Here is a 288,358-nt window from a genome sequence, read left to right on the forward strand (position 1 = left end):
TGTCTGCAGGTAGTGTCCCATGAGACGATTGTTCAGAGACATAGAAATTTGGCCCCACTGCACTTCAATATTCTTGATTGCTGCATCATTTCCTCAAGTCTAGTAAACCCATCTTCTTGCCTTCCACCATGCTGCTGCCGAGGAGGGTGATACCCCTGCTGCTGATTCTGATTATTATATCCCTGTGGCCTTGGGTAAGGTGCCATATTGTTAGGGGGTCTCATACCTCCCATGTTTCCATTGTTGAAATATGGATGGACTGGCCTGTATTGCTGATTTTGCTGGCCCCAATTCTGACCACCATGTCTCTGGCCTCCATAATTAGACACATAATTCATGTCTTCAGGGTAGTGGTGATGATCATGTTCTGTATTCCATTGGTTACCGATTGGCTGACTAATGTAAGATGCGCACAATCCCCCATTGGTAGTATTTACGATGTGTATCTGCTGCTTCTGCCCTGACTCTTCCACCTTTTTGGTGAGTATACTCATCTGTGTCAATAAGGTGGCCATATTTTCAGCCATAGAGTTGGATGGATCTAAGGGCACTGAGTGAACCACTGGAGTGATAGGTGTATTCCTGGTTGTCCATCCCGAATTTTGTGCCATCTTGTCAAGCAAACTCTGGCCTTCTCTCCATGTTTTGCTCAAAAATGCTCCACCAGCTGAAGCATCAACAATGTTCTTCACGCTATTTGACAATCCCATGTAAAATCGCTGCCCCAACATCAGATCTGGAATACCATGGTGCGGGCATATAACCAGCATCCCTTTAAAGCGCTCCCATGTTTCATGCAGTGTCTCCATTGGTCTCTGTTTAAAACTCAAAATTTCATCAATTTGTTGAGCAGTCTTATTGGGTGGGTGGAACTTGTTATGGAATTGCCTGACTAACTCATCCATGTTGTTATAGAATTTATGGGAAGTGAGTTTAGCCAAGTCTGGGCAGCTCCTGTCACTGAGAATGGAAACAATAACAGCTTGATTGGTTCAGGAGTTACGTTGGGTTGCCTTTGGGTTTTGCAGATAGAGAGGAAGTTCTTCAAGTGCTGCTGAGGATCTTCGACTTACGACCCCGAAAATAGTCCCTTGTTCTCCAACAAGTGCATCATGTTATTCGTAATTTGGAATGACTCAGCCTGTATCTGCGGAACTACAATGGTTGTGGACATATTTTCAGCTGTGGGTTGTGCCCAGTCATAGGGAGCAGCCTCTGGCACTATTGGTACCACTGGGTTTTCCTCGTGATCCCCCATAACTGTTTCGAATTGTGCAGTTGTTGGTTGTTGTTTGTTTTTCCGATTAGCCCGATTCAAGGCCTTGAAAACTTTCTCGGGATCTGATAATGCTTCAAATACTTCACCAGATCTCGATGAGTTTCTAGGCATGCACCTGTACAACCAAGTCAACAAACGTTAAAAATTTCAATGTAAAAATTGGGTATAGAGAAAAAATGACTACAATAAGAATTTTTGTACTTCTTTCAATTGTAACTGATAACACCGTTAACTCCCCGGCAACGGCGCCAAAATTTGATCACGCCCAACTATGCGTTATAAAAGGACAATGCGGACGTTGCAAATATAACCTGAGTATTTATGCCCAGAGTCAAATCCACAGAGAATTAACCTATCAATTACTTTCGTTGGACTTACTAAATTCTTTGGAATCAACTTCCCCAAACGTTGTGAATAACAGTTGATGGTATATTTAATAACTAAGATTGAAAGTCAATAAACAGTTGTAAACTAAATAAGCTTAAGTTGTGAACAATAATGAGAAGGTTCTAAGGTAGTGATTTCCCCTATTGATGGAATCCCTTCTGTTTATGTTTCATATAGATTTACCAACAAATCTCTATCAACCATGAACACTCTTTTTACCGTGAATCTCTCCCGAGTAATCACGATAATTTACTAGACGCACTCTCCCGAGATACGCTAGCTGGCTTTGTTTATTACAGTTCACTTTAGATTGCACCCAAGACTTCGTTATCCCTAATCCCACCTTTAAACCCGCAATTATAGATCCCTCTTATACTTTGGGAGTGATGTTGTTCAACAATTACCTAAATATGCACTCTCTCTTGAGTTATGCATACTGAATAGGCACAACTAATTGAGGATCCTGTCAATTAACTACAACAAACACGTAGTTGAACAAATAGAGATTAAACTGGCAAACTATATTAACATACTCAAGAAGTTCATCCTTCAATAGGTTCCATCAAAACCCTAGACAAAAGATTTAGCTACTCATGACAATGGGTAAATAAACTATGAAAATATTCATGATCAAAATTGCAAGAAAAATAAAGAAAAGAAGAAAATATGATATTTTGGGTGATCTCTCACACTTGTTTCTCTTACCAAAGTACTTTATAAAACATTACATGCCTCCCTTGGACGAGTTCTATTGTTTAATATAGGGTTTTGGGCTAAAAATCCCGTATTTTGCACTTCAGTCCCTCAATGTTTCGCTTCCTATCGCGGTCCTACCGCGGTTACGCCAGGATCGCGGCCAACTAGGCTCTCAGAATCCGCAACAGCCTTCTGCCGCGGTCCGATCGCGGTTACGCCGGGACCGCGACAATCCATCTCCAGTTCTGGTTTTTGCTGCCTTCGCGTGGTGCACTTAGCGGATATTGTACGATTGACCTCTTTTTCTCTATAATTGATCCCTAAAGTACTCCATAGACTTCTTTTATTGTATATAGCCTGCAAAGCATGAAAAGCACTAATTAGAGCATTTTGTTATCACTTTTTACCACAAAAACTATACAAGAAGGTGGTTCTTTAGGGCCTAATTATAGTCCAATTCACTTATTATCAATATATCACTTAAAGCAATGTAAGATCTTCACAATTCAAAGAAACGTGAGATTTTGCAATTATAAGGGAGTACGATGCAATCTTTCTCAAGAATACTATACAGAGTTTTCCCTACTCCGACCTTGCGTCACGTGTTTTGTCGGAATTAACATGTGTTTGAGGGATTGTCAAGAAAATTGATTCACGTATGTTAATTTTATCCCTTCTTTCTTTTTGGCATGATCTATACGATATAAACGAAACGAGAAAATGCACAACTTCTATAAATGACTCTATTCATAGAAATGCTAGAGATGCTTATGTTCTTGATTTTCCATATGTCTTATTATTCTATCGTTTGTTCATGGGTCTCAGAAAAATATGTAAGTTGAAAAAAGTTTACTTCATGATACTACTCAAAGGCATAATGGTCTTATGACATTCCGAAAGATTTTATTGACATACTTCTCATGCATTGCATTCATTTACATTGACTCATGACCAGATTATATATATATATATATATATATATATATATATATATATATATATATATATATATGGGATATGGGAAAAGGTTACGGCGTTATATATGCATTACCACCTGATCAGCTGGTATACATTGATAATTTTCCCACAGTGGCCGAGATGATATGATAGGATGCCCTAAAATGCTTGATGATGTTATGAACGCATATACCCATGCATGGTATGATATTTATACGCATATGCATGACATTATAATATTAAATGATTCACAGAGCCATTCAGATATACATATTGAGTCTTTTACTCCATGTTTCTCTCATGTATATTGTTTACTGATTTTCGTTCCTTACATACTCGGTACATTATTTGTACTGACGTTCCTTTTTCCTGGGGATGCTTTATTTCATGCCCGCAGGTCTCGATAGATAGGTTGAAAGTCCTCCAAGTAGGCTATCAGCTCAGCGGAAGATGGTGCACTCCATTTGCTCTGGAGTTTCTTACTTGGTTAGTATGATTTAGACATGTATTGATTGGTATGTCGGGGCCTTGTCCTCTCTTTATGACGTTTATTTACTATTAGAGGCTTGTAGACATATGTCATATATATGAAAGATTGTATGGCCTTGTCGGCCTATGTTCAGTGTACGAGTGATTATTTTGGCCTTATAGGCCCGTACGTCATATGTATAAGTCAGTATATCAGGTTGGGTCATTTAATGTCGAGTGTTCTCTCATGTTTTATTCTTGTTACCTCATACGGCCCTTCTAGCACATTTACCCATGCTGATGTAATGATAAAGATAAGTTATGTTGGTATTCGATTGAGTAAGGCCACCGGATGCCCGTCGCAGCCCATCGGTTTGGGTCGTGACACTCTCGAACATAATCTCTCCCATCAGCGATAGTACCAGAACCTCCATACCTGATTTCAATTTCTTCCACTTAAATGGCTGACACATAGCACTTACATGATCATTCCGTGGGGGATACTTTCACAACCTTCCGCACTAGATAGAAAAATCGGCATATCCATGGCTACAAACCTTACTATTTTTGTAATGCAAAACAAGAATTCGCAATTCAATACACGATGCCTCTTACATTGAACATTATTCTCAGGCAACGGCAAAATAGCTCCAGCGTACTCTAATTATCTGAAATATTTCGTTGCTCCTCAAAGGTCGTGACATCTCGGTCAAACTGGACCGCAACCTTGATCCTTCAATTCCAATTCCACATAACTTACTACATCTATCATCCTATTATGCGAGGGTACAAGAATTTCATCATAACTCCTGAACCACCAGTAGCATAAATACTTTACGGCTAGAAACCCTTTACTTAACTCATTTTGGGAGGAAAATCATAACATGCCACCAACTTCACATAACCGCAGAGAACACAACCTCAAGTATGGCATAGACCACCATAACTCTTTCGGAGACAATTTACACATAACAAAACCATCAGAATCAAATAGCTCTAAATTAATCAAATTACGGAGACTGCAAAACCCGCAAGTATAACTACGAAACACATGTATAGCCTTACCACACCGAAGGAACCGTTCATTTCCTTAACCATGCTGATCCAAACCACTACTAACTGACTCAACTTCTTTTAATTTACTCTTGACTTGCCTTCGAAGTAATACCTATTTTCAAATACATAACGGACCTCAATCAACACATCCCGAGTGACCCCAAATCACGAGATCATGTCCCCAAGATTATGACTTGATAATATTTTGATTTATGACTTGATAATATTATTGTTGTGTACTTGTGAGAATTATGAATTGAACAAGTTATTAGCGAGTATCATTGATCATTCTTACCTCTACTACCTCGCTGAGGTTACTTATGATACTTGATGAGTACACGAGATTGGTTATACTCATACTACACTCTCCACTTAATTGTGTGAATCCAGGTGTTGGACCGAGCCGTGAGTCGCTGTGATTCATTTTTTAGGGTTGCAAAGAGATGAGGTAGAGCTGTATTTCGACTGCAGTCTTTGGCGTCTCTTTTCATTTCAGTGTTGTTGCTTATCATTGACAGTATTTTCATTTTATATTCCAGACTTATATTTCTATTTTAAAGTTCATGACTCTGTAGTACCAGTTCGGTGGGGATTGTTATATATTGATGCCGTTATTTATGTTAGTTGGATTTGAATTTATATTATTTTCGTTAGTTCTGTTATTATGATCCATTTTCTTGCCTAGCAAGTGCATTAGGCGCCATCATGATCGATTGGTGGTTTTGGGTCGTGACAATTAGGAAAAACCCGCTTGAAAAAGCAGACTTTTTACTCCATGTAGAAAAATATGTTATGAAAATTAAATTATATAATTGTATAAATTGATGATATCAAATTAACTTAACATTGTGCATCTATGACTCTGTAAGGATCCCATCACCTCATGAAGATTTAACAATCTAATTCAAATTCAGGACCCGCTTTAGTTCTTCTTTTTCTTAATTCTATTGCGCTTCTTGATTTTTAACCTTTTAACTATAACCTTTAGCACTGTTATTTCCAAGCTGGAAAATCATCTGAAGTTGTGCACAAGACAATTTGATAAAAGAGCGTGCTGTTATGAGAAGACCACGCGTAGTATGTGTAAAGTAGCAAGCTTCCATGAGTTCTCCTCATGCTTATGCATAAGGCCTTCTGATCGATGAATGTATGGCTGATTAGATCTTCTGTCTAGCACTACGTTTTTCTCTTTTCACTTTCATCCTGTCCTACAGATCAAGATAATCCTTATATTTTGTATTACAATCAGTGGTGTACATCGGATTTCGCACAAAAACATTGTCGGTCTATTATAAGAATTTTGCTTGCATTATAATTGAAATTGAGTTAGATATGGTGATAATTTGAGTCTTTAGTTCCTGTTACAAATTACTTTGTAATATTCTCATGCGACATCAACCTATTGTATACATACATCCATCCATATTTATTTTTTGAGAAAATATTGTTTATTCACATATAAAAGAAAAATCTTAGCAAAGTGGTGTCGCATGACACCCTTGATCTCCTCCACTTGTTGAGACCCAATTCCAAAAAACTACGAATCTCTTACGATCCGAAAACCAAGTCAGAGACTACTACACGTATACACAAAATAGCTCAACAAGTGGTGGACATGTGGAAGAGAATTTTTTGCAAATGCCATTCGTTTTCCAAGCTATAAATAGGAGAATTCGACCATATCTTGCAACAACTTGAGTTGACTTTGACGTGTATAGGCTCATATCTCAAAGTTAGGGTAAGTTCAAAATACTCCTTCACTACCAATATGGTTGTTCTAATGAGTGCCACCAAGAAGAAGGTATCAATTGGTTGCCCCAAAGTTTTGGCTACAGAAGTTAAGTTGGATCGACTATATGTGTTCACAGAGGATGTGAAGGCGATGACGATGACGATGATGATGATGATGATGCGTCAAAGGTGGCACCAGCTGCATGATGTTGTAATGTTAGTTCCTACAGTAACACATAGTAATACATATAGCTAGGTTCCCATGTTTCTTTGCTGCAGATGTTGCTCTAAAGCGAATTAACAATGTTGACATCTAAGAGAGAGCTGGAAACAGCCTCTCTGCCTCTCGGGTAGAGGTAAGGTCTGCGTACATATTACCCTCCCCAGATCCCACTTGTGGGATTACACTGGGTTGTTGTTGTTGACATCTAAGAGAGAGACATGTTGAGTGACGCTGTAGAGAAGGAAGAGAGCAATGCATGAGAGAGCCATTAATAAATGATGATGGAGTACTAATTGAGTGGTAAACCTCGTATGTTGTAATGATTTCTTTTTTTTTTTTCCTGTTGGTACGAGTGACAAATTGTTTTTTATATTCTATGTTTATAACTATGCAATCATGAAGGAAGCATTCCAACTTCATTGGAGGCATCAGGCATGCTTCACTTCGGTAGCTAATTTTTTTTTGAACTCATATTTATATTTCTTTTTTCTTCTTCGAATTACATTAATATATAATTGGACTTCAGGCCACTGGCCTAAAGATTGATATGTTAATCAGTTCAAACTTCCAGCCTGAAGTTTCGCTATGGCAGTTCACACTAAGGGCCATTAGTGTGAAGTTCAAATTACATTTTTAGAGCGATTCAGAAGTTTCGCTATGGCAGTCTTTTCTATCTTTAGGACACATCTGCATGCAGCGATGCATCCAATCATTACAATAGAATGCATCTCTTTATTTAAAGGTAAGTTATATTTCACTCCCTGTAAAATATAAATATAAATATAAATATAAATATACATATTCCATCTGCAGAAAAATAATCACTTGAGATCTACTCCTTCTAGTTCTCCATCTTTTCACTATCTTTAAGACTCCCTTTCTATCAACTTTAAATTCCTACATAAGCATTTGATAGATTAAAGAGTTATTCAGAACTTCTATTTAAAATTAATTACTCCCGAGACAGCATCTTTCCATAGCGTCCCTCGAATCAATTTTCCCTACACAGAGTTTTATCTCTTCTTTTATTTTTAACTATCATCTCCGGTTTGTTGATAAACTGTTCTTCCCAGTGTTTACATTTCTTATGTAATTATTTGTTGAGATATATGAAGGAATTGTCATTATTCGCTCACATATCATCTCTTACAAATGACTTCGCTATTGACAACTTCAGACATGGGACATTAATCGAATGGAACATTTAAAAAATTAACTCCCTTGTCATTAGAGTCAATGAAGGCATTTCCGTTAGTCTTCAAGCTAATGGTGGTTAGTAAGAGGTCAAAGTTCTTGATAAAGAAGTCTCAACAACTTGAGATATTTGAAAGAAGCTGAAAGCACTACTGCCCTCTATATGTTTAGGATAGAAGAAAGGCATATTACCAATGACTTGATCAAGTAAAGAGAGCTTAAAATTTCTAAGTGGAGAAGAACACAAGTAAGTCTTGAGGCAACCATCTTCTCAGAATTGAAATGTGGATAGATTTCTGTGTGAATTTGCTCATGCCAATTTGAGAATTTACATAGTGTGTGTAAATATACACACACACATACATATATACATACTCCCTTCACATCTCAATTCATGTGAACATATTTGACTGAGCAGGAAAGTTAAGAGAAAAAAGAAGATTTTTAAATTTGTAGTGTAAAATGAAATAGATATAATTTGTGTGACTATAAATCAGTGTATAAAGGCAAAAAAAATTCAAATATGAAAATGTGTTATTCTGTTTTGCACGGACAAAAGAAACAACAACAACAACAACAACGACCCCGTATAATCCCACAAGTGGGGTCTGGGGAGGGTAATATGTACGCAGACCTTACCCCTGCCCCGAAGGGTAGAGAGGCTGTTTCCAGGAGACCCTCGGCTCAAAAAAGCAATAGGAGATGATATATTAGTACCATAAAAATGCGTGATAAAAATAACAACAATATACAAGAGACATGAAATATGAAATACAACATACGAAATACGAAATACGAAATAGATGGCTGGTATAGTACAACTAGAAGGTAAATCCCTGCATCAATAGACGACCAATGACATTCCTAGTCTAACTCCTAACTGGATAGTCTCACTCTATTGTGCTGTAGAAATATTCACACTCTCCCCTAACCTACAACCTTAATACTCGACCTCCATAATTTATATAGAGAGAGTACCGTGTAGAGGGCTTGGATTGGATGTGTAAAGAAATTGAATTAATACTCGTTTCAAAATTGACGGTAGTCTTGATTTTTGGGTTGTTCCGCCAACTCCTTTTTCGATATTTTAAAGAATTTCGGTTTCTTATTCTTTTTTCTGAATAATCGTAATTTAAACAGAAACATTTTCAGTTGCAACCACATTGGTTTAGAAAAGTTTTTAGAATTTCTTTTAAAGGGCAAACGACAGTTGTTTTTTAAAGCAAATAATGAAAATGTTTCCCGAGAATAAAAAACAACCTAACTGTTTTTTACAATTGAAATTCTATAACTTCTGCATCACCTCATGTCTTTCTCGCTTACGCTAATGTATCTTCACATTCACATTTTGGGAGTAATTGTTTAAGGGAGTCAATTTGAGACGAATTTCACGAGTATAGAAATAATGAAAAAGGACACTCCACGCATGCAAATTAAAGCTGAAGCTGAACTTAATTAATTTATTAATGCTGTTTTCGCACAGGGACTAATTAAAGAACTGTTCAAGTTTTTAGACATGCGATATATATGCATGTCAAAATATAATTAGTTGACTTCAATTCCCACAAGCTTGTAAGATCCTGCTGACCAAAGTGGATTTGATTTAAAATTGGAAGAAAATAATATAAAGCTAGTCGTGATTAAGTATCCCCTTCTTGTTTCTAACAGTCCTACAAAATGGAATGCAAATGTCGAGAGTAATTATGTAGTGAAGACTGATTTATATTCAGTTAATTTGTATAGAAAAAAGCATAGTTTCTAGCATATTATTGAAGTAATTTTTGCCAATCTTTCACTTTTTTTAACAAAAAATAATTTTTGTGGTCAAAACAAATAATAAAATAATTCAGATTTCTAATAACCAATTTTACTTTATTTTTCCTAATATAGTCAACATAGAAATAAAGTAAATAAAGTATTGAGAGAATAAGGAAAAAAGAATCTTATTGATGATCGCAGATTCTTTCAAGAACAAGATCTTCAAATATAGCAGAAAGTAAAAATATAAGCAATTGACATTATTATTTCGAAAATTCTGTGATGGTCTTACAAAAGGGATTGCTCTGATGGTAAGCAACCCCCACTTTCAACCGAGAGGTTGTGAGTTCGAGTCTCCCCAAGAGCAAGATGGGATGTTCTTGGAGGGAAGGATGCCGGGGGTCTATTTGGAAACAGTCTCTCTACCCTAGGGTAGGGGTAAGGTCTGCGTACACACTACCCTCCCCAGACCCCACTAAGTGAGATTATACTGGGTTGTTGTTGTTGTTGTTTGGTCTTACAAAACATGTGGTAGGGGGGGGAGGTTATATAAGGATACAATATGTAACTGATTTGCCCTATTTAAATACGGTTGTAGTCTTCAATTGTGCATCCCACGCCTATCTCTTCTTTCCCATTATCAAATACGGTTTCTTTGTAATCAATCTTGTGGATGTTTTACCCATGCCTTTCTTATAACCTTCATTCTTTTTTATTGTTCTAACTCTTGTGCCACGTGTTAGCACATCATTAATCCACATGTAGAGCCTATTTTTCCACCAATACTGTTTCAGCACACAATCCATATCAAAGAATTCATAGGAGTACTAACCTGCTTAGTGATACTACCTTGACCAAAATGATTCGCGTGAAAAGTTTTATAGAACAACACTAAGTCACATGTTAACTAAGTTCCAGGTTCAAGCAGTATCCATCAAAAATATTACAATCGATATAACACAAGTGTTTGTGTTAAATACATTATTATCTGCAAACGTGATAAAATATGGAAATTAAATCACACCAGTAATCCTAATACTCCACTCCAATTCTTCATTCAAAAGTTAGACCAGGACTCTTATAATCTTATTCTAGACGTAATTCACTTCACTTTATCTCTCTCTCTAAAATGTTAACCTAGCTCCCTCTAGAGCAATATCAGCTAAGAAACATGGGAACATAGCTATTGTATATTTCTAGCTATTATGTTGTTATAGAAACTAACATTAAAACATCACGCTGCAAGTGCCACCTTTGATGCATCATCATCATCATCGTCATCATCGTCATCGTCACTGTCGTCACATCCTCTGTAGATACATATAGCGGATCCCAATTTAGCTTCCGTAGCCTAAAACATGGGGCAACCAAGTGATACCTTCGTAATAATGCTGGCACTCATGATAACAACCATATTGGCAGTGAAGGAGTCTTTTGAACTTACCCTAGCTTTAAGAGATGGCCCTATACACCTTCAAGCCAACTCAAGTTGTTGCAAGATATGGGGAATTCTATTATTTATAGCTTGGAACCCGAATGGCTTTTGCAAAAAATTCTCTTCCATGTCCGCCACTTGTTGAGCTATTTCTTGTATATTTGCTTTTATCGAAGCGTGTAGTAGTCTCTAACTTGATTTTCGAATCGTAAGAGATTCATAGTTTTTTGGAATTTAGTTTTCTGTAAGGGGTATCATCCGAGACCACTTAAAAAAAGTTCTTATATACTTTAAATTCACCATAGTATCAAACCCAAACTCACGTGCAACGCAAATAATAGATCCACACTGGTTTTACAAAATTCTGCGTAAGCCACTGGTTATAATACAATACATAAAAATTATCTTCATTTGTAGGACAAAATGAAAGTGAAAAGAGAAAAAGATAGTTGGAGACTGAAGCTAATCAGCCAGAAGTCCTAGTGCATAATTAATGTTACGTGACGCCTTTCTGATGTTCTTTGGAAGGGTAACGTAAGGCTAAGCTACCAATGTCAGTGTGGTTGCTGTCCGCCAATGAGGTCCCCTCCGCACGCTAGACTAGATTGTCAGTGCCGTGCGGGAAAACCAATGTCATGAGCAATTGCGGAAGCTAAGAGAGAATTGGGTTTTGAATGATGATGATTTTATTGATGAATGAAATGCTGTTTACAAAAGATGCGGTGTCGAGGGGGAGAGACACCAGTACAGAAAATTAATTGCTGAAAATGTTTGATTGCTTGATCCCCCCTAATAATGCTTAAAAAGAATAAACCAACATTACATGACTAGTCCTAATAAAGCTGTGGAAGCACATTGAATGAAAATGATGTAAACTAGCCTATAATTACAATGAAAAGGACTTAGTTTATTACAATGTAGAACTAAGTCCGATGGCAGCAACTTTGTCTTGCGGATCAAGGTCTGCGCGCGCGTTGCTGTGGGCGCGCGCGCCACTTGCTGTGTTGGCCTGAGGCTGGGCGCTGGTGCTTGGCATCAGGGTCTGTGCGCGAGGCACTGCTGGAATGGGCCTGCAGCTGGGCGCTGGCGAGGCATCAGGATCTGCGCGCGCGACATTGTCAGGGCACGCGGTGCTATTGCCATTGGCCAGCCACTGGGCGCTGGCAAGAGGCATAGGTGGGGCGACAGAGGCGCATGCGCGCTTGTCACTTGGCGCAGCCAAGACCACGGGGCCGACCATGGCGCTAGGCATTGTGAGGCTTGCTAGGCCGCCATGGGACGCAACCAAGGGGTCATGAGGCATGTCTGGAAAGTAGCCCATGACATTCTCCCCCACCTGAGTTGGCGCTGTCCTCGGAGCCTTATGATGATGATGATGATGATGATGCTTCTGGTGGTTGTTGGATGGGAGGTTTGCGCCCCTCTGTTCTGTGAGCTTGCTGTTGTAGCAACGCAATGATTTCATGTGGCTGACATGGAAGACTGGATGGATCTTCCATCAGGATGGAGTCTTCACCTGGTATGTGGACTTCCCAATGCGTTTTTCGATGGGCAGGGGCCCGATGTATTTTTGTTGCAGGCGAGGGTCATGGGTCCTCTCTATAAACAAGTATCGTTTTGGGAGGCATAGCATTACTTTGTCCCCTGTTTGATGTTGGGCAAAGCAAAGATTTTGTTCGATGAATCTTTTTGCCCGCTCTTGGGCTTTGACGAGATAGCTACGCACTATCCCCATGTTCCGCTCCCATTCGCTCGAGAAGTTGGCAGCTCGAGGAGATTTCGGCATGGTTGATGCATTCACCGTTTGCGGGAGAAGCGGTTGTTGTCCGGTAACAATTTCAAAAGGGTTTTTGTTTGTATGATGGCTCTTTTGAGAATTGAAATATAGTTGAGAAGCATCCAAGAGCTTCACCCAATGGTTCTGTGATCCGGTTGCAAAGTTGCAGAGATATTCCTCCAGCATGTCATCGAACCGGTCTGTCTGGCCATCCGATGGTGGATGGATGTCTGAGTTGTGACTCAATGTTGACCCAAAGCACCTGAAGAGATGGGTCCAAAAGTTGCTAGTGAAGCGTGAGTCGCGCCTACTAACAATGTCTTTGGGTAGGCCCCAATGTTTGACAATGTGCGAGAAGAAGAGTCGAGCTGTTTCTTCTGCTGATGCATTTTGCGGGGCTGCTATGAAGGTTGCATAGTTTGAAAACTGATCTATGACAACCATGATGGATGCAAAATTACCGACTTGGGGCAATCCCGTGATGAATCTAAGGGAAACACTTTCCCATGGTCTCTGAGGGACATGTATTGGCTGCAAGGGTCCCTTCTGTGATGAGTGATCTGACTTGTCCTTATGGAATAGATGACAAGTCTTCACACGCTGAGAAGCGTCACCAGTATTTTGAGGCCGATGCCATGATGGATGATTGTTGCTGTGAAGGGTAACCGGAACCAAGGGTTCATGTCTGTTGACTACCTTCTCCAACTGCATGGCTGAGATGTTTCCAGCGGCCATCTTTATGGGAAAGCATGGTATGGTGCAGGGCTTGGCCCAGTTTTCGCCCAATATCAGGAGCATGATGGCATATGGCACTGGTATGGTGTTGGTCTGCCTCATGAACTCCAACCCCACTATCATGTCGAAGTCATCTATGATTGCGATGCGCAGATCGATGCTTTCTTTGTATGGGCCAAGTTTTGCTGGGACATTTTTAGCTATTCCACCCAATGTTTGGGGTTGCGAGTTGATGGCCTTGACGCGGCCTTTGCTCTTTTGCACAACAAGACCCAGACGCTCTACTTGAGTTGAAGACAAGTAGTTGTGGGTAGCACCCGTATCTATCAATGCGTGAAGGGGCTTGCCGTTCACTTTCAATTCAACGAACATTAGGGTCCTCGCTTGTTTAGGAGGCCTCTCATCCATCTTTTCCTTCCCTTTCTTGGTTATTGGGACTACGATTTTCTTAGGAGGACATGCACTGGTCCCCGCGAAGGCATGTGGGATAGAGCCAACAATTGCATTGAAGGTGCCTACCTGGTCTGATTCTGATGTGTCTGATGCGTCTGACTCATCCTCGACAGTCTGATGAGCATTGACCTTTATGTTTGGGCATTCATTGTTCCAATGTGCCCCGCCGCAATGACGGCATTCTGAGGGAGGCTTTCTCCCCTGATTGTTGTTGATGGATGCAACACTGTTGCTGTTGGAGGGAGGAGTCTTAGTTTTGGATGCACTCCGATCTCCCCCACTTTTGCTTGGGCCACCATTGCTGGGATGGTTCCCATTGAATCCCCCTCGGACAGATGACTGGGGCCTGTCGTTCTGAGTTTCCAAATGATAATCGCCAAGGCATTCTGCAGCTTGAATGGCCTTGGGCAGGGTGTCTACCCGTTGTCTTTGTAGTTCCATACGGGCATGAGGTTTCAAACCTTCTATGAATGCGAAGAGTTAGTCTGTGTCCCCCATGTCACGTATGTTTAGCATGAGTGCGGAGAATTCGCGCACATACTCCCGCACTGATCTGGTGTGGCGGAGCTCCCATAGCTTTCTCCTTGCATTGTATTCCACATTTTTTGGGAAGAACTGCAGGCGTAGGGCTGCCTTCAGCTCATCCCATGTCTGGAGGGTATCTTCACCGGCCTTGATGGCTTCGTATTTGACCCTCCACCAAAGTTTGGCATCGCCCTGAAGATACATGGCAGCAGTTGCTACCTTTTTGGATTCTTCCAAATGGCCCATGGCATCGAAGTATTGTTCGATGTTGAAGATGAAACTTTCCACTTCTTTAGCATCCCGGGATCCGTCGTATGACTTTGGCTCCGGTATCTTAAGCTTTTGTGGAATAGGGGTGAGGTTTGCTGCACCCCTGATGTGGTTGTCTCTTCCTCGAAGTAGGCTCTGTAGGGCAGCATTGACAACATTGAGCTTGCCTGTCAAGTCGTCTATGGTTTGCTGCATGGCAGTTAGTTTGTCTGCCTCTTGTTGATGATGGGCTAAATCGTCGGCACGCTCCTGTTAGAGGTCCTCAAATTTGCCATGAATGTTGGCAGTTTCAATGGTTGCCGTTTGTCGGTCATCCTCAGAGTCACGACTGATGTTTGCAATGTCATTTTCCGCCTGCCACATTCGGCGGTCCAGGTCGTCCAACCTTTGCACTAGGTTATTGTTTTGATCAGGCACCATATCCACGATGAGTCGTAATCGGTCAACCGTCTCTTCTAGGGATGCTAGGCGCTCCCCATGATTCACTATGGTCAGAAATGGTGATGATGGCAAATGTGTTCCCTCGTCCGATGTCGAGCCTATGCTCTGATACCAACTGTTACACGACGCCTTCCTGATGTTCTTTGGAAGGGCAACGTAAGGCTAAGAAACCGATGTCAGTGTGGTTGCTGTCCGCCAATAAGGTCCCCTCCGCACACTAGACTAGATTGTCAGTGCCGTGCGGGAAAACCAATGTCACGAGCAATTGCGGAAGCTGAGAGAGAATTGGGTTTTGAATGATGATGATTTTATTGATGAATGAAATCCTGATTACAAAAGATGTGGTGTCGAGGGGGAGAGACACCAGTACAGAAAATTGATTGCTGAAAATGTTTGATTGCTTGATCCCCCCTAATAATGCTTAAAAATAATAAACCAACATTACATGACTAGTCCTAATAAAGCTGTGGAAGCACACTGAATGAAAATGATATAAACTAGCCTATAATTACAATGAAAAGGACTTAGTTTATTACAATGTAGAACTAAGTCTGATGGCAGCAACATTATCTTGCGGGTCAGGGTCTGCGCACGCGTTGCTGTGGGCGCGCGCGCCACTTGCTGTGTTGGCCTGAGGCTGGGCGCTGGTGCTTGGCATCAGGGTCTGTGCGCGAGGCGCTGCTGGAATGGGCCTGCTGCTGGGCGCTGGCGAGGCATCAGGATCTGCGCGCGCGGCATTGTCAGGGCGCGCAGCGCTGTTGTCATTGGCCAGCCACTGGGCGCTGGCGAGAGGCATCGATGGGGCGACAGAGGCGCATGCGCGCTTGTTTCTTGGCGCAGCCAAGACCACGGGGCCGACCATGGCGCTAGGCATTGTGAGACTTACTAGGCCGCCATGGGGCGAGGCCAAGGGGTCATGGGGCGTGTCTGGAAAGCAGCCCATGACATTAAGCATGAGGAGAACTCATGGAAACTTCAGGCCATAGTCTTTAAGTTCGAAGTGTCACATTCAGGCCGGAAGTTCAATCTTGTAATTCGAAGAAGATAAAAGATGTATAAATATAAAAAGCAATTAGTCGCTCGTACCACAAGGACAAAAAGAAATCATTACAACATATATACGAGGTTTACCACTCAATTAATACTCCATCATCATTTATTAATGGCATGGATAATAGTGTGATACACAGATATATTACTGTAAGTAGAAAACATGAAGATATCTCTCATGCATTGCTCTCTTAATTCCTTCTCTACAGACGTAACTCACTTCACTACATGTCTCTCTTTTAGATGTCAACATTGTTAATTCGCTATAAAGCAACATCTGCAGCAAAGAAACATGGGAACCTAGCTATATGTATTACTATATATATATGTTGCTGTAGGAACTAGCATTACAACATCATGCAGCTGGTGCCACCTTTGACGCATCATCATCATCGGCATCGTCATCGTCATCGCCTTCACATCCTCTGTAGATACATATAATTGATCCCAACTTAGCTTCTGTAGCCAAAAACTTGGGGCAACCAATTGATAACTTTTTCTTGCTGGCACTAATTAGAATAACCATATTGGTAGTGAAGGAGTTTTTTGAACTTACCCTAGCTTTGAGATATGAGCCTATACACGTCCAAGCCAACTCAACTTGTTGCAAGATATGGTCAAATTCTCCTATTTATATCTTGGAAAACGAATGGCATTTGCAAAAAAAATCTCTTCCATGTCCACCACTTGTTGAGGTATTTTCTGTATGCGTGTAGTAGTCTCTGACTTGGTTTTCGAATCGTAAGAGATTCGTAATTTTTTGGAATTCGATCTCAACAAGTGGAGGAGATTAGGGGTATCATGCGACATCACTTTGCTAAGATTTTTCTTTTATATGTACATAAACAACATTTTCTCACAAAATAAATATATATGGATGTATGTAAACAATAGGTTGACGTGGCTTGAGAATATTACAAAGTAAATATCAATTTGTAACATGAACTAAAGACTCAAATTATCACAATCTCTAATTCAATTTCAATTATAACGCAAGCCGATAATAGACCATATCGACAATGCTCTTATGCAAAATTTTACGTATGCCACTGATTGTAATACAAAATATATAGATTATCTTGATCTGTAGGTCAGGATGAAAGTGAAAAGAGAAAAAGGTATCAGCCATACATTCATCAGAAGGCCTTATGCATAAGCACGAGGAGAACTCATGGAAACTTGCTATCTTTGTCACGAACAGGAGATCCTTCATCTTGTTTCTCCATAAGTGATAATTTGTGCCATTCAGGTTGACCATCTTGCTTGTCCTCGCCTCCATTTAGATCAGAATTTGACAGACTTCTGCAATCTAAAAAAAATTCCGACGGTGAATAGTAACCGTGGATATGAATAGTGCCCGTATGGATGAATAGTACTCGTACGTATGAATAGTACCGTACGTATGAATAGTACTCTAACCAAAGCTCTGATGCCACTTGTTAGGACCCGGTGGCACTAAACACTACTGCACAGCGGAATAAAATAAATGATCAACGAAACCAAAAATAAATGACACAATATTTAACGTGGTTCACCTAAAACGTTTAGGCTACGTCCACAAATCCGACACCAACTTCCACTAAAACATTTAGCAGGCATACAAAGAGAGACTTCCCCAATAATTTGGAGGTACAACAATTCCTGAGCTCTACCCAAAATAGTGGCGCACACAAAAGTGTTTCCCGAAAAATACCCGACTAGTATTCTACTCACTATTTTGTCACTCCCCTGTTAGGAAACATTCCTAAAGGAACTATATCTCTCTCCCTCTCAAACTCTTTCTTCTTGAGTTTTGATATATTTTTTTTTGGTGTGTTATACAATGAAATGGAAGGGGGTATTTATAGTTTTGAGATAGGGACCAAAAGTGCAAATCTCACCTACCAAGAAGGATCAATTTGCAATATTCCTATCTCACCTACCACTCATTGCATCATTGCTTATCTCACTAAGGAGAGTTGCATCATTGCTTACCTCTCCCATACATCACCATAATTGTTGGAAAAACTAACAATTCTCCCCCTTCCAACTATATGGTGGATCCACTATCCCTGCAGCTTCTCTACAGAACTCAAACTTCCCTTTCGATAAAGTCTTGGTCAACATGTCCGATCCATTTTCGTCTGTATGGATCTTCAACATCCTCTTCTCCAACACATCCCTGATCCAATTATATCTCACATCAATATGTTTGGATCTGGAATGGAATGAGGCATTCTTCGCAAGGTGGATAGCACTTTGACTATCACAAAATAACTGATAACCGTCTTGCGAAAATCCAAGTTCAGTTAAGAACTTCTTCATCCATATCAATTCTTTGCAAGCCTCCGTTGCTGCGATGAATTCAGCTTCAGTAGTTGATAATGCAACACATTTTTTCAACTTTGATTGCCATGACACAGCTCCCCCTGAAAAGTTAATCAAGTATCCTGAAGTTGATTTTCTAGAATCAACATCTCCGGCCATATCTGCATCAGTATAGCCAACCAACACAGGGTTGTCTTCTCCAAAACATAAGCATAGTTTGGAGGTTCCTCCAAGATACCTGAGAATCCACTTAACAGCATCCCAATGTTCCTTTCCTGGATTAGAAAGAAATCTACTTACCACTCCTACAGCGTGAGCGATATCTGGCCGTGTACAAACCATGGCATACATCAAACTTCCTACTGCTGAAGCATATGGAATCCGCTCCATCTTTCTTCTCTCATCATCTGTTGACGGGCTTTGCTTGGTGCTCAATCTAAAGTGGTTAGCAAGAGGACAGCTAACTGCTTTAGTTTTCTCCATGTTGAACCGTTGAAGTACCTTCTCGATATACTTCTCCTGAGACAACCATAACTTCTTGGCTTCTCGGTCTCACATAATCCTCATCCCAAGGATCTGTTTTGCTGGCCCCAAGTCTTTCATGGCGAAGAACTTGCTTAGCTGTTCTTTTAAGCTATTAATTCTGGAAACATTCCGGCCAACAATCAACATATCATCCACATAGAGCAATAGGATGATGAAATCATCGTCAGAAAACTTCTGAGCGAACACACAATGGTCTGAAGTTGTCTTCTTGTAGCCGTGTTGCCCCATCACCGACTCGAACTTCTTGTACCACTGCCTTGGTGCCTGTTTTAAGCCATAGAGGCTTTTCCTCAATCTACAAATGCAGTCCTCTTTCCCCTTTTGCTGGAAACCGTCTGGTTGCTCCATGTATATCTCCTCTTCCAAATCACCATGTAGGAAGGCGGTTTTTACATCCATCTGCTCAACCTCCAGGTTGAGGCTTGCTGCTAATCCCAGCACCGTGCGTATTGAGGTCATTTTCACAACTGGTGAGAATATTTCATCAAAGTCAATGCCTTTCCTTTGATTGAAACCTTTGACGACCAATCTTGCTTTGAATCTCGGAAGGGAATTGTGTTCATCATGCTTCATCTTGAACACCCACTTATTCTTCAAAGCTCTCTTGCCTTTCGGCAACTTCACCAGCTCAAACGTCTTGTTCTCATGCAAGGATTTCATCTCGTCTTGCATGGCTTCTATCCACTTCTCCTTATGTTCATCATCAATAGCTTCTTCAAAGCTGTCGGGTTCTCCCCTGTCAGTGAGTAACACATACTCATGTGGAGAATATCTGGTAGACTGTTGCACAACTCTTCCAGATCTTGTGTGATAAGGAGGGTTATTGAGGATTGGTGGTTGAGGTTGATCCTCCTCGTCTGCATCATCATCACCATTGTCCTCGTTACCTTCAGTATCTGCTGGTTCATCTTCATTAGGAAGATCAGGGGCTTCAGGTTGATTATCCTGAACATCATCTCCAACTTGTCTCGGCACCACTGTTGGAGGCAACTCAAACTCAGCAGAATCATCAGTGGACTTCTCTACTTTGTCAATGTCTTCAATTGTTTGGTCCTCAACGAACACGACATCTCGACTCCTGACGAGCTTCTTCTGCACCGGATCATAGAACTTATAGCCAAACATGTCTTGACCATAGCCGATGAATACACACTCCCTTGTCTTGACATCAAGTTTGCTCCTTTCATATTTCGGAACATGGACATAGGCTTTGCAGCCAAATACCCGTAATTGATCATAAGAGATATCTCTTCCTGACCAAATCTTTTCTGGAGCCTCGTACTGAAGAGGGACACAGGGTGAATGGTTCAGCACATAGGCTGCTGTAACTAGAGCTTCACCCCAGAAAGCCTTTGGTAACTTTGAATGAGAGAGTAAACATCTGGTTCTCTCGATCAAAGTTCTGTTCATCCTCTCAGCCAAGCCATTCAACTGGGGAGTTTTAGGAGGTGTGAACTGATGTCGAATACCATGCTCTTTACAGTAAGCATCAAATTGACCCTGGTATTCACCGCCATTGTCTATCCGGATGCACTTCAACTTCTTACCAGTCTCTCTTTCCACCAAGGTCAGAAACTGTTTGAAAACTTGAAACACTTGATCCTTGGTCTTCAGCGTGTATACCCATGTCTTTCGTGAATGATCATCAATAAAGGTCACGAAATATCGGGCACCACCGAGGGACTTCTTGAAAGGTCCACATACATCTGAGTGTACCAGATCCAACACATTTTGCCTTCTGGAAGGAGGGAATCTTTTGAACGAAACTCTGTTTTGTTTCCCAGCTAAACAGTCAACACACTTCTTCAACTAGATCTGGTTTAGACCTGGTAAGGCGTTCTTCTTTACCAAACGCGCCATTGACTTCTCACTCATGTGGCCAAGACGTCTATGCCACAACTTGATATTGCTATCATTCTCCGCAACATTTATAACTTGTTGGGAGATGCTCGCCTGGGTCACGTACAACTTTGACTGCTTCGTGCCCCGCGCCACCACCAATGAGCCCTTCGTGAGCTTCCATTGGCCATTATGGAAGGTATTGCAGTAACCTTCCTCATCGAGCTTGTCTACGGAGATCAGATTCAGGTGCATATCTGGAACATGCCTGACATCTCTTAAAAGTAGCTTCATCCCATTCATGGTCTCTAGGCAAACATCACCTTTGCCTACAACTGTTGAGAAATTGGCATTTCCCATCTTTACACGACCAAAGTCTCCAGGTGTGTAAGATGAGAAGAGTTCTCTCCGTGGCGTCGCATGAATGGTAGCCCCACTATCAATCACCCAGGTCATCTCTTGGGTTGTCAGATTGATAATGTCGTCATCGTAGACAACGTTGAACTCACCAAAGGAGTTCGTTTCATCATCACTGCTTTCTTCGGGCTTCACCTTTTTGCCTTTGTTCTTCTTCTGGTCATTCTGGAACTGTCGGCAAAATCTTTTGATATGCCCCTTCTTTTTGCAGTAATGGCACTCAACATTTGCAAATTTGTTGGATTTACCTCTGCTCTTATCTCTGTTACTCTGGCTCTTATTTTGACTTCTCCCCCTGGTCGTAACAGCCAACACCTCTGACTGTGAAGAAGATGTTCCTTGTGATCGGCGTCTCATTTCTTCATTCAGAATGCCACTCTTGACTGTCTCCATGTTTACCACACCGTTGGGTGCAGAATTGGTGATTGAAACCTTCAAGGTTTCCCATGACTCTGGGAGTGTTGCCAGCACCATAAGAGCAAGTACCTCGTCATCGAACTTTATGCCCATTCCCGACAACTGGTCGACAATCCCTTGTATTTCATTAAGGTGATCTGCCACAGTTGTCCCTTCTACGTATTTTACTTGCATTAATTTTGTCAAGTAAAATAATTTGTTGTTACCTGTTTTAGAGGCATACAACTCTTCGAGCTTGTCCCATAACGACCTTGCATGTGTCACACCAGAAATGTGGTTGTACACATTGTCTTCAACAAATTGCCGTATGTAGCCGCACACTTGGTTGTGCTCAAATTCCCAGTCCTTGTCTGACTTATCTTCAGGTTTCTGAGAACTGAACACCGACATGTGCATCTTTGTCACGAACAGGAGATCCTTCATCTTGTTTCTCCATAAGTGATAATTTGTGCCATTCAGGTTGACCATCTTGCTTGTCCTCGCCTCCATTTAGATCAGAATTTGACAGACTTCTGCAATCTAAAAAAAATTTCGACGGTGAATAGTAACCGTGGATATGAATAGTGCCCGTATGGATGAATAGTACTCATACGTATGAATAGTACCGTACGTATGAATAGTACTCTAACCAAAGCTCTGATGCCACTTGTTAGGACCCGGTGGCACTAAACACTACTGCACAGCGGAATAAAATAAATGATCAACGAAACCAAAAATAAATGACACAATATTTAACGTGGTTCACCTAAAACATTTAGGCTACGTCCACAAATCCGACACCAACTTCCACTAAAACATTTAGCAGGCATACAAAAAGAGACTTCCCCAATAATTTGGAGGTACAACAATTCCTGAGCTCTACCCAAAATAGTGGCGCACACAAAAGTGTTTCCCGAAAAATACCCGACTAGTATTCTACTCACTATTTTGTCACTCCCCTGTTAGGAAACATTCCTAAAGGAACTATATCTCTCTCCCTCTCAAACTCTTTCTTCTTGAGTTTTGATATATTTTTTTTGGTGTGTTATACAATGAAATGGAAGGGGGTATTTATAGTTTTGAGATAGGGACCAAAAGTGCAAATCTCACCTACCAAGAAGGATCAATTTGCAATATTCTCATCTCACCTACCACTCATTGCATCATTGCTTATCTCACTAAGGAGAGTTGCATCATTGCTTACCTCTCTCATACATCACCATAATTGTTGGAAAAACTAACAATTCTCCCCCTTCCAACTATATGGTGGATCCACTATCCCTGCAGAGTAAAAGTAGTCTGTTATTGCAAACGGTTCCTTCCTCTCACAATAAGACCCCTTAACATTGTATATTTGTCAGTTCGATAGTATTACGACTCGTAATGGATCCACATGGTATTAAGGGGATTCAGTTGAATCCCCTTTGTTAAAAAATTATACTATGTACAGTAATAAATTATACTTTAAAAGAGAAAAATCTCTTCTACAAAAAATAATTCGAATCCGCTTTAACACAAACATGCTCCATGTGGAGGTGGTCAAGCAGGTTCAAAATGCCTGGGGTGCTGGGATTGACTACATTTGGGGGTTTTCCAATTAATATTTTAATCCAAACATGAAATGGAGTGAGTGTGTGGAGCCGAAGGCCAAGACAATTTGCATTTCAAATTAAATATCATCTTGTCCTTCAAATTTATTACTCTCTCTTCCTTTGTCATAACAAATAACAACTTCTTATCAATAACAGGAAAAATTATAAAACAAATTTAAATATCTTAGACTTAATAAATATTTGTTAAATGAAATCTTTTGAAGTAAAATTTGTTTAATTAAATAGATAAAATTCTTAAAATAGAGATTGACAGTGTTTCTTAACCTTAAAATATTTTCAAGTTTGTTAAAATTGTAGCGTGCCAACTTCAAAATGACTTCATTTTGAAACTGTATTAAGAACAAAAAAGGATAATAAAATGATCAAACTTTACTTGTCATACCCGACACCACTTATACTATTAAACACGTTCGTCTTTGACTGAACTTACTTGTCAAAATTTTGGATCCGTCATTGATTACGAGTTTATGTCCATTCCTCGTCAATACAATTTTCTTTGTTTTCTCCTAAAAAGAGGGTAATAATAAAGCAACATACTTAAAAACAAATGTCTCACGAAAATTGGTTAATTTAACACATGATATAGTCATGTAATTCCACGACAAAATAATCCTTAGATTTGCATAATTTGTTTTGTGGAGAGACCAAAAGCACATTTAAGGATTCGAGAAATATGTATTTAGCCAAATAGTTTAACCAAATTAAAATTTGTCAATGGTTAGAGGAATAATAGCAGTTTTCCCATGGAAAGTTTGCGATGAAAATGACAAAGATAAACAGTAGAAGAGAAAAAGAAGCCATTGAATACCATAACGGGCTAACCGATCGTTTAGAATCCTCGTTCCCTAATTTGAGAATTTTCGTAGGTTCATTTAGTAATTTGTGTCTTACTAATATAGGCGATTCGAGTCCCGAAGGGTTCGAGAGAATTTAGGTTCATTCAGTAATTTTTGGAATACTTGATTCCTAATTAGAAGCTTTGAAGTTCATACAGTTGACCAAAGTCAATAACTTAGGTTAACGTGCTTAGAATCATGGTTTGAAGCTTTTAATAAGTTTGTATGATGATTTGGAGACTTCAAGGGTTCAGGTGAATTTTGGCACTATTGCATGAAAATTGAAAATTTCCAAAGTTGATTTAAATTGTCGATTTTTATAACAATTTGCTTTGTATTTTGTTGGATATTTGGTTTGGGTCATATGAACTGACCCGAACCATTTAAAAGAGATAAATCTGGTGGAAGTTAATTATCTCGGGAAGTATTAACTCCTAAAAGAAAAGAAAAATTATTGCACGTTGGGAGAGTGCAAACAGTTTTGCCTATCGGTAATTTTTCTGAGATTCTTCCTCACAGATAGATAGAAACATATAGGAAAGTTAAGGCATTTAGTTCGTAAAAACAAAATTTTAGTTCCAAGAGACGAAATAGACTTCAGACAACTAATCTTGGGAGCAATTATAACAATTTCTGCTACGCATAATGTCACACCTCAACTTTGGAAGGTACTACCAGCACAGGACACCCGTAGGTCCATGAGAACTAACGTCCATACTTAAATCTCTCGGCAGGAACTTGGGCTGATCAAGGCCTCTCAGCGTGACACCAGGATTAGTAAATGTTCATCCTATACTATGGAAGAAACCTTAACATTGAATATGTGCGAAAATGTTCATCCATTGATAACAAGGTTCTAATAGTATTTACATACATCTGAACACGAGTTTACAAGCCTAAGAGTATCATGACACATAACTTGGTCGGGACAAGGCTCCACCGTATCCAAAATAATTAGGAGACACCCTCTAGTACCTATCGACTTCTAAACATCTGCTCCGGAGAAGTGGAGTACGACAACCAATCCACTGGACCGTACACCCTATAGGGGAGGGATGTTACCGGGTCTATCTGTACATATGAGCATGAACACAACACCTAAAGAGAAAAATCTCAGTATGAAAGATGTACTGAGTATGTAAAGCTAGATAATATATGTAACCCAAGACATAATATAAGAGATATGAATACACAAGTTTAGCCTGAATACCGAAGACAAGCCACCAGGGGCGTACATTGCAGTAACCATATATCATGAATATATGCATGTTGTATAAAAGTTAAGCCACTCATTAGAGCTATGCATTAAATATAACATAGTATTATTCAGCCGCTCTTTGGGGCATATCATCTCATATCGTATCTGGCCTCGTGGAGGACTCGATAAAGTCTCATGCTTCCATTACATCGTACTCGGCCTTAAGAGGTCTCGGTTGTACTCGGTCTCAACAAAATTTAGCGTAAACGGCCTCAAGAGGACTTGGTCATACCCGATCACATAAGGGCTCGGTAATATCTCATATCACATTAAATCCATATTCGGCCTCAACAGAGGAATCGGTCGTACCCATCCTTAAGAGATCTCGACTGTACCCGGCCTCAACAGGACTCGGCGTAGTCGATCTCGAGAGGACTAGCCTTATATCACACAAGATGTTTCTTCATACCCAACTGATAAGTGGTTATACAATATATTTAACCCAACCGTCTATAGCGCGGCTTAGTTAAGTAAAATATAATTATCAAGAGATACTAAGATTGAACTCAGAATGAATAATATTTTTTGACCTTAAGATACTAACTGGAATATTTCAGACTTGAAAGGAATTTTACCGGCAAGAACGTACAAGAATGAACAACATTATTGAGAGGGGCTTAGAGCAAACCAATCTTGCTACACAGGAATCCTTTAAGGAGAGCAACGCTTATATCAAATCGTGCCAAGAAGAAAAAAAGGTTACCTTACAAACCTTGTCGAAGAACTAGCTATGCTTCCTGGGTTCTTACACCTTTTATGGTGACTAACACAAACTCCGCCTGATAACTAGGGATTTTGATACATTTTATACTCCTTCTTGCTTATGTTGTGATTAGAAATTCATACAAAATAGTCTTGAGAGGCTCACAAGTTGTGCTTGATAGCAGGTTTGATCAACAAAGTGACAAAATGTCAAAGATCAGCTCAAAAAGGAGTGAAACTTGCACAAGTCCCAAGACAAGATAAAGCTCAGGCAAAACAGGTCCAGTGCGGCCGCACACCACTTTGTGCGGTCCACACTAGGAGATTCAGAGAGGTGGAATTCCAGGCAAAGAAGCAATGCGGCCGCACTAGGATTTGTGTGGTCCGCACTGAAGGCAATGCGGCCGTACTCGATTTAGTGTGGTCCGCAGAGCCAAGAATAAGAGAAGTTGCAGTTTGGAGCTTTCAAGCCAATACGGTCCGCTGTCCATTCTATGTGGACCGCACTAGAAGCCTCTGCGGCCGCAGTCCATTATGTGCGGTCCGCACTGCCCGAGTTCAGAGAGTCGGATTTTCAGGATCATAGCCCTAGTGCGGCCGCACACTATTTTGTGTGGTCTGCACTAACCCCGCAGGGGCATTTTTGTTCAGATTTTTCAACTTAGTATAAATAGCTTATTTTCCCATTTTTAGGGTATTAGATAGTTTTGTAACATAGTTGCACTCGTGGGTTCGACTTTCTTAGCTATTTTGGGCAAATTTATCTACTTTTCATCATTGAATCTTGTTATTTACATTAGTGATTAATTAATATGAGTTGTTCTTCATCTATTTCTTATTTTTCTTCTTTAATTATGAGTAGCTAGACCCATAAGCTAGGGTTGTGGCTCAACCCTAGTGTGGGTAATTGATGGGTCTTGTATTTTAGGGCTAGATTGACTATGGGTGTTTGATATTTGGGCCAATTTCATGGTTAATTGCTGAATTAGTGGTTGCAAACACTAGTTTGTATTTAGTTGACTTGGGCTCTTCTTGAGAAAGAGAGCATAAGTCTCCGAAATTGGTCCAACAAGGAATTGAGGCGTACTAAAGAGATTGATAGTCCCAATTAAAGGGTTAAACCTCGAGAGAGTAATACCCGACTTGAATCTAAGTTGCTAGTGCAAATTTACATACCCAATTGGTCTTGAGAAAGTCAATTTAGGCAAAATTACTCGAAACAGCGAGAGGTGTAGAGTGGGTAAAGTCGCGCAACGATTATATCATACTCCCCAACTATGTCAATTGTGCCATAGATTCAAGTACCCGTCAATTGACCACCTAAGTGAAAGTCACTACCCTAGTGCCTTTTAAACCATTTGAACAACCCTTTCTAGTTTAACTCTTAGCGTAATCTAGTTGTATTTCCATTTGTATTTTGATCATAGTAGAAGTAAAAAGAAAATCCCAAAAATTAGTAGAAGTGTAATTTGGAACATGTAAGCACGTGATTTTTGCCCTATATGAGAAATACTCCCAGAAAATGCAAAATAAAATGATTTTCCTTGGTGTGCAATTTTGAGTATTTTTGTGATATTTTTGGATAATTATTTGTATTTGTCTGTGTTTGTTTATTTGTTAAATTAATAAAAAATATAAAAATATGTCGCATTTTGCATGTAGGATTTCATTCTACAATTGTTAGTAATTAAATTAGTTTTACAAAAATTAAAAATTACAAAAATAGGCATCTTTTGCATTTTTAGCATTTAATGTCCAAATGAACAATTTTATGCTTAATTATTACTTAATTGTGCGTTAATTGTTATTGGGAGTTAATTTGCGCTTTTATAACTTAATTTAGTTCTTAATAATAATTTAAGTATTTTTATAATTTAGTTTTAGAAAATAAAAGAAGAAAAGAGAACAAAAATACAAAGAAAAATCGGATTGGGCCACTTCTTCAAAATTCAACCCCAGGCCCAAATATTTGTCCAACCTTCTCCATGACCCAGTCCATCTCCACATGGGTCGACCCGGTCCACCCCATTAACCCAATCCATAACCCAATACCCCTATCTTGCATTTCAAAGACACAAAACAAAAGAAAAAAAAAAAAGAACAAAAAACCCTAAAAAAGAGACCTAAACCATCTGCCCCCATTTTTGGGTTTCTTCTTCTCCAAAACACCAAACACCCCAAGCCATCCATGGCTACCTCCCCTTCCGCACGAGCATCTCCCATGGCTGCCTCCCTATCAACAACACATCCCTCGCATCCAAGTAAACCCCGCGACTGCTGCGTCGACGTCAGGCTTGGGTTTGAAGCTCGACGTCCATGGCAGTCTTTGCCCCCGACCTCGTTCCAGCTTCATCATTCATGGCTGAGTTGCATGTGTTTACTTGGACGCGAGTTGCATCTGTTCCAGCTCGTCGTCCATGGTTTCTTCACGAGCGAACGTACCCAGCTGCTCCTGTTTCGCGTCATCCATGGCTGCCGTAGCTGCTCCTTCTGCTTTTAGCTTTCGTCGTCCAAACGAACCTCTGGGGTTGCGTCGTCTGCCTCGCCGAACTTCGTCATCTACAAGCAAGCCGAACGCACCCCAGCTGCTCCTGTTTCATCCCTTCCGTTGCGCCGAACTGCTGCTACTGCTTCGGCGCTGCTTGGTTCGCTTCTTAAATTCGTTCATCGTCGTGTGGTCGAACTTTGGCCGAGGTTCGTCGAGTCAGTCCATACACTCTTCGTTTCAGTCCGGTTAGTAGTTTTTGAGTTTTATGTTTGTCCGTATTTCGTTTTGATATTTCTCGAATCTAAAATCGTTAGAAATGATTTTTTTTGTTTTGTTCATGTTCATGTGTTCTTGTTAAATTAATTTTTTCAGATTTCAAATGAAAGATTAATTAATTGTTTTCATGTTTGTATTGTTGTTTAATTGATTATTTGTTAGTTTAAAGTTTGTTAGATTCAAATTGAAATTTAATTGGTTATTTCTTCAATTTGTTTCATGTTGTTATGTATTTTCCGGGAATCATTAATGTTGTTTGAGTCATGTGAATCCGTCATGTTTGTTGCTAAAAATAGATTTAATTCATGTTCATCTTTGTTTGAAGTTCATGATTAAATTCAGTGATAGAATGTGAGTTCATGTTTGTTTGTGATTTGCTTGATTTAATTTAAATCATGCATATTGTTGTTTGTATTATTGTCTCTTTGTTCATCCATTAATGGTCTAAATTAACCAGGATTGGTTCCCGATATGGTTGATTTATTTCCATTAATTTGGAGTTTGTGTTGTTCATCATGTTCATGTAAATTGTTGTTAAAGATTGTTGAGAAATTGGTCATCTTGACTATATTTTGGTTGAGTTATGATTAATTGATTGTTTAGAGCAGAGGGGTAATTTGGTAAATTGCATTGCATTCGGGGGTAGATTTGTAATTGCAATAAGGTTGGAGGGGTAGTTTGGTAATTGAACATTATTTTGATTCTTTATGTTAAGCATGGGGGACAAATATAATGGGGTGGGGTTTTTGATGTACTTGTTTAATATAATGGGGGACAAGACAAAACATAATGGGGAGGAATCTTGTACTTGTTTAATGTAGGCATGGGGGACATATTGTAATGGGTTGGTAATGTGACATTTATTTAATGTAGGCATGGGGGACAAAGTTTTAAAATAAAGAAGACATTTGATAGTGGGACAAAGCATGTCATTGGGGGAATAATTTGGGGGTTGGGAATTGAAGACTTGTCTTGCTATATATAGAGTCATTCTTGACATTAAAAAGATAGATTTTTTGGGGGGAGAGAAAAAGAGTTGAATATTATTGAGAGGATTTTTAGAGAGAGTTGACAGATTCTTTTTACACTTGAGAGTTGACATACTTTTATACTTGGAGAGAGTTTGTGATAGTAAAAGAGAAAGACATTTTGAACTTTCACTCGAACAATTCTGTTTGCTTTTCTTCGAGTGTTATTCAAAAGTCAGAAACTACTGCATCTCGTATCTTTTCTCTCTTCTGCTTTGACTGCGATTGTACTTTTGCACTGCTGAGTTTTCAATCTGTTATTGGGTTATTCTACTGGTTTTTACTGGTTTTGCGGTGTTGCTGAACCTGCTGTTGCCGCGTTATTACTGTCGCTGACTCCTACTTCTTTTGTTCTTGTACTGCTGTTTTCAGGTACACATTTGTACACTCTTGGCTTGAAGCGAAAAATGAAATATTAATCAGGCTCCTGTTCCTGTTGAATTCCTTTGTTTGGATTTGTGTTTGAATATTAATTTTCCTCTCTTTGTATAAAAATGTAGTCGATTAATTAATGAGTAATGAGGCTGCATATGTATGATTTCTTCATCTAATAATGCTAGTTTAAATTACTTGAAGAATAGTTAATCGGCTTTGATATTATTGTGTATCCCTCTCATGTTCCAGCATTAGTAAATAATAGAATATAAAAATGAAAGCAGTTTTTCTTTGTACAAACTCGATCGCAATTTTCCAATCGCATTAGCCGTAAACTAATAACTAATAAGTTACGTTTTCAGCATGTAAATAATTAAGAGATTTTCTTTTATTTTAGAGACGAACTTAATAGAAAATATAGTCACTATAGGTTTATCCTTTAAAATAAAAATGAGACGAGCCTCGCCAAATAAATCACAAACCGCCGGGGCCCTCAATAAAATACATAACCATTGACTAGACTTTGGATTTGGCCGTTTAATGAACCTTTACGGCCTCTTCCTAAAATAACAATACGCTAGTTGCTTTAGGCGTACCTTTAATAATTTAACCTTCTTAACACGGGTGCACATTGATGTGACCCAAATCCAAATCTCAACGGAGTCAAAATGTGTCGACGACCACGGGTGCATTGATTGTGACGTGGTTCGAGATGCATTTCCATGACGTTGCAATTCTATAAAAATAAATGATAATAATAAAAGCGGTTTAAACTTAATAAAATCACGTAAGTCATAACATGTATTTAAATCAGATATTTAGCCATTATAACAATTTAAGCGACCGTGCTAGAACCACGGGATTCGAGGGTGCCTAACACCTTCCCACGGGTCAACAGAATTCCTTACTTAGAATTTCTGGTTCGCAGACTTCATTTGGAAAAGTCGAAAATTTCCTCGATTTGGGATTCAAGATAAACCGGTGACTTGGGACACCAAAAGCCAAACCTTTCCCAAGTGGCGACTCTGAATTAAATAAATAATCCCATTTTGAATATTGTCACTTAAATTGGAAAAACTCCCTCGCGCATTTATCCTTCGGGGCGGGCGCACAAAAAGGAGGTGTGACAGCTCTGGCGACTCTGCTGGGGAACTAATACCCAGAACCTCCGGTTCAGGGTTCAAGAATTCGAGCTTAGAATAATTGTTATATTTGGCTTTATTATCTGATATTTATTACATGTTTTGACATAACGTGCTGCAATGTTTGTTTTTTACTGCTTTGATATTATCTGAACTGTATATAAACTGTGCCGAACCCTTCTCTCTTCACCTCCGGGGAGAAGATCGCTGGTCGAGGCTCCCTATTCTGTTAGTGTCGATACCTGAAATAAGAAAGAGGACGGATAAGTTACGAAGCCGGACGACCTTTTGGTTCCCGGTAAGTTGCCCCTCCTCGACTCGAGTTGTCCGCTCGGGTACACAGTCTAGAACATCTACCCAGGTTATAAACCTAGTATAATGAAACCTCATGCCGGATCCCTAGTAGGAACGCTTATCTGCATCATGTTGCATTTGACATAGGGGACTCAACACAGGGGTTGGGTCCGTCTAGGACAGGAAACCTGGAATGAAAAGACCATCCTGCTGCATCCCGTTTGTTGTGCGCATCTATTTATTTCAGATCTGCATGTTGACCAGTTTCCGAAAAAATTTCAAAAAAAAAGAATAGCAGGATAGGGAGATAATTACTTATTCTTTTGAAAAAAAACCATGTCCGAGTGATGTCAAACCTAACCGGAATTTTCTAAGATATAAAAAAAAAAAAAAGCATGCCTTTCAGTTTGACTATTCCTTTTAATCACTTTCAAAATCCAAAAAAATATATAAATAAAAAATCAAAAAATTTTTATTGTTTCATTTGTAGCACCGCTTTAAAAGATTTTCAAAATTTCAAAAAAGGAGGAAATTTAAAATGTGTAAATATTTCCTTGGTCTCTTTTCAAAAATAAATAATAAAATGAAAAACAAAACATATAACAAAATTTCAAAAAAAGGGGTTATTCTTCTTTTCTTTAAAGGATTTTATTTTTGTTTCCCCTATTTTGATCTGATCGAACTACGCGGGTCTGATTCTCACCGGATGTGAGATACGTAGGCAAACCTCATCGGTTCCGGCCCCAATTTTCAAAAATAAAAAAAAATATATTTTCCTTTAGTTCTTTCTTTATAAATCTTTCTTTAGAAAATACAAAAAAAAAAAAAAAAATAATATAGAAGTTTTTTTTTAAAACTCAAATAAAAAAAAAGTTTCCTTCTTTCTGAAGTCTTCATACGAAAAAAAATGAAATAAGAATTAAAAATCAGCAACAAAAATCCAAAAATACTCTTTGCTTTTTAGTCTCTCTTTTGTAAATGTCCATAAAAAAAATATTTGAAAATTTGAATTCCAAAATATTAGAGCTTTTCTTTAGAAGTGTTTTTGTATATAAATAAAACTCAGAAATTCCACATCATTTTCTTAAAAGTCCCTCTTTCAAAAATTTAAGAGGCAACATCATAAATCAAAAAAAATATACATTCTTTCTTCCGTAGAAAAGGTGAAACAAATGAAAAAAAAAAAATCAACCAAACATATTTTCTTTTTTGTTAAAAAAAAATAATAAAAATAAAAAATTTCCCAAATTTCAAGTCAAAAGCAAATAAATTTTTTAGAAGTTTTTCTTTAAAAAATAAAACAAAAATCAAAATAAAAAAAAATCCCTTTCTTCTTTTAAAGCTTTTCTTTCAAAAAATTCCAAAAAAAGGGTTAGTTTAGTTACTCCATTTTCGATGCGAGAACTACGCCGGTTTGATTCTCACCGGATGTGAGATACGTAGGCAACCCTCATCGGGTCCAACCCCACCTTTTGCTAAAATAGCCAAAATAAATAAATAAATAAAAACGTGTCAAATTTTAAAATTTGCCATAAATAAGTTGGGTGGTGTCCAACCTGCCCTTTTGCTAAAAATAGCCAAAAATATATGTCAAATTTTAAATCTGTCATAAATAAGTCAGCTGATGTTGTTTTGTCATAAATAGCCGAATGTTCCCGAAAGGGACGCCGGAAGGCTGACTTTGCATAAACAGCCACCTTTGGGTCATTTTTTAAGGTTTGGTCCAGTTGACTCACACAGCCTTAAAATCTTCGTCACCGAGGCGTTGAAAGGCCGTCTTGGCAATATTGAGTTTTCTAATTTGAAAAACGATAAAAAGAGTCATAAATAAGTCAGGTGATGCTGTTTTGTCAAAAATAGCCGAATGTTCCCGAAAGGGACGCCGGAAGGCTGACTTTGCATAAACAGCCACCTTTGGGTCATTTTTTAAGGTTTGGTCCAGTTGACCCATACAACCTTAAAATCTTCGTCACCGAGGCGTTGAAAGGTCGTGTTGGCAATATTGAGTTTTCTAATTTGAAAAAAAAAATGATAAAAAGAGTCATAAATAAGTCAGGTGATGCTGTTTTGTCATAAATAGCTGAATGTTCCCGAAAGGGACGCCGGAAGGCTGACTTTGCATAAACAGCCACCTTTGGGTCTTGTTTAGTATTTTTTATCCAATTGACCCACACAGCCTTAAAAACCTTTGCCCCGAGGCGCTGAAGGGCCGTGTTTGCAACACCAGGTTTTTATTGTAATTTGAAAAAAAAAACCAAAAAAAAAACCAAAAACAAAAAGTCAACGGTCGGGTGAATACCGTTTGAATTTTGTCATAATAAGCCGAGCCAACTTCGGTCGCGTCTTAAACCGTTCTTGCCGAAGTAGCCTTAGAGTATCTTTCAGTTGTCGAAAGGTTATGTTCGTAAAAGAACGGACAAGTTTGTAAAATAATCCTCCCCGACCTCAAAATTCATGTGAAATTTGGAAGGGGCCACGTTTGCAAAAATAACCGTTCGGTTGCATTTTGTGAGTGTTGAAACCCAATTTTTATTATGAAGAAAAAAAAATGTTTCATTGATTTTACCTTTCATTTGGCCCGAACTACGCAAGATCTGATTCATGCGGGGTCATGATACGTAGGCAATCTCCATCGGATTCGATCATAGCTATAAAATAAATTGAGAAAAAAAAACAAACTGAAAGAAAAGGAAAAAGAAAATCGAGTGAAAAAGAAAATAGAATAAAAAGGGAAAAAAGAAAAAAAAGAGTGCAAAAAATAAAAGAGCGGCAAAAACAAGATCAAGAGTGACTAAAGAGAGGCAAGAATAAAAGAAAAGAGGTACATAGTGAAGAGGGCTAGTTTAGGGTCGGGATGAAACATGCAACCCGTTCAAACAAATGGTAAAAGCGTTTAACTGTTTAAGTGCATTGCATTCCATCGTGCGATTTCCAATATGTTAAATGCTTCAAAACTAACAAGGTTGTGTGTGTGAGTAAATTAGCCAGGTTCTGTTCAGGTGATTGGTTTTGTTGGCTTCCAGTGATGAGCAGCCTTGCACGCGGCCACAACATTATACACAAAACTAAGCTCCACCTCCCAGAAACGCCTATCCTTACCAAGCTCCATATAGTCCCCCAATCAAATATTCATCAGTACAATCCTCACCCAAGAGAGTCTTTCAAAAGGAATCAGTTCACCTCTATTGGTGAATCATACTCAGGCTTGGTCCAAAAGCTAGTCAAGCGAAGTCTGCTGCAGCCAGTGGCCCCAAATCGGCCAAACACCGAGTCCCCCCTCCCCGCATCGAGTTGATACTAGATGTGAATGCCACTCTGGAGCAGTGGGGCACGATACAAAGGACTGTTGGTCATTAGACCCTCAAAATAGCAGTTGAGGACTTGATTGAAGCTGAAAGAATCGTTCACCGGGACGAAAAGGTTCCTAATATGATGAACATTCCCCTGCCTACTCTCACAAATGGGCCAATAGATGGAATGATCTGTGAAGCTGAGGAATTTGATCCGGCACTGAAGGCTATTGCAGCCATTGCCGAGACAGAAGAAAAGCCAAAAAAAAAAAACGATTGCCATGCCTGAAAGTTCCCCATCAAACGGGAGTCTCGGTAGCCAGTCTTGCTATCCTTTCTGCATCTGGATTGTCTCAGGGTGTAATCCAGATGTTTTACTTTATTGTCTTACTTTCCAATGTAAACCCTTCTATCTTCAAAAAATAAAAAAAATCATCAAAAAAAAATCAAAAAAAAATCAAAAAGAAAATCGAATGAAATTGATATTTTCCCGGAATGTCTTTTCTTAAATCTTGTCAATTTTCTCATTCTCTTTTAGTTCTGTTAAATGCAGATTTCAATAATATGACATGCTTGCGGACTTCATGCCCGGATCTTAAAACTCTGTCAGACCTCGAAATAATGAGTCAAGAATTGGGTCGCAATGAAGAATAGCTTAAGGAAACAAGACAAAGAGTTGGAACAACTGAAGGAAAATTGATTCCCGAAATTGGAAAGGTCCATACATTACAACAAGAGTTCTGCCAGAAAGAGTGCGTTGTACTTGGGACACATCGAAGGAAATGTCCTTGAAATAACCGTCAATGCAAATGCAGTCAAAAGGTACTATGTTGGATCCTTTATATAATAAAATCTTTTCCGTTTGAGATGACGAAGGCTTTCATTCTCGCTACCCAAACACTATCAACCCTTTGCAAAACCCATTTGAGCTGGTTACTCTTCTTTGATTACCCTCTTTGGAACCTGAAAATATTATTGAAAATAAAATGAAAAAGAAAAATGAAAAAAAGAAGAAGAAAGAATTGGAAAAATAAGAAAATATATATACAAAAAAAAATCCAAAAACAAAAGTGGCCTGAACTACGTTTGACTTGATTCCGAAAGGATACGTAGGCAACCTCTCTTTGGGGTTCAGTCACACCAAAACAAAAATCCAAAAATCCCCCAAAAGTGAAACTAGGGCAGAAGTTATAACGATTCACCAATAATCCCGCCCAAAAGGTTCCAAAGTTGTAGTTCAATCCAAATTCTTTTCACCCCAAACCTTGTTCAAGTCCTTCTAATCAATCGGCAAAGCGGTTCAAAATGGGAGGATGGATTTATTTGGGTCTGATACAACAAAATGAGAAGAATAAAATGAGAGAGTCTTATTGGTGAAAACCCACACGGGCACCGTAAGGCGACGCTAAGCAGAGAAAATCAAAATGAGAAGTCTTGTTTAGTGAACACCCACCCGGGCACTATAAGGAGATGGTAAGAAACGAAATGAAAATGTCAGCTCGTGAAAACCCACAAAGGGCGCCCATGACCGAAAATGAGATCCTCACAACCACCGTCATCAACAGAGTCCTAGCAAGGTTCCTCGGTATTCAAGGCAAAGTTGTGATAAATTTTTGGGAGTCAGACGGTTTACACAAATCAGGCATCCAGTCCAAAAGGCATGTCATGTTCATTGAAGTCCGCATGTACTCCGGATAAGTCCTTCTCTCCTTTCCCCGAAAGGGACACTTCTAATTTTAAACTCATTCTCCATTCAATTATTTGTTTCTCTTTGAATCCCTTTTGGTCTAACACTGTTCCAAAACCAAGACAAAGAAAGGATGGCAAGACTGATTTACATGGCTTTCGTTAGATACACGCTAATGTGCAAAGGGCACCCAGCCTCAGCAGGGGGCATCAAGACGACCTCGACTGGTCATGGCAGCCTATAAAGGCAATTGAAGTTGAAAGGTTTGGGTTTCACATGGTTAATCGCCTCCACGAAGTTAAAAAAAAAAAAAGAAATCCCCACAAAGCCTCCCCTTGTAAAAATTCTCCAGCAAGCTTGCCCCAACAAATCCCCAGCAAGTCCGTTTTGTACAAATCCCCACAGAGTCTCCCCTTGTACAATCCCCCACAGAGTCTCCCCAATATATAAAAAAAAAAATCCCCGTTGGAATTTTCCCAGCACATCCCCAGCAAGTCCCTTTGTAAAAATTCCCCAACAAGCTTACCCCAACAAATCCTAGAAAGCCCGCTTTGAAACAAATCCCCAGCATGCCCCGTTGTACAAAAATCCACACAAAGAATCTACATTGTAAATATTCCCCCCACAGAGCTTCCTTTTGTACAAATCCCCACAGAGTATCCCCAATAAAATCCCCGTTGAGAATCTCCAAGCAAGATGGGACACAAAAAAAAAAGAGAAAAGAAAAAAAAAAAGAGCCTTACGAGGCAAATCATCACAGAATCTGGAAATACAAAGCCTGAGCAGTCAAAAGAGTTTCGCCATGTGAATCCAATCAACGGCGGGACTTCGCGACAGAAATAAGGACGCAACAAAGCAACAGGAACGATCAAGGTCACCAAACCGGCCGTCATTTCCGAACTAACAATTGTTCTTTGTCTGAAGAGTTGAAACAGGTATAATCCAAGACAACCGTGCAAGAAGCAGGTGTCGACCAAAGAAGAAGGTACATGGGTAAAAGAAATATTTTGACAATAAGGAATTCACTCGAAAGGTAAGTTTCTACGAGACTCCCTTTTATCTGCTACTAAAACAAGAAAATCCAAAAAAAAAGAGGCTAGCTAGAATTCTCGAACTTTACCCCCCAACCAGTCAGCATTAGGGTTTTAAACCCTAAACTGAACTTTTCCTTTTCAGTCAGCATTAGGGTTTTAAACCCTAAACTGAACTTTTCCATTTAGTCAGCATCAGGGATTTAAACCCTAAACTGAACTCTTTCATTCAGTCAACATTAGGGTTTTAAACCAAAAACTGAACTTTTTCCTTTAGTCAGCATTAGGGTTTTAAACCCTAGACTGAATCTTTTCCATGCAGTCAGCATTAGGGTTTTAAACCTTAAACTGAATTTTTCATTTTAGTCAGCATTAGGGTTTTAAACCCTAAACTGAACTTTTCCTTTAGTCAGCATTAGGGTTTTAAACCCTAAACTGAACTTTTTCCATTCAGCCAGCATTAGGGTTTTAAACCCTAAACTGAGCTTTTTCATGCAGTCAGCATTAGGGTTTTAAACCCTAAACTGAACTTTTCCATTTAGTCAGTATTAGGGTTTTAAACCCTAAACTGAACTTTTTCCATTCAGCCAGCATTAGGGTTTTAAACCCTAAACTGAGCTTTTCCATGCAGTCAGCATTAGGGTTTTAAACCCTAAACTGAATTTTTCCTTTTAGTCAGCATTAGGGTTTTAAACCCTAAACTGAACTTTTCCATTAGTCAGCATTAGGGTTTTAAACCCTAAACTGAACTTTTTCCATTCAGCCAACATTAGGGTTTTAAACCCTAAACTGAACTCTTTCATTCAGCCAGCATTAGGGTTTTAAACCCTAAACTGAGCTTTTCCATGCAGTCAGCATAAGGGTTTTAAACCCTAAACTGAATTTTCCCTTAGTCAACATTAGGGTTTTAAACCCTAAACTAAACTTTTCCTTTAGTCAGCATTAGGGTTTTAAACCCTAAACTGAACTTTTTCCTTTCAGTCAGCATTAGGTTTTTAAACCTTAAACTGAATTTTCCCTTTAGTCAGCATTAGGGTTTTAAACCCTAAACTGAACTCTTTCATTCAGCCAGCATTAGGGTTTTAAACCCTAAACTGAGCTTTTCCATGCAGTCAGCATTAGGGTTTTAAACCCTAAACTGAATTTTCCCTTTAGTCAGCATTAGGGTTTTAAACCCTAAACTGAACTTTTCCATTAGTCAGCATTAGTGTTTTAAACCCTAAACTGTACTTTTTCCTTTCAGTCAGCATTAGGGTTTTAAACCCTAAACTGAATTTTCCCTTTAGTCAGCATTAGGGTTTTAAACCCTAAACTGAACTTTTTCCATTCAGCCAGCATTAGGGTTTTAAACCCTAAACCGAGCTTTTCCATGCAGTCAGTATTAGGGTTTTAAACCCTAAACTGAATTTTTACTTTTAATCAGCATTAGGGTTTTAACCCTAAACTGAACTTTTCCTTTAGTCAGCATTAGGTTTTTAAACCCTAAACTGAACTCTTTCATTCAGCCAACATTAGGGTTTTAAACCCTAAACTGAGCTTTTCCATGCAGTCAGCATTAGGGTTTTAAACCCTAAACTGAATTTTTCCTTTAGTCAGCATTAGAGTTTTAAACCCTAAACTGAACTTTTCCTTTAGTCAGAATTAGGGTTTTAAACCCTAAACTGAACTCTTTCATTCAGTCAGCATTAGGGTTTTTAACCCTAAACAGAGCTTTTCCATGCAGTCAGCATTAGGGTTTTAAACCCTAAACTGAATTTTCCCTTTAGTCAGCATTAGGGTTTTAAACCCTAAACTGAACTTTTCCTTTAGTCAGCATTAGGGTTTTAAACCCTAAATTGAACTTTTTCCTTTCAGTCAGCATTAGGGTTTTAAACCCTAAACTGAATTTTCCCTTTAGTCAGCATTAAGGTTTTAAACCCTAAACTGAATTTTTCCATTCAGTCAGCATTAGGGTTTTAAACCCTAAACTGAATTTTCCTTTAATCAGTATTAGGGTTTTAAACCCTAAACTGAATTTTTCCATTCAGTCAGCATTAGGGTTTTAAACCCTAAACTGAATTTTTCCTTTAGTCAGCATTAGGGTTTTAAACCCTAAACTGAATTTTTCCATTCAGTCAGCATTAGGGTTTTAAACCCTAAACTGAATTTTTCCTTTAGTCAGCATTAGGGTTTTAAACCCTAAACTGAATTTTTCCTTTAGTCAGCATTAGGGTTTTAAACCCTAAACTGAACTCTTTCATTCAGCCAACATTAGGGTTTTAAACCCTAAACTGAACTTTTCCATGCAATCAGCGTTAGGGTTTTAAACCCTAAACTGAACTTTTTCTTTTAGTCAGCATTAGGGTTTCAAACCCTAAATTGAACTTTTCCTTTTATTCAGCATTAGGGTTTTAAACCCTAAACTGCACTTTTTCCATTTAGTCAGCATTAGGGTTTTAAAGCCAAAAAAGAACTTTTCCCTTTAGTCAGCATTAGGGTTTTAAACCCTAAACTGAACTTTTTCCTTTCAATCAGCATTAGAGTTTTAAACCCTAAAATGAACTCGTTCCCTTTAGTCAGCATTAGGGTTTTAAACCTTAAATTGAACTTTTTCCTTTCAGTCAGTATTAGGGTTTTAAACCCTAAGCTGAACTTTTCCCTTTAGTCAGCATTAGGGTTTTAAACCTTAAACTGAACTTTTTCCATTCAGCCAGCATTAGGGTTTTAAACCCTAAGCTGAACTTTTTCCATTTAGTCAGCATTAGGGTTTTAAACCCTAAACTGAACTTTTCCATTCAGTCAGCATTAGGGTTGTAAACCCTAAACTGAACTTTTTCATTCAGTCAGCATTAGGGTTTTAAACCCTAAACTGAATTTTTCCTTTCAGTCAGCATTAGGGTTTTAAACCCTAAACTGAACTTTCCAACCGTCAGCATTAGGGTTTTAAACCCTAAACTGAACTCTTTTCCATTCAGTCAGCATAAGGGTTTTAAACCCTAAACTGAACTTTTCCTTTAATCAGCATTAGGGTTTTAAACCCTAAACTGAATTTTTCCTTTCAGTCAGCATTAGGGTTTTAAACCCTAAACTGAACTTTCCAGCCAGTTAGCATTAGGGTTTTAAACCTTAAACTGAACTTTTTCCTTTCAGCCAGCATTAGGGTTTTAAAACCCTAAACTGAACTCTTTTTCATTCAGTCAGTATTAGGGTTTTAAACCCTAAACTGAACTTTTCCTCTAGGTAGCATTAGGGTTTTAAACCCTAAACTGAATTTTTCCTTTCAGTCAGCATTAGGGTTTTAAACCCTAAACTGAACTTTCTAGCCAGTCAGCATTAGGGTTTTAAACCGTAAACTGAATTTTTTCCTTTCTGCCAGCATTAGGGTTTTAAACCCTAAACTGAACTCTTTTCCATTCAGTCAGTATTAGGGTTTTAAACCCTAAACTGAACCTTTTCCTTTCAGCCAGCATTAGGGTTTTAAACCCTAAACTGAACTCTTTTCCATTCAGTTAGTATTAGGGTTTTAAACCCTAAACTGAACTTTTCCTCTAGGTAGCATTAGGGTTTTAAACCCTAAACTGAACTTTTCCTTCAGTCAGCATTAGGGTTTTAAACCCTAAACTGAACTCTTTTCCATTCAGTCAGTATTAGGGTTTTAAACCCTAAACTGAACTTTTCCTCTAGTCAGCATTCGGGTTTTAAACCCTAAACTGAACTTTTCCTTTAGTCAGCATTAGGGTTTTAAACCCTAAACTGAACTTTTCCTCTAGGTAGCATTAGGGTTTTAAACCCTAAACTGAGCTTTTCCATGCAGTCAGCATTAGGGTTTTAAACCCTAAATTGAATTTTCCCTTTAGTCAGTATTAGGGTTTTAAACCCTAAACTGAACTTTTCCTTTAGTCAGAATTAGGGTTTTAAACCCTAAACTGAACTCTTTCATTCAACCAGCATTAGGGTTTTTAACCCTAAACAGAGCTTTTCCATGCAGTCAGCATTAGGGTTTTAAACCCTAAACTGAATTTTCCCTTTAGTCAGCATTAGGGTTTTAAACCCTAAACTGAACTTTTCCTTTAGTCAGCATTAGGGTTTTAAACCCTAAACTGAACTTTTTCCTTTCAGTCAGCATTAGGGTTTTAAACCCTAAACTGAATTTTCCCTTTAGTCAGCATTAGGGTTTTAAACCCTAAACTGAACTCTTTCATTCAGCCAGCATTAGGGTTTTAAACCCTAAACTAAGCTTTTCCATGCAGTCAGCATTAGGGGTTGAAACCCTAAACTGAATTTTCCCTTTAGTCAGCATTAGGATTTTAAACCCTAAACTGAACTTTTTCTTTAGTCAGCATTAGGGTTTTAAACCTTAAACTGAACTCTTTCATTCAGCCAGCATTAGGGTTTAAACCCTAAACTGAGCTTTTCCATGCAGTCAGCATTAGGGTTTTAAACCTTAAACTGAATTTTTCCTTTAGTCAGCATTAGGGTTTTAAACCCTAAACTGAATTTTTCCTTTGGTCAGCATTAGGGTTTTAAACCCTAAACTGAACTCTTTCATTCAGCCAGCATTAGGGTTTTAAACCCTAAACTGAACTTTTCCATGCAATCAGCGTTAGGGTTTTAAACCCTAAACTGAACTTTTTCTTTTAGTTAGCATTAGGGTTTTAAACCCTAAATTGAACTTTTCCTTTCAGTCAGCATTAGGGTTTTAAACCCTAAACTGCACTTTTTCCATTTAGTCAGCATTAGGGTTTTAAACCCTAAACTAAAACTTTTCCCTTTAGTCAGCATTAGGGTTTTAAACCCTAAACTGAACTTTTTCCTTTCAATCAGCATTAGGGTTTTAAACCCTAAACTGAACTCGTTCCCTTTAGTCAGCATTAGGGTTTTAAACCCTAAATTGAACTTTTTCTTTCAGTCAGCATTAGGGTTTTAAACCCTAAACTGAACTTTTCCCTTTAGTCAGCATTAGGGTTTTAAACCCTAAACTGAACTTTTTCCATTCAGTCAGCATTAGGGTTTTAAACCCTAAGCTGAACTTTTTCCATTTAGTCAGCATTAGGGTTTTAAACCCTAAACTAAACTTTTCCATTCAGTCAGCATTAGGGTTTTAAACCCTAAACGGAACTTTTTCATTCAGTCAGCATTAGGGTGTTAAACCCTAAACTGAATTTTTCCTTTCAGTCAGCATTAGGGTTTTAAACCCTAAACTGAACTTTCCAGCCAGTCAGCATTAGGGTTTTAAACCCTAAGCTGAACTTTTCCCTTTAGTCAGCATTAGGGTTTTAAACCCTAAACTGAACTTTTTCTTTAATCAGCATTAGGGTTTTAAACCATAAACTGAATTTTTCCTTTCAGTCAGCATTAGGGTTTTAAACCCTAAACTGAACTTTCCAGCCAGTTAGCATTAGGGTTTTAAACCTTAAACTGAACTTTTTCCTTTCAGCCAACATTAAGGTTTTAAAACCCTAAACTGAACTCTTTTTCATTCAGTCAGTATTAGGGTTTTAAACCCTAAACTGAACTTTTCCTCTAGGTAGCATTAGGGATTTAAACCCTAAACTGAATTTTTCCTTTCAGTCAGCATTAGGGTTTTAAACCCTAAACTGAACTTTCCAGCCAGTTAGCATTAGGGTTTTAAACCCTAAACTGAATTTTTTCCTTTCAGCCAGCATTAGGGTTTTAAACCCTAAACTGAACTCTTTTCCATTCAGTCAGTATTAGGGTTTTAAACCCTAAACTGAACCTTTTCCTTTCAGCCAGCATTAGGGTTTTAAACCCTAAACTGAACTCTTTTCCATTCAGTTAGTATTAGGGTTTTAAACCCTAAACTGAACTTTTCCTCTAGGTAGCATTAGGGTTTTAAACCCTAAACTGAACTTTTCCTTCAGTCAGCATTAGGGTTTTAAATCCTAAACTGAACTCTTTTCCATTCAGTCAGTATTAGGGTTTTAAACCCTAAACTGAACTTTTCCTCTAGTCAGCATTCGGGTTTTAAACCCTAAACTGAACTTTTCCTTTAGTCAGCATTAGGGTTTTAAACCCTAAACTGAACTTTTCCTCTAGGTAGCATTAGGGTTTTAAACCCTAAACTGAGCTTTTCCATGCAGTCAGCATTAGGGTTTTAAACCCTAAATTGAATTTTCCCTTTAGTCAGTATTAGGGTTTTAAACCCTAAACTGAACTTTTCCTTTAGTCAGAATTAGGGTTTTAAACCCTAAACTGAACTCTTTCATTCAACCAGCATTAGGGTTTTTAACCCTAAACAGAGCTTTTCCATGCAGTCAGCATTAGGGTTTTAAACCCTAAACTGAATTTTCCCTTTAGTCAGCATTAAGGTTTTAAACCCTAAACTGAACTTTTCCTTTAGTCAGCATTAGGGTTTTAAACCCTAAACTGAACTTTTTCCTTTCAGTCAGCATTAGGGTTTTAAACCCTAAACTGAATTTTCCCTTTAGTCAGCATTAGGGTTTTAAACCCTAAACTGAACTCTTTCATTCAGCCAGCATTAGGGTTTTAAACCCTAAACTAAGCTTTTCCATGCAGTCAGCATTAGGGTTTTAAACCCTAAACTGAATTTTCCCTTTAGTCAGCATTAGGATTTTAAACCCTAAACTGAACTTTTTCTTTAGTCAGCATTAGGGTTTTAAACCTTAAACTGAACTCTTTCATTCAGCCAGCATTAGGGTTTAAACCCTAAACTGAGCTTTTCCATGCAGTCAGCATTAGGGTTTTAAACCCTAAACTGAATTTTCCCTCTAGTCAGCATTAGGATTTTAAACCCTAAACTGAACTTTTTCTTTAGTCAGCATTAGGGTTTTAAACCTTAAACTGAACTCTTTCATTCAACCAGCATTAGGGTTTAAACCCTAAACTGAGCTTTTCCATGCAGTCTGCATTAGGGTTTTAAACCCTAAACTGAATTTTTCCTTTAGTCAGCATTAGGGTTTTAAACCTTAAACTGAATTTTTCCTTTGGTCAGCATTAGGGTTTTAAACCCTAAACTGAACTCTTTCATTCAGCCAGCATTAGGGTTTTAAACCCTAAACTGAACTTTTCCATGCAATCAGCGTTAGGGTTTTAAACCCTAAACTGAACTTTTTCTTTTAGTTAGCATTAGGGTTTTAAACCCTAAATTGAACTTTTCCTTTCAGTCAGCATTAGGGTTTTAAACCCTAAACTGCACTTTTTCCATTTAGTCAGCATTAGGGTTTTAAACCCTAAACTAAACTTTTCCCTTTAGTCAGCATTAGGGTTTTAAACCCTAAACTGAACTTTTTCCTTTCAATCAGCATTAGGGTTTTAAACCCTAAACTGAACTCGTTCCCTTTAGTCAGCATTAGGGTTTTAAATCCTAAATTGAACTTTTTCCTTTCAGTCAGCATTAGGGTTTTAAACCCTAAACTGACTTTTTCCATTTAGTCAGCATTAGGGTTTTAAACCCTAAACTGAACTTTTTCCTTTCAGCCAGCATTAGGGTTTTAAAACCCTAAACTGAACTCTTTTCCATTCAGTCAGTATTAAGGTTTTAAACCCTAAACTGAACTTTTCCTTTAATCAGCATTAGGGTTTTAAACCCTAAACTGAATTTTTCCTTTCAGTCAGCATTACGGTTTTAAACCCTAAACTGACTTTTTCCATTTAGTCAGCATTAGGGTTTTAAACCCTAAACTGAACTTTTTCCTTTCAGCCAGCATTAGGGTTTTAAAACCCTAAACTGAACTCTTTTCCATTCAGTCAGTATTAAGGTTTTAAACCCTAAACTGAACTTTTCCTTTAAATCAGCATTAGGGTTTTAAACCCTAAACTGAATTTTTCCTTTCAGTCAGCATTAGGGTTTTAAACCCTAAACTGAACTTTCCAGCCAGTCAGCATTAGGGTTTTAAACCCTAAACTGAACTTTTTCCTTTCAGCCAGCATTAGGGTTTTAAACCCTAAACTGAACTCTTTTCCATTCAGTCAGTATTAGGGTTTTAAACCCTAAACTGAACTTTTCCTCTAGGTAGCATTAGGGTTTTAAACCCTAAACTGAACTTTTTCCTTTCAGCCAGCATTAGGGTTTTAAACCCTAAACTGAACTCTTTTCCATTCAGTTAGTATTAGGGTTTTAACCCTAAACTAAACTTTTCCTCTAGGTAGCATTAGGGTTTTAAACCCTAAACTGAACTTTTCCTTCAGTCAGCATTAGGGTTTTAAATCCTAAACTGAACTCTTTTCCATTCAGTCAGTATTAGGGTTTTAAACCCTAAACTAAACTTTTCCTCTAGTCAGCATTCGGGTTTTAAACCCTAAACTGAACTTTTCCTTTAGTCAGCATTTGGGTTTTAAACCCTAAACTGAACTTTTTCCCTTTAGTCAGTATTAGGGTTTTAAACCCTAAACTGAACTTTTTCCCTTTAGTCAGCATTAGGGTTTTAAACCCTAAACTGAACTTTTTCCATTTAGTCAGCATTAGGGTTTTAAACCCTAAACTGAACTCTTTCCTTTTGTCAGCATTAGGGTTTTAAACCCTAAACTGAACTTTTTAAACTGAACTTTTTTTCTTTAGTCAGCATTAGGGTTTTAAACCCTAAACTGAACTTTTTCTTTAATCAGCATTAGGGTTTTAAACCATAAACTGAATTTTTCCTTTCAGTCAGCATTAGGGTTTTAAACCCTAAACTGAACTTTCCAGCCAGTTAGCATTAGGGTTTTAAACCTTAAACTGAACTTTTTCCTTTCAGCCAGCATTAGGGTTTTAAAACCCTAAACTGAACTCTTTTTCATTCAGTCAGTATTAGGGTTTTAAACCCTAAACTGAACTTTTCCTCTAGGTAGCATTAGGGATTTAAACCCTAAACTGAATTTTTCCTTTCAGTCAGCATTAGGGTTTTAAACCCTAAACTGAACTTTCCAGCCAGTTAGCATTAGGGTTTTAAACCCTAAACTGAATTTTTTCCTTTCAGCCAGCATTAGGGTTTTAAACCCTAAACTGAACTCTTTTCCATTCAGTCAGTATTAGGGTTTTAAACCCTAAACTGAACCTTTTCCTTTCAGCCAGCATTAGGGTTTTAAACCCTAAACTGAACTCTTTTCCATTCAGTTAGTATTAGGGTTTTAAACCCTAAACTGAACTTTTCCTCTAGGTAGCATTAGGGTTTTAAACCCTAAACTGAACTTTTCCTTCAGTCAGCATTAGGGTTTTAAATCCTAAACTGAACTCTTTTCCATTTAGTCAGTATTAGGGTTTTAAACCCTAAATTGAACTTTTCCTCTAGTCAGCATTCGGGTTTTAAACCCTAAACTGAACTTTTCCTTTAGTCAGCATTAGGGTTTTAAACCCTAAACTGAACTTTTCCTCTAGGTAGCATTAGGGTTTTAAACCCTAAACTGAGCTTTTCCATGCAGTCAGCATTAGGGTTTTAAACCCTAAATTGAATTTTCCCTTTAGTCAGTATTAGGGTTTTAAACCCTAAACTGAACTTTTCCTTTAGTCAGAATTAGGGTTTTAAACCCTAAACTGAACTCTTTCATTCAACCAGCATTAGGGTTTTTAACCCTAAACAGAGCTTTTCCATGCAGTCAGCATTAGGGTTTTAAACCCTAAACTGAATTTTCCCTTTAGTCAGCATTAAGGTTTTAAACCCTAAACTGAACTTTTCCTTTAGTCAGCATTAGGGTTTTAAACCCTAAACTGAACTTTTTCCTTTCAGTCAGCATTAGGGTTTTAAACCCTAAACTGAATTTTCCCTTTAGTCAGCATTAGGGTTTTAAACCCTAAACTGAACTCTTTCATTCAGCCAGCATTAGGGTTTTAAACCCTAAACTAAGCTTTTCCATGCAGTCAGCATTAGGGTTTTAAACCCTAAACTGAATTTTCTCCCTTTAGTCAGCATTAGGATTTTAAACCCTAAACTGAACTTTTTCTTTAGTCAGCATTAGGGTTTTAAACCTTAAACTGAACTCTTTCATTCAGCCAGCATTAGGGTTTAAACCCTAAACTGAGCTTTTCCATGCAGTCAGCATTAGGGTTTTAAACCCTAAACTGAATTTTCCCTTTAGTCAGCATTAGGATTTTAAACCCTAAACTGAACTTTTTCTTTAGTCAGCATTAGGGTTTTAAACCTTAAACTGAACTCTTTCATTCAACCAGCATTAGGGTTTAAACCCTAAACTGAGCTTTTCCATGCAGTCTGCATTAGGGTTTTAAACCCTAAACTGAATTTTTCCTTTAGTCAGCATTAGGGTTTTAAACCTTAAACTGAATTTTTCCTTTGGTCAGCATTAGGGTTTTAAACCCTAAACTGAACTCTTTCATTCAGCCAGCATTAGGGTTTTAAACCCTAAACTGAACTTTTCCATGCAATCAGCGTTAGGGTTTTAAACCCTAAACTGAACTTTTTCTTTTAGTTAGCATTAGGGTTTTAAACCCTAAATTGAACTTTTCCTTTCAGTCAGCATTAGGGTTTTAAACCCTAAACTGCACTTTTTCCATTTAGTCAGCATTAGGGTTTTAAACCCTAAACTAAACTTTTCCCTTTACTCAGCATTAGGGTTTTAAACCCTAAACTGAACTTTTTCCTTTCAATCAGCATTAGGGTTTTAAACCCTAAACTGAACTCGTTCCCTTTAGTCAGCATTAGGGTTTTAAATCCTAAATTGAACTTTTTCCTTTCAGTCAGCATTAGGGTTTTAAACCCTAAACTGACTTTTTCCATTTAGTCAGCATTAGGGTTTTAAACCCTAAACTGAACTTTTTCCTTTCAGCCAGCATTAGGGTTTTAAAACCCTAAACTGAACTCTTTTCCATTCAGTCAGTATTAAGGTTTTAAACCCTAAACTGAACTTTTCCTTTAATCAGCATTAGGGTTTTAAACCCTAAACTGAATTTTTCCTTTCAGTCAGCATTAGGGTTTTAAACCCTAAACTGAACTTTCCAGCCAGTCAGCATTAGGGTTTTAAACCCTAAACTGAACTTTTTCCTTTCAGCCAGCATTAGGGTTTTAAACCCTAAACTGAACTCTTTTCCATTCAGTCAGTATTAGGGTTTTAAACCCTAAACTGAACTTTTCCTCTAGGTAGCATTAGGGTTTTAAACCCTAAACTGAACTTTTTCCTTTCAGCCAGCATTAGGGTTTTAAACCCTAAACTGAACTCTTTTCCATTCAGTTAGTATTAGGGTTTTAACCCTAAACTAAACTTTTCCTCTAGGTAGCATTAGGGTTTTAAACCCTAAACTGAACTTTTCCTTCAGTCAGCATTAGGGTTTTAAACCTTAAACTGAACTCTTTTCCATTCAGTCAGTATTAGGGTTTTAAACCCTAAACTAAACTTTTCCTCTAGTCAGCATTCGGGTTTTAAACCCTAAACTGAACTTTTCCTTTAGTCAGCATTTGGGTTTTAAACCCTAAACTGAACTTTTTCCCTTTAGTCAGTATTAGGGTTTTAAACCCTAAACTGAACTTTTTCCCTTTAGTCAGCATTAGGGTTTTAAACCCTAAACTGAACTTTTTCCATTTAGTCAGCATTAGGGTTTTAAACCCTAAACTGAACTCTTTCCTTTTGTCAGCATTAGGGTTTTAAACCCTAAACTGAACTTTTTAAACTGAACTTTTTTTCTTTAGTCAGCATTAGGGTTTTAAACCCTAAACTGAGCTTTTTCCTTTAGTCAGCATTAGGGTTTTAAACCCTAAACTGAACTTTTTTCCTTTAGTCAGCATTAGGGTTTTAAACCCTAAACTGAACTTTTCCTTTAGTCAGCATTAGGGCCCCAACCCTAAACTGAACTTTTCCCCAGTTGGTCAGTATTAGAGTTTCAACTCTAAAACTGAACTTCTCCCCAACTAGTCGGTATTAGGGCTCCAACCCTGAATTAAGCATTCATATCTTCTTCCATCAATTTTATGAACTTCTTGGCGAATAATTCACGAAATTTTCCTAGTGAAACTGGGGCAAAAAATTTTGTTCGTTTGTTTTTCCCGCAGGTCTAACCTCGAGCCACACGGATCGAAATGACCCACGAGATGAGTCTCAACTCAAAATCTAAGAAGAAAAAGACAAAAAGAAGATGTCCCGAGATATTCAGAAAGGCGAGAGGCGGATCGTTCAAAGGTTTGATCAAGGTCCCGAGTTCTACCAACCCCGTCCTATTCAGTATCGCAGAAATAAATAGGCGCCTACAACTTGCAAGCATCAAGATTCAGATCGGAGTCTACAAGCAGAATCAGCTAAGACCCAAGATCAAGTCGCAAAAGAATCATAGATAAGAATCTTGTAACTAGCAGTTGACATGCATATAAGTGTTTAGTTCAGTTTCAATTTTTCTTTGGTTGTAATAAGGCGGTCAGTAAAGCAGCGGTGACAACAGCAACAATAGTAACAACAAGCATTGCAATCCCATGGTAGTCCCAGCTACCCAAAGTTTCCCGAACTACATTAACCTGATTCCCCTCTAGCCAGGGATATATAGGAAACCTTTGAATCAGAGGTTCGGTTAAATCTTTTTCAAAAAAAAAAAATGCTTCACACGGAGTACTCGGATAGGCAAAAATCGCTCACTTTATCTTTGCGCGAAAACCCTTCGTGTCTTCGGGCAAAGAGGGGCAGCTGTAAGCACGTGATTTTTGCCCTATATGAGAAATACTCCCAGAAAATACAAAATAAAATGATTTTCCTTGGTGTGCAATTTTGAGTATTTTTGTGATATTTTTGGATAATTATTTGTATTTGTCTGTGTTTGCTTATTTGTTAAATTAATAAAAAATATAAACATATGTCGCATTTTGCATGTAGGATTTCATTCTACAATTGTTAGTAATTAAATTAGTTTTACAAAAATTAAAAATTACAAAAATAGACACCTTTTGCATTTTTAGCATTTAATGTCCAAATGAACAATTTTATGCTTAATTATTACTTAATTGTGCGTTAATTGTTATTGGGAGTTAATTTGCGCTTTTATAACTTAATTTAGTTCTTAATAATAATTTAAGTATTTTTATAATTTAGTTTTAGAAAATAAAAGAAGAAAAGAGAACAAAAATACAAAGAAAAATCGGATTGGGCCACTTCTTCAAAATTCAACCCCAGGCCCAAATATTTGTCCAACCTTCTCCATGACCCAGTCCATCTCCACATGGGTCGACCCGGTCCGCCCCATTAACCCAATCCATAACCCAATACCCCTATCTTGCATTTCAAAGACACAAAACAAAAGAAAAAAAGAAAAAGAACAAAAAACCCTAAAAAAGAGACCTAAACCATCCGCCCCCATTTTTGGGTTTCTTCTTCTCCAAAACACCAAACACCCCAAGCCATCCATGGCTACCTCCCCTTCCGCACGAGCAGCTCCCATGGCTGCCTCCCTATCAACAACACATCCCTCGCATCCAAGTAAACCCCGCGACTGCTGCGTCGACGTCAAGCTTGGGTTTGAAGCTCGACGTCCATGGCAGTCTTTGCCCCCGACCTCGTTCCAGCTTCATCATTCATGGCTGAGTTGCATGTGTTTACTTGGATGCGAGTTGCATCTATTCCAGCTCGTCGTCCATGGTTTCTTCACGAGCGAACGCACCCAGCTGCTCCTGTTTCGCGTCATCCATGGCTGCCGTAGCTGCTCCTTCTGCTTTTAGCTTTCGTCATCCAAACGAACCTCCGGGGTTGCGTCGTCTGCCTCACCGAACTTCGTCGTCTACAAGCAAGCCGAACACACCCCAGCTGCTCCTGTTTCATCCCTTCCGTTGCGCCGAACTGCTGCTACTGCTTCGACGCTGCTTGGTTCGCTTCTTAAATTCGTTCATCGTCGTGTGGTCAAACTTTGGCCGAGGTTCGTCGAGTCAGTCCATACACTCTTCGTTTCAGTCCGGTTAGTAGTTTTTGAGTTTTATGTTTGTCCGTATTTCGTTTTGATATTTCTCGAATCTAAAATCGTTAGAAATGATTTTTTTTTGTTTTGTTCATGTTCATGTGTTCTTGTTAAATTAATTTTTTCAGATTTCAAATGAAAGATTAATTAATTATTTTCATGTTTGTATTGTTGTTTAATTGATTATTTTGTTAGTTTAAAGTTTGTTAGATTCAAATTGAAATTTAATTGGTTATTTCTTCAATTTGTTTCATGTTGTTATGTATTTTCCGGGAATCATTAATGTTGTTTGAGTCATGTGAATCCGTCATGTTTGTTGCTAAAAATAGATTTAATTCATGTTCATCTTTGTTTGAAGTTCATGATTAAATTCAGTGATAGAATGTGAGTTCATGTTTGTTTGTGATTTGCTTGATTTAATTTAAATCATGCATAATGTTGTTTATATTATTGTCTCTTTGTTCATCCATTAATGGTCTAAATTAACCAGGATTGGTTCCCGATATGGTTGATTTATTTCCATTAATTTGGAGTTTGTGTTGTTCATCATGTTCATGTAAATTGTTGTTGAAGATTGTTGAGAAATTGGTCATCTTGACTATATTTTGGTTGAGTTATGATTAATTGATTGTTTAGAGCAGAGGGGTAATTTGGTAAATTGCATTGCATTCGGGGGTAGATTTGTAATTGCAATAAGGTCGGAGGGGTAGTTTGGTAATTGAACATTATTTTGATTCTTTATGTTAAGCATGGGGGACAAATATAATGGGGTGGGGTTTTTGATGTACTTGTTTAATATAATGGGGGACAAGACAAAACATAATGGGGAGGAATCTTGTACTTGTTTAATGTAGGCATGGGGGACATATTGTAATGGGTTGGTAATGTGGCATTTATTTAATGTAGGCATGGGGGACAAAGTTTTAAAATAAAGAAGACATTTGATAGTGGGACAAAGCATGCCATTGGGGGAATAATTTGGGGGTTGGGAATTGAAGACTTGTCTTGCTATATATAGAGTCATTCTTGACATTAAAAAGAGAGATTTTTTGGGGGGAGAGAAAAATAGTTGAATATTATTGAGAGGATTTTTAGAGAGAGTTGACAGATTCTTTTTACAGTTGAGAGTTGACATACTTTTATACTTGGAGAGATTTTGTGATAGTAAAAGAGAAAGACAATTTGAACTTTCACTCGAACAATTCTGTTTGCTTTTCTTCGAGTGTTATTCAAAAGTCAGAAACTACTGCATCTCGTATCTTTTCTCTCTTCTACTTTGACTGCGATTGTACTTTTGCACTGCTGAGTTTTCAATCTGTTACTGGGTTATTCTACTGGTTTTTACTGGTTTTGCGTTGTTGCTGAACCTGCTGTTGCCGCGTTATTACTGTCGCTGACTCCTACTTCTTTTGTTCTTGTACTGCTGTTTCCAGGTACACATTTGTACACTCTTGGCTTGAAGCGAAAAATGAAATATTAATCAGGCTCCTGTTCCTGTTGAATTCCTTTGTTTGGATTTGTGTTTGAATATTAATTTTCCTCTCTTTGTATAAAAATGTAGTCGATTAATTAATGAGTAATGAGGCTACATATGTATGATTTCTTCATCTAATAATGCTAGTTTAAATTACTTGAAGAATAGTTAATCGGCTTTGATATTATTGTGTATCCCTCTCATGTTCCAACATTAGTAAATAATAGAATATAAAAATGAAAGCAGTTTTTCTTTGTACAAACTCGATCGCAATTTTCCAATCGCATTAGCCGTAAACTAATAACTAATAAGTTACGTTTTCAGCATGTAAATAATTAAGATATTTTCTTTTATTTTAGAGACGAACTTAATAGAAAATATAGTCACTATAGTTTTATCCTTTAAAATAAAAATGAGACGAGCCTCGCCAAATAAATCACAAACCGCCGGGGACCTCAATAAAATACATAACCATTGACTAGACTTTGGATTTGGCCGTTTAATGAACCTTCACGGCCTCTTCCTAAAATAACAATACGCTAGTTGATTTAGGCGTACCTTTAATAATTTAACCTTCTTAACACGGGTGCACATTGATGTGACCCAAATCCAAATCTCAACGGAGTCAAAATGTGTCGACGACCACGGGTGCATTGACTGTGACGTGGTTCGAGATGCATTTCCACGACGTTGCAATTCTATAAAAATAAATGATAATAATAAAAGCGGTTTAAACTTAATAAAAGCACGTAAGTCATAACATGTATTTAAATCAGATATTTAGCCATTATAACAATTTAAGCGACCGTGCTAGAACCACGGGATTCGAGGGTGCCTAACACCTTCCCTCGGGTCAACAGAATTCCTTACTTAGAATTTCTGGTTCGCAGACTTCATTTGGAAAAGTCGAAAATTTCCTCGATTTGGGATTCAAGATAAACCGGTGACTTGGGACACCAAAAGCCAAACCTTTCCCAAGCGGCGACTCTGAATTAAATAAATAATCCCATTTCGAATATTGTCACTTAAATTGGAAAAACTCCCTCGCGCATTTATCCTTCGGGGCGGGCGCGCAAAAAGGAGGTGTGACAGAACACATACGCAATTCTAAACTAGATAGATACTCAATTCCAAATTCTAGCTCTCTGTGGAAATCGATCCCGACCCTAAATCGGGTAAAAGCTGCTCCGACCCTCTCTCGCTACTCAATAGTAGTGCGGAGTAGGCCGCAATCACTTTTTGGCGCCATTGCCGGGGAGCTAACGGTTTTGGCTATCTATTTAGTTAGTTTTGTGTATTGTTCTTCTTTCCTTCTTTGTTACTTACTTATTTATGTCACAACTCAGATAACAAATGGCAGTGAACAACGCTAATGAACCTCTTGTAAACATGATTGCAGGGGAGGAGGTAGATGATGTCGTGGAAGATGAGGTGCCTCTTGTACCTCAAGGACAACGTAGAGGCCACAATGCCAATGCTAATCCGAATGGTGATATTCCAGACCCTCCTCCGCCACCTCCAAGAGTGGCTCCCAGAGTACTTCCGAACCAAGGCTACGCAAGTGCTATTGTTCCACCCCGAATCCGGGCGAGCAATTTTCAGATAACCAATGTGATGTTGACCTTACTAGAGCAGCGTGGATATTTCACAGGTGCTGCAAATCAAAATGCCTACAAACATCTCAAGGGGTTCATGGATACATGTTGGGGGAGCAAGCAGACGAATGTGTCCGAGGATGCTCTTAGGTTGAGACTCTTCCCATTCTCACTTAGAGGGAAGGCATTGGATTGGCTCGAGCGACTTCCCAACCATTCCATCACAACTTGGGATGAGTTGGCAGATAAGTTCATTGCTAAAGTTTTATCACCGGGGCATATGGAGGCACTGCGTGATGAGATATTGGCTTTCAAGCAAGGGCCCAAGGAACCTTTGCATGAGATTTGGGAGTGGTATAGAACGATGGTGAAGGAATGCCCCAACAATGATATGACCGAGGCTATGATCCAACAAACCTTTTACCGAGGCATTAACACCACAAACCAATGCATAGTGAACCAACTTGTTGGGGGCAATTTTATGAAGTTGTCATATGATAAGGCATGTGATGTACTTGACGAGATGGCTGACACTTCTTTAGCATGGCAAAGTAGAGCCAATGTGCCTCAAGGTGACCCCACGGTTATTCATTTGCACAAGGAATTACATGATCATGGGCAGGCTATAGCGGAGTTGACAACTACTATGAACCAATTGGCAAAGGCACAGTTGCAACAAGTTCAAAATCCTCGCCAAGTGAAACCCATGGAGGGTGTCAATATGTTTGTCAACAAAAGAAGGCAAAGAAGGCAACAAAACCAAGGGAATTATGAGCAATTTGATGATGACTGTGATGGATTTCAAAATGATGGTTATGATGACCAATGTGAAGAGGTTCAATATGTAAACAACTATCAAGGCCAATGGGGCAACTCTTCCAACCAACAAAGAGGAGACCTCAAGGAAATTGGGGCAACCAACAACAAAACAGTGGTAATTGGGGGAACAACAACCAAAACAACAACTGGGGAAATCAGAACAACAATCGAAACAACCAAGGAAATTGGAATGGGAATAACAACAATTGGGGTGGTAATAACAATCAAGGTGGATGGAACCATGAAAACCAAGGAAACCGGGGGCAAGGCTTTTAAAGTCCCCCAATGTACCAACAACCAAAAAATCCGCCCCCATTTCCATCTCAAGGTCCTAGTTCTTCTGGCAATGATATGGGTAGAATTGAAATGATGTTCGAACAGATGATGAAGAAAAATGCGGATTCGGATGCACAGTTGGCTTCCCACAATACCTCTATCAGAAATTTGGAGGTACAATTAGGCTAAATCTCTAAGTCTTTAAATACTTGCCCTAAGGGTGCCCTACCAAGTGATACGGTAGTAAACCCGAAGCGTGGAAACAATCATGTCATGGCGGTAACAACGAGAAGTGGGAGAGGCGATGATGTGAATGCCTCCAAACAAAAACAAATCTTGGATGATGATGTTGAGTTGCAAGAATATGAAGTCCCTTTGGTAGTTGAAGATGTGGTTGAAGAAAATGTGAACAACGAAGTGAGGATTGATATTTAAGATGTCGAGGTGGAAACTCAAAATGATGTGAACCCGTCTAGGGAACACATAATAGACATGTTGTAGCCGGTTGTGCCTAAAGTCAAGGCTCCTTTGCCAAGGCCACCTCCACCTTATCCTTAAAGGCTCGCGAAGCAAAAGAATGATAATCAGTTTATTTTATTGACATGATGAAGAGCTTGTCCATTAATGTCCCTCTGGTGGAGGCTCTTGAACAAATGTTGGGCTATGAAAAATTCATGAAAGACTTGGTCACAAAGAAGCTTTCTATGGATTGTGAAACTATAAAGATGACTCACCAAGTTAGTGCTACAGTTCATTCAATGGCCCCGAAGCTTGAAGATCCCGGTGCTTTCACCATTTCTTGCACCATTGGGAGTGCGGATTTTGCCAAGGCTCTATGTGATTTGGGAGCTAGTATCAATTTGATACCCTACTCAGTTTTTAAAACTTTGGGTATTGGGCAACCTAGGCCGACTTCCATAAGGTTACAAATGGCAGATAGATAGATGAAGAGACCTTTGGGTATTATTAATGATGTGCTTGTCCGTGTGGACAAATTTATCTTGCCAGCTAACTTTGTGATCTTGGACTGTGAAGTGGACTACGAAGTTCCAATCATATTGGGAAGACCTTTTCTAGCTACGGGGAAGGCATTGGTAGATGTGGAAGCAGGGGAACTCACCTTTCGAGTGGGTGATGAAAAGGTGGTTTTTCATGTGTGCAAGTCTATGAATCATCCCAATAGTACCGAGATGTGCTCTTTTGTTGACCTCGTCATAGCAGTGATAATTGATAATACCAGTGCAATGATCAATATGGAGGACCCATTGGAGGCCGTATTGTTGAATTTTGATGTCAATGAGGATGCAAGCGAAGTGAAGTGTGTGAATGCTTTACATGGAATGGGTTCTTATTCTTATGAGCCTAGGAAATTGACTTTGGATCTCGAGAATAGAAAGACTCCACCAACCAAATCGTCAATTGGGGAGCCTCCGGTGTTGGAGTTGAAACCACTTCTTCTACACCTCAGGTATGAGTTTTTAGGCTCAAATTCTACTTTGCCAGTTATTCTTTCGTATTGCCTTACTAACATGCAGGTTGATGCCACATTTGCGGTGCTTCAAAAGCGGAAAAAGGTAATTGGATGGACTCTAGCTGATATTCGCGGAATAAGCACCACATTCTGTATGCATAAGATTATTTTGGAAGATGATGCAAAGCCCTCCTTGGAGCACTAAAGGAGGTTGAACGAGGCAATGCAAGAAGTTGTGAAAAAGAAGGTGATCAAGTGGTTGGATGCCAGGGTTGTGTACCCCATCTCTGATAGCTCTTGGACTTCACCAGTGCAATGTGTACCGAAGAAGAGTGGCATGACCGTGGTGACAAATTCCAAAAATGAGTTGATTCCTACAAGAACCGTCACTAGTTAGAGGGTATGCATGGACTACCGCAAGTTGAATAAAGTGACCTGCAAGGATCACTTTCCTTTGCCTTTCCTTGATCACATGTTAGACCGACTTGTCGGGCATGCCTTCTATTGATTTTTGGATGGGTATTCTAGGTACAACCAAATTTTGATTGCTCCGGAAGATCATTAGAAGACCACATTCACTTGATATGGCACATTTGCTTTCTTTAGGATGCCTTTTGGGTTGTGTAATGCACTGGCTACATTTCAGCGGTGTATGATAGCCATTTTCACCGATATAGTGGAAGAAATTTTGGAGGTGTTCATGGACGATTTTAATGTTTTGGGGGACTCATTTGATGAATGCTTGAAGAATCTTGATAGGATGTTGGCCCGTTATGAAGAAACCAATCTTGTTCTCAATTGGGAGAAATGCCACTTTATGGTGGAAAAAGGAATCATACTTGGGCATAAAATTTTTAATCATGGCATTGAGGTAGATAAAGCAAATATTGATGTGATTTCAAGGCCCTTTACATCCGTCAAGGGAGTCTGAAGTTTTCTTGGGCATGCGGGGTTCTACCGGAGATTTATCAAAGATTTTTCGAAGGTAGTGAATCCTTTGTGCAAGTTGTTGGAAAAAGATGCTAAGTCCGTGTTTGATGACAAGTGTATACAAGCCTTTGAACTTCTCAAGTATAGGTTGACCACCACTCCTATCATTACCGCACCTAATTGGAGCTTGCCCTTTGAGCTCATGTGTGATGCTAGCAATGTTGCGGTTGGGGTGATTTTGAGTCAACGAGTGAACAATATGTTTCATCCGGTGTACTATGCGAGCAAGACTATGAATGATGCTCAAGTGAACTACACGATGACCGAGAAGGAACTTTTGGCTATTGTGTTCGCAATGGAAAAATTCTGGTCGTATCTTATGGGTGCTAAGGTTATTATTCATACCGACCATGCCGCACTCCGGTACTTGATGACGAAGAAGGATTCCAAAGCTAGACTGATGTTATGGGTATTGTTACTTCAAGAGTTTGATTTGGAGATTGTGGACCGAAAGGGTAGTGAAAACCAAGTGGCGGACCACTTGTCCCACTTGGAGGAGGAGGGGAGGCCTCGTGATGGCTTAGAGATCAATGATTCATTTTCTGATGAACAGCTCCTTTCGGTGTCGATGAATGATATGCCATGGTTTGCCGATGTTGCTAATTTCCTTGTGATTGGTATAATCCTGTGTGAGCTATCTTCTAACAAAATGAAGAAGCTCAAGCGGGATAGTTTGGATTTCTATTTGGATGAGCCATACTTGTTCAAGATTTGCACGGATGGTGTGATCCGAAGGTGTGTCCCGAAGGAGGAGCAATTGAGTATCATGGAGGCTTGTCATTCCTCTCCGTATGGTGGCCATTATGGCGGGGTGAGGAGGGCTTCTAAAGTTCTTAGTTGTGGGTTTTATTGGCCAACTTTGTTCAAAGATGCGGGTGATTTTGTGAAGAGATGCGACGAATGCCAAAGAGCGGGTGGAATTTCGAAGAAAGATGAGATGCCTCTCAATACCATCCTTGAGTTTTGATGTGTGGGGCACTAATTTCATGGGCCCATTTGTTATCTCTTGTGGGAACACTTACATTCTTGTGGCGGTAGACTATGTTTCAAAGTGGGTTGAATCCATGGCTTTGCCCAACAATGAGGCTCGGAGTGTTGTTGTATTTCTCAAGAAAAGCATTTTTACAAGGTTTGGTACTCCTTGTGCAATCATAAGTGATGGGGAGGTCTCATTTTTGCAATAGAGCTTTCAACACGTTGCTTTCTAAGTACGGTGTCAATCACAAAGTTTCTACCCCCTATCATCCTCAAGCAAGTGGTCAAGTGGAAGTCTCCAACAGGGAAATCAAAAGCATATTGTCAAAGACGGTCAATGCAAATAGGACTGATTGGTCGAAGAAGTTGTATGACGCTCTATGGGTTTATCGGATTGCTTACAAGACTCTAATTGGTATGTCTCCGTATCGATTGGTGTTTGGGAAAGCTTTCCATCTACTAGTTTAGTTAGAGCGTAAGGCCATGTGGGCTTTGAGGAAGCTTAATCTTGAGTGGGATGTTGCAGCCAATCTTCGTGTGGAGCAGCTTAATGAACTTGATGAATTCAGATTCCATGCCTACTCCAGTTCGTCCTTATATAAGGACAAGATGAAGTACCTTCATGATAAATATGCTCATGGAAAAGAGTTCAAAGTAGGTGATTTGGTTCTCTTATTCAACTCCCGGTTACATCTGTTTCCGAGAAAGCTCAAATCAAAATGGAGTTAACCTTTTGAAGTGGTGTGTGTGACCCCGTTTGGTGCTCTTGATTTAAAGAACAAAAATAGTGAAGTTTTCAGAGTTAATGGGCACCAGGTCAAGCATTGTCTTGGAAAAATTGATGACAGCCACGTGGTGGCACTTCTCCATTTCAAATGATGTGATGGTAACTTGCGTCGTGCCACGATGTTAAATCAGGCGCTTCTTGGGAGGCAACCCATGTGTTTTTCTTCTTGTTTTTCCTTGATTTTCATTGTAGGATACGATTTATTTTTGGGCAAACTGGTTGTGAGATGTTACAGGATTATGTTGGTGCGCTGCAGGATATAGTGGAAAAAAGTGCCAGGTCTCTGAAGTTGTTAGTGCGGACCGCACTAGTAAAGGGTAAAATATCGACCTCTCTGAAGTTTGACATTGCGGCCGTACTACATTTTGTACGGTCCGCAGTGGACCACTGCGGCCGCAGTCCATTTTGTGCGGACCGCAGTAGGTTACTTGGTCGAACTTAGCAAAACCAGTATAGTACGGACCGCGGTCCATTTTGTGCGGTCTGCACTGGTAGGTAAGACTGGGCCCCAGGTCCTTTTCTATAAATAGGGCTTGAGGCCCTCCTGTTCGAACTTTTCGAAACCTTGACTCCTTGACATATTAAAAACACTGTTCATCCTCTATATTGCTCGTAACTCATTGCTTGGACTTGTTAAGATTCATTTCATCTCACACATCTCACATCTGGTAACTTAATTTCATTGTAATTTTTTTTAATTTTGTTATTTTCCTTTATCTTTTTTGCTTTTCTTGTCTTTCATTCTGTTCTTACCGTAGTTTCTTCATTGGGGTTGTTAATTTATCGATTAGTGTAGAACTGAGTAGTTGAAAACACTGGTAAATCACTTAGGGACATTAATTAGATGTAAAATTGAGATTAAAATCAAAATTCCATGAACCCTAACTTAGTGCCACAAATGGGCACTCAGTGCGGACCGCAGTCGATTCTGTGCGGTCCGCGGTGCCTCTGTGCGGTCCGCATTACCATTTTGTGTGGACCGCATTGATGAAATACATGGAAGCTGAACTTTGGGCAGTGCGGCCGCAATACATTTTGTGCGGACCACATTGGCCCTAGAGCGACCGCACTACATTTTGTGCTGTCCGCACTGCCTAGATACAGAGGGTGGGTAGTCTGAACCCCACCCCTGTGCGGACCGCATGGCCATTTTTTGCGGTCCGCATTGGCCCTTGTGCGACCGCACACCATTTTGTACGATCCGCACTGGGTGCCTTCTGCAACATGTCTACAACATTTTTCTTCTGTCTGCAATTTTGTTTCTTGCCTGCTGCAACTGATACTAACAAAGTCATTTGAATTGTGTTTGCAGACAATGGTAAAACAACGTGGCAAAGGATCTAAACAACCTGGCAGAGGTGGATCTTCCCGGGGAGGAAAGTAGAAAATGATAAAACTCACTCCCCAAGCTAGGCAAAACATCAAAAACATGCGGAAGGCGGTAAAAGCTGCTGACAGAGCCATTGACATGTCGGGGAGTGAGTACGAGCCCTCCCGGGAGATCTCTTCAGACTCAATCCCAAAATACATCCCTGATTGGACGGAGAGGCATAGACTGAGAGATACACATCCAGCATCCCCCACTGCCCAAGCATTAGTGAACATCTCTTCTGGGTCGTCTGAGGGCTCAGGTGATGGTAGTGGGGAATACTCCACCTCTCCCACAACTTCATTATCTGGAGAGGGTGCAGTAGGTGATGAGGAGGAAGTAGGGGGAGACGAATAAGTAGGAGAAGGAGGTGAACCGCAAGTAGGGGGTATTGCTAGAACTAGGAAGTCGGAGGTATGGCAAGACCGGTTCGTTAGTGAAGTAGCATACCACAAATTCCGGGAATGGTGGCCGGTGAGGAAGTTGATCTCAGAAAGGAGTTTTATTGATAGAGACTTGCTACCTCACAACCCCAACGTGAGGAGGCAGTTTATGATAAGAGTAAGCTGGGAACATTTTCTAGATGATTGTGTGGATGTTAATGAACACTTGGTCAAGGAATTCTACAGCAACGTTGCCCACATCAAAAAGGGCTCCAATGTGACCAAGGTTCGAAACCTGAAAGTGTTGTTTGACGGGAAGTCAATAAACGATTACCTTTGCTTCAATGAGGAGGATGAGACCCTATACATGGCAAAGATGGAAATGGGTGAGGAGGTCCGTCCCTGGCTAGCACAATACCTGGCAATCCCGGGTTCCACCCCTGACTAGTTGACTGTGGGCGTCAAGATTCTAAGACATAGTCTGAATTTCGAGGCACGGGGGTGGGAGACATTTGTATGTAGCAGGTTGGACCCCACGACACATGACAACTCCCTACCTCTTCACCGGGCTGTGTTAGTGGATTCGATCATGGCGGGATACCCAATCAATGTGGGGAATGTGATGTCGCAGATTATTACTATTGTGGGTGCCGAGCATGACAGAAACTACCCGTTCCCCAGTTTCCTCACTATGTACTTCTGGGACCTGAAAGTGGAGAAGAGGCCCTTCGATATAAAATTCAAAGAGAAGGCCCCTTTCTCCTGGTACAGCATGCAGGGGGATGACAACCCCAAGAGTAAGAACTTCAAGAGTACAGTTACTGCTCCAACTGGCCAGTCTGAAGAGCCAGTTGTGGTAGTGACTCTAGCTGAGCCTGCCTCTATTTCTACTGCTTCCCCTCCTGGTCCATCCACGTCAGTGGACCCCGAGATTCCATCTTCCTGGGCCCATACTATTACTGCCCACCGACTGAGCCAGCCACTTCTGAGTATCAACAACTGGATGCAGACTACCTCATCCAAGTTGTCCCTCCTAATTACCATGGTAGAGGCTCAGTAGGCACCTCCAGCCCCACAGGTTTCCCAGTCGATAGAGGATGCTTTGAAAGAGATTTTAGACAACTAGAAGAAAATCCTCGACACTCAGAAGGTGCTCATAGATGCAGTTGTTTTACACAGCCAGTCTCTTAAGGAGCTTTCTAGGGAGCACAAGAAATTGAGGAAGACACGGGCTTCCAAGGAGTTCGTGAAGGCGCTGAGGGTTGATGTTGACCAGTTGAAGGCAGACCAGCTGCCTTTAGACTTATTGCTCGATGATCCTATGCCAGCAGCTCATCCCTAGCCAGAACAGTCATAGAGACCTCCAAAGAGAAAGAGGATGATTCCTAGAGCGGATGATGCAGTCATCCAGTTGGCCGACCCACCGGAGGCCTCCTCCAGTCCGCCACATGATGCACCATAGGAGCGTGTCCAAGTCCAGACCCAGGTCCCAACACCATAGAAGCCGTCCACCGGGAACCAGTCTAAGGTTCCCGAGCACAGTGAGGACCCTGGGACCACTCAGGAGCCTATGCAGACATACGGGTCATAGGGAGTCCCTATATCCTTTTTCCTTTCTCTTTTGATGCTTTATTTGGTTTAGTTGGCATTGGGGACAATGCCAGCTTTCATTTGAGGGGGTAGGCCCTACATTCGGATGATTGTATATATTTGACAGTTACATTTTTTTCATGCTTTCTTTATTTTTCATCTTTGGTTTGTATATAATTTTAACATTTCGTTACATTTCTCGCACTTTTATTTTACTTTGGGTTTGTATATAAAGTTATGTTACATTGTACATATTCATCTCGTCTATTATATATTCGACAAATCCCCTCTTGTATATATTCATTTTACTTTCCGCAACTTTTCGTTCTTAACTTCTTATTTATGCTCGTAGCTTCTTGTTTTGAAAGTTTGCAATAAGCCTTTGGTTTTTTTAATGCCACGGTTCTTTCCAAAGGTGGAGTGTTGTCTGAACCGGGTGGCTCTTCCCAATGATGGATGGCGTGATAACCTTCTTAAGGGTTTAAGTCTGTTTCTCTTTTTGTTTTTAGTAATTAGTAGTTAAGGGTGCCTCAAGCAAAGTTTCACTTGGGCATAGCACATTTGCCTTTGATCTTATGGTCAAAAACAAATTGTTGTGTTTAGGATGGTGAAAGTAGTGACATTGAGACTCTTGTGTTGACTGATAATCATCAAGTGGTTTTTCGGGACCATTGTGTGCTCAAATCTTATCTAAGGTCGTTGTGGGCCCCCGACTCTGTGTCTTTAGCAATCCCATAGCTTGTGTGGTGAATAATCGTATTGCAAGTCCATGTCCCGAGCCATTGGTCTAGAACTTGCCCTAAATGTTTGTTGAGGTGAAATCCTAAGTGAATTTTGACTTGAGACATGATTATAGGCTCTCCTTGGTCCAAATGATATCTTGAACACTTCCATAACCTAGCAATGATAAGATCCTTAGTCAACCCTTTTGAGCCTTAGACCTTCTTCCTTCAAGAACCATGATACAAGCCTATACCCATTCTAAAAGATACCCTCTCTATGGCACCCGATCTTTCTTTTAGAACTTGGCAAAAGTATAAGTTTGGGGGGAGAGACGAGGATTGCAACAAAGTGGTGAAAAGGCACAAAAATGAAGAAAAGGAAAGGCAATAAAAAAGAAAGAAAAGCAAAATGGCAAATAGAATGTTTAAATATGAAAAAGAACAAAAAGGAATTCAAGAAAAACAAAGAATGAAAGGTGTGGAAAGTTGAAAAAGGAGAAAAGGTTTGAAATTTATAAGAAAGAGTGACAATGTGTCTCTATAGCCCCTCAGAAAGAAGAGAAATGACTCAAAGAGTCAAGTGAATGTGTGCCAAATGAATCAAAAGAAGTGATTAAGGGGAGATGAAACCTAGTTAGACCAAAACATTTCCTACCCTAAACCAGAAGCCTTCACAATGTCTTCACAAAAGCCCTATATAATCTTGAGTTGAATGAAGCTTACATTAGTGGATACTCACATAAGGGGTAAGCATATGGTACCTAAAGTCAGACTTGTGGCTTTTTCTTGAGAGAGATGAGCGAACTTCCATTAACCTCGTTTTGAGTGCCACTATTCTAAAGGTGAGGTTTGCTTAGAGAGAGTTGAGGATGTGTGAGTTTGGGTTCCACAATGACCAAAGTAATAGAAAGAGTCATTTGATGTGTTGAGCCAACTCTTGATGCTCTTGTGTCGCACTTAATCCATGGTGTTTCAAGGAGTAAAAGTTGTTAATGATTCATTTGTATTGAGGGCAATTGTTAGTCCCAATTGATGTTAGATGAGGTTATTTTAGGACAGCTAAAATTTTCATGGATATTCTCTTAAGGGGTGAGTCTTATTTTGTTTGCTTGAGGACAAGCAAAAGCTTAAGTTTGGAGGAGTTGATAACTAGGGATTTTGATACATTTTATACTCCTTCTTGCTTATGTTTTGATTAGAAATTCATACAAAATAATCTCGAGAGGCTCACAAGTTGTACTTGATTGCAGGTTTGATCAACAAAGTGACAAAATGTCAAAGATCAGCTCAAAAAGGAGTGAAACTTTCACAAATCCCAAGACAAGACAAAGCTCAGGCAAAATAGGCCCAGTGCGGCCGCACACCACTTTGTGCGGTCCGCACTAGGAGATTCAGAGAGGTAAAATTCTAGGCAAAGAAGCAATTCAACCACACTAGGATTTGTGCGGTCCGCAATAAAGGCAATGCGGCCGCACTCGATTTAGTGCGGTCCGCAGAGCCAAGAATCAGAGAAGTTGCAGTTTGGAGCTTTCAAGCTAATGCGGTCCACAGTCCATTCTGTGCGGACCGCACTAGAAGCCTCCGTGGCTGCAGTCTATTCTGTGCGATCCGCACTGTCCGAGTTCAGAAAGTCAGATTTTCAGGATCAGAGCCCTAGTGCAGCTGCACACCATTTTGTGCGGTCCGCACTAACCTCGGAGGGGCATTTTTGTTCAGATTTTTCAACTTAGTATAAATAGCTTCTTTTCCCATTTTAAAGGAATCAGATAGTTTTGTAACGTAGCTGCACTTGTGGGTTCGACTTTCTTAGCCATTTTGGGAAATTTAATCTACTTTTCATCTTTGAATCTTGTTATTTACCTTAGTGATTAATTAATATGAGTTATTCTTCATCTATTTCTTGTTTTTCTTCTTTAATTATGAGTAGCTAGACCCATAAGCTAGGGTTGTGGCTCAACCCTAGTGTGGGTAATTGATGGGTCATGTATTTTAGGGCTAGAATGACTATGGGTATTTTATATTTGGGCCAATTTCATGGTTAATTACTGAATTAGTGGTTGCAAACACTAGTTTGTGTTTAGTTGACTTGGGCTCTTCTTGAGAAAGAGAGCCTAAGTCTCCGAAATTGGTCCAACAAGGAATTGGGGCGTACTCAAGAGATTGATAGTCCCAATTGAAGGGTTAAACCTCGAGAGAGTAATACCCAACTTGAACCTTAGTTGCTAGTGCAAATTTGCATACCCAATTGGTCTTGAGAAAGTCAGTTCGGGCAAAATCACTTGAACCACCGAGAGGTGTAGAGTAGGTAATATCGTGCAACGGTTATATCATACTCCCCAACTATGTCAATTGTGCCTTAGATTCAAGTACCCGTCAATTGACCACCTAGGCGAAAGTCACTATCCTAGTGCCTTCTAAACCATTTGAACAACCCGTAGCATTAACTCTTAGCTTAATCTAGTTGCATTTACCATTTGTATTTTGATCTTAGTAGAAGTAAAAAGAAAATCCCAAAAATGAGTAGAAATGTAATTTGGAACACATACGCAATCCTAAACTAGATAGATACTCGATTTCAAATTCTAGCTCTCTGTGGAAATTGATCCCGACCCTAAATCGGGTAAAAGTTGCTCCAACCCTCTCTTGCTACTCAATAGTAGTTTGGAGTAGGCCGCGATTACTGCCTCCAATTAATCTCTAAGAGTCAGTATTATAAGATAACAGATACTATAGTGACGATCTCAGGCTTCTTCACACTAAATCCTACTAGGTTTGCCTTTGATTTAGCCTTAGACTGTTTAGGAATTCTCAAAGGGATTAGAGAGCTATTTGGGTGATCTAATGTTTGTGATATCTCCTAGAATGAGAGAGAGAAGAGTCATGCTTCTCTTTTATACCAGGCTTAGGAAATTCTACCTCCCCGAATGCCAAACGACTTGCCCCCTTATAACTTGCCGTCGGCTGGTTGGTTGTGTCAAAACCCGATTAATCTCTATCTTCATAGGTGGTGAAAAAGTGTGAGGTGTAACATCATCCCCCTTCAAAATATTCGTCCTCGAATATTGAGGTGTTCTTTAGTCATTTTGGTTATTCCCATTATAGTAATATCATTGTTACCTCTTGTAGTATGGAACAAATGGGGGTACCTAGATTTCATATCTTCTTCAACTTCCTATGTCATTTTTTCTATATTATTGTTCCTCCAATGTACTTCAGCCATAGCGGCCTCTTGAGTCTGCAGTTTATGAACTTGACGATCTAAAATAGCCACCGAAATTTCTTCATAGGATAGGTCCTCTATGACTTGAATGTCTTCAATAGGAGTAACACGGGAGGGATCATCCAAGCACTTGCGAATCATTGACACATGAAATACTGGTCGTTTTGAACATTTGCAATTAGTTTGGCTGTTTCAGGTCATGAGTAGCTTCGTATGATGTATTATGATTTGTGTGTATCGTTAGTTTTGATTTTTGGGTGATTCGGGAATGATTTGGAAGAATGATTCTCATCTTAGAAGCTTTAAGTTAGATGAGTTGACCATGTTTGACTTTATGTATTTGACCCGAGATCGAAGTTTTGATGTTTCCGTTAGGTCCCAATGGTGATTTTTGATTTAGGCGTATACTCGGATTTGCATTTGGACGTTTTTAGAAGGTTTTAGTGCTAACTGGCGAAAGTTGGCAATTTGAAGGTTTGAAAAGTTTATAGGTTTGATCAGGAGTTGACTTTGATGATATCGAATTCATATTGTTGTTCCGGGAGTTGAAATATGATCATTATGTTATTTGGAACTTTTGTACAAAATTTGAGATAATTCCAAGTTGATTTGATATGGTTTAGCACGAGTTTTGAAAGTTGAAAGTTTAAAAGTTTATTAAGTTTGATTTGAGGTGCGACTCGTGGTTTTGATATTATTATGTGTGATTTGAGGCTTCATGTAGGTCCGTGTTATATTTTGGGACTTGTTGGTATGTTTGGACGGGGTCCCGAGGGGCTCGAGTGAGTTTTGAGGTGGTTTCAAACTATTTCTAAGCCCTTTTTAGGCCATTTTCAGTTGCTGGTTTTTGGCTACAGGGGTGTGCATCGCAATCGCGAATATTTGGTCGCTTTCGCGAAGAGCAAACTGCAGTTTGGGGCCTTGTGAATTGCGATCGCGTAGGAGGAATTTCTGCTGAACAGGACTGACTTTGGAAGCTTATATCTTGCAATCTATAAGGAATTTGAAGGTGATCCAAAAACGAAAGCTGTAGCTCTGTGTTTCTAGTTTCAGAAAATCAAATTGTTTGTCATTTGAAGTTCTGTAAAAAAATATTATGGTTGATACACTATAGGCTATATGGGAAGAATTTGGTAAATATTAATGGAATTTGTTTATCGCGATCGCGGGGAAAAGGTCGTGATCGCGAAGGGTAAAAATTGTGCCGAACATTTTTGGAATCGTGACCGCAAGGTTGGTGACCGTGTCCGCGAAGAAGGACTACTGGTAGTGCATTAAAACATCCAATTTCGAGATTTTGAATTTATTTTCTTCACTTTTTGAGTTCTCGGAGCACAAGTAAGGCGATTTTGGAGGAGATAAATACCCAAATCTTGAGGGTAAGTATATTTATCTTTGTTTGATTGTATATTTTATTTTTTCATGGATTATTACAGCTAAATCAAGGATTTGAAGAGAAGAAAGTTGGGGAGGGGGTGTCTAAATTTTTCTAAAGTGAATATTTGAGATTTGAACATCGATTCAGAGTCGGGTTTGAGTGAAATTAGTATCGTTGGACTCGTAATTGAATGGGTTATCGAAATTTTTAATTTTTGTCGGGTTCCAAGGTGCGGGTCCGAGGTTGACTTTTTGGTGTACTTTAAGTAATTGATTAAAGATTCTACCTTCATCGTTTGAGTTTATTTCGTTTGGCATTATTTGATAATTTTGAGTTGTCTTTGGCTAGTTTCAAGCGGTTCGGAGGTTGATTAGGGTTGAATGGTGTTCCTAGAGTGTTATTTGGCTTGCTCTGTATTTAATTTAGGTTTCTTGAGGTAAGTATCTTATCTAAACTTGGTTGAGGCACTAGTTTCCTGAGTTATTTGTGATAGCTACGTGTTATAGGTGCGTATATGGGTGGGGGACTGAGTCCATGTGCGAGCACCGAGGTATTTATCCATACTTGGGGTGGTACTAAGCTATGACCTTCCTTGAATTGATTGATAAGCCTTATATTGTGATGTATCTCCTATATTTTACCCTTATTGTGAGCTATTTGGGCCATGTTGAGGTTGTATAGAGGTTAATATCCTAATTTAGCCTATACCTGCTATTTTGTGATAAATTCACCTATTTTGAGTTGTTATGATATCACACTTGCACATGAATATACCTTAGCATATCACTTATACCAGTCTATGAATATGAAATTTGATGTTTTTTGATCATGTACATTTATTCTTGCATATTTGCTTTATGTGTGATATGGTTTGGACTGGTAGCCTGTGACCACACCGAGCGAAGTTTGATCACTAGTACGTGAGTTGTCTATGCAACACGTGAGTTGTCCGTACGAATTCAGATATTGATATTATTGGCATGTGTTGATCGTGCAATACGTGAATTGTCCATGTGGTTGATATTATTAGTACGTGAGTTGTTCATGCAGCACATGAGTTGTCCGTGCAGCGTGTGGATACAGATCCATCCCCCTAGGGTCACCCTCTCATGTTTCTCTCTTGATGGTGTACACACGAATTATGTGAAACCGACGGGTTTTTGGTTGATGTGAACTCTGGGTGAGCTTGTTATTGGTTTTGGTTCAGTTATTGAGATTTTGATGGGGGCTTGAGAGCTGTGATGTGATTTCTATTTGGATCAGGTTGCACGCTGCAATTGTCACGATCTTGGTTCGCCCTCCGTGAACCATCGTGATGGCACCTAGTCTCTACGACTAGGTAAGCCTAAATTGCGGAAGAAAAACCAAAACTTGCGGAAGTAAAACAATTTAAAACAGGAATAAAGTAATAATAGTGTTTAAATATGCCACTCGGCATACACCATGTTTAACTTTCAATACCAATACGTAAATCCAAGACCTAGAAACCCACGAATCACAAGCTAAGAAAAAAAAATACTACATAGCTCTAACTCCAGAATGTCTAATAAGAACAGAAAAATACAAAAGTGCTAAATACTAAAAGCAAGAATAGAAAGGGACTCCTCGGTCTGCGGATGCGGCAGATGTACCTCGAAGTCTCTAAAACAGTCACCTCCATCAATGATGGCAGGCCTGAGTAGCGGTACCTAGATCTGCACATGAAAAACATACGCAGAAGGGGCATGAGTACACCACAGCAGTACCACGCTCTTGCCACAAGTACTCGACTCCAAATGACCCAAATCTATTCAATTCAATTGCATAATATAAATAATACTTCAAGTAACTGATTCTACAATTAAATTCTAAGCTAATACACGAAATTATGTAAAATGACAAAAATGCCCCTCGAGCCCACATCTCAAAATTGGGTAAAATTTATATTTCCAGAGTCCTCGCACTCTCACGAGTTCAGTCATACCAAAAGCATCAAAATTGGACCTCAAATGGTCCCTCAAATCATCACTCAAAGGCCTTTAATTAGTCAAGCCCTAACCCCCAATTACCACTGATTTTCCTTAGTTTTTCATGCTTAAATTGATAAAAATCATTCCAATAACGAGTTTAGCGACCAAAGACCTTACCCCAATGAACTCCTCTGAAAATCTCTCTTAAAAAGTGCTCTATGTGAGCACGTGATTTTTGCCCTACGAAAACTACTCCCAGAAAATTCAAAATAAAATAGTTTTGTGTTTTTTGTGATTTATTTGTATTTTTTTTGTGCATGTTTATTTATTTTAATCAAAGGAAAATACAAAAAATAATGTAGGTGCATGTGCATTTAGGAATTAATCTTGCATTTTTTAGAATTAATTAATCATTGGTTTATATAAAATGAAAAATACAAAAAATACGTCTAGGATTCAATTTTATAATTTTTAGGGTTAAATCATAAATTATTCGACAATAATTGGAAAATCATAAAAAATATGCATTTTTGTATTTTTATGTTTAACTGTGTGATTTTGTACTTAATCTAATGTTATTTAAGTTAATTTGGTCTTTAGAATTTAATTTAGGATTTTTTAGGATTTGGAAAAAATTGGTCTAAAAGGGAAAGAAACAAAATGAAAAAATGATGAGAAGAAACTCGGACCAAGCCAAGTTCCACAGGCCCAAATCGATGCCCTTTTACCCGGTCCAATTAGGCTGGCAATACGATCGTCCAAATGACGTTGTTTTTGTCACACTCAATCTGGGTCGTTGATCTCACATGATCAACGGTCCAGGTCACCCCTCCCATAACCCATGTTGACCCATTCCCCATACCCGTTCCTATACCCGCCCGACCCCGTCACTACTAAACGACCCCGTTTGGCTTAAGTAAATTAATCTGGACCGTTGGTTCCCATCATCCAACGGCCCAGATTAATCAACTTATTTTCAATATATCAAAACACCCCCAAACCCCTTCACCCGCCTCATTTTCATCCTTCGTCTCTTTCAGAGACAAACCAAACAACCCCTCGAAACCCTAGAGCCGCCACCCCACACCTTCGCCTGAAATCCGGTGGCAACGACGCCACCGACCACCAAAATAACACCGCTGAACCTCCATGCCTTCCTCTTTCCGAATCCATACCCCTTTAACCTCGAATCATGACAGAGCTCTTTGAATCTTAGATCGAAAAATCCGAGCAAAAAATCTAGTTCACCCAATCGCCCCCAAACTTACACCCGTTGACCACTAGACCTCCCCAGTCCCAAATCACACCCCAGTTTCGTTCGAATCTCATCGGAACTATTCAAATCCCAAATCGAACAAACAAACCCTAACACCAAACCTAGAGGCAGTCCGAGGAAAAATTGGTGGTTCTAATCGACTTTAGTCAAGTGTTCTCAGTTGAGAACACTCGATTAAAGTCCGTTTTTACCCCAAAAGGCTCAAGTCGGAGTTACGAGCAGAGCGAGTGAGAGATAGGTCTGAGTTCGGAGGTATGTCTTCTATTTCTCTGTTTGTTTTTCATGTTTTGTTGTTTGTTTGTTTAAGATGAGTTCAAATTCATCTTTTATCAATTACTCTTTTCTTTCTCCATCAGACCTTTTATTTGGTCCAATTTTATCATTGCTTCTGTTTGTTGTCGATTGTTATATGTTATAAGTTGTGTAATCGATTGAATAAGTGTCGTCGATTAGTCTGTTATGCTTGAATGTTAGATTAGCATGATAATAGTTTAATTTTTGGTTCATTCCAGTAGGTTTACCCTCCTGTTTCTTTTATGTTCTAATTTTGTGTTGAAATAAGCCTGTTGGTATTATTTGTTTCAAATTGTTCCAATTTTCCTTTCTCATTGTTATTCACCATGTTTTTTTCATATGAGTTCAGTTTGTTTCGTTCAGTGTTCATTTGTTCTTGTTTAGGTTAGAATTGGTTAGCTTATTCACTGTATCTGTGTGAATCAATCTGCACTTAATAGTTCAATATATGTTGCCCTGAATCATTGGTTTCATTCTGATGATATTTGATCTAAACTAAGTTTCTAGCTTGATTCGTTAACTGATTCTGATAAGTTTGAATTGGTTATAGCTGATGTGTTTATTGGTTTAGAGTCAGTTCATTTGTTTTCAGTCATTAATTAAGGATTAGTTTAGGTTAATCAGTGATTAGGTTTCTTATTTAAGAATTGGTTATAGCTGATGTGGTCGCAGGGGTTTGAGGTAAAATAGTTGTTCAGGGCATCACAGGGGTAATTTGGGGTGTCAAAACTTGAAAAATGCTTTAGTTTGAATGGCTGTCAGTAAGGTACTAAAGTACCAATAAACTAATGAATTGTTTAGTAATAGTGGGGAACAAGGCTTAATGGCATGGGAAGTTGATTAAATAAGTTAAGTCACCCATAACCTTGGATTAAAAAAGAGAAAAACATGTAGTAGTGGCTGTCAGGGAATATCATGGGTAGAAACACTCTCTTAATTAGCTGAATGCTCAAAAAGAGCTAAGGTCTTAAAAAAAAGTTTGGCTATAAAGGAGAGGAGCTGGACACAGTAAAAGGGAAGAATTTTTCTAGAAATCTTAAGGGTGTTGAACATTCTGAAAAACTGGAAGAGAGTTTTAAGAGTTAGTCTAGTTCAACTAGTGCTATCCCATTGAAATTGAAAAGAGCTTCAGCTTTAACTGTGGAGTTGTATTTTCGAGTTTTTTCTTGATTACTGAATTCTAGGGGTGTTTCTGCTTGTGTTTTGATTGATATTTGGTTGCTATCAAGCTGTTTTGGGGTCAGTTACTGGGTGTTTGTGTTGCTGTTGGTATTGTTGGGAATTTTAACTGGTTTTCTGAGTCGTTGCTGGTTATCTTTTGTTGCATTGCTATTGCAACTGATGTTAGCTACTGCTGCTGACCTTCCTCTCTTCTTCTTACCCATTGTATTCCTTCCAGGTACACATTTGTACACTCTTGGCTTGAAGCGAAATGAAGTGTTGACCAGGCTTTGTTCCTGTTGAATTCCTCCTATTTAGATTTGTGCTCAAATATAGTTTTCCTTTCTTTGTCTAAATATGTAGTTGACTGATTAATGAGTCATAGGGTTGCATATGAATAATATTTAGTTTTCTGTAATAAGACTGGTTCGTGTAAATGTACCTAAATGGACTGTATCTAGACCATGTGAGCTACAGTTTTTCCAAGTTTTTTTTATTCAAATGAATTGAAGGTATCATCATATAGGTTCAAAGCTAACGAAATGGTTACTTGAATAATGTTAGCCTAACGTCAATTTTCAAATACTGAGGTATTTTCGACAGTTGTAAAAAGAGTTCAAAAATGGCTTGGTATTACATTTGGTTCTTCTAATAACCCATTCATCTAATAATATTAGTTTAAATTAATCAAAGAATAGTTAGTTTGTTTTGATATTACTGTGTGTCAATCTCGTGTTCAATTCATAATCTCAACTTTAGTATTATTAACTAATAGAACAAGGAACGATACAATCTCCCTTTGAGCAAGCTCGGTTGCAATTTTCCGTTTGCGTTTGTCTTAATATAATAACTAATAAGAGGCACGAGCTTATAAACATGTAACTAATTAGGACTTCTTCTCTTTTATTTTAGAGACGAACTTAATAGAAAAATGTTGTCACTTTAGGATTGTCCTTTTAAAATAAACGAGATGAGCCTCGCCTAGCAAAACGCATAGATTGTGGGGCCCTCACAAATGTATGTATTAATTACTTAGAACTCGGAATCGGCCGCTTAGCGAACTTCACGGCCTTTTTCCCAAAATAACCACGCGTTAATCTCTTTAGGCGCGTACATTAAATAACATTACCTTCTCAAATTTGGGTGCACATTTATGTGACCCAAATCCAAATCCCAACGGAGTCGAAATGTGTCGACAACCACGGGTACATTGATGTGACGTGGTTCGAGATACGTCTTCACAACATTGCAATTCTCTATTAAAATAATAATGATAATAATAAAAGATGTAAAGAGTTAAAACTTGCATATAAGCTCATAATTGTTAAAATCAGATAAATAAGCCGAATGTGACAGTTGAGCGACCGTGCTAGAACCACGGAACTCGGGAATGCCTAACACCTTCCCCCGGGTTAACAGAATTCCTTGTCCGGATTTCTGGTTTGCGCACTGTAATACAGAGTTAATCTTTTCCTCGATTTGGGATTCAACCGGTGACTTGGGACACCATAAATCTCCCAAGTGGAGACTCTGAATTAAATAATAAATCCCGTTTCGATTGTCCTTTAATTGGAAAAACTCCCTTTACGGCCCTTTGCGGGGTGTAGGTAAAAAGGAGGTGTGACAGCTCTGACGACTCTGCTGGGGACAATAACCCAGAATCTCTGGTTCAAGGTTCAAGAATTCGAGCCTGGAATAATTGTTATTATTTGGCTTCATTTATTATTTGATATTATTACATGTTTTGGCCTAAATGTGCAAAATGTTGCTTTTATCGCTTTGATATTATCTGAACTGTATATAAACTGCTACGAAACCCTTCTCTTCTCACCTACGGGGATGTGCTTACTGGTTGAGACTCCCTATTCTGTTAGTGTCATACCCTGAAATAAGAAAGAGGCCGGACAAGTTACAAAGCCGGACGATCTCACGGGTCCCCGGTACGTAGCCCCCTCCTCGACTCGAGTTGTCCGCTCGGGTACACAGTCTAGAACAAATACCCAGGTTACGAACCTAGAATAACTCAGCTTCATGTCGGATCCCTAGTAGGAATATTTGTTTGCATCATGTGCATTTGACTTTGGAGGCTCAACACAGAGGTTGGGTCTGTCTAGGACAGGTGTACCAAAACGACAAAAGACCATCCTGATGCATCCAACTTGCTACCTGTGCATTTGTTTGCTTCGGACTTGCATGCTGACCGGCTTAAAAGAGGCTTGTTTTCAAAAGAAGTTTGTTTTATCTACCCGAACTACGCCGATTTGATTCTCACAGGGTGCGGGATACGTAGGCAACCCTCATCGGGTCCACCCCTTTACAAAAATGTCAAAATTTTAATTTTCGTCATAAATAAGTCGGGTGATGCCGTTTTTGTCAAAATAGCCGAATGTTCCCAAAGGGACGCCGGAAGGCTGACTTTGCATAAACGGCCACTTGTAGTCATTTTTTGGATTTTTGACCGATTGACTCACCCAACCTCAAAATCTTCGTTCCAGAAGTGCTGAAAGGCCGTGTTCGGAATCGGATCTTTCTTTTAATCTGTGGAAAAAAATAGCCAACTGGTTGAGTCAAATAAATTTTATTTTTGCTTAATTACCTTAATAAATGTGCAAGATGAGCACGATGCAAAATGAACCTTTTTCAATAATGACTAAAATCCCTTTCAAGTTGCGGCTATGGTGGGATGATTTAGGTGGTGAAGGGCAAGATGAGGTCAAGAAATATCTAAAAGGTCTTACGAGTTTATGGGAAATCCAGCCTCGGGGGGATATCATAAGAGCTTTGGTCACCTGCTGGGACCCAGTAAACAATGTCTTCCACTTCTCCGATTTTGAACTCACCCCGACTTTGGAGGAAATAGCCGGGTACATCGGAAATGCCTGAGTTTTTCGAGGGAAGAATCGACGACATCGGGCACTACATCACCATAAAGTGCCTAGCTTGTGAGGATATGTACCGTACCACTTTCTTTGCTTCAATAATGATTTATGCCCACCAGATCATGGAAGATTTGAAAGATCTGCAAAGGGGCCTTGCACCAAAGCCCGCGGCGAGGCCGAACGATGCCCCGCGGGCGCCAAAAATTCAAAACTCTGAAACATTCATAGTTTGAGTCTGTATTTTCCTTGTCTTCAGAATCTGTTATCCGTCGGAGTTTGTATTTCACTTTTTGGCATAAAGTCTGTAGTCTATATCAAGTCTGTCAATTTCCTTTCAAAAATGTTTTGCCTTGTAATAAAATATTTTGCTATTAAAGGTTGAAAAAACCAAAAATGGTGTCTTTATTTTCCGCACTTGTGGCAGAACTACGCGCAGTCTGATTCATGCGGGGACATGATACGTAGGCAATCCACATAAGACTCGACCACCACTAAAAAGAAAAAGAGAAAGGCAAAGTGAATAAAAGAAAGAAATAAAAAGAGAGATAAAGAAAGTTTCAGAAACACTTAAACGAGGCACAAACAAAGTAAGCCGGAATGACGCATGCGGTCGAAGCAAATACATGTTAGAAATGGTTAAACTGCCTAGGAACATTGCATCCCCCAACGTGAAATTGCAATATGTGTTAAACTCTAACGCTAACAAGTTTGTTGTCCTTCCAGAGATTTCGAACCAGTTAGTTTGTTAGAACGTTCTGGCAGATTACCATTACCAAACAAGATCCAAAGGGTCCATACTAAAAAGCATGACTAGTTCAGACCAAAGTGTCGAGGATGAAAGGACGGAGAATCAAATGCTGAAGGAGGAGATGGATAAGATGGGACAGGAGATGAAATAAATGCAGCTGGCCTTAGCTAGGGTACAAAAAGTGCCTAACCCTCCCGTTACTCCCACTCTCCCACCAGGACACACGCCGGAATACCCTCCCCCGGCCCTTCGACAAGCTTCCCCAGTCACCAATGCTATCACGGAAGAAATGCCTATGATCCCTAAGCTTCACAACCCAATCAGAACCCTCCTCCACCAAATGTTCCTGTTTTCGTGGCACCCCCACCAGCCACGCTGCAAAGATCATCTAGCGAGCCGTTGTTTCAAGCTCACGATAACCAATATTACCCCCCCTGAACCAACCTTCAAAGCACCCGAGCCTCATACTTATAATACTCACTTGGAGATCCCGGTAGAGACTGAAAAGCCGGCTAATAGCCCAGAGCAAGACGAAGTGATTTGAAAGTTTAAAAGCCTGGAGCAGTACCTCAGGAATATCCATGGGTTAGGCAACCAAGTCAGTGTGCCCTACAAAGATCTGTGCCCATTCCCCGACATTCAATTGCCGACAGGGTTCAAAATGCCAAAGTTTGATCTATACGAGGGGCACGGTGATCCAATGGCACATCTGCAAGGTTTTTGCAGTAAGATGAGAGGGGCCAGGGGAAAAGACGAGCTGTTGATAGCTCATTTTGGTCAAAGTCTAAGCGGGTCTACACTGGAATGGTAGAAAAGACAGGATCCTAGCAGGTGGTACACCTGGGACGATCTGGCACAAGCCTTTGCAGGCCACTTCCAATACAACCTTGAGATCGTCCCTGACCGTCTCACATTGCTGAAACTTGAGAAGAAGCCCGGGGAAAGCTTCCGAGAATTTGGGTTCCGCTGGAGAGAGCAGGCGGCAAGAGTTGATCCTCCGATGAGAGAGGGGGAAATGGTGGACTACTTTCTGCAGACTCTGGAGCCAACTTACTTCGGTCACCTGGTGATGTCAGTTGGCAAATCTTTCAACGAAGTAGTAAAAATGGGCGGTATGATTGAAGATGGACTTAAGTCCAACAAAATCCTGAGCTATTCGGCGATTAAAGCAACCACTCAGGCCATCTAGAGCGGCACGGGAGGGGCGCTCGGAAAGAAGAAAAGGGAAGATGCCGCAACAATCGAGGCAGGTACTTGGGCCAGATCCAGAGGTTCCCCCCCTCACTACCAACCTAGACCCCATCACTCAAATTACCCACACATTCCATACGGCCTTCCACAGCCCTACTACCCACCACAAGAGCCACATTTCTCTGTCCATCACGCCCAAACTTAAACCTAGCCTCTGGCTCGCCCGCAATGGCGTGCGCTGGCTCCCCAGAATACATATCCACCTCCACAAAATATATATCCACCTCCACAAAACACATATCCACCTCCACAAAATACATATCCACCACCAAGGGCCTACAGGAATCCTTCGGGACCAGGTTTCCGTGGGAATCAGACTTTCAGGAATGAAAGGGAGCAGAGGCAGAGAACATTCACTCCGCTGGGAGAAACCTATACTACTCTGTTCCACAAATTGAGGCAGTTAGGCCTATTGAGTCTTGTGGAGCCCAAATTGCCAAATCCCCTTCCCAAAAATCTGGACCACTCGGTAAGCTGTGAATATTGTTCGGGGGCTCCCGGGCATGATACTGAAAAGTGTTGGAAGTTGAAGACTACCGTACAGGATCTTATTGACACAAATAGGATCGAGGTCCAGGAGCCAGAGGCACCTAACATCAATCAGATCCAGTTGCCGGCACACCATGAAACCCACATGATAAAACTAGTGCACGAAGGAGGGAAGCTCAAGAAGCCCTCACAAACGGTAATGATGATCCGTGCCAATCCAAAAGAAAAGGCGATCAGTGGAAAAGCGATAGTGCAGTCGGAAAGGGTAGAAGGCAAGCCAGTGGTGGTGATGGGGAAGAGTTCGTCTGATGTTGCCAAGAATCCAGAGCCGGTCAAAGTAGCGGTGTAAGGGATATCAAGCAAGCCAGTAGCCATGAATGGGGCATGCATAGGACCAGTTGTTATCAGGCCAGTAATGCAGTTGCCGATAATCAGCGAGAAAGCTGTGCCATGGAGCTACAGTCAAGTAATAGTAATGCATAATGGGAAGGAACTTGTGGAGGAAATATGTAAGGCATAGGGGTTAACTCGTTCGGGAAGGTGTTTTGCTCCCGCAGAGTTAAGAAGGGCCAATCTAGTAGCGACAAAGAATCCAGTTACCGAGGAAGAAGCGGAAGAATTTTTAAAGAAAATGAAGGCGTAAGATTACTCCATTGTGGAGCAGTTGAGGAAGACCCTGGCACAGATCTCTTTGTTATCGTTGTTTATCCATTCAGACGAGCACCGCCGGATATTGATGAAAATTCTGAACGAAGCCCATGTTCTGGATAAGATGTCTGTGAACAATCTGGAGAAAATAGCAAACAAGATTTTCGAGGTCAAGAGGATCACTTTTTCAGACGACGAGTTGCCCGTGGAGGGTATAGAACATAATAAAGCCCTTTATTTGACTATGAAGTGCAAAGACTCGGTAGTCACGTGAGTACTGATTGATAATGGGTCCAGTGCCAATATGTATCCTTTGACCACCTTGAACAAACTGAAGGTTGATGGTGACAGGATTCACAAGAACAACATGTATGTTCGAGGGTTTGATGGTGGTGGTAAAGACACAGTGGGTGACATCATACTTGAATTAACAATTGGTCCAGTCGAGTTCACCATGGAGTTTCAAGTGTTAGATGTGGCAGTGTCATATAATCTTCTGTTGGGGCGACCCTGGATCCACGCCGTCAAAGCAGTGCCTTCTACATTACATCAGATGGTCAACTTCGAGTGGGATAGGCAAGAGATCGTAGTACATGGGGAAGACAATGCAAGCGCCGTAAGTGATGACATCGTACCCTTCATAGACACTTATGATGATAAGGGACCGTGGTTTTACCATGTTTTCAATACGGTTTTAGTGGACAAAGTTCCCGAAGGTGAAAGCATCCCACTTCCCAAAATAGCAGCTGCAACTTTCATGGTAGCCTTGGAGATGTTGAAGAACGGGTTTGTGCCAGGCAAAGGTTTAGGGGTTGATCTTCAGGGTATTGTTCAGCCGGTTTCTTTGCCCAAAAATCTGGATACCTTTGGGTTGGGGTTCAAGCCTACATCGGCGGATGTGAGACGGGCCCGCAAGTTGAAGAAAAGTGTCTAGGTCCTTCCCAAGCCAATCTCGCGCCTATCTAGATCATTTGTCAGAGCAGGTATCAGAAAGTTGTCGGTCCCGAAAGTTCTCGGACCACTGATTGGGCCAGATGGACATTTGAATGAGGGATTTGAAAGGCTGTTCGCCGATGTCAACATGATAGAAGTTGGAGAAGGGTCCAGTAGGTTAGATGTACAATTTGTAGGGCCTAGGGCAAATATCAACAATTGGATGGCTACTCCCCTTCCTACTCGGATGGAGTCTTGGTAGTGGGCTCTGATTTTTCTTTCTTGTTTTTTTTGGATTATTCCAGGGTTGTAATCCAGTTTTGTTTTGAATTCGGCAAAGTGTGAAACTCTGTTATCCCGTATTTTAAAAAAAGTGAAAACTTTTCTCTTCTTATTTTGTTTTAAATTTGTTTTCTTCTTTTCTCTTTCTGAACAGTTCTCTTTATATTGGTTCTAATGACATGGCATGCACAACAGATCTTCAACCTAATCTAAAAAATCAATCTGATTCCGAACTAATTGTGCAAGAGGTCGATTATGATGATGAATTGGAATACGATGAGGATGAAGCCTTCGAAGAGATAAACAGAGAGTTGAGCCAGTTTGAAGAGAAATCCAAGCCCAACTTAAATGACATAGAAGCCATCAATTTAGGGGATGCAGATGATATCAGGGAAACTAAAATAAGCATCCACATTGCACCGAATATCAGGGAAGAACTAATCAAATCACTTATTGAGTTCAAAGACGTTTTGCATGGTCGTATGATGACATGCCGGGGTTAAGCAAGGATTTAGTGGTTCACAAATTGCCCATTAACCCGGCATGCCCTCCCGTCAAGCAGAAATTGAGGAAGTTCAAAACAGACATGAGTGTGAAGATTAAAGAGGAAGTAACCAAGCAGCTACAAGCAAAGGTTATTCGGGTCACTCGATATCCTGATTGGTTGGCTAATATGGTGCCAGTGCCGAAGAAAGATGGGAAGATCAGGGTGTGTGTTGATTACCGCAATCTGAACAGGGCAAGCCCAAAGGATAACTTTCCATTACCCAACATCCATATCTTGATCGATAATTATGCCGGACGTGAGATCGGGTCTTTTGTGGATTGCTATGCTGGGTATCATCAAATTCTGATGGATGAAGAAGATGCGGAAAAGACGGCTTTCATTACACCGTGGGGGACTTATTGCTACCGGGTAATGCCATTTGGTTTGAAGAATACTGTGGCAACGTACATGAGAGCAATGACTACTGTATTTCATGACATGATACACAAAGAGATTGAGGTATACGTGGACGATGTGATCATAAAACCCAAGCATCAGGAAGACCACGTAGCAGACCTAAGGAAGTTTTTCCAAAGACTTCGAAGGTACGATATTAAGCTCAACCCGGCCAAATGTGCATTTGGTATTCCATCTAGAAAGCTATTGGGATTCATAGTCAGTCGGCGAGGCATTAAGTTGGACCCGTCAAAGATCAAATCCATCCAAGATTTGCCACCTCCAAAGAACAAGACAGAAGTAATGAGTCTATTGGGAAGGTTGAATTATATCAGCAGGTTTATTGCTCAACTCACAGCAACTTGTGAACCCATTTTTCGGATACTGAAGAAAGATGCTACGGTAGAATGGACGGCAGAATGTCTGGAAGCATTTGACCAAATCAAAGGATATTTATCAAATCCACCTGTGTTGGTTCCACCTGAGCCGGGAAGACCGTTAATTCTTTATCTAACGGTCCTGGAGAATTCGTTTGGCTGCGTACTGGGGCAACACGACATTACAGGAAGGAAGGAGCAATCCATCTATTATCTCAGCAAGAAATTTACAGGCTATGAGGTTAAGTACACTCAACTCGAGAAGACATGTTGCGCCATAACTTGGGTGGCCCAAAAATTGAAGCATTATCTGTCATCATATACTACTTATCTAATTTCACGCTTGGATCCACTGAAGTATATGTTTCAGAAGACTATGCCCACAGGAAGATTGGCGAAATGGCAGATATTACTCATAGAATTCGACATCGTCTATGTGACGAGGACGGCCATGAAGGCCCACACATTGGCTGATCACTTGGCTGAGAATCCTGTTGATGAAGAATATGAGCCCTTGAGGACGTATTTTACTGATAAAGAAGTGATGCATATAGATGAGTTGGAAATGACCAAGGAACCAGGATGGAAGCTTTTTTTCGATGGAGCCGGAAATGCGAAGGGAGTTGGAATAGGAGCGTTACTTATTTCTGAAACAGGACATCATTATCCTGTTACGGCTCAGCTGCGTTTCTATTGTACGAATAACATGGCTGAGTATGAGGCATGCATTTTGGGTCTACGGCTAGCTGCAGACATGGATGTCCAGGACGTCTTGGTCTTGGGAGACTCGGACCTCCTGGTGCATCAGATTCAGGGTGAATGGGAAACAAGGGATTTGAAGCTCATACCATATCGACAATGTTTGCACGATCTGAGCAAGCGATTTCGATCAGTGGAGTTCAGACACATCCCAAGAGTTCATAATGAGATTGCCGATGCTTTGGCCACCTTAGCATCAATGTTGCACCACCCAGACAAAATTCATGTTGACCCGTTGCATATTCAGGTTCGTGATCAGCATGCTTATTGCAACATGTTAGAGGAAGAACTGGATGGCGAACCATGGTTCTATGATGTCAAGGAATACCTCAAGATGGGGATATACCCGAAGCAGGCCACCGGAGATCAAAAGAGAGCCATTCGGCGACTGGCAAATGGATTTTTCCTCAGTGGAGGAGTGTTGTACAAAAGAATACCAGATTTGGGATTGCTGAGATGTATAGATTCTAGTCAAGCCACGACAGTTATAACAGAGGTACATGCTGGAGTTTGTGGGCCACATATGAGCGGATATGTATTGGCGAAGAAGATTCTTCGAGCAGGGTACTATTGGCTCACTATGGAGCGTGATTGTATCAGTTTCGTGCGGAAATGCCATCAGTGTCAGATACACGGAGATCTGATTCATTCTCCGCCGACAGAATTGCATACAATGTCAGCACCATGGCCATTTGTTGCCTGGGGCATGGATATCATTGGACCAATTGAGCCAGCAGCATCCAACGGGCATTGGTTCATCCTGGTGGCCATTGATTGTTTCACCAAATGGGTTGAGGCCAAAACTTTCAAGTCTATGACCAAGAAAGCGGTGGTAGATTTTGTTCACTCAAATGTCATCTGTCGATTTGGAATCCCAAAGGTGATCATCACGAATAATGGTGCTAATCTTAACAGCAATTTAATGAAAGAGGTATGTCAATAGTTTAAGATTACACACCGCAATTCCACCCCATATCGTCCCAAGGTGAATGGAGCAGTTGAGGCAGCCAACAAAAACATAAAGAAGATACTTCAGAAGATGGTAGAAGGTTCGAGGCAATGATATGAAAAATTACCATTTGCATTGTTGGGTTATCGCACTATTGTCCGTACTACAGTAGGGCAACTCCTTATTTGTTGGTATATGGAACTGAAGTAGTAATACCGGCGGAAGTTGAAATCTCGTCCCTTCGGATTGTCGCTGAAGCTGAGATTGATGATGATGAGTGGGTCAAAACTCGTCTGGAGCAGTTGAACTTGATTGATGAAAAAAGATTGGCAGCTGTGTGTCATGGCCAGTTATATCAAAGGAGAATGGCAAGAGCATACAACAAAAAGGTGCGTCCCCGGAAGTTTGAAGTGGGACAACAAGTGCTGAAATGCATCCTCCCACATCAGGCTGAGGCGAAGGGCAAGTTCGCCCCGAATTGACGAGGGCCATTCATTGTAACCACATCGTTTGTTTGCATTTGGCATGGTATCGGAGAATGAAATGACGGAGGCAATTTGTTCTTCCATCCAAACACTTCAACCTTTGCTTCCCCTTTTGAGCCTTATTTATTCTTTCATACCCCTCTTTTGGAATCAGTAATGAAAATAAAAGAAAAAGAGAAGAGAAAAATAATGATAATAAAGACAAAAGAAAAGTCACAAGAAAAACAAAGGAATTGGGAATTACGTTTGACCTGATTCCTCAAAAAAGGATACGTAGGCGCCTCACGGCTCGGTCATAGTGTAACAAAAATAAAAAATCCCCAAGCAAGAAACTGGGGCAGAAGGTGTGTTTGTAATTTTGGGAAGGAAGTTTGATTCCAAGAGTTGTAATCTTTTACCCATCAAAATTATTTTGAACCTTTTGATACCCCTTTTCTTTTAGCCATACACAAAAACCCATATTGATGTCCAAAAAAGACCTCTCGATCAGTATCCGAGAAGTGCCAAGTCATGCAAATGGAAGTCGGGAATAACACTCTGATCCCCAGCAGAGAAGAGGATCATAAGCTGGAAATGAATTGATAGCCGAAAGAATCCCCCAGCAGAGAGAGTCATATCGGTAACACTCCAATCCCCAGCTGGAAAAAATAAAATAAAATGAGAGAGTCTTATCGGTGAAAACCTCCACAGGCACCATAAGGCGACGTAAGTTGAGAGAAATAAAACGAGAGAGTCTTATCGGTGAAAACCTTCACAGGCACCATAAGGCGACGGGAGTTGAGGGAAATGAGGGAGTCTTATTAGTGAAAACCCCCCGAAGGGCACTATGAGGCGACAAGGGGTCAAAAGAGGCAAACAAGATAAGATTGACGGAAAGGACCCATCGAGGCATCAAGCAGTGCAAAGATGTTGAGTCGACAAAGGAATTGGGCGCTTACATATCCCCAACAAAGTAAGGCCATCAGAAAGATTGATTGATATAAATAGACTGGGTTGGTTAATCCAAAATGCACGACGTGATCATGGGGATCAGTTGTACCATTCAGAAAACTATTCTTCTCTTATTTTCTTGAATTCGTCATTTTTTATTTTTAAAGACTTTATCTCCCCACCAGTTTGTTTTTGAAAAGGATTTTCAGAGCTTATTACCAGTTGCCAAGATGGTGAAAAAACACAATATGGATAGGACGGGCCAAAGATAATGCAATGGAACGAGAAAGATGTTCGTTGCAGGACCAAATGATGGATTGGTCTAGGATTTCGGGGAGAGTATGGAGAAAAATGGGAAGCAACAATTGGTGAATAAATAATCGTCAAGAAACAAGAGCATCCCTGGCAGATTATCGACCAAGTTCCAAGAGGGCCGGACAACACAGAGCAGGGAAAGAAGAGGGGGAAAACCATCGCCAGTGGGAATATAATCGCCAACAGGAATATCATCCCCAACAAATAATCTCATCCCCAACAAGCTTTGGTAAAGTAATGGAACACAAAGCTGGGAAAGGAGAAAGAGGAAACCATCCCCAGCAGGAGTGGCACGACCATTCACCACGTTTTAAACTAACAAAATTTTTTCTTTGATTTGAAGCAGGGACAGAAAATGTTATAGATGACAAAAAGACATCATGATACAAGAATGATTATCAAACTGGGGCAGAAAGTTTTCTTTCATTTTTTGAAAATTTTCTGGAAGCCCGGTACCCACTTGGGGAAAAAGCAAGATAACACAAGTTTGGGGAAAGATGGTATCCCCAGCAGTTTTTGGAAGAAGGCCAAACAAGTTTTAAAGGAAGCAATTTCGGAAGGAAGATAACACAAGTCTTAAGGTAAGTAGTTCCAGTGGAAGTAAAGCACCAGCTTTAAGGGAAATAGTCTTTGAAGGAGGAAAATAACATATTTTTGAATAAAACACCGGTGTTATCCCCAACAGTTTTCAGAGGAATGAAACACCAGTTTTGAGGGAAGCAGTTCTGAAATAAGATAATTTCAAGTTAGAAGGAAAATGGTTCAGGAGGCAGGAAGGAGCAACAGCAATAAAACGCATTTCTTAGAAGTCATTGAAGGCAGGAGCCCGCCTGGAGAATGGAGGTGCTATATTTTTAAGAATTAGTTGAAGTCAGGAGCCCGCCTGGAGAATGGAGGTATTATGTTTTGGGAAGTAGTGAAGTCAGGAGCCCGCCTGGAGAATGGAGGTGTTATGTTTTTAAGAAATTGTTGAGGTCAGGAACCCGCCTGAAGAATGGAGGTGTTATATTTTTGAGTTGTAGTCGAAGTCAGGAGCCCGCCTGAAAAATGGAGGTGTTATATTTTTTTAAGTTGTAGTCGAAGTCAGGAGCTCGCTTGGAGAATAGAGGTGTTATATTTTTAGGAAGTTGTTGAAGTCAGGAGCCCGCCTGGAGAATGGAGGTGTTATATTTTTAGGAAGTTGTTGAAGTCAGGAGCCCGCTTGGAGAATGGAAGTGTTATATTTTTAAGAAGTTGTTGAAGTCAGGAGCCCGCCTGGAGAATGGAGGTGTTATGTTTTTAAGAAATTGTTGAGGTCAGGAGCCCGCCCGGAGAATGAAAATGTTATATTCTGGAGAAATAGTTGTTGTTGAAGTCAGGAGCCCGCCTGGAGAATGGAGGCTGCATTATCTTTAAATTGCTGTTGAAGTTAGGAGCCCGCCTGGAGAATGGAGGCCGTATTATCTTTTAAAGTCAAGTTGGAGTCAGGAGCCCGCCTGTGGAACAGAGGAGTACATTTCAAAACGAAGTTAGGAGCCCGCCTGTAGAACAGAGGAATAAATTTCAAGTTTGAAGTCAGGAGTCCGCCTTTAAAACAGAGGACTACACTCAATTTCAAGTCAAGAGTCAGTAAAGCGGAGGGTTACAACAAAATATCCCCAGCATAAATTCCGCTGCAGAAATTAGAAGGAAGGCCCAAGAGCAAGTTTGAAGATAGATAAGATGTTGTAATCCCTAGTTTAGTCTAGCTTCTTGTCTTCTTTTAGCACGGTGTAATAAGGAGGTCGGAAAGCAGTAGTAACAGCATGCAGCAGTAGTAACAGCAAAATTACAGCTCCACGGTAATCCCAGCTACCGAAACTTCCCGAACTACATTGACCTGATTCTCCTTTAGCCAAGGATATGTAGGAAACCTTTGAAGCAGAGGTTCGGTCAAATCTTTCAAAAAATGCTTCACACGGAGTAGCCGAACGGGCAAAAATCGCTCGTATCCGCTCACTTTATCTTTGCATGGAAACTCTTCGTGTTTTCGGACAAAAAGGGGCAGCTATGAGCACGTGATTTTTGCCCTACGAAAACTACTCCTAGAAAATTCAAAATAAAATAGTTTTGTGTTGTTTGTGATTTATTTGTATTTGTCTGTGCATGTTTATTTTATTTTAATCAAAGGAAAATACAAAAAATAATGTAGGTGCATGTGCATTTAGGAATTAATCTTGCATTTTTTAGAATTAATTAATCATTGGTTTATATAAAATGAAAAATACAAAAAATACGTCTAGGATTCAATTTTATAATTTTTAGGGTTAAATCAAAAATTATTTGGCAATAATTGGAAAATCATAAAAAATTTACATTTTTGTATTTTTATGTTTAACTGTTGATTTTGTACTTAATCTAATGTTATTTATGTTAATTTAGTCTTTAGAATTTAATTTAGGATTTTTTAGGTTTTGGAAAAAATTGGTCTAAAAGGGAAAGAAACAAAATGAAAAAATGATGAGAAGAAACTCGGACCAGGCCAAGTTCCACAGGCCTAAATCGATGCCCTTTTACCCGGTCCAATTAGGTTGGCAATACGACCGTCCAAACGACGTTGTTTTTGTCACGCTCAATCTAGGTCGTTGATCTCACATGATCAACGGTCCAGGTCACCTCTCCCATAACCCATGTTGACCCATTCCCCATACCCGTTCCTATACCCGCCCCGACCCCGTCACTACTAAACGACCCCGTTTGGCTTAAGTAAATTAATCTGGATCGTTGGTTCCCATCATCCAACGGCCTAGATTAATCAACTTATTTTCAATATATCAAAACACCCCCAAACCCCTTCACCCGCCTCATTTTCATCCTTCGTCTCTTTCAGAGACAAACCAAACGACCCCTCGAAACCCTAGAGCCGCCACCCCACACCTTCGCTTGAAACCCGGCGGCAACGACGCCGCTGACCACCCAAATAACACCGCTGAACCTCCATGCCTTCCTCTTTTCGAATCCATACCCCTTTAACCTCGAATCATGACAGAGCTCTTTGAATCTTAGATCGAAAAATCCGAGCAAAAAATCTAGTTCACCCAATCGCCCCCAAACTTACACCCGTTGACCACTAGACCTCCCCAGTCCCAAATCACACCCCAGTTTCGTTCGAATCTCATCGGAACTATTCAAATCCCAAATCGAACAAACAAACCCTAACACCAAACCTAGAGGCAGTCCGAGGAAAAATTGGTGGTTCTAATCGACTTTAGTCGAGTGTTCTCAGTTGAGAACACTCGATTAAAGTCTGTTTTTACCCCAAAAGGCTCAAGTCGGAGTTACGAGCAGAGCGAGTGAGAGATAGGTCTGAGTTCGAAGGTATTTCTTTTGTTTCTCTGTTTGTTTTTCATGTTTTGTTGTTTGTTTGTTTAAGATGAGTTCAAATTCGTCTTTTATCAATTACTCTTTTCTTTCTCCATCAGACCTTTTATTTGGTCCAATTTTATCATTGCTTCTGTTTGTTGTCGATTGTTATATGTTATAATTTGTGTAATCGATTGAATAAGTGTCGTCGATTAGTCTGTTATGCTTGAATGTTAGATTAGCATGATAATAGTTTAATTTTTGGTTCATTCTAGTAGGTTTACCCTCCTGTTTCTTTTCTGTTCTAATTTTGTGTTGAAATAAGCCTGTTGGTATCATTTGTTTCAAATTGTTCCAATTTCCCTTTCTCATTGTTATTCACCATGTTTTTTTCATATGAGTTCAGTTTGTTTCGTTCAGTGTTCATTTGTTCTTGTTTAGGTTAGAATTGGTTAGCTTATTCACTGTATCTGTGTGAATCAATCTGAACTTAATAGTTCAATATATGTTGCCCGGAATCATTGGTTTCATTCTGATGATATTTGATCTAAACTAAGTTTCTAGCTTGATTCGTTAACTGATTCTGATAAGTTTGAATTGGTTATAGCTGATGTGTTTATTGGTTTAGAGTCAGTTCATTTGTTTTCAGTCATTAATTAAGGATTAGTTTAGGTTAATCAATGATTAGGTTTCTTATTTAAGAATTGGTTATAGCTGATATGGTCGCAGGGGTTTGAGGTAGAATAGTTGTTCAGGGCATCACAGGGGTAATTTGGGGTGTCAAAACTTGAAAAATGCTTTAGTTTGAATGGCTGTTAGTAAGGTACTAAAGTACCAATAAACTAATGAATTGTTTAGTAATAGTGGGGAACAAGGCTTAATGGCATGGGAAGTTGATTAAATAAGTTAAGTCACCCATAACCTTGGATTAAAAAAGAGAAAAACATGTAGTAGTGGCTGTCAGGGAATATCATGGGCAGAAACACTCTCTTAATTAGTTGAATGCTCCTAAGAGCTAAGGTCTTAAAAAAAAAGTTTGGCTATAAAGGAGAGGAGCTGGACACAGTAAAAGGGAAGAATTTTTCTGAAAATCTTAAGGGTGTTGAACATTCTGAAAAACTGGAAGAGAGTTTTAAGAGTTAGTCAAGTTCAACTAGTGCTATCCCATTGAAACTGAAAAGACCTTCAGCTTTAACTGTGGAGTTGTATTTTCGAGTTTTTCTTGATTACTGAATTCTAGGGGTGTTTCTGCTTGTGTTTTGATTGATATTTGGTTGCTATCAAGCTGTTTTGGGGTCAGTTACTGGGTGTTTGTGTTGCTGTTGGTATTGCTGGGAATTTTAACTGGTTTCCTGAGTCGTTGTTGGTTATCTTTTGTTGCATTGCTGTTGCAACTGATGTTAGCTACTGCTGCTGCTGACCTTCCTCTCTTCTTCTTCCCCATTGTATTCCTTCCAGGTACACATTTGTACACTCTTCGCTTGAAGCGAAATGAAGTGTTGACCATGCTTTGTTCCTGTTGAATTCCTCCTATTTAGATTTGTGCTCGAATAGTTTTCCTTTCTTTGTCTAAATATGTAGTTGACTGATTAATGAGTCATAGGGTTGCATATGTATAATATTTAGTTTTCTGTAATAAGACTGGTTCGTGTAAATGTACCTAAATGGACTGTATCTAGACCATGTGAGCTACCATTTTTCCAAGTTTTTTTTTATTCAAATGAATTGAAGGTATCATCATATAGGTTCAAAGCTAACGAAATGGTTACTTGAATAATGTTAGCCTAACGTCAGTTTTCAAATACTGAGGTATTTTCGACAGTTGTAAAAAGAGTTCAAAAATGGCTTGGTATTACATTTGGTTCTTCTAATAACCCATTCATCTAATAATGTTAGTTTAAATTAATCAAAGAATAGTTAGTTTGTTTTGATATTACTGTGTGTCAATCTCGTGTTCAATTCATAATCTCAACTATAGTATTATTAACTAATAGAACAAGGAACGATACAATCTCCCTTTGAGCAAGCTCGGTTGCAATTTTCCGTTTGCGTTTGTCTTAATCTAATAACTAATAAGAGGCACGAGCTTATAAACATGTAACTAATTAGGACTTCTTCTCTTTTATTTTAGAGACGAACTTAATAGAAAAATGTAGTCACTTTAGGATTGTCCTTTTAAAATAAACGAGATGAGCCTCGCCTAGTAAAACGCATAGATTGCGGGGCCCTCACAAATGTATGTATTAATTACTTAGAACTCGGGATCGGCCGCTTAGCGAACTTCACGGCCTTTTCCCAAAATAACCACGTGTTAATCTCTTTAGGCGCGTACTTTAAATAACATTACCTTCTCAAATTCGGGTGCACATTTATGTGACCCAAATCCAAATCCCAACGGAGTCGAAATGTGTCGACAACCACGGGTACATTGATGTGACGTGGTTCGAGATACGTCTTCACAACGTTGCATTTCTCTGTTAAAATAATAATGACAATAATAAAAGCGGTAAAGAGTTAAAACTTGCATATAAGCTCATAATTGTTAAAATCAGATAAATAAGCCGAATGTGACAGTTGAGCGACCGTGCTAGAACCACGGAACTCCAAAATGCCTAACACCTTCTCCCGAGTTAACAGAATTCCTTGTCCAGATTTCTGGTTCGCGGACTGTAATACAGAGTTAATCTTTTCCTCGATTCGGGATTCAACCGGTGACTTGGGATACCATAAATCTCCCAAGTGGCGACTCTGAATTAAATAATAAATACCGTTTCGATTGTCCTTTAATTGGAAAAACTCCCTTTACGCCCCTTTGCGGGGTGTAGGTAAAAAGGAGGTGTGACACTCCCCAAGCTTTTTCCCGTTTTGAAAAAGATGAAAAATGACTAATTTTTGTGAAGGCAAGAATTTATATGTTTTGCCTAGTGAATTTCGCATTTGTGGCCCTGGGACCATATTTGCGGTCTCGCTTCTGCGTAGCCTAGGTCGCATCTGCGAATTTCACTTAAAAGCCCATTTTCCGCATATGCGGTTGCCCTTCCGCAGGTGCGGTACCGCTTCTGCGGTGAACTACCCGCATTTGCGGTTCCTGAAGAGATGGCCAAATTTCGCTTCTGCGGTCACTTAGCCGCTTTTGCGACGCCACCCCTGCGGAACCCAAACCGCAGGTGCGGTTATGACAGAACCAGCAGCTGAAGCTGCAACTTAAATTCCAAAATCTTTCCGTCAACCATCCGAAATCATCCCGAGGCCTCCGAAACCTCAACCAAAAGTACCAACAAGTCACAAACCACTATCTAAACTTGTACCAATCCTTAATGACCTAAAACAACATTGAAACCTCGAATTAACCATGGATTCAAGCCTAAGAACTCCAAAATTATCAAAATACGCTTTCGATCAAAAAGTCTATCAAACCTTGCCCGAATGACTTGAAATTTTGCACACACGTCACATTCAACACTACAGAGATACTTCAACTTCCGAAATTCCATTCCGACCCTCGGATCAAAATCTCACTATCGAACCGGAAACTTCAAAAATTCAACTTTCGGCATTTCATGCCTAAATTAGTTACGGACCTCCAAAACAAAATCCGAATATGCCCCTAAGCCCGAAATCACCCAACAAAGCTAATGGAACTATCGGATTCCATTCCGAGGTCGTCTTCACACTGTTCCGACTACGGTCAACTTTCCTTCACTTAATCTCTCATTTAGGGACTAAGTGTCTAAGAACTCTCCGAAACTCAAAACCGAACATCCCGGCACATCAAAATAGCAGAAATAAACTCGAAAAAAGTAGTTAATAGGGGATCGGCGTTAATTCTTAAGACGACCGGTCAGGTCGTCACAACTGTGGATTGATATTTGATTATTGTATTTCATCTTCCTTTGTAAATTTTCTTGATTGGTTACTTGATTTACTTGCATACCTTCCTTATATGCTGGATTGTTGACTGAGCAAAACACTTTAAAAGAATTGTGATCACCAAGGTGGTTTTACTTGTGTTTTCCTGATTTGATCATATATATGTTCTATACTTGTTGGATGTTTATGAACTTGTATAGGTGACTAGTGAGTATCATTTATAATTCTTACTTCTATTACCTTGCCGAAGTTAGTTATGATACTTATTAAGTACATGGGGTCGGTTGTACTCATACTACACTTCTACGCCTTGCATGCAGATCTTGGTGCTGATGTTGTTGGGTATGGCAGGATCTGGTATTAAATATGTACATGCATTCCAGTTATAGCCGCCACTTGTCCTTGGTAGATTTAGATTTGCAATTCTGTTTGTGTATTCGAACAAATGATGTATTTATTTCATACCAGCTTTATAAATTCTAAATCTTAGAAGCTCATCACTTTTACTACCAATCCTTGGGATTTTGTATGGAAGTTCAATTAATCTTTGGCTCTTCTCATTCTCCTTTGTGTTGCATTGAATGTTATTTGGTTTACCTAGTAGGTTGGATTAGACACTATCACGACTAGATGGATTTTGGGTCATGACAGAAATAGTAATAAGTTTCTTACACATTAAAAAAGTAAATTATTTAGCAAAGGAGTAAGTAAATTATTTGTACTTTTGCTAAATTACAATATTTTATAATGTAAAAGTTCTTCATTTATATTTTAGTCTGCTTATTTATTAGGAAATTTTACATGCTATAACTAAATAATTCACCTTATTTAATATAAACCAAAATACTTTAAAAATATTATTATTTATATTCACTTTTTATATTTGATAGCAAAGTACAATTATATACAACTGATCCATCAACTTTTCCCTTAATCCTCTCTCTTCTCCCTAACTCTCTCTCCTTTTTCCCTCAACTCTCTCTCTCTCTCTCTTTTCTTTGTATTTTTTTGGCCGTCGTCCAGCTCTACCCGCAATGGGTCCATTACCGACGGCGAAAATAATGGAGGAGGAAGATTGGAGGCATCACTAGATCTAGATCTAACGGAGATGCCAGAATTCATGGCTCTCTTTCTCTCTCCTCTCTCTTTCTAAAACCCGAGATTTGGTTCGCCGGCAGAAGCCCACTAACGTCGTTGACCCAGATTCTGATTTACTCAAAACAAAGTCTTTCTTCATCTGGGTTTGCCGCTCAAAATCCATTTTTGGTATTTGGGTTCTCCTTCTTTGGAAACCATGACTTCTTCTCTTGAATCCATGACTTCTTCTCCTTCTTCGTTTGTCTCCATTTTTAGTTTTAATATAATATGTACAGTGTTTTACTTGGCCGGAAGATACCATCTTCAGTGAACTTTATTCTCTTATTTGCTATTGAGTCACATACAATGATACAAATACATTATATTCTGTACAAATACACTCAAATTTGAGTGTATTCTATGTTTTTCAATTCAAATACAATTTATTTTATTTTTTTGTATTTTTGCCTGTATTTATTTATTCCGAAGGTTATTTTTTGTGGCAGATCCATGTATATTTTGAATTTTTGTTGTTTGAATTAAATACAATGAATTGAATACATTATAAAAGCAGCTATGAATGAATACAATGTAAAAACAGCTACAAATAAATACAGTAAATTGAATACAACCGAATATCACTGTATTTGTGATTTTTTATTATTTAAATACAGTCGAATTGAATACACTAAAATTGAATACAATGTAAAATAGTTAAGAATGAATATAGTCGAATTGAATACATTGTATAGTCTCTGGTCAATCCATGCTGATGCTAGAAGAACTATTCCCGCCGAATACAGTGGTATAAATCCTATGTCTTGAGTTTTTGTTGTTTGAATACAACTGAATTAAATACAGTAAAATTAAATACAATATAAAATATATAAGAACGAATATATCCAAACTGAATACGCTATATACAACTGAATTGAATACAGTGACATACATCTCATGACAACTAATTAGTAGCTACGGAATGTAATTAACTAAAGTATAGCTACGTCCGGCAATAAGCCTCCAAACAATAAGCATTTTTGAAAGTTCCCCTTATTTCTCCGCTTCAAATTTTCTTTAATCTACGTCGTTAGGAGAAAGGGTTAAATGTTCTAGAAAAATAGGGATAATATCATCATATTTTGTACATAATTTTTATAGACAGAGGTGTAAGCGTTCAATATTAAAATACAGGAGTTATATGAGTTTTTGGTCAATATTGTCCCTTATCTTTGAGGGTAGATCTGTTTTGGTCCCTCAAATATAATCCTGATCATATTTGGTCCCTTAAGTATGCTAAAGTGGAGCACCTTTAGTCTCACTAACAAAATTTGTCCAAGATCAATTACGGGGTTGGTTTCGGCACTCACCGTCTTTTTAATTTACTTATCGAAAATATTTTATAAACCAACACCCACTAATAGTACAGAGCTAATAAATTTAAGATTTTAACATTGAAACTTTTACTTTTAAAAATTCCGGTTGATTTTCTAAAAAGAAAAGTCAAAATTTGAAAAACAAATAGAGCTGCCAAGATCACTTCTAGTCATATTATTGAAGCTAACGAATAACCAGATTGTATTATTACTTTTAACCCGCGGCAGAAACTATTTACATCTGGTAGCCGAAAAAGTATATAAAATTTATATAATTTTTGTATTATCACTTTTAACCCGCGGCAGAAACTATACAATGTCATTTTCTTATTGAAAACTGGCACAAAAGGGGATATTTTTAAGGTCAAAATTTTAGAAGACATTATCTAAAAATGAGGAATTAATGTGATAATTTGCGTTATTAAAAAAAAGGAGAGGAAACGTTTTGCTTCAGAGCAGAAGATTTTGCTTCATGAATCAGAGTTGGTTACCACCGTTAGTTTTTGAACACATTTTGTTAGTGAGACTAAAGGTGCTCCACTTTAACATATGCTTAAGATTATATTTGAGAGACCAAAATAGACCTATCCTCAAAGATAAGGGACAATATTGACCAAAAACTCGAAGTTGTATCAAAATTGAGTCATCCAAAGGTGTCTTATAATTTACCCCTTTTTTCGGTTTTCCTGCATTAGCTCCAAAAGTAGCCTTCCACTTATTCGGCCTGTACAGACACGTATAAGTCATTATCCATGTTTTTGCACTAACAACCCTACAGATCTCATCTGACACTATTGTTCAGTTTACCAACTTTATAGTTTTGCCTCTCTGTTTTATTGAAGAAAATCAAGAATTTCTGAAATGGGTAGCTCTGAAGATGCATTTAAATTGAAGGAGCATCCTATGCTTCCAAAGGGAAAAACAGTTGCAGTGATAATTTTGGACGGTTGGGGTTGCAGAGAAATGACACCGAAAAGTAACGATAATAATAATACTGTAATAATATTATTTGTGAGCGAAAATATATCAACTGGCTTGAGCCGTGCTGGGCACTGTTCTAAAAAACTATTTCAGCAGTGTGAAATATTTCTTCAGTATTAAACAAGCTTACCTCTATTTTATTTAGAAAATACAAGAATCAGCAAAATTAAATATTATACAAATCCAGCTAGTAAGGAAAAAAGGAAGAACAACTAATGTGTAATGTTAATTAAATATTATAGGAAAGGAATTAGAAGGAAGAAGAGAGAGACGTATAAGAATGATATATGATGATGCGAATAAATGGCTAATGAAGGCTATTTATAGCCATAAGTGTATGTTTCTATCCTTGTGAATGATTGCTACGTGGCTATCTTCATTTGTCACTTCTCCAAAGGAATGTGCCATTTATCAAAAGGCTTAAAGGATGGCTCCCACATTTTGGTAGTAAAATCACTTGTCTTTTACCTTTTCATGCAAAGACATTTGTCAAATGCTAATTATATAAATTCTTTTAAAATACTAATACAATTTGGTACAATCCCCCACAGTATTTTAAAAGAATTTTTGGGAATAAAAGTAAAATTTGTTGGATTTGTATGATCTAAATGTAATAGGTTTGGTGTCTTTTGGACTATGAACCAAACTTAAATCAATAAAACTTAACTCACAGAATTACTGGTGAAATATAATATTTCTATGAACCAAATAATTCTTATTGTGAGCCAGAGATTTTATCAATCACATTTTGACCCCCGATAATTTCGTTGTTCAACGCGGTTTTGCGCCCAATAGGCCATGCGCGTGCCTAGTTATTCATGAGAGCTCTAGAGACTAGGCCAAAATCTCATAGGAGCGGCCCACTCCACTCTTATATAGGTGAATTCATCAAGAGTATACTGCTTTTAAATACACCATCCATAAGGACTATGAATTTCATTAAGAGTTATAACTTAGTCTCTCAATTAGTAGCAGTCAAGTACTCTCTTTTAGTGCATCAGTGCCAATATTGACTTGTTATTACCCATATGAACCTACTTCATGGGATCTCCAATCACATAGGTTGGGTTACCATCTCTATTGACAACATGTCGGCCTTAACCCTATCTCTTTTGAGGTTTGAAGAATTAATTTTCTTCCCACGAGTTTAGTTAGAGGATCGGCCAAACTTATCTCTGACTTCACATAGTCAATGGAAATTATTCCATCTCTCAACAACTGTTTTATGACATCATGTCTCAATTTCATGTGTCTACTTTTACAATTATAAGATTATTCTTTGCTATAGCTATTGCCGCTTGGCAATCACAGTGTATAGACACATGAGACAATACGTCCTTTATTAAAAGGATATTAGCTAAGAAGTTTCTTAACCAGTCAGTCTCAGAACCAGCTAACTCTAGAGCTACAAACTCTGATTCCATAGTCGATCTAGCAATGATCATCTGTTTAGCTAATTTCCACGATATTGCACCACCACCAAGGGTGAATACATAACCACTGGTGGATTTTGTCTCATCTGAATCAGAGATCCAGTTTGCATCACTGTACCCTTCTAAAGTAGAAGGAAATTCACTATATAGGATACCATAATTCATGGTTCCTCTAAAATATTTCATTAGTCTATATAATACAGACCAGTGCTCTTTGTTGAGATTATGAGTATATCTACTCAGTCTACACACAACATATGCTATATCAGGCCTTGTAAAATTCATTAAATGCATCAGACTCCCAATAATCTGAGCATATTTCGACTGAGCAACTGGGTCACCATTATTCTTTTTCAACTGAGAGTTAGCATCAAAAGGAATGCTCACTAATGTGACATTAAAACATTCAAACTTCTTAAGAAGTCTCTCAATATAATGTTCTTGTGACAACATTATTTCATTTTCACTCCTTATAACTTTAACTCCCAATATTGTATTTACTTCACCCAGATCTTTCATATCAAAATTAGCGGACCGAAATAACTTTGTACGTTGCACAATATTTAAATTTGTACCAAATATAAGCATGTCATTAACATACAGACATATTATCATACAATCATTGTCTACCACTTTAGTATAAACACATTTATCCACCTCAACTGAAGAAAAACTGTCTCTCAGTAAGACTTGTTCAAATTTCTCATATCACTTCTTAAGAGCTTGTTTAAGTCCATAAAGAGATTTAATTAATTTACAAACTTTATTTTCTTGTCCAGGAATGACACAGCCTTCAGGTTGAACCATATAAATCTCTTCTTCTAAATCACCATTTAGAAAAGCAGTTTTCACATCCATTTGGTGGATAAAAAGCTTACGGATTGAAGCTAAGGCAATTAGAATTCGAATAGAAGAAATTCTAGTAACTGGTGCAAATGTATCAAAATAATCTATATTTTATTTTTGAGAAAAACCTTTTGCTACTAACCGAGCTTTATATTTATCTAAAGATCCATCAGGATTAAATTTCTTTTTGAAAATCTATTTACAACCAATAGGCTTAGCACCAGGAGGTAAATCAGTTAAAATACATGGATTATTTTTCTTAATAGAATCAATTTCAACTTTTATTGCCTCTTTCCAATATTTGATGGTTCATTATCGACAAGAAAAGTTTGAAAATTATTTCCATATGAAAAATATCCTTTCCTAGGCCTTTTACTCCTTCTCAATTTCTCATTAGAGGTAATTTCACTATTTGTTTCAACAGGTGTATAAGAAATTTTATCAGATAGTGAAAAAATATGTTCAAAGAATTCTTCATTCTTTGTCTCAATTATAGTATTGCAATCAAGCACATCACTTTTTAAAACAAAAAATCTATATGCAGCACTATGTTCAGCATATCCAATAAGCATGCAATCAACAGTTTTAGAACCTATTTTTCTCTTTTTAGGTTCAGGCAAAAGAATTTTAGCAAGACACCCCCACACTTTTAAATATTTCAAGTTAGGTTTATAACCCTTCCATAATTCATAAGGAGTTTTGTCGGTTCTTCTATGCGGTATTATATTTTATAAGTGACATGCAGATAAAATAGCTTCACCCCACAAATTATCAGGAACATTAGAACTAACTAACATAGAGTTCATCATCTCTTTCAATGTTCTATTTTTTCTTTCAGCTACTCCATTTGACTCCGGTGAATAAGGCAGAGTTACTTCATGAATAATTCCATTATTCTCACAAAATTTATTTAAAGATAAATATTCCCCACCTCTATCTGATCTAATTCTCTTGATTTTTCTACTAAGTTGATTTTCAACCTCAGTTTAATAAGAAATGAAAGCATTAAATGTATCATCTTTATTTCTAAGCAAATACAACTTAGTATATCTAGAAAAATCATCAATAAAAGTCACATAATATCTTTTACCACCTCTAGTCATAGTCTACTTTAAATTGCCTAAATCAGTGTGAATCAAGGATAACAATTCAGTTTCTCTATTTACAGAAAATAGGTCTTTCTAGTACTTTTAGCTTCAGCACATATTTCACACTTGTTAATATTATTTGAGTCTAAACCAGGTATTAATCTGAGTGACTGCATTTTCTTTATATATGCGATATTAATGTGTCCTAATCTAGTATGCCATAAAGAGATAGACTTAACCATATAAGCAGAAGCAGATACATTTCCATTGACAACATTAGAAACATTAAGTACAAAGAGTCCTTGATTACAATAGCCTTTTCCCACAAACACATTATTTTTGGTCATTATGATCTTATCAAATTCAAATGACACTTTGACTCCGGCTCTTCCCAATAAGGATACAGAGATCAAGTTTGCCCTCATAGTAGGAACATGCAGTGCATCAACAAGGGCTAAAGTTTTACCCGAAGTGAGTTTCAGGAGAACTTTACCGTTACCCAAGACTTTGGTAGTACTTGAGTCTCCAAGGTAGAATTCTTCTCTATCATCCTCTACAAGAGTATAAGAGAAAATTGCTTCTCGATTTGCACAAATGTGCCGAGTAGCCCCAGAGTTTATCACCCATTCTTTTGCATGTGCTACAATGTTTACTTGAGAAATGACAGCTGCAATAATATCACTGTTGATACCCATTTTTTTCTGTATATTTTTAATATGCAAAAGACTTTTAAAATAGTATGTATATGCATATATAAGTATGTCCCTAGGTATCATTATTTTTCCCAATTTGTTAAAGATTTTTACATCAATTTATTGCCCTATTTTATAAAAAAAACCAATAATTATTCCCAAAATTGTTATTTTGGCAATTCACTTATTATATTCTCATATGTATACTAAAATATAGCTAACATAATTTTTGCATAATTTTACAAATTTATTTAGTATTTTTAAAAGCTAAATTGCATATAATTGCAATATTAGCCTATTTTAAGATTTAATTGTGTTTATAATTATAAAATTGACTCCAGTATTTTTATTTTTATAATTATATATTATTAATCATTTTATTACCTTTAAATTATTTCTTGAAATTATTTTACTATTTTTTATAAAATAAATAAGGAAAAATGGCTATTTAAATTATAGCCCATTTGTATTTCAATTCTGGCAAGATTGGGAACCCCTAATTGAACCCAATTTCAGATCCCATTACCCGGCTCAAATATTAAATTTACCCAACCCACGACCCTCTTAATAACCCGCCCGGATCCCCCTTTCAATCCCAACTGTTGATCATTTAGATCAACGGCTCATACTCACCCTTTCCTTTTTAATTTCCCAATACCTCCCAAACCCTAATCATTTCTCACCGTTAGCCGCCCCCGGATTCACCCTCTCCCAAATTCTCACTCAGAAACTCTAGCTGCCTCCCTCCACTTCCACCCTAAAACCACCGGAATCCATGGCTTCCAAGGCCATAGAAGTGCTATACCAGCCTCCTATAACTCCTACACATTTGGTTACTAAAGTTTCAAGGCCTGACCACGAAGAATCTTGGACCAGAGCTTGTTTGATTCGAGTTCTAAGACCACATCCGGCCTTGCTCCGGCAAGCCATGGCTATTCGAGCCTGATCTCGACTTCTCCTGCTCAAATCAACGACTCTCCAAGCCTTTCTTACCATCTGGTTTCTTTTGAAACCCTAACTTTTGAGGTTCTTCTGATTTCTTTAGATCTGTTCTAGATCCGTGTTTTCCCTAAACTTTTAAATGGTTTCTCGAGATTTCTTTCAACAAACTATGCTTTCAAAACCTTTATCTTTCCGATTTAGGGTTTTTGTTAAGTTATTTAGATGCTTCTCTGATTTTTTTTCTCTTGTGTGTTTCTTCTACTATGTTTCTTATTAGTTTCTTCTACTGTGATTTTTATGTGTCTCTCCTAGTGTGTTCTTACAAGTTCTTCTACTGTGTCTTCCTATGTGTTTCTTCTACTATGTTCTTATGAGTTCTTCTACTGTGTTTCGCATATTGTTCTTTTACTATGTTTCTCATGAGTTTCTTCTACTGAAAGATGCATGTTAAAAGTCTCAGTTCCTTTCTGAAATCTCTGAACTTGTTTGATTTCAAAAGAAAAAAAAGCCCTAACTTCTTTGAACCTATTTCGAGTTTCTGAAGTTATCTCATCTACTACTCGATTAGGCTTCCAAAGCTTTGTTTCGACCTTTGTTTCTTTATATGGTTCTGATTCCTTGTTAAACTCTTCTAAGGTCTTTCTACTGGACCCTTTGTATGCTATTTGATACTCTCTCTCTTTTATATTGCTGAGTTACTGAAACTAACCTATGTGACTACCATGTTCCTATAGTCTACTACTTACTGATTTTGCAATTGCATGACGTTTTTCTTTGTCCTAGATTCAGCCTTACATACTTGTGTGCTCTTTATATGTGATGAACTTCCCTCTAAAATGGCTTTCAATTTTTGATTAATTTCAGACTTCTTTTGTGTAAGCCTGATTGATTTCTTTCCTTGTTTCCTGATTTCCCTGTTACTTAGTCGAAAACTTTCCTTAGCATTTCTGACTTGGTTTATTCATGGACCAGTAATTACAAATCTCTGACTCCTTGATTTACTATGTACTAATTATTTTTTACCTTATTTATTTAATCGTGTATTTCAAAATTCTTCCCTTAAGTAAACTCATATGTATCTACCCCTAATTGCCTACTTTGCACAAGATGCTTACTTGATCCCTTTCCTTAAATAATTTTGTTCATTACCGTTTAAGTTTAAACTCCTTAATTAAAGAAAGTCTCGTACTAATTGATTTTAATTGATACCCAATTCCTTAATTAATTTCTTACCTTCTTTCCGCCTGTTTTCACACTATAAATACATGCTCTTCATTGACACAAACAAACCAACACTCATAGTCTTTCTGAACTTATACCCATACTCAAAAGTATTTTCTCTTGTTACTTGTACCGTGGCCTATTTGCAAGTCTTGCTGCCTGCTTTTCTCTATTTGCTTCTTTAAAAACTGGTATGTCCTGATTTAAGGTTTTCAGCACCATAACAATGTGTTTATTTACAACCTTTGTATGCATGTCTGCCTACTGCTTCTGTATAGTTCAACACTTACTATAATATGTTGAAATTTCTTTCTGCCTGTTATATTATGAATCCCAAACCCCTACCCCTACCCTTATGTGTTCATGCTATGGTTTGAGGCACGACAATACTGTAAATTATTGTCCATGAATCAAACTTGATCCCCTGAGATCCTAGCCTCTAATAATGTGTGTTATAGCAGGCTTATAAGTATGCTAGAATTCTCCATTGCTGGGCATGCTTAAAGCCTGCCCTTGCCTAAGAAATAGGCTCTTCACAATTTCCCTATTCCCATGGACCCCATATAGGCACTTATTTGTAGTTGTTTCCCTCTCATTTCTCCCCTTTAGCATTCTGTTCTTCACTTGCACACTTTCTTAGTCTTTATGTTCTACCCCCTCTTGTGAGCCTTGCTTTGGGACACTTTGAGCTCCCTTTGAACTTGGACACTTGAGGGATGGCCCTTCTACACTGCACTTATCCCTGTTCTAATAATACATTTGGATGTGAGCATTGCCCGGAGTCCCATTGAGGCTCTTAGGGAACTTTGACACACTCAAATGGGAGAAAGGCTTTGGATCATGATCTCTTGGAGTTGGTTTACCTCATAACTCAGTGAGGAAGTCAGAATAAGGCTTCCTCTAGTTGTACTTTTATTTATAATTTTCTGATATATTCTTTTTTTATTTCGGAGTGTAATAATTTGTAATAAACTCTTGGGGATGATTAGTGAAAAGGGTGGGTAACTATGTATGCAAAGGGTAGATACCATAGGTATTTTGAATTCTGCATATTCAAATGCATATAGAAATCATACCTATAGGTCATTTTAAATTCTGCATATCCCAATTCTCACATAGATACCATGTCTATATGTATTTTGAATTCTGCATACTCAAATGCATATAGATATCATGCCTATAGGTCGTTCTGAATATCCAATTCTCATATAGAAATCATATCTATAGGTATTTTGAATTCTGCATATTCAAATACATGTAGAAGTCATGCCTATAGGATTGGTCAATTTTGCATATTCCATTACATCTAGATACCATGCTCATAGGTTTAAAACAAATTCTGCATCTAGATACTATATCTATAAGGTTTGAAAAAAAATCAGCAATATATAGAAAGCATGCCTATAGGAGTTTCTAATAAAAAATCTGATTCACCCAGTAATAATGGCTACTATCAGCTGCAGGACTTTTTAATCCATTTGTTAAATCCCGCCTCTCTTTTAACAATCTGATTCTATCACTTAGCAAGTTTAACGAGTATGCATTCAAAACAGTTTACTTCGAGCCTTGTTGTTTTCTTGTTTTCTGAATCCAGTAGATACCATGCCTATAGGATCCTTGTCCAACACTTAGGCAAGACTTAAGGTAATAATTATAAACTGAATCTGCTTATGTTAATAATTACAACCAGCAGGCATGCCTGATTCGGACTTCTTATCTGAGTTATGTGATAAGCTGAAGTTGTCTGAACAATTTCCTCTCACTCGTCTTTAATACCTTTTAAAATCAGACCTAAAACAATATGTGTAAGTCATGCTAATTACGTGCTTCTTTGTTTAAGGAGGTATATCTGAGCCTCTGTTTGTTATATGCTTTCCCCCAATTTGCAATATGTGTTTTTGTATGTCGCCTTAGAGTTTTACCTTTGAAACTACAAATAAGCCTAATATCCCTCCCCTTTAGGATTAGTAGTCCTAAATACCTCCGGGACTGATAGGACTGTGACGGGTAATAACATGCAATAGTAATCGAGACCAATCCGCACTTTAAATACCTTGACGGGGTGGGAAGGGTAGATATGAATATGATGACCACGCGATAATGTCACGTGTAGCCCCTCATTGAGGAGTGATTACCAGATATTGTGTGGGGTGATCCATATTGTTAATAAACCTAGGACCCCCTTTCCCTTATTTCTTCATTTCTTTTATCATTTCAACTCCTTCTTTTAACAAATCAGCTTTCTTTTCTAATTGCTCTTCCGAACTTTGTCTATTTTTTTATCCTTTATATGTGAAATCCCCTCTTATTTGAGCCTTATTTGTTTACATGTTACTTGCAGCAAATTCACAATGATTGTCTGGCCGGGAACCACACTAGTGGATTCTGAGGGGTGCCTAACACCTTTCCCCTTGGAATAATTTCAAGCCCTTACCCAATCTCTGGTTACTCAAATCAAACCCTCTTGGTGTCCTAATGCACCCTAATCATTAGGTTGTTGATTAGACCCAATTCCTAAAAGGGATGAGTTGTCCCTCCAAATGTCATAAACCTGACTCCGCGAGGAAAAAGGGGGCGCGACAATCACCTCCTTAATCTAAGTTAGCCTTAAGAGTATTAGTTTTTTCTTTGTCATTTCTTACTCTGTACTTGCACTGTGAGGCATGATGGCCTGATTTTCCACAAACAAAACAAGAGCCCTTTTTTCCTTTTAAGTTTATGATTTTTAGGCTTGCAACCCTGAGACTTATTCTCGTACCTTTTGCGGTTGTTATTGCTGCTTTGCACCAAGTTTGTTTTAAGAGCTGTCATCCTAGCTATGGCAGATTCTTTTCTATTGGAATATTCAATTAGGATGTGGATCACAATTTCCTCAATGGTTCAATGTTTTTATTTGTGCTTTAAGTTATTTTTATAGTCACTCCATGAGTCAGACAACTTCTCAATTAGCACTCCAGCAACAAACTGCTCTGGTAAAGACATCCTCTCGGCTTTTAAGTCTTCTAACAATTTTTGAAATTCGTTGATTTGTATGTTCATCTCTTTATCATCTTCATCTGCCACTGATAAAATTTTCCTACTACAAATTTTTGTTTTGTAGCATCTTCAGTAATGAATTTTTTAATTAAAGCTTCCCATATAGCTTTTGCTTCTTTATAACTGCAATACACGTTAAACAGTTCGTTAGAAATAGTTTGCAATATTGTATGACGACATACCTTGTTGGCATATTGCCATGATTCCACTATTTTATTATCAGCGTCTGCACTAGGTTGTAGATGCAGCAGTGTATGTGCAACACCATGGACATCAAGCAGTGAGAAAATACGTTCTTGCCAACGTTTGAAATTTTCATTGGCGAAAATTTCAATATTTGGCACATCTGGAAATGGCCTGGTATATGGCAGTGCAACTGGGGCTGGAGCAGCGGATGTAACGCCAATATTGGTGGTATCACTAGTATTTTTAGCATCAGTATTATTTGCCATAGTTTCTTAGATTGTAGAGAAATGACACCGAAAAGTAACGATAATAATAATAATACTGCAATAATATTATTTGTGAGCGGAAATACACCAACCGGCTTGAGTTGCACTGGGCATTGTCCTAAGAAACTATTTCAGAAGTGTGAAATATTTCTCCAGGATTAAACAAGCTTACCTCTATTTTATTTAGAGGATACAAGAATCAACAAAACTAAATATTATATAAATCTAGCTACTGGTGAGAAAAAGGAAGAACAACTAATGTGTAATGTTAATTAAATATTATAGAAAAGGAATTAGAAGAGAGAGACGTATAAGAACAATTTCTGACGATGAGAATGAATGGCTAATGAATGCTATTTATAGCCATAAGTGCATGTTTCTATCCTTGTGAATGATTGCGACGTGGCTATCGTCATTTTCCATTTCTCCAAAGGAATGTGCCATTTATCAAAAGGCTTAAAGGATGGCTGCCACATTTTGGTAGTAAGACCACTTGTCTTTTATCTTTCCATGCAAAGATATTTGTCAAATGCTAATTATATAAACTCTTTTAAAATACTAATATAATTTGGTTGACAGGGGTGAGTCTAATCCTAATGAATTCAACGCTATCCACGTTGCTCTAACTCCCACCATTATCTCCCTCAAATAGGTAATTACATCTTCTTTGGATTTTTATTTTTACTAGTATACATATCCGTGCGATGCGCGAATCAATTCAAAGGAAAAAGGAGCGGAGGGAGATAATAGAAACATATGTATTTAACGATCGAATTCAAAAGAATTAAAACAAAAAAATAAATAGATGAATTTTATTGGAGCCAATATTGGGACCAAGTATAATTCAAGACCATATGACAGTACTATTCTAAGAAATTTTCCCTGTAGCTGTGCAGCTAGCTTAAATCTACCATACAAACCTTTGCAATTGTTGTGAAAATGTAAGAGGTAAAAAGCCGATGCTCGATTTCTGTTAGGATAGATATCATAGGCTGGTTTTTATCCTTAAAAGTTAAAAAAAATAAGTTTTTTATCATGGTAAGATTCTCATTGTACTGGATTCCAAGAGAGAAATTTGGCATATATTTAAGAAAGGGTTATTCCTTATCAATTTAAAAAGGAAAATATTTCATCTTTGATTTGCAATAAAGTTGAGGTAAGTTTTCTTACAATCTCTGCAGCCCACTGCCAATTTAGTTCATCTTAATGAGCGTAGAGTTGTTGTAAAATTTTGCTCTTTCAAGATAGTTGGTCTGGTAAGTGAAACCTTAATTTTGTCTTGAAAATTTAACTAGTATGCATTTTATTGTATTCATTACGACACATGATTGCGATATCAACATATTTCCATTTCTACTTACCTGTTACTGTGTGCTTCATGCCAAATTGAGTAGAAATACTAATTTGAATGTATGAATCTTTACTTGTTAACTTTTCACATAAAAATCAACTAGTTGTAAGTGAAGAATAAAGAACTAAACTATGGTTTAATTTGTCACAACTTATAACCACCAAATTGAATATCAGAAAAAGCGTATTCTACTGCTAAGAAACTCATAATGGTGAATAAAGTTCCTGAAATGTATTCCTCTAAGTGTTTATCCCAGATAATCAATTATGTTTAATAGAGAATAAATTATGACAGAGAAACAATGATGGAAAAAAGTTACTCGAGGTTTGGCGTAATTTTTGTATTTTTGACTTCCTCTCAATTAGCATTAAAGTAAATGGAGAAGTATTCACAATTTATATTGAGAAACATCACTCATCTTAGAGGTGAGACGTCTTTTCCCTACTAACAAATGACTGATATTACAAAATAAAATACATTTAGCTCAATCATTTTCTGCATCAAATTATAAAATAGATTGAGAATATAAGGATTTCCTACTCTATTGAATCAATGCTCTCATGTTCATATATAGGAATGAGTTTTATATACGTGAAGCATGCCAATCAAATGCAAAAATAATAAGTCAATAAAAATTGTTTGTGATATGAACAACTATTATTGGCAGTGCTACCATAACTTCTATAAAGAGTTCTTAAAATTAAGGCCAATTGGTGAAGTAGGAGAATTGGTATGTGATAACCAAATTTAAGCATCAATTAAGTTGACATCTTCCCTGAAGGATCGACTTTTCAAGTGCATAACACACTATATGTTGAACCCAGTAAGAGAAAAAAATATTAAATTCTTTCACTTTTTATGCATCGCTATAGTCACAAAATAAATTCTTTCCCATTTTATGCATAACTATATATAATCACAACTCACAACACTTCTATGTCTCTATCATATGTCAGAGTGCGATAAATATATGCATTCTGCTGTTTCACATCAATTATTTCCTAGATTGACGTTTTCATTTTGAGTAGTTGTTGAATTTTTGTAGACAATATATTGAATGGGTGAAGAAAAATCAATAATCACGTGGATTACGTGTATAATAGAGAACTATTGAAAACGCAATGAACTGTACTTTGAAGATATTTATTGAGAAAAAATGAACATTATCATTGGCAAACTTAAACAAAGTCTAATTCCAGTGATAATCAGTATAAAGAGAACCGTCAACTATTCTTGATTTGCATAAAACTAAAAGTGCTACGATGTCTTCTGAAAAATAACATAAGAAATCCACTCATTTTTTTGTGTGGTTTGCCTAATTGAAAGAAAAACTCCCATGGTCTCTTCGAGATATTTGATTTAAAGAAGAAGAAGGAAAAACTCCTAAGAACATTGAAGATTGATTTTCATCAATAGCCATGAACAAAATTTTTTTAATTTATATCAAGTAAGCAAGCTAGCTCAACTGCGGGGCCTCGAGGGTCTTCTCTAGTGGCTTTAATTCTACATCTTAGAACACCTCATAGGGATTGATTCTCATGCTCAACTGATCTGCTATGACCCTTCTTTTGCATTGGAAACTTTAGTGCAAAATGGTGAATAAACCACCAAATTGAATATCAGAAAAATTATATTGTACATCTAAGAAACACATAATGATGAATAAAGTTCCTGAAACGTATTCCTCAAATTGTTTATCTCAAACTGACAAATATGCTTCATAGAGGATAAATTATAACTAAGAAGCAGTGATAGAAAAAGGTTCATCGAGGCTTGGTGAAATTTTTATATTTTTTTACGTCCTCTGAATTAGAATCAAAGTAAATGGAGATGTATTCACCAATCATATAAATTTCACCATTCGAAAGAGTTTTCTATCATAGCCTATAAAAAAGGATACAAAGGAACAACAATAAAATCTTCATAACACATTTTCTGTTAAACAGTCCAACCATAGAGAATCCAACTTTCAACGGCAGTAATATTGCAGCAATATAGAAGGTACACTAACTTCCTCAATTAATTCAATCATAGATATAGCGATAATACCAAGTGAAGAGGAATAAAGCTTGAATGAAAATTAATTAAAAGAAGATATTAATTAAATAACAGAAAATATAATAATTAGAAGTTTACGATGAAAGTTATTTTTACCAAATAATTCAGTCTCGTTCACATCAACCTTATTTATCAATTGATCATATGGTCGCAGATCAAAGACATTCATTGTGAAAAGTGAATCAGTTTTTTCAGCCATTGTTGTCCGTGGAGAAAAGGTTAGCCTCAAGTTATATTTTGTGGTGTTGAACCTCTCCTTATTTTGGCAAAGGACAAAGTTCGCCATAAGATATAATCCAAGCTAATTAATTTGTGTTCTGAAAAGATGCAGCACTAACTTGCCAATAGAAGCATGTATCTGATCCACAACAAAGAATTCACATTACATACATACATATAGAAATTAAAAAATTATGCGAACAACAGAGCAAAAAATTCAGATTTGTAAATTAAAAAACAGAAAAGCAAAACACGATACATATTGTAGTATATCACTGAGAAACATATTTGAGGATAAATATGTTTGGTGCACAAATGCTTCAATCAGGTTTTTGCTACTGATTATCCCATGAATACACACATATGCAAATTTAAAAACAAAGTTAGCAAAAAGAATTATAAGATAATAATAGATTTTTAATACCTTTTCATCTTGTAGAACCAATTCAATCGAGAAAGTAGTGTCGGAATTGTAACGATCTTGTATTTCCCACAAACGAACAATCCGAATTTTGAACTTGCTTGATTAAATCACCGTGAATAGCCATATTTTGCAAAAATCGTATGTTGATAGCAGTAGGAAGATTAGAATTAGGAACCACATATGAGTCCGAGAAATACAAGTCAGGCATCGCCAGTTTGGAAAAGTTCCTTTTCAATCGTGCGCATGTTTATAAGTTTCAATAGTGTTTTGAGGTTTTGCAGAGGAAAGTGGGTTCTACATTTAGGGAAAAGTGGTTTATAAATCAGGTTTTTTTTTTAAAGTTAAAGAGTAAAAAATGTATATATTTTAAAATCAGTTAACTTTTTAAAATAAAGAAATCTAAAATTTTGAATTAAATAAAGATTTTTCTTGGAAGAAAAATTTGCGGTCTTCATGGTTCAAAAGTAGATGAATTTTGAAGGAGCTTTTATTTCCAAATAATTTTGAATTAGTAAATTTTCTTAAAAATAAATAAATCTAAAATTTTGAATTAAAGAAAACTATTTATTGGTCTTCATGGTTCATAATTAAAGAGTCAAAAACATATGTTTTAAAATGTGTAATTTTTAATTAATAATCTCAAATAAGATTTTCTTTTTAAATTTAAAGATTAATAAACATATGCTTTAAAATCAGTTAAGTTTTTAAAAATAAAGAAATATTTAATATTTTAAACTAAAAGATTAGGAAAAGTGGGTTCTAAATGTGCAATTTAATTTTTAAATAAAAATGTTAATCAGTTTTCTTTTTTAAAATTAAAGAGTAAACAATGTATGTTAAAATTAGTTAAATTTTTAAGATGTATGTTTTAAAGTTAGTTAATTTTATTAAAAATAAATAAATCTAAAATTTTGAATTAAATAAAGCTCTTTAAAATAAAAAGTTTGGTCTTTGTGGTTCAAAGTTAAGGAGTCAAAAACGTATGTTTCAAAATGTGCAATCAATGTTTAATTTTTAAATAATAATCTAAATCAGATTTTCTTTTTAATTTTAAAGATTAATAAATGTATGCTTTAGAATCAGTTAAATTGTTAAAAAGAAAAAATCTTTAATATTTTAAAAATGTGATAAAACAATAAAAGTAGAAGAACAATATTGCAGAGAAAGAAAGAGAGGAAATTCTTATTGAATTTTGGGATGATTTATAATGGGGTAAGACCCCTCTATTTATAGGGAAAAAATGACTTAGCCACAAAGTAAAACTCTCTACAAGATAGACATTCACTCTAAATAGAATTATATTCATAACACTCCCCCTTGAATGTCTACTCGATAAGTAATGTGCCTCGTTAAAACCTTAACTAAAATAAAACCCAATGGGAAAAAAATCTAGTAAAGGAGAAAGAGTATACATGTCTAACAATACGCCTTTTGGTTGCCTCGTTAAAAACCTTGCAAGGAAAACCCAGTGGGACAAAACCTTGTAAGGAAAAAAGAGTGCAACGCGCATTAACTCCCCCTGATGAGAGCATCAATTCACATCATTGAGCCTTCGCATCCCAATCTTGTGTACTAGTTTCTTGAAGGTTGACGTCGGTAGAGATTTTGTGAACAAATCAGCCATATTATCACTTGAACGAATCTGTTGCACATTGATATCACCATTCTTTTGAAGATCATGTGTGAAAAATAACTTTGGTGAAATGTGCTTTGTCCTATCTCCTTTTATGAATCCTCCCTTCAATTGAGCTACGCATACTGCATTGTCTTCATACAAAATCGTGGGTAACTTGTCACATTTCAAACCACATTTGTCTCGAATAAGATGTATTATAGACCTCAACCACACACATTCTCGACTTGCTTCATGAATAGCAATTATCTCAGCATGATTAAATGAAGTACCCACAATTGATTGCTTAGTCGATCGCCAAGATATGTCAGTGCCTCCACAGGTAAACACATAACCTGTTTGAGATCGAGCCTTGTGTGGGTCAGATAAATACCCAGCATCAACATAACCAACAAGATCGGGACTGCAATTATTGTCATAAAATAAGCCCATATCGGTAGTCCCTTTTAGATACCGCAATATGTATTTGATTCCATTCCAATGTCTCCTTGTAGGAGCAGAGCTATATCTTGTTAAGACATTAACTGAAAAAGTTATGTCAGACCTTGTAGTATTAGCAAGATACATTAGTGCACCAATTGTACTAAGATAGGGTACTTCAGGACCAAGTAGCTCTTCATTCTTTTCTTGAGGTCGGAATGGATCCTTATTCACATCAAGTGATCGAACAACCATCAGAGTACTTAATGGAGCTGCTCCATGCATGCAAAACCGTTTCAATACCTTTTCTATGTAGGTAGATTGATGAACAAAAATTTCGTTTGCCAAATGTTCAATTTGCAAACCAAGGCATAATTTTGTCTTTCTGAGATCTTTCATCTCGAATTCCTTCTTTAAATAATCAGTTGCCTTTTGGAGTTCTATAGGAGTTCCAATAAGGTTTATGTCATCAACATATACGGCAAGTACAACAAATTCCGATGTTGTTTTCTTTATAAAAACACATGGGCAAATGGCATCATTTATATAGCCTTCCTTTAATAAATACTCACTAAGACGATTATACCACATTCGTCCTGATTGCTTTAGACCATACAACGATCTTTGCAATTTGATTGAAAACATTTCCCGGGACTTTGAATTATTTGCGTTTGGCATTTTAAATCCATCGGGAATTTTCATATATATCTCATTATCAAGTGAGCCATAAAGGTAGGCGGTAAACACATCCATTAAATGCATGTCAAGCTTTTCATGTACAGCAAAACTAATGAGATAGCGGAAAGTTATAGCATTCATAACGGGTGAATATGTCTCTTCATAATCGACACCAGGCCTTTATGAAAATCCTTGTGCAACAAGGAGTGTCTTATATATTTGTACCTCGTTTTTCTCATTTCTCTTGCGTACAAAAACCCATTTATAGCCAACAGGCTTAACACCATTAGGTTTTTGGACTACAAGCCCAAAAACTTCACGTTTTGCAAGTGAGTTCAACTCTGATTGGATTGCTTCTTGACATTTTGGCCAATCAAGTCTTTGTCGACATTATCCAATAGATTGAGGTTCAAGATCCTCACTTTCTTGCATAATGCTAGATGCACCATTATATGCAAAGACATAATCCACCACTATATCTACTCGATTCAACTTTGTCTCAATATCGATTGAATTTATTGATAGTTCCTTATTTTCTTGAGTCTCGGCCTCAATGGATTCCTCATGAATCTCAGAATTTATTAAATTGTGGATTTCATCATGAGATTCTTTCGTAGTGCCATTTTGATTATTTATTTTTCTTTTTCTAGGATTTCGATCTTTGGAACCTAATGGCCTGCCACGTTTTAGGTGTGCTTTTGACTTATTAGCTATGACACTAGAAGATAGTCCTATAGGGACATCAATACGGATTGGAACATTCTCTGCAGGGATATGCGATTTTTTTATCCTTTTCAAATCCGTAAATGCGTCTGGCATTTGATTTGCGATTCTTTGAAAATGGATAATATTTTGCACCTCTTTTTCACAAATAGAGGCACGTGGATCAAGATGAGATAATGATGGATTTTTCCACAAAATTTCCCGTTTGGTTTCACCAACTTCTCCCCCTAATTTTGAGAAAAGTGTCTCATCGAATCGTCAGTCTGCAAATCGTGCAGTAAACAAATCCCCCGTCAATGTTTCTAGATAGCGAATGATGGAGGGCGATTCAAACCCAATATATATTCCTAACCTTTTTTGCGGACCCATTTTGGTGCGATATGGCAGTGCTACAGGCACATATACTGCGCATCCAAAAATTCTTAAATGGGATATATTAGGTTCATGACCCAAAACTAGTTGCAACGGGGAATATTTATGATAATTTGTCGATCTGAGACGAACTAGCATTGCTGCATTCAAAATGGCATGACCCCAAACAGAACTGGGCAGTCTCGTTTTCATGAGTAACGGTCTTGCTATCAATTGCAGACGTTTAATTAAACACTCTGCAAGACCATTTTGAGTGTGAACATGAGCTACATCATGTTCCACTTTTATCCCAATTAATAAGCAATAATCATTAAATGCTTGGGATGAAAACTCAGCAGTATTATCAAGTCTAATAGACTTAATTGGATTATCGGGAAATTGTGCTCGTAATCAAATTATTTGTGCCATTAATTTTGCAAACGCGATGTTGCGAGATGACAATAAGAACACATGGGACCATCTAGAAGATTCATCTATTAAGACCATAAAATATCTAAACGACCCACTAGGTGGGTGAATAGGTCCACAAATGTCCCCTTGTATACGTTCCAAAAACACAGGGGACTCAATTCCAACATTTGTTAGTGATAGTCTAATAATTAACTTGCCTTGATAACAAGAAGTACAAGAAAATTCATCATTTAAAAGAATCTTAAAATTTTTTAATGGATGCCCATTTGAGTTTTCTATAATTCGTCTCGTCATAATTGATCCAGGGTGTCCCAATCGATCATGCCAAAGTACAAAAGTATTGGAATCAGTAACCTTTTGGTTTACGGTAGAATGTGCCTCAATTGCACTAATTTTTGTCCCATACAGGCAACAAGATAAAGATGGGAACTTCTCAATAACCCTCTTTTGGACAGAGACATTCCTGGTAATGATTAGATATTCAAGATTATTCTCATCTATTGTCTCAATATGATATCCATTTCGATGGATATCTTTAAAACTCAACAAGTTCCTCTTGGACTTGGAGGAGAACATTGCATTCTCTATGATAAGTATTGTTCCCTTAGGCAGAGTTATAGTAGCTCTTCTAGAGCCTTCAATTAATTTATTACTGCTAGAAATTGTAGTAACATCTGCCTTACACATATTTAAATGAGAGAAATATTTCTTCTTTTTGAATATTGTATGTGTCGTACATGAATCAATTAAACAAATATTTTTACAGTTGAACTTTGATCCAAGTTTGTTTTGTGAGATATCCATATTTGCTTCCCATTGTTTGACATACAAAAAAAATATACGATAAACATTAGCACGAATAACAACACGTTTTTTTCTTTATTTGTTGGTACAAAACTAGTAACTTGAAGTATCATTTTGTTGTTATAATAAATGTATAAAATATAAACATTCGCAAACCATAATTGTATGTTCTCGGAAGAACAAACACGTAAGGATAAAGTAACAAGAGATCATAACAGATTATGTAATGAAGTATGCATAATGTAAGTTTTACATATAACGTGATTTAACACACATTGTTTTAAAACGAATATTAAGCAAACTGATCAATTTGGATACTTTGTTTTGAGAAGACTAAGCAAGCCGAAACATTATTTTAAAGCGAACTGATACTATCCCATAAAATTATATTTAATCAAAATGAACTAACACTATTTTATAAAATAAATAATACTAATGACTACCTACTCATGTAAAAAAAATTATGATTACATGATATTTATTCACTAGCTACTACGAATAGGAAAAATAAAAATTAAACTACTCAATCATCTTTAACCACGGATCCATCACCGATCAAGTGGTCTATTTTCCCATCAGGGCACTCAAAGAAGTTTGCCACATCCAAGTGGGTGATGTCAAAATCATTGTCAGAGACAAAATTAGCTTCAGGGCCTTTGTTCTTTAGAGATGCTTGATAAAGCTCAACCAAACATCTTGGTACACGACAAGTATTTGTCCAATGGCCTTTTTCACCGCAACGATAACATTCGGTTTCTGAACCATTTGCCTTTGGTTTCTCATCTTTCCCTTTCCACTTTTGGTGGTTATTTTTCTTTGGGGGGTGATCAACACTATGAAAATTTCTTCCTTGTCCACGGCCACGATCACGACCACGAATAGGGCCACAGCCTTTTCCACGCTTAGCATAATGGGAATACACCTCATCCACTTCAGGCAATGGTGTAGACCCAGTGAGTCGATTTTCGTGATTTCTCATGAGCAAGTCATTGTTTCGCTCAACCATTCCACAAAACAAGTGGATCTTTGACTGTGAGATATTCTATTTTCAACCTTTCATCAAGGTGATGGCGCAAGAAAATCAAGGCCTTAGCACCGTCGTGGGTGGATGCTTTAGTTTTGTCTTTAATGGCATCTCCAAAACCCATTGCATCTAAATGGATTTCAGCATCCAACACCCATGTCATATAGTTCTTGCCCGAAATTTCAAGGGCAACGAACTTTCTTTTCATAATATCAGTCATAATTAAAAGAGGAGAAAAGTTGTACCTTAATCTTCTTGAGACGGTAGAGTCTCGTGCTGATAACGTGTGATAAAACAATAAAAGTAGAAGGACAATATTGCAGAGAAAGAAATAGAGGAAATTCTTATTGAATTTTGGGATGATTTACAATGGGGTAAGACCCCTCTATTTATAGGAGAAAAATGACTTAGCCACAAAGTAAAACTCTCTACAAGATAGACATTCACTCTAAATAGAATTCTATTCATAACAAAAAATAAAAAAATCTGAAATTTTGAAGAAATTTTCAAAATAACCTTCCAGCTCCTGTTTTTTTGGAGGATTGTCCTAAAGTGCCAAGTGACTTATTAGGATGATGCCACTTGGCTTAATGAGGATGCTTCTTCCTCTCTTTTTAGTTATAGATAGATGATGCCACTTGGCTTAATGAGGATGCTTCTTCCTCTCTTTTTAATTATAGATAGATTTTTTTTAATCTAGTCCCAATCCCATATGAATATTCCTTCGGAGAAATTGAACAGAGAAGACTAACATGACACCTGCGCAAGGATGATATATATATATATATATATGCGTGCGTGTATATATATATGATCCAAACTATTTGGGACTGAGGCGCAGTTGAGTTGAGTTTTTCTTGCATCAGGTCTGTATTTACCAGTCCTTTTTGTATGGTTAGAAACTTGTTTCACAATTTTGAGATAAATGCAACAATTAGTGAACCTCTAGTTTTAGAGGATTCTAGTTTGCACTAAACTTTAAATTATTTGGCACTGTTATGAAAAATGGGACCGTATAGAGCAGAATTGATGTAGAGGGTTCATATAGCCTACCATAAAGCTACTCTGCTGGGACGAACCCATAACTAATGCACTGGGTCCACTCCTGATTGATTAATTGATTTCCCTTTGTTTCTTTGCTCATCAAATGTTGGTCCATTGATTTATATAGGGTGCTCCGGAGAAATGGAGATTGATAGAGGCCCATGGAAATGCTGTGGGACTGCCCACAGAAGATGATATGGGCAACAGTGAAGTCGGTCATAATGCTCTTGGTGCTGGAAGGATCTTCGCTCAAGGGTGAGATTTCTTTTCTCTCTTTGCACTGCAATCACCACCATAAGAGGAGAAACACAATGCATTTCCAGTTATTCTCTTGTTTGTCATTTTAAAAATTAAGACAATGTATTTCCAGATATTCTTTTGTTTATTTGTCATTTTACAAATGGCATTTCTCCTTCTTGACTCTGTTAGGACCTTCATTTTAATTACACATGTTTTGCCCCTACCTGTATATATAAATCTAGTATGGCTAAGCTTCTTCTAACGGGGACGTGGTGGTTTTCTTGTTGGGTTCGAGGGATGTTGCTTTTATAGGGTATTTAGTTCTTTTTTTGGTAGTCATCTTTTGAAATGTTTTCAGCTTTATATTGAGGTTAGAATTTCTCCTGACATAATTGTTTCATCCCCACTTAGGTTTTTGTCACGACCCAATCCACGAACCCGGTTGTGATGACACCTCTCGTGAAGACAAGGCCAGCCAGACCAAAACGCAACACCTCTTTTAGACAATTAATCATCATAACAGTAATAACATGTAATATGATACTCATAAATTGCGGAAATTTTAACGTTAACAACAGCAGGAACCATCCCGACACAGCCCAAACCGGGGTGTCACAAGTCACGAGCATCTATAAGAATGAAATTTCCACTTTACAGTCTAGAAATACACTGAACAAGAATAATGAATAACATAGAAAAACAGTGGTGCTGCGAACGCTGGCAGTCACCTCGCTAAAACCTCTACAACTCTGCCTCCACACAGCCAATACCCGCTACCGGGTGAATAAATACCTGCAATTGCACGCGAGGTGCAGGGAGTAATGTGAGTACTCCGACCCAGTGAGTAATAAGAATAAATAATGACTGGCAGTGTGAAATCACGTAAAGACACTAAGCAGTTCTATATCAAAACGGTAAAATCATTTAAGCAACAGTGAATGAGGAAATCATGTGAAATTCTTTAAACCAGGTAAAACAGATATAATCAGTATGAATCAGCTCCTCAAGCCCTTCAGTTCATTTATTCGTTCTTATCCTCAGTTCTCAATTTTCATATACTTCTCACGATAACCGAATCAAAATATATATATATACCGCTGCGGCGTGCAGCCCGATCCGTATTTCGCTGTGGCTTACAGTCCGATCCATAATAATAATAGTCGACTGCGCTCACTAAGGGTGTGCAGACTCCGGAAGGGCTCCTTCAGCCCAAGCGCTATATAATTGCTACGACGTGCAGCCCGATCCATATAAGTAGTTGCTGCGGCGTGCAACCCGATCCATAATATGTATAATATATATATATCTGCTGCGGTGCGCAGCCCGATCCATATCATATAAAGTATCCTCACTATTGGGTCCTCGACCCCTATCAATCATTTAAAAATCACAGCCTCTCGGGCATAATGTACGGTCGGGATCTCAACCCTCATATCTCTCTCTATTTATGATTAACATTTCAAAAATTTGGTTTATATCATTCTTAAACAATTAGAAACATGACTGGGGATATAAGTTCTTTAACAAAATAAGTGAGGATAACCAGTCAAAAATCCCCTAAAGGTTCTACAGGTCGGCACAAGGCCCAAAGCATGGCAACAAGCCCAATTCACAATAATAAAGTATATGTCTCAATCAAAAATGTAGTAAAATATCATTCGGGATGGACCAAGTCACAATCCCCATAGCATTGAACCTCATGCTCGTCACACAGCGTGTATCTCAACTTAGTATAGCACTACGTTGTGCAATTTCGGGGTTTCAAACCCTCAGGACATCATTTAAAATCATTACTCATCTCAAACTGGCCAAAACCCTAGCTCGCTATGCCCTTGCCTCTCATATTGGCCTCCACGCGCGTCGAATCTATCCAAAATCAGAACGAATATGTCACAATATGCTAAGAGAACAAAGCCCAAGCGAAAACATTCGAGAAATATCAAAAATCTCGAAATTAGCAAAACCCGAGCCCCGGGCCCACGTCTCGAAATCGGGTAATATTTACATTTTCAGAATCCTCATACCCTCACGAGTCTAACCATACCAAAATTATCCAATTCCGATACCATTTGGTCCTTCAAATCATCATTTTATATTTTTAAAAGGTTTCACAATTTTCTTCCCAAATTCCATCTCAAATCACAAATTAAATGATGAATTCAGTGATAGATTCATGTATTCTAGCCAAATCTGAGTTAAAATCACTTACCTCGATGAATTTCTTGAAAAACCTTCGAAAAATCGCCAAAATCCGAGCTCTCTAGGTCAAAATATTAAATAAAACCCAAAACCTCGTATTTATATGTACCCCTCAGGTATCAGCTACCGCGGGCCGCACCAAAACTCACGCGGTCCGCGCAAGCCAGTGCTGTCCGTGCAAAGGCAACGTGCGGCCGCACAGGACTCCCTCTGCAGTGATAGACTTTAGTATTTTGGTCATAACTTTTTATATAGATGTACAAATTGCTATATCTTTATCTTTCTGGAAACTAGACACGAAGTGCTACAACTTTCGATTTTGAATCACCTCAAAATTCCTTATAGATCAAAAGATATGAGCTTCTGAAGTAGGACCAGCTGAATGTTCTTCACCGCGGCCGCGCCCCATTTTGTGCGGTCCGCGCGACGTCTACCGCGGCCGCGCCCGTGTTTGTGCGGGCCGCACAGCACTCACCGCGGGCGCACTCACCTTTGTGCGGACCGCGTGGGTGAGTTCTGGGGCCTGCAACCCCTGTAGACCTGCTAAGCTATGATTTTTGCACTAAAAACATCCCGGAACCTACCCGGAACTCCCGGAACTTCAAACCAATTGTACCAACACATCTCATGACATCGTTCAAACTTGATCAAAACTTCTGAACGCTCATAACAACATCAAATCACCAATTTAACATAGGATTCAGGCCTAAGAACTCCAAGAAATTATGCTTTCGATCAAAATGTCTATCAAATCTCGTCCGAATGACCTGAAATTTTGTACACACATCCCAAATGACACAATGAAGCTGCTGCAACTCTCGGAATTCCATTCCGACCCCTATATCAAAATCTCGCCTATCAACCGGAATTTGCCGAAATATCAATTTCGCTAATTCAAGCCTAAATCTTCTCCACAACTCCAAAACCCATTCCGATCGCGCTCTTAAGTCACAAATCACCTCCCGAAGCTAACCGAACCATTGGAACTCACTTCCGAGCCTTCTAACACATAAGTCAACACCCGGTTGACTTTCCAACTTAAGCCTTCTTAAAAGATACTAAGTGTCTCATTTCTTACCAAATCCTCTCCGAACTCGAACTAATCAACTCAATCACATAAAACACGGATAACAAAGCGTAAAGAAGCTGAAATGGGGGAAATGTAATGGCAACTCATGAGACGACGGGTCGTGTCGTCACATCCTCCCCAACTTAAACAAACGCTCGTCCTCGAGCGTACCCAGAGTTTGTCCTGGAAGCCAACCAATAGTTGGATAACCTTACCAAGCATATACCCGGGGTGATCCCACGTCACCCTATCTCTCATAGGTCCGATAACACCACATAGCTGAAATTTCACAATCCATCTAGTCCGTAAACCATAGAACCACATTGCACCTTCCGAAACCATACACACGATCAGAACCTCACATCTATACTCAGAATAAGCCCGAACCAGCTGTAATAACCCATACCTGCAACCTCGGTGCCATTACATGATAAACCATCTAGCTCTAATGCTCGCAACCATAACCCCTATCCGCAGCAGCTGCACACAACACCTAAATACCGATAGAGAAGCTCTTATCGACTGAAATCTCATTCTAACACTTTCATATACTGCTAACGATATCGAAACACGCAATAACCGAAACCGTTTCTCAGGTTAACCAGTCATGAGGCCATTTCCCCTTTGGCAGTTACCATAGCAAATTTGAACCGAACCTCGATATTAACCCCTTAAACATGCTGAATTCGAGTCTGTTTGTATTCATTGATGATCCCAACGATCCCTCCTGACCAAACACACCATCCAGGTGACATGACACATCAATGCGAGTCTAAGCCACAACTTGCATAATACGCGCACCAATAAGAAACGGTCTGAACATACTCAAATCATGAAAAATGACTCAAACGAAAGAGCTGTACTTCAAGCTCATCTTTACCGTCACAACACAAGGTTGAGACCCCATCTCACATCATAGAAATAGAACACCTGAATCTACCCCGAACGATCATATCTCCTCGTGGCCTCGCCACAATGCACGATCCTATCCAAACACTGTTACACATGAAACCCACTCATGTCACTATGCTCAAAACCGACAGCCACGCACAATTTGATGTCTGGAACCAAAGCAATTCATTACACCCACGGTGAAATAAATAACATACGCCACGCTACCCGATAGGTCATAACCAATCCTCCATCTACCGCACAACACCCAATTACTCTTCTCGCTCGACTTTCACTATGAATTCCCCAATAGAACCGCACTACATGTGCCCATAACCAACAAATCATGACGTCTCACTACACCGAAAAGCAACACATAGCTCTCCTCATATCACTAACAAGCTCAATAACGATCGAATCAACCTATCCCTCAACAATACAATTCGGGGCCAACTAAGCCAACTCAAGCTAAACGCGTATCCAGATTGGCCTACCAGCAAACTCATTACCAAGAAAGCCTAAAACTTCTCCTTCCACTACTATAAATCCTGCCGGAGCCGTACGATACGGTGGCCGACACCAAATAAATATCGAAATCCACAACCTCGCCCGACGACATGCCCAGCCACAAAAAACGCATCCGAAAAGTCCCTTAACACCGGTATGGAACCAATGGTAAACACCTCTGCACTGACAATCATCACGAAGGACCAATTAAGAAAAACAATCCTTCCCTGTCGCCCACTGGGTCTTTGAAATATAAGCCACTCTGCTAGAACATAATCCAATGCACCTCGCCACTCAACCCGTGGCATTTCCGGCATAGCCCAAAGCACAATAGTTCAGAATCACCTAATACTCAGACAACCAGTCTGAATTTCAACATCACATCCAAAATCTAACATACCAGCAAATAAAGATCCACCCGAGCCTCCAAATCCCGATTGCCGCTCAACGATGCCGAATACATACGGTCCACAACCACGACATAGCCTGTAAATGAGAACTCTCAGTCTCCAGCTCCATATAGCACACGAATCAGCGCACTTGATCCCAATTTCGCCGTCCGAAAGCATACCACACCTTAATACCCAACAATTCCATGATAGATACTCTAAAATTTCCCTCTGTCACCAAGCCAACCCGAATATCACCAGTCGATCTAACAAGAAAGTGCCGCAATACCACCAAAGTGCCATCCATTTAATCACATTGCCCTTTTCTGAAACATATACTCTCGTCAAATACCTTTCAAATAGCAGTACCATTTTCCTTGATTATCTGAGGCTACCCACTGCCTAAGCGTTTTATGAGCTTCCTTTCTGAACTGAACTGTAACCTAATACACGCAAGTCTCGGTCCTCCACAACATACCGCATATAACATACCATCCGAGGATACATGAAAACCTTACCTCCCTTTCCGGGCCACAGACATCTATGCACTCCACCAGTCAAGAACTTCCATTGATCCCATCTAGAAGAAAAATCATTACACATCCCATGTCTCTCATATTCGTAGAAAATGTACCTCTTCAACCACGGTAGAAATCAACAAGTACTCTTTCAATTCCGTTTGCATAAATTAAACTGCCAGGACGGAATCCTTCTAACTCGACCAAGCTAAGCAAGCCAACAAATCCCAAGAGCATTGCTGCAAAATACTTGTATGAACTCATTACCTCGAACACATACAAAGAATTAATCATATCCTTACCATGTCGATCCGGTCTACTATCAAGCTACTCCATCTATCTAAATTTCCTTCTGCTTCATATTCAACTTGATATTTTCCTTGTTGTAGCACCACAGTTCCTCAACCCAGGCTCACTACACGAGACCCACACGCAAAACCACATTGTCTAAGACTCATAAGCCATTGAATCCTCTCTCAATTATTTCCAGATACACCACATTCCAACATACTCCACTCCGGAGAACTTCCTGCGAATCTAAATATGTTACCTTTACTTTCCAGATACTAATATATAGAATCCCATAATTAACATAAAAATACCACAAGTCTTGACCTCTTCCAATGGAGACTCGGTTCCTAATCACATATGCTACTTTAAGATACCCCATTATTACATGTAGAATCTTGAACACATTAGAACCACTTTCAAGAGCCATTTACTCTATTCAGCTTGCATTTAGCCCGCTCAACTAACAAAACCACCTGTGCCTCATTAACACTCTGACACTACAGGATACGACCTTATCCCAATACAAACAAGCATCTTCCTTCTCTATACGCTAGGCATTCTTTACCAACAACAGCTCAAGACATCCTATTACTTTCACACATCTACGAAGCACCATATAACCTTTATTAAAATTTTCCTTCACTCGTGCCATCCTCGGCTCAATTCCACAATCAGAACTGATTCGCCAGCATGCCTCAAATCGGAACCAACATAGCAACACCACCGTACAATCAGCTAACCAATAGCAAGCTCCCCAACTTGGCTCAAAGCCATAGATCAGAACACACAATACTCATAACACTTTTACTCTATTGATGCCACAATACCATAGTGAGATTAAACTCGAATCATTTATAAGTTTGCGAAACTCATATTGTCTAGTAATGTAAACCTTCTGCAACTCTTGCATTCGTTCCCGCAATAGTTAAACCCACTCTCTTAAGCGACCCGAAATTCCAAATTCAGTACGTTTTCTTCAATTACACATGAGATATTCTGACATACACATGAGGATCACGCCACTTCAGAACACTCCACAGGAGATAACCCACCTGCTTTGCCTCAATACAACATTTCTGCACACCTTCCACCAACATAAGTATTACGCAATCACTTGACCTTCTTGAGTCTGTACTCATACCGCGACATGAAATTTACTTCACTCTCAACTAGGAGTCTTGAAAAGATTCTCCACACGCCTATAATCTCGGAACTACACTTCCACTCACACAATGGAAATCATACACTTAGTAGTCCATCTATCATCCAGCAAATCTTCCTCAACACTTCCAGGTCATATAGAAACAACACGCAGAATTAGCATATTCATCACATAGCTATCCAGCCGTCATTCCCACTATTAGAGACAATACCGAACATATAAGTTCAAAACACTTGCTCACACAATCAGCGCCTCGGTGCTCAAGCCATAGGCAAAAATCTGGCCTCAAGTCCTCTAGACTGGCCCAACATAAACTCATAGAGATTGCACCTCGCCCCTCGATCGGGGGATCACAAGCCATCAAGGAACATCTGATACTGAGCGCTCATGCGCGCGTACGAACACGTGGAAGCAATTTCAAGAGTTACTTTTCAAGCTGACTCAAGGACGGACGATAAGAATTCAAGAATGAGAAGTTTTTTCCTAAAGGTTCTGCAGCCTCTCGAGGATAAATACAAATGTCTCCGTACCGATCCGCGAGACTCTACTAAACCTGCTCATGACTCGTGAGACCTATGTAACCTAGGCTCTAATACCAACTTGTCACGACCCAATCCCCGAACCCGGTCGTGATGGCGTCTCTCGTGAAGACAAGGCCAGCCAGACCAAAATGCAACACCTCTTTTAGACAGTTAATCATCATAACAGTAATAACATGTAATATGATACTCATAAATTGCGGAAATTTTAACGTTAACAACAGTAGGACCATCCCGACACAGCCCAAACCGGGTGTCACAAGTCACGAGCATCTATAAGAATGAAATTTCCACTTTACAGTCTAGAATAACACTGAACAAGAATAATGAATAACATAGAAAGACAGTGGTGCTGCGAACGCTGGCAGTCACCTCGCTAAAACCTCTACAACTCTGCCTCCACACAGCCAATACCCGCTACCGGGTGAATAAATACCTGCAACTGCACGCGAGGTGCAAGGAGTAATGTGAGTACTCCGACCCAGTGAGTAATAACAATAAATAATGGGTGACAGTGTGAAATCACGTAAAGGCACTAAGCAGTTCTATATCAAAATGGTAAAATCATTTAAGCAACAGTGAATGAGGAAATCATGTGAAATTCTTTAAACCAGGTAAAACAGATATAATCAGTATGAATCAGCTCCTCAAGCCCTTCAGTTCATTTATTCATTCTTATCCTCAGTTCTCAATTTTCATATACTTCTCACGATAACCGAATCAAAATATATATATACCGCTGCGGCGTGCAGCCCGATCCTATATTGTTGTGGCGTACAGCCCGATCCATAATAATAATAGTCGGCTGCGTTCATTGGGGGTGTGCAGACTCCGGAGGGGCTCCTTCAACCCAAGCGCTATATAATTGCTACGGCGTGTAGTCCGATCCATCTAAGAAGCCTCATCGCCGGTGTGTCGTGATGAAGAGGCGGACTCCTTTTGTGGGACAGTCTTAGAAGTTTTCACCATTTTCGAGCAGAGATGAAGAAGAGGAAATAAGAAGGTACGTTTGTGGTTTGCAAAAGGTTCAAGAAATCTGGGTACAAAAGTTGGAGAGTGAAGAGATTTTTGAAGAACAAGAGCAGAAGAAGCTTTGAACATAAAGTTTGAATGAATGAAAGTTGGGATATTTATAATTTTCTAATGACGGTTCAAAACCTGTAGTGGTCGACCAACAACTGACATACATTTAATGCCTTGGAAACTAGACCGACGGGACGTTTCATTAACCATTTGTCGCTTACATTATGATCTATCAAAGCGGGGTTCAGAAGTTCATATCGTTTCTCGTCATCTTCTCTCCGAAAAATGAGGGGACTATCTATATACGGTCAAAACCGGGTTCGCCTATTGTGTGACCAATCGAGACTAAAATGTGACAGGATAAAGCTCGACCTCGGATTATATTTAACCAATGTGTGAAGACAAATCATTGAGCTCGTGACCCCAGGACCGAACAAGATCGAGACCAAACAAGATCGAGGGAAATTTGCCGAAGCCAAATAACAGAAGGCCGAAATATCCACGATTGGATGAAGACCATGGCGAAAATTTCGGCACGTATCAAGGAGAGGCTGACTAGTTAGCAAATCATGTGATTTTTTACCTTGTATAGAGTTGTATCAAGAGTAGGACACCCCTGCTATATAAAGGGGGTTTGATCATTTGTAACACACATTGTAATACGCAGTAAGCAGTACATTATTATTTCCAGCTCTTATTATCTTGTTATTCTGTTCTAACATCAATTGAGGCATTTTCTTGGCTCGAGGGTAATCAAACGCAAAGGCCAAAGCTGTTCAATTCATGTGATTTGCATTTATTTTCTTATCATTAATTTAAATATTAATCTGTTTTCTTAATTTGTATCAAGTTTTATATTATATTATATTATATTATATTATATTATATTATATTATATTATATTATATTATATTATATTATATTATATTATATTATATTATATTATATTATATTATATTATATTATATTATATTATATTATATTATATTATATTATATTATATTATATTATATTATATTATATTATATTATATTATATTATATTATATTATATTATATAATATGAAGAATAAACTTACAATATTATTAAAAAAAGTAAGGTACGAGGTAGAATTATTATATAAATAGGTAGGGTAAAGTATAAAGTAAGATTATTTAATAATAAGAAAGGGCAAGATGAGAAAGAAAAAAGGTAACAATGCGACCACACCAAATCGATCGTTTCATAAAGTGAAACTTTTCAGTGTTACATAACGACTGATTTAACGATACGATACAATAAAATTTAAGTAACAATCAAAATAAATATTATATTTAAATCGATAATAGGATACAATACAACTGGTAACAACCATACAAACTACATTTTATATTAGCTTCTCAATATCTTTCGTTAACAGCGTGAGACTTTATTTGCATACCCAATAATCTCCCCTCGAACTAAGTTTCACATGACCCATCAACAAGCCCCACAATAATTGGCCAATCAATAAGACCCTCGAACTAAGTTCCACATGTTTGATTATTATGATTTACGAAGTAATTTTGAAGATCCACTATATGCTACCCACTTAATCGAGCATTCATGACCACTGAAGCCTAGAGCTAGCTTTTTTCTTGAGCATGTGTATCCCCAAGCTACTTTTGGCATGGTAAAGGTAGTAATCAAGTCTGGTGCCATCACTCTACCATCTTCATTCTCTTCTTGCTAAACCATGAGCTTTGATACTAGTTGTTAAGCTAAGTTAGTCCATACTCTTAACATAGTGTGCATTATTCGCTTTTGGATCAAGCCCGCACAATGTAATGCCCCGACCTATTGTTTTGAGCTTTAGCATTCCATTTGGTGGTTTGAGGCTTTGAGTAGCTTTACTTGATGCATTACGATTTACGTATATGGTTGGATTTGATTTTTGGAAGATTCGGAGTTGATTTGGAAGCATAATTCTCTATTTGCAAGCATTAAATTGGAAGAGTTGACCAAGGTTTGGATTTTAAGTAAACGGCCTCGGAATAGGGTTTGATAATTTAAATAGGTTCATATGGTAATTTTGGACTTGGACGTGTGTCCGACGATTTGGATTTGGAGGTTCCTAGAAGATTTTATCTCTATTTGTCGAAAGTTGGCAAGTTGAAGAATTGGAGATTTCATAAGTTTGATCTTCAGTTGACTTTGGTGTTATCGAGCTTTGTTTGGTGTTCCAGGACTTCGAGGTTTATTATATTGATTGGGACTTGTGTGCAAATTTTGGCTGTGATCAGGTATGTTTAAGTGTGATTCGAACGAGTTTTGAAAAGTTTGAATGTTTGAAAGTTTAAGAGAATGATTTGGCCTTCGATTCTTAGTTTGGATCTTATTTATGGTGTTTCGAGCTGCTGGATAGGTTTGGATTATGTATACAAACTTGTTGGCATGTTTGGACGGGGTCCCGAGGGGCTCGGGTGAGTTTCAGATCATTTTGAACCACTTTGAGGTTGTTGATTTTCTGGTGTTCAGGCATGCATCGTAATCACAATGGGTTTCATGAGATCGCAGAGTAGGATTTTAAGGTAGCTGGTTTTTGGTCTTCGCGTTCGCGGGCTCGGTGTCGCGACTGCTTATGGTGGAGGAGTTAGTATGCACGTTCAAATATAGTTCTCCGCGTTCGCGTAGAGGATAAGGTCGATTGTGGATTGTTGTTCGTGTTTAAGAGGTGTATAGCGCATTCACGATGGAGGCAGAGCTGGAGAGCTTTGTGTTCGCGCAGAGGAGGTCACGATCGCGGAGGCTTATTTTTGGGCAGCGACATTTTTTGCTTCACCATTGCAAAGCTTTGGACCGCGATCGCGAAGGGTTTATCTGGAGCAGACCTTTAAGTGTTATATTTCGGAACTTTTGCCCATTATTTCATATTTTGAGCTCTAGACTTTGAGAGGAGCAGACGTTTAAGAGAAATTTCACTACTACATTGTAGGTAAGTAATTTTCACTTGGATATGGCTTTATATCTTTATTCTCCGTGGATTTCTACACCTAAAACTTGGAATTTTAAAGTGAAATTTGGAATTTTTATCTACAATTCAAGAGGATGTATTTTGGGAATTTGAGGATAAATTTGAAATGAATTTTGGAATATAATCACATATTTGGACTCGTGAAGTTATAAGTATCCGAGATCTATCCCTGGACTCGGGTTTTGACGGTGTGGGCCTGGGTTGACATTCATTGACTTTTGATAATTTGATTAAAGATTGAAGTTTTATTGTTTGAAGTTCTTTCATATGGATTTATTTGACGTTATTGAGTTGTATTAGACTAAATTCGAGTCATTTGGTGTTGGATTTGTACAAAAAGTTGACTTTTTTTATTAAAGTTTGCCAGGTGGAGGTAAGTCTCTTGTTTATCCTTGTAATAGCAAATTCTCCCCATAGGTGATCTATTTGCTACTTTATTCATGATTTAGGAGTCACGTATATGCGTGGTGACAAGAGTATATGCGTAGCTAGGTCTTGACCATATATAGTATTGTCAACTTTGAATTGTGCTTTGTTAGATTATGGAAGTTGTTATCCATGTTTAATAGATTCTATGACTACGTGATAATTCATATTCATGACTTAGAGCATGACTAGGGTTATGACTGTTAATTTGACATGCAGGAATGTGTTTCCATGTCGAGCTTTATTATAAGTCTGTAGTTATACACTTATCTTATTTTCTCTATAATTTTGGTGGTTCTATGGCCTAACTGACTCGTGATAAATAATATGATTAAGCTAAAACATACTAAATAGCTTTTAGTCCGCATTCTTATTATCATGTCTAGTGAGTTGGAGAGTCGGATGTTGTGGAAATGTTGAGGAATTTGGCACCAAGGAGAATGTGAGCGGACATTATGAGTGGAAAAGGTTGCGTCCCGCAACAATTGATTGATGATATTATGATTTGAATGGGTTGTGCTCTGCAACGATTGATTGATGATCATTAAATATAAAATGATCAATGCTTGGATATGGATCCGTCCCTCCGGAGTCAGGTAATTATATATTACCTTGGGCCCTTTGAGCATGTATACATGTGATTCTTTTGGTGCTTATTGGACATGTGGCCTATGTCAGGAACATGGATTTGTGTGTGAGTGTTGATATAGATCAGGGGCATGCATTGGAAGCTTAGACTCATATATTGGCTCTTATATATATTGATATTGGATTAGGGTCAAACATTGGTATATTAAACTCATACATTGGCTGTTATATATTGATATTGGATCAGGGGCATGTAGAGGTGGATCTAGAATTTTTATAAGATGGGTGCGCCACTAAAGAAAGGAGAAAAAAGTATTAAGTGGGAATTGATCCTTTCTCCTTTAGGTAAATAACTTTGCATTCAACTAAATGCACTATTTGGCCTCTTTGGAGCATGGGTGCCAGCAGAAAATATTAGATAAATTCTAATAAATATGTACATAAAATACCTAGTTTGGCAGAAAGATCACGGGTTCACGCGACCCATATATAAGCCTATAAGTCCACCCTTGGAGGCATGCGTTGGTAACTTTGACTTATGCAGTGATTTGATATAAATGTTATTGACATGAATCATGTCTTGGTATGAGGATCAAGGTGCCGATTTCTTAGTAACTCTCCTTAACTGTTAACCATGCCTAAATTTTGTATGACATGTGTTTCTTTGAGCTGTTGTATTCCTTTGATGATAGCATGTTTATTTCCGTATTTTACTTATGCTTTACATGATTATTGGACATATAGTGAGTGTCGATGTCGACTCCTCGCCACTGCTTCTTCGAGACTAGATTTGATAGTTACTGAGTGTCGTAGTTTTGTACTCATACTATATTTTGCACATTTTATGCAGGTTCTGGGACTGATATTATTGAGTTGAGTAGGGGCACTATATTGGAGACTTCGTGGTGAGCCATTATACTTGTTCCAGTTTGCAGCAGATGGAGTCCCCTTCCCTACTTATCTATTTTCTGTTTATGTATTCTTTTTCGAATAGAGGTATTTATTCAGTTGACTCTAGTTACTCTTATTAGATGCTCGTGATGTAGTGACACCGGGTTTTAGGTAGTTGTTATACAGTTGTGGTCGTGTTTAAACCCTATCATGGATTATGTACACATGTTATTGATTTGAATTTATTTCACCCTGTTATTTATATTGTGAAAACACTAAATGGCTTAATAATTGGATTTAATGGTTGTTGTTGAATGTGGTCTTGCATAGCGAGCGGGTTAGGCATCATCACGGCCTTTGGTGGAATTTTGGATCGTGACAAGTTGGTATTAGAGAAGATTCACATAGGTCTCATAAGTCACGAGCAGGCCTAATAGAGTCTTGCGGATCGATATGGAGACGTTTGTATTTATCTTTAACAGGCTATAGGGTTTAGGCATCATTCCTTTCTTGGTTCCTTATCGTGCAACTTTATTCCGCATGAAGCCTATATCTTCTATTCCTTCCTATTCACTTGTATGCGAGGTGGAGTACTCGATATTTGTTTCATGCCAACGAAAGATGGTGATGTTGTGGATATAGTGTGAGATGATTTTTCCCGTGTTTCGAGGGAATATTACTATCGTTGTCTTGTGAAGAATTTTTCCATTTATAGCAGCCTCGGTGTTAGCGCTGCCCATATTTTCAGGGCCTTATTTAGTGCATCATTATGATTCATGCGTGGGTCTCGATGCGGTGTTGGTAGAGAATGGTAGAGTGGTTGCCTACATGTTACTGAAGTTGAAGCCCCGTGAGAAGAATTATCCGATTCACGATTTGGAGTTTGGCATTTGTTCTAGCGGAAGAAAGACATTTTGGGCTATGAAGCTTCCAGCCTTGGTTTATAGATTTATGAGATTGGGCATCTCTAAGCATAGTAGAGTTCTTGCTCATATGGTTACACAATTTTCTTTGGTTGAACGCATTAAGGATCGTCGGTATGATGGTTCCATTTGATTGTCCTCAGGGACACTGTGTTGCAAGGTAGTGCTAAGGAGGTGGCCCTTAGTGTGGGTGGTATGCTGCAACTTTAGGGTATGATTTGTGTTTTAGTGTTGATGGTTTGACAGAAAAGGTTATGGAGAAATACTACAATAAATTGTCATAAACTTGTACATTAAATATTTGGGGGTTATAGATATGAAAGGCATGAGAATTATTATGATTATTAAAAGTATAAGTTATGAAAATAAAGAGGTGTGAGTTATAAAGATAGGATTTTTAATATAAGATAAATGAAAAAAAAATGATGAAAAACTCAAAAAAAAGGAGAAAAAATATAAATAGGATTCTTAGCCAAAGAGAGGTGCGAACTCACCTTAATAAATGAAATATATAAGTAGAAAAGGGAGGGAAAACCCAAAAATCTTAGAAAATAGATAAGTATCATTCTTGGCTTTATAGAAGTGCCAAATCATCTTTTCCAAGCCCTCCTTTATATATATTGATTGATGATTGATTTTGAAAGTTGAAACTAGTTCTCCATCAGCCAATGTTATATTATTAAGGTAATAGGATACCATAAAAGAAAAATAACCAACTTGACATAGGTCATACAACTATTCAGTCTATTAAGCAATTTCAGAAGCTCCAACGTTCCAGTTCTCACCCAAATCTGCTTTAAAGGAACTTAGTTTTTCTTTAGTCACAAATTTGAACAAAACTCAGCAATTAAGTGGTTCAAACACTCATGCCCTGTCCTGTTCTAACCCATTAATTTTTTTTAACATTTTGCCCTGTCTTGCCTTGCCCCACCCTGCCCGCCGCCCTACCATGCCCCAATTGTCATCCCTAATATGATGTTAAAATTCATAGAAAAATAATTGAAATTGATTGAAAACTAGTTAAAGTTGCTTACCAATGAATTTTGGAGAAAAATCGTCTTCAAAAATTGTCTCTAGAGTATTTAGGGTTGAAAATTGGAGTAAAATTAACTAAGTCCCGATTTTTTCCTCTTTCCCCCAGCTGCAGAGGTTGCAATTGAAAACTCTTGTTCGCTATTATGATGTCCGCAAATGCGAAACACTGATCGCAAATGCGATCAGTGCATTAGAACCACTGTGGTCACAAATGCGACATATTTTTTGCAAATGCGGATAAATGCTTCACATATGCAAAGCTTTCCCAAACGCTCAAGGGTCGCAAATGCGACCAAAATGTTCGCAAATGCGAATGTCCAGCATCTGCAAAAGCAAACGTGCCCTCGCAAATGCGAAGATACCTAGCACAACCCCATTTCGCAGATGCGATGCATTGACCGCAAATGCAAGATCTGCAGATCCACACTAGCAGCAGTTGCTACCAACCATTCCAAAACTTCCCAAAACACATTCGCAACTCCCCGAGCCTTTCGAGCTCCAAGTCGAACATGCACACAAGTGTAATAACATCCTAGAAACTTGTTTGCTGCCTCAAATCATCAAATAACAAGAATCGATTACCAAAACTCTAAATTTCAATTAAAACTCAACTTTTTACCAACTTTCACATAATGTGCCGAAATACGCTCGGGTCACCCTGACTCCCAACCAAACGTGTGTACAAGTTAAAAAAATCATACGAACCTACCAGAATTATCAAAACATTGATCCAGGTCATTTACCAAAAATGTTGACCGTGGTCAATTCTTGCCTCATGAGTTAATAAACTAAAGTCTAAGTAAAAGATAGTATAATGTACGGAATACAGCCCAAACACAGCCCGATACCGGGGTGTCACAAGTCACGAGCATCTAATAACACAGAATACTCCAAAGTAACTACACAGTTTAGTACAGAACTAAGGATATAAAGGAAAGAGATAGGTAGGAGCTCCAGGCTGCAAACGCCAACAACTACCTAAAGACTCCTCGGATCCACCTGAAGCTGAAAATGGTCAGCACTCGAGAGCGGGACCAGCTACGCCTGAATCTGTACACAGGGTGCAGGGAGCAAAGTGAGTACTCCAACTCAGTGAGTAACAAATGTAAATAAAGACTGAAAGCAAGAAAACACGTAAGGCACAAGGAATTCTATAATGAAGCAGTAAAATCATTTAAAAACAGTAACCCAGTTAAAAGATAAGTAAAATCCTTTTTCAACAAGTAAGCAGATAGTTGACAGGCAATTAAGGAAAAAAATAAACATGTAAAGGTTCGCCCCTAAGCCACCTCGTGACATAGATATCTCAGGCTCTCGACCTCATAATTAGTATCAAATGTTCCCTCACAACATAGTCCCTCGGCCTTACTCAGTTAAAAATCCTCACAAGCCACTCGGGTAGTAGTAAAACATGTTTCTCAGCCCAAAATATCATTTAAAAGATCATATAAGTGTTAAAACAGAGTAAACCTGGCTGAGTACGAAAAACAGTGAAATATAACATGACTGAGTTCAAGTATAAAGTTAAAACAATGAGGAAATACCAGTAAAAATTCCCGAAGAAACAAGGCCCAAATATGACATTCATCCCAAATAATGATGATAACAAATAGATTTCAGTCAAATACGCGGTAAAATCATGAATCGGGATGGACAAAGTCACAATCCCTAATAGTGCATGACCCCACGCACGTCATCAAGCGTGTGCATCACCTTAATATAGCACTACGATGTGCAATCCGAGGTTTCAAACCCTCAAAACATTATTTACAATCATTACTCACCTCGAATCGGTCAAATGTCTAGCTCGCGATGCCTTTGCCCCTCGAATCGACCTCTGCTCACGTTAAATCTATACAAAATCAGAATCACGGTGTCAAAATATGCTAAGGGAACGAAGCCCAATCGAAAATAATCAAATTACGACACAAATCCCGAAATTACCAAAACTCAACCCCCGAGCCCATGTCTTGAAATTCGAAATTTTTTACTTCAATAGATTCCTTATCTCCCCACGAGTTCATACATATCAAAAGTTCTGAAACCGGCCTCAAATGGTCCTTCGAATCCTCAATCAAAGGTCTAAATTCCCAAGCCCTAGTTCTTCAATTTTTGGCTTAATTTCCACGATTATTTAGGTGGAATTCACATTAGAATCGAGTTTTAAGTCCAAGAATCTTACCTCCAAGTGATTCCCCTTGAATCCCTCTTCAATCCCCTTCAAAAAAGCTCCAAAACGACCAACAATGGAAGAAATAAACCCCACCTTCGCGGACAAGACAACCTTTTAAAGCTTCTGCCCAGGCCTAATTTCCTTCTTCGTGAACGCGGTTAACGCCTCGCGTTCGCGAAGCACAAAAATCCTGTTGACCAAAACTCTTCTTCGCGAACGCGATGCCTCAGCCTTACCAACCTACGCGAACGCGACCAAGCCTCTCGCGAACGCGATGCTTATAATTCGGACCCTTCGCGAACATGGGAATCCCCTTCGCGAATGCGAAGGCCAAACCTGATGCCTCCCTTCCTGACTCTTCGCGAACGCAAAGACCAAAATGCCTGCAACTGCTGGAACCCAAAATCTGCAACTTTCTTAACTTAAAAATGATCCGTTCAACCCCTCAAAACTCACCCGAGCCCCCAGGACCTCAACCAAAGGTACCAACATATCCCAAAACCTTATTCAAACTTGTACCAATCTTCAAAACACCTCAAACAACATCAAATCAACCAAAACACATCGGATTCAAGCCTAAGTTTCCAAAATCCTCCAAATTCCACTTTTGATCAAAAACCCAACCAAACCACGTCCGAATGATCTAAAATTTTGGACACACATCCCAAATGACACAACAGAGATACTATAACTCTCGGAATTCCATTCCGACCTCTATATCAAAATTTCACCTACCAATCGGAAATTGCCAAAATATCAACTTCGCCAATTCAAGCCTAAATCTACTCCGAACCTCCAAAACTCATTCCGATCACACTCCTAAGCCCCAAATCACCTCCCGAAGCTAACTAAACCATCAAAACTCACATCCGAGCCCTCTAACACATAAGTCAACATCCGATTGACTTTTCCAACTTAAACTTCCTTAAAACAGACTAAGTGTCTCAAACCTTACCAAAATCATTCCGGATTCGATCCGGCCACCCCGATACCATAAAACACAGATAACAAGGCATAAAGAAGTAGAAATGGGGGAAAACGGAGTGGTAACTCATGAGACGACTGGCCGGGTCGTCATATCCTCCCCAACTTAAACAAACGTTCGTCCGCAAATGAATCAAGAAACATACCTGAAGCCTCAAACAGGTGAGGATATCTGCCCCGCATCTCCCGCTCGATCTCCCAGATAGCCTCCTCCACGGGCCGACCTCTCCACTGCACTTTCACTGAAGCTACATCCTTCAACCTCAACTTTTGAACCTGACGACCCAAAATAGTTACTGGCTCCACATCATAAGTCAAATCATCATCCAACTGAACCGTGCTGAAATCCAAAATATGAGATGGATCCCCAATATACTTCCGGAGCATAGAAACATTAAATACCGGATACACACTCGACAAGCTGGGTGGCAAAGCAAGCTCATAAGCCACCTCCCCAATCCTCTGAAGCACCTCAAAAGGCCTAATGAACCGCGAACTCAATTTCCCTTTCTTTCCAAATCTCATAACACCCTTCATGGGCGAAACCTTCAACAAAACCTTATCACCAACCATGTAGGACACATCTCGAACCTTCCTGTCAACATAACTCGTTTGCCTCGACTGCGCTGTATGAGGCCTCTCCTGAATCACCTTCACCTTCTCTAAAGCATCCTGCACCAAATCAGTCCCCAATAGCCTAGCTTCACCAAGCTCGAACCAACCAACTAGAGACCTACACCACCTCCCATACAAAGCCTCATACGGAGCCATCTGAATACTCGATTGGTAGCTATTATTATAAGCAAACTCTGCAAGCGGTAAAAACTGATCCCATGACCCTTCGAAATCAATGAGACAAGCACACAACATGTCCTCTAATATCTGAATAGTGCGCTCGGACTGCCCGTCCGTCTGAGGGTGAAAAATTGTGCTCAACTCAACCTGAGTGCCCAACTCCCGCCGCACAGACCACCAGAACTATGAAGTAAACTAAGTGCCCCTATCTGAAATGATGGAAACTGGGACACCATGCAACCAAACAATCTCCCGGATATAGATCTCTACCAACCGCTCTGAAGAATAGGTAGTACATACAATAATTTAGTGCGTGGACTTGGTCAGCCGATCCACAATCATCCAAATAGCATCAAACTTTCTCAATGTCCGTGGAAGTCTAACTACAAAGTCCATAGTGATCCTCTCCCACTTCCACTTAGGAATATCCATCTACTAAAGCAAGCCACCCGGTCTCTGATGCTCATATTTCACCTGCTGACAATAGAGACACTGAGCTACAAATCTCACAATGTCTTTCTTCATTCTCCTCCACCAATAGTGCTGCCTCAAATCTTGATACATCTTCGCGGCACTCGGATGAATGGAATACCGCGAGCTATGGGCCTCCTCCAGAATCAACTCCCGAAGCCCATGCACATTGGGCATACATATCCGGCCCTACATCCTCAACACCCCATGATCACCAATGGTCACATCTCTAGCATCATCATGCTGAACTCTGTCCTTAAGGACAAGCAAATGCAGATCATCATACTGGCGCTCTCTGATGCGATCATATAAAAAAGACCGAGAAACCACACAAGCCAATACCCGACTGGGCTCCGAAATATCTAGCCTCACGAACTGATTGGCCAAGGCCTTAACATGAACTGCAAGAGGTCTCTCTCCAACTAGAATATATGTCAAACTCCCCATACTCACCGCCTTTCGGCTCAGGGCATCGGCCACCACATTAGCCTTTCCTGGATGGTACAATATAGTGACATCATAATCCTTAAGCAACTCCAACCATCTCCGCTGCCTCAAACTAAGATCCTTCTGTTTGAACAATTGCTGGAGGCTAATTTTCAATGCGTGAACTATGGCAGCCAATTCTGAATCATGAACAGGGTAGTTCTTCTCCTGGGGCTTCAACTGACGAGAAGCATAAGCAATAACTCTACCCTCCTACATCAATACACAACCAATACCAACTCTCGAAGCATCACAATACACGGTATATGAACCTAAAGCTGATGGCAAAACTAACACTAGAGCTGTGGTCAAAGCTGTCTTGAGCTTCTGAAAGCTCTCCTCACACTCGTCTGACCATACAAACGGAGCACCCTTCTGAGTTAACTTGGTCAAGGACGATGCGATAGATGAGAATCTTTGAACAAAACGGCGATAATAACCCGCCAAACTAAGAAAGCTGCGAATCTCTGTGGCTGGTCTGGGCCAACTCTGAACCTCCTCCATCTTCTTCGGATCAACCTGAATACCCTCGCTGGACACCACGTGTGCCAAGAAAGCCATTGAACTGAGCAAAAACTCACACTTGGAGAATTTTGCATAAATCTTCTCCTCAATCTCTGCAACACAACTCTCAAATGCTCCACGTGCTCCTCCTAACTACGCGGATATACCAGAATATCATCAATGAATACTATGAAAAACGATTCAAGATAAGGCCGGAACACACTATTCATCAAATGCATGAACGCTGCTGGGGCATTAGTCAGCCCATAAGACATCACCAAGAACTCATAATGACCATATCTGGTCCTGAAAGCTATCTTGAGAATATCCAAGTCCCTGATCTTCAACTGGTGATAGCCTGAACGGAGATCAATCTTGGAGAACACCCTCGCTCCCTGAAGCTGGTCGAATAAATCATCAATGCTAGGCAAAAGATACTTGTTCTTAATTGTTACTTTGTTCAATTGCCTAAAATCAATGCACATTCTCATAGTGCCATCCTTATTCTTCACAAATAGAACCGGTGCACCCCAAGGTGACATACTAGGCCAAATGAACCCTTTATCAAGGAGTTCTTGAAGCTGCTCCTTCAATTCCTTCAACTCCGCTGGTGCCATACGATACGACGGAATAGAAATGAGTTGAGTGCCTGATAAGTTAGGATTTTAACATGTTTTATGCCCGTACTTGCCTATGCTTTGATCATATATTGTTACAAAATAGTCCTAAAAGGCTCACAAGTTGTGCTTGATTGCAGGTTTGATCGAGAAAGTGATGAAATGTCAAAGATTGACTCAAAAAATGAGTGAAACCTGCTCAAGTATCAAAAACCAAGAAATCTAAGGAAAGAAGGCCTAGTGCGGACCGCGCAAAGTTGAATGCGGCCGCACTAGGTGGTTTAGAGAGTTGGTAAATCAGGCTAGAAGAAGCGCGGCCGCGATACACATCTTGCGGTTCGCGGTAAAGGCTCCGCTGCCGCACTACTCATTTGTGCGGTCTGCGGTCATGAGATTCAGAGAGATGAAAGTTTTTAAAGCCAATGCCATGCACTCCGCGGTCGTGATTTTGCAGGTCACGCCATCTCCCTCCGCGGCCGCGGTCCATTCTACGCGGTCCACAGAGTCCAAGTTCACAGAAGCAAAAGTCAAAGTCAAAGAGCCCAGTGCGGACGCGGTTCATTTAGTGCAGCCCGCACTGACCCTGCAGAGGCATTTTTGTCCAGTTTTTCCAGCCTAGTATAAATAGAACAATTTACCATTTTTTAGGTTATCAGATATATCGGAGTTGAGTTGCGCTCATGGGAACATCATTTGTAGCCATTTTTGGCATCTTAGCTTCAAATTAACAATAAATTCTCTGTATTTACATTAGCATTTAATTAATATGCCTTGTTCTTCATCTATTTCTTTATTTTCTTCTTCAAGCATGAGTAACTAAACCCATTAGCTAGGGTTGTGGCTCAACCCTAGTGTGGGTAAATGATGGATGTTGCCATCTAATGTTAGATTGACTATGGGTGTTTGCTATTTGGGTTGATTTTATGTTTTAATCTAGAATTGGTGGTTGCAAACACTGATTCAAGCTTTGTGGGTTTAACTCTTCTTAAGAAAGCGAGTCTATGACCCCAAAATTGACCCAACAAGGAATTGGGATAGACTCATGAGAAATGATAGTCCCAATTAACGGGTTAAACCTCGAAAGAGTAATTACCCTACTTGAACCCTTGTTGCTTGGTCTAATCTGCCTACCCATATGGTCTCGAGAGAGTCAATTGGGCAAAATCACTCTCTCTACCGAAAGGTGTGAGAGTGGGTAAAATTGTGCAACGATTATAGCATAAGCCCCAATTATGTTAGTCAAACCTAAGTAATATCTACCCGACAATTAACCACCTAGGTAGTGTCACGACCCTAGTGCCTTTCTTCTCATTAGATACAACTTAGCAATATTCTCGTAGCATAATTTAGTGTTAATCAATAGTTTTATAAAAATAAATAGTTATAATTCGAAAACCCAAAAATGTTTGAAGTGGCATTAGGAGTACAAACACATCTCTAGGCTAGACAGACAATCCAACTCCACTACTAGCTCCTTGAGGAAATCGATACCGACCCTCATATCGGGTAAAAGCTATTGCGACCCGCTCTTCCTACCTTAGTGTAGCGTCGAGTTGGCAGTGATCACTTTTTGGTGCCGTTGCTAGGGAGCTTATGGTGTTGACTATCTGTTTATTTAGTTTTGTGTTTTGCTTCTCTTTCCTTCTTGTTTACTAATTCTGTTTGTGTCGATCAATCAGGTACAAATGACTCTTAATGCAAATGACCCTCTCGGCAATGTGATAGCTGGGGAGGAGGTAGAGGATCTAGAACAAGATGAGGTCTTACCTCAAGTTCCATGGAGAGGCCGAAAAGCCAATATAAATGCAAATGAGAACAACAATATTCCAGACGCTCCTCCGCAACCGCCGAGAGTAGCTCCCAGAGTTTTACCAAATCAAGGATACGCCAGTGCTATTGTTCCTCCCCAAATTCGGTCGGGGAACTTTCAAATCACAAATGTTATGTTGACCTTGCTCGAGCAAAGAAGGTATTTCACGGGCGCCTCCGATCAAAATTCCTACAAGCACTTGAAGGGGTTCGTGGATACATGTTGGGGTAGCAAGCAATCAAACGTGTCCGAGGATGCGTTGAGATTGAGGCTTTTCCCGTTCTCTCTTCAGGGTAAAGCATTGGATTGGTTAGAAAGTCTCCCCAATCATTCTATTACAACATGGGATGAATTGGCGGACAAATTTATTGCCAAGTTCTTTTCTCCAAGTCATATGGCGGCTCTTCGGGATGAAATTCTAGCCTTCAAGCAAGAGCTAACGGAACCTTTGCACGAGATATGGGAAAGATATAGAACAATGGTGAAAGAGTTCCCTAATAACGACATGACTGAGGCTATGATTCAACAAACCTTTTATCGGGGCATCAACACCACGAATCAATGCATTGTGAACCAATTGGCCGGAGGGAACTTTATGAAATTTTCTTACCAAGAGGCATGTGATGTACTTGATGAAATGGCCGACACCTCTTAGGCATGGCAAAGCCGAGCAAATGTGCCCCAAGGTGACCCCACGGTCATCCATTTGCACAAGGAATTGCATGATCATGGCCAAGCTATTGCCGAGCTTACAACAACTATGAATCAATTGGCAAGGGCGCAATTGCAACAAGTCCAAAACCCGCACCAAGTCACTGCAATGGAAGGTGTTTCTATGTTGAAAAAAGAGGCAAAGAGGGCAACAACCCCAAGGTAATTGTGAACAATATGACAACAACAATGATGGTGGTGGTTATTCAAATGAGTGTTATGATGATCAAAATGAAGAGGTCCAATATGTCAATAACTACCAAGGGAATAGAGGCAACTCTTCGAATCAACAATGGCGTCCTCAAGGAAATTGGGGCAATCAACAGCAAGACGGAGGTAATTGGAATAGCAACAATCAACAACAAGGTGGTGACAATTGGAATACTAACAACCAAAACAACAATTGGGGTAATCAAAGCAACCAAGGGAATTGGAATGGTAATAACAATAATTGGGGCAACAACAATAATCAAGGCGGATGGAACAACTATGGAAACCAACAACAGGGGGATGGGCTTTCAAAGGCCCCCAATGTATCAACAACCGAGCAATTCACCCCCTTTCCCCTCTCAAGGTCCTAGTTCTTCCGGAGGTGATATGGGAAGAATTGAAAGCATGTTCGAGAAAATGATGAAAAAGAACCAAGATTACGATGCCCAATTGGCTTCTAATAATACATCTATTCGGAACTTGGAGGTGCAATTAGGCCAAATCTCTCAAGCGTTGAATACTCGTCCCAAAGGTGCTCTACCTAGTGATACGGTAGTGAACCCGAAGGGTGGGAATAATAATCATGTAATGGCAATTACAACAAGAAGTGGGAGAGGCGGTGATGTGAATGCTTCAAAGCAAAAGCAAGTTGTGGATGAAGATGTTGAGTTGCGGGATGATGATGTACCTTTGATTGTTGATGATGTGGTTAATCAAAATGTGAACAATGATGTGCAGATTGATATTGATGATGAAACCGAGGTAGAGACTCAAGATGTCGTGAACCCGCCTAGGGAACACGTGATTGACATGCCCGAGCCGGTTGTACCAAAGGCCAAGGCACCTTTGCCTAGGCCACCTCCACCTTATACTCAACGGTTAGCAAAGCAAAAGAGTGGCAATAAATTCAAAAAGTTCATTGACATGATGAAGAGCCTCACAATAAATGTGCCTTTGGTGGAGGCACTTGAGCAAATACCGGGGTATGCTAAGTTCATAAAAGATTTGGTAACAAAGAAGAGGTCGATAGAGTGTGAAACAATTAAAATGACTCATCAAGTGAGTGCCATAGTGAATTTAATGGCACCCAAGCTTGAGGATCCCAGAGCTTTTACTATCCCTTGTACTATCGGAAGTGCGGATTTTGCCAAGGCCCTTTGTGACTTGGGGGCTAGCATAAATTTGATGCCGTACCCGGTCTTCAAGACTTTTGTAATTGGACAACCTCGACCTACCTCAATGAGACTTCAAATGGTGGGTCGATCGATGAAGCGACCTTTGGGCATAATTGATGATGTACTTGTCCAGGTGGATAAGTTTATATTGCCAGCCGACTTTGTCATATTGGATTGTGAGGTGGACTTTGAAGTGCCGATTATTCTTGGTAGACCTTTCCTAGATACGGGGAAGGAATTGGTTGATGTTGAAGCAGGTGAGCTGACTTTCCGAGTGGGGGATGAGAAGGTGGTATTCCATGTTTGCAAATCAATGAGACAACCCAATAGCACGGAGGTATGTTCATTTTTGGACATTGTCATAGCTGTGATAGTGGATGACACAAGTTCCATGATCCATGTTGAAGATCCCCTTGACGTTGTGCTTCTTAATATGGATGTCAATAATGATGCTAGTAGAGTGTAGTGCATGAATGCATTGCATGGTATGAGTTCATATTCATATGAGCCTAGGAGGCTATCCTTGGATCTTGAAAACCGCAAAACTCCACCAACAAAGCCATCGATTGAGGAGCCACCAGTGTTAGAGTTGAAGCCACTTCCTCCACACCTCAGGTATGAATTCTTGGGTTCAAATTCTACTTTACCTGTTATTCTTTCTTCTTGCCTTACTAATATGCAAGTTGAGGCCACGTTGGCGGTTCTTCAAAAGCGAAAAGGGCAATCGGATGGACTATAGCTGATATTCGGGGAATAAGCCCCGCATTTTACATGCACAAAATCATCTTGGAGGAGGATGCAAAGCCTTCCTTAGAGCATCAAAGAAGACTAAATGAGGCGATGCAAGAGGTGGTAAAGAAAGAGGTTATCAAGTGGCTAGATGCTAGGGTGGTTTATCCTATTTCTGACTATTCGTGGACTTATCCGGTGGAATGTATGCCGAAGAAGGGTGGTATGACCGTGGTGACCAATGAAAACAATGAGCTCATTCCTACTAGAACGGTAACCAGGTGGAGAGTTTGTATGGATTACCGAAAGCTGAACAAGGTGACTAGAAAAGATCATTTCCCATTGCCATTCCTTGACCAAATGCTTGATCGTCCTGCGAGCTGGGCTTTCTATTGCTTTCTGGATGGTTACTCGGGGTACAATCAAATTCTAATTTCCCCAGAAGACCAAGAGAAGACCACCTTTACATGTCCTTATGGCACATTCGCCTTCTCTAGAATGCCATTTGGATTGTGTAATGCTCCAGCGACCTTCCAACGTTGCATGATGGCTATTTTCACCGACATGGTGGAGGATATCTCTGAGGTCTTCATGGATGACTTCAGCATAGTTGGGGATTCTTTTGAGGAGTGTTTGGTAAACTTGGATAGAGTGTTGAGCCGATGTGAAGATACCAACCTTGTTCTCAATTAGGAAAAGTGCCATTTTATGGTACAAGAAGGTATAGTGTTGGGTCACAAGATATCAAAGCGAGGAATTGAAGTTGATAAGGCCAAGATTGAGGTTATTTCGAGGATCCCTCCCCCTACTTCTGTCAAAGGGGTGAGGAGTTTCCTTGGGCATGCGGGTTTTTACTGGAGGTTCATAAAGGATTTTTCTAAAGTGGTATACCCTTTGTTGAAGTTGCTCGAGAAAGATGCAAAGTTCTTGTTCGATGAGAGTTGTATGCAAGCATTTGAGCTACTCAAGCTCAAGTTGACTTCTACCCCCACCATCATCGCACCAAATTGGAGCTTACCTTTCGAGCTCATGTGTGATGCTAGTGACGTTGCGGTTGGGGCTGTTTTGGGCCAAAGAATCAACAAGATATTTCATCCGGTGTACTATGCAAGCAAGACCATGAATGAGGCTCAAAGAAACTATACATTCATCGAGAAAGAATTATCGGCTATTGTGTTTGCTATGGAAAAGTTTTGACCTTACCTTATGGGGGCCAAAGTTATAGTGCACACCAATCATGCCGCCCATAGGTATTTGATGACCAAGAAAGACTCCAAGGCGAGATTGATGAGATGGGTGTTACTTCTTCAAGAGTTTGATCTAGAAATTATTGACCGGAAAGGTAGTGAGAATCAAGTGGCCGACCACTTGTCCCGTTTGGAGGAGGAGGGGAGGCCTTATGACGGCCTTAAGATCAATGATTCATTTCCCGATGAACAACTCCTTGCGGTGTCAATGAAGGATATGCCATGGTTTGCCGATGTTGCCAATTACCTTGTGACCGGAATAATCCCGTGTGAGCTCTCTTCTAACCAAAGGAAGAAGCTCAAGCGGGATAGTTTGGATTTCTATTGGGATGAGCCATACTTGTTCAAGATTTGCACGGATGGTGTGATTCGTAGATGTGTCCCAGAGGAAGAACAATTAAGTATCCTATAGGCTTGACATTCTTCACCCTATGGTGGCCACCATGGTGGGTTGAGGACTACCTCGAAGGTTCTTACTTTTGGATTCTATTGGCCCACCTTGTTCAAAGATGCGGGCGATTTGGTGAAGAGATGTGATGAGTGCCAAAGAGCGGGCGGAATTTCAAAAAGGGATGATATGCCCCTCAATACAATTCTTGAAATGGATATCTTTGATGTTTGGGGCATCGATTTTATGGGTCCATTTGTTAGCTATTGTGGGAATACTTACATTCTCGTGGCAGCTGATTATGTCTCAAAGTGGGTTGAAGTCGTGGCTTTGCCTAATAATGAAGCCCAGAGTGTTGTTGCGTTTCTTAAAAAGAACATCTTCACAAGGTTTGGCACTCCTTGTGCTATCATTAGTCATGGGGGGTCTCACTTTTGCAATAAGGCTTTCGACACATTGCTTTCTAAGTACGGTGTCAATCATAAGGTTTCGACCCCCTATCATCCTCAAGCTAGTGGCCAAGTGGAAGTCTCCAACAGAGAAATTAAGAGTATCTTGTCTAAAACTATCAATGCTAATAGGACCGATTGGTCGAAAAGGTTGGATGATGCTCTTTGGGCTTATTGGATGGCTTACAAAACTCCGATTGGTATGTCTCTGTATCGGTTGGTGTTTGGGAAATCTTGCCATCTTCCGGTGGAATTAGAGCACAAGGCCATGTGGGCCTTGAGGAAGTTGAACTTAGAATGGGATGTTGCGGCAAATCTTCCGGTTGAACAACTTAATGAGCTCGATGAGTTTAGATTCCATGCCTACTCCAGCTCGTCCTTGTACAAGGACAAAATGAAGTACCTTCATGACAAATATGCTCGGGGTAAGGAGTTCAAGGTTGGAGATATGGTTCTCTTGTTCAATTCCCGGTTACGTCTGTTTTTGGGTAAGCTCAAGTCAAAGTGGAGTGGGCCTTTTGAAGTTGTGTTCGTGACCCCATTTGGTGCTCTTGATCTAAGGAAAAAGAATGGTGAAGTATTCAGAGTCAATGGACATCGGGTCAAGCATTATCTTGGGAAATTTGATGATAGCCATGTGGTGGCAATTCTCCATCTAAAGTAATATGCTGGTAACATGCGTCGTGCCGCGACGTTAAATTAGGCACCGCTTGGGAGGCAACCCAAGTCTTTTTCTTTTTGTTGTTTTCTATGTTTTCTTGGTAGTGTAGGTTTGATTTTTGAGCTAACTGATTGTGAGATGTTGCAGGGATTGAGTTGATGTAGTGCAAAGTAGTTTGAAAAAAGTTAAACAGTCTCTGAAGATTGCCAGTGCGGCCGCATTGCACTTTGTGCGGTCCGCACTGGTGATGGTCAAAAGTGGTGCTCTCTGAAGTTTGCCATCGCGACCGCATTCCATTTAGTGCGGTCGGTGGTGGACCTCCGCGGCCGCAGTCTAGTTTGTGCGGACCGCGGAGGTTGCCTACTCAAGCTTCATTTGAACAAACCCAGCGTGGTCCGCGGTCAGTTTTGTGTGGCCCGCGCTGGTAGGTAAGACTGGGTCCCACATCATGTTCTATAAATAGAGCTCAGGGGTCACCATTTACACTTTTCAAAATATTAACACTTAGAGACCTAAAAGCTACTGTTCATACCCTCTTGTGACCGTAATTCTTTCTTAGACTGACTAATTGCATTTCATCTTCACATCTGGTAATATTTCACTCATTCCTTGTTCATTTAATTGATTAATTTTGTTTTTATTTTATTACAATTAGCCTGTAACTTTTTTTTCGTCCTGTTTTCTCTATTTTTGTTAGCTTAGGTTGGTTTAAGTATTAGTTCTGGGGTGCTTAATTTGCATAATGACTGGGTAATTTGAGTAGGGACAAAGTAGGTGAAAACTTGAACAAAATTGCAAAAATTTGAAACGCTAACTTAGTGCCTGTGCAATATACTCTCCGCGGCCCGCGGTCGCCTTTGTGCGATCCGCGGTGCCCTGACGCGGTCTGCATTGCCATTTTTTGCGGACCGCGGTTCCCAGGTGACTGAAATTGAACCTATACCCAGCGCGACCGCATTGCACTTTATGCAGGCCGCAGTGGTTGGATTCAGAGAGGTGGTGTTACAGACCTCACCTCAGTGCGGACTGCGGTTGCTTTTATACGGTCTGCGGTGCCTCCAATGCGACCGCACTATTTTTTGTGCGGGCTACGGTGGGGAGAATCAGAGAGATGTTATCTAGGGCCTTGTCCCAATGTGGACCGCGGTCACCTTTGCGTGGTCCGCGGTGCCCCCAGTGCTGCCGCACTCCTATTTGTGCAGGCCGCGGTGCCATGTTCTGCAACTGTCTCTGCAACATTTAATTTGCTGTCTGCAATTCAATTTCAACACTTGTTTCACTACTTGTACTGATACTAACCATGTTAGATGTGTATGCTTGCAGATAATGGTCAAACAACGAGGTAGAGGTGCCAAACAACCCGACCGAGGTAATTCCTCCCGGGAGGGAAGCAACGGATGGTAAAACTCACTCCTCAGTCTAGATAAAACATAAAGGACATGAGGAAAGCAATCAAAGCAGCTGATAGAGCCCTTGACAACTCGGGGAGAGAGTACGAGCCCTCCCGGGAGATCTCTTCAGATTCAATCCCTCTATACATCCCGTATCCGGAGAACGCCATACATAAAGACATTCCCCTATCTTCTCCCGATGCTCGAGCCTCAATCAACATTTCTTCTGGGTCGTCTGAGGGCTCAGCGACAGTTAGTGGGGATGAATACTCTACCTCTCCAACAGCGTCTATATCTGGAGAGGGTACTAGAGGTGATGAGGGAGATGGGGAGTTACCCGGGGGTGGTGTGCCTCAGGTTGGGGGTGTTGACCGAACTAGAAATCCCACTATTTGGGAAGATAGATTCGTCAGCCAGATGGCGTTCCACAAGTTTAGGGAATGGTGGCCGACACGAAAGTTGATTCTCGAAAGGAGTTTCATTGACAAAGACCTTCTACCCCTACACCCCAATGTACATAGACAGTTTCGATCTCGAGTGGGTTGGGAGTTCTTTAAGGGCACTAATGTGATCAAAGTGCGAAACAAAAATGCGGTATTTACCGGGAAGGTACTAAATGAATACATGGGGTTCAATGATGAAGATGAGTCCCTTTACAATGAAAAGTTGGCAATGGGAGAGGAGGTTCGTCCGTGGTTAGCTTCACACCTGGCAATCCCGGGTACGGTTCAAGAGTGGTTGCAAGCAGGGGCCAAAATACTTCGGAGAACCTTTAACTTCGAGGCTAGAGGGTGGTTGACTTTTGTGTGCAGTCGGCTCGACCCCACTACCCATGATCAGACTATTCCACTTGCCCGAGCTGTTCTTGTTGCTTCTATTATGGCGGGATATCCTATCAACGTGGGCAATGTGATGTCCCGCATCATTTCTGCAGTGGGGGTTGAGCATGACCGGAATTACCCTTTTCCCAGCACCCTCACTATGTATTTCTAGGACCTGGAGGTTGAGAAAAGACCTTTTGACATCAAGGTCAAACCTGTGGCTCCGTTTTCATGGTACAGTTTGAAGGGGTCAAACAACCCAAGGACAAAAATTACAAGCCACCTGTTTCTGCCCCAACCGGCCAGTCTGATGAGCCGGTTGCGGTAGAGCCCTCCACTGAGCCTACCTCCACAGTTACTGACATGCCTCCCAGACCTTCCACTACTGCTAGTCCCTCTACTTCAGCTGGACCGGGGATTCCATCTACTCGGGACCATCCTATCACCGCCCACCAGTTGAGCCAGACACTTCATAGCTTGAACAACTGGATGGCGACTGCGTCATCCAAGTTGTCCACCTTGTCTTCTACCATTGCGGCTCAGTCGGCACCACAGTCATTGCAGGTGCCCCAGTCTATCGAGGATTCACTTAAGGAGATTCTTGCCAATCAGGAAAAGATCCTTGATTCTTAGGCTGCGTTGGCTAAGGCAGTGGATTCTCATGGCAAGGACCTAAAGGAGCTTGCCAGGGAGCACAAGAAGCTGCGCAAAACACGGGCTTCCAAGGAGTCTGTGAAGGTGCTGAGGGAGGATGTTGACAAACTGAAGGCAGACCAGCCACCTTTAGACTTGCTATTCGAGGATCCAGCCCCAACAACAACACCAGTAGCAGAGCCACAACAGGAGCAGACACAGAAGCTTCCAAAGAAGAAGAGAAAGCTCCCTAGTGCAGATAAAGGTGATCATCCAGTTGGCAGACCCATCGGAGGCTTCCTCTAGTCAGCCACAGGATTTTCCTGATATTCAGCCCGTATAGGTCCAGGCCCTAGTCCTAGCAGCTGAGTAGCAGGAGACTGGGAACCAGTCTGAGGTTCCCGTACATACAGAGGACCCGGGGACCACTCATGTTCCCATGCATACAGACGAGGCTTAAGGAGCTCCTATATCCTTTCATCTTGATTTTTGATGCTTATTTGTTTAGCTGGCATTGGGGACAATGCCACCTTTCATTTGTGGGGGTGCGCCCTACCTTTTATCCGGATGATTGTATATATTAATTGACTTACTTTATGTTTATGTTGATTTTCTATTTGGTCTGTACATAACTTTACATTTAGTTACTTTTATCGCACTTTTTATCTTTTCTTTGGTCTGTATATAAAGTTACATTTTTTGTATATATTCATGCCCCGTTGTATATTATAATCCCCTATTGTAAATATTTATTCTATTTTCTATTTTCGTACAAATTTTTCATTTTTAGCTTAGTAGATAGGCTCGCAGCCTTGTTGTTCGTTTTTGGCACTTTCGATAAGCCTTTGGTTTTCTTAATGCCACGGTTCTTTCCAAGGGTGGAGTATTGTGCGAACCGGGTGACTCTTCCCGATGATTGATGACGTGACAACCTTCTTAAGGGTTTGAGTCCGTTTTTTGATTTTTCTTTTGTTTTTAGTAGTTTATAGTTAAGGGTACCTCAAGCAAAGCTTCATTTGGGCCTAACACATTTGCCTTTGATCCCATAGTCAAAGATAAGTGGTTGTGTTTAGGATGGTGAAAGTAGTGACCTTGAGAATCTTGTTTTCACCAAACAAACATCATGTGGTCTTTCGGGACTATTGTGTGCTCAATCGTGTCTAAGGTTGTTGTGCCCCCCGACTCTATGTCTTTAGCAATCCTTGAGTGTGTGTGGTGAGAAATCGAATTATAAGTCCAAGTCCCGAGCCAATGGTCTAGAACTTGCCCTGAATGTTTGTTGAGGCAAAATTTTGAGTGAAAATTTAACTTGAGAAGTGATTATAGTCTCTCCTTGATACAAATAATAGTCGAACAATTTCATAGCCTACCAATGATATAATCCCTAGCTAACCCTTTTGAGCCTTAAACCTTTTTCTTTCAAGAACCAATGCTACAAGCCTATACCCGTTCTAAATTATACCCTCTTTTGGCACCCAAATAGTCCTTTGAGTAATGGCAAAAGTCTAAGTTTGGGGGGGGGGAGACAAGAAAGAAAGCAAAGTGGTAAAAGGTACAAAATCAAAAGGAATGGAAGGCAATGAAAAAGAAAGAAAAGAAAAAAAAAAGACAAAAAGAAAGCCCAATGTACAAAGAATAAAACGGGATTCAAGAAAAACAAAAGTGAAAAAGGTGTGGAAAAAGTAAAAAAAGGAGAAATGCTTTGAATTGCATAAGAAAGAGTGACAATGTATCTCTCTAACCCCTTGAAAAGAAGTGAAATACTCAAAGAGTCAAAGAGAATTATGCCAAAATGAATCAAAAGAAGTGCTTAAGGGAAGATGGAACCCATATAGACCAACAACTTTTCCTACCCTGAACCAAAAGCCTTCACATTGACTCCACAAAAGCCCTATATGATCTTGAGTTGGATGACGCTCGCATTAGTGGATACTTACATAAGGGTCAAACATATGGTACTTAGAGCCGGATTTGTGACCTTTCCTTGAGAGAGACGAGTGAATTCCCATTAACCTTGGTTTGTGTGATTATACTCTAAAAGGTGAGGTTTTTCTTAGGGAGAGTTGAGGATGTGTGAGTTTGGGTTCCACAGCGACCAAAGTAATTGAGAGAGTTCTTTGATGTAATGAGTCAATTCTTGATGCTCTTGTGTCACACTTGATCCATAGTTTTTCAAAGTTTAAATTTTGTTAATGATCCATTCGTATTGAGGGCAATTGTTAGTCCCAATTGATGCTTGTTGAGGTTACTTTAGGACAGCTGGAATTACTTGGATTTTCCTTTAAGGGGTGGGTCTTATTTTTTTTGCTTGAGGACAAGCAAAGGTTTATGTTTGGGGGAGTTGATAAGTTAGGATTTTAACATGTTTTATGCCCTTACTTGCCTATTCTTTGATCATATATTGTTACAAAATAGTCCTAATAGGCTCACAAGTTGTGCTTAATTGCAGGTTTGATCGACAAAGTGACGAAATGTCAAAGATCGGCTCAAAAAAAGGAGTGAAACCTGCTCAAGTATCAAAAACCAAGAAATCTAAGGAAAGAAGGCCCAGTGCGGACCGCGCAAAGTTGAATGCGACCGCACTAGGTGGCTCAGAGAGTTGGTAAATCAGTCCAGAAGAAGCGCGGTCGCGGTACACATGTCGCGGTCCGCGGTGAAGGCTCCGCGGTCGTACTACTCGTTTGTGCGGTCCGTGGTCATGAGATTCAGAGAGATGAAAGTTTTTAAAGCCAATGCCATGCGCTCCGCGGTCATGATTTCGCGGACCGCGCCATCTCCCTCCGCAGTCGCAATCCATTCTACGCATGATGCACCATCTCCCTCCGCGGCCGCGATCCATTCTACGCAGGCCGCGGAGTCTAAGTTCAGAGAAGCAAAAGTCAAAGAGCCCAGTGCGGCCGCGGTTCATTTAGTGCAGCCCGCACTAACCCCGTAGGGGCATTTTGTCCAGTTTTTCCAGCCTAGTATAAATAGAACATTTTACCATTTTTTAGGTTATCAGATATATTAGAGTTGAGATGCGCTCATGGGAACCTCATTTGTAGCCATTTTTGGCATCTTAGCTTCAAATTAACGATAGATTCTCTATATTACATTAGCATTTAATTAATATGCCTTGTTCTTCATCTATTTCTTTATTTTCTTCTTCAAGCATGAGTAGCTAAACCCATTAGCTAGGGTTGTGGCTCAACCCTAGTGTGGGTAATAGATGGGTGTTGCCATCTAATGTTAGATTGACTATGGGTGTTTGCTATTTGGGTTGATTTTATGTTTTAATCTAGAATTGGTGGTTGCAAACACTGATTCAAGCTTTGTGGGTTTAACTCTTCTCAAGAAAGAGAGTCTATGACCCCAAATTTGACCCAACAAGGAATTTGGATGGACTCATGAGAAATGATAATCCCAATTAACGGGTTAAACCTCGAAAGAGTAATTACCCTACTTGAAACCTAGTTGCTTGGTCTAATCTGCCTACCCATTTGGTCTCGAGAGAGTCAATTGGGCAAAATCACTCTCTCTACCGAGAGGTGTGAGAGTGGGTAAAATTGTGCAACGGTTATAGCATAAGCTCCAATTATGTCAATCAAACATTAGTAACATCTACCCGTCAATTTACCACCTAGGTAGTGTCACGACCCTAGTGCCTTTCTTCTCATTAGATACAACTTAGCAATATTCTAGTAGCATAATTTAGTGTTAATCAATAGTTTTATTAAAAAAATAGTTATAATTCGAAAACCCAAAAATGTTTGAAGTGACATTAGGAGTACAAACACATCTCTAGGCTAGACAGACAATCTAACTCCACTACTAGCTCCCTGAGGAAATTGATCCCGACCCTCATATCAGGTAAAAGCTATTGCGACCCACTGTTCCTACCTTAGTGTAGCGTCGAGTTGGCAGTGATCAGTGCCCAGCACCAAGTCAATACCAAAATCAATATCCTTGTCTGGGGGCATGCCCGGTAGGTCTGCAGGAAACACGTCGGGAAAATCCCTCACAACTGGAACAGAATCAATACTAGGAGTCTCAACACCGACATCCCTCACAAATGCTAGATACGAAAGACAACCCTTCCCAACCATACGTTGGTCTTTAAAGAATGATATCACTCTACTGGGAACATAATTAGTCACACCTCGCCACTCGATCCGTGGCATACCCAATATAGCCAATGTGACTGTCTTAGCATGACAGTCCAGAATAGCACGACACAGAGATAGCCAATCCATGCCCAAAATGACATCGAAATCCACCATACACAATAATAAAAGATCCACACGGGTCTCTAGACCCCAAATAGTCACCACACACGACCAATACACATGGTCTACAACAACAGTATCGCCCACCGGGGTAGATACATGAATAGGTGAAGGAAGAAACTCTCGGGGCATACCCAAATAACGAGCAAAGTATGATGACACATAAGAAAAGGTGGAACCAGGATCAAATAATACAGAGGCATCTCTGTGGCAGACTGAAACAATACCTGTAATAATAGCATCTGAAGCAATAGCATCGGGTCTGCCTAGAAGTGAATAGAAACGGGCCTGACCGCCACCTGATCGACCTCTCCCTCTGGGGCAAACCCTAGTTGACTGACCTCCACCCCTAGCTGGTTGGGCGGGTGGTGGTGAAGTAATTGACACTGAAGCCGATGACTGACCCCTCTGCTGAGATGAGCTCGCAAGACGATGAGGGCACTGCCTCCACATATGACCCATCTCACCACACTCATAACAACTCCCAAGTGCTGGAGAAGGGGACTGAAAGGAATCCCTCGCACCGGAGTGACTAGCAGATGCACTCGGCATAGAAGAGCCCTAGACTGATGGAGCATAGAATAAACTCTGAGCTGGATGGGCACTAAGTGATGACTGGCCCTGATGAGAACTGTGAGAATCATGACCCGATGACGCCCCACAATAACCTGGGCGAGCTGGCTGAACATGTCTGAATGGACGGCCTCTGTTGTACTGAAACTGACCTCTCAAAGGAATACCACTGTAACTACCAGATCCTCAAGGCCTTTTAGCCTCCCTCTCTTCTTACTTCTGGCGACGAACATACTCAATCTCACGGGCAATATCCACAACCTCCTCGAAAGTAGCACCAATCACCCTCTCCCTGGTCATAAGAATACGAAGCTGATAAGTGAGGCCATCAACAAACCTCCTAATCCTCTCTCTATCTGTTGGAACCATCCAAATAGAATGATTAGCTAACTCAGAGAACCTCATCTCATACTGCATCTCTCCCTGAGTCAACCACTCAAACTCCCTAAGCAGCTCCTCCCTGCGAGACTACGACACATACTTCTCCAGAAAGAGAAGGTAAGTAGTAAAAACGACCCCACTGGTCTCCATAATACCCGCTGTACGAAGCATCCTCTAGCACTTATCTAAGAAACCCTAGGCATCCTCGCCTCTGCACCACTGAAGGTCAGAGGCTGCAGTCTACCAAACCTCTCCAACCTACGCAGCTCATCCTCAAGCATAGCAGAAAGTACATAGTCCTGAGCAGCTGCAACCAGCTGGGCTGGATGTGCCCCCGGTGTCTGAAGTCCCTACACGATCTGCTCAAGTGTGCGAGCGGCAGAAGTCTGATTTCCTCCCCCATCCTGAGAAGTAGCTGCGGTTGTCGTGGCTTAAACCGCCTGAACTAGGCCAGTGCAAACTGATAAGATCTGAGCCAAGGCCTTCTGAAGAACCAAAATCATAATGGGCACAACTGGTGCCTAAACTGGTGCTGCAGGAGCATCCATAAGTGGGACTTGATCCTGAACAAGGGCAGTTGGTGGATCTGCAGGTGCTGCCCTAGCTGCTCTGCCCCTACCACGACCACGACCGCGTCCTCGGCCTCCGGTGGCAACAACTGGTGGAACTGGTGGTCGTCCACCCTGCCCGGTAGCACGTGTCCTCACTATCTGTGAGAGAGTGAAATAACAGAAGTTTAGTATTCGGATCAACAAGTTAGCACGACAAGAATTTCAAGAATATGAAGGTTTTCCTAAAGGTTCTGCAGCATCTCGAGGATAAATATAGACATCTCCGTACCGATCCGCGAGACTCTACTAAACCTGCTCATGACTCGTGAGACCTATGTAACCTAGGCTCTAATACCAACTTGTCACGACCCTAAACCCTAACCCGATCGTGATGGCGCCTCTCGTGAAGACAAGGCTAGCCAATTAAACCCAATTCACTTTTTAAGTAGTTAAACAGTAATAAACAGTCTAAGCATGAGTTAATAAACCAAAGTTTAAGCAAAAGATAGTATAATGTGCGGAATAAAACCCAAACATAGCCCGATACTGGGGTGTCACAAGTCACGAGCATCTAACAACACAGAATACTCCAAAGTAACTACAGAGTTTAGTACAAAACTAAGGATATAAAGGAAAAGAGATAGGGATGAGCTCCAGGCTGCGAATGCCAATACCTACCTAAAGACTCCTTAGATTCGCCTAAACCTGGAAATGATCAACACTTGGGAGCGGGACCAGCTACGCCTGAATCTGCACACAGGGTGCAGAGAGTAAAGTGAGTACTCCAACTCAGTGAGTAACAAATGTAAATAAAAACTAAAATCAAGAAAACATGTAAGGCACAAGGCATTCTATAATGAAGCAGTAAAATCATTTAAAAATAGTAACCCTGTTAAAAGATAAGAAAAATCCTTTTTCAACAAGTAAGCAGATAGTTGACAGGCAATTAAGGAAAAAAACACGTAATGGTTTGCCCCTCGGGCACTGTATCAACAAAACCGCCCCTCGGGAAACATCTCAAAACAATAACAACCCCTCAGTCTCAATCTCATATCACAATGGGTACCCGCACTCACTAGGGGTGTGCAGACTCCTGGAGGGGCCCCTTACGGCCCAAGCGCAATATCAAGCCACCTCGTGGCATCATCACTAGGCCCTCGGCCTCTTATCAGTCAAGCCACCTCGTGGCATACATATCTCAGGCCTTCGGCCTCATAATTAGTATCAAATGTTCCCTTACAACATAGGCCCTCGGCCTTACTCAGTCAAAAATCCTCACAAGCCACTCGGGCAGTAGTAAAACATGTTTCTCAGCACAAAATATCATTTAAAAGATCATATAAGTGTTAAAATAGAGTAAACCTGGCTGAGTATGAAAAACAATGAAATATAACATGACTGAGTTCAAGTATAAAGTCAAAACAGTGAGGAAATACCAGTAAAAATCCCCGAAGGGTTCAAATAGTTGGCACAAGACCCAAATATGACATTCATCCCAAATAATGATGATAAAAAATAGATTTCAGTCAAATACGCGGTAAAATCATGAATCGGGATGGACCAAGTCACAATCCCTAATAGTGCATGACCCCGCGCTCGTCATCAAGTGTGTTCCTCACCTCAATATAGCACTACGATGTGCAATCCGAGGTTTCAAACCCTCAAAACATTATTTACAATCATTACTCACCTCGAATCGATCAAATCTCTAGCTCGCGATGCCTTTGCCCCTCGAATCGACCTCCGCTCACGTTAAATCTATCCAAAATCAGAATCATGGTGTCAAAATATGCTAAGGGAACGAAGCCCAATCGAAAATAATCAAATTACGACACAAATCCCGAAATTACCAAAACCCGACACCCGGTCCCATGTCTCGAAATTCTAAATTTTTTACGTTTATAGTTTCCTTATCTCCCCACGAGTTCATACATATCAAAAGTTCTGAAATCCGACCTAAAATGGTCCTTCAAATCTTCAATCAAAGGTCTAAATTCCCAAGCCATAGTTCTTCAATATTTGGCTTAATTTCCATGATTATTTAGGTGGAATTCACATTAGAATCGAGTTTTAAGTCCAAGAATCTTACCTTCAAGTGATTTCCCTTGAATCCCTCTTCAATCCCCTTAAGAAAAGCTCCAAATACAACCAACAATGAAAGAAATAAACCCCACCTTCGCGGACAAGACGACATTTTAAACCTTCTGTCCAGGCCTAATTTCCTTCTTCGCGAACGCGATCAACGCCTCATGTTCGCGAAGCACAAAAATCCCATTTACCAAAACTCTTCTTCGTGAACGTGACCCCACCATCGTGAATGCAATGCCTCAGCCTCACCAACCTACGCGAATGCGACCAAGCCTCTTGCGAACGCGATGCTTACAATTCCGGTCCTTCGCGAATGCGGGACTCCCCTTCGTGAATGCAAAGGCCAAACCTAATGCCTCCCTTCATGACCCTTCACGAACGTGAGGGTCCACTCGCGAACGCGAAGACCAAAATGCCTGCAACTGTTGGAACCCAAAATCTACAACTTTCTTAACTTAAAAATGATCCTTTCAACCCTTCGAAACTCACCTGAGGCCCCCGGGACATCAACCAAAGGTACCAACATATCCCAAAACCTTATTCAAACTTGTACCAATTTTCAAAACACCTCAATCAACATCAAATCAACCAAAACACATCGGATTCAAGCAAAAGTTTCCAAAATCCTCAAAATTCTGCTTTTGATAAAAACCCTACCAAACCACGTCCGAATGACCTGAAAATTTGCACACACATTCTAAATGACACAAAGGAGCTACTGAAACTCTCGAAATTCCATTCCAACCCCTATATCAAAATCTCACCTACCAACCGGAAATTGCCAAAATATCAACTTCGTCAATTCAAGCCTAAATCTACTTCGGACCTCCAAAACTCATTTCGATCACATTCCTGAGCCCCAAATCACATCCCGAAGCTAACTGAACCATTTAACGCACATCCGAGACCTCTAACACATAAGTCAACATTCGGTTGACTTTTCCAACTTAAACTTCCTTAAAAGAGACTAAGTGTCTCAAACCTTACCAAAATCATTCCGGATTCGATCCGGCCACCCCGATACCACAAAACACAGATAACAAGGCATAAAGAAGTAGAAATGGGGGGGAAAAGGAGCAGTCACTCATAAGTGAGAAGCTTCATGCTAAGTTAGAACCGGCTCGGAGGGAGCATGCTGAGTGGGCCAAGAAGGTAAATTGAGTACTTCAAGATAGTGACGACGAACTGGACTCAGTGTCTAACGATACGATCCTACAGGTCCGACAGAGGCTTAAATAGATTGGGATGCTCCAGACGCAGGTAGGCACGATACAAGTTGAGGCCGAGGAGTTCAAGAAAAATATGTACCTCTTAGCCTTGAAAAAGAAGCTGTCCAAGCACAACTAGAGTCGGCCGAGGCCCAGCGCCGGGCTACAAAAGAGAAAACCTTGGTGTAGGTCAAGAAGATCGAGGAGCTCCAATCTCATCTAAAATCAGCAATTTTTGGTCAAGAGAATCTGGCCAAGGAACTCGAGGCGGCCAAATCAGAGGTGGTTGTGGCCAAGACCGAGGCTGATGCTACATTGGCCTAATTCAAGGTTCAAGTTGAGGCAATTCAGACGCAGACTAAAAGTATGGTGGAACATGCAAGGTGGAAAGCACGAAGGGAATTCCTCGAGGGAGTCCATGCTTAGAACTTTGACATACTAGCTGAAATCGAGAATGCCAAAGTATGTGAAGCCAGGGCCCGGTAGTTGGCTTTTCCTAAGGAAGATTCCGAGAGATTAAGCGAGTATGAAGGTTGGGAACATCCCGAGGATGAAGATGCTGCCTCCGATGAGGACCAGGCCACTTAGGCCTTTACATGTTTTTATTTTTTGCATCTTTTTAGGCCATTTTGGCCATTATAGATTTCTTTATTGGGCTATTCTGGCCTTTGTAAAAAGATTATTGGATGAATATACATATAAGGCTTTCTTTCCCTTTCGGCTTTCAAATTTTTCCTTTGCTTTATTACTTGTATTCACAAATGCCGGAATGCCTTAGCATAAAATAACTTAGGTTATGTTCGAAAGTTCAAATAAACCTCACCTTTACATTACTTTGTTTTGAGGTGTCTTAGGGGTTCGGTGTTACCTGAAACTTTCTCCCAAAGTAAGTAATTCATATTATAGTTTTCGAGAGTATCCTTTAGAACCAGTTATGAAAATTTTCTTTTTTGAAGGCCTATATTTTGTTACGATTATCAGATGTTTCTGAGCCATGTTAATATGGTCGTAGCCGTTTAATTCTTGCTTACGCCCAGTGGGCTTACTTTCTCGAGTTATCTAGGCTTGCCTAAGATAACAGTTCCCAAGTGGGTATGGTCGTGGCCTCTAAAATTCGGGTTTGCCTAATAGGTCTTATTCCCTCGATGTTTAATAGATCAATCTATTTGTGTTGTTTTCGGACGGCAGTCCCCGAGTGGGAGATGGTCGTGGCCTTTAAAATTTGGGGGTTTCCTGATAGGCCTTATGCCCCCGAGATCTAGTTGTTTGGGCTGCCCGAGTTTGTTTTTCGGACGACAGTCCTTGAGTGAGGGAGTGATCATTCGAACTCTGATTATAAGTGGCCCTTGAGCTCGTTACCTTTAGGAGATCGGAAGTATGAAATTCTTTAAGGGATGTAAAGAGGAAATTTTTAAAACATAAGATGATTGCAAGGAAAGTACCTCTCTTTATTCTTGTGCAAAACAGTTATACATGCATACAAGTTTTATGCCAGGGCTCGAGCAGTCTATGTGGCCACAGTTCGTTTGACCATTTGTCCCTTACAACAAATCCTACCTATCGAGACCCTTCCATTATGAAGTAATTTCCTCGCTAAAGTCGATATTCGAGGCAATGCTCCCCAGTATTCGAGGTTGATTATAGAGGAACCTCGGATACTGTTAATGCAATCTTCGACACTGATTCGTGATCAGCCTTTAATTCTAAGTTAGCACGATCCATTGTTTTCTCATTAAAAACCTTGCCAGAAAACCCATTTGGGACAAAACCGGTCTAAGAAAAAAAGAGTGCAACGCGTGCTTTCAGACGTAAAACTTTGTGCTGCTTCTTGTTGATTGTTACATCTCGCGTTTTCATACGTTAAAGTTTCGTCGTAAGTTAATCGATGTAATTTCGAGAATGAGGTTATTTTGGGACTATAAGCATTATGCTAATTCAAACAAGCGATGAGTAAATTAGTGAAGGATAGAGGGTAAGAAAATAGAAGAAAATGAGTTTCGTCGAAGTTTGGCAATTTGGGATAAAATACGGGCAGAGCTATAATACCGGTATTTATGGACTAGTTCCATACAAGGTGTTGCGCCCCTTTTTCTCGCGAAATCGGGTTTATGATATTTTGGTTGGGACAACTCTCTCCTTTTGGAAAAGGGGTTTGCATTTTTGAAGAGTAGTCACCCAATCAATTTAAGGTGCATTAGGGTACCTATAGGGTTCATTTATAACTACGTTTGGTAACTAGAGACAGGGTAAGGGCTTGAAATTATCCTAAGGGGAAGGTGCTAGGCACCCCTCAAGATCCACTAGTGTGGTTCCCGACCAAACAGTTTTTGTGAATTTGTACAATTAGCAAATAAACAAGTATGGCTCAAATAGTAGGGGATTTAATTTTAAATACACAGGTGTAAAAAACAACTAATGAAACGCAAGATTTTGAAAAGTATTACAATCTAAGCATATTGGTGAATGTAAAGGGGTATCCTAGGTTTGTTTATAATATGGATCACATCAATGCAATACCCGGTATGACACTCCTTAAAGAGGCGCTACACGTGGTATTAACGCACTGGTCATCATATCCATATCTACCCTTTCTCGCCCCGTGAAGGCAATTAAAGCGAGGGTTGGTCTCGACCCCTATTGCATACTGTTATATGTCCATTCCTATCAGTCCCGGAGGAATTTAGGACTCCTATCCTATAAAAAGGGGGTCCTAGGTAGACCCTCATGTTTAAAGGTAAAATACTAAGGCAACATATAATAAACAAGTAGGACTTCAATTAAGGGGAGCATGGACGACAAATGAGAGGCTCAGATATACCTCCACACATAATACGCATAAATAACATGACTCATACACAATTAAGGTCTAAATTCAGATCCTAAGCATGGTATCTAAGTGATACAGCAGAGTCAGATTATTACATAACTCAGAGAGGAAGTCCTAATCATACTTGCCTACTGATTTAAACATGCTGATAGTTAAATATTAATCACAAAGACGGTTCTAGTTTTATTTTAAAGTTTATTACCTAAGGCTTGCCTAGGCGTAAAATAATATGAAGCAGTTACTAGAATTATTAAAATAGTTTAGAAGTTACTTTACCTAAAGCATGTTGTTCTAAATGTTGCAAAGACATGCAGGGATTGTGACCAGTTTCAGTTAAACAGGATAATCAAACATGAGACTGTTTTATGTCATTTTCATGCATCAGTAGTTTAGCAAGGTGTGACTGAGCGAGTGTGAATGAGATCCTAAAATAGGGTATCTAACATGCACATATAAAAATGCAGAATGATTTTAGGATATGCAGAATTCCTAAATCATGATTTCTAAATGTGCAAAGAGTTATGGCATGATTTCAAGATATGCAAGAGAAACAATTTTATGTTGATGTTGTTATTTAGCCTAAAGCGGGATTTCTAAGTGGTAAAATGATGTTAAATAAGATGTTGAAACAGTAAACCTAAGAATATGGTATCTAATGCATGACATGCTTTGAATGTGTTGGTCTTACACATGGATTCTAATGCGCATATAGGAAATGTAGACCCAAGGCATGGTTTCTACCCATTGATGTTGATAACATATATAACTACCCTCCCCTTTTCACTAGTCAACCCCAATATTCATTTACAACAGATTATTACAGACCAACATTGAAATGAATTACATAAGAAAAAAAAATAAAAAGTTACACTTTAGAGAACCTGAAAACAGGCCCAGATTTCCAGAACCTCAAATGCCAAGATTGTTTCATAGCCTTTCTCATTACCGGGTGTGTCAGAGTTCCCTAAGGACCTCAAGAGATCCCAGGCAGTGCTCACACCCATATTTCATAGCCAATACATAGTAAGTGCAGTGTGGAGAGGCTGGCTTTCATGTGTCCAAGTTCAGAGGGAGCTCAAGGGTCCCAAAGCAAGGCTCACACAAAAGGGGCAGAACTTAGTGATCTAAGAGTAGAGTGAGAGTGCTTGACATAGTTTTGAAAAGATTTAAGCATGACAACAATTTGAAAAGGAGACTTGTTTGAGATAGTTTTGTAAAACAACAGGGGGAGTTGTTCAATAGGACAGTTTTGAAAAGAGATTAGAGTCACAAACAACAATCCAAACACAACACCCAAAACAGGTTCACACATAACCAAGGAACATAGGACCAAGATAGGTTCAGCAACCACAAGCAGGGGTAGTAGGATTTGGGGACATATAAGTAAACACACAGTTGCAGGAGCACTTAAGTATAGAATCAGCAATATGCTAAGGGGTTGGAGAACTTCAGATTTAACAAGAGAGGTTCATGCTAGAAATAAGAGAAACATAAGTAAGGAAAGGCCACATTGGGGTATATTAGGAAGGGGGATAATATTTTATAACATGATGAGTCTAAGGGAGGGGACACATTCATAAGCATGCTGATGAAGTGATGAAGCAAACAAATTAACTGCAACTTGAACAACAGAACCAAGCATGCTAGAACAAGGTTAAAAGAAACATGTTGTTTTGAAACTTGAATTGAAATCAGAACATACCAGTAAAGAAGATAGTAAACACAAAGTGAGGAGCAAGAGAGTAGAGTAATCAGCCTTGGCTTGCAGCCGGCTGACTTAGAACAATAGCAAGTAACCAAACAAAATAGAGCAGAAGAATGTTTTTCTTTTGTGTGAGAGAGGTTTTGAACTTAATGTGTTCGTGTGTGTAATGAAAAGAGAATAGGGTATATATAATAGTTTGAAAGTTAGGTCAATAAGGCAAGAATCAATTGTACATCATTATAGAACTACAAAATCAATTAAGAATCAAAAATCAACCAAGTTTCCTTTAATTAAGGGAGTAATTTACCAACGGTAAGACAAATAAGGTAGAGATAACATAAGACTGGAACATAGCACATAAGGAAATATTTTGAGGAATAGTAAGTATAGAACAAATAATTAGGCAAGGTTCAGAAAATCTAATTAAGGAAAGTACTTAAGAACCAATTGACAGCATTGTCGACCGAAAATAAGGCAAGAAAATATCTTAGAGGTTGAAAAATCAGTAAGAAAATCATCACAAGAGATTAGTGAAGAGCATCAATTACAGAAAATTAGGGATTCAAATAGGAGTAGTAATGATTCAGGGGAATTAACATAAATTGTTGTAAATAAACGAAATATTCATAGTATAGGCAAGAAGGAACAAAATCATAAACCCTAATAAGCATAGTCGAGTAAAAATCACATAAAGTCAGGAATTCAGCTAGAAAAATAGTACTGACTAGAGGAATTAGCACAAATCTCTTTTAATAAATAGAATAAACATAATATAGGCGAAAAAAGCAAAATCAGAAACTCTAGTGAGCATAATAGGATAAAAATCATAGAAACATAGAACATATTCATGAATAACGGACATGCGGGCAAATTAAACGAATAAATAAGCAAGGACAGTTCTCAGAACCCAGGATTAAGACCAAAATAGTTAGGTTTTCAACATGATAAATCAGATAAAAGGGAAAACTTAAAAAACCGTTTAAACATAGTAGAATTATAGAATAATACCATAAAAAATCAGAGGGAAAGTCATTTTGAAAAGGGGTTAAGAAACCCTAGTTTGGAGATGAAAAGACGATTTTTGAAAAAATAGGAGAGATTCTTAAGAAAACAGTAAAGATAACTCGGAAAACTCTTAGATCTGTTACAGATCTAAGAAGTAAAGAGATAAAATTAGGGTTTGGAGAGAGAGATAACCCAGATATGGAGAGATTCTAGCTTAGAAGCCATGGATCTAGCGAGAAAAAGAATATATCTTACTCGGACAACCATAGACGGCCTGAGAATGGCGTAGAAACCATGAGAGGTGAGTGAACCGTCTTCTGGTTCCCTTGCGGACCTCAAGGTAGCAAGGATCCATCATGTGAGGGGCCATGGAGGCTAGGGGTGGTAGTGGAACCACCATTGATACCGGCGAGCCAACGGCCGGCGAATAGGAGCCATGGTTGTGCAGAGAGCTTGAGAGAGAATGAGAGAGTGTAACGGCAGAGTGAAGAGAGGAAATGAGAGGATGGGAATAAGGGTTTGGGGGTAGTCTTTAGGTTAATTATGGTATGAGGGGATCCGGACCGTTAATTAGAATTGATCAACGGTCCAGATTGGACTAGGGATTGGGTTGGGTAGGATTTAGGTTTGGGCTTGGGGTATTGGGCTGTTTTAATTGGGTTTGGGGCTGGTTTGATTTAGGCTAGAATTGAAATGCAATAGGCTATTAGTTAAATACCCAATTAAATTAAATAAAACAATTTATAAAAATAGTTGATAATCATACCAAATGAATTTCATGCATAGAAAATAGTTAAAAAATGATTACTTAGTATTTAAAAATACAAATGCTTAATTTCCGGTAAAAAAATAGTATAAAATCATATGATTGGACTATAATTGCAAAGTAATTACAATTATAGCCAAAATATGCCAATTTGGCTAATTATGAAATAATTTGGTTTAAATAGGACCATGAATAATAAATTAAATCAAGAGATGATTTTGAATCATTTGTAATGCCATTTTGTAATTATTTATTGGGAATAAAATGTTAGATAAATTAATAAAATATAGGAAATTATAGAAAAATACCAATTCCTATTCATGCATGATTTTGCAGGTATATATGCAATTTTAAAATATTTTAGGGAAAAATTGGGTGTCAACAGCTGCTCCTCTTTACCCGGGAATGATGAAAAAGTTTTCGTGTAAAGAAATGATGGTCAATTTTGACCGAGCGAAATAGTTTGAGAGATTAGGCCGCACCCTGGCTTTTGAGCTGCTTACATATCCTTGGTTTTACAGGAATCAGGCTATATGTAGTTCCGGGTCCATCGGCGGAGTATACCGATGAAGCCATTTCAAGAACGGACGCAACATCTAGGGATGGGTGAGTGAACGGTTTACGGGAATGGTTAGGTTTGATATGGCTGAGGGAAATGGAGCGGGATCGCTCCTGCTGGGATAGCCATTGCTCGCCAGCTTACCTGCAAATAGAAGCAATACAAGTGTATACTGTGCATAAATCTAAACATGATGCAAATTCCCGTTGGACCATGAATGTTGTCTTTGGATGGTTAGGAATGGCGTCCTCATACCATGATGTCATAGGCCATGGGTTGTTTGATGCAGGGTTCGCAAGCCATGAAATGATGTTCTCGGGCTATGAGGATGGTGCCTCCGAACCATGACGCCTTTGAATAATGATATGCAAAAGATTGAAAGAGATCATCTGGCCATGACCTGGTATTCTCGGGCTATAAAAATGGTGCCTTCGAACGATGACGCCTTTGGATGAGTTGGTGATATTTCAGCCCATGAAGGATGCAGTAGTATGACGCAGACAAGACATAGCTCAGTCTTGCGAATTGAAGGGCAGAGCTTTGCCCGTAAGAGAAGCGAGATAAATAGTGCTTGGGATAGCGCTTAGTTTCGAAGAAAATTGGAGGCAGAGCTAAGCCTCGAAAGGCGGGAGAGTAGCCTTATGCAAAGATACGAATACAAGTGGAGGTAGAGCTTAACCTTGGAAGGGCAGAATGGTAGCCTTATGCAAATTGGAAGGCAGGATAGTAGCCTTATGCAATGCAAATGCAGATGGAGGTAGAGCTTAACCTCGAAAGGAAGAATAGTAGCCTTATGGAAATTGGAAGGCATGATAGTAACCTTATGCAATACAAATGCAGATGGAGATGGCGTTTAGTATCGGAAGGTAGAATGGTAGCCTTATGCAATGCAAATGCAGATGGAGACAACGTTTAGTCTCGGAAGGTAGAATGGTAGACTTAGGTAAGAAATAAGATAACAAATGACAGTAGAGTTTTCTTAGCTGATAGCAGATTGCGGTGTTGTAATTACTGGGAGCATTGTTATATACAGAACATCACTGGTGTGTGCTAATAGCAAATGTTGGCAAGTGCAATGGTTCTGAGAATCGTATTCTTGAACAATGTTTGTCTCATGGGCGTACAATATGTTTAATGATTTCGCAATCCTAGTGCCCGCATTCAAAGAAAAATCATGAGTTTTGTAAGGGGAGAGTTTAGTTCGTATCCCCGCTGGTTTTGCTTGACTTGTTCGACTTTGATCTGGTGATACCGTATGTATCATTGGGGTAGCGTTGCTAAACAAAGCAGTCTCAATAAACATGCGTGATTTTGTAAAAGTATGACATAAATGTATAACTAAAAATAGCTTTTAGATAAATCGACAACTGTTATGTAGTTCAAGACATTGCAACCTCTCCTGCTATAGAATTTTGAGGGTCCTCCTCAAAATTCTGCCCCAGTTTGATGGGTTGATGTTCTGACTGTTACTTGTGCGGCGATCGGCTGAAATTACTTCGGAATTTTGAGGGTCCTCCTCAAAATTATACCCCAGTTTCCAGGGGGAAATGAAATTTTTATTGAATTGTGACTGAACCCATAGGGCTGCCTATGTATCCCCTCTTAAACGGGAATCAGGTCAGGCGTAGTTCAATTTATATCATATAAGGAAAGCATAAAGATTACACGTAGTAACGCTTGACTGCATCTGAATTGATCGACTTTGGCCAGACTTCTCCATCCATTTCTGCAAGTATGATGGCTCCTCTTGTAAGAACCAAGTGACCCATGTATGGACCCTGCAAGTTGGGAGAGAACTTCCCTTTAGCTTCATCTTAATGCGGAAAAACTTTCTTTAACACCAGTTGCCCCGGTGTGAACTATCTTGGCTTGACTCTTTTGTTGAAGGCTCTGGACATTCTATTCTGGTAGATTTGACCATGGCAGACTGCATTCATTCTCTTTCCATCTATAAGGGCTAGTTGCTCATAACAACTTTTTACCCACTCTGTGTCGTCGAGCTCAGCTTCTTGTATGATCCTTAGGGAAGGAATTTCTACCTCAGTGGGAATGACTACCTCTGTACAGTAAACCAGAATATAGGGGGTTGCCCCGGTTGATGTGCGGACTGTGGTGCGATACCCCAGCAGAGCAAATGATAACTTCTCGTGCCACTATATGTGATATTTTATCATTTTCCTCAATATCTTCTTGATATCCTTATTGGCGGCTTCTACTGCTACATTCATCTAAGGTCTGTAGGTTGTGGAATTCTTGTGTTTGACATTTAAAGTTTCACACATAGCTTTCATCAAGTCACTGTTGAGGTTGGAGCCATTATCAGTAATGATTGACTCTAGAATTCCGAATCGACAAACAATGCGATCGCGGACAAAGTGTGCCACGACTTTCTTAGTCACTGCATTGTAAGATGCCGCTTCGACCCATTTGGTGAAATAGTCGATGGCTACTAGGATAAAAGTGTATCTTTTGGAAGGAGCAGGCTCGATTGGCCCAATAACGTCCATTCCCCAGGCGGCGAACGGCCACTGTGAGCTTGTTGCGTTAAGCTCACTTGGAGGTACCTTTACCATGTTTGCATGTATCTGACAGCGGTGGAATTTCTGGACATACTGGATGCAGTCCGTTTCCATAGTCATCCAAAAGTAACCAGCCCAGAGTATCTTCTTTGCTAAGACAAAATCGTTCATATGTGGACCGTGGGTCCTAGCATGAATTTCCTCTAGTCGCCTGGATGCTTCCTTTGCGTCGACACATCTTAATAATCCTAAATTAGGAGTCCTCCTATATAGGATTCCTCTGTTGTGAAAGAAGTTGTTGGACAATCTCCGAAGTGTGCGTTTCTGAGTAGGATTCGCAAGCTCCGGGTACTCTCCTTTTGCCAAATATTCCTTGATATAATGAAACCAAGGCTTTCCGTCTGCTTTCTCATCAATATGGGCACAATAAGCAGGCTGATTATGGATTTTCACCAGAATAGGATCAATGAAATTCTTGTCGGGATGCTATATCATAGATGATAGGGTCACCAATGCATCGACGAACTCATTCTGGATTCTGGGAACATGCTGGAATTCTGTCTTGTGAACCTCTTTCTCAATTCCTGTACTTGATGCAGATGCGGGAGTATCTTGGAGTTCTTGGTTGCCCATTCTCCTCGTACCTGATGTATAAGTAAGTCTGAATCTGCAATCACTAGCAGCTCTTCAACGTTCATGTCAATGGCCATTTTGAGTCCTAAGATGCAGGCTTCATACTCGGCCATATTGTTGGTAGAGGAGAACCTGAGTTTGGCAGACACCGGATAATGCTGACCGGTTTCTGATATTAGGACTGCTCCTATGCCAACTCCTTTGAAGCTTGCTGCTCCATCGAAGAACATTCTCTACCCATCATAGGATTCCGCAATGTCTTCTCCTATGAATGATACCTCTTCATCAGGAAAATACATTTTCAGGGGTTTGTATCCTCCCTCCACGGGGTTTTCAGCAAGGTGGTCTGCCAGTCCCTGTCCCTTGACCACTTTTTGAGTTATGTAAATAATGTCGAACTCACTCAACAGGATTTTCCACTTGGCTAGCTTGCTGGTGGGCATGGGCTTCTGAAAGATGTACTTCAAGGGATCCATTATTGATATGAGATATGTAGTATAGGCGCAAAAATAATGTCTCAACTTCTGATCTACCCAAGTCAAAGCACAATAGGTGCGTTCCAATAGAGAATATCGGGCCTCGTACGGGGTAAACTTCTTACTGAGATAATAAATAGCTTGCTCCTTCCTCACTGTTTCATCGTGCTTCCCCAGAACGCAGTCAAAGGCTCCATCTAACACTACAAGGTTGGCTCGGGCGAGACTAAGACTGGTGGTGTTGACAGGTACTCCTTGATTTTGTTGAAGGCCCTTTGGCAGTCATCGGTCCATTTGGTGGAGGCGTCCTATTTTAGCATCTTAAAGATTGGCTCACAGATAACTGTAGACTGTGCTATGAATCGGCTAATGTAGTTACGCCTTCCCAAAAAACTCATCACATCCTTCTTGTTCCTTGGTGGTGGTAGTTCTTGAATGGCTTTGACTTTCGATGGGTCTTGTTCTATTCCTCGGCAGCTCACAAAAAACCCAAGCAATTTCCCAGCAGGAACCCCAAATGCGCACTTTGCAGGGTTTGTATCTCCGCAGTCTATTGGAGAACTTCCTTAGATATTCTATGTGGTCAGTGGCCTTCTTGGATTTGATAATAACATCATCCCCATATACCTCTATCTCCTTGTGTATCATATCATGGAAGATGGTAGTCATGGCCCTCATGTAGGTGGCCCCTGCATTCTTCATACCAAATGGCATCATCTTGTAACAGTACACTCCCCACAGCGTAGTGAAAGCCATTTTCTCAGCATCTTCTTCATCCATCCAGATTTGATGATAACCAGCGAAGCAATCTACGAATGACTATAGCTCATGCTTGGCGCAATTGTCAATCAGGATGTGTATATTTGGCAAAGGGAAGTCGTCTTTCGGACTGGCCCAGTTGAGATCCCAGTAGTCGACACAGATTCTGACTTTCCCATCCTTCTTTGGCACTGGCACAATGTTGGCTAACCATGTCGGGTATTATACTACCCTAAGAACCTTAGCATTGATCTGCTTGGTAACTTCTTTCTTGATTTTCAAACTCATATCAGGCTTGAACTTTCTGAGCTTTTGCTTTATCGATGGACATATTGGATAGGTTGGCAGTTTGTGAGCCACAATAGATGTACTCAGACTAGTCATGTTATCATACGACCAGGCGAATATGTTCTCATACTCCTTTAGAAATTCCGTGTATTCTTTCTTCTCCGATGGTGATAGGTGAATGTTGATTCGCGTTTCCTTGACGTTTTCTGCATCTCCCAGGTTGACAATTTCGGTGTCGTCTAGGTTGGACTTAGGTCTGTTCTCAAAGTTCTCAACTTCTTTGACAATCTCGTCAGGTATGTCATCTTCCTCTGAATCCATGTCCGTTTGTTGCATTGTCTTATTGCATATCACAGTCATTGGTTCATCATGACAAGTAATAGTAATGTTGTATTGGTAAAGCAAGGAGAGAAAACGATAGCAATAAATATTAATTCATAAGAAAAATAAAAAATGCTTTTGATAAATTGAATAATTGTTTTACACATCAAAGATCTTATTTCGGGAATTGAAAAATGCGAAAAGAAAATCATTTAGTAAATAAAACAGTGAATAATGCTTGTTTTAGCCTTGCTACCACGAGGCTCGTTGGGCTTTGGTTGTCCTGATAGTACAATTCTTGAGATGTGCCCCTCTTCTCACAGCCTGTATGGAAGGGCCTTCCTCCCCCTACTTCTCGAGAATAATGCAACAGTCCATATCACTGTCCTCTAGAAACAAGTTCTTCACTGCTGTAAGTACTTCTTCTTCATCTGACCTATAAATAATGTCGTCCTGTTGGAAGGTCTGCTCCAGATGCGGTATTGGCTGCTCTAGTGGGTAGTAAGGACTGCGCCATGATGGCGACCAACTATTGAATTCTTCCCAAGTGTATTCATATCCCAAACCTAAGGTAGTGTCATGTTTCTTGAGTTTTATGGGTTTAGAGATTCCTTGGAGGTTCTTGTCGAGCCCTTTGCCAGGTTCATACCCATTCCAACTCTGTATACTCTCAATTTTGCTATCCCGCCATTTGTCTTTGTCGATAGCATTGACTCGCTCAATGTGGTGGTAAGTTTCTCCACCCACCTTCCTTCTTCCCTCGATCGTCGGAATGGTCTGGCGAATGTATATAGGGTTGCTACCGTCGCCGTGAATGATCACTTCTTGGGGATTCCATTCGAACTTTACTGCCTGATGCAACGTTGAAGCTATGGCCCCAGCAGCATGAATCAATGGTCGTCCCAGCAGTAAGTTGTAAGACGCTGGTACATCTATTACCTGGAAATCGACCTCAAACCAGGTTGGTCCCATCTGCAGGCATAGACTAATCTCACCAATGGTGGACCTCTGAGAACCATCAAAGGCTTTCACATTGATTGCTCCATCCTTTATCTCATGCAGCCCTTTACCCAATTTCTTGAGTGTTACCAGCAGACAAATGTTAAGACTGGAACCTCCATCGATCAGGATTCTGGTGATGAAATAATCTTCGCAATGCACGGTGATGTGCAGTGCTTTGTTGTGCCCTAACCCTTCAGGTGGCAGCTCGTCCTCATAAAAGGTGATCTGATGGCTTTCCAGCACTTGTCCTACCATATTAGCCACTTCCCTACTGGTGATGTTACTTGGTACGTATGCTTCATTTAGCACCTTTAACAAAGTATTCTTGTGCGTCTCAGAATTTTGCAGCAAAGAGAGAAAGGAAATTTGTGCTGGCGTCTTGTTTAACTGGTCAATGACCGAATATTCCTTGGACTGTATTTTTCTCCAAAGGTTGTTCGGACCTGTCTCAATGAGGGGCGGCCGATTGGAGGCCTGCTTGCTTGATTCATCCAGATGTTCGGGGGTATAGACTCTACCAATTCTTGTCATACCCTGTGTTGCGATAGTTTCTTCAATCCCGACCTTTCCCTTCCTTCTCGCCTCGGCTGTATAGTCCCAAGGTACAATATTTGTATAGAATGGTGGCATGGTTGACATCGCCACTGGGATCAGAGCGATTATCCTCACTTCGATTGGAACATATGCCTTGGGTGGCAAGACTGCAACCTCAAATGGTGCGGGTGCATTCGCCAGAGATGTGAATTCAACCTCAATTGGCGACGGTGTTTTTGTAGATGGCGCTGCTTCAAACTCAAGAGGTATAGACATATTCACCTTAGCATCCTCAGATGGTTGGACCTAGACTATGATTGGATTGAGAGTAATTGTCGGTTTCTTTGGGTCATCGCCTTCTGCGATCAACCTGATTGATCCCTCGGGATCCCAGTCATTTTCTACTTCAATCATGTGGATACCTCCACCCTTATGGTCTAGTAGATGGTTGTTGCGTACGTTTGGAACGGGTTCCTTTGCCACAATGATCTTGTTATCAATCAAAGACTATATCTTGTCTTTTAAGGACCGACATTCATTGATGGTGTGCCCTTTCATGCCGGAGTGGTATGCACAGGACTTGTTTGGGTTAACCCATTGAGAAGGGTTCTCAGGGGTTGCAGCAGGGATGGGGGTGACATAACTAGTAGGTTTGAGCCTTTCATACAGCTGGTCAATGGGTTCAGTGATGGCTGTATATTGCTTTGGAGGTCTGCGATCAAAGTTATGTCGGGGTCTAAGGAAATTTTGGCGTGCAGGGGGTGATTGATAATGGGATTGTTGAGCATTATAAGTTTGGTATACATGAGCGGGTTGGGAGTATCTGGGTGAAGTAGGTTGATATGTAGGAGGTGGAGATGATTGATAAGTTGATGGCGGATCTTGCTATGAGGGTGCTTGGTAATTTGGGGTTGGCTGGTATGTGAGTGGAGGTGTTGGGTAAGCTTGGTATCTAAGGGGAGACTTGGTCCTTTGTGCAACCATCACAGCCACTACGTTCCTTTTCTTAGACACACCATCGGACTGTAAAGCCTTATTCGTAGCTTGCAAGGCTTCGAAATTTATAAACATACCACTTTTAATACCTTCTTCAATTCTTTCACCTAATTTGATAATGTCGGAGAACTTGTGGTTCTCAATCATCATCAGCCGTTCATAGTACTGCGGGTCTTGAGCCTAGACAAGTTCATTTGCTCCTCTTCTAAGGCAGGTCTAACCTTAGAGTCTTTAGACCTCCAGCGAGTACCATATTTGCGAAACATCTCTGTGGGCTTCTTCTTCAAATTCTGGATATAGAACACGTCTAGTGCGTTCTCTGTATTAAACCTGAATCTATCCATAAAATCAGATGCCATGACAACCCAACTCCTTTCAAACCAAGATAATGCATCTCCCTTCAAACTCCTCATGAACAGCTTCATGCGGATCCTTTTATCCTTCCCTACTCTAACCAGCTTGTCGCAATATGTCCTCAAATGGACCCTTGGATCACCCGTACCATCAAACATTTTGAACTTAGGAGGTTTGTACCCCTTAGGCAGCTCGACATCAGGTTGTATGCAAGGTCCTCATAGTTCAGCCCCTCGATTCCTTTTCTTCCCTCAACACCCTGAATTCGGCTGGTCAGTTTCTTAAGTTCCTCGGCTAAGTTCCTAATAAGTAGATCTTTTTCATCAGACTCAGGTGTGCATGAGATAGGTTGGGTGGAGTGTGGCATGGTCTCCACGTAGATAAGATTGTTATGGTGGTCTGGTGTATGGGTGTGGAAATGGTCGTTTGTGGAGTTCTGAGGTTCTAGGATGAGCAGTGGAGTGTTGTTTGGGGTATGGCAGGTATTACATTGGTTCTTTGGTGGAGAAGCGTGATGGTGAGGTGCGGATAATTCTGATATTTTAGGATATTTTAAGGAGGTGTAGGGTTTTGAGCGTTGGGGAAGTTGATATCTGGGGTGTTGAGGGAAAATGACAGGTTTTCCAGATTCCGAACCTGATCGAGCTCTTCCTGGAATTTCAACAGTTTCTATTCAAGTTGTGACACGTTCTCATTAGGAACTCGAATACCCTGGCCATCAGTGGCCTCTACCCGTTCAGTTGTGTTCTCCTTCCTGATGTTGTTTAAATCTTCCATTTTATTCTTGCCTTTAGAGGGACTAAGAGGAGGAGTGGGTGGAGGGCCTCTGGATCTTATGAAATAAGATGATGATGCCAGAGTGCACGAACTAACCTTTGGGGAGGGGAATAATAAAAACAAAAGATAATCAAGTTAGTGAGGATTATAAAAAGTATTGCAATATTTAAACACATAGTGTAGGAATGTAAAGCGTGTCCTAATTTGTGAACCTGTTTGTGCCCGAGGTAGGCCTAGCGACAAATAGACTTGGAGAAGTTTTAATGCTAAATGCCTTATTTTATTGATAAAAATAGGTGAATCCCAAAACGACACTAAATAAGCAAGAAATAAAAGTCACTAATGGCCATTGGACTTATTACATTCATAAAGCGAAAAGTAAATTCCTATCTATTTGGTCCCAGAAGGACCTTCCCCATATTCGACATCCTTGGCTCTGTCGAACAGCTGCCCCAATTCGCGAAGTCCCAGCAACAGGTATGCTCTGGCTAGATGTCCACCTTCGGTCCCTTCAGCCTTTTGATAGTCTTCAACCCTTTTGAGAAATTTTCCCTCTAATTCTACTATGCCTCGCTCCAAGTATCCTAGCCTTTTGTTGGCACTGTCCATTCCTCAATCAGCTTCTTGTTGGACTCTTGTATCTCGCGGTATTCGCTCTCGCATTCACGGATCCTTTTGCGCAGCTGGTTGTACTTGACTTGCGCCTCATCCTTTTCATCTATAATTTGGTGACCTAGAACGAACCCTGGATGGCCCAGACCATCCCAATTGTCTTCCAACCAACTAGAATAGAAAGGGGTACAACTGGCATGATATCTATCTAGCTCGATGTCTTTCCCCTTTACGATCTTGTAGTGCCACATGTGCTGGGCTTAGCACTTGTGGGGACTATCATCATTTGGAAGTCAGCTCAAAGATGGCTCGTCTTGTTGACCCTGGGTATGACTTGCTTCCTACCTGCTTGCCTCATAACTCAAAGAGGGACGTAAGGGTATGTTCCTCTTAGACCAATCAGTATCAGGAAAGGTGCATCTCTGGATCGGGCGATGAACTCCTCTATCGGAAACCACTCGAACATTCATTAAACCTGCTCTTCAGTCAGATTATCAAAGAGCTCAACCCATCCTTTGGTATTCTCAGGCTGAGCGAACATGTCGGGGATGTAATTCATTCGCTTTGGATGGTGGAAAGCGATGTAGTCATCCCAGGACCTTCGCTTAATTTCTTGTCGGTATTCTCCCTTTTGGAGATGTTCCATGAGCCAAAATTGAAGTAATAGATTGCAGCCTTCGAAGTGTCTCGCTCCTCGTTGACATTTCTCCAAGGCTCGGTATATGTCTGCAATTATCATGGGTACAATGCTGAATGTCTACCCACTAATCCCCTCCATTAGGGTCTTGGTTACCATAGCCAGCCTAGTATGGATTCTCCCTTTCTTCATTGGAAACACGGTCAGACCCAGGAAGCAAAACATGAAGACGAATACCCTAAGATGGATATGTCCCAAGGACGTGATGACAAACTCGTCATGGTAGGTATGGTATGATTTTCTGTGACCGTACCTTTCATACAAGTAGTCAAAAGGGATGTACAATTCCTTTAGGCATACCAATTCTGCATTCTTCTTCAAACACATCATTTTTAGGAAACCATTGCCTGTGCGATTCTCAAGCATTAGCAAATCTGGGGTTTCCCACACTAGACCGGCCAGTCCTCCTATCTCGTCTAGTAAAGGTGTGATTTCAATGTCCCCAAAGCGGAACACGACCCTTTCACAATCCCAAAATAAGGTAGCAGCTTCTATTATCATGTTGTTAGGCTAAATCTCCATGAGGGATGGTAGATTACCTAGATATTTTCTGACGAGGGTTTTGTCACTAGAATGTAAATTTTCCCACCAACCTAGCAATCTTGGGTGGATATTAGTGACCATACCGAATCTGGGGACTTCGTGCCTCATATTTCTGCAAGGCAAACAAGGTTAGGCCCTTACCCCCACCAGACTCGACTATTTAACATCAACAATTAGCATGAAGCATTTAGTTCTCCAAATAAATGCACAGAACGTGATGATGTCCGTTTGGTTTAAGGGAAACCCAATGGACTTTTGGACAAGGCTATCTTAAAGGATCATTACATGGACAACATAACCGACCTAGCTAGGTTTAACCATAATACATATGCAATTTAAACAGAGTAAGGTTTCTATGGGGTTTTAGACCGGTACCCTTGAGCGTACAACTCAAGGGGGAAGGCATGAAACTGTCGACTGCATCGCTGATCAACTAGTTTTACCGCAAATAAGCCTTTCCGAATTTAGGGGGTAAAGATATAGGAAGGGCGCAACCACTCATCAAGCGTTGCTATAGTATTTGTTTGGTACGAGTGGAGTATGATGTTGAGCATGATTATGAAATAATTAAAAGCATGTTGACATGTATTTGTACGTTAAGAAAGTGATAAATGCAGCAGTTTTACAATGTAAAGCAGTTATAAAGGAAGGAAACAAGAAAGATATGTCAGTTTCTCTTTTGAAGAAGAAATTAAACGCTTAAAGGAATTAAACAAATAATTGCACATAGGGGGTGTACAAATTTACAAAATGGTATGAAATGGTAAAAGCCTGAATATCCCCAGCAGAGTCGCCATGCTGTCGCGGCCCCTTTTTCTCACGAAATCGAGTATATGACATTTTGGTTGGGACAACTCTCTCCTTTTGGAAAAGGGGTTTGCATTTTTGAAGAGTCGCCACCTAACGATTTAAGGTGCGTTAGGGCACCTATAGGGTTCATTTATAACTATATTTGGTAACTAGAGACAGGGTAAGGGCTTAAAATTATCCTAAGGGGAAGGTGCTAGGCACCCCTCAAGATCCACTAGTGTGGTTCCCGGCCAAATAGATTTTGTGAATTTGTACAATTAGCAAATAAACAAGTATGGCTCAAATAGTAGGGGATTTAAGTTTAAATACACAGGTGTAAAGAAACAACCAATGAAACGCAAGATTTTGAAAAGAATTAAAATCTAAGAATATTTGTGAATGTAAAGGGGTATCCTAGGTTTGTTTATAATATGGATCACATCAATACAATACCCGGTATGACACTCCTCAAAGAGGGGCTACACGTGGTATTAATGCACCGATCATCATATCCATATCTACCCTTTCCCGCCCCGTGAAGGTAATTAAAGCGAGGGTTGGTCTCGATCCCTATTGCATGTTGGTCTCGACTCATACACAATTAAGGTCTAAATTCAGATCCTAAGAACGGTATCTAAGTGATACAACAGAATCAGATTTATTACATAACTCAGAGAGGAAGTCCTAATCAGACTTGCCTACTGATTTAAACATGCCGACAGTTAAACATTAATCACAAAGACGGTTCTGGTTTTATTTAAAGTTTATTACCTAAAGCTTGCCTAGGCGTAAAATAATATGCAGCAGTTACCAGAATTATTAAACCAGTTTAGAAGTTACTTTACCTAAAGCATGTTGTTATAAATGTTGCAAAGACATGCATGGATTGTGACCAGTTTCACTTAAACAGGATAATCAAACATGAGAATGTTTTATGTCATTTTCATGCATCAGTAGTTTAGCAAGGTGTGACTGAGCGAGTGTGAACGAGATCCTAAAACAGGGTATCTAACATGCACATATAAAAATGCAGAATGATTTCAGGATATGCAGAATTCCTAAAGCATGATTTCTAAATGTGCAAAGAGTTACAACATGATTTCAAGATGTGCAGGAGCAACATTTTTATGTTGATGCTGTTATTTAGCCTAAAGCAGGATTTCTAAGTTGTAAAATGATGTTAAATAAGATGTTGAAACAGTAACCTAAGAACATGGTATCTAATGCATGACATGCTTTGAATGTGTTGGTCTTACACATGGATTCTAATGCGCATATAGGAAATGTAAACCTAAGGCATGGTTTCTACCCCTTGATGTTGATAACATATATAACTACCCTCCCCTTTTCACTAGCCAACCTCAATATTCATTTACAATAGATTATTACAGACCAACATTGAAATGAATTAGATAAGAAAATAAAATAAGAAGTTACGCTATAGAGAGCCTAAAAACAGGCCCAGATTTCCAAAACCTCAAATGCCAAGATTGTTTCATAGCCTTTCTCATATCCGGGTGTGTTAGAGTTCCCTAAGGACCTCAAGGTATCCCGAGTAGTGCTCACACCCAGATTTCATAGCCAAGACAGAGTAAGTGCAGTGTGGAGAGGCCAGCTTTCATGTGTCCAAGTTCATAGGTAGCTCAAGGGTCCCAAGGCAAGGCTAACACAAAAGGGGCAGAACTTAGTGGTCTAAGAGTAGAGTGAGAGTGCTTGACATAGTTTTGAAAAGATTTAAGCAGGACAACAGTTTGAAAAGGACACTTGTTTGAGATAGTTTTGTAAAACAACAGGGGGAGTTGTTCAATAGGACAATTTTGAAACGAGAGTAGATTAACAAACAATAGTCCAAACACAACACCTAAAACAGGTTTACACATAACCAAGGAACATATGACCAAGGTAGGTTCAGCAACCACAAGCATGGGTAGTAGGATTTGGGGGACATATAAGTAAACACACAGTTGCAGGAGCACTTAAGTATAGAATCAACAATATGCTAAGGGGTTGGAGAACTTCAGATTTAACACAGAATCATGTAACTTAAGGATAGCCAACTATTTTGCATAGAGAGGTTCATGCCAGAACTCAGAGAAACATAAGTAAGGAAAGGCCACATTGGTGTATATTAGGAAGGGGGATAATATTTTATAAACATGATGAGTCTAAGGGAGGGGAGACATTCAGAAGCATGCTGATGAAATGATGAAGCAAACATATTAACTGCAACTTGAACAACGAAACCAAGCATGCTAGAATAAGATGAAAAGAAACATGTTGTTTTGAAACTTGAATTGAAATCAGAACATACCAGTAAAAAAGATAGTAAACACAAAGTGAGGGACAAGAGAGTAGAGTAATCAGCCTTGGCTTGCAGACGGCTGACTTAGAACAATAGCAAGTAACAAGAGAAAAAAGAGCAGAAGAATATTTTTCTTTTGTGTGACAGAGAGTTTTTGAACTTAATGTGTTCGTGGGTGTAATGAAAAGAGAAGAGGGTATATATAATAGTTTGAAAGTCATGTCAATAAGGCAAGAATCAATTGTCCAGCAATTATAGAACTACAGAATCAATTAAGAATCAAAAATCAGCCAAGTCTCCTTTAATTAAGGGAGTAATTTACCAACGGTAAAGACAAATAAGGAAGAGATCACATAAGACTCGAACATAGCACATTAGGAAATATTTTGAGGCATAACAAGTATATAACAAGTAATTAGGCTAGGTTCTAAAAGTCTAATAAAGGAAAGTACTTACGAACTAATTGACATCATAGTCGACCAAAAATAAGGCAAGGAAATATCTTAGAGGTTAAAAAATCAGTAAGAAAACCATCACAAGAGATTAGTGAAGAGCATCAATTACAGAAAATCAGGGATTCAAATAGGATTAGTAATGATTAAGGGGAATTAACACAAATTGCTGTAAATAAACGAAATATTCACAGTATAGGCGAATGAGCAAAATCATAAACCCTATTAAGCAAAGTTGAGTAAAAATTACATAAAGTCAGGAATTCAGCTAGAAAAATAGTACTGACTAGAGGAATTAGCACAAATCTCTTTTAATAAACAGAATAAACATAGTATAGGCGGAAGAAGCAAAATCAGAAACCCTAGTGGGCATAATAGGGTAAAAATCATAGAAACATAGAACATATTCATGAATAACGGACATGTGGGCAAATTAAACGAACAAATAAGCAAGGACAATTCTCAGAACCCAGGATTAAGACCAAAATAGTTAGGTTTTCAACATGGTAAATCAGATAAAATGGAAAAACTTAAAGAACCGTTTAAACATAGTAAGAATCATAGAATAATACCAAAAAAAAAATTAGAGGGAAAGTCGTTTTGAAAAGGGGTTAAGAAACCGTAGTTTGAAAATGAAAAGACATTTTTTGAAAAAATCAGAGAGATTCTTAAGAAAACAGTAAAGATAACTCAGAAAACTCTTAGATCTGTTACAGATCTAAGAAGTCAAGAGATAAAATTAGGGTTTGGAGAGAGAGGATAACCCAGATATGGAGAGATTCCGGCTTAGAAGCCATGGATCTAGCCGAAAAAAAAAGATCTTACTCGGACAACCATGGACGGCCTGAGAATGGCGTAGAAACCATGGGAGGTGAGTGAACCGTCTTCTGGTTTCCTTGAGGGAATCGAGGTAGCAAGGATCCTTCATGTGAGGGGACATGGAGGCTAGGAGTGGTGGTGGAACTACCATTGATACCGGCGAGCCAACGGCCGGCGAATAGGTGCCATGGTTGTGCATAGAGCTTGAGAGATAATGAGAGAGTGTAATGGTAGAGTCAAGAGAAGAAATGAGAGGATGGGAATGAGGGTTTGGGGGTAGTCTTTAGGTTAATTATGGTATGGGGGGATCCGGAACGTTGATTAGAATTGATTAACAGTCCAGATTGGACCAGGGATTGGGTCAGGTAGGATTTAGGTTTGGGCCTGGTGTATTGGGTTGTTTTAATTGGGTTTGGAGCTGGTTTGATTTAGGCTAGAATTGCAATTCAATAGGCTATTAGTTAAATATCCAATTAAATTAAATAAAATAATTTATAAAAATAGTTTATAATCGTACCAAATGAATTTCATGCATAGAAATACTTAGTATTTAAAAATACAAATGCTTAATTTCTGGTCAAAAAATAGTATAAAATCATATGATTGGGCTATAATTGCAAAGTTTTTACAATTATAGCCAAAAGATGCCAATTTGGATAATTATGAAATAATTTGGTTTAAATAGGACCATAAATAATAAATTAAATCAAGAGATGTTTTTGACATTATTTGTAATGCCATTTTGTAATTATTTATTTGGAATAAAATATTATATAAATTAATAAAAATATAGGAAAATTATAGAAAAATACCAATTCCTATTAATGCATGATTTGCAGGTATATATGCAATTTTAAAATATTTTGGGGAAAAATTGGGTATCAACACAAGGTACTACATGACCATCATAGTAAGGTTTATAAGGTATGTTAAAAGTGAGTAGTATTTTATGTAAGTTGAGGTCATTCTTAATTATGTAGGTAATTGATTAATTATTGGGTAATGGAACATTAAGGAATTATTGGGTAATTAATTAAAAATTTAAATAACATTTAACCCTCCCCCATGTGGCAGTAAGCCGCCCCATGAATTGTGACTCTTAAGTCATTATAGTATGTGGCAAGATTAGAGATGTGGGATTTGGCATTCTTAAAAACGTGAGTCACATATCCATTCTTAACATATCCATTCTTAAGAAAGAGTCACATATCCATTTTTAAGAAAGAGTCACATATCCATTCTTAAGAATGTGAAAGTCATATATCAGAACGTAAGATTTGGCAATTATAAGGAAGTACGGTGCAATCTTTCTCAAGAATATCATACAAATTGTTCCCCATTTCGATCTCGTCATTACGTGTTGTGTCGCAATTAACATGTGTTAGAGGGATTGTCAAGAGAATCGACTCAGGTATGTTAAGGCTATCCTTTTTTTCTTTTTGGCATGATCCATGCGATATAAACGAAACGAGCAAATGCACAACTTCCATAAATGACTCTATTCATAGGAGTATTATAGGTACCTATGTTCTTGAATTCCCATGTATCTTATTATTACATATTATATTCATGGGTCTCAGAATATATAGTTGATAAAGTTTATCCGAAAGGTATATTAATCTTATTAACATATTTTTATGCATTTCATTCATTTATACATATATATTGACCCATGACCAGATGGCACTATATACGCATATATATATGTACTGACATGTATATGGGATATGGGAAAAGGTTACGGCGTTATATGCGTACCACCACCTGATTAGCTGGTACATGTTGATGATTTTGCCCACAGTGGCCGAGATGATATGATAGGATGCCCTCAGAGGCTTGATGATGTTATGTACGCCTATACCTATGCATGACACGATATTTATACACACATGCATGACATTATAAATGCTTCAGGATTTACAAAGTGATTTACACTTATAGGTGGAATTCCTTATTCTATATTTCATCTATGTCTTTTATGTACTGATTTTCATACCTTACATACTTAGTACATTATTCGTGCTGACACCCTATTTCCCGGGGCCTGCGTTTCATGCCCACAGGTGCAGGTAGACAAGCTGACGGTCCCCCTTCTTAGGATCTTTGATCAGCGAGAGTTGGCGTGCTTCACTTGATCCGGAGCTGCTTTTGATTTTGGTACGATATGTTTGTACACATATATGGGTATGACTGGTCCCAGTCTCATCCTTGTACAATTGTATATTCTGTTAGTGGTCTGTAGACAGACATGTATAGTTGGGTAGTATGTGGTCTTGTCGGCTTCCAGTTTTGGGGTATATAGTTATCTATAGCAGCCTTGTCGGCTCGCCCTACATATTTCGCATGTATATGTATATATGTATTTTGGACAAGTTTTCCTCATGCATGTTATTCTCGTAGTTCAGCAGATGCTATTCATGTTTATATCTTAAACTCATGCTTAAGGGTGTTCGACAGGTAGGACTGGGGCACCTGTCGCAGCCCATCGGTCTGGGTCGTGACATCGATTACCTGCAAATGTTAGTCCGAAATAAAATAAAATGAATGCGGTCGTAACTTAGTAGTAATATTGTTTTAGGTGAGTTACATTCCAATTACTCGGTAGTTGTTCTCTGTTCATCATTCCGAACTTATAGGATCCTTTCCTGATGACCTCGAGAATCTAGTACGGTCCTTCCCCGTTTGGACCCAACTTCCCTTCGTTCGGATTCAGAGTGTTTAGTGTGACCTTCCTTAGTACTAAGTCCCCGACGTTGAAGTATCGAAGTTTAGCTTTTCGATTATAATACCTATCGATCTGTTACTTTTGGGCGGCCAATCGAACAAGGGCGACTTCACGCCTTTCATCCAATAGCTCCAGGCTCGTATTCATGGCCTCATCATTTGATTCCTTTGTTGCATATTAGAATCTGATACTTGGCTCCCTGACTTTGACTGGTATTAGAGCTTCAGCGCCATAAACTAATGAGAATGGGGTAGTCTCGGTACTCGACTTCGAGGTCGTGCGATATGCCCAAAGAACTTCCTGCAGGATCTCCTTCTATTTTCCTTGGTGTCGGTCAACCTTTTCTTAAGGTTTTGGATTATGATTTTGTTGGTTGATTCGGCTTGTCCGTTCCCACTAGGGTGATAAGGTGTCGATAATATTCTTTTGATCTTATGATCTTCGAGAAACTTCATCACTTTGCTACTGATAAATTATTTCCCGTTGTCACATACAATTTCGGATGGCATCCCAAACTGAAATATGATGTGGTCCCAAATGAAGTCGATGATTTCCTTTTCCCTAACTTCTCGTACGCCTGGGCTACAACCCATTTAGAAAAATATTCAGTCATAAATAAGATAAATTAAGCCTTACCTTGTGCCCATGGAAGAGGGCCAACAATGTCCATTTCCCACTTCATGAATGGCCATGGTGACAAGGCCAAATGCAACAGTTCCCTGGGTTAGTATATCATCGGAGCATGTCTTTTGCATTTGTCACATTTTCGTACGAACTCCTTTGCATCTTTTTCTATAACGATCTAGTAATACCCGGCTCTGATTACCTTTCGAACTAATGATTCGGCGCCTGAATGGTTTCCGCAGGTGTTCTCGTGGACATCCCTCAGAACGTACTCGATATCTCTCGGTCCCAGATATATTGCTAGTGGGCCATCGAATATTCTTCTGAACAAGGTTCCGTCCTCGAACAAGCTGAATCGGGCTGCATGTATGCGTTCGGCCCTCAATTATTTTGGATCTAAGGATAATTTCTTGGTCTTCAAATACTCTACATATTTATTTCTCCAATCCCAAGGTAGGCTTGTGGAGTTTATTTCGGCATGGCCTTCTTCTACTACCAATCTCATGAGTTGTACGACTGCCCCCGAGTTGAGCTCTTCGTCCTCAGCCAAAGAGCCTAAGTTTGCGAGTGCATCGGCCTCACTAATTTGATGTTACACCCCATGTTATCGTATGTGAAAGTGCGCCATAAGTTAATTGATGTAAGCTCGGAAATGAGATTCTCCTTGAAAGTATATAAAGTGATCTAATGATATTACATCCCGTATATCCGTTTAACATACAAACGACTAGGTTGAGGACGAAGGACTCAAACATGAGAAAGTAGATTTTGGACAAATAAAAACGAGTTGTTTGCTTACCCGACGTGCCTGCTTCACCAACTTACATTCTGTCTTACTTGCTTGAGTTACTCGACACATGTCCAAATTATTTAATGATGATGAAACACATGATTCAAATGGGAAAAAAGGACCAACATGAATTACCTAGTTGATTAAGTAGGTGACAAGTAGGTGCATCACTTATTTACGAGTTTGTGGACCAAATTAAAAGGGAAAGGAAAAGGATAGAGATTGGCAGACCAATCCATCTGCCCCGACCCATTAGTAGGGTCATATATATATAGATATTTCACTAAAGAGATAGTTCATAATCCCTCTCTCTCTATTGAAACGTGGAGAAGCTCCAAAGTATCATCCCAAAACTTCTCTCAACATTATCCTAGGCTTCAAGACCAAATCCACAAGTTGGTAAGGTGATTTCTCTCTTGGAAGATCAAGATCACCTAGTTATCTCTCTACTTTGTTGATTGGGGTAAAGAGCGTATTTGAGCTTGAAGTAAAGCTTAATTGGACAAGTATTCTTGCTAACAAGGTAAGGATTAACTTCTCTTATATGTATTTAAGATCATCTATGTATATCTAGTTGATTTGATAAAAGGAAACTTGTGGAGTAGGTTGAACTTCGTGTTGAAGTGTTGTAGTTGTTAGACTATTTTGGAGTTGAATTATTGATGTTTTATGGCTGAAAATTAGTAGAAATAACTTAAGAATACCATTGCTAGTGTGGTTGATGTGTTTGAAAGAAGAGAAGGCATGGAAAAGTGCAAGTTAGAACTTGGTTGTTGGGTAAGATGGTGTGGACTGTTTTGGTGATGTATATATATCGTTTGTTGACATTGTGGACATGTTGGTCTTGTTGTTTGATTTGAGGAAAGTGAAAAGAATAAGGGGAGGTGCTGTCCAAAATTTCGTGGATGAGCTAGTCGCTCATTTGTGTTGAGTTCTAGCTTCCGTAAGCTTAACAATGCTCCCTTATTGTTTGTTGTAGATTGAAGTACTGACGGGATGAACCGACATCGTGTGGTTAAGTAAATGACAAAGGTATGTTAAGGCTATCCCTTCTTTCTTTTTGGCATGATCCATATAATATACACGAAATGAGCAAACAAACAACTTTCACAAATGACTCTATTCTTAAAAGTACTAGGGGTTCCTATGTTCTTGATTCCCCATGTGTCCTATTATTCTATCGTCTGTTCATGGATCTCAGAAAATACGTAAGTTGATAAAGTTTATTTCATGATATTAATCAAAGGCATAATGATCTTATGACATTCCGAGAGATCTTATTGATGTACTTCATTATGCACTGCATTCATTTATACACGTACATTGACCCATGACCAGAAGATATTATATACGCGTATATTATATGTATTTGGGGTATGGGGAAAGGTTATGGCGTTATATACGCACCACCACCTGATCAACTGGTATATGTTGATTATTCGCCCATAGAGGCCGAAATGATATGTTGGGATGCCCTCAGAGGCTTGGTGATGTTATGTACTCATATACCTATGCATGGTATGATATTTATATGCATATGAATGACATTATAAATGTTCCATGACTCACAGGGATATTCAGTCTTACATGTTGAGTTCTTTACACCATGTTTCTTTCATACCTTACATATTCGATACTTTATTTGTACTGACATCCCTTTTACCTGGGGACGCTGTGTTTCATGCCTGTAGGCCCCGATAGACAGGTTGAGAGTCCTCCAAGTAGGTTATTAGCTCAGCAGAAGGTGTTGGTGCACTCCATTTGCTCCGAAGTTGCCTATTTGGTCAGTATGGTTTGGACATATATAGAGTGGTATGGCGAGGCCTGTCCCGACCTTTATGATATTTATATACACTTAGGGGCTTGTATACAGATGTCATGTATATGGATACTTGTATGGCCTTGTCGTCCTATGTTTCGAGTACACAAAGGATCATGTTGACCTTATAGGACCGTACGTCATATGTATAAGTCGGTATATCATGTTGGCTCATCCTATATCGAGTATTCCCTCATGTTTTATTCTAGTTATCTAATGACAGCCTTTCCGAATCATTTAACTATGATAGGAACTATTGCTTGTCCTCATCCAATGAAAGAGACAAAATCTCCTTCCAAGTATTTAACTCAATAGTGCATCAATATCATGCCAAGACAAAAAGGTCTACTGTAAGCACAAACACATGACTTCGATTAGTACCAGCAATTAACCTAAAGCATATGAATTACCAAACACTTTTCATGAATTTCATTACAATTCAAGTGCTCAAACACTAGGCAAATCAAATTAGCAATCAAGTCATGACACTAAAGCTTCAAAATTTGCCTCTTTATCACAATTAACTTCCTTTGTTCATTCCTTCCAATTGAAAATGAGATTAATTTCACAACTCAAATCTCATGTGCCCTCACACTTTAGAGATAATCCCACACTCATAAATTTCAATTCAAAACATAAATGGGATATCAAATGGAAAGAATTAACTCTCTCTCACAAAGATGTTCAAATGGACACAAGTAGTACCATAGGCTTGCCCTTCATGTATTTCTCTACTAATGTAGACAAATTTTGTTCAAAATCATGAGGACTTAAAGGGTTGTAGTTTAGGCTTTTGGCTATGGTAGGACACAATTTTGGTTAGAGTGACTCAAAACCTCCATAAGCACTATAATTTTTCACAATCAAAGTACACTTCCTTCAAGAACTTTTCCACCCTTTCTTCATTTTTTTATCACCTAGTCTTCCATTTATTCACAATTCCTTATTTTTCCTTCTTTTTTTTATTTCAAATACTACTCTTTTTCTCTTCTTTTTTTTTATTACCTTTCACCTTTTAAACAACTTCCACACCATAACTTTCCCACCTTCACCCCCAAACTTAGGTCTTTAGCCTAAGTTTATACTTTCAAAGTACTTAGGGGGGTAGGGTGCCAAAGGATAAATTAATAAAGAACGAAGGATTAAAACTTGTAACATGGTTGCCAAAGAAATGGTTAAAGTCTCAAAATGGGATGACTAGGGAAAATATGCAGGGGTAGGAAATTTAAGGCACAATAGCGGTCCAAGGAAGGCTTAATATCATTTTTCAAACCAAGATAGCCTAGTATTTCGCCTTGAAGCACATTCCGGGCAAGTTCTAGATTACAAATGATGCAAAAGAACTCACAATAAATCTCACCACACATGACACATGAACATTCAAGTGGAATAAAAATCCAAAATCCAATTGAAACCAATGACTCCAAGAAGTTACATATAGCATAAAAAGCTATTTAATGAATCTAAGAGCCAAAAATTGAGTCTAAAAGTCATGACAATGATCTTTACTTCAATCATTTTTCTTTTTCAAAGATCAAAAATTCATATGCCGAAGTTTAAATCATGTTGGTACCAAGCAAGCCACAAATTGGCCAACAGGTACAAACCCCAACTCAAACCACTTATTTTTCCTAAATAACAAAAACTATATCTAAACTACAAGACTAATTCCCTTAAGAAATTCGCCTAGCTATCCATCATCGGAAAAAGTCGACAAAAATTTACTAACAAAGACCTGGTTCAAAAAAAAAATTGGCATCCTCGGAAAAAGAACCGTGGTACAAAGAAAACCAAGGATATCGCCACCAAAATAAAACATACTATTTAAAAAATAAAAATTCAAGAAGCTAGTAAACATACTAATATAACACATCACATGAAAACACAATAACATCACATGAAAACAAAAAAAAAGTACCAATCTACCACATCCACAGTTATACAAGATTAACAGTCATACAAGAAGCCACCCCCAAAAGAAATGTTGCAATGTCCCCAATGCAACTAAACGGAATAGAGTAAAATAGTGGAATGTGCTCCCTGAATACTGCATCAATTGTTCTCCTCAATGTCGGACTCAGTCGCATCCTCCTCTCCTTCTTCCTCGGACAAATGAACTAGAGCATCATCATCATCTTCCGGCTTGGCCGATGGCATTGGGTCTTGAGGCTTTAGAACTTTCCACAGACCCTTCACACCTTCCACACGTGGGTGAAGAATTTATCTCTCTTCTTCTCCCTTTTCTTCATCCTGGTGTATGCATTTGCTAGTTTTTCTTGAGAACTGCTCAAATTACCGTGCATCATGGCCAAATCAGTGTATGCCTTCTCCAGCTCCTTAAGGTGATCCCCCTGCTTCTTCTGATCATCAAGATACTTTTGAAACTCTTTCTTTGAAATGTATGCAGCGGGTCCCTCAGATATTTCCCAAGGTCCCTGTGGAAGGCCAGCTACTAGGCCGCGAATCAGCCGTATTTCCTCAAAAAGCATAACAAATGGTCCTCCTGTAGAAGATGATGGCTGGCTATCCTGATCGGTCTGAGAAGAAGATCCCAAATCTTTTTTCTCTTGACGGCGCCGCCCTCTCCTATTTTCTTCAATGGTTGAATAGGCTTTTCCGGATCTATCCAATTATCTCTTGGAGCCTCCTCAACTCTAGCAAGTTGGCACAGCTCGGTGATGAAAGATGGGAACATCAATGATTGACCCCCAAGAGTCAGATACTCCCTCAGTCCACTTATGAAAATTTTACCCACATTGAGTTGAATACCATTAAGAATGGAGGCTATCATTTGAGCTCTCATCACTGGTACATTCCATACATTCCCTGCAGGGAGATGCAACTGCTTATGATGGCTAGCCATTTTTTTGCTTCAGTAGTGAATTCTTTGGATATGATCCCTCTCTTCTCAACTGCCCATGGAACATCTACACTCGGGCACAATTTTGAGACCAACCACTTGCCTGAGGCACAATCTTTTGCACCTAATGGGGCCATGTCATGGTCTTGTAGGTGATAGACTTGGCTCACAACTTCAGCTCTGAAATGCACTATTTTTCCGTGAATCCTGTTCTTTGGCTTCTTTAACCTGATGGCTGGAAGATTCGCATAAAACTCCCTCACACAATTGCTCATTGGCGCTACAAGGTTGAGGGGAAAAACAGTTCCATTCCATGTCTACAAGCCTCTGATGGAACTCGGGTTCCTGGACTTTATCCAGCACTATACCCCTTTCCAGTAGCACTTTCTTCGGAATCAGCTCAGCATAATACCGTTCCTGGTATTCCAATGACAAGAACCAGTGTTGGTCATAGTTCTCCTACTCTTCCAAAGGGTTGTCATTCGAGGATTCGTTGGAGTTAGAGCCCATTTTCATCTTACGGTACCTGTAAACAAAGGATTGGAGTGAAAACATGGTATGGCTATGAAAAATATTGCAAAATGATTAAAATATGGTAAAGAAATGATTGGACAGTCGAAACCCAGCCTCAGATTTCAGGATTTTAAGTCTGTAACTCATAGCTCTCTGATGTCGCAATTGCAACATTTTCTTCGCAATCGCGAAGCCAACAGAGAAGCCAAGAGATCGCAAATGCGACTAATTTTTTCGCAATTGCGAAGATGGCCAGAGCTGACAGATTTCGCAATTGTGACCACCATGGAACAGTCCCAAGATCCAAAATATTTCAAACAAAATCACATTTTAGATAACGCAATCAGTTTTTAGGCACACAAACATGCAATAAATTTCACACACAATCACGAGTTGAAGAAATTTCAATGATTCGGCCAAGAATTTCATTCTGGCCTTTCATCGATCACATAGTAAGCACACACAATCACTTCTATTTTCACAAAGCCATGGGTACTAAGACTTCCCCATTTTTCAAGCAAAAAAATAGGCTCACACTCTCAACCAACCTCACCCAGAAATCAACATATGATTTGAACATTTTTTATACAGTTTCTGATAGAAGAACAATACCCATTTGAAACATAGGTTTTGAGAGATAAATAAGATAAGAAGAAGAAGATGATGATGATGCAACGATTAAGCTTTCATACCTGGATGCTTGCACTTAGGAGTGAAAATGAAGAAGTTTTGAAGTTGGGAGAGTGAGAGATACCAGTCGTTCAATTCTTTTTGGCCTCAAAAGATTTTTGGAATTTTTGTTAAGTGCAAAGTGAGACCCAATTAAGTGCCTCCGAGGTCACATTTGCGACCCCTTCTTCGCAATTGCAAACTTTAAAATTTCAGCAGAGGCCGCAAATGCGACCATTTCTTCGATTTTGCAACTGGGTCAAGTTCACAAATGCAAATAGAAGTTCGCAAATGCAAATACTGATGCTTCTGCAATTTTTAGCCACTGGTTTTTGGCTCTCCGTCACCCCGACCTGCTCAAATCAACTCCAAAAATTCTAAAATTTGGCAGACTAGTTAAAAATAGTATACTGAGCTATTCTTAAAAAAATCAAAGACGACTAAAAATTTTGAAAACGATGGGTTGCCTCCCACCAAGCGCCGCATTTAACGTCGTGGCACAACGCGGATCAACTTTACCATTTTTCTCGCCACTTGGACGATATGAATTGGGCACCTAACTTGGAATCAAGCTTTTAACCACAAGCGATGGGGTTGATAAGTACATGATCAAACCAAGGATTAATTTCTTCATTTTGCACTTCTTGGCTTTCATGTGAGGAACGTCATTTTGCCTCCTTGTACCCTCAAATTGTAAAATGTATGGCCTTTATCTTTCCTCCTCGCAGTCCCTCATTGACTCGTGTAGTTCAATTCCCATATCACTATACAATTCCAGTGTTCAAAAATGCTTGGAATGTGACATCAAACTTCCAAATTTCAAAATTCTTTCCGGATTTTGACATCCTCTTTTTCCCTCAGACTAGAGTCAATCTCAACCATATTTTCAATCACACCGGTTGACTCTAATTCCATATTTTTTTTGGCATCACTAACAAGCATGGAGTTGGTTGGCGGATGTTCAATTCTTGATTTCTCAAAATAAAGCTCAACTTCTTCCTCGAAGTCGGACTCTTCTTGACCTCTTTCCACGCTCTCAAGTTGGTGGGCATACTGAGCCTCAACCAATATTTTCATTTAATCTTCCAAAGTGCGGATATTCTCATCATTTTGAGTCAAGACTTACTTCAAGTCCTCGAGTGCAAAGTTGTGCTTCTCCTCATTTTTAAGAATGGCCTCCAACATGAGCATCATCTTCTCATTTTGAAGATTTGAGAGTTCTTCTTGGTTTGGTCAAGTGCCAAAGAAGGATTTTCGGCTTCAACCTCTAAGGAAGATTCTTGGCTATCATTCACTTCTTAGATTTTTTAGACCTCTAAAGCTTCAAGCATTTGTCCCATTTGTGAGTGCAACCTTGCAAGCGCTAAATCATTTTGGAGGTTATTTTCCAAAAATTCCTCCAAGGCATTTTGCTCTTTGTTTCCCCCTTCATGTAGGCATTCTAACATGAGCTTAAACTTTTCATTTTGACCATGCTCAATTTCTTCCACTTCCAAATCCCTATACTTGTTATCACAAAAAGTAGAATCATCATAGCGGGGATGGGGAAAGGGAAGGACAAATAAGCACAATAATCCCAATGACCATTGTGACGACCACACTTATCACAAATAATCTACTCATGGGTTTGAGATTGTGCGTACAATCCCACCCCAGGAGAATTTAAATAATTTTGCCACGAGTGTGGTCCTTCACATCAAAGTGTGAACAACTACCATCTGACCAATTTTCATTATATGATGCCATTTTTCAAAACAAAAAAATTAACCAAGGTAAGAAAAATCAATTACACAAATATTCACAAGTTTGGACCAAAGCACATACTCTTATTTCTCAAACAACCTAAATACGCTAAATTGTTCCCCGGAAATGGCGCCAATTTTGATGACGTCCAAATCCACTACTAAAAAATAAATGGGCATGGTTTCATGCAATATAATTTACCCAACTATGAGTTGGAATCGAATCCCATAGAGAACAATATGTAGGTGATTAGGGGTGTAAGAAAATTATCAGTTGTTATGAAATGCCAAACACTTAGAATAATTTTTGAGAAAATACTTATAACTAATGCAGAAATATAAATTAACCTAGAAATCAAGTAAAATGATCAATGACTACAAGCATGGATATACTAGGAACTATATTCAAGTAACGATCCAATGTATTTCACGATTTTACAAATATAAGCGAGTTTATGTTAATTAGCCTCGGGTAATAATTCTATATTAGCTTCTTCCAAAGACTAACAAGACTTTCTAATTGAATTATCCCTGAAACAATTAAGAGATTAAGTACAGCCGAATATGGCTACAAGTAGTGCAATCCTATTCCTAGGTAGCATCTATAAAATGAGGGTTAAAGCCTCAAGTTCTTGTTAATTAATCTTTCCCAACCGCAAATAATCTTTTCCAAAATTAATTCGAAAGTAATGGGTGAGTCCTAGGGTTAGCTAATCCCTTTGGAAACATTAAAGAATAAGAATAATTAAAGAAATAATAACTCACTTCATAATAAATAAAAATCTTTCAATACATACGCACAACAAGATATTTAATCCACACTTTAAATATTAATATTCTCATAAACAAGATTCAAGTGTTGCAAAAAATACTGCACACTTAGATATATAATACAAAGAAAGGAAATAAAGAAATGAACATAAATGGGTAAGAAATTCTCAACCAAAATCTTCAAATCTTCAAGATCCAAGTGTGTGTGCAAGAACCCTAGCTTCCAAAACTTGTTTCTCTCTAGTCTAAGGATTGAAATTAAGCCAAATATATACCAAAGATATTTTACAAATGAGCTAAGTCGGGTATTAAATGGTTTGGGGCCAAAAAAATATGAAATTACAGAAGTACCCAGAGCTGAAGCACGATCTTCGCATTTGCGAAGAAAAGTTCACACTTTGCGATCATTGACTTTCCTGTTGATCTCCGCAGTTGCGATGAAGACTTCGCATTTGCGAAAGTTGACTGCCTGGTTTGACTTCGCATTTGCGAAGTCTTTTTCGCATTTCCGAACATTGCTTGACTGGCTTGACTTCGCATTTGTGAAGTCTTTCTTCGCATTTGTGAACTCTGTCTTCTTCGCATTTCCCACAATTGTGTCGCAATTGCGACATCTGAGGCCATTTTCTAGATTTTCTTCTTTTCAACTTCTTTTTGACTTGTTTTCACTTGGTTTCTTCAAGATCACTTCTAAATCACATAGAACCTATGACATAGAAGTAAACGATATTAAACACATGATTTTATCACTCAAACATAGCAAAAATCTAAGCGTAAAGACAAGATAAGTTGGTAAAATACTAACTTATCAGTATAATACGAAATATATGTTGTGTTGGTACTCAGTTGAGTAAGGTACCGAGTGCCCATCATGGCCCATCGGTTTGGGTCGTGACAAAAGTGGTATCAGAGCATTTTTGTCCTAGGAAATCGACAAGTTGTGTCTAGCAGAGTCTTGTTTATGGGTATGTTGTGCACCACACTTTTAAGCAGGAGGCTACAGGGTATTTAGGACTGTCACTCTTTCTTCTTACTCTAGATCGTGTGGTAGAGCTCAGGTGTAAGAATTCAAACTCCTAACGTTTATTTCATTCGTAATATAATGATACCTATATCCAGAAAGATAGTTGGTAAGAAATGTAGCTGTGGAAGAGTTGGGTTAGAGGAACTCAATTTTGCATCATGCTTATGATGAGCAAATATGAGATTTTCAGCAAAACACGTGTGTACTACTACGTGTAAGCTTCTTGATAAAGAGCCATAAGGCGTGAATATTTATCCACCCATATGGTAAGCAGAAACAAGAGAATCAAAAGGTATATACAAGTTTTAACAAGTAAAAAAAGCAAGGTAAATAAGGGTATGAGGTACCCAGTTAATAAATATTATCAGTATTACAATTCAGGTATAGAAATATAAGCATTTTGTGTTACCTTCAATTGTAACAAAGGTATGTACAATTAGCCATACCTATCTCAGTTATGCTCCATGGGAGCCAATAGATATAGTTTAAGAGAAGGACGTGATATCATCATCCGGCTAGGGTTAGAGCAACCCAAAATTGTGGATGGATTGTTAGCGTTAGCAGACATTTTCGAAAGATATTGCAAATGTGGTAACAATTCTCCTTGTGAGACACCCAGATGGTGCATTCCAGAATAGTATATCTAGATATGAGTACTAGAATGTTAAAAAAATTACAAAGATAGGCACTTGAATCCTAGAAGGGATAAATATCTACCTTAGTATGGCTCTCATCCCTAGTAAAGAGAGAAAGTTAGGCAACCCGAAGAGCTAGTGGATGGAGCAAGGGGAGCTAAAAGCAAAAGAATGTTTTGTTAACGCTTTCAGAATAAAGTGATAGACAGAAATATTAGCAGGAGAATAAGAAGAGAGTAAATGAAGCATTATGAGCATGATGTGATAAGTGAGTGATAACGGTAAAAAATATAATAGGATGACAGAGTCTATAGTCAAGTGAAGGAAAAGACAAAAGGTGACATGCCCTGAGGAAATAAAAGAGTATAAGCCATAAAGTAATATCCTCATTTTGAGAAATAAATTAGTGACTCGAACGTGATTACCAGAAGGAAAAGTTAGACCCCAAAATAATAGAAATCAGTATGGGCTTGTGAACAAGATAAACTAAACATGAATTAGGGACTAAGTGATTTGATAATAGTCGGCATCATGAGAATTTCAGAGATTTTGTTCCGGGGATAATAGAATGGACGACAGAAGAATAACCTTTAAAGGTCATTCAGGAAGACGCTTCCGTAAAGCAAGCAATGTGATCAAAGTTAAGCTTAAGAGACTAAGTGTGCCACTTACACTAGGTGTCACCCTCGTGAGTAAGAAATTTCATTATCCTTGATATAAAAGGATTATCGCAAGGCGAGTAAGAATCAGTGAATATGTGAAAAGACGCCAAAGATGAAGAGAGGGGGGAAATATGGTGTGATATGGTATTAAGTAGGAGTTATATGGTTCAGGGAACTATGGAATAGTAAAGGAAGAATGCGATAAAAATGAGAAAGGGATGAGATTGCACTTATTCAAATCCCACAGATAGGTTACGACTCCAGAACATTACGCAAGCACGGCGGAAGGGAGGGACAGTAAGGGTTCCTGACCATGATGTTATTGATAAATAAGTGCGAATGAATACTTGATATATAAGGATCCAGTGTGAGAGGTAAGTTAAGACAAAGGACATATCCCAAGAGAGATTACGTGGAATATAGATATGAGAATGGACCAACGAGTAGTTAGTAGTTGATTCAGGAAGAGCCTAGTTATGGCTAGACAAGAGGATACAAACAAGTCAGCAAATCGTGCAAGATAAACATAAAGAAACCCAATATGGTGAAAATACTCTCGCAGTTATGACATTGTAATTCTTGAGAAATATTCAGATAGGAGTTGGGGTAGTTAAAGGTACCGTATAGGTGTTATTGAAATAAAAAAGAGTGCCACTAGAAAGACAATAAAAATATCAATTCAAAAGCAACCCTATAAGCACAAGGGCATGGAGGTAAGTAACTAAGGATAATTATAGGCAAGGAAGAACATCTTCCATCGAGTATACGATGTAATAAGCTCGCAGCTCTACAAGAGTCAGAGGGTCCTCCCTAAGTACTACAATGAAAGCCTAGCCAAGGAAATAAGGAAGAAGGCTATAGTGACTTGAAGAAATGAAAGACTAGCTGAGGAAATAAAGAAGAAGGCTTCAACCTAAGCATAGTAACTTGAAGAAATGGTCATGTAAAAACAGTCTCATTACAACATTGTATGCACTCCATAAGAAAGTGGCACCTATTATAGCTTATGAATTGGAAGTGAAAAAAATCCAAAAATGACATTTGAGATCATATGAGTTACAGTAAATTCTAGTATTTGTGGGCACTAAGATAAGTCAATTAGTCACGCAGTAGGTAGCAGAATGATCAAGAAAAGTAATTGCTTACGTTTAAAGAAAGAAGAGAAGAATTATTTGATCAATGACCCAGAGTTAGTTACGTTATAAATGCATTTAAGATTTCGTAGTATTATCCATGCAGCATATATGTTGGCATCTCTACATCCGTAGAAGACTCCGATATAAGTTAAAAGAAAGAATTGAGCCTGGGTCATAGACAAAGGATTGAATTGTTAGAAGAGTATATCATGGATATTTCATAGCGTCTATGAAATGATAAAGTAATAATAATACCAAGAGCCAGAGATCGAAAGATAGATTAAGCCTACATAAAGGTTGAGAGAGAAGAGGAAACTAAAGAGTTACATCAGCTAAGTAAATCAGGAGTCTAATTATTGGACCTAGATATTTATAGAAATCGTGATTGAAACCATTGCAGAATCACTCTTAATATTAGAGGTGCAAGAGAGATAGTACAACAGTCATATTATATAACGGTTCTACGATAAAGCCAGTTAATAGAGTACCAGGCTCATAAGAAGTCAGTATGAGGCTCCTATCGGATTACGTATGCACTATAGGTACAAATATTATAGGAAAGATTCAAGTTGCGAATGTGAATTATACCTATATGGAAGAGGGGTTATGAAAGAGATAGAAGATACGATGCGAGATTTTAAGGTAAGTAAGGTAAAGATGAACAACGTACGAGATACTCAGGTGCAGAAGGCTGTGAATAATCTATACTTCAGATAGAGGGCTAGAAGCAATGGGATTCAGTATCCAGGAATGATAGCGATGTCATTAGTGACATATCTTACAACCTATGGTTTCCAGGTATCGAGAGGTCTAGTTAAGATAGTAAAGAAGAGTTAGAGATGATGTGATGTCTCGTTTGATGTTCCAGAATGACAGAAGGAAATATATGGTTCAAGCTAGTTGAAGGAAGGTTACGAGTAGTATAAATAGATATGTGTAGGTTGCAAGCTAAAGTATGGTAGAGCGACAAGGTTTTAGGAGGACATTAGTAAGGATAAGGAAAGGCGAGTGAGAAGGTGACGAGAATGGATAAGTCCTCAGGATTAAGCCCATGAAAACAAGAGAGCTAATGATTTCTCTAAGTTATAGAAAGCTCAGTATAGCCTAAATGAACTCAGAGGAGTCTAAGACTAGGAACATTTAGAAGAGATGGAATGCTGCCTTGTTAGTAGAATAAGGGTGTAATTGTGAAAGAAAAGAGGATGACATTTAGACATTTGATTGGGTAATGATCTAAAGAAAAGGAATTTCATGAATTGCACGGGATTAAAATACCCCCATAAGATGAATCACGTTGGGATGCTATGAAATACGGTATTGAAGCATAGTATCGCCCCTAGGTGAATTAGGCAAGCCACTTTAGATATTCCCCGATGAGACGTAATCTTTAGTGACAATGCATTACATGAGAGGTTCCAAGTTATCAGTGGTAGATTATGGATCAACATTAAGGTGAATCACCTATAGATGGATAAAGTTTCAAAGTATGAGAGGAGATAAGGATGTCATTCTTAAAATGAACAGTAATGAGGAAGTATTATAGGACTTAGATTTATACATATAGGATAAGCAACAAGAGTAACCTGGAGTTTGGTAGTAGACCTTAGTAACAATAAACTGAAGTACGAGTTATGGTATAGTATGACCTACTTAGATGTAGTAAAGCCATAGACGCCCAGAGGGACAACTTGTCACAATTTTGTATATATTCACGAAAGTGAGGCCTACAGTTTGGCTAAAAGCTGGATGAAAAATGAGATAAGAGTCGCATAGGCATACAAGGACAAAGTCATACAGACTACATGATAAAAGGTAGCAATAGTTAGGAGATTAGAAGAATTCTGACCACAAGTCGTGCTGTGAGAAAGAGGCCCAAATGGGGGAATGCCCTGGCCTTTAGATTTATTCATAGAACAGTTGCTTAGATGGCAAGGAGAGTATTAATGTATTAGCAAGAGCTATAGGTTATGAGAATGATAAGTGCATCTGTCAACATTCGAGGACGAATATTCCAAAGGGGGAATGATGTTACACCCATGTTTTCGTACATGAAAGTACGTCGTAAGTTAATTGATGTATGCTCGAAAATGAGATTCTCTTTGAAAGTATATAAAGTGATCTAAGGATATTACATCCCGTACTTCCGTTCAACATACAAACGACTAGGTTGAGGACGAATGCACTTAAACGTGAGAAAGCAAATTTTGGACAAATAAAAACGAGATGCTTGCTTACCCGACGTGCTTGATCACCAAATTACTTTCAGTCCAACTTCCTTGAGCTACTCGACACGTGTCCAAATTATTTAATGATGATGAAACACATGTTTCAAAATAGAAAAAAGGACCAACATGAATCACCTACTTGATTAAGTAGATGGTAAGTAGGTGCGTCACCTACTTAAGAGTTTGTGGACCAAATTAAAAGGGAAAGGGAAAGGATAGAGATGGGCAGCCCAACCCATCTGCCCAAGCACATTAGTAGGGTCGTATATACATATATATTTCACTAAGCAAACAATTCATAATACCTCTCTCTCTATTTAAACGTGGAGAAGCTCCAAAGTATCATCCCAAAACTTCTCTCAACATTATCCTAGGCTTCAAGACCAGATCCACAAGTTAGTAAGGTGATTTCTCACTTAGAAGATCAAGATCACCTAGTTATCTCTCTACTTTGTTGATTGGGGTAAAAAGCTTATTTAATCTTGAAGTAAAGCTTAATTGGACAAGTATTCTTGCTTCCTAGGTAAGGATTAACTTCTCCTATATTTATTTAAGATCATCTATGTATATTTAGTTGATTTGATAAAAGGAAATTTGTGAAGTAGGTTGAACTTTATGTTGAAGTGTTGTAGTTGCTGGTCTATTTTGGAGTTGAATTCTTGATGTTTTATGGCTGAAAATCAATAGAAATAACTTAAAAATACTATTGCTATTGTGGTTGATGTGTTTGAAAGAAGAGAAGGCTTGGAAAAGTGCAAGTTAGAACTTGGTTGTTGGGTAAGATGGTGTGGACTGTTTTGGTGATGTATTGTAATGGATATAAGGTCAGATATATATATATATATATATTGTTTGTTAACATTACGGACATGCTGGTCTTGTCATTTTATTTGAGGAAAATGAAAAGAATAAGGGGAGGTGTTATCCAAAATTTTATGGATGAGCTAGTCGCTCATTTATGTTGAGTTCTAGCTTTTGTAAGCTTAACAATGGTCCCTTATTGTTTGTTTGTATGCAAAAAAATCAGAAAGTCCAATTTCTTGCTATCAAGTCATTTCGAAAGAACACCTCGATACCTCGAGGGTGCGAGGATGTGACCAAGTTCCCTCCCTTGGAGCCCGTCGAGGTCCGACCTAAAGAAGATACCGATCGAGTCTAGGGTAGAATGGGGAACTCCCAAGGCACGCGACTAAGTCTGGCAAAGCCGGTCTATTCGGAACCTGTATCAAGGTGTCACGTCTAGCCATCCCATCTTCATGCCTTTACAACTAATATACTTTGTACTATGTTGGATTTCCCCTCCTATATAAAAGGGATCCTCATCACTTTGTAAGGGGTTGTTGTTGCTCCAACTATTCTACATAAGATCAGTAACAACTCATTCTCTCTTTTCTTTCTAACTTTCTCGCTCGAAACTACCACTTTCATTTATTGCTTTTGTACTTGTTCTTCATTTATTGCTCGATATTGTCCATAAAGAGCCTCCTTTAATTATACTCTAACTGTTAGCCCTTCCTCGGTTATCCTCGATTGCTCGAGCCCGAGCCCAGGCGTCGACCTCGAGGCCCTTATCGGATAGCCCGAGGTCCGGATAGCTAACCCCTTTATTTGATCACAACTCTATTCTAGCTCGCATTTTATCTTTTATCTTCATATATCTAGCATCAACTGCTCTAACAACTTGCATGTAAAAAGATCACTTATTTTTAGAATCCCATCAACAAATTCAATTGTTATTACTATTTCACGGTAAACAGTTTGGCGCCCACCATGGGGCTAAAAATAATAGTGATTATTTTCTTGCTAGTTCATTACACAATGCAAGTTATCTTTCACACTTTTTCTTGTCCAAGATCTTCGATTTTAGGTCAAAATGTCTGGCTCAGTAAACAGAGTCGAGAACGACGACCTTGAAAACCATGGAGAAAACGGTGTGGATGTTCCAGTTGTTGGCACGCCACCGCAGAAACCCGATAACGCACCTGGAACGATTCCAGCGGACGCAGATTTGCAAGACGCACAGTAGGTCGACAAAACGTCACACACCGACAGGAGCATACAACATGGCGACCAACAGGAAGCCCAAAAAACCTTAGCCCGGGAAGAATAGGAAGTTAGTCTTCATACTATTTTTGAAATGTTGTAGGCATAACAGTTGGCTATCGCACAGTTGCAAAGCCACCCGAAGACTCCCAGCACAGTAGCATCAGAAACTACTCCCCCAGCCGAACATGTACCGAAGAGATCAAGCAACAACGGATCAGTAGCCGATCAGGCGAGAAAATGATAGCAACCAACAACAAGAAGGCCGAAACCTATAACTTAAGAGTCGACCAAATCTCGGGCGCACCCCCGGTCTTGAAAGGTGTAGATTCGAGGAAGTTCGTTCAACGGCCTGCCCTAGAGGAAGTGGCTCCGAAACCCATTCCAAAGAATTTCAGAATGCCAGAACTCCCAAAATACAACGGGACCTCAGATCCCAACGAACATATCACTGCCTATACATGCGCGGTAAAGGGCAATGACATAAAAGACGATGAGATCGAGTCCGTCTTACTGAAGAAGTTCGGAGAAACGCTCTTGAAGGGGGCTATGATATGGTATCACAACCTAGCTCCCAACTCCATAGATTCATTTGCCATGCTAGCCGATTCCTTCATAAAGGCACACGTCGGTGCCATCAAAGTAGCAACAAGGAAGTCCGATGTATTCAAGATTAAGAAAAGGGAGAACAAAATGCTGCAAGAATTCGTATCTCGTTTTCAAATAGAACGAATGGAACTACCCCCGGTCTCCGACGACTAGGCGGTGCAGGTCTTCACTCAAGGCCTAAATGAATGAAGCTCGGTGGCCTCAAGGCAGCTGAAAGAGAATCTGATCAAATATCCCGCTGTAACCTGGTCGGACGTCAACAATCAGTACTAGTCAAAGATCAAGGTTAAGGACGACCAGCTGGGAGCACCCTCAGGAGGAATGCCCCGAGACGCTATCCGCCTCACAATGATCGATTGGTAAATAGAGGACAGAACCCCCAATGACCCATCAATATAGGTGGATTCAATGGGGACACGGGGCCAACGGGGGCGCCCCGCCTATGAGAATACAAATTCAACATCGATATATAGGACATCGTGTTCGCCATCAGCAAAATCAGGGATGCCAAATGGCCCAGGCCTATACACTCGGATCCTTCCCAAAGGAACTACAACTTGATATGCGAGTTTCACAACTCACACGGGCACAGAACCGAGGATTGCAAGCAACTCCAGGAGGAAGTGGCCCGGCTACTCGATAACGGATACCTTCGGGGAACTACAACATGACAAATGAATGAATTTCAAATTGAAATGCTGCCTTCTATCATTTAAAGTTTAAACATTTAAATTTCAGCTTTGGTTTCATGTTGGATAACCAGTAGTGAGTTCGACTTGACGGCTACAAGTTAATTGTCTTATTTTTAAATTCATACAAAAACTTTGTAATAATGTTATCCATGTTGAAATTTCATTAGTTTAGTTATCTTTGAGTTGTGTAAATACGAAGCATGGCAGAAAGTTGGCTTTTATTTACACTTTATGGTATTGTTAGATAGGTATAGCATAATATGGAATTATCAAAGAAAATATGCTATTAGTTTATTTTGTTAGTTAATTAGTTGTTGTTTAAAACTAGATGATGATTGGTTGCAATTTGCTATCTTTTGGCATAACATTGGTTGTGTTCATAATTTATAGTTGAAAGACGCGTTAGTATAATCTGTTATGTTCACAATGTCAAATATGGTAAGTAATATTGTATGCAATATCATTTCATTAAGTCAACTAGACTTGTTCTCTTTTTTAATAATAAAAGGCTTAGGAACTTATACAATGTGAAAGTTAATGGTTGTAATAATTCACATAGATTTAGAATCAAATGGGTTTGATTGCATATATAACTCAATCATAGGCATAATTAATTAAATTAATTTTGCCTATTGGATCAAAACAAGTATATGAGAGTAAGATACAAATTGCAAAACTTTATATCAATGGTAATTAGAATAGAACTTGCACTAATTAATAATAATAAAAGTTCTTGAAAATATTCTTTCCTTTATAATTCATTTTCAGTTTTATATACAATTCATTCTTTGGCATATATATGTTTTATAATTGTCAAAAATAGTATTAATTATATTTTTATCCTTTCACTGAGAGTTTGAATAGTCTTAGGATGAACATAATTAATAATCGGAAATTATAGTCAACAGGCAATATTTAAAAATTGTGAATTTCTTTTAAAAGAATTTAAAGACACCCCCTTGAATATGAATTTCTCAGTATTTTCATATAAAATGTGTAGATGCAACAAACAATTTGTGGAAAAATCCCTAATATCATTACAAATATTTTGCGCAATTAGGGATACGTTCGCGTACCCTGATTATATTTTTAAAAGAAAAAATTCGGATTATGCGTACGCGCAATTTCGAGCGAATATTTAATAAAAGGATTTTTTCAAAGGCGTTAAATTAATTTCATAAAAACCCGCGATGTGCGGTTCAATATTTAAGAAAAACAAATATTCTTGATTCACCATAATCTCGAAAAAATGATTGCTTAATAAATATATTATCAAAAGTTATTGTGTACACGTACGCGTGACACAAGTCCGCATTTTTATAACACGAATATACGTACGCGTAATTCGATTCAAGGAAGGGTCCTTAATCACAATAAGTAAAAGCGGTAGAAAAATCACGTAACAAAATGTATTTAATAAAATCAAGATAATTAAGCCAATAATAAAAACAGTTAAGCGACCGTGCTAGAACCACGGAATTCGGAAATGCCTAACACCTTCTTCCGGATTAACAGAATTCCTTACTCAGAATTTCTGGTTCGCAGAATAATAAACAGAGTCATATTCTCCTCGATTCAGGGATTAAAATTTGGTGACTTGGGATGCCTTAAAATTCCCAGGTGGCGACTCTGAAATAATTAAATAAATCCCGTTTCGACTGTCCTTTAATTGGAGAAAACTCTCCACGCGCCCTGCGGGCGCGGTAAAAAGGAGGTGCGACAGCTCTGGCGACTCTGCTGGGGATGATAAAGCCAGTGTTATTATAACCCAGAACCATTGGTTCAGGGTTTAAAGAATTCGAGCTTAAAATATATGTGTTAATTGGCTTTATTCACTATATGATTTTCAACTGTTTATATGCTAATATGCTAAATGTTTTTTTTACCGCTTTAATATTATTTGAATTGTGAATATATACAACTGCTACGAAACCCCCTTCTTTCTGAGTCTTCTTAATTTATGGTGTACACGTGCGCGTGACCCACCTTTCTGTTAGAGTCATACCAAATAAGACGGAGTTGGGACAAGTAACTAGGCCGGGCAGACTTTCGTGCTCCCGGTACGTTGCCCGCGCTTCGGCTCAAACTGTCCATTTGGGTAATCCAGGTTTAGAACAATCAACCTAAGGTTTTACACTTAGAATAACTCAGCCATATACCGGATCCCTAGTAGGAACGAATATTTGCATCATATGCATTTGGCCTTGGAGACTCAACACAGGGGTTGGGTCTGTCTAGGACAGGTGAACCCAAAATTAAAAGACCATCATGATGCATCATACTTGTTCCTTGTACATTCATTTGCCTCGAACATGCTTGTTGACCAGCTTAAATAAAATCATGGTAAGAAGAAAGGAATAAAATGGGTTGTTTTAAAAACTTTAAAAAAAATATAGTTTTAAATTTTGAAATAAAGGTATTTAATAAAAAAAAAATTCGAGAATGATTTTTTTTTTAGTATAAATTTTCAAAATGAATTTTGACTTTATCAAAATTAAATTTCAGATACAAAATGAGCATTACACCAAGCCCCTCATCCACAAGTGCGGAAGAATTTCTATGTCAGCTTCAAATGTGGTAGTATGATTTAGGCGAAGATGGTCAAAAATGGGTCGTCAAGCATTTGGGAAATCTCACGGACATTATGAAAGTTAAACCTCGTGATGATCTGATTACGGCGTTAGTAACTTTCTGGGATCCTACTCACAATGTTTTTCGTTTCTCTGACTTCGAGCTTACTCCTACATTAGAGGAGATAGCTGGCTATGTTGGTTTTGACGGAAGTTTAAGAAATCAAAGCTTGATATTCACAAAGGCTCCTTCAGTACATCGATTCTTCGGTCTTCAGAACATCAGCAGTCAAATCAGGAAAAGCAATGTCATCAATGGATGTTGTTCCTTCAACTTTTTGTATTCAAGGTTCGGAAAGTCAGATGGGTTCGAAATTCATGAGAAATGCCTTACTAATAAGCAAAACAAAGACACCTGACAAATGCACCGTCGATTTGCTTTCATGGTGGCTTTTCTAGGAGTCATGGTCTTCCCAAATAAAGAGCGAACAATTGATATTCGCACCGCAAAAGTTGTGCAAATCCTCACCACTAAAGAAAATCACACCCTTGTCCCCATCATTCTATCAGATATTTATCGGGCTTTGACTTTATGCAAATCAGGAGCAAAGGTCTTCGAAGGATGCAAAATTTTGTTGCAAATGTGGGTGATTGAACATCTCCAACAACAGCCCAAGATCATACAGTATGGGTCAAACAATGATAATTGCATCGAAAGCTATGAGGAAAGAACAAAAAATTATCAGGTTCCAGAAGGGATAGAAGCATGGGTATCTCATCTAAAGGCTTTAACGGCAAATCAAATTGAATGGACCCTGGGATGGCTCCCGATGAGGGAAGCAATACATATGTCAACCTCAAATAGTTATCTACTACTATTGGGATTGAGAAGCATTCAGCCGTATGCACCCCTAAGAGTCCTAAGGCAACTAGGGAGATATCAAATAGTTCCTGATGATGAAGATTTGAGTATGCAAGTAATAGAATTACACCTAGAAGCCACTATTCCCGAAGCTCTACTTCAGCAGATGTGGAATGGGTGCCGATACTTGAAAAGTGATACTCAAGTCCTAGACGCTACAAAGGGTGAGATAAATCCTGGATATGCAAGGTGGTTCGAAAAACGGTCTCGCGTGGATGATGTACCAGAACCTGAGCTAAAAAGGCCAACAAAAAGACCCCATGTTCAAAACTTCAATGATAAAATCCAAGAGCGGTTGATCTGGGGAGAAAAAGAAAAAGGGTACAAAGCAACTATCCATGCCCTAAAAGAAAATCTAAGAAGCCTCAGTTTGGAGAAAGATTTGCAAGAACAAGAAGCCGAAGGCGAGAAAAAGAGTCTAGCTTGTGAGAATGAAAATCTTCATGCTCGATTCCAGAAAATGAAAAGAGTTTCTGAAACGCCAAAGAGGAGCTGGAAGGATCAAAAAACCATTGCCAATCTCTTTGAAAGAATGCAAGATTATGATTCCATTCTTGCGGAAAACAAAAGGGAATTGAGCAAGGCAAAAGAAAGGATCCAACAATTAAACGAAGAAGCCAGATCTAACAAGGAACGCCAGGATAGGCAATCCGAAAAAGACAAGGCACAATTCAAGAAGGAAAAGGACTATTGGATGCGATCAGAAGACCAGCTTCGTGCACAACTAGAAGAGGCAAGAAGATGCAACAGAGAACATCAACAAGCAGACCTCGACAGGGAAAGATCGCAAGCAAGAATAGAGCAGGCCAGACTCCGAGCTCTGTTAGAATCAGCTCTAGATCATGAAAACCGTGTCAGAGATATAGCCACCACTCGTTAGCAGCAATTGCAAGACCAAGACCAACATCTCCAAGGTTTTAGGGCACAAATCCACGACCTGGCAGTCTTCACATCTCAAAGTTATGTAAACTGCCAAGGAATGGATTATGAAAGATTTACTGAGCATGCGCCCACTTTTGCTCGTCATCTAGCAATAGAGTTGTAAAGGATGTATCGTACGCAGGGAGGCCATCCAGGTCAAGCCCCACATTGAGCAGATAATCCAATATTTGACAACAAAAGTGGAAAGTGGGGCACGTTGTGAGATGTTAAGAATTGTATCTTTTATTTTGATTTAAGTGTGTGTTTTCAAGCCATTTTCTTAAAGTTTTCAAATGTAATTCCATCTTTGTGTAATAAATAAAAGTGATTGCCTTTGGTCCGAACTACGCAAGGTCTGATTCATGTAAGGCATGATACGTAGGCAATCTCTAAGATTCGACCACCACGATAAAAGATATATATAGTAAATAAAAGTGAATGACAATTTTCAATTTCAAGAAAGCTGGGACGACACAAGCAACCGAGCAAATGCATAATAGAAAGGGATTATTTGTCTAGGAGCGTTGCATCTCAACGTGTGATTATATGTGTTAAACTCTCAAAACTAACAAGTTTGTTCATTTTCAGAATTCAAGCAGTTAGTTTCTCTAAAGAGTATACTGGCATATTATCACTATCACACAAGATCAAAAGGACCAATACCCGAAAGTATGTCTGTCCCAGATGTTGACACAGGTATGGAGATAGAAGAGATGGATGTCGGGAAAATGAAAGAAGAGATGTTTAAGCTCAAGCAGCAAATGGCTGAGATATACCAAGCTTGGTCTACAGGACAGTTACCCCCATCTTACTCAAATAACCCTGCTCCATCAATGACCCAAACTCAGGATAATATCACCACTGAATTATCCCCAAGTTTCCCCATTTATCAGCACTACCGAGGCACCACCTCTCAGACACCACAGTCTCCACCTCCAAAACCAGTTCCGTACCTTCCTCCACCTATGACTCCTGTTTTCGTAGCACCTCCCCCTGCTACATTTCACAAATCTCCTAGTGAGCCTACATTTCAGGCCCAAGACAACCAATATTACCCCCCGGAGCCCACCTTCAAAGCCTCCGAAATCAATTCAGCAGCTCCTCGGTTTGATCTCCCAACCGAAATTGACAAGTCAGAAAAAAATGTTGAACAAGAAGAGATGTTCAGGAAGGTCAAAAGTCTAGAACAATCATTCCGAGACATGCAGGGATTAGGTGGGCAAGTCAGTGTAGCATACAAAGATTTATGCTTATTCCCTAATGTACAATTGCCAGTTGGCTTCAAGATGCCCAAATTTGACCTATACATCGGGCACGGCGACCCAGTAGCCCACTTAAGGGGTTTCTGTAGCAAGATGCGAGGAGCTGGGGGAAAGGATGAATTATTGATGGCTTACTTCAGTCAAAGTCTAAGCGGATCAGCTTTGGAGTGGTATACACGCCAGGACCATGGAAGATGGTACACCTGGGATGACCTGGCACAGGCATTCGCATACCATTTCCAATACAACCTGGAAATCATCCCAGATCGATTATCTTTGACAAAATTCGAGAAGAAACACAATGAAAGTTTCAGAGAGTATGGCTTTCGATGGAGAGAACAAGCAGCAAGAGTGGATCCTCCTATGAAGGAGAGCGAAATGGTAGACTACTTCCTCCAAGCCTTGGAACCAACTTACTATGCCCACTTGGTTTCAGCGGTTGGGAAATCATTCAACGAAGTAGTGAAGATGGGAGGTATGGTGGAAGAAGGCCTCAAGACAAATAAAATCATGAGCTATTCAGCAATTAAGGCAACTACTCAAGCTATTCAAGGCGGGGTAGGAGGAATCGGAAGAAAGAAGAGGGAGGAAGCAGCAGTAGTTGATTCAGGAATTTGGCCGGGACCCAGAGGTTCACCGCTTTACTATAATCAACAACGACCTCGCCAATCAGCTTACCACCATGATTCATCCCAACACTACTATCACCCTTCAGAGCCTCATTTTTCCATTAACCATGCTCAAGCATACAATCAGCCACCTGTTCACACCAATTGGCGTGCTCCTGTCACACCAAATACTTACCTACGAGCCTATCCCGGACCAGGTTTCAGGCCTAGGCCAGCATTCAGGGGAGAAAGGGAACAGAAAAAGAAAACTTACACTCCATTGGGAGAGTCTTACACTAGTCTGTTCCACAGGCTGAGACAGCTAGACATGCTGAGACCAATACAATCCAAACTACCCAATCCTCCTCCAAAGAATCTGGATTACACCATTAGCTGTGAATATTGCTCCGGTGCACCAGGCCATGATACGGAGAAGTGCTGGCATTTGAAAAATGCAATACAAGAGCTGATTGATACTAATAAAATCGAGGTTCAAACCCCCGAAGCCCCAAATATCAATAGAAATCCAATGCCAGCCCATCAAGAGGCTAATATGATAGAAATCATACAAGCTGATGGGAAGACAAAGAAGCCGTCACAAACTGTCATGATGATCAAGTCTCATGAAACCAAGCCAGATAAGCAGTTAATGGAGGAGAAGCCGGTGTCTAAGCAGAACAAAAATGGTGATGAACCGTCTATGATAGTCGATGAGGGATCATCGAGCAAAGTTGTCGCAAAATAAGAAAAGCCGAAAGTGATAGTACCAGGGGTTGTTAACAAACTCATTATATTCGTGGAAGGGGCCCGTATAGATCGGGTTATTATTGCACCTGTAATCCAGCTGCCGATCATCAACAACAAAGCCATCCCATGGAACTATGAACGGGTGACTGTAATGTACAAGGGCAAAGAAATCAAGGAAGAAGTGTGTGAGGTGCAAGGCTTGACTCGTTCGGGAAGATGTTTTACTCCCGAAGAGCTGAGAAAAACTAAAAACAATCCAATGCCAACAAAGAGAGCTGTGACGGAAGAAGAGGCGGAGGAGTTTTTAAGAAAAATGAAACTCCATGATTATTCTGTTGTGGATCAATTAAAGAAGACCCCCGCTCAAATTTCATTGTTGTCATTACTGATCCATTCAGAGGAACACCATCTGGCGTTGATGAAAATCCTGAATGAAGCTCATGTTCCTGAAAAGATCTCTGTAAATCATTTGGGAAAAATAGCCAACAGAATATTTGAGACAAACAGAATTACGTTTGCTGATGATGAATTACATGTGGAAGGTACCGAGCACAACAGAGCTCTTTACCTTACCGTGAAATGTGAAAACTCCGTAGTAACCCGGGTATTGGTTGACAATGGGTCCAGTGCAAACATATGCCCTCTCTCCACTTTAAACAAATTAAAAATTAAAGAGGAGAGGATCCAGAAAAATAGTATCTGCGTACGAGGATTTGACGGTGGAAGCAGAGATTCATTTGGCGACATAGTGTTGGAACTAACTATAGGGCCAGTTGAATTCACAATGGAATTCCAAGTGTTGGACATGACTGTTTCTTACAACTTGTTGTTGGGTCGACCATGGATCCATGCTGCTAAAGCAGTCCCGTCAACACTACATCAGGCTATCAAGTTTGAATGGGACCATCAAGAAATAGTCGTGCATGGAGAAGAAAGTTTAAATGCTCACAACAGTACCATTGTACCGGTCGAGGGAACAGAAATTGACCAAGGACCATGGGTATACCAAGTGTCCAACACGGTGTCAGTAGAGAAAATTCCAGAAGGGAAATACCTTCCGAATCAAAAAATATCCTCTGCATCAGTCATGGTAGCTTATGAAATGCTAAAGAATGGCTTTATACCCGGCAAAGGTCTGGGTTTATCTTTGCAAGGAATTATACAACCAGTATCTCTCCCCGAGAACTGGGGAACATTCGGTTTAGGGTTCATACCCACCGCCAATGACGTGATAAGGGCCAGGAAGTTGAAACACCAAGCATGGGTTCTTCTAAAACCAGTACCACATCTGTCAAAGTCTTTTGTCAAGACCGGTGCTAAAAATCGCCCGATAACAACAATTCCTAAATCCCGGGTCAAACCTGAGGAGGAATTAATTGAAAGGTTCGAGAAATTGTTTAGTGATGTGAATATGTTGGAAGGCGGAGAAGGGTGTAGCAACGCAGAAGTTCAATTCGTTGGGCCAGAAACAAAGCTCAATAATTGGAAAGCCACTCCTCTCCCAATTCGAAAGGAGTTTGGGTAGTTTATTTTGATTTTCTTTCAGTTTGTTTGGATTACTTCAGGGTTGCAATCCCAAAGCTTATCTTACAGTTTGTTTGAAGTGTGCAAACCTTGTTATCTTTCATCATCCAATAAAAAGCAGTTTCCTTTTTATTATCATTCCTGATAGTTTTCTTTTCTTTTTCTTTCCTGTACAGTTCCTTTTACGCTGGCTCTAGTGATATGGCATGCATGAGGAATCCTCAGCCTAGTCTTAAAAATCAATCTGGTTCCGAAACATTAATTCAAGAAATATATTGTGATTATGAATCAGAATATGATGAAGATGAGGTTTTTGAAGAGATTAGTAAAGAGTTAATTCACTTTGAGGAAAAAATCAAACCTAACTTGAGTGATACCGAGGACATCAATATAGGGGACACGAGTAATATCCGAGAAACTAAAATAAGTGTCCATCTGGAGCCAAAGATCCGAGAGGAGTTAATTAAAGCACTCATAGAATTCAAAGATGTTTTTGCATGGTCGTATGACGACATGCCAGGCTTGAGCACTGATTTAGTGGTTCACAAATTGCCCACCGATCCAACAGTGCCTCCTGTCAAGCAGAGGCTGAGAAAATTCAAGCCTGACATGAGTGTGAGAATTAAGGAAGAAATCACCAAACAATTGGAAGAAAAGGTCATTCGAGTCACTCGATATCCTGTTTGGTTGGCTAATATCATTCCTGTACCAAAGAAAGACGGCAAAATTAGAGTATACGTCGACTATCGCAATCTCAACAAAGCAAGTCCAAAGGATAATTTCCCATTACCCAATATCCATATTTTGATCGACAATTGTGCCAAGCATGATATAGTGTCTTTCGTGGATTGTTATGCCGGATATCATCAAATTCTAATGGATGAAGAAGATGCAGAAAAGACGGCATTCATCACACCATGGGGAACTTATTGCTACCGGGTAATGCCATTCGATTTAAAGAACGCCGGAGCGACCTATATGAGAGCAATGACCACAGTGTTTCATGATATGATACACAAGGAGATTGAGGTATACGTGGACGATGTGATCATAAAATCAAAGCATCAGGCCGACCACGTTGGGGATTTGAGGAAGTTCTTCTTAAGACTTCGCAGGTACAACCTCAAGCTTAACCTTGCCAAGTGTGCATTTGGAGTTCCATCTGGAAAGTTGTTGGGATTCATAGTCAGTCGACGAGGCATCGAGCTAGACCCATCAAAAATCAAAGCCATCCAAGAATTGCCACCTCCCAGGAACAAAACTGAAGTAATGAGTTTGTTGGGAAGATTGAATTATATCAGCAGGTTTATTGCTCAGCTCACAACAACCTGTGAGCCAATTTTCAAATTGTTGAAAAAGGATGCTGCGGTCAAATGGACCGATGAGTGTCAAGAAGCGTTCGATAAGATAAAAGGGTACTTGTCGAAACCACCCGTGTTGGTCCCGCCAGAGCCAGGAAGACCTTTGATTCTTTACTTAACGGTTTTGGAAAATTCATTTGGTTGTGTATTGGGGCAACATGACCTCACTGGCAGAAAAGAACAGGCCATCTACTACCTTAGCAAGAAGTTCACGGCTTATGAGGTTAAGTATACTCATCTGGAAAAGACATGTTGCGCCCTAACATGGGTAGCTCAAAAATTGAAACACTATTTGTCATCCTACACTACTTACCTCATTTCTCGGTTGGATCCATTGAAATACATTTTTCAAAAGCCCATGCCAACGGGAAGACTGGCAAAGTGGCAGATATTACTCACAGAATTCGACATCATCTATGTGACTCGAACTGCAATGAAGGCTCAAGCACTGGCCGATCATTTAGCCGAAAACCCGGTCGATGAGGAATATGAGCCATTAAAAACTTATTTTCCTGATGAAGAAACAATGCATATCGACGAGGTGAAGCAAATTGAAAAGCCTGGCTGGAAACTTTTCTTTGATGGAGCCGCCAACATGAAAGGAGTCGGAATAGGAGCTGTAATCATTTCTGAAACAGGGCATCACTATCCTGTTACGGCTAAATTACGATTTTATTGCACCAATAATATGGCTGAATATGAAGCTTGCATTTTGGGTTTAAGGCTAGCCGCCGATATGGGTATCCGAGAGATCTTAGTCATGGGAGATTTGGATCTTTTGGTACATCAAATTCAAGGAGAATGGGAAACCCGCGACTTGAAGCTCATACCATACCGACAATGTCTACATGATCTTTGTCAGCGGTTTCAATCAGTGGAATTCCAACATATTCCAAGAATCCATAATGAGGTTGCTGATGCATTGGCTACCCTGGCATCAATGTTGCACCATCCGGACAAAGCTTATGTAGATCCAATACATATTCAAGTCCACGATCAGCACGCTTATTGCAATATGGTTGAAGAAGAATTTGATGGTGAACCATGGTTCCATGACATCAAGCAGTATATCAGGATGGGTATATATCCCGCACAAGCCACAGGAGATCAAAAGAGGACCATTAGGCGATTGGCAAATGGATTCTTCTTAAGCAGAGGAGTTTTGTATAAAAGAACACCAGATCTTGGATTATTAAGATGCATAGATGCCAGACAAGCTGCAGCTGTCATGTCTGAAGTACATTCAGGAGTTTGCGGACCTCACGTGAGTGGATATGTATTGGCAAAGAAAATCCTCCGAGCCGGTTACTATTGGCTTACCATGGAATGAGATTGTATCAGTTTTGTGCGCAAGTGTCATCAATGCCAAATACACAGAGATTTGATTCATTCTCCACCATCCGAGTTGCACACAATGTCGGCACCATGGCCCTTCGTTGCCTGGGGCATGGATGTGATTGGACCAATTGAGCCGGCAGCATCCAATGGACACAGGTTCATTCTGGTAGCTATTGATTATTTTACCAAATGGGTTGAGGCCAAGACATTCAAATCAGTAACCAAGAAAGCTGTGGTCGATTTTGTCCACTCAAATATCATATGTCGATTCGGAATCCCGAAGGTGATCATCATAGATAACGGTGCTAATCTTAACATCAACTTAATGAAGGAAGTATGTCAACAGTTTAAGATTACACATCGTAATTCTACCCCATATCGGCCAAAGGCGAATGGAGCAGTAGAAGCAGCCAACAAAAACATAAAGAAGATACTTCGGAAAATGATAGAAGGATCAAAACAATGGCATGAAAAATTACCATTTGCATTATTGGGATACCGCACTATTGTTCGCACTTCAGTAGGAGCAACTCCTTATTTGTTGGTATATGGCACTGAAGCAGTAATTCCCGCAGAAGTTGAGATTCCTTCCCTTCGGATCATCGCCGAAGCAAAGATTGATGATGATGAATGGGTCAAAACCCGTCTAGAACAGTTAAACTTGATTGATGAAAAATGATTGACCGCAGTATGCCATGGTCAATTATATCAAAGAAGAATAGAAAGAGCATACAACAAAAAGGTGCGTCCCCGGAAGTTTGAAGTAGGTCAGCATGTGCTAAAACATATTCTTCCACATCAGGTCGAGGAAAAAGGCAAATTTGCCCCGAATTGGCAAGGACCATTCATTGTGACCAGAGTATTATCGAATGGTGCACTATGTTTAACAGATATTGAAGGCAAATGCATAGATATGGCGATCAATTCTGACGCAGTAAAGAGATATTATGCATAACTTTTTGAATGTTTGTATTTAGCACTATTTCGAAGATTGAAATGACAAAGGCAATTTATTCTGCTATCCAAACACTATACCATTTGCTTTCCCTTTGAGCCATACTTGTTTATTTCCTACCCTCTCATAATTAAAAAAAAAATCATCACTATTATGCAGTGAACTACGTTTGACCTGATTCCTCAAAGAAGGATACGTAGGCGCCTCACGGCTCGGTCATAGGGTGCACAACATGCACAATGTGCACGAAAAGAAACATTAAGAGACCCCAATCAAGAAACTGGGGCAGAAATTGTATTGGAAATAAGAAAAGATTCCAAGAGTGGTAATTTTTAAACCCATACCAAAGCTATTTAGCTTTTAATACCTTTTCCATTTCTAACCCCATACCAAAAAGACCTTTCGATCAATCTTAGAAAAATGCTGAGGCAAGCAAATGAAGATGGTTCATAACACTCTGGTACAAACAAGAAAAGAAAGTAAAAATGAGAGAGTCTTATAGGTGAAAACCCACACGGGCACCATAAGGCGACGGAAGTTGAGAGAAAAGTAAAATGAGAGAGTTTTATTGGTGAAAACCTTCATAGGCACCATAAGGCGAAAAGGAAGTGAAGAAGTGAAAAATGAGAAAAATTTATCGATGAAAACTCCTTGAGACAATTGAAAGGAGATTGATTAAAAGACTGGGTTGATTAATCCGAAATGCATACCCTGATCATTGGTGCCAGTAATTCCAATCAGATAAGTCCTTTATTCTTTTTCCAACAGTCATCCAAAAATTGGATATTTCTTTTCATTCTATAATTGTCGAAATCAGCATATTTCGTCACTAATAATCTTACTTTTCTAAAAGCTTCGAGATAAGTTTTATTCCAAACAAATAAGAAGGAATGTCAAGGTATACTACCAAGATTTAAGGTTACAAAATACAGCCACGAAAGGTGGGAGATAAAAGATATGGGTATAAGAAAGGTGAAATTAAAAATGGATCAGCAAAGTCAGAAGGGACATATGAGTACAGTTAAAAGGGTTGGAAGGAAAACATATAGAGGGGAATCCTATAGTCAAGGATCAATTACAAGAACAAAACAGTCTTTTCAACCATTCCAAGGCAATAAAGAGAGATGAGGATAAGCCTCACCATCGGCAGGAATGCCCCAGTTAACCACCCTGCTTTAAACTGACGAAGTTTTCTTTGATTTAAAACAGGGGCAAATACAATATTTGTGTCAGGAAATACCTGGTAAAGAATTAAAGAAGTCAGGCGTCCACCTGGAGAATGAGGATGAGAATTAAAGAAGTCAGGCGTCCACCTGGAGAATGAGGATGAGAATTGAAGAAGTCAGGCGTCCACCTGGAGAATGAGGATGAGAATTGAAGAAGTCAGGCGTCCACCTGGAGAATGAGGATGAGAAAAGAAGAAGTCAGGCATCCACCTGGAGAATGAGAATGAAGAATTGAAGAAGTCAGGCGTCCACCTGGAGAATGAGGATGAGAATTAAAGAAGTCAGGCGTCCACCTGGAGAATGAGGATGAGAATTAAAGAAGTCAGGCGTCCACCTGGAGAATGAGGATGAGAATTGAAGAAGTCAGGCGTCCACCTGGAGAATGAGGATGAGAATTAAAGAAGTCAGGCGTCCACCTGGAGAATGAGGATGAGAAAAGAAGAAGTCAGGCGTCCACCCGAAGAATGAGGATGAAGAATTAAAGAAGTCAGGCGTCCACCTGCACCCTGCTTTAAACTAACGAAGTTTTCTTTGATTTAAAACAGGGGCAAAGACAATATTTGTGTCAGGAAATACCTGGTAAAGAAGAAGAAGTCAGGCGTCCACCTGGAGAATGAGGATGAGAATTGAAGAAGTCAGGCGTCCACCTGGAGAATGAGGATGAGAATTGAAGAAGTCAGGCGTCCACCTGGAGAATGAGGATGAGAAAAGAAGAAGTCAGGCGTCCACCTGGAGAATGAGGATGAGAAAAGAAGAAGTCAGGCGTCCACCTGGAGAATGAGGATGAAGAATTGAAGAAGTCAGGCGTCCACCTGGAGAATGAGGATGAGAAAAGAAGAAGTCAGGCGTCCACCTGGAGAATGAGGATGAGAAAAGAAGAAGTCAGGCGTCCACCTGGAGAATGAGGATGAAGAATTAAAGAAGTCAGGCGTCCACCTGGAGAATGAGGATGAGAATTGAAGAAGTCAGGCGTCCACCTGGAGAATGAGGATGAGAATTGAAGAAGTCAGGCGTCCACCTGGAGAATGAGGATGAAGAATTAAAGAAGTCAGGCGTCCACCTGGAGAATGAGGATGAGAAAAGAAGAAGTCAGGCGTCCACCTGGAGAATGAGGATGAAGAATTAAAGAAGTCAGGCGTCCACCTGGAGAATGAGGATGAGAATTGAAGAAGTCAGGCGTCCACCTGGAGAATGAGGATGAAGAATTAAAGAAGTCAGGCGTCCACCTGGAGAATGAGGATGAGAATTAAAGAAGTCAGGCGTCCACCTGGAGAATGAGCATGAGAATTGAAGAAGTCAGGCGTCCACCTGGATAATGAGGATGAGAATTAAAGAAGTCAGGCATCCACCTGGAGAATGAGGATGAGAATTGAAGAAGTCAGGCATCCACCTGGAGAATGAGGATGAGAAAAGAAGAAGTCAGGCGTCCACCTGGAGAATGAGGATGAAGAATTAAAGAAGTCAGGCGTCCAACTGGAGAATGAGTATGAGAATTGAAGAAGTCAGGCGTCCACCTGGAGAATGAGGATGAGAATTAAAGAAGTCAGGCGTCCACCTGGAGAATGAGGATGAGAATTGAAGAAGTCAGGCGTCCACCTGGAGAATGAGGATGAGAATTGAAGAAGTCAGGCGTCCACCTGGAGAATGAGGATGAGAATTGAAGAAGTCAGGCGTCCACCTGGAGAATGAGGATGAAGAATTAAAGAAGTCAGGCGTCCACCTGGAGAATGAGGATGAGAATTGAAGAAGTCAGGCATCCACCTGGAGAACGAGGATGAAGAAGTTAAAAAGAAGTCAGGCGTCCACCTGGAGAACGAGGATGAAGAAGTTAAAAAGAAGTCAGGCATCCACCTGGAGAATGAGGATGAAGAAAGAAAAGAAGCAGTCAGGCACCCACCTGAAGAACAAGGGAATGCAATTGAAGTGTTGAAATCAAAAGCCCGCTCATATGAAAGGAGCACACTTAGAATCAATAAAGCAGAGGAGTCCAACAGAATCCCCAGCAAGAAACAACAAGAGTCCCAAACAGATGAAAGAAATACGGGACACAATGAAAAGGAATACGGAATAAGCCAAACGCCCAAGAGTCACCAAGAAATCAAGACAACAAGAAACGCAAGGGCATAATCTAGATAAGATTTTATAATTCATGTACCATAGTCTAGTTTAGCTTTTTGTATTACCTTGGAAGTAAGGTGTAATAAGGAGGTCAGCAAGCAGTAAAAACAGGACGAAACAGCAGTAACATCACAGTCCCACGGTAGTCCCAGCTACCCAAAACTTCTCGAACTACATTGACCTGATTCCTTTATAGCCAAGGATATGTAGGAAACCTTTGAAGCAGAGGTTCGGTCAAATCTTTCAAAAAATGCTTCCACGGAGTATTCGAACGGGCAAAAAAAATCGCTCGTATCCGCTCACTTTATCTTTGCACGAAAACTCTTCGAGTTTCCGCACAAAGAGGGGCAGCTGTGAGCACGTGATTTTTGCCTTAACGAAAACTACTCCAAAATAAATCAAAAAATAAAATAAATTTCTTTTACTGTGTAATTTTTGAATTTGCGTGGTGTTAAATATTTGTGTTATGTCCGTAAATGTTTACTTTGTCATAATAAAATGAAAAATAAAATAAAATACATGTTGCATGCATATAGGATTTAATTATGCATTTAAAAGATAATTTAAATAAAATCACAAAAATATGCGATAGTTCTATTTTAAATATTTCACTGTGTGATTGATGTTTTGTCTATGTGTTAAATAATTGTTATAGAGTAATTAATATATTTTTGTGAAGTTAAAATTGTTTTATAATTAAAATTGGAAATTTAAATTAGAAAAATGAAATAGTTGAAAAAGGAATAAAAATCGGACCTGGATTTAAATCCAGGCCCAAGCCAAATTACCCCCTTTTAGCCCAATCCAGGCAGCCCAAGTCCGGTCCAGTCCAAAGCCAAGACCAAACGACGACGTTTTGCCACATTTATCAAGGACCATTGGATCAAATCCAACCAACGGACGCGATTTCATCACCTTTACCCGTAACCGGTAACCCGATCCAATGATCCGACTCAGTCCGACCCCAACGATAAACCAAACGACGTCGTTTGGATTAATGAATTGATCCTGGCCCTTCATTATACTTGATCTAACGGACAATATCAATCCACCCCACCCCTATATAAGTCCCAAGCCCTACCCGGCCCCTAACTGAACACCCCCCTCCTCTCACTGTTCATCATCTTCCTCAAACCCTCCCACCTAACCCTAGCCGCCCTAAGACTCCAAAGCCTAAAACCCGACGGCATCAACGCCGCCGGTCACCAAAATAACACCCTAAGACCCCCTGAACATCCTCTACACGAATATGACCTTAGTTTCCTTCGAATCAGGCCCCAACCCTTCGAATCTTAAATCGAAGGTTGGCCTGAAAACCTAATCTTCTCCGATGGCTTCCAAAATAACACCACAACTTCCCCTAGATACCCTCATCATGGATCTGTTAGTTGCATGGTTCGAATCATACTGGAACTACTCGAATCTTCATTTGAAGATTCGAGTACAACCTGACCTTATCCCAACCTACTTCAAACCCACACCAGTTACCCCCCTGACCTCCCTCGTGCCTAGAACATCTTTGGTTTCCCTCGAATCTAACCAGAAATGAGTAAGTCCCAAATCGAACTTTCAAGAACCCTAAAATACCAAACTTTTGGATTCTGTCCAGATTGAATAAAGATTGAGGTTTAATCGACCTTAGTCGAAGTATTTTCAGTGGAAAATACTTCGACTAAGGTCTGTTTGATTTCAAACAAAGTCCAAATCCAAGTCGAGTTGAGTTCATTTGAATTTAAAGGTTCAGAGGTAATTTCTGTTTCTTATGAGCATTCTATGAGTATTCTATTTTGTTTTTATTAGTCTGTTTAATTTTTCATATTTTTTTAAATCAATTCTGTTATACTGTCTCATACTCGTCTATTGAATCAGAATCATACTATTGTTTCTGTTGTTTACGAATGGTCATAATATGTGTAATCGACTCGATTAAGTTCGTCGATTAGTTGTTTTTTAAATTCTTATTGCCATTAATGTTGTTTGTAATACCCTGTTTATCCGTTTGGAATTGTTTATTGTCATTGAACTCAGTCAATTAGTTCTTCCCAATTAATTGATTCTCTTTTAATAATTCAGAAAGTTTGTCAATGGTATGTATATATTGTTTTCTGAACAGGGCATTGTCAGTATATTGACAATGCTCCTGTATTTGTTTTCTTTAGTTCAGTTTTGAATTTCAGTTGAAATAATCCTGCATGTTCTGTGTAATGTTAAGGGTGTTTTATTCAGTGTTCAGTTGAGAATCCCCTGTTTAAATTCAGTTCTTGTCAATCAGTTATTAGAAATGTGATATACTGTCTCAAAATTATAGGATTGGTTATAGCTGTAAATCAGAAGGATAATTAAGTTTATACAGATTATAGAATCTGTTTTACAGTGGGTTCTGATTTTTCAGTAATAACAGTAGGTTTTCAGGGGTACTACTGGTAATGAAACAGTGAGGTAATATGATATAATAGAGGGCTGAAAGTGGTATGTTAATGGCTATTAGTTAATGATACTAATGGGGAACAAGGGATAATGGGCTGCTAGAAATCAGGAAAAAGTTAACTTGGAAGTTTTTCTGTTTTTAAAAGATAAAAGGGGGTCCAGGCAGCACTTAAGAGAGGGGGCAGACCTGTATAAATAGAGGGACAGACATTAGAGGAAAGAATCTGATTTTTAAGGCATTAGGGAATATACACACAGAGATACACAGAAAGCTTTTCAGAAAGAGATAGATTTTGAGGATCAGTTTCAGAAAAAGTGAGCTCTCAGACAGAGATTTTACTCCTTTAAATTCTGAAAGGCAGTTTTTCAGAGAGTTTAGAAGAGAGGCTGATTTTAAGGCATTAGAGATATACACAGAAATACATATACATAGAGAGAAATCTGGATAGAAGAAGAAAAGAAAAACAGAAACAGAAAAATCAGAAATAGGAATCAGAAACAGGAAGAAACTGAAATCTGAAAAAATGTCATTCTTCTAGAATCTGTCCATTGTTTGTTTTTGTGGATATTATTCAGTTTGAATCTGAAATCTTTCTCTCAAGTTTCTGTCACTGTTCATCTGGGTTGACGGGTCTTGTTCAGACTTGCTATATACTGCTATTCTGCTGATTTTGTTACTGCTACTATTGCTGAAATTTACTCCTTCTACCTTCATTTTCAGGTACATATCCTTTAAATTCTATGTTGGAAAGAGATTCAACATGACAAATGAATGAATTTCAAATTGAAATGCTGCCTTCTATCATTTAAAGTTTAAACATTTAAATTTCAGCTTTGGTTTCATGTTGGATAACCAGTAGTGAGTTCGACTTGACGGCTACAAGTTAATTGTCTTATTTTTAAATTCATACAAAAACTTTGTAATAATGTTATCCATGTTGAAATTTCATTAGTTTAGTTATCTTTGAGTTGTGTAAATACGAAGCATGACAGAAAGTTGGCTTTTATTTACACTTTATGGTATTGTTAGATAGGTATAGCATAATATGGAATTATCAAAGAAAATATGCTATTAGTTTATTTTGTTAGTTAATTAGTTGTTGTTTAAAACTAGATGATGATTGGTTGCAATTTGCTATCTTTTGGCATAACATTGGTTGTGTTCATAATTTATAGTTGAAAGACGCGTTAGTATAATCTGTTATGTTCACAATGTCAAATATGGTAAGTAATATTGTATGCAATATCATTTCATTAAGTCAACTAGACTTGTTCTCTTTCTTAATAATAAAAGACTTAGGAACTTATACAATGTGAAAGTTAATGGTTGTAATAATTCACATAGATTTAGAATCAAATGGGTTTGATTATATATATAACTCAATCATAGGCATAATTAATTAAATTAATTTTGCCTATTGGATCAAAACAAGTATATGAGAGTAAGATACAAATTGCAAAACTTTATATCAATGGTAATTAGAATAGAACTTGCACTAATTAATAATAATAAAAGTTCTTGAAAATATTCTTTCCTTTATAATTCATTTTCAGTTTTATATACAATTCATTCTTTGGCATATATATGTTTTATAATTGTCAAAAATAGTATTAATTATATTTTTATCCTTTCACTGAGAGTTTGAATAGTCTTAGGATGAACATAATTAATACTCGGAAATTATAGTCAACGGGCAATATTTAAAAGTTGTGAATTTCTTTTAAAAGAATTTAAAGACACCCCCTTGAATATGAATTTCTCAGTATTTTCATATAAAATGTGTAGATGCAACAAACAATTTGTGGAAAAATCCCTAATATCATTACAAATATTTTGCGCAATTAGGGATACGTTCGCGTACCCTGATTATATTTTTAAAAGCAAAAATTCGGATTATGCGTACGCGCAATTTCGAGCGAATATTTAATAAAAGGATTTTTTCAAAGGCGTTAAATTAATTTCATAAAAACCCGCGATGTGCGGTTCAATATTTAAGAAAAACAAATATTCTTGATTCACCATAATCTCGAAAAAATGATTGCTTAATAAATATATTATCAAAAGTTATTGTGTACACGTACGCGTGACACAAGTCCGCATTTTTATAACACGAATATACGTACGCGTAATTCGATTCAAGGAAGGGTCCTTAATCACAATAAGTAAAAGCGGTAGAAAAATCACGTAACAAAATGTATTTAATAAAATCAAGATAATTAAGCCAATAATAAAAACAGTTAAGCGACCGTGCTAGAACCACGGAATTCGAAAATGCCTAACACCTTCTTCCGGATTAACAGAGTTCCTTACTCAGAATTTCTGGTTCGCAGAATAATAAACAGAGTCATATTCTCCTCGATTCAGGGATTAAAATTTGGTGACTTGGGATGCCTTAAAATTCCCAGGTGGCGACTCTGAAATAATTAAATAAATCTCGTTTCGACTGTCCTTTAATTGGAGAAAACTCCCCACGCGCCCCGCGGGCGCGGTAAAAGGAGGTGCGACACTTATTTATTTCCCTCAACTAGTATGCCATGTTAGTATCATAAACTCCTAATGTACTTGATTAACACTAGGTGGCATGACTAATTGTGTGTAATAGACTCCTGCCCTCAGCATGACTACTCCCATACCCTGTCTCTATGTCTTATTGCCTATTACTATTCTAATTTCAAGCATGATCCCTTTGTTAACACTTTGAAGTAGTAGTTTGTGGTCTGGAGGCCAATTAGTTCCTACTTGTTCTTTGTACTTGCTGGTCTATGTGCTTCTCCTCTTATCCATGTTTATGTGTTTCATAATTGGCCCAACCCCTTACTTCCCTGTTTGTGACTTTTGAAACTGTACTATTCTTTGAACTTGTTCTGTGTGTGCTGGCTTGTTCCAAGTTGTTATTGCTCATATCCCATTCTCCTTTCAAAACTGTTTTTCCCTAAGCAACTCTTCTGTTGTTCTTGCAAACTTATTTCAAACATGTTGTTTCAAACTATTTTCAACTCAACTCTTTTAAATCTATGTCAAGTACTCTCACACATACTCTTAGACCACTAGGTTCTGCCCTTTTTGTGTGAGCCTTAACTTGGGACACTTAAGCTCCCTCTAAACTTGGACACATAAAAGCTGGCCTTTCCGCATTGCACTTACTCTGTATTGGTTATGAAATCTGGGTGTGAGCACTGCTCGAGATCCCTTGAGGTCCTTAGGGAACTCAAACACACCCAGGTATGAGAAAGACTATGGAACAATCTTGGCACTTGAGGTGATTTATTACTTAACTCAGGGAGGAAGTCTTAATCAGGTGCTGAAAGTTTGGGCATATTTTCAGGCTCTCTATAGTGTAACTTTTATCTTTCTTTCCTGATTATGTAATTCATTTCAGTATTGATCTGTAATAATTTATAAACAAGTATTGGGTTGGATAGTGAAAGGGATGGGTAATATGCATGTTGTAGTATAATCCAGGGTAGAAATCATGTTCCTAGGTTTACTTTTCTCTATGCGCAATAGCAGCCATATTTAGGTACAACATGTCATGCATTAGCTATCATGCTATTTAGGATTTATAAATACTGTTTTCAGCATCTCATCCACACTTAGAAATCCTATCTATAGGGTAGATAATAACAATAAGATAAGCTGCTATTATGTGATTCTGCCCACATAAACGTGTTCTGAAATTTCATTTAGAAATCCTACTCTTAGGAAATTCTGCAATCATGTTGTGCATTTAGAAATCCTGCTCTTAGGAATTCTGCAATCATGTTGTATATTTAGAAATCCTGCTTTAGGAATCCTACATATAAATCATTAGATACCATGATTAGGTTCTCGTTCATCCTCATTTAGCTACGCTTAGTTAACTACTAAAAGAGTATCAACAGTCTCATCCTGCTTTAAACAAACTGGTAATAATCCTGAATGTCTTTGCAATATTTAGAACAACATGTTTTAGAAGAAAAACAATCTCTACACTGTTTTAATAACTTTGAATAAATGTTGCATATTACTTTACGCCTAGGCAAGCCTTATGTAATAACTTAAAACCGGAGCTGCCTTTGTTTAACTGTCAGCATGTTAAAATCAGTAGGCAAGCCTGATTCGGACTTATTTTCTGAGTCATGTAATAAATCTAATTCTGTTGTTGTCACTTAGATACCATGCATAGGATCTGAATTTAGACCTTAATTGTGTATGAGTCATGCTATTTATGTGCATTACTTATGGATGTATATCTGAGCCTTCTATTTATTTCCTGCGTTTCCCCCCTAAATGCAGTCCTATGTGTTCTTATTCGTCGCCTTAGTATTTTGCCTTTAAACTTGAGGGTCTGCCTAGAACCCCTCTTTTATAGGATAGGAGTCCTAAATTCCTCCGGGACTGATAGGAAGGGACGTGTAACAGCATGCGATAGGGGTCGAGACCAACCCTTGCTTTAATTACCTTCAAGGAGCGGGAAAGGGTAGATATGGATTTGATGAACGGTGCATAAATACCATGTGTAGTCCCTCTCTGAGGAGTGTCATACCGGGTATTGCATTGATGTGATCCATATTATAAGCAAACCTAGGACACCCCCCTTTACATTCCCAAGTATGTTTAGATTGCAATTCTTTTCAAAATCTTACCTTTTATTTGTCCTTTTTCAAACACTTGTGTGTCTAAACTTAAATCCCCTACTATTTGAGTCATACTTGTTTGTTTGCTATTTGTACAAATTCACAAAATCTATTTGGTCGGGAACCACACTAGTGGATCCACTACAACAAAAATGATCTTTAGCAGCAATTATGTAGTGGCAATAAATTATTTGCCGCTAGTTGTTCTCCACAGACAAGTATTACCGGCATTTGAACATTTATGGGTAAATTATGCTTGTTTGGCGGCAAATCAAAATAATGGTCAGCAAAGAATGTGTACAACAGAGTACTTATTTTAAGTTTTGACCTCCCTCCAAATATTTGGTACAACTTAGTATATTAATTTTTACTTCCCTCCAATTATTTCATCAATGAAATATTCCCTCTTCTGCCGCACACATATTCACCCACAATTTGCAAAAGGATTCCTCTATGTCACGGTAAGCCATAGAAGAACTAGGGTTTCTGGATTCATTATCTCTCTCATGATCGTCACGCACAAGTAAATCTATCTTTCATCGTCGTCTCTCTCACTATCACCAACCAATATCACCAGGCAGCCTCTCTTTACTCTCTCTATTTCTATCTCTTTTTCTTTAGGTATTGATTTCTTGTTGTTGATGGCCGTTCTAAAATCTACAAGTCACAAATAATCTTCAAATTTGATATATACAAGTTGAATATGCATTTAATTTGGTCATGGTAAGTACAGTTTATATACTAATAATTACCTTCATTTTATTGTAGGAGAATTTGTTTCTTTTTTCCCAGACGAAAATAGAGCAGTGATGGTGAATCATTTGTATATAGATTACAATTGGTATTTCACGAAGTTTTTTGTTGGAGAAATTTTTCCTTTTACGGTACCATGACATTATTGTAAGGTAAACTAGATTTCCTTTATTTCTCATAAAAGTCTTCTCTAAAAGAAGGATGTTTGGAAATTAATAAATTTCTTTCATTACGGTTTTTCAACAAAATAATATTTTCCAGTTCAAAGCTGGAATAAAATTGGTCACTTCAACGTTAAATTTGAAAAATAAATATACTCTCAATTTGTCTAATTTTCATATCTAAATTGTTTAAAGCAATTGTTTTTAACCTGTTACTAGAAAATGTATAGTTGTAGTTATCCTCATTTTCATATGACAAAAATATTCATTTTAACATATTAGTTAAAGTCATGTAGTTTGAGTTTTAGAAATAGGGAAGTCAAGCATTTTGGAACATATGAGAGTATTACCCAAATATTGGAATGGGTACAAAGACTTATGTACTCATTTGATAGAAATTTTACATGTTTTCTTTTGGTTATTTGGCTATATGTGAGATTTAAACTTGTTTATTTCATTATCTTTCAGTTTCAGGCCCTGTGTGAAGTAGTTGCAGAAGAGGGAAGGCCATGGTATGAGCTAGAATGGTAGAACCGGAGATGAGAAATCATAAGTATTATTGAGTCCTAAGAAAGTGATTCCTCCTTATTGTTGTATGAGGTACTCTGGCTTTTCTATAAGCTTATACTTATATGTCCAAATGACTGTTAAGTCTATTTATCGGTAATAAACCAGGTCTATATTCTCTCACATCTAAAAGTATGCATAGTAATTTTAGTTGTAAGATGATTTGGTTAGAATGCTTTTCACTTGGTTGAGTTCGGTTGAATTAGTTCTTCAAGTGTCATGGATGTAGCTATCACGCCTGTGTACAAGGTTTTGCAGATATTCTTTTAGTAAATTTATCGATCTATTTTAATATGAAGTGGTAGATCTGGAACTACTTGTAAAAACCAACTCTGTTTGTCCCTATTTATGTGATGCACTTTCCTTTTTAGTCTATATCAAAAAGAATGATACCTTATTATATTTAGAAATAATTTAAATTTAAACCTACCATTTTACCCTTAATGAGATGATATATAGTCACAAATATATCTATTACTTAGTTTAGACTACAAGTTTCAGAAGTCTTTCTTTCTTTGTTAAACTTTGTGCCTAGTCAAATTGCATTACATAAACTAGATGGAGGAGTAATTTATTATATCTTATGTCTAATTAGATTATTTTGTTGAAGAATTCCTCAATTGAAAAGGGTTAACATTAATTCGCTAATGTTTGCAGCATGTTAAGTTGCTTTTCAATTACATTACTATTTGCATTTTCCTAAGTTATCATGCATTTTTTGTGTTTTTGGGTATGTTTGGTTTGTGTGCATACTACCGAAACTTAAAGGCAAGTACCACCGAAACTTAAAGGAAGACACTGTCACTTGGAAGTAACATAAAAATTAATAATTTCATCATGAATTCCTTCTAAACGTTACTACTAATATTAGAAGTGAGAACAAGATAAACTTTCTATGAAAATTCAGTAAATATGTTGCATTAGTGTCTTTCTGTGGTAAGATATGAAAGGATTAATTTAGCTTTTCTTAAGTGAGTAGTTAGTAAATATGTTGCGTTCTTGTCTTTCTGTGGTATGATATGAAAGGATTAATTCAGCTTTATTTTTGTATTGGCTTAATACCATCTTGGTAGTAGGATATTATTAATAAATTACCTTTACTTATCAATTTTAGTTTGTTGGTTAGCTATTTTGATTATTCTCTATATGTGTGATGAGATTCAATCTTGTTTTGCTCTTCCATCAAATTGGCTTTTTCTGCTAGTAAATATATTTTCATGACCTAGAAACCTTGTTTGTGAAGTTGCAGTGTTCATTGAACTTGTAGTATGTTCAATAGATATATAGCATCTGCTTGCTACTAAGCAACAATTAATACTTAAGTCATGCAAGTTGAGCTTGATGTATTTGATTTGTGAAGTTTCCATTTGTTAGATAATATTCATACCGAAAGTTTTGAGGAAGCTTTCTTTCGATTAAAGTGCTTTTCACTGTTAAGATCATGACAATACACTTTGTCTGCAGATCATGGACATGCAAGCCTAATTAAAGCACAAAAGGATTGATGCAACTAACGCAAGAGATCATGGGAACTTCAATGTAATGGCCAAATTCTCTTTTAGTGAACAAATTGTCGCTCTTTTATCAATATTTCACTAAATTATAGTCATATTTAGTATGCTACTTGTTCATTTATGAATTTCAGATCTGATTTCAAAAAAGCATTGATAGCATGCACAAAACTTGTATCATGCTGGTGTAATTTGAGAAGTTGATTTAGTGAAATGTAGCTCCTTATCCTGGTGCATAAGAGGGGTTGATCTAATTCAATCTAGCCCATCAATTTGGTTCACAAATGGATCTTTAAGCTTGTGCAAGTACATTTGGCACATATGGAAGACTTCCATATGATCAAGGAATGAAGAAATTTGTTAGACTTGAAATTTATTGGATTCAAATGATTTTCCTCCTCCTATGTATTTACACTTTGAAACAATAAATTAGCAGTTGTATTTGTTTTGAATATAATAAAATACATTTTGCTTCAATGGATTTGATATTAGCATGTTTTATTTTATAAAATATTTGTTTGTCAACTATAGAAAAGCCATTAAGGACATCAATAAAGAAAAATTTAAGCGTAGTATAATTGGTGTCTTTACCAACAATTGGTAGAATTGCCGCTAAAATCTTTAGCGACGCTGGTTACAACGGCAAAACATCAATAGCCGGTAATGGTATTAGTGGCAATTATTATTGCCGCTAAAAGAAAAATAAATTGCCGCTAAAGATCATTTTTGTTGTAGTGATCCCGAGGGGTGCCTAACACTTTCCCCTTAGGATAATTTCAAGTCCTTTCCCTATATCTGGTCACCAAACGTAGTTACAAATGAACCCTATAGGTGCCCTAACGCACCTTAAATCGTTAGGTAGCGACTCTTCAAAATTGAGAACCCGGCGATAAAAAATCTTTAATATATCTTTTATCCCAGGGTGTGTATTGCAAACCCCCTTTCCCAAAAGGAAAGAGTTGTCCCAACCAAAATGTCATAAACCTGATTCCGCGAAGGAAAAATGGGGCGCGACAGCATGGCGACTCTGCTGGGGATATTTAGGCTTTTACCATTTCATACCGTTTTTGTGAATTTGTACCCTCCCTATGTGCAATTATTTGTTTAATTCCTTTAAGAGTTTAATTTCTTCAAAAGCAAAACTAACATATCTTTCTTGTTTCCTTCCTTGATTTAAATTATGAAACGGATGTATTTATCGCTTTCTTAACGTGCAAATACATGTCAACATGCTTTTAATTACTGCATAATCATGCTCAACATCATACTCCACTCGTGCCAAATAAATACTATAGCAACGCTTGATGAGTGGTTGCTCCCTTCCTATATCATTACCCCCTAAATTCGGAAAGGCTAATTTGCGGTAAAACTAGTCGATCAGCGGTGCAGTCGACAGTTCCGTGCCTTCTCCCTCGAGTGTCTACTCAAGGGTATCAGTCTAAAACCCCATAGAAACCTTACTCTATTTAAACTGTGCATGCATCATGGTAAAACCTAGTCGGGTCAGTTATGTTATTTGCATAATAATCCTTTAAGATAGCCTCGTCAAAAGTCCACTGTGTTTCTCTAAACCCAAACAGACATCATCACGTTCTGTGCATTTATTTGAAGAACTAAATGTTTCATGCTAATTGTTGATATTAATAGTCTAGTCTGGTGGAGGTAAGGGCCTAACCTTGTCTGTCTTGCAGAAATATGAGGTACGAAGTCCCCAGATTTGACACGGTCACCAGTATCCACCCAAGATTGCTAAGTTGGTGGGAAGATTTACATTCTAGTGACAAAACCCTCGTCATAAAATATTTGGGTAACCTACCATCCCTCCTAGAGATCCAGCCTAAAAATATGATAATAGAAGTTACTACCTTATTCTTGGATTGTGAAAGGGACGTGTTCTTCTTTAGGAACATCAAAATGACACCTTTGCTAGAGGAGATAGGAGGACTGGCTGGTCTAGTGTGGGAAACTCCGGGTCTGCTAATGCTTGAGAACCGCACGGGTAAGGGTTTTCTTAAAATGATGGGTTTGAAGAATAATGCAGAATTGGTATGCCAAAAGGAATTATATATCCCTTTGACTACCTGTATGAAAGGGACGGTCACAACAAATCATACTGTACCTACCATGACGAGTTTGCCATCATGTCCTTGGGACATATCCATCATAGGGTTTTCGTCTTCATGTTTTGCTTCCTGGGTCTGATCGTGTTTCCAGTGAAGAAAAGGAGAATCCATACTAGGCTGACTATGGTAACCAAGACCCTAATAGAGGGGATTGGTGGGCAGACATTCAGTATTGTACCCATGATCATTGCAGACATATACCGAGCCTTAGAGAAGTGTCAACAAGGAGCGAGACACTTCGAAGGCTACAATCTACTACTTCAGCTTTGGCTCATGAAACATCTCCAAAAGGGCGAATACCGACAAGAAATTCAGCAAGGGTATGGGATGATCACATCGCTTTCCACCATCTAAAGCGAATGAATTACATCCCAACATATTCGCTCAATCGGAGAATGCCAAAGGATGGGTTGAGCTATTTGATAATTTGACTGAAGAACAGGTTCAATGAATGTTCGGGTGGTTTCCGACAGAGGAGTTCATCGCCCGATCTAGAGACGCACCTTTCCTGATACTGATTGGTCTAAGAGGAACATACCCTTACGTCCCTCTTTGAGTTATGAGACAAGCAGGTAGGAAGCAAGTCATACCCAAGGTCGACAAGATGAGCCATTTCCAAGCTAACTTCCAAAATGATGATAGTCCCCACAAGTGTCAAGCCCACCATATGTGGCACTGCAAGATCGTAATGGGGAAAGGCACCATCGAGCCAGATAGATATCATGCCAGCGTACCTGTTTCTATTCTTGTTGGTAGGAAGATAATTGGGATGGTCTGGGCTAGCCAAGGTTCGTTCGAGGTCACAGAATTATAGACGAAAAGACAGAGGCGCAAGTCAAGTACAACCAACTGCGCAAAAGGATCCATGAATGCGAGAACAAATACCGCGAGATATAAGAGTCCAACAAGAAGCTGATTGAGGAATGGAAAGACATGGCGATCAGTGCCAACAAAAGGCTAGGATATTTGGAGCGAGGCATAGGAGAACTAGAGGGAAAATTTCTCAAAAGGATTGAAGACTATCAAAAGGCTGAAGGGACCGAAGGTGGACATCTAGCCAGAGCATACCTGTTGTTGGGACTTCGCGAATTGGGGAGGTTGTTCGACGGAGCCCAGGATGTCGAATTTGGGAGAAGGGCCTTCAAGGACCAAGTAGATAGGAGTTTACTTTTTCACTTTATGAATATAATAAGGCCAATGGCCATTAGTGACTTTTGTTTCTTGCTTATTTAGGGTTTAGGGTTAGGCCAATGGCCTCCTCTTAGTCCTATTAAAGGCAAGAACAAAGACAATATGGAAGATTTAAACAACATCAGGAAGGAGAACACGGCGGAACGGGTTGAGGCCATTGATGGTCAGGGTATTCGGGTTCCTAACAAGAATGTGTTAGAACTTGAATAGAAGCTGTTGAAATCCAGGAAGAGCTCGATCAGGTTCGAAATTGGGCAAACCTGTCATTTTCCCTCAGCACCCCAGATATCAACTTCTCCAACGCCCAAAACCCTACACCTCCTCAAAATATCCCAAAATAGTAGAATCATCATGCGCTTCATCATAAGCAGCTCCACCAAAGAACCAATGCAACACCTGTCATACCCCAAACAACACTCCACTACTCATCCCAGAACCTCAGAACTCTACAAATGACCATTTCCACATCCATACATCAGGCCACCATAACACTCATATCTACGTGGAGACCATGCCACACTTTACCCAACTCATCTTATGCACACCTGAGTCTGATGAAAAGGATCTGCTTATCAGGAACTTGGCCGAGGAACTTAAGAAACTGACCAGCCGGATTTAGGGCGTTGAGGGAAGCAAAGGAATTGAGGGGATGAACTATGAGGACCTTTGCATACAGCCTGATGTCGAACTTCCTGAGGGGTACAAACCTCCTAAGTTTGAAATGTTTGATGGTATGGGTGATCCAAGGGTCCATCTGAGGACATATTGTGACAAGATGGTTGGAGTAGGGAAGGATGAAAGGATCTGCATAAAGCTGTTCATGAGGAGTTTGAAAGGAGATGCATTATCTTGGTACATCAGCCAAGATCCCAAGAAGTGGTCAAGCTGGGTACGCATGGCATCTGACTTTATAGATTGATTCAGGTTTAATACAGAGAATGCACCAGACGTGTTCTATATCCGAAATTTGAAGAAGAAGCCCACAAAGACGTTTCACGAGTATGATACTCGCTGGAGGTCTGAAGCTGCTAAGGTCAGACTCGCCTTAGAAGAGGAGCAAATGAACAAGTTCTTTGTCCGGACTCAGGACCCGCAGTACTATGAATGGCTGATGATGATTGACAACCACAAGTTCTCCGACATTATCAAATTAGGTGAAAGAATTGAGGAAGGTATTAAAAGTGGTATGGTTACAAACTTCGAAGCCTTGAAAGCTACGAATAAGGCTTTACAGTCCGGTGGTGTGTCCAAGAAAAGGGACATAGGGGCCGTAATGGTTGCACAAAGGACCAAGTCTCCCCTTAAATACCAAATTTATCCAACACCTCCACTCACATACCAACCAACCCCAAATTACCAAGCACCATCACCTTCATACCAAGCTCCACCACCAATTTATCAGTCATCTCCACCTCCTACATATCAACCTACTTCACCCAGATACTCCCAACTCGCTCATGTCTACCAAACCTATAATGCTCAACCATCTTATTATCAATCACCCCCTGCACGCCAAAATTTCCCTAGACCCCAACCTAATTTTGATCGCAGACCTCCAAAACAATATACAATCATTGCTGAACCCATCGACCAGCTGTATGAGAGGCTCCAAGCTGCTAGTTATGTCACCCCCACTCTTGCTACAACCCCTAATAATCCTTCTCAGTGGGTTAACCCAAACAAGTCCTGTGCATACCACTCCGGCATGAAATGGCACACCATCGATGAATGTCGCTCCTTGAAAGACAAGATACAATCCTAGATTGATAACAAGATCATTGTGGCAAAGGAGCCTGCTCTAAATGTCCGTAACAATCCTCTGCCAGACCATAAGGCTGGAGGTATCCACATGATTGAAATAGAATATGACTGGGACACCGAGGGATCAATCGGGTTGATCACAGAAGGTGATGACCCAAAGAAACCAATAATTACTCTCAGTCCAATCATAGTCCAGGCCCAACCGTCTGAGGACGCTAAGGTGAATATGTTTATACCTCTTGAGTTTGAAGAAGCGCCATCCGCAAAGGCACCAGCACTAATTGAGGTTGAATTCGTGTCTCCGGCAAATGCACCCGCATCATTTGAGGTTGCAGGCTTGCCACCCAAGGCACATATACCGTTTGAAGTGAGGATAGTAGCACCCATCCCAGTGATGATGTCTACCATGCCACCATTCTATACAAATGTTGTACCTTGGGACTATACAGCCGAGACGAGAAGGAAAGGCAAGGTCAGGATTGAAGAACCTGTCGCAGCACAGGGTATGACAAGAACTGGTAGAGTCTATACCCCTGAACATCTAGCTGAATCAAACAAGCAGGCCTCCAACCGGCCGCCCCTCATTGAGACAGGTCCGGACAACCTTTGGAGGAAAATATAGGCCAAGGAATATTCAGTCATCAACCAGTTAAACAAGATGCCAGCACAAATATCCATTCTCTCCTTACTGCAAAATTCTGAGACGCACAAGTATGCTTTGTTAAAGGTGCTAAATGAAGTGTACGTACCAAGTAACATCACTAGCGAGGAAGTAGCTATATGGTAGGACAACTGCTGGAAAGCCATAAGATCACCTTTCATGAAGGCGAGCTGCCACCTGAAGGGCTGGGGCACAACAAAGCACTGCACATCATCGTGCAATGCGAAGATTATTTCATCACCAGAATCATGATCGATGGAGGTTCCAGTCTTAACATTTGTCCGCTGGTAACACTCAAGAAGTTGGGTGAAGGGCTGCATGAGATAAAGGATGGAGCAATCAATGTGAAAGCCTTTGATGGTTCTCAGAGGTCCACCATTAGGGAGATTAGTTTATGCCTGCAGATGGGACCAACCTGGTTCGAAGTCGATTTCCAAGTGATAGATCTACCAGCGTCTTACAACTTGCTGTTGGAACGGCCATGGATTCATGCTGCTAGGGCCGTAGCATCAACGTTGTATCAGGAAGTAAAGTTCGAACGGAATCACCAGAAAGTGATCATTCACGGCGATGGTAGTAACCCTATATACAGTCGCCAGACCATTTTGGCGATTGAGGGAAGAAGGAAGCTGGGTGGAGAAACATACCACCACATTGAGTGGGTCAATACTATCGATAAAGACAAATGGTGGGATAGCAAAATTGAGAGTATACTGAGTTGGAGTGGGTACGAAACTGGCAAAGGGCTCGGCAAGAACCTCAAAAGAATCTCTAAACCTATAAAGCTCAAGAAACATGGCACTAGCTTCGGTTTAGAATATAAATACACCTGGGAAGAATTTAATAATTGGTCGCCACCATGGCGCGGTCCTTACTACCCATTGGAGCAGCCAATACCGCATCTGGAGTAGACCTTCCAACAGGCCAACATTATTTATGGGTCAGATGAAGAAAAAACACTTGCAGCAATGAAGAACTTGTTTCTATAGGACAGTGATATGGTCTACTGCGTTATTCTTGAGGAGGAGGACGAGGAGGAAGTCCCTTCCATACAGGCTATGAACAGAGGGGCACATCTCAAGAATTGGACCATCAGGACAACCAAAGCCCGACGAGACTCGGGGTAGCAAGGCTAAAACAAGCATTATTCACTGTTTTACTTACTAAATAATTTTCTTTTCGCTTTTTTCATCTCCCGCAATAAGAACTTCGATGTTCAAAATAGTAATTCAATTTATCAAAGGCATTTTTGATTTTTCTTATGAATTAATATTTATTGCTATCGTTTTCTCTCCTTGATTTACCAATACATCATTACTATTACTTGTCTTGATGAACCAATGACTGTGACATGCAATGAGACAACGCAACAAACGGACATGGATTCAGAGGTCGATGACATACTTGACAAGATTATCAAAAAAGTTGAGAACTTTGAGAACAGACCTAAGTCCAACCTGGACGAGACCGAGATTGTCAACCAGGGAAATGCAGAAAACGTCAAGGAAACACGAATCAGCATTCACCTATCGTCATTAGAGAATAAAGAATACATAGAATTTCTAAAGGAGTATGAGGACATATTCGCCTGGTCGTATGATGACATGACTGGTCTGAGTACTTCTATTGTGGCTCACAAACTGCCAACCGATCCAATGTGTCCGCCGGTAAAGCAAAAGTTCAGAAAGTTCAAGACTGATATGAGTTTAAAAATCAAGGAAGAAGTCACCAAGCAGATTAAAGCTAAGGTTCTCAGGGTAGTAGAATACCCAACGTGGTTAGCCAACATTGTACCGGTGCCAAAGAAGGATGGGAAGGTCAGAGTCTGTGTCGACTACCAGGATCTCAATCGGGCCAGTCCGAAAGACGACTTTCCTTTGACAAATATACACATCCTGATTGACAATTGCGCCAAGCATAAGGTACATTCATTCATAGATTGCTTCGCTAGTTATCATCAGATCTGGATGGATGAGGAAGATGCTGAGAAAATGGCTTGTATTACGCTGTGAGGAGTGTACTATTACAAGATGATGCCATTCGGCCTAAATAATGTAGGGGCCACCTAAATGAGGCCCATGACTACCATCTTTCATGATATGATACACAAGGAGATAAAGGTATATGTGGATGATGTTATTACAAATCCAAAAAGGCCACTTACCACATAGAAAATTTGAGGAAGTTCTTTAATAGACTGCGGATATACAACCTGAAACTAAACCCCGCAAAGTGCGCATTTGGGGTTCCTGCTGGGAAATTGCTTGGGTTTATTGTGAGCCGCCAAGGAATAGAACTGGATCCATCGAAAGTCAAAGCCATTCAAGAACTACCACCGCCAAAGAACAAGAAAGACGTGATGAGTTTCTTGGGAAGGCTTAACTACATCAGTTGATTCATAGCACAGTCTATAGTTATCTGTGAGCCAATCTTTAAGATGTTGAAGAAGGACGCTGCCACCAAATGGACCGATGACTGCCAAAAGGCCTTCGACAAAATCAAGGAGTACCTGTCAACACCACCGGTCTTAGTCACCGCCGAGCCAGGTAGACCCTTATTACTCTACCTTGCAGTGTTAGATGGAGCTTTCGGCTGCGTTCTAGTGTCGCTTGATGAAATAGGGAGGAAAGAACAATACATTTATTATCTCAGTAAGAAGTTTACCCCGTACGAGGCCCGGTATTCTCTATTGGAATGCACCTGTTGTGTTTTGACTTGGGTATCCTAGAAGCTGAGACATTACTTCTGCGCCTATACTACATATCTCATATCGAGAATGGATCCCTTGAAGTACATCTTTCAGAAGCCTATGCCCACCGGCAAGTTAGCCAAGCGCCAAATCCTGTTGAGTGAGTTCGACATTGTATACGTAACTCAGAAAGCGATCAAGGGACAGGCATTGGCAGACCACCTTGTTGAAAATGTACTTTCCTGATTAAGAGGTATCATTCATAGGAGATGACATTGCGGAATCCTATGACGGTTGGAGAATGTTCTTCAATGGAGCAGCAAACTTCAAAGGAGATGGCATAGGAGCAGTCCTAATATCAGAAATCGATCAGCATTATCCGGTGTCTGCCAAACTCAGGTTCCCCTGCACCAACAATATGGCCGAGTATGAAGCTTGCATCTTAGGACTCAAAATGGCCATTGACATGAATATTCAAGAGTTTCTAGTAATTGGAGATTCAGATCTACTTATACATCATGTATGGGCAACCAAGATACTCCCGTATCTGCATCACGTACAGGAATTGAGAAAGAGGTTCACGAAGACGGAATTCCAGCATGTTCCCAGAATCCAGAATGAGTCCGCCGATGCATTGGCTACCCTATCATCTATGATACAGCATCCCGACAAGAATTTCATCGGTCCCATTCTAGTGAAAATCCATAATCAGCCAGGTTACTGTGCCCATGTCGAAGAGGAAGCAAACAGAAAGCCTTGGTTTCATGATATCAAGGAATATTTGGAAAAAGGAGAGTACCTGGAGCTTGCTAATCCTACTCAAAAATGCACATTTCGGAGATTGTCTAACAACTTCTTTCACAGCGGAGGAATCCTGTATAGGAGGACTCCCGATTTAGGATTATTAAGATGTGTCGACGCAAAGGAAGCATCCAGGCTACTAGAGGAAATTCATGATGGGACCTGCGGTCCACATATGAACGGTTTTGCCTTAGCAAAGAAGATACTCCAGGCTGGTTACTTTTGGATGACTATGGAAACGGACTGCATCCAGTATGTCCGGAAATGTCACCGCTGTCAGATACATGCGGACATGATAAAGGTACCTCCGAGCAAGCTCAACACAACAAGCTCACCGTGGTCGTTCGCTGCCTGGGGGATGGATGTTATTGGACCAATCGAGCCTGCTGCTTCTAACGGACACAGGTTTATCCTGGTAGCCATAGACTATTTCACCAAATGGGTCGAAGCAGTATCTTACAGAGCAGTGACTAAGAAAGTCATGGCAGACTTTGTCTGCGACCGCATTGTTTGTCAATTCGGGATTCCAGAGTCAATCATTACTGATAATGTCTCCAACCTCAACAACGACTTGATGAAAGCTATGTGCGAAACTTTCAAGATCAAACACAAGAATTCCACAGCCTACAGACCTCAGATGAATGGAGTTATAGAAGACGCCAACAAGAATATCAAGAAGATATTGGAGAAGCATAAGTAGTGGCATGAGAAGTTATCATTTGCTCTACTGGGGTACCGTACCACAGTCCGCACATCAACCGGGGTAACCCCCTATATGCTGGTTTACGGTATAGAGGCTGGCATTCCCGCTGAGGTAGAAATTTCTTCCCTAAGGATCATACAAGAAGCTGAGCTCGACGACGCCGAGTGGGTAAAAAGTAGTTATGAGCAACTAGCTCTTATAGACAGAAAGAGAATGAATGCAGTTTTCCATGGTCAACTCTATCAGAATAGAATGGCCAGAGCCTTCAAAAAAAAGAGTCAAGCCAAGACAGTTCACACCGGGGCAGCGGGTGTTAAAGAAAAATTTTTTGCATCAAGATGAAGCCAAAGGGAAGTTCTCTCCCAACTGGCAGGGCCCATACATGGTTCACCGAGTTTTGACAGGAGGAGCCCTTATACTTGCATAAATGGACGGAGAAGTCTGGCCAAAGCCGATCAATTCAGATGCGGCCAAGCATTACTATGTGTAATTTGTATGCTATCCTTATATGATGTAAATTGAACTACGCCTGACCTGATTCCCATTTAAGAGGGGATATGTAGGCAGCCCTATGGGTTCGGTCACAATTCAATAAAAATTTCATTTTCCCCTGCAATTGGAAACTGGGGCAGAAATTTGAGGAGGACCCTCAAAATTCCGAAGTAATTTCAGTCAATCGTCGCACGAGCAACAGTCAAAAACGTCAACCCATCAAACTGGGGCAGAATTTTGAGGAGGACCCTCAAAAATCCGTAGCAAGAGAGGATGAAATGTCCCGAGCTACGTCACAGTTGTCGGTTCATCTAAAAGTTATTTTTAATTTATGTCATACTTTTACAAAATCATGCATGCTTATTATTGAAACTACTTGTTTAGCAAAGCTACCCCAATAATACAGACGATATCACCAAATCAAAGCCGAACGAGTCAAGCAAAAGCCAGCGGGGATACGAACTTGCCTCCCCCCTTACAAAACTCACGATTTTTCTTTGGATGCAGGTACTAGGATCGCAAAATCATTAAACACATTGTACGCCCATGGGACAAACATTGTTCAAAATACGACTCTCAGAACCGTTGCACTTGCCAACATTTGTTATCAGCACACACCAGTGATGTTCCGTATTGCACAATGCTCCCAGTAATCACAATGCTGTAATCTGTTATCAACTAAGAAAACTCTACTGACATTTGTTATTTTATTTCTTGCATAAGGCTACCATTCTGCCTTCCGAGACTAAACGCTATCTCCATCTGCATTTGCATTGCATAAGGCTACTATTCTGCCTTCCAATTTGTATAAGGCTACCATTCTACCTTTCGAGACTAAACGATGTCTCCATCTACATTTGCATTGCATAAGGCTACTATTCTGCCTTCCGAGGTTAAGCTCTACCTCCATCTGTATCTGCATTGTATAAGGCCACTATTCTGCCTTCCAACTTGCATAAGGCTACCATTTTGCCTTCTGAGGTTAAGCTCTACCTCCATCTGCATTTGTATTGCATAAGGCTACCATTTTGCCTTCCAATTTGATAAGGCTACCATTCTGCCTTCCGAGACTAAACGTTATCTACATCCGCATTCTTGCATAAGGCTACCATTCTATCTTCTAAGGTTAAGCTCTACCTCCATCTGCATTCGCATTGTATAAGGCTACTATTTTGCCTTCCAATCTGCATAAGGCTATTATTCTACCTTCGAAGGCTAAGCTCTGCCTCCAATTTTCTTCGAAACTAAGCTCTATCCCAAACACTATTTATCTCGCTTCTCTTACGGGTTAAACTCTAGCCTTCAATTCGCAAGACTAAGTTCTATCTTGTCTGCACCATACTACTGCATCCTTCATAGGCTGAAATATTGCCAACTCATCCAAAGGCATCATCGTTCGGAGGCACCATCTTCATAGCCCGAGAACACCATGTCATGGCCTGAAGATCCCTTTCAATCTTTGCATATAATTATTCAAAGGCGTCATGGTTCGGAGGCATCATCCTCATAGCCCGAGAACATCATTTCATGGCCTGTGAATCCTTTATCATACGCTTCATGGCCCAGGACATCATGGTCTAAGGACGTCATCCTCATCGTCCGAAGACAACATTCATAGTCCAATGGGAATTTGCATCATGTTTAAATTTATGCACAATATACGTTTGTATTGCTTCTATTTGCAGTTAAGCTGGCGAACAACGGGTATCCCGGCAGGAGCGATCCCACTCCAGTTCCCTTAGCCATATCAAACCTAACCATTCTCGTAAACCGTCCACTCACCCAACCCTAGATGTTGCGTCCGTTTTTGAAATTGCTTCATCAGTATACTCCAATGTTGGATCTTGAACTATATAAGGCATGATTCCTGTAAAACTAGGTATATGTAGGCAACTCAGAAGCCAGGGTGTGGCCTAACCTTCTCAAACCATTTCGCTCGGTCAAAATTAGCCATCATTTCTTTACCCGAAAACTCTTTCATTCTTCCCGGGTAAAGAGGGGCAGTTGTTGATACCCAATAGTTCCCTATATATTTTTCAATATGAAAAATACCTTCAAAATAGCATATATATGCATATACAAGCATGTCCAAGGTTTTTATTATTTTTTTCATAATTTTAAGGTTTTGAATTGATTTATTTTCTCCCCTTTTATCCATAAAATCCCCAATAATTATTTTCAAAATTATTGTTTTAATAATTCATCTATTGGATTTCTATATTTATGCCAAAATATGGATAATATAATTTTTATATATTTTTATAATTACATTTAGTATTTTTAAAAGCTAAATTGCACATAATTGCAATATTAGCCCTTTTAAGATTTAATTATGTTTTATATGCATAAAATTATATTTTGTATTTTAAAATTGCTAATTATGTATTATAATCATTTTAGCATTTTAAATTTAGTTTTGTAGAAATTATCTACTATTTTGTATAAATTAAATAGGGAAAAAACTAGCTATTTAACTTATAGCCAAATTGGATTTCAATTCTAGCCTAAATCCAATGGACCCCCAACCCAATTAAAAAATCACCAGACCCAAGCCCAAACCCAAACCATACCCGGCCCAAACCTGAGTTAATCTTGGTCGTTGATCAATTTTGATCAACGGCCCGGATTCACTCTTACCTTAATTAACCTAAGACTATACCCCCCCCCCCCAAACCCTCATTCTCTCATTCACTCAACCAACACTCATCTCTCTCTCTCTCTATCTCTGTTTCTCTCTAGAACCTTCTCTTCTCCCATCCTCTCCGATGGACCTTGTCCACCTTCTCCGGCCACCTCCCTCGCCGAAAACCATGGCCTCTTATCATCTCCTAGCCACTGCTTCACCCCACGCTGGTTTGACACTACCCTGAGTTCCTCAGGTGAACTTGAAAGAGGTTCAACTCCTATCCATGGTCTTTCATGCCATTTTCCAACAATCCATGGTTGTTCGAGTAAGATCCATGACTTTTCCGGCTAAAACCAAAAACGTTCTAAGGTTTTCTCATCTTCTATGGGTTCTCTAAAATCCTAACTCTTGAGATCCTCCGATTTCTTTTAGATCTATCTTAGATCTGTGTATATTATGATCTTTTGTTGTTTTCCTCGAAGGTTTTTTCCGATTTTCTCTAAAGTAACCCTTCGTCTTCAAGACTAGGGTTTCTTAACCTTTTTCTAAATGACTTCTCCTCTGATTTTCAATATTATCATATGATTTTTACTATGTTTAAATGGTTTATTTTTATCTGACTCATTACGTTGAAAACCCTAATTTGTTTGGCTCTAGTTTGTGATTATGAGTTCGTCTTTACTGTTCGTTCAGTCGATTTGTCTGTATGTGCGATTCTCATGGATATGTTGGGACTAGTTAGAGTATTTCTCTGACTTTCATCCTAGTGATGTCTTATTAATGGTTCCGATTTGGTTCTTCCTATTTGTACTCCGTTTATTGGTTTATTCATGGAAGTCTATACTATTTCCCTTAATATTAGTACTATTTTTTCGATTCTTGAAATCCTTGATTTACAGTATTGATGCTCTTATATAGATTTCCGGCAATTTTTCCTATCCCTTAAAATTATTTCTTACCTTGTTATGTGATTGACTATATTTTAATTGATTTCTACTGTTATTTCCTTAATTAGACCCTTATATATCTAGCCCTAATTTACATATTCTGTACCTATGTTACTTGGATTCTATCCTTATCTGTTACCTGTTTTCTACCATTGGTAAATTACTCTCTTAATTAAGGGATACTTGGCTGATTTTCGTTCTTAATTGATACTGAGTTCTATCATTACTGAAGAATTGATTCTTGCTTTATTTTGAACCAGTTTTCAAACTACTATATAAATGACTCTCTTCTACAATCTTAACCCACGAACAACTAGTTCAGAATATATACACACACATACACTCAAACTCTCTCTTCTTTCTCTACTACTTGTGCTAGCTGCTTGTCTAGACAGCTGAAAGCCAAGACTAGACTGTGGAACTCTACTTGCTTTACTTTCTGCACTTTTGCTTCCTTAACTGGTATGTTCCTAGTTCAATTCTGAAACTCATCTTTATGTGCTCCCTGTCTGTTAATCCATGTCTCCTTCTGCACTAATTTAATGGCTTATGTGTTTAATTTCCCTTCTTGTTTACTACTTTATTCAGCATGCTTAAGTTTTGCCCTCTCTTGTTCAAGTGTAATCAGTATGTTTACTTGAGTCCTTGTTTATTTCCCTCAATTAGTATGCCATGTTAGTATCATAGACTCCTAATGTACTTGATTAACACTAAGTGGCATGACTAATTGTGTGTAATAGACTCCTGCCCTCAGCATGACTACCGCCATACCCTCTCTCTATGTTTTATTGCCGATTACTATTCTAATTTCAAGCATGATCCCTTTGTTAACACTTTGAAGTAGTAGTTTGTGGTCTGGAGGACAATCAGTTCCTACTTGTTCTTTATACTTGCTGGTCAATGTGTTTCTCCTCTTATCCATGTTTATGTGTTTCATAATTGGCCCCAACCCCTTACTTCCTTGTTTGTGACTTTTGAAACTGTACTATTCTTTGATCTTGTTTTGTGTGTGCTAGCTTGTTCCAAGTTGTTGTTGCTCCTATCCCCTTCTCCTTTCAAAACTGTTTTTCCCTAAGCAACTCTTCTATTATTCTTGCAAACTTTTTTCAAACATGCTTTTTCAAACTGTTTTCAACTCAACTCTTTTAAATCTATGTCAAGCACTCTCACACATACTCTTAGACCACTAGGTTTTGCCCCTTTTGTGTGAGCCTTGCCTTGGGACCCTTAAGCTCCCTCTGAACTTGGACACATAAAAGTTGGCCTTTACACACTAAACTTACTCTGTCTTGGCTATGAAATCTGGGTTTGAGCACTGCCCGGGATCCCTTGAGGTCGTTAGAGAACTCTAACACACCCACGTATGAGAAAGACTATGGAACAATCTTGGCACTTGAGGTGATTTATTACATAACTCAGGGAGGAAGTCCTAATCATGTGCTGAAAGTTGGGCCTGTTTTCAGGCTCTCTATAGTGTAACTTTTATCTTTCTTTCCTGCTTATGTAATTCATTTTAGTATTGGTCTGTAATAATTGGTAAACAAGTATTGGGTTGGATAGTGAAAAGGGGTGAGTAATATGTGTGAGCACATAATTTTTGCCCTATATGTATTACTCTAACAAATTCAAAACAAAATAATTTCTTTCAGTGTTTGCAATTTTGTTGGATTTCGTGGCATTTTCTGTTAATTATTTGCATTTGTCTGTGCACGTTTATGTTATTTAATTCATGCAAAATACAAAATATATGTTGCATCTGCATTTAGGGTTTAATTTTACATTTTTAGATTAATTAGCAAATTAGTTTGTTTTATGAAAAATGAAAATCACAAAAATAATTCATTTTGCATTTTTACCTTTTAATTTTGAATTGTGTAATTGTTCTTTAAAATTAGGGATTTAATTAATTATTGTAAGTACCATGATGAGTGATTAATCTATTTGGGTAGGTTAATTTAGTTTAAAAAATTATTATTAATTAATTTAGGATTTATTTTGATTTTGGGAAAAGAAAAAAATTGTGAATTGAAAAAGGAAAAAGAAAGAATGAAAGAAATTTGGGCTCAAACCTGATTTAATTGCCCCAGCCCAAATAATAATCATCCAATACCCGGCCCAACACATGCCTGACTCGGTCCGGATCCCCCCCCCCTCCAAAACAAAACGAGGGCATTTCGATAAGTAGCGATCTGAGCCGTTGATCTCCCCTTGATCGAACGGCTCAGAACTGAAGCCCTGGGGGGTATATAAGTGTCCGAAACCTTCCCCCTCCCCCCCTCAGGAACCCTTTCTGCTCAACAACCCCACCAGAACACCCCGAAACCCAAGCTGAGCCGCCCCAAAATCCCCGGCCTCCAGTGGCGGCGCCACCTCCAAACGCCACCAAAATCACACCACCGAACCACCCTGACCCCCTCATTTCGAATCCCCATTCCGTTTCCATCAAATGTAGCCCCATATTCTCGAATCTTAGATCAAAAACGAACCCCAGAAATCCCAAGTCAAGATTTGGTAAATTTTCGTGCCAAATCTGAGTTTATTCGTGTGTTATTCATAAGAGCACACGATTAACCTCATATTTGGCCGGAAAATCCGAGGATCTGAAGACCCAGGCTTCCCTTTTATTTTTCGAACTTTTCTCAGGTATTTTTTTCTTTCTTTCTTTTGATTTAATCTGTCCCTCGTTTGTTTTCAAATTTTCTGTTTCTTCTCCTCTTCTCGAATCATTTTTCATTTGTTCCGGAATCTATTCATCCATGCATGAGTAGCCGGAGTCTTGTTAGGTTAGTTGTCAAATTGTTAGTTTGGTTAAGTTTAGTTAGTCAACCATTTAGTCTGAAGTGTAATTGTTTTGTGTTATTTGGTAGCTAGTTAGTTGCAAGTTGGGCCGAATAGATCTTTGATATTGAGGGTTGGGTTTTTGGGTCTATTCTGATTCATTTGGGATTGAACAGTTGGGCCAAATTGACCCGTGGCCCATTCATTCTGTCTAAATATCAACAGGGGTTCTGCTATGTGGGTTTCCTAGAGTAAATAACCATGGCTCGAAGGGTAGATTGGGAAATTTGGGAAGGTAATCTATGAGTAACAGAATTGGGAAGCTTCTAGGAAGTTGGGGAGGGGGACTGCCTAACCAGTTGAAATTCGAACCAAGGGTAATTCAGCAAAAAGGAAAATCAGGTAAGGATTAGTTAGCAAAAAGCAAAATTAAAAAGGGACTGAATGGCAAAAAATATTTCCTTGGGTCTGCCCTATTTGCTTGCCTATAAAGGCATCATTTCTTGCCTTTCAAGGCAGACCTAAGAGATTGAAAAGAGATAAAATTTTTGGAAAAACAAAAACAACTGAAATCACTGTTGCATTGAAATTCTGATTAAAACTTTTGAAGTTTGTTTCTTTTACTGCTGAAGAATACCTGATCCTATTTGTGGTTCAAAATCGTTTGAACTTGGGTAATGAAAGCTTTTCTTTGAGTTGGGGAATGGGCTCCTCTTCTGGACTGATTTCATTGCTAGTTTTGTTGAATCTGGGTGAATTTCTGTTACTGCCGACTACTGACTTTGCATTTTCACTACCCCTCTTCTATTTCCAGGTATATCCATAGACCAAAAACACTGACTAAATGCTGATCATGTAAATCGAGTGGAAATTCCATGGAATACAAGTTGTGTTTGATCTAGTTTTTCTCGGATTTTTACTGTCTAAAACCATGTAGTATATCTGTGCTGTTGGTTATTAATTGAGCTGTCACTGGTATAGTATAAAATTGGATTTGTGTTTGGAACTAAAGGTTCAATTTCAATATTAAAGAGCATGTTTGGAAGGTGTATGAATAGGTTTTGTAGGTGTTGTTCAGTATGACAGGTGAATTATGGATTTAATTGTGCAGATTCATGTCTGCTTTGTATTCTGGGTTATAGTTTGCTGAAATGCAGCAGGTTTTAGTGTTCTAAAGGGCTAGCTCATGTGGTTTTTTGAGGAAAAGGAAGACTAACATTGTTTTATCATATGTTTCCTTCTTATTTCTTTTCTCACTTAACTTGTTGGTTCAATTTCCTTGTATTAATAAGTCTAAAGTAAAGCTACACTGCAAGTGTTGAAAGATACGTTGAATTGCATATGACTGTTATCCAATATGTGATGATTCCCATTTGTTTTGATTCCCTGGAGTTTACCATTGCTAGGAGAGTGATTAATGTTAAGTTCTAGGATATGCTTGTAAGTCCAGAATACACATGCATTTCAGTAATTGCATAAGCAGTATTGTTAAGGTTGAGTAGGCATTTGAAATTTTTGTACGTGTCAGTCGCTGGGAATGGAAAAATTAGCAAGTTGAATGTAATTATCATTTTGCTATTGGTATGGACTCTAACTCGAGTCTCATCCTTTGATCGAGCCTCAGCGATATTTGGGCTGGTCCCATAAGCCTGGGAGTTTGATTGAATTAAATGCCTTGTGTAACTCCATATTTTTCATATGGTTTTGGTTAATTGTTGCTTAATTAATTTTGCATAAGTTTTAAAGTCTGAGGATTGGGCCTAAAAATTGGCCCAGCTATGGAGTTAAAAGATCAGATTTGGTTTGTGTGTTATGCGTTCTGGGCTATCCTTGTCGTCTCCCGATTAGGGCCCAGAATCTGCAAAGCATTAAAAAATAATAAATGGTAGGCTAGGCCAACTCGTTCTGATACTTGGCCCAATTCCTCATTGTCAAATTAGTTTAAGCAGGTTTTGCGAATTTGACTCGATAATTTCTTACGACTTCTAGCCAATTAGCCAAGCCCTTTAATAATCAAGGCAAGCTGTATTATGTAATATGGATGGCTCATGGATCTCCGAAGTTTAGTGCGATTTCCCTTTTAAAAATAATTGAGGTGATCCGCGCCAAATAAAATTTTCAAATACGCGGCCATCATTTAACTATTTCTTTTGAATCCCTAGAAATCGAGGTTTGTCATTTAGTGAATTTTTATGGCCCTCGCAAAGTTAACAATGCGTTAGTTGCTTTAAGCGTGTTATTTTTAATAATATTACCTTCTTAAACTCGGGTGCACATTTCATGTGACCCAAATCCAAATCCTAAAACGTTGAATAAAATGTGTTCTGGATTACGGGTGTATTTCATGTGGCGCGATCCAAAGACATGTTTTAAACGACGTTCAATCTTCCTTAAATGATTAAAAGTGGTTAAAAAATTAAAATCAGCATACAGGTTCATAATTGATTAAAATCAGATAATTAAGCCGATTATAACAGTTGAGCGACCGTGCTAAAACCACGGAACTCGGGAATGCCTAACCCCTTCTCCCGAGTTAACAGAATTCCTTACTCGGATTTCTAGTTCGCGGACTGTTAAACAAAGTCAAACTTTTCCTCAATTTGGGATTAAACCGGTGACTTGGGACACCATAATTATCCCAAGTGGCGACTCTGAATTTTTTTTTAAAACAATAAATCTCGTTTCGATTGTCCTTTAATTGAAAAAACTCCCTTATACTATAGCCCTTTACGGGGTGTAAGTAAAAAGGAGGTGTGACAGCTCTGGCAACTCTGTTGGGGATCAAACCCAGAATCTATGGTTCAGGGTTCAAGAATTCGAGCTTAGAATAATTTTTATAGTTGGCTTTATCCATTATTTGATTTTGTTACATGATTTGGGCCTAATGTGCTAATTGATTGCTTTTACCGCTTTGATATTCCGTGAACTGTATATAAACTATTGTGAAATCCCTCTTCTCTCTGAGTCTTCTAAATCATGAAGAAGTGTGCACTTCGTGTGACTTCTTTTCTGTTAGAGTCATATTCCAAATTTAGAACGAGGTTCAGACAAGTGCAAAGCCGGTGAAGCTTCTGTATTCCTGGTACACTGCCGCCCCCCCAGCTCGAGTTGTCCGCTCGGGTAAGCCAAGTCTAGAACAATAAACCCAGGTTTTGAATCTAGTATAACAAGACCTCATGCCGGATCCCTAGTAGGAACGTTTGTTGCATCATGTGTATTTGACTTTGGAGACTCAACACAGGGGTTGGGTCTATCTAGGACAGGTGCACCCGAAACAAAAAGACCATCCTGATGCATCCTACTTGCTACTTGTGCATTTATTTGCTTCGGACTTGCATGCTGACCGGCTTATAAATATCGGGAAAAGTCAAGGAAAGAGAAATAGCAGTATGAGGGGTAAAAAGAGTTAATCGCCTGTTCTGAAAAACCAATGTCCAAATAGTACCAAAACTCTGCCAAATTTTCAAGAAAATGAAAAGGGAAAGGAAAAGAAAAAAAAAAGAAACGAGAAGGCTTTTGTTTTCAACATAGCCTGTTTTATTTTAATGAGAGAAAAAATGTTTTTGTTTTCAGAAATGGCTTTATTTATAAAATAAAAAAAAAGACTCTTGTTTTCAAAATAGTTCGTCTTATTTGCCTGAACTATGCCAGTTTAATTCTCACAGGGTGTGAGATACGTAGGTAACCCCCATCGGGTCTAACTTCCTTTTTTGCAAAAATAGCCCAAAAGCCCAAAAATTCTATTTTAATTTCAAAATAATCAGGGCGAGGCCATTCTTGTCAGAAACAGCCGAATGTCCCTAAAAAGGGCGCTGGAAGGCTGTTTTTGCAAGAACAATCACTTTTGGTCACTTTTAAAGGTTTTGACTGGATAGCCGACACAGCCTTAAAATCTTCGTTTTTGAAGTGCTGAAAGGTCGTGTTGGCAAGGCCAGATATTTTGTGGAAAATTTTGAAAAATGGTCTTTTCTCTTAAGTCAAAATGAGTCATAGTTTTCTTTTAATTAAAATCACCTTAATAAATGTGCAAGATGAGCACAAATCAAAATGAACCTTTCTTCTTCCGTGAAGATATCCATTTGGAGCTACATATGTGGTGGCATGATTTGGGGAACGATAGCAGGAAAGTTGTGACAAAAGCATTGGGCGGTCTTATTGGGCTTTTGAAGGTTATGCCCAGAAAAGATGTGATCGAGGCCTTGATACTGTTTTGGGACCCAGTACATAATGTGTTCCACTTTGCGGATTTCGAGTTAACTCCTACGCTGGAAGAGATAGCAGGCTATGTCAGGTTCGAAGGGAATCTCAGAAGTCAGTACCCGGTAGCACCAAGAGGAGTGACCCCTCACAAATTTTTGGACTTGTTAAGCATCAGTCGGGACATCCGAGATGGAAATTTGGCCAAAGGATTTTGTACCTTCTACTTTCTGTACCGACGATACGGGAATCCCCGTGGCTCGAAACACCAGATACTGGTCTTACTCATGCTGGGAATCAAGTCAAGTGGGAAGCTCGGAGAGGATTAGATTTCATAGTGGCGTTCTTGGGTATTTTGGTTTGCCCGAGAAAAGATGGGAACATAGAGAAGGGGCTAGTAGGGATAGCTGACTTTATGATGAAAAAGGAAAATGGAACTATAGTGCCCTTGATCTTGGCAGAAATTTTCCAAGCTCTTACTCGTTGTCGAGAAGGAGCAAAGTTCTTTGAAGGGTGCAATATGCTGTTACAAATATGGATGGAGGAACACCTTTGCCACCGTCCCGGATACTTGAATTGCGTTATGACTGGCCTCGAGTGCATTGAAAAACATGAAAATCAAGTAGAGGGTTATGAGTTTCCAGATGGTACGGAAGCATGGCATGCTCATCTGAGATCTTTGACCACAAATAAGATCGAATGGACATTTGGTTGGCTTTCAGTCGACGAAGTAATCTATATGTCGGCTGAGGTGTGTTTTTTGCTATTGATGAGTCTTCGGAGTGTCCAGCCTTATGCTCCACACAGAGTTTTACGTCAGTTAGGCCGATACCAGACCATCCCGCACAATGAATATTTGAGTCAGCAAGTCATTGAGTTAATGCCAAAAGCGACCTTCCCAGAAGAAAAAGTGTGTCGGGTTTGGCATCAGTGCAAATTCTTAGGGCCCAACACTCAAGTACGAGACCTATCCAGAGGCGAGGTGGAGCCCAGTTATATTGCTTGGTATGGTAAAAGATCTCGAGTTCAACATGAGCCTGACAGGCCCGCAAAGAGACCTCATGTACAACAATTCACCGACAGAGCTCAGGTGCAATGGGATTGGCTGACCAAAGAAAACAATTACAGGGCTACCATAAGCAAGTTGGAAAAGCAAGTTAGAGAACTTCAATTCGAGAATAGCTTGCAAGTGGCGGCGGATGAAGGAGAAAATAAAAAACTAGCCAAAGAAAATGAGGCCCTTCGAGCTCAAATTCAGAAATTGAAAGTAGCGGCAGAAAATCCAGTCCGAAGTGACAGAGATGAAAAACTCATAGCTAACCTGAGGCAAAAAGTAAATGACTACAGTTTTGATTTGAATAAAGCAGAAAGTGAATTAGCCAAGGCTTGAAAACAATTGGCTAAAAACGCAGATGAACGAGTACGCTTGGTTAAGCAATTGAGAGAAAGGTACGACAATGAGGTCGCAGGGTTAAAGAAAAAGGTCATCGCCATAGAAAACAAAATGATCAAACAGGCCAAAAACTTCAAAGTTGAAAGGGAACATTGTTATACCGCATTGGCGCAATTAGAAATAGATTTGCAACAACTTCAGGAGCAAAATCATGCGGCTGAGCAAACTTTGGAAGCCAGGGCCCAGCAGATTGGGCGTTTGTTACAAGAAAAGGCCGCCATAAGAGAGAGAATTAGAAGCATTGCCGACTACATCATTATGAAGTGCCAGATTTGTGAGGATATGACCCGCACTACCTTCTTTGTAGCAGTAATGACGTTTGTCAAACAGATAATGAACTACTTGGATCGACTTCAAAGGGAGCTTGCATATAGGCCCACGGCGAGGCCGAATGATGTCCTGCGGGCACCAGGAGCATTGATGTATTCATGATTTTTTTCGCTTGAATCTGCATTTCCCTTTTGTTAAGCGTCTGTCAGTCATGTTGAGTTTTTCTTTCCGCTAGGGTCCGTCGAGTTGTTTTCGAGTCTATATTTTCTTCTGTTGGAGTATGAGGTCTATTTTCAGAGTCTGTATTTCATCTTTGCATCGCAATCGGTTAGTCTTTTGGAATTAATTTTGAGTTTGTAATAGAAGCATTCGTTGTTTTTTACTTTATTTTATGAAAACTAAAAATCCCAAAATGTTTTATTTCGCACTTATCTACAAGAACTACGCTTGGTTAGATTCATGCGGGGTCATAATACGTAGGCAATCTCCATAGGATTCGACCACAACCAAATAAAAAAAAGAGCGAGAAGAAAAGAGGGAAAGAAAATAAGAGGAAAAACAAGAGAGTAAAGAAAAGGAAAGAGCGGAAAACAAGAAAGAAAAAAGAGAAAATAAGAGAGAGTAAAAACAAAGAGAGAACAGAGGCCAAAATGAAAGGAAAGGAAAGAAAAGAAAAGAAAAGGGAATGTTTGCAATTAAAAGAAAGAAAGTCCGGATGACGCATGCAACCGATCAAATACATAATAGAGACGGTTAACTGTTTAGGTGCATTCATGCCCAATATGTGGTTACCAATCTGTTAAAGCCTAATCGCTAACAAGGTTGTTTGTTTGATATATTAAGTCCAGGAAGGTGGTTAGTTGACTAGCATTCTGGCAACTCACTCCTACAACACCCGATCGAAAGACAGGATGAATATGGTCGACCAGGAACCGGTAACAAGTATTGTCGACCCATCGAAAGAGGTGGAAGAAATGGACGTTAATGCGATGAGGGAAGAAATGTATAAGCTGAAGCAGTAGATGGCTGAAATGTACCAAGCTTGGGCGAAGGGGCATCCACCACCGGTTTATCCCACCAATCCTGCTTATATCCCACCATCAGCCCAACCTCCGGAGCCTCCTACTGTGAACTTATCTCTAGCCTTTCCCCTCTACCAACAATGTCATGGTGCCACTTCCCATACTTCTCAAGCTCCACCACCCAAACAAGTCTCATACCCTCCTCCACTAATTACACCTGTTTTTGTGGCCCCTCCACCCACTACATTGCACCGATCTTCCAGTGAACCCCTATTCCAAACTCACGACAACTAGTACTATCCCTCTTAACCTACCTTCAAAGTTCTAGAATCATATCCTTACACCCCTCATCTTGATATCCCAGCAGAGACCGAGAAACCGCCCAAAATCCCGAGCATGAAGAGATGATCAGAAAGGTAAAAAGCTTAGAGCAATCGTTTCGAGATATGAGGGGGCTGGGGGGTCAAGTGAGTGTAGCCTATAAGGACTTATGTCTATTCCCAGATGTTCAGTTGCCAGCAGGGTTCAAAATTCCCAAGTTTGATCTGTATGATGGACATGGTGACCCGGTAGCACACTTAAGAGGATTTTGTAGCAAGATGAGAGGAGCATGTGGAAGAGACAAATTGCTGATGGCGTATTTCAGCCAAAGTTTGACTGGGTCAGCGCTAGAATGGTACACCAGACAAGATCATAGCAGGTGGTACACATGGGACGATTTGGCCCAAGTCTTCGCCCGTCATTTTCAGTACCATCTCGAAATCATCCCAGATCGTCTGTCATTGACAAAGATTGAGAAGAAGCCCGGTGAGAGTTTTCGAGAATAAGGGTTCCGTTGGAGAGAGAAAGCAGCGGGGGTTGACCCCCCGATGAAAGAAAGCGAGATGGTTGATTATTTCTTGCAGACTTTGGAGCCCACTTATTTTGGTCATTTGGTGTCAGCAGTGGGCAAGTCCTTTAATGAAGTTGTGAAAATGGGAGGCATGGTTGAGGAGGGACTCAAGCCCAATCAGGCCATTCAAAACGGTACTGGGGGTGTGCTCGGGAAGAAGAAGAAAGAGGATGTTGCGACGATCGAGTCGGCAGCTTGGGCCGGATCCAGGAACCTTCCCCGTTACTACAACCAGCCTCAACCATATCCCCAAACTTACCCCCACACACCATATAGCCCACCACAACACTATTACCCACCGCCAGATCCCCATTTTTCTGTCCATCACGCACAAACCTATACCCAACCCCCCGTTCATGCACAATGGCGTGCGCCAGCTCCACAGAGTCCCTACCAAGCTCCACAAAATACCCATCCACCCCCTAAAGCCTACAGAAATCCTCCTAGAACGGGTTTTCGGCCCAATCAAGCTTTTAAGAATGAGAGGTTGCAGAAGCAGAAGACTTTCACTCCATTGGGAAAATCATATACCAGCCTATTCCACAGATTGAGACAGTTGGGTATGTTGAATCCGATCGAGGCCAAAATGTCGAATCCCCTTCCCAGAAATCTTGACCGCTCAGTGAGTTGTGAGTATTGTTTGGGGGCCCTGGGACATGACACAGAGAAGTGTTGGAAACTGAAAATAGCTATGCAAGAGCTTATTGATACTCATCGGATTGAGGTTTATGCCCTAGAAGCACCAAATATCAATCAAATTCCGCTACCAGCTCACCATGAGACTCATATGATTGAGTTGATACACAAGGGAGGGGAGCCTAAGAAACCCTCGCAGACGGTGATGATGATCAGTTCAAGTGAAACCAGTCCCAAGGAAAAGGTAACCAGTGGGAAATCAGTGGTCCAATTGAAGGGGTAGACAATAAGCCAGTTGTGGTAGCCGAGAAAGGGTCTTCAAGCACTGTTGCAGTGAAACTAGAGAAAGCTAAAGTGGTGGTATCAAGGGTTACAAGTAAACATGTTGTGGTCGTGAAGGGTGCTCGCACAGAGCCTGTTATTATAAAACCAGTAACTCAGCTTCTAGTGATCAACAGCAAGGCAGTCCCGTGGAATTATGAATGAGTGACAGTAACTTACTAGGGGAAAGAGGTTAAAGAAGAAGTGTGTGAGACCCATGGTTTAACTCGATCGGGGAGGTGCTTTTCCCCCGAAGAGTTGAGAAAAGCTAAGACCTCAAAAGATAATCCAGTGTTGGTGAAGAAAGCAGTGACTGAGGAAGATGCAGAAGAATTTCTGAGAAAGATAAAAGTGCAAGACTATTCCATTGTGGAACAGTCAAGGAAGACACCAGCTCAGATCTCGCTCTTGTCATTATTGATCCATTCAGACGAACACCGTCGTGCTTTGATGAAGATCTTGAACGAGGCTCACGTTCCAGACAAAATCTCAGTAAACCACTTGGAAAAGATAGCTAACAAGATATTTGAGGTAAACCGAGTCACTTTTTCCGATGATGAGTTGCCCGTGGAGGGTACCGAGCACAATAGAGCCCTCTATCTGACGGTGAAATGCGAAGATTCCGTGGTTACTCGGGTACTGGTTGACAATGGGTCTTGCGCGAACATCTGTCCTCTCTCCACATTGAACAAGCTGCAAGTGGGGGATGAAAGAATTCACAAGAACAGTATTTGCATTCGGGGATTCGACGGTGGAGGGAAAGATTCAGTCGGGGACATAGTGCTTGAGCTCACAATAGGGCCAGTTGAATTTACTATGAAATTCCAGGTGCTCGATGTGGCTGTTTCATACAATCTGCTGTTGGGACGACCCTGGATCCATGCGGCCAAAGCAGTCCCATCTACTCTGCATCAAGTGGTCAAGTTTGAATGGCATCGACAGGAAATTATTGTACACAGCGAAGATAATTTGTGTGTGCCCAATGGTGCCATTGTTCCGTTCATAGAGGTTGACGATGACAAGGGACCATGGGTTTATCAGGTTTTCGACACAATATCGGTAGAGAAAATTCCGGAAGGGAAGTGCGTTCCAACTCCAAAGATGGTTGCGGCATTAGTTATGGTAGCTGTTGAAATGTTGAAAAATGGTTTCGTACCGGGCAAGGGTTTAGGTGAATCTCTGCAAGGTATTGTGCAGCCAATTTCTCTTCCAAAGAATCTGGATACTTTTGGTCTGGGGTTCAAGCCTACTGTTGCAGACGTGAGAAGAGCTAGAAAAATGAAATAGAAAGCATGGGCATTGCCAAAGCCAATCCCGCGTCTGTCTAGGTCATTCGTTAGGTCGGGTATCAGAAAGCAACTGTTGTCAAAGGTCCCTGGACCACTGATTGGTGCCGATAGAGACTTGGAGAAGGGGTTCGAAAGGTTATTCGCCGAGGTCAATATGGTTCAGGCTGGGAAAGGGTCCAGCAAGGCAGATGTGCAATTTGTGGGACCACGTGCAAAAGTCAACAACTAGGAAGTTACTCCTCTTCCTACCCGGAGGGAGTCTTGGTAGTGGGTTTTGATTTTCTTTTAGTTGTCTGGATTATTCCAGGGTCTGTAATTCAGATATTATGTTCCATCCAGTTGGATGTGTTAAAACCCTGTTATCTTTATATTCAATGAAATGCAATTGTTCCTTTTCCTTCATTTCTTGTAATTTTATTTTTGTTTTCTTCTTTTGTACAGTTCTTTTTATGCTGATATCAATGATATGACATGCATGAGGAATCTTCGGCCCAATTTTAAAAGCCAATCTAACACTGAAATAATAATACAAGAAATCAAGTGTGATGACGAGTTGGAATTTGAGGATGATGAGGCCTATGAAGAAATTAGTAAGGAACTAAGTCATTTTGAGGAAAAGCCCAAACTTAATTTGAATGACACAGAAGCAGTTAATCTAGGGGACCAAGAAAATGTCCGTGAAACTAAAATAAGTGTCCATCTGGAACCTCAACTCAGGGAGGAGATAATTAAAGCATTGTTCGAATACAAAGACGTTTTTGCATGGTCCTATGATGGCATGCCGGGTCTGAGCACTGATTTAGTGGTTCACAAGTTGCCCACCGACCCGGCATTCCCTCCTGTCAAACAGAAGCTGAGAAAGTTCAAAACGGATATGAGTGTAAAGATCAAAGAAGAGGTCACCAAGAAGTTCGATGTGAAAGGTATTCGGGTCACGCGGTATTCCACCTGGTTAGCCAATGTTGTGCCTGTGCCAAAAAAGGATGGCAAGACCAGGGTGTGCGTTGATTATCGGGATCTCAACAAAGCAAGTCCGAAGGATAATTTTCCCCTGCCAAACATCCATATATTGATTGAAAATTGTGCCAAACATGAGTTTGGTTCTTTTGTGGATTGTTATGCGGGTTATCATCAGATCTTGATGGACGAGGAAGATGTATAAAAGACGGCATTCATCACGCCGTGGGGAACGTAGTGCTATCGGGTCATGCCATTCAGTTTGAAAAATGCTGGGGCGACCTACATGAGGGCAATGACAACAATATTCCATGATATGATACACCGGGAAATCGAGGTGTACGTGGATGATGTGATCATAAAGTCTAGAAAACAGTCTGACCATGTCAGGGATATGAAGAAGTTCTTCCAAAGGCTTTGCAGGTACAATTTTAAGCTCAACCCGGCAAAGTGCGCTTTCGGGGTGCCGTCTGGAAAGTTATTGGGGTTCGTAGTCAGCCTTCAGGGTATTGAATTGGACCCATCAAAAATCAAGGCCATTCAGGAATTGCCACCTCCGAAGAACAAGACAGAGGTGATGAGTTTGTTGGGGAGATTGAATTATATCAGCAGGTTCATCGCTCAGCTCACGACAACTTGTGAGCCTATCTTCAAGCTGTTAAAGAAAGACACTGCGGTCAAGTGGACAGATTAATGTCAGGAGGCGTTTGATAAGATAAAGGGGTATTTGTCAAATCTACCCGTGTTGGTCCCGCCAGAACCAGGGCGACCTTTGATTCTATATTTGACGGTATTGGACAATTCATTCGGCTGTGTATTGGGTCAACATGACATCACAGGCAGGAAGGAGCAGGCCATATATTATCTCACCAAGAAATTCACGTCGTACGAGGTCAAGTACACTCAGCTGGAGAGGACATGTTGCACCCTAACTTGGGTGGCACAGAAACTGAAACATTATTTGTCATCTTACACTACCTATCTCATATCTCGCTTAGATCCATTGAAGTATATCTTTCAGAAGCCTATGCCCACAGGGAGGCTTGCAAAGTGGCAGATCCTGCTCACAGAGTTTGACACTATCTACGTAACTCGAACTACAATGAAAGCCCAGGCCTTGGCAGACCATTTGGCCGAGAACCCGGTTGCTGAAGATTATGAACCTTTGAAAACTTATTTCCCTGATGAAGAGGTGATGCGCATTGATGAGTTGAAATAAGTCGAGAAGCCGGGGTGGAAACTTTTCTTTGACGGGGCCGCAGACATGAACGGTGTAGGGATAGGAGCAGTACTTATTTCTAAAACAGGGCAGCACTACCTTGTTATGGCTCAGCTTCATTTTTACTGCACCAACAACATGGCTGAGTACGAGGCATGCATCATGGGTTTGAGGTTAGCTGTGGATATGGGTGTCCAGGAAGTCTTGGTCTTGGGAGACTCTGACCTCCTGGTGCACCAAATTCAAGGAGAATGGGAAACACGAGATTTGAAACTCATACCATACAGACAATGTTTGCATGATCTTTGTCAATGGTTTCAGTCGATAGAATTTAGGCATATCCCAAGGATCCATGATAAAGTCGCCGATGCTTTGGCTACTTTGGCGTCAATGTTACATCATCCAGATAAGGCTTATGTAGACCCTTTGTAGATTCAGGTCCGTGATCAGCATGTTTACTGTAATATGGTAGAAGAAGAAATTGATGGGGAGCCATGGTTCAATGATATCAAAGAATACCTCCAGATGTGGGTATATCCGGTACAGGCCACTGGTGATAAGAAAAGAACAATTCGACGATTGGCAAGCAGATTTTTCTTCAGTGGAGGGGTGTTATACAAAAGAACTCCAGATCTTGGATTGCTAAGATGCATAGATACCAGACAGGCCACAGTTATCATGACTGAGGTACACTCCGGGGTTTGTTGACCGCATATGAGTGGGTACGTTCTGGCAAAGAAGATTCTCCGAGCAAGTTATTACTGGCTCACTATGGAGCGAGATTACATCAGTTTTGTGCGCAAGTGTCATCAATACCAGGTGCACGGAGATTTGATTCATTCCCCACCATCTGAATTACATACAATGTCGGCACCATGGCCCTTTGTTGCTTGGGGCATGGATGTCATTGGGCCAATCAAGCCAGCAGCATCAAACGGACACAGGTTTATTCTGGTAGCCATTGATTATTTCACCAAGTGGGTTGAAGCGAAAACTTTCAAATCTATGACCAAGAAAGTAGTGGTTGATTTTGTGCATTCAAATATCATCTGTCAATTTGGGAATTCCGAAGGTAATCAACACGGACAACGATGCTAATCTTAATAGTCATCTGATGACAGAGACATGTCAGCAGTTTAAGATTATACATCGCAATTCCACCCCATACCGCCCTAAGGCGAATGGAGCAGTCGAGGCAGCCAACAAGAATATAAAGAAGATACTTCAAAAAATGGTGGAAGGTTCTAGACAGTGGCATGAAAAGCTGTCGTTTGCATGGTTGGGTTATCGCACTACTATCCGTACTTCAGTAGGGGACACCCCTTATTTGTTGGTGTATGGAACGGAGGCGGTGATACCCACAGAAATTGAAATCTCATCCCTTCAGATTGTCGCTGAGGCAGAAATTGATGACGTTGAATGGGTCAAAACCCGCTTGGAGCAATTAAGTCTGATTGATGAAAAAAGATTGGCAGCAGTATGTCATGATCAACTATACCAACAGAGAATGGCGAGAGCATATAACAAGAAGGTACGTCCACGGAAGTTCGAAGTGGGTCAGTTAGTGTTGAGACGTATCTTGCCTCATCAGGCTGAAGTAAAAGGAAAGTTTACCCCAAACTGGCAGGGGCCATTTGTCGTAACTAGGGTGTTGTCCAATGGCGCGCTATATTTGACAGATGTGGAAGGAAAATGTGTAGAAATGGCTATCAATTCCGATGCGGTCAAGAGATACTATGTATGATTTCTTTGTTTGATTGTACTTGGTTGTATTTGGCATATTTTGAAGATTGAAATGACGAAGACATTTTGTTCTGCTATCTAAACACTTGATCCCTCATCACCCCTTTTGAGCCTTATTTATTTTTTTCTTTCCCCTCATTTGGAATCAGTAGTGAATATCAGAAACACAAGCATGAAAGATAAGAAAAGAAAGAAAGGAAAAGAGAAAGAAAAGGAAAGAAAAAGAGGAAAGTAAAAGTTTAAAAAAAGAAGAAAAAAAGAAAAAAAAAGAAAGAAAAGAAGGAGAAAAGATAAAATCACAACAACAAAGTAATTCCTATGTCATGAACTACGTTCGATCTGATTCTTTTTAAGGATACGTAGGAAGCCTCACGGTTCGGTTTCATCATAATAAAAATCCAAAAGTCCCCAAGCAAGAAACTGGGGCAGAAGTTGTGGTTGTTGTAAGAAATCTGATTCCGAAAGTTGTAATTTTAAACCCATGTGAATTGTTTTGAGCCTTTTATACCCTTTCCTTCTAACCCTGTCCAAAATCCTGCATTACAGTCCAAAGAAAGACCTTCTGATCAGTCTTTAAGAAATGTCAAGTCGAGCAGGTAAATGTAATTCATGCCAGGGGCAACACTCTGGTTCAAGCAGGAAAAATAAAAATGAGAGAGTCTTATTGGTGAAAACCTTCACAAGCACCGTAAGGCGACAAGAGTTGAGAGAAGTAAAAATGAGAGAGTCTTATCGGTGAAAACCTTCACAGGCATCGTAAGGCGACGGGAGGTGAGAAAAAAAATGAGAGAGTCTTATTGGTGAAAACCCTCACGGGCACCGTAAGGTGAAAGTGAGTTGAGAGATGAACGAATGAAAGAGGTCTGCTGGTGAAAACCTTTCAAGGCGCCGCAGGATGAACAAGGTCAAGGGTTGGGTAAAGCAATCAGGTCATGGAAATCCTGAGGCAACAAAGTACGGCAACTGAAAGTTGATTGGTTGGACAGATTGGGCCGATTAATCCGAAATGCATGTCATGATCATTGGTATCAGCTGTTCCACTCAGATAAGTTTCCTTTTCTTTTTCCTTTTGTAGCAGTCATCTGGTTTTGGATTCTTCTTATCTTTAACCCGCAAAGTCATTGCATTTCATTTTCTCTTGGGTATTTATCTAAAGATGTTTCAATGTCAGTCTTGTTCAAATCAAGGGAAAAGGATTTCAAAGCTCACTAACAACTTCCAAAATTGCAAAGCACAGAGTGGTCAAAGCATACTAAGGATAACATGATGTAAGAGAGGGGTACAAGGAATCACCAAAAATTTCATCGGTGGAATGGATTGGTAATGTCATGGGAGATGCAAAGTCCAAGATAAAAAGGTCAGAGGTAAAAAACAGCGGGGGTATAGAACACTCGGCTCGTCAAAGGTCATGGGGTTTGAGAGTCAGTCAGAAAGTCAAAGTGGTTCAGGGCCAGTTCGGAGAAGCCAGTCAGAACAAAACATTGCAACAGAAAGATCTTCAGCAAGAATGCCATCAACTAACCACCACTTTAAACTGACAAAATTTTCTTTGATTGAAACAGGGGCAGAAAATTCATTTGATTCGGAGAAACTCTTCGTAGGGGAAAAGAGCAAGCACCAGAACAGGTTTGACCGTAAACTTTTAGGACCCTCCTGGAAAATGGGACCTAGTTTAAATGTTCAGAAATAGCATAATCTAGCATAAATGCATCCCAAAGGAATATAAGTTGGCTTATAAGTATGCATGTTCGAGATAGGATTCAATTAGGAGTTTCCAGGACCCTCCTGAATAATGGGACTTAGCTTTAAGATTTTGATTAGATAACAACATTTAGCGTAAACTCTGTTGTAGGGTAGTATAATTCAGACATGAAAGTTGTCACCCTTAAGATAAAATTTGACCTTTGATTTTCAGGACCCTCCTAGATAATGGAGAGTAGTTTAAAGATTCTCTTAGATAGCAATGTTTAGCAGAAGTCACACCTGTAGAAGATATAACTTGCATTTAAAATTGTCGTTTAGCTAAGGGTTGTTAGGACCCCCCTGCATAATGGGACCTATCTTTCAAATTCTTAGTAATATTTGGTAATATGATTCAGTTTAACACTCATATATGTGCCCAGTTACCAAACCGGGGCAGAAAAATTTTCTTTGTTTTTGTCTATTTTGTTGAAATCAGGTACCCGCTTGGAGAACAGGGAGAAGACATTCAAGTTCAGCAGTCAGGAGCCCGCCTGGAGAACAAGGAAATACATTTCAAAGTTGAACAGGAGCCCACCTGGAGAGCAGGGAATACATTTCAAAGTTGAAGTTAGGAGCCCGCCTGGAGAGCAGGGAATACTTCCAAATGCAGCAGTCAGGAATCCGCCTGGAGAACAAGGGAGTACCATTTAAGTTTAGCTTTCAAATTCTTTGTTTCGTCTAAGTTGAAATTAGGAGCCCGCCTGGAGAGCAGGGAATACTTCCAAATGTAGCAGTCAGGAGCCCGCCTGGAGAGCAGGGAATATTTTCAAATGCAGCAGTCAGGAGTCCGCCTGGAGAGCAGGGAATACATTTCAAGTCGTAGTCAGGAGCCCGCCTGGATAGCATGGGAATACATATCAAGTTCAGCAGTCAAACACCCACCTGAAGAAGGGGAAAACATCTTAGTTTACAATTCAGATGGCAACAAACGGATGTTTCCGAGAGAATGGAGGACAACAAGGCAACAAGAACCACAAGAGCAAGTTTGAAGATCTAGATAGGATTTTGTAAAACATAGATCATAGTCTAGTCTAGCTTTTTTTATTTTTGGCATGGTGTAATAAGGGGTTCAGTAAGCAGCAGCAGCGGCGACAGTGGAAGCCCAGCTTCACGGTAGTCCCAGCTACCAAACATTCCTGAACTACACTGACCTGATTCCTTTTTAGCCAAGGATAAGTAGGCAACCTCAGAAGTAGGGTGCGGTCAACTTTTTCAAAGATGCTTCCCACGGAGTATTCAAACGGGCAAAAATCGCTCGTATCCGCTCACTTATCTTTGCACGAAAACTCTTCGTGTTTTCGGGCAAAGAGGGGCAGCTGTGAGAATGTGATTTTTGCCCTATATGTATTACTCCAACAAATTCAAAACAAAATAATTTCTTTCAGTGTTTGCAATTTTGTTGGATTTCGTGGCATTTTTTGTTAATTATTTGCATTTGTCTGTGCACGTTTATATTATTTAATTCATGCAGAATACAAAATATATGTTGCATCTACATTTAGGGTTTAATTTTACATTTTTAGATTAATTAGCAAATTAGTTTGTTTTATAGAAAATGAAAATCACAAAAATATTTCATTTTGCATTTTTACCTTTTAATTTTAAATTGTGTAATTGTTCTTTAAAATTAGGGATTTAATTAATTATTGTAAGTACCATGATGAGTGATTAATCTATTTGGTTAGGTTAATTTAGTTTAAAAAATTATTATTAATTAATTTAGGATTTATTTTGATTTTGGGAAAAGAAAAGAATTGTGAATTGAAAAAGGAAAAAGAAAGAATGAACTAAATCTAGGCCAAAACCAATCCAAATCTCCCCAGCCCAAACGAAAACTACCCAATACCCGGCCCAAACCACCCTAACCCGGTCCGACTTCCCCCCCAAACGAAATGACGTCGTTTCAATAAGTATTGATCTGAGCCGTTGATCTCCCCTTGATCGAACGGCTCAGAACTGAAGCCCTGGGGGTATATAAGTGTCTGAAACCATTCCCCCCCCTCAGGAACCCTTTCTGCTCAACAACCCCACCAGAACACCCCGAAACCCTAGCTGAGCCGCCCCCAAATCCCCGGCCTCCGGTGGCGGCGCCACCTCCAAACGCCACCAAAATCACACCATCGAACCACCCTGACCCCCTCATTCTGAATCCTCACTCTGTTTACCTCGAATGTAGCCCCATATTCTCGAATCTTAGATCAAAAACGAACCCCAGAAATCCCAAGTCAAGATTTGGCAAAATTTCGTGCCGAATCTGAGTTTATTCGTGTGTTCTTCGTAAGAGCACACGATTAACTTCAGATTTGGCCGGAAAATCCGAGGATCTGAAGACCCAGTCTTCCCTTATATTTTTCGAACTTTTCTCTAGTATTTTTTCTTTCTTTCTTTTGATTTAATTTATCCCTCATTTGTTTTCAAATTTTTTGTTTCTTCTCCTCTTCTCGAATCATTTTTCATTTGTTCTGGAATCTATTCATTCATGCATGAGTAGCTTGAGTCTTGTTAGGTTAGTTGTCAAATAGTTAGTTTGGTTAAGTTTAGTTAGTCAACCATTTAGTCTGAAGTGTAATTGTTCTGTGTTATTTAGTAGTCAGTTAGTTGCTAGTTGGGCCGAATAGATCTTTGATATTGAGGGTTGGGTTTTTGGGTCTATTCTGATTCATTTGGGATTGAACAGTTGGGCCAAATTGACCCGTGGCCCATTCATTCTGTCTAAATATCAACAGGGGTTCTGCTAGGTGGGTTTCCTAGAGTAAATAACCATGGCTCGAGGGGTAGTTTGGGAAATTGGGGATAATCTATGAGTAACAGAATTGGGAAGCTTCTAGGAAGCTGGGGAGGGGGACTGCCTAACCAGTTGAAATTCGAACCAAGGGTAATTCAGCAAAAAGGAAAATAAGGTAAGGATTAGTTAGCAAAAAGCAAAATTAAAAGGGACTGAATGGCAAAAAATATTTCCTTGGGTCTGCTCTATTTGCTTGCTTATAAAGGCATCATTTCTTGCCTTTCAAGGCAGACCTAAGAGATTGAAAAGAGATAAAAATTTCTGGAAAAACAAAAACAGCTGAAATCACTGTTGCATTGAAATTCTGATTAAAACTTTTGAAGTTTGTTTCTTTTACTGCTGAAGAATACCTGATCCTATTTAAGGTTCAAAATGGTTTGAACTTGGGTAATGAAAGCTTTGCTTTGAGTTGGGGAATGGGCTCTTCTCTTCTGGACTGATTTCATTGCTGGTTTTGTTGAATCTAGGTGAATTTCTGTTACTGCCGACTGCTGACTTTGCATTTTCACTACCCCTCTTCTATTTCCAGGTATATCCATAGCCCAGAAACACTGACTGAATGTTGATCATGTAAATCGAGTGGAAATTCCATGGAACACAAGTTGTGTTTGATCTAGTTTTTCTCTGATTTTTACTGTCTAAAACCATGTAGTATATTTGTGTTGTTGGTTGTTAATTGAGCTGTCACTAGCATAGTATAAAATTGGATTTGTGTTTGGAACTAAAGGTTCAATTTCAATATTAAAGAGCATGTTTGGAAGGTGTATGAATAGGTTTAGTAGGTGTTGTTCAGTATGACATGAGAATCATGGATTTAATTGCGCAGCTTCATGTTTGCTTTGTAATCTGGATCATAGTTTGCTGAAATGCAGCAGGTTTTAGTGTTTTGAAGGGCTAGCTCATGTGGTGTTTTGAGGAAAAGAAAGACTGACATTGTTTTTTATCATATGTTTCCTTATTATTTCTTTTCTCACTTAACTTGTTGGTTCAATTTCCTTGTATTAATATGTCTAAAGTAAAGCTACGCTGCAAGTGTTGAAAGATACGTTGAATTGCAATTGGACTGTTATCCAATATGTGATGATTCCCATTTGTTTTAATTCCCTGGAGTTTACCATTGCTAGGAGAGTGATTAATGTTAAGTTCTAGGATGTGCTTGTAAGTCCAGAATACACAGGCATTTCAGTAATTGCATAGTTAGTATTGTTAAGGTTGAGTAGGCATTTGAAATTTCTGTACGTGCCAGTCGCTGGGAATGGAAAAATTAGCAAGTTGAATGTAATTATCATTTTGCTGTTGGTATGGACTCGAACTCGAGTCTGATCCTTTGATCGAGCGTCAGTGATATTTGGGTTGGTCCCATAAGCCTGGGAGTTTGATTGAATTAAATGCCTTGTGTAACTCAATATTTTTCATATGGTTTTGGTTAATTGTTGCTTAATTGATAAGTTTTAAAGTCTGAGGATTGGGCCTAAAAACTGGCCCAGCTATGGAGTTAAAAGATCATATTTGGTTTGTGTGTTATGTGTTCTGGACTGTCCTTGTCGTCGCCCGATTAGGGCCCAGAATCTGCAAAGCATTAAAAATAAGAAAAGGTAGGCTAGGCCAACTCGTTCTGATAGCTGGCCCAATTCCTCATTGTCAAATTAGTTTAAGCAAGTTTTGCGAATTTGACTCGATAATTTCTTACGCCTTCTAGCCAATTAGCCAAGCCCTTTAATAATCAAGGCAAGTCATATTATGTAACATGGATGGCTCACGGATCTCCGAAGTTTAGTGCGATTTACCTTTTAAAAATAATTGAGGTGAGCCGCGCCAAATAAAATTTTCAAATATGCGGCCATCATTTAACTATTTCTTTTGAATCCCTAGAAATCGAGGTTTGCCATTTAGCAAATTTTCATGGCCCTCGCAAAGTTAACAACGCGTTAGTTGCTTTAGGCGTGTTATTTTAATAATATTACCTTCTTAAACTCGGGTGCGCATTTCATGTGACCCAAATCCAAATCCTAAAATGTTGAATAAAATGTGTTCCGGATTGCGGGTACATTTCATGTGGCGCGATCCAAAGACATATTTTCAACGACGTTCAATCTTCCTTAAATGATTAAAAGCGGTTAAAAAATTAAAATCAGCATATAGGTTCATAATTGATTAAAATCAGATAATTAAGCCGATTATAACAGTTGAGCGACCGTGCTAGAATCACGGAGCTCGGGAATGCCTAACCCCTTCTCCCGGGTTAACAAAATTCTTTACTCGGATTTCTGGTTCGCGGACTGTTAAACAGAGTCAAACTTTTCCTCGATTCTGGATTAAACCGGTGACTTGGGACACCATAATTATCCCAAGTGGCGACTCTAAATTTTTTTTAAAACAATAAATCCCGTTTCGATTGTCCTTTAATTGGAAAAACTCCCTTATACTATAGCCCTTTACGGGGTGTAGTAAAAAGGAGGTGTGACAATATGTATGATGTAGTATAATCCATGGTAGAAATAATGTTCCTAGGTTTACTTTTCTCTATGCGCAATAGCAGCCATGTTTAGGTACAACATGCCATGCATTAGCTATCATGCTATTTAGGATTTATATGTATTATTTTCAGCATCTCATCCACACTTAGAAATCCTGTCTATAGGGTAGATAATAACAATAAAATAAGCTGCTATTATGTGATTCTGCCCACATAAACATGTTCTGAAATTTCATTTAGAAATCCTACTCTTAGGAAATTCTGCAATCATGCTGTGCATTTAGAAATCCTGCTCTTAGAAAATTTTGCAATCATGTTGTGTATTTAGAAATCCTGCTTTAGGAATCCTCATTTAAATCATTAGATACCATGATTAGTTTCTCGTTCATCCTCATTCAGCTACGCTTAGTTAACTACTAAAGGAGTATCAATAGTCTCATCCTACTTTAAACAAACTGGTAATAATCTCTGCATGTCTTTGCAATATTTAGAACAGCATGTTATAGAAGAAAAACAATCTCCACATTATTTTAATAACTCTGAATAACTGCTGCATATTACTTTACGCCTAGGCAAGCGTTAGGTAATTACTTAAAATCGGAACTGCCTTTGGTTAACTGTCAGCATATTAAAATCAGTAGGCAAGCCTAATTCGGACTTCTTTTCTGAGTCATGTAGTAAATCTGATTCTACTATTGTCACTTAGATACCATGCATAGGATCTGAATTTATACCTTAATTGTGTAACATTTTATTTTTATGAAAATTTGAAAATTCCAAAAAGTCTTATTATTTATTTATTTTTACACTTATCTCCCAGAACTATGCAAAAATCTGATTCATGTGGGGTCATGATACGTAGGCAATCTCCATAGGATTCGATCATAACAAAAAAAAGAAAAAGAGAGAAAGAAGAAAAGAAAAAGAAAAAAAGAGAGAGAGAAAATAAGAAACAGTGAGAAGGAAACAACAGCAAAACAAGAAATGAGAGAATAAAAAACAAAGGGAAATCAAGCAAAGAAAGACAAAAATGAAAAGAAAAAAGAAGAGAAAAAGAGAGGTTGCAAATGGAAATAAAGGAAAGTCGGGATGACGCAAGCAACCGGTCAAATGCATAATAGAGACGGTTAACTGCTTCAGTGCATTCATTCCCCAAATGTGTGGTTGCCTATCTGTTAAGCTCTAATCGCTAACAAGTTTGTTGCTGACAATTCAGTACATGAAGGTGGTTAGTTTGTTTGGCATTCTGGCAACTCACCCATACAACACCCGGTCCAAAAACAAGTCGATCATGGCTAACCAGGAACTTAATGCGAGTGTTATCGATCCTTCGAGAGAGGTAGAAGAGTCGGAGGTTAATTTGATAAAAGAAGAGATGTATAAGCTGAAACAGCAGATGGCCAAAATGTACCAGGCATGGGCAAAAGGGCAACCACCACAGCTTACCCCCCCCCAACCCTGCCTTCATCCCGCCATTAGCCCAGTCCCAGGATCATCTTGCCACCGATTATTCCCCGAGTTTTCCCATTTACCAACACTACCAGAGCACAACTTCCCAAACACCACCGGCTCCACCACTCAAACTAGTTCCATACCCTCCTCCACCAGCCACTCCTTTCTTCGTGGCACCCCCTCCCGCTACACTCCACAGATCCTCAAGCGAGCCTTTGTTCCCAGCTCATGATAATTAGTATTACCTTCTGGAGCCCACTTTCAAAGCTCCAGAACCCTATTCCTACACCCCTCATTTTGACCTCCCTGTGGAAACTGAGAAGCCACCTAAAAATCCCGAGCAGGAGGAGATGTTCAGGAAAATTAAAAGCCTATAACAGTCATTCAGGGACATGTGGGGGTTGGGAGGTCAAGTAAGTGTGGCTTACAAAGATCTATGTTTATTTCCAGATGTGCAATTTTCGGCAGGGTTTAAGATGCCCAAGTTTGATTTGTATGATGGGCACGGTGATCCAGTGGCACATTTGAGAGGGCTTTGTAGCAAAATGAGGGGAGCTGGCGGGAAGGACGAGTTGCTAATAGCATATTTCAGTCAAAGTCTGAGTGGTTCGGCGCTGGAATGGTATACTCAGTAGGATCACGGAAGATGGTACACATGGGATGATCTAGCCCAGGCATTTGCGTGTCACTTCCAATACAATCTCGAGATTATTCCGGATCGTCTGTCTTTGACGAAACTTGAGAAAAAACACAATGAAAGTTTCAGAGAGTATGGTTTTCGTTGGAGAGAGAAAGCAGCGAGGGTTTACCCCTCAAATGAAAGAAAGTGAAATGGTGGATTATTTTTTGCATGCCTTAGAGCCTACTTATTACGGACATCTGGTATCGGCTATAGGCAAGTCTTTCAATGAAGTGGTAAAAATGGGCGGTATGGTAGAAGAAGGGCTCAAGACAAACAAATCATGAGCTATTCAGCGATCAAGGCAACTACTCAGGCCATTCAAAACGGAACTGGGGGAGTAATTGGAAAGAAGAAGAAAGAGGATGTCACAACAGTTGAGTCAGGAGCTTGGTTCAGGCCTAGGGGTTCACCTCACCACTATCATCAGCCTCGTCCCCACCACCAAACCTACCCCCATACCCCGTATAATCCACCCCAACACTACTACTCACCACCAGACACCCATTTTTCTGTCCATCATGCCCAAACATACATCCAACCTCCGGCCCACGCACAATGGCATGCGCCAGCCCCACAAAATACATACCCAGCTCCACAAAATGCCTATCCACCCCCAAGAGCCTACTAAAACCCTCCTGGATCAGGTTTCCGGCCCAACCAAGCATTTAAGAACGACAGGTTGCAAAATAAGGAAACCTTCACTCCATTGGGAGAATCCTATACCAGTTTGTTCCACAGGTTGAGACAATTGGGTATGCTGAGTCTGATCGAGCCAAAACTGCCAAATCCTCCCCCGAGGAATCTTGATCACTCTGTGAGTTGCGAATATTGTTCTGGTGCTCCGGGGCACGATACAGAGAAATGTTGGCAATTGAAAATAGCTATTCAAGAGCTCATCGATACTAATCGGATTGAGGTCCAAGCTCCGGAGGCACCCAATATCAACCAGAATCCATTGTCAGCCCATCATGAGACAAATATGATCGAGATAGTGCATAGGGAAGGGAGCCCAAGAAGGCTTCACAGACCATCATGATGATTCAGTCCAGTGAAGTCAGGCCGATTGAAAAGTCAATAAGTGAGAAGTCAGTGATCAAGTTGAAAGGGACAGACAGTGAACCATCTGCGGTAGGCAAGAAGGGGTCTTCAAGTGGTGTTGCAGTGAAACAAGAAAAAGCAAAAGTGGTGGTGCCAGGGGTGGCGAACAAGCCTGTCGTAATTGTGAAGGGTGCCCGCACAGATCCTGTCATTATCAAACCTGTAACCCAGCTACCAATAGTCAACAGCAAGGCTGTCCCATGGAATTATGAATGAGTGACAGTGACTTACAAGGGAAAAGAAGTTAAAGAAGAAGTCTATTAGACCCATGGATTGACTTGCTCAGGGAGATGCTTTGCCCGAGGAGTTAAGAAAAGCTAAAACCTCCAAAGATAACCCAGTGCTGGTGAAGAAAGTTGTGACCGATGAAGAGCCAAAAGAGTTTTTGAGAAAGATAAAAGTGCAAGACTATTCCATTGTGGAGCAGTTGAGGAAGACGCTTTCTCAGATTTCATTGTTGATATTGTTAATCCATTCGGACGAACACCTTGATGAAAATCCTGAACGAGGCCCACATTCCTGACAAAATCTCAGTAAACCACTTGGAAAATATAGCCAAAAAGATTTTTGAGGTGAACAAAGTCACTTTTTCTGATGATGAATTGCCTGTGGAGGGCACTAAGCACAATAGATCCCTCTATCTTACGGTGAAATACGAAGATTTCGTGGTTACTCGGGTACTGGTCGATAATGGTTCTAGTGCGAACATTTGCCCTCTCTCCACTCTGAACAAGTTGAAAGTGGATGATGAAAGAATTCACAAGAACAATATCTGCGTTCGGGGATGTGACAGTGGAGGGAAAGATTCAGTCGCTAACATAGTGCTCGAGCTGACAATCGGACCAGTTGAATTTACCATGGAATTCCAGGTGCTAGATGTGGCTGTTTCTTACAATTTGTTGTTGGGTCGACCCTGGATTCACGCTGCCAAAGCAGTCCCGTCTACACTGCCTCAGATGGTAAAGTTTGAATGGGATAGACAGGAAACTGTTGTTCATAGAGAGGATAATTTGTGTGCTCCTGGTGATGCCATTGTTCCGTTCATTAAGGTTGAAGATGATAAGGGTCCTTAAGTCTACCAGATTTTTGACATGGTGTTGGTAGAGAAAATTCCAGAAAGGAAGTGCGTCCCAGTTTCGAGGGAAGCTGCTGCATCAGTCATGGTAGTCGTTGAAATGTTGAAAAATGGTTTTGTACCGGGCAAGGGTTTGGGTGCATCTCTACAAGGTATCGTACAGCCGGTGTCTCTCCCCAAAAACTTGGATACATTTGGTTTGGGGTTCAAGCCCATAGTTGCGGACATAAAAAGAGCCAGAAATTGAAACAGAGGGCATGGGTCCTCCCAAAGCCCATCCCACGTCTCTCCGGATCATTTGTCAGGCCTGGCACCAAGAAACGCCCAGTAACAACAGTTCCCAGTTCTGTGGTTGGTCGTGATAAAGAGTTGATTGAAAGGTTTGAGAAGTTATTCGATGATGTGAACATGGTGGAAGCTGGAGAGGGTTCTAGCAAGGCGGATGTGCAATTTGTTGGGCCCAGTACAAAGATTAACAATTGGGAAGCTACTCATCTCCCCACCAGGAAGGAGTTTTGGTAGTTTGCTTTGATTTTCTTTCAGTTTATCTGGATTATTCCAGGGTTGTAATTCAAATTCTATGTTCTATCCATTTGGATGTATAAACCTTGTTATCTTTTAATTTCGATGAAATTCAATTTCCCTTTTTCTTCATTCCTGACAGTTTTATTTTTGTTTTCTTTTCTTCCTTGTACAGTTCTTTTTATGTTGGTTTCAATAACATGACATGCATGAGGTATCTTCGGCCCAGTCTTAAAAGCCAGTCTAATTTTGAAATAGTAATTCAAGAAATAGAGCATAATGATGAATCAGAATATGATGAGGATGAGGCCTTTGAAGAGATTAGTAAAGAATTAAGCCATTTTGAAGAAAAATCCAAGCCTAACCTGAGTGATACATAAGAAATCAATTTAGGGGACCCAGATAATATCAGAGAAACTAAGATAAGTGTCCATCTTGAACCTCAACTCAGGGAGGAGATAATTAAAGCATTGTTTTAGTACAAAGATATTTTTGCATGGTCATATGACGACATGCCGGGTCTAAGCACTGACTTGGTGGTTCACAAATTTCCCACTGACCCAGCATTCCCTCCTATCAAGCAGAAGCTGAGGAAATTTAAAAGTGATATGAGTGTGAAGATCAAAGAAGAGGTCACCAAGAAGTTCGATACAAAGGTCATTCGAGTCACGCGGTATCCCACTTGGTTAGCCAATGTCGTGCCTGTACCAAAGAAGGATGGCAAGACCAGGGTGTGTGTTGATTACCGTGATCTCATCAAGGCGAGTCACAAGGACAACTTCCCACTGCCAAATATCCACATTCTAATTGACAATTGCGCCAAACATGAGATTGGGTCTTTTGTGGATTGCTATACGGGCTATCATCAGATCTTAATGGATGAGGAAGATGCAGAAAAGACGGCATTCATTACACCATGGGGTACGTACTGCTATCGGGTCATGGCATTCGGTTTGAAAAATGCTGGGGCAACTTACATGAGGGCGATGACGACCATATTTCATGACATGATACACAGGGAGATCGAGGATTATGTGGACGATGTGATCATAAAGTCCAAAAAGTAGTCTGACCATGTCAAAGATCTGAGGAAGTTCTTCCAAAGGCTTCGCAAGTACAATCTTAAGCTCAATCCTGCAAAGTATGCATTCGGTGTTCCGTTTGGAAAGTTGTTGGGATTCATAGTCAGCCATCGAGGTATTGAATTGGACCTGTCAAAGATCAGAGCTATCCAAGAGTTTCCACCCTCGAGGAACAAGACTGAGGTGATGAGTCTGTTGGGGAGGTTGAATTACATCAGCAAATTTATTGCTCAGCTTACGACGACTTGTGAGCCTATCTTCAAGCTGTTGAAGAAAGATGCTACGGTTGGGTGGACAGATGAGTGTCAAGAAGCATTTGATAAGATAAAGGGGTACATGTCAAACCTACATGTGTTGGTCCCGCTAGAACCAAGGAGACCTTTGATTCTGTATTTGACGGTTTTGGACAAATCATTCGGTTGTGTATTGGGCCAGCATGACATCACCGGTAGGAAGAAGCAGGCCATCTATTATCTCAGCAAGAAGTTCACATCTTACGAGGTTAAGTACACTCACCTTGAGAAGACACGTTGCGCCCTAATTTGGGTAGCACAGAAGTTGAAGCACTATTTGTCATCTTACACTACTTACCTCATCTCTCGTGTGGATCCGTTAAATTATATCTTTCAGAAGCCTAGGCCTACAGGGAGGCTCGCAAAGTGGCAGATCTTGCTCATAGAATTTGACATCGTCTATGTGACTAGGACCGCTATGAAAGCCCAGGCACTGGACGATCATTTGGCTGAGAACCTAGTGGATGAAATATGAGCCTTTGAAGACTTACTTCCCTAATGAAGAGGTAATGCATATTGATAAGTTGGAACCAGTTGGAGAGCCAGGTTGGAAACTTTTCTTCGATGGAGCTGCTAACATGAAAGGCATCGGGATAGGGGCTGTACTTATTTCTGAAATAGGGCATCACTACCCTGTTACGGCTCAACTTCGTTTCTACTGTACTAACAACATGGCTGAGTACGAGACGTGCATTTTGGGTTTGAGGTTGGCTGCAGACATGGGTGTCGAGGAAGTCTTGGTCTTGGGAGACTCGGACCTTCTGGTACACTAGATCCAAGGGGAATGGGAAACACGGGATTTAAAACTCATACCGTATCGGCAATGTTTGCATGATCTTTGCCAATGGTTTCGATCAGTAGAGTTTAGGCATATTCCAAGGATCCATAACGAGGTTGCCGATGCTTTGGCAACCTTAGCATCAATGTTACATCATCCAGATAAGCCTTATATGGACCTTTTGCATATTCAGGTCCATGATCAGCATGCTTACTGTAATGTGGTGGAAGAAGAACTTGATGGTGAGCCTTGGTTTCATGATCTCAAGGAATATATCAGGATGGGGGTGTATCCAGTACAAGCCACAGGTGATCAAAAGAGAATAATTCGGTGGTTGGCAAGCGAATTTTTCTTCAGCGGAGGGGTTTTGTACAAAAGGACTCCGGATCTTGGATTGTTGAGATGCATAGATGCTAGACAAGCCACAACTATCATGACCGAAGTACATTCTGGAGTATGTGGACCGCATATGAGTGGGTATGTTCTGGAAAAGAAGATTCTCCGAGCAGGTTATTATTGGCTTACTATGGAGCGAGATTGTATCAACTTCGTGCGCAAGTGTCATCAGTGCCAAGTGCACGAAGATTTTATTCACTCTCTACCATCTGAATTGCACACAATGTCGGCACCATGGCCTTTTGTTGCGTGGGGCATGGATGTCATTGGACCAATTGAGCCAGCAGCGTCCAATGGGCACATGTTCATTCTGGTGGCCATCGATTATTTCACCAAGTGGGTTGAAGCTAAAACTTTCAAGTCTGTGACCAAGAAAGTAGTGGTCAATTTTGTGCATTCAAATATCATTTGTCGGTTCGGGATCCCAAAGGTGATCATCACAGATAATGGTGTTAATCTCAATAGTCATTTGATGAAAGAGGTATGTCAACAGTTTAAGATTACACATCGCAATTCCACCCCATACCGCCCTAAGGCGAATGGAGCAATCGAGGCAGCTAACAAGAACATAAAAAAATACTTTGGAAAATGGTGGAAGGTTCTAGGCAATGGCATGAAAAGCTGCCTTTTGCATTGTTGGGTTATCGCACTACTGTTCGCATTTCAGTAGGGACAACTCCTTATTTGTTGGTATATGGCACCGAAGTAGTAATACCCGCGGAAGTTGAAATCGCGTCCCTTCAGATTGTCGCTGAGGCCAAAATTGATGATGACGAGTGGGACAAAACTCGCTTAGAGCAATTGAGTTTGATTGATGAGAAAAAATTAGCAACAGTGTGTCATGGCCAATTGTATCGACAGATAATGGCAAGAGCATATAATAAGAAAGTGCATCCACAGAAGTTTGAAGTGGGTCAGCTAGTATTGAAACGTATCCTTCCTCACCAAGCCGAAGCAAAAGGCAAGTTCGCCCCAAATTGGCAGGGGCCGCTCATCGTAACGATAGTGTTGTCCAATGGAGTTTTATATTTAACAGACATAGAAGGCAAGTTTGTAGAAATGACTATCAATTCCGATGCGGTCAAGAGATATTATGTATGATTTTCTTTGGTTAAATTGTATTTGTTTGTAGTTGGCATGTTTTGAAGATTGGAATGACGAAGGAATTTTGTTCTGCTATCTAAACACTTTATCCTTTGTTATCCCTTTGAACCTTGTTTATTTCCTTTCATACCCCTCTTTTGGAATCAGTAGCAAAGATCAGAAACGCAAGCGTGAAAGATAAATAAAGGAAAAGAGAGAAAAGAAAAGAATGAAAAGAGAAAGAAAAAGAAGAAAAGAAAAAAAGAGAAAAAAAAAGAAAAAAAAAAGAAAAACAAGAAGAAAAGACAATAACAAAACAACAAGAAAAGAAAAAGAAAGCAAAAAGAGAAAGAAAAATCACAACAGAAAAGCAGTTTCTATGACATGAACTACGTTTGACCTGATTCCTTTTAAGGATACGTAGGCAGCCTCACGGTTCGGTCCCATCAAAATTAAATCCCAAAGTCCTCAAGCAAAGAAACTGGGGTAGAAGTTGTGGTTGTTGCAAGAAATCTGATTCCAAAAGTTGTAATTTTGAATCCATTTGAATTATTTTGAGCCTTTGATACCCTTTCTTCCTAACCCTATCCAAAAGCCCACATTACAGTCCAAAGAAAGACCTTCTGATCAGTCTTCGAGAAATGCCAAGTCAAGCAAGGAGAGGTAATTCATATCAAGGACAACACTCTGGTCCAAGCAGAAAAATGTTGAAAATGAGAGAGTCTTATTGGTGAAAACCCTCACGGAGACCATAAGGTGACGGGAGCTGAGGGAAATCAAAAATGAGAGAGTCTTATTGGTGAAAACCCTCACGGGCACCGTAAGGCTAAAGTGAGTTGAGAGATGAACAAATTAGAGAGGCTTGTTGGTGAAAACCCTTTAGGGCACCGCAGGCCGAACAAGGTCAAGATTTTGGCGAAGAAGTCAGGTTATGGAAACTCGGGGGCAACAAAGTATGGCAACTGAAAGTTGATTGGTTGGGCAGATTGGGCCGATTAATCTGAAATGCATGTCATGATCATTGGTACCAGTTGTTCCACTCAGATAAGTCTTTTTCCTTTTTCCTTTTTAGCAAGTCATCCAGTTTTGGATTTTCTTTATCCTTAACTCTCAGGGTCATTGCATTTCAGTTCTTTTGGGTTTCATTTCTCTAAGATGTTTCAATGTCAGTCTTGGTCAAGCAAATAAGAAAGGATTTCAAAGCTCACTACCAACTTCAAAATTTGCAAAGCACAGTATGGCCAGAACATACCAAAGATAGCATGATGTAAAGTGGGATATAAAGTGCCAGCGAAAGTTCCATCAACAGAATGATTTAGTAATTTCATGGGAGATGCTGAGGTTCAGTTAAAGAGGTCACTGTTCGGGTATAGAACACTCGGGTCATCTGAGATCATGTGGGTTGAAAGTCAGTCAGAAAGCCAAGCGGTTCAGGGTCAGTTCGGGGAAGCCAGTCAAAACAAAGCACGACAGCGGAGAGACCTTCAGCAAGAATGCCATCAACTAACCACCACATTTTAAACTAACAAGATTTTTCTTTGATTGAAACAGGGGCAGAAAATTTTAGTTGTTTCGGAGAAACCCTCTTTAAGGAAAGGCAATCACCAGACAGGTTTGACCATAAACCCTCAGGACCCGCCTGGATAATGGGATTTAATTTGAAGTTCTCAGGACCCTCCTGGAAAATGGGACCTAGTTTAAAATTCAAAATAATCAATGAGTAGCAAATCTAGCATAAATGTACCACAAAGGAATATAAGTTGGTTTCAAAGTTTGCATGTTTGAGATGGGATTCAATTAAGAGTTTTTAGGACCCTCCTGAATAATGGGACTTAGCTTTAAGATTTCCATTAGATAACAAGATTTAGTGTAAGTTCTGATGTAGGGTAGTATATTCAACCGTAAAAGTTGTCACTCTTAAGATAAGACTTGATTTTTGATTTTCAAGACCCTCTTGGATAATGGGGTGTAGTTTAAGACCCTCTTAGATAACAAGATTTAGCGGAAGTCACACCTTTAGAAGATATAATTTAGTTTTAAAATTGTCATTTAAATAGGAGTTGTCAGGACTCTCCTGGATAACGGGATCTAGCTTTCAAATTCTTGATAATGTTTGGTAACATGATTCAGTTTAACACTCACAGATGTGCCCAGCTACCAAACTGGGGCAGAAAATTTTCTTTGTTTTGTCTATTTTTGTTGAAATCAGGTGCCCACCTGGAGAGCACGGGAATACAGTTAAAGTTTTGCCACCTGGAGAGTACGGGAATACGGTTCAAGTTTTGGCAATCAGGCGTCCACCTGGAGAGCATGGGAATACAGTTAAAGTTTTGGTAATCAGATGCCCATCTGGAGAGCACGGGAATACAGTTCAAGTTCGGTAATCAAGCGCCCACCAGGAGAGCACGGGAATATAGTTCAAGTTTCGGCAATCAGACGCCCACCTGGAGAGCACGGGAATACAGTTCAAGGTTTTGGTAATCAAGCGCCTACCTGGAGAGCAAGGAAGTACAGCTAAGGTTTTGGTAATCAGGTGACCACCTGGAGAGCAAGGGAGAACAACACAAGTTTTAAGGAAGGGAAAAAATTTAACTGTCAGTAATCAGGCGTCCACCTGGAGAAAAGGAAAGCATCTCAGATTATAATTCGAGTTCAGCAATCAGGCGGCCACCTGAAGAAAAGGGAAAGTGTCTCAGATCACAATTCAAGTAGGCAGCAAAGGGACTTCATCTAGAAAATACAAGTCAACAAGGCAGCAGGAATTACAAGATCGAGTTTGAGGACATAGATAGGATTTTTGTAAACGCATAGATCATAGTTTAGTCTAGCTTCTTTTATTTTGTCATGGTGTAATAAGGAATTCGGTAAGAGGTAGCAGCAGCAGCACCAACAGTGAAATCACAGCTTCACGGTAGTCCCAGCTACCAAAACCTCCAGAACTACACTGACCTGATTACTTTATAGCCAAGGATATGTAGGCAACCTCTGAAGCAAGGTTCGGTCAGACTCTTTCAAAAAATGCTTCCCACGGAGTATTTAAACAGGCAAAAATCGCTCGTATCCGCTCACTTTATCTTTGCACGAAAACTCTTCGTGTTTCCGAACAAAGAGGGGCAGCTGTGAGCACGAGATTTTTGCCTTATATGAATTACTCCCATAAGTTCAAAACAAAATAATTCTTTCCATTGTTTGCAATTTTGTGGATTTTTGTGGCATTTTCTGTCAATTGTTTGCATTTATTTGTGCATGTTTACTTTATTTAATTTATGAAAATATAAAAAACAAATATGTTACATTTGCATTAAGGATTTAATTCTAAATTTTAGGATTAATCAACAAATTAGTTGTTTTATAAAAATGGCAAAAATCACAAAAAATTAGTTTAATTTGCGATTTTTAATTTTAATTTTTGAATCTTGGTAATTTTTCCTTCAAGTTGGTTTTAATTAGAGTTAATTAATTTAATGTGTTAGGATTGACTTGATTTAGGAATTAGTTTTAGTTTTATTTTTGAGAATTAGTCAAAAGAAAGAGTTTGAAAATAAAGGAACTAATTTGAAACAAAAAAGAAATTGAAAAAAAATGAAACATAGATTCTGGGCTAAATTATTTCCAAATCTTTTAAGCCCATGTTCGGTTCCCTTTTTACCCGTTCAAAATCCAGCCCAATTGTCCCAATACCCGGTCCAATTTTGTCATCCAACCAAACGGTGTCGTTTGAGCTTGGCAAATCTGGGCCCTTCAATTCGTTTCATCCAACGGTCCAAGGCATGTCTCACTATCCACTTAAGAATGTCTGAAATGTTTTGAGACAACTTAGTTTCTCATCTGTTATCTCTCTCGTATCTCTCATCTCTCATAACCCTAGCAGCCTTAAGGGTTCCGCCACTGTTACAGGTGGTTGACCTCCCCAAACACCACCAAAATCTAACCACACAACCATTGTTCGTCCTTGAGTCCCAATCCACCGCCTCCTCTCCCCAAATCCTCACCAAATCGGGTCAGTCGCAGATCTAAAACAAAGAAAAGGAGGCCATTCAAGCTTTCAAGTTTCCATGAATGATTGGGCCTGGAACTAGCATTGTTCGTTTGTTCTTAAAGAGAACATGCAACTAATACCAGTTTTGGGTCGAATCGGAGGTTGCCGAACAAGCCTCTCAAGCCATTGGTCTCCGACCTTAGGTATTCCTTGACCATGTCTTTTCCATATTTTGTTTCTACTCCATCTTCATTCTATCCTTTTCTTTTCTTGTCCCTTTTCTTCTGTTTTTAACTAGTCTTGTTAAGCAGTAGCCATGAGTTAATATTGTTTAAATTTTGTTAGAAGGGTTAGAATTAATTCGGTTGGTGTTCATAGTTAGTATTAAAATCATTTAAGTTCTTTTGGGGCCAGATGCTTCTAAGTAGCCCGTTTGGTTGTTTTGTTTGAATTCATTTGCTTGGTTCATAATTGTTGATAGGTTAATTGAGTTTTTTTTTGTTTTGTTGGAATCGTTTAAGTTCTTTAGACTCAGTTCTCTGCCTCCCTTGTTTCTTTTTCTTTTCTTTCTTTGGCCCAGACAGCCTTGTTCATCTAGCCTCAATGCTCGATGGTTAATGGCCTGAAGCTGATGGAACTGGGCTATAGTATTTAGGCCCATAGTCTGGATGGGGTCCTATATAAAGTGACCCATGAGCTGAAGGTTAGATAGTTGAGACTAAAGTAAAACCGAGGGAATTGGAGGGTAATTTGGGTCTATTGAACTGTTATTTTGGGAGGACTCAGTCATTTTAGATACGTCCTCAACTTGCTTTGGCTTTAGATGAGTCAAGTGGTAATGTATTGATATCAGTCTCTTGTTTGAATTGCTCTTAAGCGGCTAAGAGCATAAATGATGTTGTTTAAGGTGTTGTTGAAGGGATATGGTTGATTTTGACTTAGAAGTGTTTTTTTTTTATAAAAAACTAGAATGCTTTCATTAATCAATTGGAGTGTGAACTTTTAAAAGGATAAGCATGGCTATCTAATTAATGTTTCAGCGATGTTCAGTGTCTAGTGTGTAAATGATTACCATGTGAATGAGGTTAATTTAAAATGACTTGGAATGGATTTCAGTTTAATTTCAATCATTGCTTCAACGCCTAGTAATTGTAAGTTTAATTTGGTGATTATTCAATATCGAGTTTACAGATCTGTGATATTTGAATCCTTTTGTCACTATTTTTCTGTTTTTTAAAAAAAGGGTGCCTGATGTTGTTGTCTGGTTCAACCCGCGACCCCCTTTTGCACTCGATTTGTGCGTGGCTTCGTAGATTTGGGATTCTTGCATGGGCTCCAATAAGATTTGTTACGTAGCTTTACCCTTGCAGCCTGATGGGTTTAGTGAACCGTTGGACCTCATGATAAACAAAACTGAAGTAGACCTTCGCCTAGCCCTTACAGATTCAAAACTTAGGTTCAGTTTAATCTTTAAAAAGTTACATGTTCCTTAGGCCTTATTTAATTGGTAGTTTTTTTAGTTAATCTGAGGCGAGCTTTTAGATAGGTCATAATTTATGGCCCTCATGAGTTAGTTTGGAAACCCTTTAATTAGAATAAATCGAGGTGTGTCGTGCCAATAAAAAATGATAATTTCACGGCCTTCGTTTAATTAATATTATTTTAATCCTTTAGAAATCGAGGTGTGCCATTTAGTTGAATCTTCCATGGCCCTCGCGAAGTCGAAAGAGCGTAGTTGCTTTAGGCGCACTATATAAAAATTACTTTCCTAAACTCGGGTGTGTATTTCATGTGACCCAAATCTGAACAACGTTAAATAAAATATGTCTTGGACTACGGGTGCAGCGTGGTCCAAAGATGTATTTTAGATGACGTTGAAATCTTCCTTAAAATATTTAAAAGCGGTTTAAAGCTAAAATGCACATAGGTTTAAAAGTGTATTAAGAATCAGATAATAGGCCAATAATAACAGTTGAGCGACTGTGCTAGAACCACGGAATCTGGGAATGCCTAACACCTTCTCCCGGGTTAACAGAATTCCTTACCCTGATTTCTGTGTTCGCGGACTGTAAAACATAGTCAACCTTTTCCTCGATTCGGGATTTGAACCGATGACTTGGGACACTATAAAATTATCCCAAGTGGCGACTCTGAATTTAATAAATAAATAATCTCATTTCGATTGTCACTTTTAGTTGGAAATACTCCCTTATATACCCCTTTACGGGGGTGTAGTGAAAAAGGAGGTGTGACAAGGAACTTCGCCCGGCGCCCATGAAGTTGCTGCAAAAAAGAAGGAAACACGATCACTAAACTAGCTTTCACCATGAGCGAATCTGAGAAAGTATGAGATACTCCACTCACGCATGTAATTCCATTCCTCGGGTAATGGCATAATTTCCATAGGGATAACGACAGTCGTCCGAACCCGGACGAATCGACTAATCCATTCTCGATCTCCATCTTCCTCATCATCAATAACAAAGGGGGTGGATGAATGGAACCGCAAGGTTAGCAGACCTCGATGATAAAAGGGCTGGTACAGCCTGACGAGGTGACTAAACGTGAATTCGAGCCCTGCTTTCTCTGCAAAGAAACTCATCATCAACACTATTCGCCAAACCGACGGATGTATCTGCGCCAAAGTAACCCGATACTTTAAACAGAAATCGAGCACGACCCTATCAAGAGGGCCTAGTGCAAAAGGATACAAGTATACGTTCAGGAATCCATCGGCGAGGTCCATGATACCCTCATCCGGGGAAAGTGCCTGCAACGCTACCCCCTCGCCCCATCCGCAGTCTCTCCTCACTATCTCTAGATGCTTCTCTCTTATAGAAGACATAGTTTTCAAAGTAAATTCTTGTGGATCCTGAGCACTGGGAGTGGAACTCTCCTCTCTCCGCCGGGCAGACCCTGAAGTAGCAATCATGGCTATGGTTGGAACTAGCAAACTAAAGCGGGAACCTACACGAACACTTTGGCGCTAAGATAACAAAGGACTCGATACCAAAACGGAAGGATAGCTATCTAAAATAATGAGATCTTCCAAGAAGTGGGAGCAACCCCATATATATGTGGGGAAACAACAACAATTCGCCTACCCAAGTTAGGCCCCGGGAGGACAATAGCTTTGGTACGGGTTTCGAGGCGGTACCCGACCTCGAGATTTCTTCTCAAGGAGAAAAATGAGCACTTCGAGCTCCGTCTATGAGGGCTTGACCTTAGAAAGTTGATTAAATATGAGTAACCCCTCCTTAGAGACCTTCCTACAACGCCTTAAAAGGCTATCCACATCAAGTTCAAAGTAAATCTCCGAGTACCCGAAGCTGACTTTCACTCAAAGGCCGCTCTCAAAATTTCAAGGTTCGGTGCTCAATCTCTACGAGGCTCGAGGGTCCCGACGACCCGAGTTTATCGGATCGCTTCAGACTTGACCCAAGGAACAACGATGAGCCTGGAAAGGAGACATTTCTATCAACCGAAGACCGAGAAGTATGCTCGCACCCGAGTTGAATATTGACGATCACCAACAGAGACATACATTCAAAATCCCTACAAATTCACAAGAATATGGAAAATATCAAAAGCAGAGGTAAATAGGATGTCCTTTTATTTCATAAATAGTGGCTTACAATGGCCCTCGAAGGGTCCTTGCATACAATTACAGAAGCTCGCAAGGGGTCCTTTCACAGAAACAAAGAACAAAAGGGTATACACCCATAGTGAAAACCTAAGAGCCTAGTCTGTCCTCGAAGGTTCATCTCCGGTATCAGCATCTCCGAGTGCTGCCTCCTCGAGCTCGCATCCTCGAAGGCAACTCCTTCGATCGTCATCTCCTCTAGGTTCCCAGCCCAATCCCGCGGAAAGTCCTCGCCGAGGGAGAAAATGAAGAAGAGGAAAAGGGGGGCATGCAGAAGAGGCAGAGAAAAGAGACAGAGCCCGCCGAAGCCAAAGGTTGAAGATTCGGCGGGCCCCAGCCCCAATGGCTGGTTGTGCCATTTTATCCCTCGAGAAAGAGAAAACCCAAGGGATGAAGTGTCATACCCAGGCCAGGGTAGGAGAGTGAGCAGCGGTATATAGTCCGAATAATTTTCTAAAGCAAGGAAAGTCGATCCCTGTATATCATTATCTCGAGCCAATAAGGACAATAACAGTAGATGTAATAATGACAGCAGCAGCGACAGAACGATATAATCGTGCTCGACAAAGGGGAGCTCAGGCAAATGGCCACAACACGACCAATGGGAACGCTGCCAAACAACCTTAAGGCCAAGAACTCCAAACATGGTGATAAACAATAGAGGAAGATGGCGAGGAGAAAGGGATGAATGAGCAAATGAAGATACCTGGATAGAAAAATAATGCTAGAATGCTCCCATTTATAGGAGATAATGACACGATCATCAATACCCTTGGAATACTGACCGACAGGTATAATTAATGTGTTCTTGAAGAACCAAATCGACGACGGTACTATCACTTTGAAGAACGGGAATCGATAGCACATTGAGTGGTGTCGAAAAGACAAGACCATGGGGTGCCTCGATTATCATAAAATCTCACACCATAGGTTGCATCATCGATATGACATCATCACGGGAAGCCCGAGGAGTCGGTTATCAGGATCGTTTCCCATCGCTTCGTTCTGAGAAACATGGAGACTATCTGTATGCGGTAAAATCATAGAGTCCAATTTCTTGCTATCAAGTCATTTCGAAAGAACACCTCGAGACCCCGAGGGTGTGAGGCTGTGACCAAGTTCCCTCCCTCGGAGTCCGTTGAGGTCCGACCTAAAGAAGATACCGATCAAGGCTAGGGTAGAATGGGAACTCCCAAGGCATGCGGCTAAGTCTGGCAAAGCCGGCCTATCCGGAACCTGTATCAAGGTGTCATGTCTAGCCGTCCCATCTCCATGCCTTTATAATTAATATACTTTGCACTATGTTGGATTTCCCCTCATATATAAAGGGGATCTTCAACACTTTGTAAGGGGCTACTTTTGCTCCAACTATTCTACATAAGATCAATAACAACTCTTTCTCTCTTTTCTCTCTAACTTACTCACTTGAGAATACCACTTTCATTTATTGCTTTTATACTTGTCTTCATTTATTGCTCGATATTGGCCATAAAGAGCCTCCTTTAATTATACTCTAACTGTTAGCCCTTCCCCGGTTATCCTCGATTGCTCGAGCCGGAGCCCAAGCGTCGACCTCGAGGCCCTTATCGGATAGCCCGAGGTCTGGATAGCTAACCCGTCGGTTTGATCACATCTCTATTCTAGCTCATGTTTTATCTTTTGTCTTCATATATCTAGCATCAACTGCTTTAACAACTAGCATAAAAATAGATCACGTATTTTTAGAATCCCATCAACAAATTCAATTGTTTTTGCCATTTTCACGGTAAACATTGTTGTAGATTGAAGTACTAACGGGCTGAACCGACATCGTGTGGTTAAGTTAACGATAAAGGTATGTTAAGGCTATCCCTTCTTTCCTTTTGACATGATCCATATGATACACACGAAATGAGCAAACACGCAACTTTAACAAATGACACTATTCTTAAAAGTAGTAGGGGTTCCTATGTTCTTGATTCCCCATGTGTCTATTATTCTATTGTATGTTCATGGGTCTCAGAAAATACGTAAATTGATAAAGTTTATTTCATGATATTAATCAAAGGCATAATGATCTTATGACATTCTGAGATATCTTATTGATGTACTTCATTATGCACTACATTCATTTATACATGTACATTGACCCATGACCAAATGACATTATATACGTGTATATTATATGTATATGGGTTATGTGGAAAAGTTATGGAGTTATATATGCACCACCACCTGATCAGCTGGTATATGTTGATGATTCACCCATAGAGGCCGAGATGATATGATGGGATGCCCTCAGAGGCTTGATGATGTTATGTACTCATATACCTATGCATGGTATGACATTTACACGCATATGCATGACATTATAAATGTTTCACGATTCACAGAGATATTCAGACTTACATGTTGAGTTCTTTACACCATGTTTCTTTCATGCCTTACATACTCGGTACTTTATTTGTACTGACATCCCTTTTGTCTGGGGACGCTGCGTTTCATGCCCACAGGTCCCGATAGACAGGTTGAGGGTCCTCTAAGTAGGCTATCAGCTCAGCGGAAGGTGTTGGTGCACTCAGTTTGCTCCAAAGTTGCCTATTTGGTCAATATGATTTGGACATGTATTGATTGGTATGGCGGGGCCCTGTCTCGACCTTTATAATATTTATGTACTCTTAGAGGTTTATAGACAGATGTCATGCATATGGATACTTGTATGGTCTTTTCGGCCTATGTTTCGAGTACGCAAAGGATCATGTCGACCTTATAGGACCGTACGTCATATGTGTAAGTTGGTATATTATGTTGGCTCGTCCTATGTCGAGTATTCCCTAATGTTTTATTCTAATTATCTCATGACAGCCTTTTCGGATCATTTACATATGATAGTATAATACAAAAGATATGTTGCGTTGGTACTTGGTTGAATAAGGTTCCAGGTGCTTGTCATGGCCCATCGGTTTGGGTCATGAAATTTGATCTCGAGGTACGTGCTGTAAAGTTCACTCTTTGAATCGATGTAATGTTACCTGCAGCTTATTCAGGTACCTTTGCATCTGTTCTTCTCTGACATCGAACGTTCCGTTAACTTGATTTACCACAAGGAGGGAGTCGCACTCAGCTTCGATCACCTCCGCCCCCAAGCTTTTGGCCAGTTCGACACCTGCAATCATGGCCTCATATTCAGTCTCGTTGTTAGTCAATTTCACATTTCTAATGGATTGTCTAACTATATTGCCTATGGGTGGCTTCAGTACGACGCCAAGTCCAAACCCCTTTGTGTTTTATGCATCGTCCGTAAAGAAGGTCTAAATTCCCGAAGACGTCCCTGAGTTTACCAACAACTCTCTTTCGACCTCGGGTATTAGGGTCAGTGTGAAGTCATCTATGAAATCTGTCAAAATTTGAGATTAAATGGCTGTCCAGGGTCGATATTCAATAGCGTACTTGCTGATTTCTATGATCCATTTGGCCAATGGTCCCGAGAGTTCGGGTTTATGCATTATATTACACAATGGGTAAGTTGTCACAACACATATAGGGTGGCATTGAAAATGCGGTTTCAATTTCTTAGAGGCGCTTAGAAAAGAGAGCGCCAATTTTTTCTACGTGAGGATTCCTAGTTTCGGCCTCACCTAAGGTTCAGCTAACATAATAAACTAGAAATGTACCTTGTTCTTCTCGAACTAGGACTCTAGTTACCACTATCTCTGATACTGCCAAATACAAGTATAGTTGTCTGTCTGCCCTCGGTGTGTGAAGTAGTGGCGGGCTCGATAAGTATCGCTTAAGTTTTTGCAGGGCCCATTGGCATGCCGTGGGGTCCATGTGAAGTTGTTTCTCTTCTTTGGTGACGAGAAAAATCGATGACTCTTATCAGAGGACCTTAAGATGAATTGCCCCAGGGCGGCTATGCGCCCGGTTAGCCTTTGCATGACCTTCACATTGTCCACTATCGTGATACCCTCGATAGCTTTGATCTTGTCAAAGTTGGTCTCGATTCCTCGGTTGGATACCATGAACACGAGAAATTTACCTGATCCGATGCCGAATGTGCAATTTTCCAGATTTAGTTTCATGTTGTACTTTTTCAATATACTCAAGGTTTCTTGTAAATACTTTAAATGGTCCTCTGCTCGCAGGGACTTAACTAACATATTGTCAATGTAAGCTTCCATAGATTTCCCTATTTGTTCTTCGAACATCCGGTTTACTAAGCGTTGGTAAGTGGCACCGTCATTTTTTAATCCAAATGGCATGACTTATAGCAGTTTGTGCCATGCTTAGTGATGAAGGAGGTCTTTTCTTGATCATCCGGGTTCATTCGTATTTGGTTGTACCCGGAGTAGGCATCGAGAAAACTCAAAATCTTGTGGCCGGTCGTGGCATTGATCATGAGATCGATGTTAGGCAAAGGGAAAGAGTCCTTGGGGCATGCCTTATTTAAATCCTTGTAATCTACTCACATTCTTAGTTTATTCCCTTTTTTAGGGACTACTACTACGTTTGCTAGCCATTCCGGCTATTTGACTTCCGGGATGGACCCTATTTTAACGAGTTTAGTAACCTCATCCTTGATGAAAGCATGTTGATCTCAAACTAGGGTCTCTATTTCTGCTTGACCAAATGGATTTCCCGGTCCGGGCTCAGTTTGTGAGTGGTGATCTCTGGTGGGATCCCTATCATGCCGAGATGGGACTAAGCAAAATAATTCATGTTAGCTATAAGAAATTGAATGAGTTTTTTCCTGAGCTCAGGAGTTAACCCCGTGCCCAGGTATACCTTTCGATCGGGCAGATGTTCGATCAGTATGACTTGCTCCAGCTCTTCGACCATTGATTTGGTAGCGTCAAAATCAACGGGAACTATGAAGAATTGAGGAACCCCGTAATCATCGTCTTCGCCAGTCCCCTGCTTGTCCAGTTAGGTTGAGGCCGGCATTGGTGATTGCTATTTGGCTTCCTGTTTAACTTTCGAATCGGCTCCTTTGTCGATGAGAGTGTTGATATTGGAATTACTTCATTAATGGCAAACATTTCCTTTACGGCGGGTCGCTCCCCATAGATAGTTTTAGTCCGCTCTGGTGTTGGGAATTTCAACATCTGGTGAAGGGTCGAGGGCATGATAACTAGGGATTCTAGCCTATTTTATGCTCCTTTATGCTTAGGTTTTGGATTAAAAGTGTGTCCAAGTATTCCCGAAAGCTAACTTATTGTGCTTATTTGCAGTGTTTGGTAAATAAAAAGACAAGGAAGTCATAACCAGCACAAAAAGGAGTGAAACATGCACAAGTTCAAAGCTGAGTCACAAGGGGCGCTGATAGAGGAAAAATAAACGCAGACGCGGAGGATCCACTGCTAAGGCGGTCTTAACTATGCTCTCAGCAGTGGCTAGGTTCAGAGAGTCATATTTTGAAGCTTAACAAGTACCGCTTCCCGAGGTGAAATTGCGCAGCAGCGGTGTCTCTGACACGGTCACGGTCAAGTGTTTGCCCTTAGTGGAAGAGAGAATCAGAGAAGTAAGTCCTAAGCTCAAATTGAAGATCGTGGTCCGCGCTCATATTTTGCAGCTGCGGTTGGAGGAGTACTAAGGCGGTAATTTTTCCGCTCCCAGTGGACTCAAGTTTAGAACCAGCTAAAAGAGAAGAATTGCGGTACGCGCTTGCTTTTGTGCGGCAGCGGTAGTCCAAGCGCTAAGGCGGTCCATTTTCCGTTGTCAGCGAAATCCACGTAGGGGCAACTTTGCCTGAAAAATTTAGTTGTGTATAAATAGGTCTTTTTCAAATTTTTAGGTCATCTGTTGTGAGAGGAACACGTGAACAGCATCTTTTTGTTATTTTGAGTAATTTTAGAGCTTGGTTAACTATTAATCTTACATTCTTTTCTTGTAATTACTTTTATGGGTTATATTTCATCTAAATCTTTGATTTATTCTTTGATTATGAGTAGCTAAACCCATTAGCTAGGGTTGTGGCTCAACCCTAGTGTGGGTATTTAATGGGACTTCAATTTTAGGGCTTAAATGTTTATGGGTGAATGATATTTGGCTTGATTTATGCTTTAAATGTTGAATTGGTGGTTGCAAACACTGATTTGTGCCTTTTTGACTTAGGCTCTTCTTGAGAAAGAGAGACTAAGTCTAGGAAATTCAGGCCAACAAGGAATTGGGGTGCATTCAAGAGATTGATAGCCCCAATTAAAGGGTTAAACCTAGAGATAGTAATACCCGACTTGAGCCAAATTTTGCTTGCATTGTTTGAACACCCAATTGGGCTTGAGAAAGCCAATTAGGGCAAAGTCACTCAAACTACCGAGAGGTATAGAGTGAGTAACTACGTGCAATGGCTATATCATGATCCCAATTATAACAAATTTTCCCTAAGTTTTAGACCCCGTTAGATACCCACCGAGGTGTAAGTCACTTCCCTAGTGCCTTTAGACCAACTAAGAAAACCTTACAAAAATATCATACTTAGCTTATTTTCCTGCATCATTAGTATTAAGTAGAATAGTAAACAAACAAAGAATGATTGGAAGTGTAATTAAGAACACCGTATACTGCTAGATTAGATAGGAACCCAATTCCAAACCTATCTTAGCTCTCTTTGGATTCTATCCCAACCTTTCAGATAAAAGTTGCATCAACCGCTTTTGCCACTCTATAGTGGTATAAGGTTGGACCCGATCACTTTTTGGCGCCATTGCCGGGGAGCTAAACGGTTTTGGCTATCTTTCTGACTAGTTTTGTGTCTTGTTTTTCTTTCCTTCTGTATTACTAACTTGTGTGTGTCATCAATTCAGGTATAAAATGGCAAAAAAATGATCCTCTTGGAAATGTTCTCCCAGGGGAGGACGTAGATGATAATGTTGAAGATGAGGTGTCTCTAGTACCTCAAGGTCAAAGAAGAGGCTGCCAAGCCAATGACAATGTTCCAGACCCTCCCTCGTCTCCTCCAGGAGTAGCTCCTTGGGTGCTTCCAAATAAAGGATACGCAAGTGCAATTGTCCTACCCCGGATCCGGGCGGGCAATTTTCAAATTACAAATGTGATGTTGACTTTATTGGAGCAGCCAGGGTATTTCACAGGTGCTCCCCATCAGAATGCATATAAACATCTTAAAGGCTTTGTTGATACCTGCTGGGAAAGCAAACAGACCAATGTGTTGGAGGATACATTGAGATTGAGATTGTTCCCATTTTCACATAGAGGGAAAGCTTTGGACTGGCTCGAAAAACTTCCCAACCATTCCATCACTACGTGGGATGAGTTGGCGAACAAGTTTATAGCTAAAATTTTCTCACCGGGGCATATGGCAACTTTGAGAGATGAGATTTTGGCCTTCAAACAGGAACCTAATGAACCACTTCATGAGATCTGGGAGAGATATCGGGCAATGGTGAAAGAATGTCCAAATAATGACATGACCGAAGCAATGATCCAGTAGACATTCTACCGTGGCATTAACACGACCAATTAGTATGTAGTGAACCAACTAGCAGGGGGAAATTTTATGAACACACCTTATGCTGAGGCGTGTGAGATATTGGATGAGATGGCAGATACTTTCTCAGCTTGTCAAAGTCGAGCTAATGTGCCACATGGTGATCCTACTATCATTCACCTGTACAAAGAGCTCCATGACCATGGCCAGGTAATAGCATAGTTAACT

The 288,358-nt window shown here is 39.6% G+C and overlaps 2 long non-coding RNA genes and 1 other non-coding gene across 4 annotated transcripts; 1 reads left to right on the forward strand and 2 right to left on the reverse strand.

Annotated features, from left to right (window-relative positions):
• Positions 1-741: 741 nt before the first annotated feature.
• Positions 742-848, forward strand: LOC142166644 (small nucleolar RNA R71). Its single transcript, XR_012697047.1, has one exon. It is a non-coding gene; the product is annotated as a small nucleolar RNA R71 (small nucleolar RNA).
• A 15,663-nt stretch (positions 849-16,511) lies between these two features.
• On the reverse strand, positions 16,512-17,614 carry LOC107759682 (uncharacterized). Its single transcript, XR_001642220.2, has 2 exons — positions 16,992-17,614; positions 16,512-16,860 (listed from the first exon to the last, which is right to left on the reverse strand). It is a non-coding gene; the product is annotated as an uncharacterized LOC107759682 (long non-coding RNA).
• Positions 17,615-108,342: 90,728 nt separating this feature from the next.
• LOC107775531 (uncharacterized) lies at positions 108,343-110,189 on the reverse strand. Of its 2 annotated transcripts, none has more exons than XR_012696738.1 (2): positions 109,875-110,189; positions 108,343-108,753 (listed from the first exon to the last, which is right to left on the reverse strand). It is a non-coding gene; the product is annotated as an uncharacterized LOC107775531 (long non-coding RNA). The 2 variants fall into 2 exon arrangements; XR_001645770.2 differs by having other exon boundaries at positions 108,383-109,589.
• Positions 110,190-288,358: the final 178,169 nt, after the last annotated feature.

Source organism: Nicotiana tabacum, chromosome 11, assembly GCF_000715075.1.
Source record: "Nicotiana tabacum cultivar K326 chromosome 11, ASM71507v2, whole genome shotgun sequence".
Classification (NCBI taxonomy): Eukaryota; Viridiplantae; Streptophyta; class Magnoliopsida; order Solanales; family Solanaceae; genus Nicotiana; species Nicotiana tabacum.